General features: G+C 36.0%; 20 protein-coding genes across 29 annotated transcripts; 7 read left to right on the top strand and 13 right to left on the bottom strand.

Moving 5' to 3' along the window:
• Window positions 1-907: 907 nt before the first annotated feature.
• LOC140799285 (ubiquitin-like-specific protease ESD4) lies at window positions 908-8,338 on the bottom strand. Its single transcript, XM_073153541.1, has 9 exons — window positions 7,330-8,338; window positions 6,336-6,412; window positions 6,135-6,228; window positions 5,933-6,031; window positions 4,172-4,264; window positions 3,909-4,028; window positions 2,631-2,734; window positions 1,687-1,759; window positions 908-1,451 (listed from the first exon to the last, which is right to left on the bottom strand). The coding sequence occupies exons 1-9, from the start codon at window positions 8,155-8,157 to the stop codon at window positions 1,389-1,391; spliced, it is 1,551 nt and encodes a 516-aa protein (XP_073009642.1). The 5' UTR covers window positions 8,158-8,338; the 3' UTR covers window positions 908-1,388.
• Window positions 8,339-9,174: 836 nt separating this feature from the next.
• Window positions 9,175-18,631, bottom strand: LOC140799283 (ABC transporter C family member 14-like). Its single transcript, XM_073153539.1, has 11 exons — window positions 16,263-18,631; window positions 14,024-14,344; window positions 13,798-13,884; window positions 12,959-13,582; window positions 12,633-12,797; window positions 12,191-12,485; window positions 11,708-11,922; window positions 11,216-11,521; window positions 10,556-10,619; window positions 9,687-9,926; window positions 9,175-9,612 (listed from the first exon to the last, which is right to left on the bottom strand). The coding sequence occupies exons 1-11, from the start codon at window positions 18,342-18,344 to the stop codon at window positions 9,512-9,514; spliced, it is 4,500 nt and encodes a 1,499-aa protein (XP_073009640.1). The 5' UTR covers window positions 18,345-18,631; the 3' UTR covers window positions 9,175-9,511.
• An 8,539-nt stretch (window positions 18,632-27,170) lies between these two features.
• Window positions 27,171-30,329, top strand: LOC140798560 (uncharacterized). The gene is made up of 2 exons (XM_073152426.1): window positions 27,171-27,604; window positions 29,576-30,329. Exons 1-2 carry the CDS (start codon window positions 27,274-27,276, stop codon window positions 30,109-30,111), a joined length of 867 nt encoding a protein of 288 aa, XP_073008527.1. The 5' UTR covers window positions 27,171-27,273; the 3' UTR covers window positions 30,112-30,329.
• A 1,536-nt stretch (window positions 30,330-31,865) lies between these two features.
• On the bottom strand, window positions 31,866-41,505 carry LOC140798600 (T-complex protein 1 subunit gamma). The gene is made up of 14 exons (XM_073152494.1): window positions 41,354-41,505; window positions 40,944-41,005; window positions 39,806-39,878; window positions 38,484-38,551; window positions 38,238-38,307; window positions 37,741-37,809; window positions 37,575-37,646; window positions 37,290-37,363; window positions 35,055-35,329; window positions 33,320-33,704; window positions 33,124-33,249; window positions 32,828-32,932; window positions 32,564-32,638; window positions 31,866-32,452 (listed from the first exon to the last, which is right to left on the bottom strand). The coding sequence occupies exons 1-14, from the start codon at window positions 41,376-41,378 to the stop codon at window positions 32,264-32,266; spliced, it is 1,668 nt and encodes a 555-aa protein (XP_073008595.1). The 5' UTR covers window positions 41,379-41,505; the 3' UTR covers window positions 31,866-32,263.
• A 2,037-nt stretch (window positions 41,506-43,542) lies between these two features.
• On the top strand, window positions 43,543-48,154 carry LOC140798741 (translocase of chloroplast 101, chloroplastic-like). Its single transcript, XM_073152765.1, has 2 exons — window positions 43,543-44,697; window positions 44,815-48,154. Exons 1-2 carry the CDS (start codon window positions 43,759-43,761, stop codon window positions 47,887-47,889), a joined length of 4,014 nt encoding a protein of 1,337 aa, XP_073008866.1. The 5' UTR covers window positions 43,543-43,758; the 3' UTR covers window positions 47,890-48,154.
• Window positions 48,155-51,541: 3,387 nt separating this feature from the next.
• On the bottom strand, window positions 51,542-53,129 carry LOC140798586 (REF/SRPP-like protein OsI_017815). The gene is made up of 3 exons (XM_073152476.1): window positions 52,767-53,129; window positions 52,436-52,654; window positions 51,542-52,242 (listed from the first exon to the last, which is right to left on the bottom strand). Exons 1-3 carry the CDS (start codon window positions 52,800-52,802, stop codon window positions 51,787-51,789), a joined length of 711 nt encoding a protein of 236 aa, XP_073008577.1. The 5' UTR covers window positions 52,803-53,129; the 3' UTR covers window positions 51,542-51,786.
• Window positions 53,130-54,293: 1,164 nt separating this feature from the next.
• LOC140798585 (leucine-rich repeat extensin-like protein 7) lies at window positions 54,294-56,614 on the top strand. Its single transcript, XM_073152475.1, has one exon. It carries the CDS (start codon window positions 54,345-54,347, stop codon window positions 56,448-56,450), a length of 2,106 nt encoding a protein of 701 aa, XP_073008576.1. The 5' UTR covers window positions 54,294-54,344; the 3' UTR covers window positions 56,451-56,614.
• A 331-nt stretch (window positions 56,615-56,945) lies between these two features.
• Window positions 56,946-57,703, bottom strand: LOC140799130 (translocator protein homolog). The gene has a single exon (XM_073153283.1). The coding sequence runs from the start codon at window positions 57,681-57,683 to the stop codon at window positions 57,108-57,110; it is 576 nt and encodes a 191-aa protein (XP_073009384.1). The 5' UTR covers window positions 57,684-57,703; the 3' UTR covers window positions 56,946-57,107.
• A 10,878-nt stretch (window positions 57,704-68,581) lies between these two features.
• Window positions 68,582-69,292, bottom strand: LOC140799246 (rapid alkalinization factor-like). Its single transcript, XM_073153461.1, has one exon. The coding sequence runs from the start codon at window positions 69,163-69,165 to the stop codon at window positions 68,833-68,835; it is 333 nt and encodes a 110-aa protein (XP_073009562.1). The 5' UTR covers window positions 69,166-69,292; the 3' UTR covers window positions 68,582-68,832.
• Window positions 69,293-72,104: 2,812 nt separating this feature from the next.
• On the bottom strand, window positions 72,105-82,437 carry LOC140799375 (protein LOW PSII ACCUMULATION 1, chloroplastic). Of its 4 annotated transcripts, none has more exons than XR_012110990.1 (11): window positions 82,130-82,437; window positions 80,487-80,590; window positions 79,026-79,161; window positions 78,699-78,930; window positions 77,688-77,845; window positions 77,292-77,480; window positions 75,330-75,430; window positions 73,737-73,833; window positions 73,236-73,350; window positions 72,557-72,634; window positions 72,302-72,476 (listed from the first exon to the last, which is right to left on the bottom strand). XR_012110990.1 is itself a non-coding variant. In XM_073153687.1 (11 exons), the coding sequence occupies exons 1-10, from the start codon at window positions 82,361-82,363 to the stop codon at window positions 72,560-72,562; spliced, it is 1,350 nt and encodes a 449-aa protein (XP_073009788.1). In that variant the 5' UTR covers window positions 82,364-82,437; the 3' UTR covers window positions 72,302-72,476; window positions 72,557-72,559. The 4 variants fall into 4 exon arrangements, 3 of the variants coding, with proteins under 3 accessions (XP_073009789.1, XP_073009788.1, XP_073009790.1); XM_073153687.1 differs by having other exon boundaries at window positions 73,327-73,350; XM_073153689.1 differs by lacking the exon at window positions 73,236-73,350.
• Window positions 82,438-82,763: 326 nt separating this feature from the next.
• LOC140799122 (bifunctional protein FolD 2) lies at window positions 82,764-86,452 on the top strand. The gene is made up of 5 exons (XM_073153273.1): window positions 82,764-82,966; window positions 83,073-83,256; window positions 85,288-85,445; window positions 85,570-85,782; window positions 86,022-86,452. Exons 1-5 carry the CDS (start codon window positions 82,874-82,876, stop codon window positions 86,250-86,252), a joined length of 879 nt encoding a protein of 292 aa, XP_073009374.1. The 5' UTR covers window positions 82,764-82,873; the 3' UTR covers window positions 86,253-86,452.
• A 1,214-nt stretch (window positions 86,453-87,666) lies between these two features.
• LOC140799248 (small ribosomal subunit protein eS4-like) lies at window positions 87,667-92,142 on the bottom strand. Its single transcript, XM_073153464.1, has 5 exons — window positions 91,982-92,142; window positions 89,541-89,618; window positions 89,260-89,440; window positions 88,704-88,801; window positions 87,667-88,287 (listed from the first exon to the last, which is right to left on the bottom strand). Exons 1-5 carry the CDS (start codon window positions 91,982-91,984, stop codon window positions 87,853-87,855), a joined length of 795 nt encoding a protein of 264 aa, XP_073009565.1. The 5' UTR covers window positions 91,985-92,142; the 3' UTR covers window positions 87,667-87,852.
• A 4,964-nt stretch (window positions 92,143-97,106) lies between these two features.
• LOC140799177 (F-box protein At2g26160-like) lies at window positions 97,107-98,347 on the bottom strand. Its single transcript, XM_073153349.1, has one exon. It carries the CDS (start codon window positions 98,253-98,255, stop codon window positions 97,197-97,199), a length of 1,059 nt encoding a protein of 352 aa, XP_073009450.1. The 5' UTR covers window positions 98,256-98,347; the 3' UTR covers window positions 97,107-97,196.
• A 6,259-nt stretch (window positions 98,348-104,606) lies between these two features.
• LOC140799356 (uncharacterized) lies at window positions 104,607-106,284 on the bottom strand. Its single transcript, XM_073153665.1, has 3 exons — window positions 106,059-106,284; window positions 105,889-105,964; window positions 104,607-105,760 (listed from the first exon to the last, which is right to left on the bottom strand). Exons 1-3 carry the CDS (start codon window positions 106,098-106,100, stop codon window positions 104,916-104,918), a joined length of 963 nt encoding a protein of 320 aa, XP_073009766.1. The 5' UTR covers window positions 106,101-106,284; the 3' UTR covers window positions 104,607-104,915.
• An 8,130-nt stretch (window positions 106,285-114,414) lies between these two features.
• LOC140799405 (uncharacterized) lies at window positions 114,415-119,521 on the bottom strand. The gene is made up of 8 exons (XM_073153736.1): window positions 119,334-119,521; window positions 119,203-119,244; window positions 119,057-119,110; window positions 118,892-118,945; window positions 117,183-117,236; window positions 117,040-117,111; window positions 115,408-115,525; window positions 114,415-114,628 (listed from the first exon to the last, which is right to left on the bottom strand). The coding sequence occupies exons 1-8, from the start codon at window positions 119,412-119,414 to the stop codon at window positions 114,513-114,515; spliced, it is 591 nt and encodes a 196-aa protein (XP_073009837.1). The 5' UTR covers window positions 119,415-119,521; the 3' UTR covers window positions 114,415-114,512.
• Window positions 119,522-120,242: 721 nt separating this feature from the next.
• LOC140798942 (ATP-dependent DNA helicase Q-like SIM) lies at window positions 120,243-146,540 on the top strand. Of its 4 annotated transcripts, XM_073153032.1 has the most exons (17): window positions 120,243-120,303; window positions 121,850-122,683; window positions 122,816-123,035; window positions 123,112-123,222; window positions 123,403-123,592; window positions 124,839-125,024; window positions 125,115-125,166; window positions 126,172-126,362; window positions 127,990-128,046; window positions 129,719-129,799; window positions 131,217-131,280; window positions 136,853-136,952; window positions 137,036-137,119; window positions 139,149-139,236; window positions 140,790-140,906; window positions 144,545-144,637; window positions 145,913-146,540. In XM_073153032.1, the coding sequence occupies exons 2-17, from the start codon at window positions 122,011-122,013 to the stop codon at window positions 146,219-146,221; spliced, it is 2,616 nt and encodes an 871-aa protein (XP_073009133.1). In that variant the 5' UTR covers window positions 120,243-120,303; window positions 121,850-122,010; the 3' UTR covers window positions 146,222-146,540. The 4 variants fall into 4 exon arrangements, 2 of the variants coding, with proteins under 2 accessions (XP_073009133.1, XP_073009134.1); XR_012110930.1 differs by lacking the exon at window positions 139,149-139,236; XM_073153033.1 differs by lacking the exon at window positions 127,990-128,046.
• A 186-nt stretch (window positions 146,541-146,726) lies between these two features.
• On the top strand, window positions 146,727-150,095 carry LOC140798434 (pentatricopeptide repeat-containing protein At5g66520-like). The gene is made up of 2 exons (XM_073152259.1): window positions 146,727-148,585; window positions 149,452-150,095. The coding sequence occupies exon 1, from the start codon at window positions 146,806-146,808 to the stop codon at window positions 148,207-148,209; it is 1,404 nt and encodes a 467-aa protein (XP_073008360.1). The 5' UTR covers window positions 146,727-146,805; the 3' UTR covers window positions 148,210-148,585; window positions 149,452-150,095.
• Window positions 150,096-161,251: 11,156 nt separating this feature from the next.
• Window positions 161,252-166,807, top strand: LOC140798816 (transport inhibitor response 1-like protein Os05g0150500). 2 transcript variants are annotated; one of them, XM_073152883.1, is made up of 4 exons: window positions 161,252-161,861; window positions 164,670-165,162; window positions 165,600-166,395; window positions 166,475-166,807. In XM_073152883.1, exons 1-3 carry the CDS (start codon window positions 161,386-161,388, stop codon window positions 166,371-166,373), a joined length of 1,743 nt encoding a protein of 580 aa, XP_073008984.1. In that variant the 5' UTR covers window positions 161,252-161,385; the 3' UTR covers window positions 166,374-166,395; window positions 166,475-166,807. The 2 variants fall into 2 exon arrangements, with proteins under 2 accessions (XP_073008984.1, XP_073008983.1); XM_073152882.1 differs by having other exon boundaries at window positions 166,470-166,807.
• An 875-nt stretch (window positions 166,808-167,682) lies between these two features.
• On the bottom strand, window positions 167,683-189,632 carry LOC140798983 (protein HASTY 1). 2 transcript variants are annotated; one of them, XM_073153076.1, is made up of 22 exons: window positions 189,338-189,632; window positions 183,449-183,550; window positions 180,666-180,809; window positions 180,479-180,559; window positions 180,293-180,362; window positions 180,087-180,157; window positions 179,806-179,969; window positions 179,666-179,737; window positions 179,333-179,570; window positions 177,012-177,074; window positions 176,627-176,911; window positions 175,401-175,514; window positions 175,140-175,266; window positions 174,884-175,053; window positions 174,689-174,790; window positions 172,970-173,073; window positions 172,562-172,853; window positions 172,152-172,390; window positions 170,684-171,187; window positions 170,265-170,559; window positions 169,827-170,010; window positions 167,683-168,016 (listed from the first exon to the last, which is right to left on the bottom strand). In XM_073153076.1, the coding sequence occupies exons 1-22, from the start codon at window positions 189,446-189,448 to the stop codon at window positions 167,937-167,939; spliced, it is 3,612 nt and encodes a 1,203-aa protein (XP_073009177.1). In that variant the 5' UTR covers window positions 189,449-189,632; the 3' UTR covers window positions 167,683-167,936. The 2 variants fall into 2 exon arrangements, with proteins under 2 accessions (XP_073009177.1, XP_073009178.1); XM_073153077.1 differs by lacking the exon at window positions 189,338-189,632 and having other exon boundaries at window positions 180,479-180,555.
• A 2,702-nt stretch (window positions 189,633-192,334) lies between these two features.
• LOC140799363 (kinesin-like protein KIN-14O) lies at window positions 192,335-195,854 on the bottom strand. Of its 2 annotated transcripts, none has more exons than XM_073153671.1 (11): window positions 195,499-195,854; window positions 195,185-195,429; window positions 195,018-195,101; window positions 194,767-194,928; window positions 194,552-194,658; window positions 194,256-194,443; window positions 193,976-194,140; window positions 193,673-193,885; window positions 193,549-193,586; window positions 193,331-193,458; window positions 192,335-193,218 (listed from the first exon to the last, which is right to left on the bottom strand). In XM_073153671.1, exons 2-11 carry the CDS (start codon window positions 195,366-195,368, stop codon window positions 192,583-192,585), a joined length of 1,905 nt encoding a protein of 634 aa, XP_073009772.1. In that variant the 5' UTR covers window positions 195,369-195,429; window positions 195,499-195,854; the 3' UTR covers window positions 192,335-192,582. The 2 variants fall into 2 exon arrangements, with proteins under 2 accessions (XP_073009772.1, XP_073009773.1); XM_073153672.1 differs by having other exon boundaries at window positions 195,185-195,413; window positions 195,499-195,766.
• Between the last annotated feature and the right edge of the window lie 8,482 nt (window positions 195,855-204,336).

Raw genomic sequence — 204,336 nt, 5'->3', positions numbered from 1 at the left:
ACCATTAGTTTCATCTGTTTAGGGTCAGTTATATGATTCATTTTTCTCTATTCATTCAGGAATCATTTTTATAGTTTTCTTGACAGAAGTTTTATACTTACTGTCAACTTACCAAACGATCCTTTATCCTGGCTAGTCAACTGTCCAAAGATATTACAGTAGACTCCTCATCTGGAAAACAGAAGAATATTTTGAGAGGAGAGTTCCTCACGGCTAGAGTTTGAGGATACGAACTCTTCGTGATGCTTCTTTCTTGCACTGCAGTGTCTGAATCTTGCAAATTTACTGCTCTGCAAATCCTCAAACCTGCTGAAGTTTATGCTTTTTGGATCTCTGTTTCTTGCGTTCATCAAGCTGTGATTGTATTTCGTAGGGCCTTCCTCAAGCATAATAATTTCATATCACATCTTTTGACAAATCTCAAGAATCTTATTCTTATTTTCTGTTTGCCCCAAATTGTTACCTGCCGTATGAGTTAGTTAGCAAAACTAACTGACCAAAACCAAAGTTGTAAGCATCCACTTTTGGCCAAAAGCTCTTTTAGGATAACGGCAATCCGATACACCAATGCTCGAGTTCTCCGCAGATATGTTACGTGGCAGAGCTGATCCTGTCTCCATCAAATAAGTAGCCATGACAAAAAGTATAATGGTCATCTCTCGTAATCTCAATATATTGCTTGCATTTTCGTATATAAAAGAGAAGCTTATATGAAGAATTACATCTAGCAATGAACATCATCATCATCACCATCATCATCCTCATCATCAAGTATTTCGTTCATAGTATAATCATCCCAACTTCTCATGAAACAGAAAAACAATATAAAAGAAAGAAAAAAGAAATAGTGTACACACTACTCATCTCGACAATAAGAAAAAAATAACTCCAATAGAACGAGTACATATCTGCAAACCCAGAACACTTGTTCGTGATCTATAAAATATTCATCGACTGATCAGCCTCCTGGTGACGTTGATTAATCAGATGAACAACAAAAACTACACAGAAAAGCTTGCCTATCAAGCAGCACCGCTTTAGTGATGGTCAGCAATTACAAAAAGAAGAGGCAAAAACAATCGGAAAATTACCTGGCTCACAGATATTCTATCATATCAAGATTGGGCAACAATGCAGCCACATTCTGCGATGGCTAACCAATCAAGCTCTCCAACAAAAATAATTATACAAACACATTTTATGTCCATGTAGCTACCCTTCGTCGTGAAATTTTGTGATCCCCTTTGAGACTCAATGGATCAAGCAAATCCGAGGCATCCATGGACCCTATGCAGGTATTTAATTAATGGATCCTGCTTTTCACCTCCTGTCATTCACTTTCATCAGTCAAAACTTGATGACAATAGTAATTTCTCAAGGTTCTTAATTCATTCAGCTCTCAACTTCAGAATCTCCTTTGCGGTCCTGTTCCGGAAATATGGCATGTGTTCCTAATAAACAGAAGGCAGAGATATGAGTGCATTCTTTTCCTGGAAAACATGTAACCAATCACTAGCTCAAACACAGAAAAGTAGCAATCTCGTTCCATCAATCAAGCAAGCCCAGGTGCAGAGGACACATGAGAGAGCTACTTCACCAAGTAAAGATAGGATCTCAAATGAAAGTAAACATTAAAAAAAAATTGATTCATCATAGGATTTGCATTATCAGAACAAAGATCCCCACCTGTCCAAAGGATAAGCTCAAACCTCTGCTATAGAAGTCCGTGTATTTGAGCATGAACATCCCACAATCATACCTGATGAAACAGTAACTTTGTCAATTCGTAGATCCATACAATGATATATAATAAAATAGAAATGCACTAGAATAACCATCACATTGAACACAGATTGGCAAAAGGACAAGATAGCAGTAGCATCTACTTGATCAAGGCCAATATGTGATCTCTGGGAAAAGCTAGCAGCTTCTCTGATTGAAAAAACCCTAAATGCTCCTTCATAAGAACATGCTCATATATAGCCAGTTTCCCTTCTAAAATACCTTAGCAGCTTGCTAGGGCATACCCTAATGCTTCATGCTTATGTCTAAGCATGGAAGACAACATTGATGCACAAATCAGAAATGGTACTTTAAGTTACTGATCTTTTGGCTGCTTTGAATACTAGGCACAAACCTAGGGCCCAAAGGTGCAGAAGAATTTCAATGACCTCTCCATTTTAAGCATTAGATTTCAAGATTTCATAGAATGTTGCAGATAACAAAGAAAATCTGAACATTTAGAAGATTGGCTTCTGCGAAAAGAGAACATTAAATGTTCATATATACCACAGGGAAAAGCTGTAAGAGCAAGGAGATCTGCATAGAAATGTACGGTTGCCTCCACATAATATTGGGTACATAAATAAACTTCCCCAAGATAGTAACGTCCTTGCAGCATTAGAGAGAGGGCACTTACTGAGGTAATACTAGTGTAATCTACAAACTCAACAGCTTCTGAGAATAAAAAAGAGCAGTTCACAGAGTAGCACAAACTAACTAGCTAACGCTCCCCTTAAGCAAAGGAATAAAACATGATGAGATAAAGAAATAATATTAATATATACTGAACTTCAGATGCTAGAGAATAAGAGAATTCTGATATCAAAACTTTACTGAAGGTGCAGTACCCATTCTCTTGTAAAGGAAGGTTGTCAACACCTTCTTGCTTCCACGACCGTGTATCAACCTGTTTTCCACTCTTGTCCTTTACTTCATCCATGAAATATCTGGCCTGAAATTAGTAAAACATAATTAGGTATCTAAACAATAACTTATGTCAGTGTTTAATGATAATGCCAACTAATTTGAATGACAAAAAATATATTCACATAGCCAGAACCAAATGGGCAAAACTCAATTCTTAGATAATTAATCAACTGTCAGCTTTTCTATTGATTTTATGCTTCTAGGTAATCACCAGAGAAGCAAACATTTCGGTCAAAACTCAAAAGCAAGGAGCTTTGTAAATGTAAGCAAGTGAAATTGTGATCCTCCATAGACGAAAATCAGCATTGCAGATTCCTCATAAAAAAAACTACTACTACATATTAATATGTAATTATAAAATTAATAAGATGCTTTTGACAAGATCAACCAAGAAGTCCATAATACATTAAATAAACTTTAGGAAGTGTTAACAGATCCACTCTACAAAACATATTGGTAGCTTGCTTGGCTAAGCAGATAGGTTTTAAGAGAAAAAAGAGAAATTCATTAGAACAGGATTTACGAGTAAATTTTTTTTGGAAAGTAGTGAACTGAGAATAATAGACTCAAATCCTCTATCTGCCTGAACAATACTTCCAAATTTTGATCAGCTTCAAATGGTTGACAATGGTACAAACAGGATTACTTTTGGCTGGCTTCAGTTTACTCCTGTAGACCAGACTCATTATTCAAGATAACAGTCTTTGCTCATAAGTATTAAATTAAACCCAATCTATTAGAAAATTATCAACCAAAGTACTGAACTTCCTTAAATGAAGAGTAGCATTGTGGAAACCAACATTTAATTATGAAAGCAACATCAAGACAGTAACTTAGCAAGAACTTTCTGATGAGATCCAACCCGATCTTTGTCATAGATATCAATCACAAGGAAGTCTAATAGATCCAACCATATTGCTAGATTTTTTTTCTTCTTGCTAAACTGGTATTGTTAAACCACCAGCAAAAATTAAATAATAACAGAGGAGATCAAGATAAGCACGAAGGATAATTAACTTTTTCAGCCACCAATAAGAGAATTTTTGTTACCATACTATACTAGACTGCTATAATATGTCTGATTAGGTGGTTCAATAATCTTGCTACTAGAAAGTCACTTGAGAATATGTAAAATTTTATATTGTCTCTTGATAATTTAAATGTCAATTTGCCAAATTAACAATTTGAATCTTGCGCACCAGTACTCTCAGCACTACAGTGTCCACGCTACCAAGTGAATCAAGATATTCGAACTTCTGTTCCTTTACATTGATTACTGCTAAACACCAATGTATGTCCTTGTGTATGGGTACAAATACCTGCATATGAAAGTGTGAAGTTACAGTAAGGAAAACAGAGGCCACAATAGTCGTGCTATTAAGCACATAAAATAATGATTAACCAAGAAATGAGGAAGAAGAGATAATGGCAATGAATGGGAGAAGGTCAAAAAGAACTTTACTTTGTCACACTCAATAAGGCTGTACCCTATCTTCCTCTGTGTTGTCCATCTTTTTACAGCCTTGAAATCGTAACCATTGTTCCCACTGATCAGCTGAGCAGTGAATCAAGAAAGAGCTGGCTGATTTTAGTTAAACATTATATTCTAATACCTAATAAGGATATGAAGATGCAAACAACACTTCCAGCAATGACTAATTTAACAGAACTATAAATTGAAAAATGAAAACAAGATAGAAAATTTATATTTGCATGTAAGGACAACAGAAGGCAAACATTTTAGATAGCTTCACACAAATTGATCATATACAGAATGCAAGCAACCCATAGTTGAGCTTTGCAGTTTGCACATCCTCAAAGAAAATCTACAGTCTTCACTTGTTAATATACAAGGTTAGTCTCAGCTGATGTCCAGCTTTTCACTCTTGTCTATTAATTGTTATCCTCTCACCACATATAGAGTACATATATAGGGTTCTGCAAATCTTCATGGTTATATTATCATTTACAGAAACATACAAGGGAGATCATCTAAATAATTTATTTGTGTTTTACATTGCTCACACTTAGTTTAAGCACCAGGAAAGAACATACTACAGAAAGAATAAGACATTTGGTAAAGAATCCTACATTTCTAGTAGCATTTGCCTTATAGTATATGGCAAGCCACTGTCTTCGTTAATGTTCTTTTGCTACTAATATGGGACACAAATCTAGATAGTCCAGACAAGTAGAGAAGTTACAATGTCATTTCCTTTCTCTTTTCTTCCCCAATAGAAGGCTTTCAATTTCAGTTGTGAGATACTGTCCAACCAACTGCATCTAGTTGGGAATAGGTATCAAAGATAACAACTATGACAAAATAAGAACTAGTTTGCAAAGAAGCTTCCCTTGGACATTGTAACTAAAATTTTCCATTCAAATGTGTTCGCTCACCAATTACCATATATTAAGAAATTGACGTGTGAAGTGCTGGAACTTATATTTTACATTGCTATCACTAAATTTCAATATCTTAACTCACTCTCTACGGAAGGTACATTATATGACATCCTAACAAGATACTAAGATATTGTTATAAATGAAACCCCACAAGTGCATAAAAGTCAGCAGATCTGGCACACATTTCTCAACAGTATCAGCTGCTAAAAATTATTGATAATGGAAAACTTAACTAACTCGTTTCAGCTTTTAGCAGCAAATTTCAATCTGTTTCCTCATCCACCCACCACACAAATATTCAAAGAAGATGAAATAATCACAATGACAAACCATAAGTTTGACATCTAGAATACAAGTGTATCTGGTCAAGAGAAATCACATCTTGCAAATATATCAGACTGGGGTAAAGTAAATCCATGAAAAATGATAAACATTAAGAATATTAGCAATAGCCAATAAAACGTCTAAAAAGAAGATAAAAGGTTGGGAGGTATGAAAACTTGCATTTAGACAAATGAAAAGTTTAAGTTAAATTGATCACATGCCAACAATACCAATTAAAAAAAACTAAGAAAAAAAATGAAATAATAGGGTGACTAGGAAAGAATGCAACATTGTATAAATTAAAATATATACCATTTTAAAAACTAATAAATAAAACCTGCACAAGTGAATATAATCTTAATTATGAATTAAACTTTCAGACACCTCCCTCACCGATTACGAAATAAACTTTCAGACAACTCCTTTACAAAGTAACAGAGAAAAATAATAATTGATAAGTCTAAAAGAGGCAAAGAAGTGAAGCTTACTAACCAACCTTTTTATAGAAGAAGGTATTGAAGAAGTGGCATTTCAAAAACTTTTTTGGTTCTCTTTTCTCTCTCTCCTTCAATAACTCAAGGTACAAATTTATGACCTATAGAAGGAGAAAGGAAGGAACATGGAAAAAAAATATGAGACTCAGTGTAAATCTAATGAAGAATTTTGATGCTTAAAACTTAAGCATATAGCTATATCACCTCATCATTTAACCAACTGCCAGGTCTTAAACACTGCAAGATCTCTCTGGTTATAACAATGTTAGAAGAATCATGTGTGACTAGCATATCTCGGCTGCAAAGAAGCATTTTGAATTTTAATAAACAGAAGTACCTATAGAAGTATAAATAAAAAGTATATACAATTTGATTAAAAAAAAGTATAACAAGGATGAAAAGTACCTAATTTTGCCATGCAAAGCATGGTAAACAACAGCCTCTTCTTCATCGGTAAGAGGTATAAACGGTTCACGCAACTCCTGGATTATTATTAAAACTTAGAATTAACATAACAAAGAAAACACTAAACAAACAAAACAAGCTTGTGTCCCTTGACATTATCTAACAGTATTGACCTAAATATTACAACTTAAGTATGTTAGAAAACTAAAGGGACTCATAGGTTCCTATTGTACTGAACCAAGTGAACAAAGATGACGCAATTCAGAAAAAATAATAAAAAGATCCAGTATGATCAAATGTTAAAGGCTAAGTATGTTTTTCAAGTAGACTGGGTAATGGAACTGTGTAGTTACTGCAACATATGTCTAACAATTAGCATAGCAGTACCAAAGTCCACAGATATATATCAATCAAAAAAGGGTTTCCAGAAAACTATGTATCCTCTGTAAAGATCATCTCACTCGCCTTCCCATTGTGTTATTATGTACTATCCTCTTATATATGTGAACCATCAATTTGTTCTTTCCTAATTGCTATAAGATAGATTCCTATAAAAAAAACTAATTTCCGTTCCAAAGGCATAAAGCAGTACTACAATATCTTTTGAAGACCTTCTTGTAGAGCCTATCAATAACCCCCAGTTCCATGCCTAAACATCCCAACAAATTCAATTGCCAAGATACCATATTGTCTAAAGCCAAAAGCACAAGGTCACATAATAGTAAGCCACTCACATGCTTATGGTATACTAAACCAGTATGTATAAGCTTGCCACCAAATACATGCAGGCAGCTTTTGTCAACACATATAAAGATGTTAAGCAGTTTTATGATATTTCACTTAATTGCACTATAGATTTCTAATATATCATCTCTATCATCATCCTCCGAGGTTTAAACTCATTATTTGCATTAAATAGCATAACTGAACCCAACGCAGCTGAAAAATTGTAATTCAACTGTTATGCACAGAGAAGTCAAGAGAAGAAAAGAACCTGTTTGGGTTTAAACTCCTCAAGAACCTTCCTGAGTAAATGAAAGGAACTTTTATTCTTCTCCGCCAACTTCACTTCAAATTCCAGACTCCTCAACTTCGAATCGTGCCTCCTGACAGAATCCTCATATAGTTCTTTGTACAAAGGAACCCTCCTGACCAACAGACTTGACCCGCTAACCGGAGACAAATCAAGAACTTTATTTTTCTCGTCCTCCACCTTCTGTTCCACAACATGTGAATCGGAGGCCTCCTCAGTTTTCTGCGTTCCCGCCGTCAACTCCGACACAGCTGATGGGGACTGCGAGAGATCAGCCTTCACCGGCATCAAATCGGATGCCACCGAGTGCTTCTGCTCCAGGTTGTTCACCAATCTCCTGTACTGTTCTAATCCCAACCCCCCCTGCGTCTTCTCTGTCCTCTGCCCGAAAAAATAAGCAGATTTATACGCCTCCGCGGACCGTGACAATGGAGTACCCATCTTGGCGTCTCTTTCTCTAATGACAAAGGAATCGGGGAAGCTCGATCTGCTCGAATTGGGCGATCCAAGGCCGAAGGCCCTGATGGTCCTTTGCGGTCCCTGGACGGGGCGACGTAGAGGCACGGGAGGAGGAAACCGGTGAAGAGCGGTGGCCGGCGAAGCCTCCACCGGCGGATGCGACGGCGCAAGCGCCTGCGGCGGAGGTGTGCAGTATTCGACGATAGGAGGCGTCGCCATCTTAGTCTTCTTCAACGGGGACGGAGATTCAATGAGGGAACATCCGGCGGAGGAGAAGGGAAGCCGGTGATCGGCGAATCGGCGCTTACGGTTATCGGTGAGGGCGCCCATGGCGACGGGAAGGAACCCTAAGGGAAGGAGCTAGGGTTCATGCTGGTGGTAGAAAACCCTAGAGCTTGGAAATTGAGGGCTTCGAGACGGGGAGGGAGGAGTGCGGGAAACCCTAGAAAATTTTCGAGAAAAGGGAGGGGACGAAGACAAGGGGCCCGTAAGTTCATAGGAAACCAGAGGCAAAGATCGTAAGAAATTAACATGAAATGAATAGAAGTATGTTTGCGTATAACACCCTTACATAACTTTAATTTACTAAAAACTCCTTAGAAAAAATGCAGGGGGTATTTCAGATAAAAGCATTGTAGACTACGTACGTGCTGGCGGGTTCGGTTTGGCTTTATGATAAAAGTACATCTGGACCCCTAAATTATTATTTAATTTTGTGGAGCTTGAAAAGGTATAAGAACAACGGCTTAAACTTTTATAAAGTAATTGTTGAGTTAACCCTAGCATATCTATTGTTTGAGATATAAAATCTTCGTCTATTTAATTAAGTCCTCTTTTCATGGAGTTTTTAAACCAAACTAGCCCTCCAAGCTTAATCTATAGATAAAAACGTTAATAAGTTAAGTTAACAAAATCTTATTCAATAATTTATTTATAACTTTTTAGATAAAACACTAATAGATTCAGCTATATTTATCACTTAGTTTTTTTTTTTAATTGTCACACTGATCTTATCGCCGTATTATATATATAAGAAGAAGATGCTCAACTTACTAGCATTTTCTCTTCTTAGATAAAATAGCGATAAGTTCAACATTTTACTGACAACTAATTTGAGGAGTAGTATATTTTGTTAAAAAAAAAGTTTAGAAGATGACTAATTTAATCAAAAGCTCCAAAAGTTGGGAAAACATATGAATAAAATATAAAAATTACTATTCTCTAACAACTGAGAGTTCTTCGGTAGCCGACGAGTTAACAACAAAATTATTATTCGTGATTCAATCGCGGGAATTCCACAATTGCAAAAAATGCACATAAAAGAAGTATCTAAGAAAATATGGAAGATTTGCAGAAAGAATTAGATTCTAGTCCTGAGGTTACGAATCATACAATATTCTGCTCATCAACATTGAAGTACAATTTAGGATATAATCTCTGTGTAAACCATTGCAGCAAAATTTAGTAAGAAGCAATTAAACTCAGCAAAGTATGAGCAAAAGCTAGGAGCTATTATTGCATTAAAGATAACAATTTGTATGCCGCTTCATGTCATGCCTCTTTGGATCATTAACATATCATGATCTGCTTCTGTGACAGTGTATCCATTTCTGAGAACCAATGCCACCAGCAACTCTGACGTGTTCATTAGTTCTGAAAGCAAAATTCACAATCAGCAAGTATCCTATACATCAGAAGAGCGATTCGCGTACTCTTGCACCAGCGCCCCGAAAAGTGATGGGCGATCTATCAGGTTCGATGGTTTGTCGAATTCTTTTGCTAGCCCTGGTGAGAGAATTTCAGCAATTACATTCTGATCATATGTTGGCTAAGTAAAACAAGGAGATGAACAAGCTCACCTGCATCTATAACCAGAACTCTGTCGCAGTCCATGACTGTCGGTATTCTGTGCGCAATGCTGATGATTGTACAAGTGGAGAAATCTTCGCGGATGATCCGCTGAATGACAGCATCAGTCTGTGAATCTACTGAGGCAGTTGCCTCATCCATGAACAATATCTGACTGCGCTTTAGCATAACGCGGCCCAAACATAGAAGTTGTCTCTGTCCCACACTCCAATTCTCTCCATTGTCAACAACTGAAAAATTATGGCGAAAATGCATAAGCTATTGAAAGAACTAGTAATGAAATTTATAGAGGGAAAAAGTAAAATTAAAGAGCAGGTGAAGAAACTAAGTCCAGCGGGCCATTAGATTCTCTTAATATCTTCTTCTTCTTCCAGTTAATATGCTTGATCTTAGTTCTACATCACATTTAATCAGACAATGCTGATAGCAATGCATCTTTTTCCAGCCTTGTCATGTTCATCAATATTTTGTGCACAAAGATATTACTAGTGTCTGATTGCTACTATACGGATTGCGGTGATCTATTTCTTTCAAATTAAAAGGTTATTATTTCGAGCCATTCTTTGTCTTACCACAGTACTTATCAGCTATTGTAGGTCATGTTAAGTTAAATATTTAAGATTTTGATAGGCAAGCGAAATCGTTAATATTAATATAAAGAGATCTATAAGCAAGAAAGTAGAGCATTAACAAGAAGACGGTTGCCGCAAGTTCTTACGGAATTATTACATCAAGAAACAATTAATTCTTTTACCATCAGAAAGCAGTAGATGACAAGAAATAAAGTGAAAACATTAAAGTTCCATCAATAATTGTTTAGGTAATCAAAGGAAAAAAATATATAGAGGAAATGAAATACCCAATGAATCAAGTTTCTCAGGTTTTGAAGCTACTGCTTCTTTGAGCTGGCAGCGTTCCAGGGCCTGCAAATGGACAAATTCAGAAGACAATCATCAACTAATTAAACAGACTAACAATGAGTATCGTGTCCCTCTCCGATCTATGCAAAAACATGTCAAGTTCCACACTGCTCATGCAAAACACATTATAGGCCACCTGTTTTCGCAGATCTACACGACTGACTATTTTTTCAACGTATGTCGTAAGGAGAAACAAGACATATGTTTTGGAAAGCCAGACTGTGGTTGCGAAAAAAAAGTCATCAAACTTTTTGACAGACATATTACATGGAAAGATGCTGGAGGGGGGTTAAAAGTTTTGCTGTTTATTCTGTATTCATTTATATGCGATACCAATGAATCACAAGAAAAGGAATAGTTCTAAGATTTTAAATGTTCCAGATATCATGAACAATATGGATCTTCTTATGTTTTAAGACATCTGATTTCCGTGATGATATGTTACAATCAGCAGCAGAATCTATAGGATTGCTAAAAATATGTTAGTTGAGAAGATTGAAGCCTTTTGGCCAACCAAAAGGATTTTATTAGGTACATATTTTACAGTACTAACAACAGATTAAAAAGGGTAATGCATAACAAAGTCATGTCACTCATACCTGCCATATCTCATCATCTGAATATTGCTCAATTGGGTCAATGTTGCTTCGAACCGTTCCTTCAAAAAGAACAGGTTCCTGAGGAATTATACCAAATCGAGATCTCAGATCATGAAGGCCTAATGTGCAAATGTCTACTCCATCAATGATTATGTTCCCTCCACAAGGTTCTACTATTCTGAACAAAGCTTGTATCAACGTTGACTTGCCGCTGCCCGTCCTGCCAACAACTCCTATTTTTTCTCCGGCACGAATGCTTATTGTAATTCCATTTAAAACAAGAGGGGTATTTGGCCGATATCTAACCTGTGTAAACAGAGAAAATGACATAGTTTAGCATCACCAGCCAAAATAATGCTGATGAAGGAACTAATATACATTGTAAAAGTGGAAAATTAAACTCGATTACACATGTATCTAGAACACCATGAAAATTTAGGAGCCCCAAAAAATTATCTTCTTTATTGTAAATTTTAGACATGAATAGAGAACCTTTAGATCAATGACATCAATGTCTCCTTTAGTAGGCCAATTTGGTGAAGGAAGGCAATCTTTGATTCTCCATGCTGCTTCAGAAGGGATGTTGGTGAACTGCTTTATTCTCTCCACTGAGACCATCTTGTTCTCAATAAAGCAACTAACCCATATTGCCCAGAAGAGCACAGAATTGAGAGAGAGACCATAAGAAAGAGATAGACCAACAAATTCTGCACCAATAGAAGAAGAGTCAATGCCTGAAGTGAAATACAAAAAGAATGCCTTCCAGAATGCAGTTCATGGATTCTTAGCCCTCGAGCAACTTTTTTCCCAAATAGACAAAATTCTAAATTCAATATACTATAGCTATCATGCATCAGGAGATTTGCCGCATCTTTTATTGTTGAAGTATTTACATCAATAACTGGTGATTCACAAACTGCACTTATCGCATCCTACAAAATATTTGAGGACTAACGTTAATACTAATTTAATTACCTGGTTCTATATAATTGCTCGGCAAAGTGACCATAAACAAAGCAGTGGCACAGAGAACAAAGCTTCCAATCAGTTCCAATCGGAAGCCCAGCCACTCATTAGCACCATTGTTGTGGAAATCCATGCGCAAGCTTGAGTTTACTCTATCTAAATTCTCTTGGAAAAAGCTTTCTTCCTTTCTGAAACATCTGATGGTTGTTACACCTTGAATGGTCTCTGAGAAGTGATGGATAACTGGTGCTTTTGTAATCGAGTCAAGACGAGTTAACTCCCGAGATGTTGCAAGATAATAGCCCTGCATGCACCAAAGAAAGTGTGGAAAGAAGTAGAATGTAAGAATGTCTTTCTCCATTGAAATCCTTTTTTACACTCCTTTGAAACCCTTTGAAATTAAGTACTCAAATAAACTGTGATAAATTGGAACATAGGTGGTTAAGCATACCCTGTACCAGATGTTCAACACTATCAGTGGAATTATGGCTATAACTGAAGGCCAAGCAACCTGACATGTAACTATGATAACGCTTAACACCGTTATGTACATCGCAACCGTTATCCCCACAAAGAATGGAAGGAAAAGATCAATATTTGTTTGGTCAGATGATGCCTGAAAAGAAGAACAGCACAGTCAAAAACTTGGAACAATTCAAAAGGACTGTCAAATTAGGAACTATTCAGAATGCTACAAGAACACTTTGTCACAAATTAAAATTGCTTTTCATCCTAATCAATCGTGTGATCAACAGATAAATTTAGGCCGAAGATTACCCGACTGAGAATTCTTCCAGAAGGTGTAGTATCAAAAAACGACATGGGCGCATGCAGGATACTGTTCAAAATCTGCTTGAAAAATATCTGAGCTGTTTTAAGACCTAAATATGCTACAAGAAAAGCCCTCACAGTAACAATGGCAACTGAAACCGCTGCTATGATGGCGTAAACTTCAATAAACAAGGATGGCCTGAACGACGAGATATTATCTGATGTTTCATATGCCAACCAGTAATCACTTGCCATTAGAGAGAGCTGCCACACCAAGGAAATGGACACCACAATCACCACTCCCCACCAACCCCAAGCTTCAGTGACATATACCTTGTAGATTTGCCAGTTAACATGGCCAGTTTCCCTTTCTTCCTCCTTTATGAGCTTAGAACTAGCCTTTTCTATCTTTGGTGAGATTGCAGAACCACTCTCTCCATTCGATCTGGAATGATTTAGTGCAGGTTTGTTCACTTGTCCAGGTTGAGTATGGCTGTTTTCTATACTACCTGCATGCTCTACAAGCTCCATGGAACTGTTATGAGCAGCGACGAGAGCCGCAAAATCCGACCCTGATTCCAGTAACTCATTGTACTTCCCTGACTGGACAATCATCCCATCTCGCATCACCTGCATGAACAAATTAAATATAGTATGTGTAAGGGTCTAGAGTCTGCATATCAGACTGTAATTACTACCACATTTTCATAGAGTTTTTTCGACATCTCATACACTATAGACACGCGGCTAGCTGATCATTGTATTCATCTCTTTTTTAATACAATATGAAGAACTCATGAATTGTACTCGTTTCGAGAATCTAGAGAGTAGAAGATTGTACTTACAAATATGACGTCCGCATTGTGCAAGAAGTCCACTTGGTGTGTTACAAGCACAACAGTCTTCTCTTTGAATGCGCCCCTTATACATTCCTGGACACAAAACGAGAGAAAGATGAGTATAATCCTGCCTGCCTGCCCTATGGGGAAGATGACATGATGCTCATTTTTTATACTGCATGCATGCTCGGAGATTCACAACTTCCGGTGATCAAAGAAAGTATATCGTCACCTTAAATATCTCGGAGCCGGTGTGAGCGTCGACGGCGCTGAAGACGTCGTCGAGGAGGTAGATATCGGAGTCCTGATAGACGGCTCGGGCGAGCTGAATCCTTTGCTTCTGCCCGCCGCTGAGGTTGATTCCTCTCTCTCCTATCTCAGTCTGATCGCCAAACTCCATCATCTCCAAGTCCTTCTCCAAGCAGCAGACCTGGATGACCTTCTTGTATTTGATCCGGTTCATTGGCTGCCCGAACAAGATGTTGTCTTCGATACTCCCGTTTTGGATCCATGCTGTCTGAGCCACGTAGGCCGTGCTCCCGCTAACTCTAACCTGTCGCAGTGTTGACAAATTAAGATGAAATCATGGTTAATTACAAGGCCATTAATTTGCAAATCTTTCGTCATTAATGATTTGCAAGATAACTCTTAAAGTGGAATTAATTTACAAATATTCGTCGTTACAGCATCACTATAAGGCACGTTATTAATACTTGCTTGTTTCTGTTTTCCATAATGACACGTATTTATTTGATATTTGACTAAGTAAATGGGACAAACAAACTATATCGTAGCTAAGGTGGTAATTGTTGACTCGTCGTGACTTTAAATGGGTTTGGATTAATTGAGTTCCATGTCATTAATTTGTCGAATATCAAAATGATCGTATTTATTATATCACCCTGTTGATCATCCTTAAATAGTTCATTTATGATCTGAATTATTTATTTAAACTCAAACAAACCATGTAAAGGTGTAACCGTATAATATGTTTAATCTAAGGTTCTCAAGCTTGAAACCGGCTGCTCCTATCAGTCTCGTATTTGATTAAACTAATTTTAAATTATGTAGAATTTAAATATTATTTAAAATAAAATAAATTTAATCACTAAAATATGAAGCCGAAAAAATAAAAATAAAAATAAAAACTCACTTACTCGAAGATAAAAAATAATTATATATAATATATACTAATACAACATAAATATTTTTTTTTACCTCCGTAAATATATATAGGACTAAGAGAGAGAGAGAGAGAGAGAGAGAGAGAGAGAGAGAGAGAGAGAGAGAGAGAGAGAGAAGAGAGAGAAAAAGGTGAAAGTAAGAGAAGATAAGGATTGGGTTGTTTTGAAAGACTTGAAAAGTCTACTTGAGTTCTTCCTAGAATATGACTTTCAAAACTAATCAACATTCTTAAATCTAAAAAATAACGGCGACATATCTTTTTGAATATTTTTTAACTTTTGTTTGATTTAAAACTCGAGATCTTCTCCCATTATTATCAGAAAGTCAACTTAGTAGCTAATAAGTTGGCTAACCAAGAGAGAATTTAGTCTTAATCTTTTTCTAAGATTTGGTTTAATACCGGATCAAATAATTTTTGGAACTGTGATTATTTGATCTAATCCACTTTAATTCATCTAACAAATAAGCAATGCTCGCACTTAAATAAATCATATTCGTGTTACATAAAATTTCCACGTAACTCGACCCCACGTACACGCACGCTATATGACCCATATGGACGACAAAATAGGGCAAAATAATCTCTATAAAACCTTTCTACAAAAGATAAGAACTCTACGTGTCTTTTTGTTCAGATCCTCCGAGCTTTTGTCTAAACTAAAAGTCAATCCCCTCTCCTAATTTCTTTCCAATGGTTGTGTTCAATTGGAATCATTACATTTGTCGTCTATAGCAGAACAAAATCTCTAATAAAAAATTAATCCACGCGACAAGATCGAGTATGTTTTCTAATCAATCCATTGGATCTGGTCCATCTCAGCTGTCTGCTTGCGGCTGTGGTTCGTCTTCTAGAACGAGTCAAACGTACATCTCATTATAACTCGCCAGACTCATTTATTAAGTAATAAATGTGCACATACTACGAGGTCATTAGAATCAGATATTACTTTTCGTACCCCAAGTAATACTTTATTAGTGTTATTATATATAAAGGTTATCCTTTCGAAGGCAAATAGCTCATCTGTTCATAACGATTAACGAACATCTCGCCGCTCTATTCTTCTTCTTTTTTTAAACTAAGATAGTATTATCTTTAATACAAAACTTTAATGGATCAATCTGAAAGATAAAGATTGAGCTAAACTATGAAGTTGACACTTAACGCTACTATGTCTTGTAAATTTTTTTAGCCCTTTTAAATGCGGCTGCGAGTAAATCGAAATAAGGAAGGAAGGCAGGGTGTGCAATGTAAAACTAATAATAAGCAGCAAGAAAAGACGGCGTACCTGACCGGAGATCTTGTGCATCTCGCCGAGGAAGCAAGAGAGCAGCGACGACTTACCGGATCCGACGGTTCCGACGACGGCGGCGAGGGCCCCGCGCCTGATCTCGACGTCGATTCCCTTCAGCCCGGCCTTGCTCTCGTCCTTCTCCTCGTCATCCCAAGCGAAAACACCTTCCCTCACCTCCACCGCGATCCCGTCATCACCACCATCGCCGCGCGTCCTCTCCACTGCACCCTTCTCCAACTCCGCCGAAGTCAGGTACGAGTCCAGCCTCTCCAGCGATATCATAGCCTGTGACACCTGGATCAGGGCCTGGGGGAAGTTCCTCATCGGCTCCTGGAGGATCTTAAAGATCGACGTGGCGGTGAACACCAGTCCGGCGTCGAGCGGCACCTTCGCCAGCACGCACGTGCCGAACACGAGCGCGGACACCACCACCGGCGCGCTCCAAAGCGCCACGATGTTGCCGGAGATGGAGTACAAGAACTTGGAGAGCCACGAGAACTCCGCCTCCCTAAATTTCTGGATCCGGCGGTTGAAGTGCTCCTCCCAAGCTTGCAACTTGATCACCCTCATGTAGTTGAGCATCTCGTTGGTGGCCTTCATCCGCTTGTCGCGCATCCCCATGAGCGCAAACTGGAACTTGTTGTTCCGGCGGTTGCCGAAGAGGACGAAGATCATGATACCGGCCACCCCGACGGTGGCGGAAGTGACGGAGGGGCCGAGGGAGTAGTAGAGGAGGGCGAGGGCGGCGCCGACCTGGAGGGGCATGAGCCAGAGGTAGTGAATCTGGAGCATCATGTCGGAGAGCTGCTGCGCGTCGACGGCCATGTAGTTGACGATCATGCCGACGCCGTGGGACTGCCGTGCGGAGCACGAGAGACGGAGCCCCTTCCCGTAGAGCGCGGTGATGAGGGTCGATCGGATGAGCATCCCCAGCTTCTGGCAATGAAAGTTGTATTGATGCGAGCAGAGCACTTCGATGGTCTTCGCGGCGAGAAGAATGGCGACGAGGCGGAAGCCTTCGGAGAGGGATCTGTTGGGATTCGTGGTGAAGTTTACGAAGCTCTGGATTAGGGAAGGGCCGACGTACATGACGAAGAGGCGGACGATGGCCAGGGAGGCGTTGAAGAGGAGTTGGGGGTAGAAGCAGAGGAGGAGGGTGGAACGGACCGGGTGCTTCGATCGGACCGGGTTCGATGGCCATTTCGAGAGGAATTGCTCGTACATCCGCTCCGCGCGGTGGTCGGGGGCGAGGGAGGGGACGTCGTCCAGTTTTAGCGCCGACCTGTAGCCCTTCGAGATTAGAGGGTTCATCCAGTGCCACGTGGCGAGGGACGGTAAGGAGGCGGTTGTGTAGGCCGTCACGTTCGCCGGCTTCCGATCCGATTCGGGTGATGACGTCGGATCGGGTTCAGACGGTTCGGGCGCTTCGGTTAGCCCGGTGGATTTGGTGACGGCGAGGGCGAGGAGGGGGACGGTGAGGGCGAGGAGGACGAGGGTAAGGGAGTCGTCGGGCTGGATCGGTTCGCCGGCCGCGAGGCGGACGACGGAGGAGGCGGCGAGGAGGGAGGCGAGGAGGGAGGCGGCGAGCCAGAAGAGGCGGAGGGTGAGCGGGTGGGCGGGGGAGCGGAACCGCCTCTCGTGCCCGACCACCGCCGCGGCGGCGAGGTGGGCGAGGAACTGGAGCACGAGGAAGGCCGACTCAGCGGTTTGCCACGTGGACCGGGCGGCGAGAGAGGCGACGAGGCACGCGGCGGATAAGGCGGCGAGGACGGCGGATATGCCGAGGGCGAGGTAGAAGCGGAAGCCGGCCCGAACCGCCGGCTTGGGCAATAGCGGCTTATCGGCCCCGTTCTCGGCGGAGCCGATCCCGAGCCGCGAGCGGCGGGAGAGAAGCTTGCGGACAGAGAAGAAGAGAAGGACCAGGAGGAACAAAGCATCGACGGCGGCTAACCAGAGCCGCTGAGGGCACGGGGAAAGGAATAGGAAGGAGAGCCATTGGAAGGCGTGGACGGTCGCCGGTGGGGAGCACGTGAGCGAGTTAAGCCACGGAGGAAGAGCGGAAGAAGAAGAATCCATGGCGATCGATAGACTCTTCTAGATATCGGAATAATAAGCAGACATGGATAAGTTTGGAATAAACTAAACTCAGATATCCTCCTGCTTCTCTTCTTCGATCGTCTTCCGGATAAGAGAAGGCAACAGAAAGCGCGAGTGTTATTATTATTATTATTATTATTATTATTGCATGGAGTATAAGAGGAGGAGAGACCGAGAGAGAGAAAGATAGAGATAGGAAGGTAGGTGGGATAAAATAACGAGGATAAAAAAAGTTTCATACTAACATACGGACTGATATGCACTGCTATTGACAAGTTACATACGAACAGACCATAAACAATTTTAATGATAAGAGATTCAGACACGCAGATGAATAAAAAAGTAACTTTTCTTCTTTTTTTTTAAAAAAAATTTAATAGAAATTTTGCATCTACTCCCCTGTTTTCAAGGCGCGTTAGGGGACCGAGGTCAGAGGGGTACCTAATTCATGTCGGAGAAAGGCTACGAATAGACAAAACTAGTCTCCATTTAGTACCTTCAGATGGATAACAAATTTCATTACAATTTATTTTTATCAAAAATAATTTATTTCTCTCTGAATTTCTGTAGTAGTTTATGTATATAAATTCTTGTTTAGCGATTATTTGGTAATTTTAATTTAATAAAAATTTCACATTACCTAGGATATGTTATGGGATCGGAGAAGGAAGAGCGTAGGAATGAATAGGAGTTTGTAATTAAAATTACTGTTATAAAGAAGAATAATATTTGCTAATACTATTTAAACTATTTCCAAAACTACTGTGATTTTAGTTCAGGCGATGGTTAAATTTCTAGTATAGTGGTATCGCTGTAGGAGATAGAAATATATTGAGCTGGCAAATATTTATAATAGATTGATTAATTTAAATAATAGGAAAATATTTATTTTGCTCACTCTTTTTGACTTATTTCTATTTTATGCCCGCCTAAATTGACCCATGCTTCTTATAATAAATCTTTTAAAAAGCCCTCATGTAAGTTTTAACTTACTATTTTTTTGATTGGTTTTTAAGACAAAACTTCTCAAATACCAAAAGTGCCCCTCATAATTTACTATTATCTGTCTGGGTCATCCCCAATTTTTCACTGGGTTTCCACGACTCTCTCTTTGAGGCAAGGGACGAAGATCATCTCTACCTTTGGTCTCTCTCTAGTGCAAGAAAAAAGTTATCTCCGTTACGGTGAGTCAGGGAAGAAAGATTGAGGAAGAAAGCTTTCTTTTTAAGAATGCTAGATAAATTTAAAGATTAGAAGAGAAAGAGAGATCGGCGAAAAGAGATTGGGAAAGGAAGATTAGAAGAGAGATCGGGGAAATGGGGTTTTGGATGAGAAAGATAAGATTTTCAGACGAGAGATTAGAGAAATATGTGGTTTCTGGTTTACTAACGGGTATGGATATGAATATCCAAGGGTACGCTAGTTATTTGAGCATTGTGGGTTAGTTTAATTTGAAGTCCAGTTAGTCTCCGTGAAGATAGTTAACGACATGGGTAAAAGCAAAGGTCGATTTAGGCGGGCATAAAAATAAGGGGTCAATTATTTAGCATATAAGTGGGAATTATTATTATTTTTTCCAATAGCAGTACTTTGTTAAAATCCCAATAATAGAGGGGGGGGTGTCTATCTGAGATCGAGAGGACATTAATATTCAATTGAGAGTTGGCATATCGATTTAGGAGATCCACAAACTACTTTAGTGATAAGAGATCTAAACATGTAGACCAAGAGAAAAGACTTTTAAGAAAAAAAATATTAAAGAATATTTAGTGAGTCAAATAAAGGGTATTTTAATGATGCTAGATCCAACAATCATGGTTTAAAAGACAAACTTGCCATACAATAATAGGAAATCGAACACAACTACTCCTTGAGGTCCATATGCGTCACTGAGATTTCTAATAGATTTCTGACTTGTTGATCCCTTCAATTAATTATTGCTGGTAGGAGAGAGAGAGAGAGAGAGGTCTAATGAGGATAATATAACTGTATCCTAACTTATTATATCTACCGTCTTTTCATACATTACATGAAGCATATTTTGTTATAACTAAGAGAAATTTTTTAATAATATTTTATAATTAAGACAAAGAATTGTGACACACCGTGTAATTTTAACCCTAGATTATAATTTAATCTAATTTTATGAATCAAATTAATAAAATACTAGAGTTATTTTTCATAAAGAAGTAAGCTATAGACACGAGTATTTTAGGTATTTTAGAAATTAATATTAATACGCTCTAATAGAATATTCCTATTTTGACACTTTTGTTTGATACGATTTATATAAGAATTGCAAGCAAAATAGAGTTTAATTATGGAAAAACTCCTCAAATGAGGATGCCAATCACAAAATTGTAAAGCTATAGGGTGTTATTTGCAAATTTCCTTTCACTAAAATCTAGCCCTAAACACGTGGACGCTGTCGACGAGCACCAATGTATTTAATTAAGACTATATTTAGTGGGATTAATCATATCTAAACTCTTCATATTTACATATAGAGATTTTATTATAGCTAAGATGGTCAATATATCTCGAAAAATAACGAGGATTTCAATAAAAATAGATATAATTTTCATGTTTATTATATATTTATATATATATATATATAATGATCTCCCTCGAATTTTTTGAGGTGAATTAGAGGGAGAGATAACAAGAGCACCTTAGAATATGAAGAGAATATTTTATGCAAATAAGCATGAAATGAAAAAGAAATTCCTAGATTTATAAGAAGAAAAGGCTTTTTCTACAATAAGGTTACAGTGCAGGGGGCGAAAAGAAAAATGTACAAGGCTTAAATTGCATCAGAGATTCAGAATGCATTAATGGCTTACAACAAACAACGAGGAAGAGAGAGAGAGAGAGAGAGAGAGAGAGAGTAATAATAAAAACTAACAACGAGGAAGAGAGAGAGTAATACGATTGAATTCTTTAATTTTTAATATTTAATTATTATTTTTATATAAATCACACTTTATATTTTATCTATTTTATTTTTAATTGAACACTATAATAACAATATGCTACAATATAAACATTATTCATCAAAATTATATCTTATATTATAATACACCAACTCAATTTACTAATTTACTCTTAATATGTATCTCATCAACCTACTCCGTATCAAATAAAAAAATATTCATAATAATTTTATAAAATATAAAACATATTATTTATTTATTTTTTACTTTATATCACATCAAAGATAATTATTATATTTTTTTTCTAAATATAAGTGAACACAAAAGTAATCATTCTTAAAATAAAAAAATATATCTATTTAAGAATTAAATTTAATATCAGGCTACTTAGTTCCATTAGTATGTTTTATGAGCCAAATGTAAGCTTTATTTATGAAACAAAAATTAATTAATAACCCTATTGGCATCTAATTAAATATTCTCAGCCTCCCACATAAAAAGTGACCAAGTGGTCAATAAACTCAAACATATATATATTTCATGTGAGTTGCCAATTTCTACCTTCTCAAATTTCTACTAAAACAAAGTCAATACTTAGGGAGTTCATCAAATATCTCTGAACATTTATTTTGTAATACAAAATCCAATTATTTCAAAAGCTACCCATTTTAAGGTAAATTTAAGAAAATATATTTAATTTACAAAAAAAAAAGAGAATAGAAAACCCTAATTGTGAAGACTTGAGTCTTGGTATTGTTACATCAATGGGTAAGTGGTCAAATTCATGCCATATGCTTGTCTCTTAGTAAGTTAAGTCAAAAGTTCAATGAAGGATGATGGAAACTTAAAAGTTTGGCCAACTTATTCACCAATTAACTAAACTTAGTTATCATAGATTTAACAACCAAGTAATACTAACTTTGTTAAAGTTGGTATATTATTAGAACCAGATTGGACATTAACTAGGTTAGCGGTCAGGTCACTGGGTTATTAGTTCAACTAGTGGTTTAATTGGTCGAATTGCTGATTTTTTTAAAATATTTAAATAATATATAAATAGATCTAAATAATTCTAAAAATAAATAAAAATAGTATAATTATATGTATATCCCTCAAAATAAATGTTATTTATATAGATATCCTCAGGGTTATTTTTATTTAATATACAAAGATAATAATACTATTAACTAAGAGAAATATTTGAAAATAAAAATAAGGATATTTTTTCTTTTTATATTTAAAATTTTTAAATTGTTTAAATTTTAATGATAATTTATTTCAAGCAGTATTCTCGCAAAAAGTAAAAAATTTAGAAGGTATATGTGAAAAATATGTATTTGGAGAGATATACATGAAATAAAACTTTATATAGACATACAAGCAAAGAAGGAATATTTCAAGGGTATATGTGCAAAAAAATTAATTTAAAAATAATATATATGTTGTAAACTAAATATTATTAAAATTTTAGGACTAATATACCCTTAGGATATAGAATAGAATAATTATATATTAAGAATAAATTATATAATTTTGCAAAAATAGTTGACCCAGTCGGTTGCTCAGTCCACCGATTCAACCACCGGATTAGTCGGGATCGATTGCTTATTCGGTTTAATACAAAACCAAATCAGTTTGGTGGTCCAACCAGTTCTTATCAGTTCATCGATTTATTAGTCCAACCACCTGGTTCGATCCAAATTCTAATAATTATGTTTGGTACTTACCTCCTATATATTCAAGGAGTTTGCTCGGTCAACTCTATACCTAGAAAATTATTATAGAAAAAATTATTTTAGTAGTTTGATGGCTTAACTCAATGACTCGATTCATCGCTCAGTAGTGCGATAATTTAAAAGAACAACTTAGGTGCTTAGAACGATATCTCAGTGGCGTTTAGTTTTGAATAACAGTCCCACAAAGCACATGATTTAAATACCATGCAATTCAAAATTCAGTCTTTTTGAATGAAAAAAAAAAAAACTAAGAGGTCATTCTAGAGACAAGCGGGTTGTCGTTTTAGCCATAAAAAAAGTTGGGTAACATTCTGCCCATCAATCATAGTACTTTTCAATCCTAGCAAGTTTGGAGTTAGTGATGGCAACTCTTCTGTCTCTTAAAAAAATATCTAAGATGTTGGAGAGTAGCAGTTGTTGACTTGTTATTAATGTTGCCATCTTGACTGTGATTCTCTTGGAAGGATGCAACTTAATACAAAGAAATATAGCATCAAAAGTAGATTAGTTTCAAACTTATTTACTTGAGTTGGAGAATATTTGATCTAAGTAAAATTGATGGTCTAGATGGTGGTTGCATTCAAGGTAAGACGCACGCTGACAAGCTAAGCGATCTTGATACTCATATACGGTGATCTTTTTGCATGAACCGCTAATTTGTTTAGCGTATGATGTGAAGCCCTAATTCATTTAGTCGGTTTGATCAAAATTAAAGTATTTTTCTTTAGTGTACTAAAAATTGACTAACATATAACAAATTACCAACTCCATTAGCAATTTATATGGACTTATTTAATTGGCATCCATATTAGCTAAAAGTTATCACTCACACAGTAAATAAATATTTAGGTAAAGTCATCCGGCATGCATGACTACAGAGTGTTTTTTTTTTTATAGATTAAAATAAAATGATTAGTTTTTCTCGTTATATAGATTGGACAACTAGATTACTCATCCTAAGAAATTGATCATAATAAATTTACTAAATTTCAAACCATGAATTTTTTTTTGAGGGGGTCAAATAGCCAACTTGACCTAACCGGCATAGAATTTTCAAAAAATTCTAGAAAAATCTCTAGTTCTTGCTTGGAGTCCGACAGGAAAGGACTTTGATGGATAGTTGCTTTCAAAATATTACTATTATTATTATTAATATTATTATTTGATGTTCTTTTCCACTTTTGAATGAGAATAATTAGTCCATTCTTAGCCTAGAAAAAGTGGAAAAATAAAACGTAGGCCTTTATTTTGTTTTCACAATGGAAGGTCATCTAAGTTGATGATTTGGAAGTAAAGTTTTGATCTCTAACGACCATTTATTGTTCGTTCATTAGATTATTTAATTCCAAGATAACCTTAAAAATTCTATGCTAAAAAGATAATAATCGATCAAATTTTAGATAATAAAAAAATAATAAATATATATTTATTTTTATCGTATCTTATTGTTTATAGTTTTATATCCGATACTATAAGGAGATAAAATGACATAGTGAATTTAAAACTAATTATAAAAGTAATAAAACTTAATTTTCTCCCAAGAACACAACCTTCTTTGATCTACTCTTTTGAGTTATATATGCTGTCATTGTTGGTGGCAATTCAAAAGAAAGATACCCAAAATTCTGAGACGTCTATTTTGCTACTCTATCTTAGCATCTCTTTCACGATGGCGTCACTTGTGACGATTTAGGCATTGAAAAGTTGGGAGAGGTCAAACTACTTGACTTGTAAGAAGGTTCGAAACTTTTTTTATTTTTTATTTAGGTTTTGTTTGCAAATGGATCCCTCACTACTTTTTTAATCATTAAGAGTTGGTTGGTGTTGTTCGGTGGTCGATTCTCCCGTAACTAGAAGATAAGATATGATCATTAGACCTGACCCGTCCAAACATGCTCGATTTTAATTGGGCTAAGTCTTGGCCCAAGCTCGATTTAGGCTCGGCCTGACCCTGGCCCAAGATGGTACCGGGCGTCATGGGCTAAGTTTTTGGCTGATCTAATATTCTCAACTATGGTACAACTCATAAGGCCATAATGCATACCTATTTCTATAGTTTTTTAAGTCATATATTAGATATTTAGTAAATTATATCAATATATAAGTATGTTCTCATGAAAGATAACTAAAATGACTTTATATAAGCTCGTTAAACTCGGTTCAATAAGATATAATATTTTTTATATTTAACCCATTATGTTAGACCTATTATACCCAATTCAAGTCCAATATCTAATAGGCTAATGGGTCGTAACATGCTAGAATATTCTAGCCCGACTCGAATCCGGCTCGACTCGCCTGATGAACATGTAAAGATAAGAAAGAGAAAAAGAATGAATTTAGTCAGGAGTGTAAATGACCATAGCCTAAGTCAGTTGGCTCTAGCTCGTACTCAGTTCAAAATTAATTTCGAGCCTAATTTTTTTTTTCTTTAAGGTCGGCTCGAGCAGTCGAGTGAGTCTAAATTTAGCCTCTTCTTTAAGTTTGAACTCATACCGAATCTAAACTTAAAACTAAACCGAACCTATCGATCCTATTTTGAATTAAAGATCTAGTGGTTGTAAATATTTATGTTTCTTATAGGTCAGTTTGAAAAAGGGATTGCAATGTATTCTTGGATTCATATTTAGTTATTAGAGTCATCAAAATGTGACTGTTTCCTTAATATAACTATCAAATCTTATGAATTTTTTTTATCAGAGAAGTGTGGACTTTACCCCCTTGTTGGAATATTTCTAAGAAATTAGATAGATTATACCAATGTAGATGCACTTTATAATTTTGCCCAAGATGAAATAACCCAAGATGAAAAGGTGATGAGAAATCAAAATAACTAGGCTATGATATATATAAACTTTCACATGAAATTATTTGAGAGATGCATAGCTAGGAAATATAATGTTTTTGCCAAAGGTATATATATATATATAACTTAACTTATCTACTCTACAGTTATGGCAAGACAAAAGCCTACCAAAACTTTATGTGATAATCCGACAAGGCAATCCATTTTTTAAATGAGTTTGAGTTTAGTCTAATCAAATTCCGATCGTAAACGAGTCAATCTATCTAACCCAATTATTAAATAATTTATATTCATGCTTATTACCCTAACCCGATTAATCCATTTATAATACAACCAGCCACTCGGTTTATCTGATTATCGTTTATAACATGATAATTCATTTATAATTTGATTAGTTCATTTATAATGCAAAAGAAGTTTAATGAGGGTATTTTAAGTATTTTATTTTCTTTTCAAAAGTAACAAAGTATTCTCTATCTATTTTATTAATGGTTGTTAGTGTAAAACTAACTATTAGTGTTTTTGAGTCATTTTAAGTAAAATATAGGAATCACATGATAAATATTTAGAATGTGAATGATAATAAGATTTATAAATTTCCCCAAAAGATATTTATGTTAAGCTATATCGGGTCGGGTTAGGCCAGTGGCCCAAGCTCGACTTCGATTATAATCAGCGTGGCCCAATAGGCATAACGATGGGAAGTATAATAAGTGAAAACGGATCGTATCACCGGATAGTGCTCAACCTATATTCGGATTCATATTTTTAATCCGAATATAGATTCAGATACGGATATTGGACAAATAATAAAATTTTAAACTATATCCTAACTAAAAGAATACGAATAATTTTTAAATAGATAATCGGATCTTAAATAGATGTTTATCAAATTTTAAATAAATTATGATCTTTTATTTAGACATAATTAATAAAAAAATATTAAAATTTTCGTAAAAAATAAAATTTTTGTATGTCAAATACATATAAAATTAGAAAAAAAAATAATCTCTACAAATAATATATAACACAACATTAGTAACAATATCAATATTCACTATTTAAATAAGTAAACTAAAAACTATAAATTATTAAAAAAATATACGGGTAAACGGATATCCGATAATCTTATCCGAATTCAAAAATTATAACCGACCCATATCGATATCCGAATTCTATCCACTTTTTTCAAAAATTCTACCCTGTGTCCGAATTGGATTGGAACTTTTATCCTAATCGGATCCGAAAACGGGTCGGAGTTAATCCAATCACCGTTAGAGGCCGTTCGGGGGCTTTATAAAACTCCTATTATATACCCTTCGAAGTGCATCAACGTTTGGAAGGGTAAGGAAATAAGAGCTTCTAGGGCTTCATCTCTTCTGCCGTGGTTTAGAGAGCGAGAGCGAGAGAGAGAGAGGGATATATCGATTACGATGGCGGCGGCGCCGGCGAAGATCCTGTGGGGTGAGCTGGAAGAGGACGATGGTGGCGACTTGGACTTCCTCCTGCCGCCACGTGTTGTGATCGGGCCGGACGAGAACGGGGTGAAGAAGACGATCGAGTACCGCTTCGACGAGGAGGGGAACAAGGTCAAGGTCACGACCACCACCCGCGTCCGGAAGCTCGCGCGGGCACGGCTTTCCAAGCGAGCCATGGAGCGCCGCTCCTGGCCCAAGTTCGGGGACGCCGTGCACGAGGACGTCGGGGCTCGGCTCACCATGGTCTCTACTGAGGAGATCCTACTTGAGCGGCCGCGTGCCCCAGGTGATATACTCGATCCCCTTCTCGTTAGTGTTTGAATTCGATTTGATCTGTTACTATTAGTTGGATTTCGGTATACATCCGTCTTCTTTCAAACTGGAATGATGTTTAATGTCTAAATTTCATCTGTTTGATATCTGTTGGAACTTGACTTTAATTAAAGATCTAAAAGGTATAAATTTGCATAGAAAATTCTGCAAGCAGCTTTTAAGACTAGAAGATAGAATTGATCAATTTTAGAATAAGTGTTGTCACTTGGAATCCTATTGCTGTAGTGCTTTTGATAGTTGATTATAAAGGGAAGGGGTGGTCTTGACATCCCTTATAGAGTACAATTTCTTTTATTCTCTACAGATCTATTCACAATAATGTTAGATAATAGTGTTGGATTTGCGTCAATCAATCATAGGTTGATCGTGAATTTGTGACCTTTCCGATAGAGTATGAATTTATTTTTTTACCTAGTCTATGTTTTGAAAAAGGAATGTGGAGAGATTATAGATGCTGCATCATAGGATGCAAAATTGTTTAAAATCAATTATGGAATTGTTCCTACTCTCTATCCTTGATCTGTGATTGCTTCAAAATTGTTTCAGAGGCCTTCTGCCGTCCTTAACTTCATTACGGCAGAAATTGCCACTTTGACCTCAGCCTTTAGTATACTTTTTATTTAGATCCTAGCCTATTGGCTGATCCTATAAAATTGCCTTTTCAATGAAATGGTAGTCTCTGAATGTATTTCAGCTTTATGCAGGTGATTGTGCTTTATATGGGAGATGAAATAAAGTCTTCACGTTTATTGTTTATCTTACAATTGCTGGGCTCTAGCCAGATTTCTTTTCTTCGTCAAGTAATTTGACTTTTATTATATATTGGTATTAGCATGCAGGGTCCAAAATACATTTAGAGTAGATAGAGCATATTACAGTGCTTTGCATAAATCGATGCTAAGTAAGCTTTGAATGTTGTAAAGTTGCTCAAAGAAGAAGCTACATAGAGATTAGTAAGGCTAAACTCAAGCTTATGATAATTTCTATGGCGAGTTGGTTACACATAAAGATGTTATGTGGACTTGCAAAGGTTATGAAAGGAAGACCTTGGATCAGAAACTTAGTGCACAGAAATGGAGGTTGTAAATATTCAAATGCTAGAAAAGGGGTAAATAAAGTTGCATATGAAGCTAGTATAAAAGGGGTAAATGAAGTTGCACATGAAGCGAGTATAACTGAAAGTTGGTTTGCCATTATTCTAGGTTGATCACCTTAGATTTATGTTCTTAACATGACAAATATTGGAAAGTGTAGTCAGAAGAAAAGAAATAAGAGATTTTATTGATTCTTTTAAAATAAAAGCTAACAGTAAGATTTTGAGATTTTTTTTCTTTGAATAGAAGACTTCTCTGACCGTTCTGATAGAAAATCAGTTAATTTTTGTTGCTACAGTGTTAAGAGTTTGATTATGTTTGCATCCATTAGGAACAAGCTTATCAGGAATGTTTCAAGTGAGGTTGGTTGAGCAAAAATTTTCCCTAACCACTTGATAGTAGATTAGAAACTTGGGATAATCTCTATGCGAGAACTGTGTAGGAAAAAAAATTTAATCTTAAAAATGTATAATAAATCAAACTGCGGAACCTGCCCTTTGGAGGTATAATCTACTGACTAGTAATTTAATGGTGCCAAAAGCAAACTACAGATGATCTCTATTAAAAGTTGAGGATTTTAACAGTGCTTTGTACAAAATAGGCTTATCAGCTACCAAGGGACAGAGAATATGATTGCCTTGAGATTGTTGTATGATACATCCATAGGTAGAACTAAATTTTATCTCAAATCAAGATTCATAAAGCAACCTTGAATAGTTGTAACTGAAAGGGTCTGTTTTTGTTTGTTTTTATCTTTGTTCTGTATATTTTTCCAATCCTGAAACAAATCTATCATATTTCCTAATACTAATTTTTAAAACTGAGTGTAGGGAGCAAAGCAGAAGAAACAGGTATGGCAGGGGATGCCTTGGCTGCTGCTGGCAAGGCAGGTGCTGTTCTCATGGTATGCAGGACCTGTGGTAAGAAGGGTGACCACTGGACGTCAAAATGTCCCTACAAGGATCTCGCTCCGCAGACCGACAGTTTCGTTGACAGGCCCCCTGCAGCAGAAACGGGAGCTGCGGCAGCTGGTGCTACTAAGGGAACTTATGTGCCTCCAGGCATGAGAGCAGGTGGAGAGAGGACTGGAACTGAGATGAGGCGCAGGAATGATGAGAACTCGGTCCGTGTCACCAATCTTTCCGAGGACACTCGTGAGCCTGATCTCCTTGAGCTCTTCCGCACCTTTGGCCCTGTGAGCCGTGTCTATGTTGCTGTCGATCAGAAGACTGGAAACAGTAGGGGCTTTGGTTTTGTCAATTTTGTTCACAAGGAGGATGCAGAGAAGGCTATCAACAAGCTCAATGGATATGGATATGACAATCTCATCCTCAGAGTGGAGTGGGCTACTCCGCGGCCGAACTGAAGTCAGGGCTCGAACAAATGCTCAACAGAGTTTCTAAGAAGTGCCTTTTCTACTGTCCCTTATTTCCTTGATTTTGATTAGACTTGTTATAAGATGCACTGTGTATTGCTTTTCAGAACAATTTTGTTGTTAGTTTTACTATTATTATGCTGGCTTGTATTGTTATCTATGATCCCCCCACCACAAAAAAAGCCCTAATTTTGCTTCTATTCTAGAAATCCGATATCTCATGGCTGTCCATTGTTTTCTGGTATAGTTTCTGTTTGTGTTAGTCTTGCAATAAGTTTTTCCAGCATGTATATGGTGTTCTATTTCTGAAGTACTTTGTTCATAACGATTAGCTTTATGATCTATCCATTAAGAGATGCTTGTACTCCTTTATTATACGGTCTGTTTTTCTTCGAAGATCGTCACATCTAGTAAGACATCATAACAGAAACTCTGAAGGTGTAGTTGATCTTAATTTAGTGCATCAGGTAGTAAACTAAGTAGCCCACAACCAAGTAACAACAAATTCATCTTCAGGATAATAGAATTTACATCAAATCTGGTGTCCGCCTATTGATCTCTCTCTCTCAACACCTTTTAATCTTAAATTATTCAAGAACAAATATAATCTCAAGAAAAAACCGGCTCTGTAACGCGTGCTGAAGCGGACCTTTGGATGTAAAATAATTCCACCAAGAAACATCCTCTTCTGCATATTTCTAGCTTCAACCAAGCCGCAACCTTAGCAGCTTCCTCACTAGCCTCAAAAATGAACTATTTATCACAGGTAACCATTGGTACTCGAATTTATGAGATGTAAAACGTGTAGCTCTCAATATTGTTTTTAGTCCTAGAAGGAGATAAAGCTCGTAAAATCTATATAGTTTTAATGTGTAGCTCTCAATATTGTTTTTAGTCCTAGAAGGAGATAAAGCTCGTAAAATCTATATAGTTTTAATGTGTAGCTCTCTTGCATGCTATCACTGTTGATGCAGTTCCAAATAAACTATCCAAAATTTGGAATGTGGATTCAGTGAGGCCAAGATTTTTCTATCATCATCTATGTCGTCAGGCTCTTTAGTACTTCTGCAAATGATCCCTTGGTTTTCAAATTAAGAAGGGGAAAAAAGAATGAAATTTTATTCAAAGATAGAGGTACTCATAGAAATCTACTTCTAAACTCGTATTCAGCTTAAAAATTTGTTCGAGAATAACCCACTCGCTTAATAATTAAGTCGAGCTAAGATTTGAGCTCAAATGACTCGTATGCAAGACTTGGCTTGCTCTTGTTTGACTATATATATGATAAATTAGATTGATATTGAATGATTAAATCTTTAGTTCCACGAGTTTATTAGTTAAACCACAACCTGTTGAGTTGAACAAGCTCAACGTAGCTTGCCAAGCCAAATGAGCTGAACACAAGATGGCTTCAACTCTTTTCAAGCCTAAGATTTCAGCTCCATTTTTCAACTGCCGAACACGAGCAAGATACAACTTGTTAACACCACTAAACAAAAGGACGCAAAAGAAATTTTCGAATTCAAACCCCAACGCCACTTGTTTTAGCTAGACCATCATTAAGTTAAACATTTCTCTCTCTCAAAAAGAAATAAAAAAAGACCAACAAAATTCGACGAAATGCATGTCAGAGGAGGTTTTCCACAAGATAATAATATAAGAGAATCCAAAAGGAAAAGAAAACATATCAGGGTAGCTTCCAAGATTCGTTCATAGACGAAAGTTAATAGAAACTTTCCACAACATTATCGAATAGAATTTCCTGCACCCTAATAATATATAATGGCAGTGTTTTACAAACTACTCAAAAGTAATAGTCAAAAAAATCTAGAACAAACATCATGTGCCATGGTTTAATAAAACTTATCATCTTAAGAAATAAGATACAGACTAGCCAACCGTACAGTGATCTAGCAACCCAAAAATGATGTGTTGCACATCAGAAACCCATTTCAACAAAACTCAAAGGACAACACACCACAACACTTCTGGAAGAGGGGAAAAGGACTAAAAGACAAATTTTCTCAAGAACTGCATCTCATTAGTGCTTTCTATGACCCTAATAAACACTCCTGTCGATGAAACACAAACTTAAAATACACCACCTCCATCAGGTAAAAAGACCAGAAGCAGCAGATAAGTCTTATTCTGGAATCATCTGTTCATTGTCTGCATCTCCCTCTTCTTCTATCTTAGGCTTTGGAGTTGGGCCAGCCCCAGGAGCCTGCTTCTTCTTGATGCCACTGACAATATCATCAATCCTCAGAAGCATGCCAGCAGCCTCAATAGCTGTCTTAAATGTTTGCGCCTTCACATTATAAGAATCCCAGATCTGAAGCAAGAAGACAGATTTAGATGGACAGACATGGTTGCGCGCGCAGATGTGTGTGTGTGTGTGTGTGTGAGAGAGAGAGAGAGAGAGAGAGAGAGAGAGAGATGATACCTGTCGCTCTTTCATATCCACGATCTTACCAGTGCTCCCATCAATTCCAACCCATGCATTTTCACCATTAGCATGCTAAGAACACCAACAGAACCATTAAGAGAGGATTACAATGGATTATGCAAGAACTTGAGAAAAAATTATGTATATTGAGCACAACTGGCAGCTTTCTTAACACTAATGTGGATGGACAATTAAAAACGTGAAATTAGTTAATGAGTTTATCGAAACTTCAAAAGAGAGATGTTCAGCACTATATCCTACCTTCCCTTGGAGCTGAGTCATTGTTCTAATAACATTCAGACCGCAATTTTGAGCCAAAGTTCGTGGAATAGCTTCAAAAGCTACAGCAGCAGCTTCATATGGCCACTGCAAAAAAATCAAACAGAAAAGCAGATAATGTTGAGGACTAAAGCGGCATTGGCATTCTGTGAAAAAATCAAACAGCAAAAGATGCTCGAAACAACTCAACTCTGTATATGCATACAAAACAAGTGCATGTAACTATTGAAGAAACAAACTTACTCACCTTTTACCTGAAAAAGAAAACTTATTATTACCTTTTCAATGCCTTCAATGGAAGAACTCTTCTGTTTCAATGTTGCAGAAACTGTTAACTCAGTGGCACCGCCCCCCGGAAGAAGCTTCGGGTTCTTTAGTATGTTACGTGCAACAGACATGGCATCCTGTAAAGGCAAGTTAATTTAGACAGCTTTATTGCAAAATAACAGATAATTTTGCAGCAGATTAGCATACCTGCAAGTTTCTTTCCACCTCATTCAAGATATCCTTACTTGCTCCTCTTAAAAGAACAGTGCATGCTTTTGGATCTTTGCAGTCAACAATATAAGCAAAAAATTCATCGCCAAATTTCTTGATCTCAAAGAGTCCAGCTCCTGTTCCAACATCAGATTCTTGCAGTTCTTCTGGCCTATTGACAACTACTGCTCCACAAGCCTTAGCAATCCTGTTATTGTCAGTCTTCCTCAATCTCCTAATAGCACTAACTCCAGCCTTGCTAAAATAATGGCATGCAAGATCACTGAGCCCTTTTTCTGTTATAACCAAGTCAGGCTTGAATTTTAGTATCTGCATACAGAGATTTTGTATATATTCCTCTTCCAGCTTCAGCAGAACTTCCCTGCAAACAGGGCACAGATATGTTTGCTTAATCTACATAACTCCACAGACTAACTGGGACAACACAGTCTTCACGAATTAAGATACTCATACCACTATGCAGGTGACAGTTCAGAACTTCAGATATCAAAATTAAAGATGGATATACATAGTTCAGGTGACTAAGCCCTTATGAGGCTAGCCAGTCTGGTCATGACTGCTATTCTCTAAATAATCAGTTGTTTAAAGCTCTATCAAAATATTACAAGTTTATACCATTCCAAAGATTTTAAGAAATTCCATTTGGCTCTTAGTTATGACAGCCTAAGAAATAAAGATAACTGTACCCCAGGTTCTCATGTAGCCACACATCAAGACTTGAAGAAATTCGGAGAGGGCTGAGTTGTTCAGATGAGCTGAAAATATGAACAAGGTATACCTGCCACCTGGCCTTGTAGGTCTCAAACAGACTTTCAATCTTGTTTTACATTGACTTGGTACATAATTCAGGTAAAGCATCTCTCACATAATTTGATCAAATCCTTTCTACCCAGCCTCAACTTTAAGTTAAACATGGAAAATATGATTATCCTATTTTAACTAACTGTAAAGCTAAATTTTAAGATTTTAAGGATATCTAAGAGAAACTTATTATCACCCAGGTCACTCAATTTATTGAATGGATTGATTAGCCATTTGAAATCAATTAAATAACAGAGAGCATCTCGTATCATTTGAATGTATAAATGATCTTGAAATGACTTTTGAATTAAGAATTATTAGACAATTCCATGCATGTAAATTGTATAGGGGAGAAGAAGTAGTTCCATCAACCTGCGAAATATCGAACAGCACCAGAAATGCTGACACAACATGCCAAACTTCAAGTCTTCCAAAATTTAACTGGCAATTATGGTATATTTCTTGATTAAATGGAAGAGCAATTGCACTAGCCATCAAATGGTCAGAATATCAATAGCAGAATATAAATAGCCAATGGTGAAGTGTTAAGACTAAAGAAAAAGCATATCTCCATAAATGCCATGGAAGCACTGTATTTTGCATTTATCCATATGTAGGTTAACCAAGACATCTAGTTGGTTTTTACTTGCTCAAAAATAAACTGAAGACAGATTAAAGTCTCTAATAAAGATATTAGGTCTAAGATCTTTATAAAGGACCAATAATGATATTTCAACAATGTCCGCAAATCCAGGCAACCTGACATCAAAACCATGCCTATATCTACGAAAGAGAACCAACTCATTGATAGAGTAGAAATACCTTCTAACATTTGCAAGGCAAGTACACAACAAGAGCACTAGATTGTTCATGTAAAAGATTTGCAAAATAAAATTTATGAAGTTCTTACCAATCTTCCTCCCTCACCAACTCAGCATTAGTTTGATTTTCTCCTTTCTTATACTCAAGGGGACAGTCAAGGAGAATGATGCGTGGATTCAGTATCTTTCTCCTCATCTTTCCAGGGGCGACAACATCCTTATTAATCATGACTCCTTTCAGAACTTTTGAGTCCTCCAATTGGCCACCAGGAATCTTCTCAACTTTAATATACTTCTTGATGTCAACTTCATGTACCCCTTGCCTGTCAACACCCACTATTGTGGTGGCATCAATGGCAAGATCCTGGAAACAGTAAAACAGGGATTGTTAGATAGTAACATCAGAAAACCAAAGAGTAAAGCATGCTTTTACATCAAAAGATATAAAGAATTAAATGGGACGAGTATAAGGCATCGCCAAGGAATTTCTTCACTTGTAAGATGCATCAACATGACAGTAGTGTTACTGAAATAGCAGGAACATCAAATTTTGCAGTATCCTATTTTAATTTCAAACATCTGAAAAATGTATATATTGCATCATCATTATTGCAGAATAAAAGCTGACTGGTCATATCCACCTTTCGTTGGAGATACAATCATCAAATGATCTAAAATTACTAAACCAGAGACATAGTCAACTGTGGGATAATTGACCAAGCACAAATTGTGTAATTTGCTAGTTGGGCAAGAACAAGTATTTTATATAATTGTATGTACGTCTTCATTGTGTATATGAGTCTACGTAGAGTCAAATACGTTAATCTGTAAACAACATTTGCCAGCACAAATAAGTGATGCATATTCATATTTCACTTTTCAATGAAATTTGTGAAAATTCTTCGATTCCCTTCATTTTTTGTTCCTTTTCATATAGAATTCTTTTGTTTCATTGTTTCATGACTTATCTAAAGCAAGCGTCCAAATCTATAGCCAGCAGACCAAAAGACAAGGACCATTTAGTGCGTAGGTAGGCGTCTAGAAGTCCACGTCAAATCCACCAATTGGATAACATCTACAATTATTGAAAGATGTCTTACATAGGAAAGTTTTGCATAAAACAAAACTCTCTAGAACATTCCCTTGTCTTCCTACTTTTCCACCTTTTCATTGTTCCTGTTCACTTTCAAACATAATACTGAATCATCTATACCAAGTTACTAGGAAACCAAATTCAGTCTGCAGACCACATATAACTTCTGTCAAAGTTAAAGTGTCGCCTGGATCTTTTGATGTTGACCAGCACACATTTTGCACCCCAAGTAGAGAACCACGACATTGCCGCAATTTAAAAGTGTGCGCAGGGAGTGAGGGGAGAAGTGCGGCATGGCAACAAAAGATAGCAGAGAATGACATGAAGGGACAAAGGATAATGGAGATGGCAGCTAACGTCAGAGTGTAGGGCTGGATAGGTTGAATTGGGAAGCAATATCTTGGGACAGACAGAGATGAATGCTATCATTACTTCTATGAGAAGTATCATTACTACATTTATTATAGGCATATTCAATGCTTCAATTTCTATTCATGAACTTTCTTCACACTGTAACAATTTAATCTGCCTACTGGAAATGTTCATAAAAGAGAGATGTAGGAAAACCAATTGAAGTCTAAGTTATCAAATGGCAAAGAAAATCAAGGGTTTAGCTTTGGTTTCAGAGAAGGACCAGATGGAAATGGACTTGAAAATGAATAAGGTAAAATAGTAAAGAAGAAGATCGTACTATATTTGTAAAGAAAATTAATATTAATAATACAAAGTTCATTCGTAGTGACACAAAGATCAAAAGGAAGGGGAATCATTTCTTTTGTTGGGTCTACTCAGACGAGTTGTCCTTGATTTAAAACAGAGCAGACTGCAAGCCAAACACTCCAGAAAGGGCTTATTTTATGTTGGCTTCTGATATGGCGAGAAAGGCATTGAGTATGTTTTACATTGACAGGGTTAAGATGCTGCAACGTGTAAGTCATGAAACTTAGGGATGTTTTCAGGTCTGAAAGTGAATGATAGGGTAGTTCATGGTCACAAAATAGAATAAATTGTAACCTAAGGACAAATATTCCAGGATAAAGAAAACGCCAACCAGAAATTACATAAAGAAATATAATGAGAACTATGAAAAAATATTCCTCTAAAAGCCTACAAAGATGCGTCACTAAGGAGAAAACATTCCAAGAGAGATCTTTTCCAACAAAATCTCAGTTCATATGAAACATTCTCAAGAAGAAATTTGGATTCATAATTCCAAAGATGATATACTCACAGCAATCAGGTCACCAAATTGTCCAGTAAATTTTGTACCTATACAACTTTTGACCAGGCTCAGCATTGTGGAACCTGCAAAATAAAATTAATATAAAATGATAGATATGATTAAAAAAATTATGAGTCCAGTAAACAAAACTGAATTTGAGTTCATTCTACACATCACAAAATAAAGAATGCAAGATCTGAATAAACGTAAAAAATGAAAACATTTTAAATAAGCATGACTTGGGATATAAGAGAGTTGTCTTAGAGATTTAAAATCTCTAGATCTAGGACTTACGATCATTCACATCAATCGGCATTGCAATCTTGTCAAGAACAGCAATAGCATCCTCAAGAGCTTTATTATATGCTGAGAAGGCATAATAAACATTCTTAAAATGGATAAAATAATGCATTAGAGCACAGAAAGAGACTGCTCCTTTCAGTGAGTAAACAGAAATTACCCCGGCAGATTACTGTAGGATGGTAGTTCTTGTCAATGAACGCTTCCGCAACATGAAGCATCTCACCAGCTTCAATAAAATTCATAGAAAAAAATCAAAATTATGTCTATTAAAATCTACTCTGACATTCAGTTTTCACCAGACGGTGAGCAGACATTTAAAGAAGAGTAGCTGAAGAAGAAAGAAAATATAAATTAACTACATATTCTGAACTCAGAACCATAAAGAAATAAGGGAACATCTAAATTTAAAGATATATATAACATTTTGCACAGCCCCACAAATTAGTAACCCCAACCTTGATTAATATTGATCAATGATCATAAACAATTAAGCATCTGCTGCGCATATATAATGGCCGGTTTAAAAGAGAACAGACATAAAGCACAGTGTTGCACTAAAATAATGTCTATAATATATACATTAATACAAAAACCATTAAGTTGTTAGTATAATGCTTCATCATAACAAGATATGTGTCGGAAAAAATTACATACCAAGAACGATAACAGAAGTTGTGCCATCCCCGACCTCTTCATCCTGTGTTCGGCTGAGTTCAATCATAGACTGAAAGATCACATGCAAAAGTAAGGTGTCAACACAAGAAGATTCAGAAAAGTTTACTACAGCACTGGTGCAATATTTCAATGGTAGAGAACTTCATATTGCTAGTTACAGCAAGCAGCACTTAACCTCACATCATGACAAGAATCAAATAATGCAAAACTCTACACATAACATACCTTAGCAGCAGGATGAGCAAGATCCAACTCACGTAGTATAGCATTTCCATCATTAGTGACAACAATACCTGTTGGACCAACAAAATTATTTGAGGCAAGCAAGGGCAAAGTAAGAAAATTAATGTGAAACAAAACATAGTCCAGTAATATTATATTAATTGTACATTCTCTTTCCATCTATCCTTTAGATACTGAAAACAAAAGCAGAAACACGTGCCAAGGCTCAGTACAGGTGGAGATATTATAAATTTATAATAAATTCAACTAAGATTGAAAGAGGAATGTATATTTAAAATTTGGAAGCTTTAAAAATTTTAGTGAGACACAGAATATGAGAAGTAAGAATTATTATCTAAGTTCAACACTGTACTTTTTCTATGAACAAGGAATATGACACTACAAAACATGCCCCATTATAAGCCTCTTAAGAAAGGCAGGATTCAAAAGTCAAGAACACCTCATGAAACAATTAAAGCAGAAAATAACAATTCCTGCCAACCTAATTTTAAACCTCCATAGAACTGTAACAAGTCTTGCCAAAGGAAGGTAAAGGTGCTTGACATGGAATCTACAACATAAGTTGGAGGGTACAACTACCCACTCCAATGCTGCAGATTAAGCTCATGGACCCTATCTGCAACCTTCATGATTTTCAAGGACAGAAAAAAAACCCAGAAGAATGAGAGAGATGCAACTTTAGGTGAAGGAATTTTTCATGTGAAGGTCATATACAAGTCAGCCAAATTAAATACCCACATTATAGATGAATATGTATGAAAGTTGGAAAGCTTCTGCTGTCCAATAGGCAACCCACACTTTCCCCCAAATAATTCACTCCACTTGAGTAATTCATATCAGTTATGATCTGCTACTGATTGCATGGTATGTTTTCTATTCATGTTACCATGATCAGTCATTTCTCTCATATTCCGAGTTTCTAAAAGAGAGGAAAGTAGGGGGGTTCTCGAGTTGACGACCAAAATCCAGAAGTAAGAATATTGGACCAAGATGTAGCTCCCTTAGAAAAAGGCAAAGCAGCAAACTATTGCATACATCATTGGCACGACAAGAGAAAATAAATGGTGGATAGGAGATGGAGCACTCTTGCAGCTTGTTTGCCGAGGTAATAGTATAAAAAGCAATTGAAACATTTCTAATAGTGTCTCAGGATATTAATTTAAAGCACCATTAACTCATGAAGAAAGCAATATAAGCAAATGCAAGATTGAAGCTAATTTTTCAATGCCATTACTATGGTTGTACAACACTATATCGACACCAAATTATACAAATATATGGACAATGAGAGGTCTAATATGCACCTCCTGCAGCATCCAGCAGCATCTTCAACATAGATCGAGGACCCAAAGTAGTACGTATGATGTCAGCCACTGCCTGTAACCAATACGTATGATAAGCAAGGTTAATTACAAATGCCATCTTGCAACGACAAAAGCAATTCAAGGTGTCTAAAGCTCAAATTCATGAAAACAAGATTTACCGATGAATATATTCAGTTTAAAATGCATTAGCATCAAAGGGTATGAAGATAAAGCTAAGAAATTTTGAGTGAAGAGGAGAACAATCCGGGTGCATATGCATTCAATATTCCACAGTACTTAAATTGGTAAGTATACAAAGTGCAAGTTGGAAATCAAAGAAATAGAAAATCTTGAAGCAGAACATTGAAAACAGACAATTCTCTCTATACAAGGACTCTTCTCTGTATGTTTAGCAATAGCTTTGTTTAGAAAAATTGTAAATACTTGGATCCAATGTCCCATGCAGGTAAGCCCTATGCGTGGTGGCGTAGCGACCAAAGAGTCACAGCTATATGTGTCCGCCCATGCAGGCCACTTTAAAAAGAGTGCGACTTTTAGTGTAGGTTAGATGTTTCAGAGACCTTTTATCCAGATTTCTCCGATGATGATCAGTCTAGTGGGAGACTTTGAGTAGCACTCTATGTAGAGATAAGCACTTAGTCTGATCTAACAATTATATTGTTTTGATCTATTTTAATCTTCTATCTTGCTGTTTTTCAAGGTAGCATGTGACCTGCAATATTCATAAATGGATCAAATTTGATGTATAAATTTCTGCATCCCTTCAACATGATTCTGGCGTATATTTTAAGGAACCCCTGCCCTCATTCATTGCGTACACATAAAAAGAAGACAATGAAAAATATTATTGTGCTTAATTTGTACACTATAGCCTTTTTTTTATTTGTCCTCTATATACTGTCTTTTCTTCCCTTCAAAACCTTGCATTTTTATATGACGGTTAAAACTTAAAAGACAGCATAACGTCAACCGCAGATGAGAATCTACGAAGAGAAATTTTTTTTTAAAGCTTGAATCATAGTTATATCTGCTATTATCAGCAAAAGGTCTCCCCACTGATTGAAAAATAAGATCCCTTAAATGCTATATCAGATGGAAAAAGGGGCACGGCGCAAACCTTAGCAGCTTGGATGTTGGCATGATGCACCTTACTGCCAGATTCTCGCTTCAAAGAATCCTCTGCTCAAGAGAAACAGCAAAGACATTAGAGTAAGCCATTGATACTCGACGAATCTTTAATGAACTTGGATGAGACAAAGCAATCACAGATGCTTCTAGCGACAGATCCCATGTGATCTTTCTACTCCGGAGACTCAAAAATTATTACGTATTTGTAAAGCCCCCCCCCGATCGGGAGGCGAAACCATGGAGCAATCGTTGCAAAGCAAGAGACGTTGAGATTTATACAAAACCCTAGTCTCCGGAGTTGGCGAGCGTCCCAATGACTCACCGCCCAACCGGGACTACGGAAACCCTAGCTAGATCTAATGCATGAACTGCTAAGGAGAGAAGGCGAGAGGATCTTACTGAGAACGAGGACTGGGGACTGCATCGTTGCGGCTGGCTCTAGAGAGAGAGAGGGAGAGAGGAGAGGAGAGGAGAGGCGCCGCAAAGGAGTTTCTCACGGTTCGTTTGCAGGGGTTTTGCGAGACGAGACTTCTCGAGAGTTGTATATGGCACGTGATTCGCACGAGTATGAGCAGAGGAGATTAAAGTGGCAATTTGTTTTTTATTTTATTTTATTTTATACTTTTTTTGATCGTTTTATAAAAAGATTTTAGGTCTTATATGTTTGCTTTAGAAATAGTAATATTCATATTTGTTTTTTTAAGCTTATCTAACCTTAAATCATGTTTAGTTAAGTAATTCATTTATAATCTAATTACATCATCAATGATATGATTAATTAACCCATGTAATATGTTTAAATCTAACTCCTGGTGCCAATTTAAAATGATATTGTGATAAAAGAGTTAATTAGACAAATTAAAATATAATTGCCATATGAAAATATTTCATAAACATTAAAATGACTTTTTTAAAATGACTATTTTACCCTCAAATAACTTGGCCCAATCCATAACTTAAGACTAGTCGGTAAGTAAATAAAAATTTAATCCACCATGTAATTATCAATTCCCTCTAGTAACTGCTTTTGGTTTGAGGCTAAGTTTCGAACTTGATTAGTGAACTCTAATTTTTAGTCTTGATTTCGATATTCGGAACTAATCTAAAAAAAATATGGTATTTGATTGTGAATAGGCTAATTTGTAATTACGATTTTTGATGTGATATAAAAAAAATAAAAAATATATTAATTTGAAGAAAAATAAATAATATATAAAATTAATAGACCAAAATCTCTTTTGAGTTTAATGATAAAAGTGGTAGATTTAAATCATGCTAATACAACTCGGTCGGATTGGATCCACTCACGGCATTGGGTTTATTGGGATGAGCCTATTTATTTAGTTTATATTTGCTTGAGAAAATAAGGCATTTTGCCGAGGGCGTTTGAACGTTAGGGACCCTATTCCAACGCGTTCGTTCGAACGCCTACACGCATTCACAAAGACATAAAACCGAATTTACGCGTTCATATATGATCAGACATATTTTAGGAATTTATTTTACTTGTTTAAGTCAAAAGGGTAAGCATCTATAAATATGTGGAGGAAACCCTAATTAAAGTTTATCTAATAATTACATTGGTATCTTGACCATATCTCTTAGCGTCATTCCCTACCTCCTTTCTTCTAATTCCCCTAACTTCTCCCCTTCATTCCAAAAGAGTTCTCCTACCAGCTATCTAGTCATTGAAGGACTAACAAGCTAGGGTTCATCCAACCTTTCGTCGTTGTTTTCATTCCAAAAGAGAATTTCTCCTACCACCTATTTAGCCATTGAAGGGCTAACAAGCTAGGGTTCATCCGACCTTCAGTCACTGTTTTCATTCCAAAAGAGAAGTTCTCCTACCACCTATCTAGCCATTGAAGGGCTAATAAGCTAGGGTTCATCCGACCTTCGGTCACTGTTTTCATTTCAAAAGAAAAATTCTCATACCACCTATCTAGCCATTAAAAGGCTAACAAGCTATGGTTCATCCGACTTTCGGTCACTGTTCGAATGATATTTCAAGATCTAACTATCTAAATCATGATATCTTGGATTCGTTGAAAAGCTCTCTTCAAGAGCAACAACATATCTAATTTTTAGTTAAGATCTAATGGCTAGATCCTTCGAAATTTTCTTCGAAAATTATGTCCTCAAATCTATCCAGAATCGCTACGAATCAGATCAAGCCGGTTCGTAACACATGCAAATAGTAGAATTAGAATCAAATTAAATTTGTATTAGATTTTTTTATTTGTTGAAGAATAATCTTGGTTAATAATAAAAAAGAAGATAAAAAATTGTTGGTCATTACCATCAACTCAAAGAAAACAAGTAAAAGGAAAACAATTATATGAATTAGGTATGGCAATCCATGTTGGATTGGATATTATTGGTGCACAACTTGAGAAAACCCTAACCCTAGCTAGATATTTTTCAGTAGCTTTTACAAAATAGGAAAGAACAAAATAAGATATCATCTTAACCCACCCTTATCTTACCTCACCCATACCTTCCACGAGGCCAATCGTGTGGTTCTCCTTTAATCTCCATTTTACCCCTCCCCTCTCTCTCTAATCCCCCTCATTCCATTCCCCCTCCTTATCTCCAGTCTTCCGGATAGGACTATATTAGTAGTAGCCTAACTCAATCGGAATAAGATAACCCAAACTCTCTTCTCTTCTCTTCTCTTCTCTCCTCTCCTCCTCTCCTTATCCGCATCAGCCTCGTTTCTCTTCTCGAGGCCGGCAAGGGACGAGGAGTTCCTATTCCTATTCCCCGTTCCAAACTCCCGCGAAGAACGCTTCTTTTGACTCTCCATGCCGACCGACCAAGCCACCGGCAGCGAGGAGAAGGAGGTGCTGGAGGTCGTGGCTGCCGAGGGCGGAGATGGCCCTGGGAGCTCGAAAGGGGATTTGGGTCAAGAACCAATTGTGGAAAAGAGCTCGAAAGAAGGGGTTTTGGGGGCTGAGGAGAATGGAGCGATAGAGAATTCGGTTCCGGGGGAAGATAGTGAGGAGAGCCCTGTTAAGGGCGAAGTTGTTGTTGATGGAGATATGGAGAAGGCGGATGGTGGAGAGGGAGTTGAGACCTCGAAAGGGGTTTTGGGTGAGAACCCGATCCCTGAGGAGAGCTCTAGAGATGGAATTTTGGGTGTGGAGGAGAACGGAGCTGTTGAGAATTCGGTTAAGGAATACGATGTCGAGGAGAAGCCAGTTGGCGATGATGTTGTCGATTCTTCGAGTCCCGAGGTTGGAGCTGGTAATGGGAAATCTAACGGGGTTTTGGTCGAAGAACCAATTCGAGAAGGGAGCTCTAAAGATGGGGACTTGGGGATTCAGGAGAATGGTGCCGTGGGGGATTCAGTTCCTGGAGGTGGCGCTGAGGAGAAGCCAGTAAAGGATGAGGTTTTTGTTGATGCGGCTGAACATATCGATTCCTTGGATTCCGAGGTCGGAGCCGCGGATGTGGTCGAGAAAGAAGACGACATCCTTGACGCTGGAGATGAGAAAGATGCGAAGTTGGTTAGTGGATTGGAAGGAAAAGCAACCCCTGCTAGTGAGAAGGTAGTGGGCTCCAATTTTGTCGAGGCTGAACCAGCTGTTGCCGCTGGTGCTGCTGAGAAAGAGGAAGATGGTGCCACTGGTGACGCCAATTCAGACGAAAAAGATGAAGAGCCGGAGATTTTTAAGCCTGTGGATGCTGGAGCTGATGTCGCTGAAGAGGTGAAGACTGTTTCGGAGTCAAACGTCGTAGCTGTAAGTACTCTTTCTTTTGAAACTGTAGAAATAAATGTGTCTTCTGAATCAAATGTTAGTAATAGTGAGGTCTATGCTATTTGGGGATCTAATACTGATGCAAATTCCATTTAAAAGATTGGTAGTGTAAATGGTTTTGAGCCTACTGCTGATGCTGGGAAATCTGAAAAAGATGAGGCTTTGGAGGAAAGTTCTGAATTTGTGGGTAGGGAAATGGCTGAGGGTTCTCCAGACAATCTTGGTTCTCTGAATTTGGGAGAGGATGCTGATGGAAGTATTGTCCAAAAAGAGGAACTTGAGGGTGAGGTAGAAAGAAAAGAATCGAACAATGATGCAGGTGATGGTGAGGTGGACTCAGCCCGAGAGGAGGTATCTTTACCTCCCCCGGGTGAGGAGTCCATGAAGGTTGAGACAAAAAGTGAGCCTGTGGAAGACTCAGCTGTGTCGGGAGGTGGAGGTGGCCAAGAAAAAACTGCAGAAAGCTCATCAGGCACTTCCTTTGTCGAACAGGAAGAACAACATGGTGTTGATGTCTCTCTCGAGGGTTATGATGATGAAGACACCAGTGATACTGATGCAGATGAAGATGATGAAGATTTAATTTCCGACAGACCAGCAAGAGTCGCAATTTTGGAGAGCTCTGAAGCTGCAAAACAGATCATGAAAGAATTGGAGGAAGGCTCTTCCAGTGCAAGCACTCGCTCAGGTTTGGATAGCTCAAGGGATTACTCACAGATAGATGGGCAAATTGTGATGGATTCAGATGAAGAGTTGGATGACAATGAGGATGGTGATGAGAAGGAAGTGTTTGACTCAGCTGCATTGGCTGCACTACTAAAAGCAGCAACCGGCTCTTCATCTGATGGGGGTATTACTCTTACTTCTCAAGATGGTTCTAGGATTTTCTCCGTCAACCGTCCAGCTGGTCTTGGTTCTTCGGGCCCATCTCTAAGGCCCGCTCCTCACCGGTCTGTGCAGCCAAACCTCTTTGCTCCTTCTGAATTGGCAGTAGTGTCTGACTCTGCAAATGACATGACTGATGAAGAAAAGAAGTTGCATGAGAAGGTTGAACAGATAAGAGTGAAGTTCCTGCGCCTTGTCTACAGGTTGGGGCATTCTCCTGAAGACACTGTGGCAGCACAAGTACTTTACCGTTTGAGTCTTGCTGAAGGCATCCGACGGGGAAGGCAAATGAATCGAGCTTTCAGTCTTGAGAATGCTAGGAAGAAGGCTGTGCAGCTTGAATCGGAGGGGAAAGAGGATTTGAACTTCGCCTGTAACATATTGGTGCTGGGGAAGACTGGAGTTGGCAAGAGCGCTACGATAAATTCTGTCTTTGGTGAGGAGAAATCACAAACCAATGCTTTTGAACCAGCCACAGCTTCTGTAAGAGAGATTGTTGGGAATGTAGATGGTGTTAAGATCCGTATTATTGACACTCCAGGCCTTAGGGCTTCTGTGATGGACCAAGCATCAAATAGGAGGATCCTATCGACTGTGAAGAAGTATACCAAGAGATGTCCTCCCGATATTGTTCTGTATGTGGATCGCATGGATACCCAGACTCGCGATCTTAATGATTTGCCTCTGTTGAGAACCATTACCAGTACTTTGGGTTCATCCATATGGTTCAATGCAATTGTTGCTCTGACACATGCTGCTTCTGCTCCTCCAGATGGACCAAATGGTTCTCCTCTCAGTTATGAGGTTTTTGTAGCGCAAAGGTCTCATGTTGTTCAGCAGGCTATTCGACAAGCTGCTGGCGATATGCGCCTGATGAATCCAGTGGCTCTCGTTGAGAATCATCCTTCATGTAGAAGGAATAGAGAAGGTCAAAGGGTGCTTCCCAATGGCCTAAGTTGGAGACATCAGATGCTGCTCTTATGCTACTCTTCAAAGATACTATCTGAAGCCAATTCTCTTTTAAAGCTTCAAGATCCTGCTCCTGGAAAGCTATTTGGATTCCGTTTCCGTTCTCCGCCACTTCCTTTCTTGCTGTCTTCTCTTTTACAGTCGAGAGCACACCCTAAACTTTCTACTGATCAGGGTGGTGAGAATGGAGATTCTGATATTGACCTTGATGACTTTTCTGATGCTGATCAAGAGGAAGAAGAAGATGAATATGATCAACTTCCACCTTTTAAGCCCCTGAAGAAATCTCAGATTGCCAAGCTAACGAAGGAGCAAAAGAGGGCCTATCTTGATGAATATGATTACCGAGTCAAGCTTCTTCAGAAGAAACAATGGAAAGAAGAACTTAAAAGACTAAGGGAGATGAAGAAGAGGGGGAAGACTAACCAAGATGCTTTTGGATATGGTGATATGGCTGAAGAGTATGATCAGGACAATGCTCCTGCAGCTGTACCAGTTCCCTTGCCTGATATGGTATTGCCTCCTTCATTTGACTGCGATGCTCCCACTTATCGATATCGTTTTCTGGAACCAACTTCTCAACTTCTGGCTCGGCCTGTTCTTGATACACATGGATGGGATCATGACTGTGGTTATGACGGTGTCAGCCTTGAAGAGAGCCTTGCAGTGGCCGGTCAATTTCCTGCTGCTGTAACAGTTCAAGTCACCAAGGATAAGAAGGAATTCAGCATACATTTGGAATCGTCAGTTTCAGCTAAGCATGGTGAAAATGGTTCCTCACTTGCTGGTTTTGACATCCAAACTGTTGGGAAGCAGCTTGCTTACATACTCCGAGGTGAGACCAAATTCAAGAACTTGAAGAAGAATAGGACTACAGGAGGTGTCTCTGTAACCTTCTTGGGGGACATCATGGCAACTGGAATGAAGCTCGAGGACCAAGTAAATGTTGGTAAGAGGATGACACTGGTAGCAAGCACTGGTGCCATTCGAGCTCAAGGAGATACTGCATATGGAGCCAACTTGGAGGCGCGCTTGAAGGACAAGGATTTTCCGATTGGCCAAGCGCTTTCAACATTAGGGTTGTCTTTGATGAGTTGGCGTGGGGATCTTGCTCTGGGAGCAAATCTGCAGTCTCAATTCTCCATTGGAAGGAGTTCAAAAATGGCGGTTCGTGTTGGGCTGAATAACAAGCTCAGTGGACAGATAACTGTTAGGACAAGCACCTCAGAACAGATCCAACTGGCGTTATTGGGTATCCTTCCAATTGCTATCTCAATGTTCAAAAGTGTGCTTCCTGGTGGTGAGTCTTTTGCTTATTAGTTATTCTTGAAGAGCAGAAAATTCTGAGTTTCCTAAAGGTTGAGCGTTACCCATTAGTGGTATTTCAGATTATATAGACGGAGTAGAATCTCTGAATTTTAGTTTGAACTTCTGTATTTCCTGCAGTTAGTTTCGTATAATTTTCTGATCAAGAGAGTTGTGAAAGTGAGTCAGAACCATAGCGGCAGTATTTGTATTAGATTTGGTTCAGATTCTATGTAGTTGCTATGTTATCTCTTTCAAATAAAACTAATGCCTTCTATTCTATTATGTTTTCTGACTGCTGATGGCAGTGGTTTGTGATTGTTATTTTATCAGAATAGTATTACCTTCAAAGTGATAATTTCTCTTTGATATAAGTGATCATACAATTGTAGTAGTTGGATTTCTTTAGTTTGGCGAGAAACAATCTTGAAAAGTCACTTGTTAGCTTTGATCAACTGTTAAGAATATTAGTTTATGGGCTCATATAGATTTACAATAACATAAATTACATATTGATAGTTCTATGTTCAATCAATTTAATCTGAGACCTGATTTCTCTGTCATTATTGCCATTTTTTTTCATCCCTGCAATGCATGATGTCCTATCAAGAGTGAAATTATTCTCCAACATCAGATAGCTGAGTCTCTTGTTTCAGACTATTCCAACATATGGTCGGTTCAAACATAACAAATGCTAATCACAACCCAAGGAACAATTATATTCTGTCATTTCTTTTTGTAGAATAATCATTTTGATACTTCTTGAAGGATACCAAGAATTATAAAATCCACTCGGTTGTCATAATTGAAGTACATTATCCTACATTGAGAACTATATTCCTGAGTTCTACCCAAGAATCTCTCTTATCTAGACTACCAAGAGCTATCTCCTTGGTCACACTTTTTACTTCTTTTACTATTCCCCTTGTTGCTTATTTGTTGATTCTGTTCCTGGCTCTTCTTATGTTATTGTCAAGGCATGCTGTCTATGTTGAAAAAAAAGTTCCTCAATGTTAGCTTCACATCTCTGAACAAAATGATCCCAGGTTTCTTCTTTCATCCAACTGAAGAATCATGGGTTTGATCAAATTCACTTAATAGTTTGTTTGATCTCTGATAGGAACAGAAGGTAGGCTCCTCATATGTATGGACACTATAGAACCTATTAAAGCTCATCTATTTCTTTTGGGCCTTAAACTGCTTCTAAAAACAGTTGGGCTGTTCACTTTGTTGAATAAATTTTATATCAGTTTAGCTATGCTCAATTTTGAAACTTACATAAGAATATATATAAAAAAAATTATACCAATATAATTTATTATGGTGTTTAGTTATAAACTAGTATAGTGGTATAATTATTATACTTGATGTGACATAAAATGTAGAGATATTTTGACAAATAAGAGTGTAGAGAGAAGAGCAAAAGGAAAGAGGAAAAAGAGATTAAAATTAAAATTGATTGAAGTGATATATGTTTAAGGATAAATATAGTAATTAAGAAATATAAAATTATTAGATGAAAGAGGAGAGGAGAGAGAAGCATATATTAGTAAATTAGTATTCGGATAAGTGATTGTTTGCCTACTATTCTGGTATAAAAAGATGAATACGAGAATAACTTTCTTTTCTTATTCTACAAGTGAACTAACCGTTGGGATTACGACAACAAGAACAAGAACAATAACAATAACAACAGCGATGCCAAATGCCACAATTCAGATTTGGTATTCAGATTTGGTGATCTTGTTTGGATCTGCTTTAATCTCCTCTATATGCTCCTGTGCATGATTTACTGGCCAAATTCTTTTTACCTATCTAGATCTAAATGCCAGGAGAACCATGCAGCCAGAATGTTTGCATTACCAACATAACATATCCTCTACGAGTGAAACGAAAACTAGCATTAATTCGTAATACCATCTGGCATGATGTATTAATCTACAAAAGGGGAGTTGCTTAGAGAATATTTATGTCCAAAACTCATCAAACTTGAAATGGGAAAGGATGAACCTTGAAATATGGAACTTTGACATAAATTATTAATTCTCAGCTGCAGTAAATGTAGTCTTCATATCGAAAACATGTAATCATATATGATTTTGGAATTGTAGGTAATTAATTTATTTTTCTGATTTCAAGCTCTTTGCTGTGGAAATCAAATTCCCAGTCTTTTGCACCGGAATATATCATTTTGATTTTATTATCGTTTATATCCTATTTTATGAAAATTTATCATTTAAATCCTGCATTTTAGATTTAATTATAAAAAAAATATCCTAACGCTAGTTTTTTTTTATAAAAATTCATATACGTTAATTAATTTAACTGTAGGCGTAGCATAATCAAAATTTCCTTGCTGTAGTAAAAAAAAGGATTAAAAAAAGGGGGAACTCTGGTTATTTTTTATGAGGGGTAATCTAGGTAATTAATTTTTTTAAGATTTTAAATTAATATAATAATTTTCTTTTCGTTACAGCTGTTATGTTAAAATTAACTCAGCGTGGTTTTTTTAAGATTAAACCCATAATACAAGGATATTAATAAGATAAAATATAAAGAGAAATTTGTATATTACACCTTATAAAACTTTATAAGGTAATTGTGATTTACACCTTATATTTTTACTATTTATATATCAGATTATTTGATTCAGTACATATATATAGAAAACACCTTAGATTAGAAATATTTTATTTTTAAGATGACTAAAATAATTAAAATGCTCTTAGTATAACTTGGTTGAAAATATTTTTATAATTTTTTTTAATATAACTAACTTAACTTAAAATTTTAGTTAAGTTTATGATGTTTTCTTTCGTATTCGCTAAAAATATAGAACTCGATTTATAAATAATAAAAATATAAGATATAAAATGTAAAATATAATTTTATTAAAAGACAGAGAATTATATATAAATTTCTCAAACATTAATAATAAGATTTCAAACCAGAAAGATTGTCACTATATCTCTTTCTGTTCTTCCTGCATGGCCAAATAAATCGATCCAAAATTTAAGCTTGCTCATCGGGATTAGTTTCTGCAGTAGCCTTTTGTGATGAGAGTGAGTTATTTCCTTGTGTGCTTTCATTCCTTTTGTTCACTAATAAATAAAATGGGAGAAGTATTGATGTACAACTTTGGACTCCTGGTAGTCTATGAGAGTTGTATCAGAGTGGAAATTACTTATAACTAAGTTGTGAATGATGCTTGTTGAACTCCTCAGTAGAGATTAGCCATCTGAATTCCAGAATATCTGAATAAGTTCTTTTAAATAAGTTTTTTTATTTTTCCTAATAAATAATAAGTTTATGACTTGGGTTTCTTTCTTTTGGAGGAATTCATGGAGTCCAAGTTGTCAACTGTAGATGAGATAATTTATAAAAGAAATCAGACCATTATTCAACCTTATGGGATAAAAATATTGGAACTAATAGGTAGTAAACTCAGAAGGCTAATCATGGACTAAACAAATAGAATGTCTTTTTATTTTTTTGATATATAAATTAAATAACCGAATCAATCTCACAAGAGATATGTCACAGTAAATCTAAATTATGCACGTAAAATATTTTAATAAAAATTCAGTAAATATCAGAATAATTTATTATAGCAAAACCATACCACTGCTACCCCAACAACAGAAGGTTAGAAAATTAATAACAATCATACGAAATAAGGAAGCTATATTAAGGGAGAATATATGTTTTATATACATAAAATGCAATTCACACACACACACTTATTAAATCCAGCATTAATATGCCCATTCCCATATATGTTTCCACATACATTATCCAAAAGATTTTAACGTACGTAACAACAAGCATTCATAAGCAACACGACATAGGATATTTAATTATTCTTCGAGATGAGAGTGAGAGAGAGGTTTTAACCAGTGAAAGATGTCTCTCTCATTGCGCCGAGATGGGCTCCATCTCCATCGCCGACGGAACAATATCCTCGTCGGTTTCCTCGGCGAACACCTCGGCGATCCTCTCCATGGGGACGAGGGGGAGGTAGCTGGCCACGGCGTACCCCTTCTCCGCGGAGAAGCAGACCGCGCGATTGTAACGCTCCGAGAGGTGGGCGGCGGTGGGGACCACCACCTGGGCCACCTGGGGGAACAGGGGGAGCTGGTTGAGAGACCGCCACGTGGACACCGCGGCCCGCTCCGCGACCGGCTCGTACTTGGTGTAGAGGCCCTTGGCGACCGGCTCGTACCGGGAGATGGCGGACCGGGCCAGGCCGGACGCGGCGCCGACCAGGCCGGTCCGGTGGACCTCGCCGGCCACGGACCGGGCGAGGTTGGGGGCGTCCTTCACGAGGGACGGCACGTGGCGGTCGATCTCCTGGACCGACTCGCCGACCTGTCACGTGTAACAAACACGTGCGTCAGCTTCTCTATTCTTACGCCATTAAATAAAATAAACAAATATAACATAAAGGTGCGCTGGAGTTATACGACGCGGTCACCGCTAACGTGAGCCGCACGGAAAACCCGGATGGCCTGCTAACGTGCGCCACATCGCTAGATCGAGTGATTGCCAAAGAAAGAAGTACCTTGCGATCGACGAACTTGAGGAGGTCGAGGGGGACGCCTTGGAAGCGCTCGTAGACGGGACCGACGACGGTCTTGACGGTGCCCTCGACGGTCTCCACCCCCGGCTTGAGCGGTCCGGCGCTCTCCTTCGCGTACGCGTACAGCGCCGCGGCGCAAACCACCGCCTGCACCGCCGCCGCCTGCACGAACTCCAGGTACCTCAGTCTCTCCTCCTCCCCCTTCGCCACCATACGCACACACAAACAATGGTTAGCAGCCAACAAAACCCTAACCCTAACATAAAACTTCGACCCAATTGAATCGATCGAGAAACAGGGCAGAATTGCTTACCATTGGATCGGACGCGACGTTGTTCGATTCAGCCATTCTTTGATTCGATTGCGTGAAAACTAGACCCAATTGATCGATCGCGAGAACGAGTAAATGACTTCGAGAAGTAGCTTTGGGGTTTGGAATGGAAAGGGGAAGAAGAGGGCAGGACCTTTATAAGCGAGGCTTCTTCTCGGCCGTAGATGCGACACGTAATCGAACGGCTGTCGTTGGACGGTGGATCGTGTACCGTTGGCGACTTAACGACGAAGGCTCGTAATACGTCGACGGGGGCGAAACGTTCGCATGCGATTCTACCGCATAATTTGGGCACGTGACGACCGTTTGATTTTATTTTGACGGACGGATATGCGAATGAGTGTTATTTTAGAATGGCGTGGAACCTAATTTGTACGTGGGAAAGGAAATAATATTTCTAGAAGGTGACACGTGTCGGCTGATGAGGGCTGCAGTGCGTAGGATTTGTGCGAAATCCGCATTGGGAAACGGTGGGCAAAATTGAAAGGTATTGGATCATCTGCATCTTCGAATGCAGTAATTATTCAATTAAGAGTACTTGCTGGTATTTGATTGGTTGAACATATAGGAAATTTTCTGCAGCCATGGGCAGCATGAAAGAAGCTTCCAATGTGAAAGGGAACGAGAACCAAATTGACGATATGTTGCATCATACAAGGGATAACCTATTAGGATGTTGACATGAATAAATCTAGGATAACATAGAGATATATATAATTAAAGATATGCATTAGGGAAAGTTTACCCAATTTGTATTATAATTAGTATATTTTGTAGCAAAACTTATATTTTACCCCCTGTGATTAGATTTAAATTTAGATCACCCTACCACTTTATCTCTTCTGTGATTAAAACTAAATTTATTTGTGGTATGCTTAATCTTCTCGTATAGAAAGTATAATTATGGGTTTTATAAAAATTTAAAAATTTTGAACTTTTATCACTAAATTAGGGACTATGGTCGTAAAAAAAAAATATTCTAATGTTTTCCACGAGAGAATGTAGAGAATTAAAAAAAAAAATTATTTAGGAATTTAGACCGAATTGAGATAAAATCGAATAGAAATTTCATCAGCTTCATTGTGTTAGTTATAACTGAGTAAAATATTTTTGGGGGTCCATATTAATGATAACCAAAAGTTGCTAATTTGCAAGAAGGAGGAAGCGTAGCATAAATAATATTGGATCGGAATGTAAAAGAGAAGAATTCTCATGAGCTACCTAATTGGCAATAAATAAGCATGCGTCTGGTGTTCCTCCTCTTTAACATTTTAAGTAAGGCAAGATTAGGTAGACGCGGTGGGAGAGACCACAACTCCGTTTCTCGCGGCCGTACTCTCCTTTCCGCTCCCAACGGTCAAAAAAATCCCCCTTTACCCGCCAAATCTAGCCAACCAAAACCAACGAACTTCTCCCGCCAAACGAGCGTACCCGCCCATTTCCCTCCCTCAAACTCCTCTATAACAATCCCTCTCCTCTCCTCTCCCCTCCAATCTTCGCCTTCCTCCCCTTAATACCTGCCTTGGGTCCCTCCAAGGCGGTCTCATCCACCCCCCAGTCATGGAGGCCTTCGGCCGCTCTCTCTTCCTTCTCATCTTCTTCTTCTCTTCTTTCGTGGCGGTCTCGGCTTTGTCGGATGCTGAGGTGGCCTCGATCGCTCGCCGCCAGCTCCTCAGCCTCCGCCAGACCGACGGCGACCTCTCCTCCGACTTTCGGTTCGACATCAAGATTGACATCAGATTCGCCAACCCCCGCCTCCGTCGCGCCTACATCGCCCTCCAGGCGTGGCGCGCCGCGATCTACTCTGACCCCCACAACATCACCGGAAACTGGGTCGGCCCCGACGTGTGCTCCTACTGGGGCGTGTTCTGCTCCCAGGCCCTCGATGATCCCTCCGTCACCGTCGTCGCCGGCGTCGACCTCAACGGGGCTGACGTCGCCGGGTACCTCCCCATGGAGCTCGGCCTCCTCACTGACATCGCGCTCTTCCATATCAACTCCAACCGCTTCTGCGGCATCATCCCGAAGAGCTTCTCGCGGCTGGAGCTCCTCTACGAGCTCGACGTCAGCAACAACCGCTTTGTAGGGCCGTTCCCGGAGGTGGTCATTGGGCTGAAGGCGTTGAAGTACCTCGACCTTCGGTTCAACGACTTCGAGGGACCGGTGCCGCCGGAGCTGTTCGACAAAGAGCTTGACGCCATCTTCCTCAACAACAACCGCTTCACGTCGTACATCCCGGCAAACTTCGGCAACTCCAACGCCTCCGTCGTCGTCCTCGCGAACAACAAGCTCGGCGGCTGCCTCCCGATGACCATCGGACGCATGGCTTCTACACTCAACGAACTCGTTCTTTTGAACAACGGCTTCACTGGCTGCCTCCCGCTCGAGGTGGGGCAGCTCGCGAGCATCTCTGTCTTCGACGTGAGCGGCAACGGCCTCACCGGCGTTATCCCGCAGAGTCTTGCCGGGTTGGCGAAGGTTAAGGAATTGGATCTTTCGAACAATTTGCTCACCGGCGTCGTGCCAAGGAGTGTATGTGCACTGCCGAAGTTGGAAAACTTCACGTTCTCTTATAACTACTTCAAGGGCGAGGCCGTTGAGTGCATGCCGTCGTCGTCGAGGCCCGGCGTCGTGTTCGACGATAGGAGCAATTGTTTTGGGAGTTTGAGGCCGGAGCAGAAGGCGGCGAAGGAGTGCACGTCGATCGTGAGCCGACCGGTGGATTGTAGCCGGTCGAAATGCGGTTATCCTTCGACTCCGGCGCCGAAGCCATCGTACTCGCCGCCCACACCGAAACGATCGGCGCCACCTACGATGCCGGTCTATTCACCGCCGCCGCCGCCACGCGACATGGTAGAACCAGTTACACCTGTGCACTCACCACCCCCGCCAATTTATTCCTTTCCACCTCCTCCAGTTTATTCACCACCACCTACAGTGTACTCACCGCCACCACCGGTAGTCCACTCCCCACCTCCTCCGGTTTACTCACCACCACCACCACCTCCGGAGCAATCACCGCCGCCACCAGTAGTCCACTCCCCACCTCCTCCGGTTTACTCACCGCCACCTCCAGCGCAATCATCACCGCCACCAGTAGTCCACTCTCCACCTCCTCCCGTGTACTCACCACCTCCTCCGGTGTACTCACCGCCACCTCCAATTCAATCACCGCCACCACCTCCTCCTGTGTATTCACCGCCGCCACCAGTGCAGTCACCGCCACCGCCACCCCCACCCCCAATAGTATACTCACCACCTCCTCCAGTGCACTCACCGCCTCCTCCGGTTTCCTCGCCACCACCTCCAGTGCAGTCACCGCCACCACCACCTCCAGTGCACTCACCCCCACCACCAGTAGTCTACTCTCCGCCTGCTCCCGTGTCCTCACCCCCACCACCAGTAGTCTACTCTCCGCCTCCTCCCGTGTCCTCACCTCCACCACCAGTAGTCTACTCTCCGCCTCCTCCCGTGTCCTCACCGCCACCACCAGTAGTCCATCACTCTCCACCTCCACCCGTGCACTCACCACCGCCTCCCGTTGCCTCTCCACCACCACCGGCCCCAGTCTCGTCTCCTCCTCCTCCTCCGGATAGTCTGATCCTCCCGCCGATATTTGGGTCGAGTTACGCCTCGCCGCCGCCGCCCATCTTCCAAGGCTACTAACTGAGTTGAGCTAAAACTTGCAACCAGGTTTATGCCCACCATGCATGGCCCATCTGCTTCTGCTAGCCGAGTAGAAATTTGGACTTTCTTGTCTCACAGGAGGCTGCAACATGTAATATAATGCTTAACCACATATAAACAAGTACCATATCATTATGTTTTCATTTTTTTTTTTTAATTTTTAGTGGAGGGATTTATCTTTAAAGCGCCATTTCTAGATATTAATTTGATGTATTTAACCGTTATATAATTTCTAAATATGCTATAGATTTTAGTAGTACCACATTACTATATTGTCGAATAAATCTGGTATATGTTGTAGAAATCTTTATTATATGCCATACAGGTTATTCCACTTCCTCAACTAAGCGGCAATAAATAATTAAGAAATTATTAGACGACCGTCTCAGAATCTATCTAATTCGTTTTATTTTTTTCCTCCCTTTTACAATGTTCTCATGTCTTTGATTTCATACATACTTTCCAAACAAATAGTAACACATTAACATCACAACTTTTTATATTAAAGAGAGAAAAAAAACAACTAGTAGTACGTATAAAACGATCCATAAGGAGGAAAATTACATACCCAAAAAGAAAGAGAGAAAGAAAGAAAGAAAAAAGAAGAAGCCAAAGCTATATATAGGTTATCACAATTCACAGAAGCTTATAATTGAACACGGCGAGAAACGAAGCCCAAGCCAGGCAAGGTTTGACCAGATCGGCAGCAATTGGGTTGAGGCCATGGAAGCATTGGGAGCAGGCGAAGAGCGCCGCGAAGAGGCCGACGGAATCCGCTAGGCCCAACCTCGTTGCCCCGAGCCCGAACACTAATGGGCCCCAAGATAGGCTCAATAAGAGTTGGGCCATGAAGAGGCCCAGGATGGTCGGCCGACGGTGGAAGCCGCCGTCGGCCCACACCAGCCAGCCAGCGAGACCCATTAGTGCGGCGGTCGAGAGGGAGGCCAAGTGGAAGACCCACACCGGCGGGCGCCAGAACGGTCTCGCCGCGCCGCTGTACGCCGCGGACACGCTGGTCGCGTAGGCTACAATGGCGGCGAGGCCGACGGGGATGGCGACGGCGACGGCGAGCGAACGGAGGCCCCGCTTGGCCATCGCCAGCTTCTGGGCCTTCCTGTTTTTAGTAGCAGTGGTGCCGGTGGTGCTGCCGGCGGCGGCGGAGGTGGCGGTGGGTTCTTCTTTGGCCCGGTGTTTCAGACCTTCAGATGCCATTGTGATAATTTTCTTTTACTTTGCTTAGAGAGAGAGAGAGAGGTTTAGGTTAATATAGTAGCTTGTTGCACTCTAGATGTGACACGTGGGAGGGGGAATGTAGGGGGAGGTGGCACGTGTCAGGGTGTTTGCCTGGTAAGCATGTGTGGATTTGGTCTAAAGTAAGAGGAAGAGAGGATGAGATTGTGGTGGTGTTATGTGACTAGAAGGTGCTAATTAATTAGATCTAAAATTTATTATTATAATTATCATGCTAATCTCCTACAGATTCACATTCATTTGATCCAAACTTAGCCCCATACCTTTATATTAACTGATTAATTGATTGATAATGATCTAAGCTTGATTAAGTTGATGGCTTAGAATTCGCATACATAAGTACAACTAAAAGTATATTCTTCTATTTAAAAGTATTGTAATTTAAATTCTTTCCTTATTCAAAATTTCACTAGTTTAATAAACATTTTTACATGAGTGTGGCCAATTATGTGCATATTATTTTTGACAAACAGGCTGTAGTTTTTGTTTGCATTGAGACTTAATTAGTGACGCAAATACACAATCGGACATCTAATCCCACAGAATGAGTGAATACAACCTGTAATAACAATTGACCCCAAAGGCCTTACAAACAACAGAGTTGGAATAACTAAAATAACCATTCTTCCTACCAAAACATCCATACTAAGTTCACGCTAATACCATATAAGCTTCGACCTGCTACCAAACCAAACTAATACCAGTTACACAAGCAACAGAGAGCAATTCATATCAATTACACACCTTTTCAAGGTCTATGAAGAAAATAGCAAAAATAAACTCCATAGCATCAGCATTAGTATCAGTCTTCCTCCGACTCTACCACCTAGTTTAGCAAGTAAATATTCATCAGTCGACGAGCTCGTTTCACCGCCTCCTCTCCTTGAATCTTTGCCTAGTAGAGAAACAAGGAGGTCACCTTATGTTGAAAAGCTTCATAGGTTGTGGCATAGTTACTACATTTTTTATTGTTTCTTTCTAATCACAGAGCCTAAATCATTATACTTAACCATATATACCACCATTTTCTCTCTCCCCAGCTTTAAATTGATCATTTGAAACCAATCTATCACATATTTCACCTTGCTTGGAATTCCCAGTACTTCATCATCTGCCGTAGCAACTTACCACCAAATTTATATATATCTCAAAAAAAGATGATCCACTGACTCATCTTTTTTATAAAAAACATAGGAAGAACTGTCAGTCAACTTTTCTTAAGCAATTTATCCCTAGTCAACACCACAGAAATGCTCTAACTTTCAGAGATATCTTCAGCTTCCAAATTATTGGCAAGCTTTTAGAGATAACACTCCCATGATTAAGAAATCTATATAGAGATCTAACAGTGAAAATACCATTACTTTCCCATCTCTATCTGACTCGATCATTACTCGTATCTCTCAGGGTACAATGGGTGTTCACATAATTGACATTTATTGTCCTTCCAATAGTAGATTTTTAGTTAACATTCTTCTATACTTGAGCCTCTATTCACCTCTTTCAGTCCAAACCTCATACACAGTTGCCTGTTCGTTCTAGACTATATTAAACAATTGAGGACATCTGACTACAAGAGAATAGTCCTAAAAAAAGGAGAGAGCCAACTAGAATTAACTAGTTTCAATGAATTGACCTTAACTTTCTCGTAATATCTCTGCATAATTATCGAGGCCCACAGCTAATATTTCAAATTTAAAAGTCTCCACCACCACTTAGCCAATAAAGATAGATCATGAAGATTAACTGTAATAACCTATCCTATAAAAAAAACTGTGTTATGGGCACGACGTGGCTGGCCAGAGTGTGGCCGGCCTCGTGCCCATGCACTGGTGTGTGGCTTGGGGATGTCACGCTCCCCCTAGCGTCACCGCAGCCAACCGGCTGCGACGGGCCCCAGCACCGCCGCAACCACCGCCAACCCCCACTGCCTCTCTCTCTATCGTTTTATTCTCCTCTCTCTCTCTCTTTCTCGCTGCCGACCCGTCGTCGCTGTCGTCGTGCTGCCGTAGGTGAGCCTCCTTCTTCTTCCTCTTCCTTCTTCTCTCTCTCTATCTTTATCTCTCTTTCTCTTTTTCTTGCTTTGGGCTCGGGCTCGTCGGAGCTGAGCCGCCGGTGAGGTGCCCTCCCCGCCGACCAAGGTCCGCACCTCCCTCCCCTCCTCACTTCTTCTTCTTCTTCTTCTTCTCCTTCCTCGGCTTCTGCTCCTTCTTTTTCTGCATAGTGCTGGGCTCGACCCAGCACTGTAGCAAGCAGTGCTAGGCCGAGCCCAACACTGATGGCAGTGTTTTAATTAATAAATAAATAAATAAATTATTTATTTATTTTATTGATGTTATTTATTTAGATTTTTCCTTCTTAATTAATGCAAATAGATTATTTAGACATTAATTATTTTAATAATAATATATATTCTTCAATATGATTAGTATTAATTATAATTTGTATAATCAATGATTAATTAGGTATAAATATAAGTAATACTCATATTTATTTATTTATTTATATCTCTATTAGATTAATATATAGATTTGTAAATTATAATTATCAAATTTATATACTAATATTTTTATGAGATACATTTTAAATAATTCTAATAATTTATTATATATTATTATTTTGTAACAAGTAAAATAATCGGCTTATGTATTTATTTATTATTTTATAAAGTAATGACTACATAGTCCCTAATTAATCAAGATATAATTTAATTATAATTATGTTTTTATCTATATTTATATTTTTATTTATAATTAAAAATCTAGCCAGTTATAAAAATAAGTAGAAATTCTAAAATCTAATAAATCATCATATTTTACTCGAACGGATTATAATGGGATAAACAACTAACTTTATGTTACTTAAACATTTTTAGATCCCGAACCCCTTATTTGAGACCCCGTGGACCTTGCTAGTGATGAGTGTCACTCGGTTGATGGGTGGATGTAAGGGATACGTGGTTTGTATCTTCTGATCAGTGTGAGTAGTCTTATCCCCTAGACGCCTTTCTCAAATTAGGTTATATTATATATTATGTACATACATGTTTTGGCCTCCAGCATGATTATATAATTTTATCTAGAGATGATTACAATCGAGCATATTTTATCATGCATTTGATTATGCTGATTTGGGATATGAGTACATTGGAATATATATATATATATATATATATATATAGATGATTAGAGATGATTCTACTATTATGATTGTATAGCGAGTTGATCTGTAGCATGAGTATGCATGTAATAGATTAACATGAGTATGCATGTATTGACTACGTAGTAGAGACTATATTGTATCAATTTTCTCTTGATTCTTATTCTACCTAAATTCCTGTTATATAGTGACTTGTTATCGTACTAGATATATGCATATGATCTGTCATTTAGAAGGAAAGTATGAAATATCATTAATAGAATAATTGATAGAAAGCGTGAGGATACCCGAGTGAGCGCGAGGGTTAGGACGTGCTTGGTGGATAATTGATCGCTCGACATAGTCGCGATCCTGTTGGCCTTACGTCCGAGATCGTTAGTCTATGTGCGTAGCAGACATTCGGACACATGCCGTTCGCCAGAGCATATGTGGCGAGTTATCCTCACGAGGTTTTTATCAGCTAGAAAGGGTGCCCGGTCTGGATGGATATTGATACCCTAGCGGGTGGCGGGGTATTGTTATATTTGAGATACTCTTGCAGGTGGCGAAGTATATTCTAAGCCTTCGGACATGATGTTGAGACCGAATACCGAGTGTTGACTGTGCATAGTAGTCTAGTATGATGATATTATACCGAGATGTTGGTGATGATCGTAATATTGAGAAATGCATATGATTTCATTGTCATTTGGTTACCTGATTATCGAGTGATCAATATACATCATATATGGTTGCATTTGATATCATAGCATGGTCATGGTTGGCATGCATCATGTGTCATATTTGAGAGAGAGTTGTGATGATAGTATGACATAGAGATTTAATTTATACATTGTCGATGATTATATATATATTTTATCAGTTATAACATGATATGTTATCTATTTTTTATTTATGTATTATTGAGTAACATTCATATACTCATTCATGACATGATGCTCTTTCTGATTCATATTATTCAGTACATGATTTACTCTCTGTTTGGCATCACTGATTCGAGGTAAGGTCTATTCACTGAGTCTTTTGCTCATGACTCTCTTATTTCTTTTCTAACCCCCTCAGATATATGGTACGGGATAGTGACTTGAGATATCCTGAGGAGATATTTTAGAGGGAGGATGAGGTGAGCTATAGACATGAGATGATATAGAAGATAGTTTAACTAGATATTGAGTTGTACAATTATTTAATATTTATACTTTATTGTATCAGATGGTGATTTATATAATATATGTTAGATTATAGTGTACTCGTGTATCAGTTGTTTAGTTGTATTTTGATGGTTTGTTGTAACACCCGTGTTAAAAAAAAAAAAAAATTTAGCGCACGCGCCAAGCGCGTGCACTCTAACTGCAGCGCATGCGCTTGGCACGTGCACTGACTCCTTCTTCCTCCTCCCCCACCTCTCGTAGTTGGTTACGAGAGGTGGGAGAGAAGTGCGTCGGAGTGGAGCTAACTCCACTCCGCTGCCCTCTCCGTCTCATCTCTATTTAAACCCCCCTTCCCCCTCACCTTCTAGGGTTTTCTCTCCCGAGTTGCCGAAGTTCTCATTGCGGGTAGCGAGTCACCGGAGCGCCGACAACCAACCAAAACCCCTTCACCTCGATCCTTAGATCCATTATTGTGCGGGAAGGATCTCAAAAATTAAGAAGAGCCGACTGATTAAGAGAGTAAGACGGATTCCAGAAATATCTCAAGCGAGTAGAATTCTATAATAGTCTACGAAAATGCATACTTATGTCATTTCTTATCTATTTTAATCTAATGTCGTTTATTACTTGTAAAATTACATGATATTTTATTCTTGCATTTAATTACGTGTTAATTCTTACTTGCATTATTTATCACTTAACGCACATGTATGATAGACTCTATGCTTATTTATAATACCGATTATTTGATGATTATGTTAAATAAATAATAGAGGTCATGGCACCACGTGCACGTATCATTGTTAGTCAAGTCCTAACTAGGCAGTGCCCCTTTCACTCGCTCAACTCGGGGTTAAGGGTAGAGTGTAGTATATATTATTATATTAGCGGTCTACACCTGAGGTCGATAGCTAGTGGAGCATTTATGTGATTACACTGCCTTAGTTGGAGGCTAATCTAGTGTGATATTAGAAAAGATGATTGAGAGGTAGGGATTGTAGTCCTAGCGGTACCCGAGGACGCAGGGTCAGGGCGTCTATCGAGTTGTGTGCTCTTAACCGCTGTATGTGATGATTCCGCTCTAAGCGATGATGATGGACTTACGATTGGGGTCCTTAGTCTGATAGCCACAGACAACTGGTCATATGCAGCGTCGCCAGGCATGTACGGGCGTTATTACTTCTAGATGACTGGTCCCTCTCGATTTTATGGTACTTTCTGATATATGTCTTTGTGACTCGGTTTCTATGTGATTTTCTATGTAATTGAAACTATAGTGATGAAAGTTATTAAAAGACATAATGTACACTTTCTTTGACATGTTACGAGTTTGCATTTCTATTTATCATGTGAAATTCTTAGATTACTATTGGATTTAACTTGCTAGGCCCCGTGCTCACTGTCATTTTGGTGGAAATGTTTTAGAGCTAATTATGGAGGATGCAGATATCGAGGAGTAGCAGATTTATTCCTCTATTTTAGTATTTGCTTATTCTATTATTTCTAGTTAGACTTGGCCCCTGCGAAGGTATTTATATTTTAAAACTTGTGTTGGACTTGTATTCCTAGAGGCTTATTGAGGCCTGTGACATTATAACTTTGGATTATTTGTTGATTTATTATGGTATTTCTAGACTTATCCAGATACTTTGTGAGATCATTTCACTGATGGGTCTCGTGAGAATCACGTGGAATTTCTCCACGTGAGGAACACGTGATTTTTGGAAGTAAGTGTATCATTTGTTATGGCCTATGTGGGTCCTGTTAGATATGTAGTGGTCTAGTGTATATTATTGTGGACTTGGATATTCATATGTTAACAAGTTTACTTGATTAATAGTATGATTTATTTAATGTCAGATTATGTGAGCATGGATATGTTAGTAGGTAGTATTTGATAATGTCATGATATATGTGCACAGGAGTGTATCCGTGCGTGACGGGCCTCGCCCGTCCTATCGCGTGCGCCGCGCGTGCCGTGTGGGCGCGTGGGCGTGCGCGTGCCTATGCCGGACGGGAGCGTTATATTAACAATCCCCATTCCCCCAAAATTCTTTTTTCCTACACAATTTGTCCCAACTAGCCAGAGCAATCCTTTTTTATTCTCCGGTGTCCCGTGCCAAAGAAAATTCCTTCTCAATTTACTTCGTTTCTGCACCCATATCAACAAGTTAAAAGAAAAAGAGAAAGTATAATGGAACAATACTTAGAACATAATTTATGAGGATAATGCGACCCCCCAAGGACAATAGTTTACCTTTCCACCGAGCTAATTTTTTTTCCACATTTTCCATCACAAGCATCCAATCATTCTTCGTAAGCTTGCTATCATGTAAAGGAAGCCCCAAATATTTAATTGGCATATCTTCCATCTAACAATTCATCATAGCAGCAAACTTCTTTCTTCTCATTATTCCTCAAATATATTAGAGAACTCTTCTCAAAGTTAATTTTTAAACGCGAAGCTGCCTCAAACCCATAAAGCAAGAATTTTAGCATCACATCTTTTTTATTTGCCTGCAACAAGGTGTCATCAATATATTGCAAGTTAATAATACCATTTTCACAAATATCAATACCCAGTCCAGAGATAAGTCCACATTGTTTAGCTCTATGTGCATATTGTTAAAAGAAAGAAACTCATATTATTTAAATCATCTCAGAAATAGTATAAACTAGCCACCGATATATATATATTAGACATATAACTATTATTCAGGTAGATCTTGCTTCTATAATTGTATTGAGAAACAAAAATAAATATAGATACGATCTTGCCATCCCTCCACAAGCATTTTAATTATGAATTTATGAGCATGCTATCTTATTAGTGACTGCAACGTTGAGATCTATAGGACCTCTATAAATGATGCCAAGGGCACTAGCCTTACAAGTTACCTCTTAAAAAGGGCACTTCTTTCACATATAGCATCAAAAGAAATTAATGACATCCAAAAGCAATAGGACCACCTACCTAATTGTTACATAACATAAGGACTGTAATTGCACTAGATTACGCTTTCAACCCTATGTAACAATGGTCCAATATCAAAAAAGAAGGAAGAAAAAAGAAGAGATATCTTTGGATCTTCTAATTTTAGCCAAATTTATCAATAAAAATGTTGCTTTTTTAGGATCGGTGTGTAGTATTTTTGATTAAATTTAAGACTAATACGACAATTCTAGTTTGATAAATAGAATGAGAGGGAGAGTAGGGCGGTGGCCCTATACTTGGTTATAGTGGATAATATCGTAGAGAAATTGAGGTATTAAGCCAAAGGACTTAGGAAAAATATAGTAGATAGAGTGCAGCATATATAGAATCCCAATTACAAAAGCCTTCGGTCATCATGCAGCTGTGTTGTTAGGCTAGAGATGGCGAGTAAATCTTTGCCCAAATCCACAATATAGTGGGCACTGGGCACAAGTCATACTTCCTCTATTGCCACCTACTACCAACTCTACCGTGACCATTGGTAGCTGAGACACGAGATGAGGAAGGTGACAACGTGGGAGGAGACAGCAACACTGAAGTCGACGATGCCAACAATGAGGATACTAGTAGTTGCGGCAGCAACGACAGTAGCGATGGCCTGGGAGGAGAGAAAAGGAAAGCGAGGAAGAGAAAATAGAGAAAATAAAGAGAAGAGATTGGATGAGAGGAAAAGGAGGGGAAGAAGGCGAAGAAAGAATGGAATAAAGAAGACTTCTCGTGAAATACGAGGAAAAACCTCTCCCATCCTCCTCAGCCAAAGTGGATATGAGAGGAGAGGAGAGGAGAGGAGAGGAGAGGAGAGGAGAGGAGAAGAAAGAGGAAGGAGGCCATCGACCATGATGGAGAAGCTCACTTGGTAGAAGAGATGGAAAAGAAGAGAAATCCTAGCAGAGAGCTAAAACCGACGCTCTTCAATTTGTTGATAAGAAGTGAGGGAAAAACATGCCCTAAATTCATTCCTAGTAAGTTATCATAATTTATTAATATTTAATCAAAATAAGTAATTATGATAATTAATAATAACATGCCGTATATAAGAACTAGAACTGAGTCAATATCAGAAAAGTTAGGTAATTTTAGGGAATTAATGGACTTAAACAAACAAAAAATCCTACCTCCACATCAAACTAAACACAGTCCAAATGTAAAGAAAATGGATAAATTGGTTCTAACGAATGGATTCAATTTTCTCTTGGGAAGGATCCGAATCCGACTTCGCTTGCCCTTAATTAATTAATTAATTAATTAATTAAATCACACAGCATTAATAAGTAACCTGCAGCTTGGAGCTTAACGGCGTCCAACCAATCTCCAGCTCGCTGCAGCTGGCAGCGCGTACAAGGCTGGGAGCCACCCAATAGAAAACTTGCTTAGCAAATTTATAAATCAGACCCCGCATTTTGTATCGTTCGTACCCTACTCTTTTGGATATTACCGTTCGAGCCCTTTTGGTTCCGACCTCTGAGTGGATCCGAGAAATGTGCCCAATAATAATACACACAAAATGACGGGTGCGATCTGTAAATTTTTCTGCAGTCCGACAAATATCCAGAGTTTAGAAAGAAGAAAAAGGAAAAGAAAAGGTTGACAGCCAATCATGACCTGCCAAGCCATCACTTTTGCAGGGGAAAAAAAATAATATATTTTATTTTAATACAGAAAAGAAATAATATATTTTGAAATGAGACAAATTCCTTTTTTTTTTTTTCTTCTCACCAATCATTCCATGAATGCTTTCTGGTTCATTTATATCTACTGTTCATTGTTTGCCATCCAACATATTGTCTCCATATGACAAGACCTTCCATTTACAATGCTCAAAATGATACCACCAAATATTCATATAATTCAGTATTAAGAAGTAAACTCAAACAAGGAGAGAACTTATCATACACTGTTTGATCCTCCCACTCAACTTTGATTTTTAATTTTCAAAGAAAAAAGAGATTATTTTAATCTAAGTACCATGGCTAAAAATTCATTCAAAACTCAGATAAATAATTTATATTAGCAAGTCCATCAGCAGCTCAGTTGACTTTCCAGCAGTATACACAAAGAGGATTTTACAATTCAAAAACAACTCTTATCTCTGAATTCTTTTACATGTCTGTAGTTTGAACCATCTGAATCAATTTTTCCTAGGTTTGAGTTACATCCTTAGAAAGACTGCTATCTTTGAGAACTTTTATGGTACTTGATGCATGACCAACCTAGATAAGAGAGATGAAGTCATGAAGATAACAAGATCACCAATATTTTACTAGTCCATAAACTTCATATATTCCATCCATCTCTCTCTCCCTATTCATTTTTTTTTCCCTTTCTATCTCTCTACTTTAATTCCACCTATACACAACTCATGTGCACTAACTTCCCAAATAAATATTCAACTGTTCCACCAAACCAAAGCAATTAGTTTAAAGCATTTGGGGATATGCCCCACAACATGCTGGATGATCACATATACTCGAGTTATTTACTATTCTAAATCTGCACAACAAATAATGTACCCCTTTTGAGTTCACCAACTTATTTATAAAATGCTTCTAATATACTAAAATGCCATCTAAGATAATTTGAACACATATACAAAGAAGTTAGTAATTTTATTTAACAAAGATTGCTTTCTCTGTGAACAATTTTGGGTATGTGTAGATAGGAAAGCATTACTATATATACAAATTGCTGAATGGATCAGCGACTTCAATAGCAATCCTTTGATTTTCTATAGGTATCAAAACTAGAGTTAGCAACTTCTATTGAACAAAATGAACAAAAGGATTGGTGAAATAGATTTTTAACTCACCAATCTAGGCACAATGTTTGGTGTGCATATTTAAAGCTATGTCTATGGGGATTAGAAGCCACCTAGTCTCCTAAATAGATTTGTAACTCAGGCATAATGTTTGATGTGAAGATTTAGAATGGTTAAAAACTCCATTTACTCTCCCATTCCTTCTTGTTTTTTTTTTCTTCTCTTAATCTTTCTACAAGCTGTAATTTCTTTTCCTCCTCTAACCTTTTACTTTGACGTATGAATCAAGGAAGACTCTAACCAAACCCTCTCTTAGATCTTGACCCAACCTAAATAACTCACGTCTACTAACCCCACCAAACTTATTATAACTAACAATAATTAAAGCATTCACTGTTCCCGCGTTAGACACCATAAAAATTCATAAATGGAATAAAAGTATCCTCAAGCCAAACAAATCCAACACTCTATGCTTAAAAATAACCACATTTCCTGCATAAAATCAGAAATCAAAAGATACCCATCAAAAAATAATCCTAAGAAAATTAAGCTCACAAAGAATTTGTCAAAATTAACTCAGACCCATCACACAAAAAAAATCCTACTAATTAACATAGAAAGCATGAGTCTGTCCCAAATTTATACAACATTAACTTTTACCACCAGTTGTTATAGATTTGGCACAAACCAACAAATGGAACCTCTTTTCTACCTCTAGGGCAGAAATGTAGACAAAAGAAGAGATGCCCAGATGGGGAAAGAGGGCGAACAGATAGAGAGAGCACAAGCTAAACTCAGATGCATCACAAAAATCCAATCTTTTTAACATAATAATCATAGATTTGTCTCAAATTTATACAACAACAACAAAGAACACCATCAGTTCTTATTAATTTTAACAAAGACCAACAATAACATCATCGCATACACAATAAATCTTAATCTTAATCTTAATATTTCTCTTTCTAAAGTAAAAAAAGGAACATTTTTTTTTTCCTTCCTCTAAGATCCAGATAGGAATGAAAGAGGAGATACCGACATCGCGAGATCTCAGCGCCGGCACCTGGTGATAGAGGAGCAGCCACGGGAGTAGGGGTTTGCTTGGCCTCCAGGGCGGCAGTTGTAGTACGAGGCGCCACGCCGCGAGCACGGGACGCTGTCGCGGCGGAGCGCCGCGTAGCTGATGTAACCCGACGAGGCCAGGATACGGCGGCTCACCTCCGAGCTCAGGTCGAACTCCTCCCCGGCGAGGCACTCGGCGATTGAACCGCGGCAGGCCGACCTCTCCGGGATCCAGCTCAGCTCTCCGCCGCCAGCGCCTGCCCGGACGCCGGAGACGAAGAGGAGGAGGAGGGCGAAGGCTGCGGCTACTACTCTCCCCATTTGGCTAGGTTTCTCTTCTCTTTGCAGGCAAGGTGTTTGCCTTTATATCTCACTGGCTTTTTTCCCCTTCTCTCTCTATCTCTAATCTCTCTCACTAGTTTTTGTGGCTGTTTAATTAAGAGAGAGAGAGAGAGGGAGGAGATTATAAGAAGAGATAGGAGAAGGGGAGAAAGAATTGGGGTTGGAGTTGGGAATAAATTACGAGAAGACCATTTGACTTGCAGAAGAGAGAGTGGGGTTCATTACAATTCCCCGTAAAACGCGGTGTAATAGATAAAAATATCATCTTCTTGGGAAATTTAACAAAAAAATACTATATTTTATTTTATTATTATTTACACCTTATCATATAAATATTTAGCATTTAACCCCTCATTTTACTTTTAATGCTTTAAAAATATCCTGCTATTAGTTTTTTTTAACTGACAATTACTGTATTAAATTAATTATATATATATATATATAAAATAACCATAATATTCTTGAGTTATTTTTTAGCTAAAGGTAAAATAAAAGGAAACCAAATATTGAGGCCTAACGAGGAGGTATTTTCGTTTTTAAAAATAATTACACTGAGGTCCCTTAAACTATTACCATTTTTAACATTTCTCTCCTAATTTCTTTTTGTGATACATAGACTGTCTGAACTATTGAACTATTGCCATAAATTTTAAAGCTTAAAAAGACCAAGATACCCCTATAAGAAGGTAGGGGTATTTTAGTAAACTAATTTTCTCTTCTTTTTTAAAATATAATGATAAATAAATCATCTAGCTACACAAATGACTTGCTCGTTTTATGAATAGAAAAAAAATCTAAAGAAATAAATATTTAAAATATTTTTAATAGTTCAAAGGATTCATATATCACATAAAAGGTTCATCATATGTACGATAAAAATAATAATAATTCAGAGAGTTTAAATATAATAAACCCAATAATAAAATAATAAAATTAACTTAGTAGGATGTGTCCCATAATAAACACAAAATATTAGAATTAATTTTTTTTTTTTGCTATTATAAATTTCACAAGCTACTTTAAACTATATGCCAATATATGATAGTGGGTTTACTCAATGTCATGGGCTATCAATTGATTCATACCATATATCAAGGGAAAGAGAATGAAATGGTCCACTTGATTTATGGGATTAATTTGGATGATCAACTTAATCATACCATATATATATATATATATATATAGATATATATATTAAAATTTACAGTAGTGTGTAAGTTTATATGTACCACTAAAACTCCACTCATAATTGAGTAGTCTTAGTTCATTATTTATTTGAGTATTGCACGTCTCTTGTTGCCAAACTAATAGTCAAACTGTTCCAGAAAAATAAATGTTCAAAACAGGACAAAATAAGTTTGACTATAAATTAGGGTCAATAAGACTAGAATTTATTATGAAAGGAAAATTTAGATTATATCCTGCTAGGATTATTCGTGGATGGCACGAATTTTGGCGTCCATCCAATAATTTTGATCGCTAAAATAAAATTATTTGATAAGTTTTTCTTTCTTTTTTTATAATAAAAATCCAACATATTAAGATTTCGTAGAGCAAATAAATGCATGCAATATTCCCATTCCACCGTACAATGTGCGCGAAAATTAAAGCATCCACTCTTTCCTTGTTAATGAAGATAGGATTAGTTCCATTCTTCCCTTGTTAATTAAGATAGGATTTATTCTTTTATTAATCTATCTACTTCCATAGAAAATATTAATTAGAAGTAATTACAAATTCACACTTAAGACACATAAATAATCCAAATCATCAGCAACTATTTTTTTTTTTCTATTAGGAATTAAAACCCAAACTAGTTAACCATTATCTTCTAAAATAATTATCCTGTGAGAGACAAATTTTCATATTAGTTGCATGATTCGTTCAACCGGAAAGTGATTTATATAGACAGAATTTTTAGAGTATTTGAAATTGTTATATATGTAAGAGATTTGGTCAGTAGTTTTTAAACATATAATTTCATATTTAAGTTTCGAAATAAATTATATGCATAAAAAAATTAGGGGTGATTTGCATGAAAAACCTTCGTAGTTATAGTATCCATAATTTTTAACTGTGTACTCGCTCAAAATTGAAAGCGTACAGTTTGTATATTATATGCGAATAATTTACGTAGCTTTTTTGTATTACAATTGGAACGTACTCTTTGCATAGTCTTTGTGTAGAATTTTACGAGGCGATAATAATTTTTTACTTTATTAGCGCTAAATGAGTAAAAAGATTCTTATTATTCCAAAATTTAAAAAACCAAAACTATTGATATAAAAATACATAGTCAAGAAACCCCCCATCTAATAAAATAATCCATTACGTCGCCGACTTCTGGGTCCCATTAAAGGGAACGGTTGTAAGAAGTCGGTGGCGTTTCCGCGTCCTTGGTATTCTCTCTACACTCCTCCTAGCTGTCCTTCATTACCCCCACTACTCCTTCCAGCTTTTAATTCCTTTCTTCCAACCCAACAAAAGAAGAAGAAGGAAGAAGCCGCCATCGTTTAAACTCCTCTAACCCTCATGTGAAATGACGGATCTGCCCCTCATCCACTTCTCTGTCGTCTACTCACCAAACAAACCATACTTGGGGACCAAACTACCTTGCCTGAATAATGGCAGCAAGGTGTCAAAGTGCTAACAAGTCCCTGTCCTCTGTCCTCAGGTGGCAACTCACATTTTCTTTTTTCTTTAAAAAAAAACACTAAATATCATTCAAGTTAGTTTTGTAAAGTAAAAAGTGAATCATTGTCTCGAATAGTGATTTTACTAAAAGAAATTGCTCTACGAGAAAATAACTGGAGTTAGCTTAAAAAGATCAAATTTAAAATAAAATACACTTTCAATCTTCTCCTATCTCAGATTAGGAGTCTCAAATTAAAGACTAACAAAATTCAAACAACAGTGAGTTAGGTGACCCTCAGAACAATTTGATGGAAATATGCAATCTTCATTACATAGTAGAGATCAGGAGAAGAGTAATAATAAATCTGTGGATAAGCAGCCAATGTTGAACTGCTGATGCACTGCAGTTCCCATTACCAATTGTACCCACTAATTATGAGCCAGAAAAAAACCACATAGTGAAAGTTGCAATATGGAAACATGATCCTTTGCAATGTTCTTGAATTCATTTGTATTGGATATTTTAGTTTGAGAACTTTGCAAAATGTGTTTGCAAAGCATTAGTAGCAAGAACAACAATCATATATGTAGCTGCAACCCTTTCTTCTGAAGTACAAACTTTCTACAGAAGAGGAAAATTGAATTATATGGTTCCCCTGCAGAGTGATGAAAAACTATTAAAAGAGAACAAGATGACACAACTTGGGAACTCATCTTGTGGTTCTAAAGTGCGTACAACTCATCTCTCTAATTTGCTAAGGAGAGCTTCCAATGGTGGCAACTCTTTGACAATCTGGCTCCAATCAGGCATACCCTGCACAAAGGAAAAGGGAGAGTTTCCCGTTCATTTTTATTCTTATATTCCTTTTCTCTTCCTGGCACCACCCATTAATATTTAACAAAGCATTAGAGCATCAAGCCTTAAAGATAACATACATATAGATAGATAGACAATTTCAACTGTGGGCTATTAGTTATTACACCTTAGTTCTCTTGTTGTTAGTACGTCTGTGGGCTATTAGTTATTACACCTTAGTTCTCTTGTTGTTAGTACGTCGAAGATTGCAAGATTCATTTTAAACCACAGGGTTGCAAATTTTGAAGGATAAAGAAAAGAGATCCTTCACTTGGACCAGTCAGGTTCATGGAAGTAGCTCTTTCTTACATTCTTATATAAAGAAAATAGTCAAAAGAGATTGTCAGAATCTAGAACAAAATGCATGTTTTGTACCAAGGACTCTTTTAGTTTCCTAAACAACACAGTGCCTTCTATCATTGGTTGGGACTTTCAATAACTTAGGATGAATAATAAGTCATAGCTCATGCTAAGTAATCAACTATGCTGTTCTCTGACAGCGCCAGAACACTATGTATTTTAAATTCTGAAGGTGTCAAAAGACAAAAACCTAGGTCACCTGACACTCCTGGCTCCCACTCTTGATGGAATTCACTTGTCTCATCATAATTACTTTCAAGTTTCTCATTGCCTTTTTGTATCTTAGTTACCTGAAGATGTTCCCTTTTAATCATCTGCAAGGTAATGCATTAACTGATAAGAAACATCTGCAGCATTGCTTGTCCTAAAACATCGATAAACGAAAAAGATTAGAAGATATCCAAGCTTCAAATCAGGCACAGTAAAGTGGGTCAACAACCTCTTCCATTCCATTCTCTGGCTTACCATCTTTATTTTTTCAACATTACACATCCTACCCCATTCTATTTTGCTCCAAACTTATACTATCATTATACGAACAACAAGAATCCAGAAGATATTATTCCTGATAAAACCAGCAATTCATGCTCACTGGCATTAATTTTAGGAATCAATTTGCATATAGAAAAACTGAAGGTGATTTAGAAGTCCAGATAATCAAATAGAGCTGATCAAAATAAATACTGTAGAGCGATATTACCTTTCCTGATCTTCTGACACGTCCATCTAGACGCAGAATTATGTATACGTCCTCACCAGGATTAACGCCTTCAGATTTCTGTTGATCATATATCCACCTGAAGAATCAGGAAAAGGTATAGACAAATATTTAGATGTTTTAACAAGTAATAACAACCACAAAAATGACAACAACAAGAATGACAGAGAATCTTAAGAAATAAACTAAGCAAAGGACGTCCATAAATATGTCAAATGATAGAAAGGTTACATTGTCACTTAGTTAGCAAATTGATCCATGTAAAGGATAAATGATCAGTGTAGTTTTGGTACAGTGTAGACTCTGGTCCTCAAAAACCAGATAATGCAACATTAGTTACAAGATTTTGAACTGCACAGACTATAAGTGCAATTCTACTATCCCATTATTAGTTTCCTTGGTAAAAGTGCATCAAATGGATTTTTGAGCCATTGGACACAAAGAAAGGCACAAAGATACCACTGGTGAATGGTGGTTAATATCTACACAGTCTTGCCACAAGTCTTGTATGCCAAAATCAATCGAACAATAGCAATAGCAATATCAGTGAATAATGTATATCAATTCAATCTACTAAAAGGAAAAAGAATAACCACACCTCAAGGTGCCAATTGCCAACTTGTTGCTGCTATAGTTCCATGACAAATAAAATTTTAAGGTTTATGGTGTGCTTGAAAAGTAAGTTCAGCTACAGAGGTTTTAAATGGCCAATTGGACCTTGTTTTCATGATCATGGACATCAAAACCTGTAATACATGCTTTAATTTGCATCTTTTATCTACAGAATTAGATGAGATTGATGTGTGGTTGTGATTCAATCAGAATCCAGTCAATAAGGATCTTTGTTTCTAGTTAATTGCTAATTTAGTGATAATTCACATCTTAAATATTTGAGTCAAAAGGGCCCTCTTTTAATGAAGATAAAGAAGAAAACAAAGAATATAAGCGCCGTCACTTTTCAATTTTCAGATACATTTCTGGGGACAGTCTGCAAACTGTCTCTACAGTCAATTGTCTGCAATTTGAATTTGAGACTGAAGAAAATATATAGGAGTTTCTCTTCTTATTACAAGTTCACTCTTCCCTCTCTATTCTCTTTCCATCTCCCTCTTTTTCCTATTTCCTTATCTTTTCTCCATATTCTACTACACTACATCGATGCCATTCTCTTATTCATAGTTGCAAATGGGAGACTGCCATTGTTTCAGAAAAAGCATTGATGTAGGTTGCATCAATTCCTTCAATAGTCAATCAGCAATTTGTTCTTCTGTAATTACACAAACTCTGTGTGCTCAATTGATTTAATTTTCTTTCTAAAAGAAATCTCGCATATCAGGGGAAGAAGCGTAGGATCCAAAGCTGTTAGTATCTGCCCGAAAGCATCTTAAATGGTAAACAAACTTATTAATTTGTATGAACCATATGTAATTGATCAGGCACTAGATGAAAGCTATCAAGAATAAGGGAGCATACTGAAAAGAAGATAACCCCTTATTATGTAAAGATGTAAACCAACTTGATATAATCACATATGAAATAAGAAGCAACTCGAAACAAAAGATTCAAGAACACCACCTTTCCCATTCATCAGGAGAAATAATCTCAGCCCTGAACCGAACCTCAGCTTTCAAGCGTGATTTTGCTGTGACAGACTGTGCTCGCTGCTCGAAATCCTCCTATTTAGAGCAAAAAAAGTAGATGATAGCATCAGAAGGCTTAAAATTTCTCGATAAGTCCCATCAGTACTACAAAGCAGGAAATCTCTATGCAGGGCTTGTAGCCAATAAAGTCCAATCTGTATTGAAGTTAGAGGACCATAAAAACAAATATTTTTTTAAAGGCTCAATATCTCAATTGAAAATTCAAACATAAACCACTTTTAGATGAAGCATAATTTTGAAGTAAGCAATAGCAGTTTCAAGAAACTCACAACTATGTAGACTTGTAGAGAAATGGTAGTATCTGCATACAAGGAAACTAGGAAAGCAAGAAATGTTTTAATAAATCTTAAAGGTCATCCCAGGGCCAGGAAAGACATTATCATAAGCATCATGAAAGACGAACAGAAAGAGGATTGCAGATAGTGAAGACAGAACTGAAGTCTAAAAAGTTAAAGAGGGGAAAAGAGATGAGAAATGGTTGGAAAATTATAAGCTAGTAGGTTTCATGCATCCAATGTATGAGCTCCACATGAGAAAGGGGATGAGGAGTCACAGCAGTCTCAATTATAAGATCCTGTAGCACTGACATTGCTCAGAGAAAATGTAAAACATAGAATAGGTACATATGTAGATATTAAACATCCAAAGAGGATTATCCCTAAAGATTGGATTCATAGGAAAAACAAATATCTTTGGATGTGAGAGAATAAAAAAATTATCATTTTCCATTTCCAAATAAAGATGAGAAATGTCAGTTTGAATAACAAAAAACACATACACATTGACATTTTCTTCTTGACCCACTCCTTTTAGTAAGGAACTAAAAAGATTACATAGTCTTATGACTAAAGGCAGTTAATGGTTTGGAGTTTCACCCGAGATGGAAAAGTAATAGTCGAAACTCAATAAAAGCTAAAGCCAGAACTATGAAGATTTCTAAATGACATTTATTTTGGACCACAATAAACTAAAACCATTATATTCGGCCAAAAATATCATTTTTTCTAGAAGTGAAAAAATCAAAACCAACTGAAACCAAAACTTTGAACCAATTTAAAGCATGCCACCAAAAAGAAGTGAGAACTAGATAGTATTTTGTTACCCTTGTATGAAACTTCAAATTTTGCTTTTCTGAGTACAATAATGAGTTGAAACATAAGTCTAATATAGTCTCCTTTAGTTCAAATGCATATGACATCTAGTGTGTGAAAACAAATGAATAGTTTAAGTAGGGGATATGTGACACCACCACTGCTATTTCAAGGCTTAAAAGATTCATAATTCAAGATGCCTTGTATTAGTAAGCATGTACAAAAGATCTAGCATAAACTAAATGAGAAGAGCAGTATAACAGTAATATAGTGGATCAGAGCATGGAACTTCATGGACAAAAAAATACCAAATTTCACAAATAAACTAATTTCAAGATATTAAACACTTTGTATTGATGAACCTAAAAGCAAATAGTTTTTTTTTGTTCTGATAGCAAAATTAAAAATTATTAATAAAAACAAAATAAGTGAAGTTATAGATTATAGCTAACTGCCCTCCTGTCCTACAGTTTGCACCACGATCAATAGATTTAAGCTGGAAACATTATCACATACATTTCATCTGAAGCAAATGGACTTGATCAATCCTCTTCTCAGAAGACAAGCTGCTGACTACTAATTTGACCATGCCAATATTCAAAAACAACTCTATACTGAAAAACACAATTTTCTTCAATTTATGCTCTAGAAGATATGAGTTGATCAATGCTGTCCTCAGAAGACAAGCTGCTGACTACTAATTTGATCAGATTAATTTTCAAAACAGCTCTCTACTGTAAAAGACAATTTCCTTCAATATATGCACTAGAAGATACGAGTCCAACCCCAATAGAAGGGAGAGATGCAGCAGCTTTTGCAGGAAGACCAAAACCCTTTTTCTCAATAGAAGCTTTTCTGTTGGCACCAAATATAACAGGAATCAGAAGAACACCTCGTTTAACAAGCTCAGTTCGGAATCTCTCAGCCTTTTCAATTGCTCTAGTCACTGTTTCCTTGGTCCCTGCCAGAATAACCTAAAATATTGCTCAAAACAGAACTCGTACATGGAAATTTAATAAATCTTAGCAAAAGATTATAAGAACCAATACCATTATATATACTATAACTGCTAACATGATTGAAAAACTAAACATCAAAGTCTGGAAAATGAATATATCTAACTTGTTTCAAGTCTAATAAGCAGATAACTATATAAATGGAAAAATAGAAATGATACTAACTGGTCTAGCAGTATCTCGGAGTTGCACGAGTTCAACAACTCGATTGGTTGAAAGGCGCAAAGGCAATCTTGAAAGAGTTTCATTACGTAAAATCTGGGCAAGCTGCTCCTCTTCTTTCTTATTGTCCCAGATAAACAATGCCACAAGAACAATGATGCCTGCAGAGTGCTGATTCAAAATCTTAATCAATTAGAGAAATGAATATGCAGTACTAGATGAGCTTACAATAAAAAATTTGACGTCTCAAAAAGAATTTCATCTCAAGGATCTGTACATAGTGACTTAATCATATATTATCTGTAATAGATAAAGCTATAATCAGGTAACATAACTGAAGCATCTTCTGGAATGGCAGGCAAAGAAAGAATACATGATTGATAGATTGTATATGTAATGCATGCCAGCTTAACATTTTTAGAGTACAGTTCCAAACGACACCAAAAATGGTAAAACAATTTCAGGTGACTACTATATTCATACTGATACCAAATATTTTCTACATCATAAAAACCTAAATAGCTCCACTGTAGAACAGGAAAAGTAACAATTTACAAGCATAGAGCGCACCATCAGTATATATTTAAAGAATAATAGAAGAAATTTTACTGTTTCAATCACTTCAGAAGTACAGACTAAAAGTTACAAGAATATTTAAACATGGCTTTTGCATTTTCTTAATAATTGTGAGCTTTAGTCTGCAAAACCAGGATAATGCATAGCCTGTATCAGCAACAAAGGAGGCATCTGACTTGTTAACTCAACTAAATTTGAAAAATTGAGGTCACCAAAGAAAACTAGAAAAGCATGCTGAAACAATTAAATAAGTGATATTCTGTCAAAAGTTCTATTGCCAATGTGTGAGGATATCATAGAACAACAAAACCATGAAGCAATTACAAAAGAATTATCCTGTCAAGATTATTACTGCCAGTTCATGAAGATATTTTAAAACAGTAACCTACGTAACTAAATATACCAATTAGTTATTCCAATAGCAAAAATATCTTTTACCTCCAATGTTGATGGCAGCATTACTGGCAGTCTCCCTTATACCAGGAGCACCATCACCACCTTCAATTGCACGTATAAGTCTGGGAACAGTAAAGAATGTTGAAATTCCTGCTGCAGCAGAAAATGCCACGTAAAAGAATCTTCTAACACCACGAAATGGTGCTTGAACTTCACTAATGAGTTTGAGATCTCTCCGAAAACCATAGCCTATATCTTCACCACCTATTCTAGCCTGCAAATCAGAAATATTTACATTAAACTTTACACTAAGGCCAGAATTAATTTCAATTCTGAACTGTAAACTGACCAGAATGTGACAGTACTGACCTCTTCTTGCAATTCCTTAAATTCTGGCAAAGCTCTGAATGAGGCTAAGTCAGGATCATTCAGTATGGTACTGAATTTGAGATTGTATTCTCGCAAAGCTGTTCGCAAACATTCAGCAACTTTCTTTCCTTCCCCTCTGCCTCAAGAAGATATAATAGAATAAAAACTCTCAAAGTGTAACAGAAGAGCATTTAATAGTTATAGACATAAAAGCTATGCAAGCCACCAATAATACAATATAAAGAACTATCTTACCTTCAAAAAAGAGAAAGGAAATAATGAAAGTAATTCTACACTACCACATTCTTTAATAGTAAATCACTCCACATTAAGAAGCTAACCTCCACTAAACAACAGTCTACTTCTAAACCAACCATCTAAGCCCTCATGTCATGCTACTTTGGGCTTCTATAAATAAAAACCCAATCTATGTGTTATGAGAACAGAAATTAAAGAAGTTTGAGATTTAATATTTCGTTCTTCTATCTCCATCTCTTAGTTTTGAAGCTTCATTGTTCTCTTGTCTAGTTCTTCTTCTTTTGCTTTCTATTTTTGATATATGCTGTGGGAAAATAAATCCTCTTTTTTCACATTGTAGCATCCCAAATGCATCAAGTCTTGATTTACGGTCTCTGTTTCCGTCAAAATCTCCATTGTTAATCTGATTCAGTTATAAAATCATATGAAATATTGAGGGGGGAAGGATTATGCATTGATTTGACACCTTGGGAGGTTCATATAGACAATTTAAGCAGTGAATACAGATATTAGATGTACATGACATAGAAAGCCAGCCAATATGTGATGCGCACTTTTCTGGACCCATCTCGCAGAGTTCTCTGCTACCACTGTAATATGGAACTAAAGGGCCATAGTAAATCTCTTGGTTAGCTTTTGGGGACAAGCAAGATAGAAAGAGAAACTAGGACACACAAGTGAGGGTCAATGTGTCTCAAAATCAGCATGAACTTGTCCATTGGCATCTACTTTCTTTCTCTTATTCTGACTCCTAAAGGCTGCTTAGAGAAGATTATGCCTAGTAGGTTTCTTCTGCATATAGGTAGAGTGACAGTACTTGGAGAGCTCAAACTTGATATTGCTTTAGTTCTTCCATCTGTATTTTGGTCTTCAATAATCTTGTTTTCTTCCTCTTCTCTATTCGTTTCTCTCTTATCTCTCACCACTTTGTAAGTCTGTAGTTTTAGTTGTATACAAATAAAAGCACTGTTTCTCTCTATCTGTACCATTCAATATGCCAAATCAATCAAATCTTGATTTACAATCCCCTTTAACTCAGATGGTCTCCAAAGTTGATCAACTTTGAATCTCAACATATTACCAATGTACCTCATCATAGTCACCAAAAACTTACTAGTCTAACTGCCATTTGCAATTCAAGAGGAACTTGACTTGTGAGATTCAACCATCTTATAATACATCAGACTCCAAAGGCATTCTCACCTGTATGCATGGCAGCAAGCTTTGTTATACAGTGCTGCCTGTGCTTCCACAGGATTTGGATTCAAAGAAAGCGCATGTTCAAACTGCATGAGAGCATCCTTCACCTATCAAATATGCAAACAGCAACAATGTCAATTGTAGAAATAGTTCATGAACTTTATATTTGTCTATGCACGCTCTCATCCATATTATCATACATGAGTTTAATATATGCAAGGGATGTTTGTTAAAAGAAATGAAAGTCAGCAAAAGAAATTGAATGTGCAAATCTGAAAAAAAAATAACACTATATCAAGGTTCTCTTATGTTATTTGCATCCATCACAAAAATTTCTAAGCTTGCACATATGAAACAAGATACTCTCCCATAAGGCTATAAACCTTTCACTTTTCTTCCAGCTTGTGCCTATTGTTTGTCCCAATACTTCTCTGTTTTCTCAAACTGTTATTTATTCCACAATCACTTTAATGGACTTAAGCTAACACAGTTGAATCTTAAATTGATGTCTTTGCATTTACTGTTGTAAACATTTTTTTGGACGACAATTTATTCAAAATTATCAGTTGATTGCAGACATCATTGTTCATCTCCTACATCAGATTTCTAATTAAGTTCCCCATAAAATTTAGTCATGTCAATGAGATTGAAGCTTCATTATTCTAAATGAATAATTCTTTTTTAAATTTGTCAACACTTATTCTTCTTATTCAACACGAAAGTAACATTCTTCATAATTATAAATTACTGTTCTGCCCTCTTAAAAGCTATTGGACCACAAGTACACAAATTCTAACATCAACATTAGTTGCCCCCGTGAATAGGCTCATCTATGTATTGCAAGCCACCCACACTTGCCTTGCTTCTCTCAATTAGTTGCTACAAGAAATTCGTGGAGGTATTTTCTACCCTCCAAAGGATTGAAAACAAATCCTAACCTCTCTTTGAGATGACACATCTTCTGTCAATAGTTATTTGTCATTAATTTGAACTCCACAAAACAAGCATTGACTATATCACTAAATGCTACTACACCTATCCAAATAAGAGAAGAGAAATTCAAGCAAGTAGTTGACACTCAGTTCTTTTTCAATCAAAGAAAGAAATCCTATTCCAAGTTTAAGTTCCTTCAGTAAAGGTCAATAAACTTTCTATTTCATCAGAATATGTTCTCAAAGAATATCATGAGATGCTCTCCATCTATGAGCCATTCGGAGTGTTCCTCCTTTTGTGTGGAAGTAACTCAGACTATAAAGTGTGAATTGTGTAATAAAACTATCCTTGAATATACAACATACTCATACTTACAATAACAAGTACTTAATTCGAACAATAACATTCAATTTGGCTCCATTTAGTATCATAATATCATTATGGACTAACATTTCAACTTATTATCTTATCACAACCAACAATATAATTATATAAATATTATACCAACTTCCAGTCATCTAATGGGCAAAGTCTTAAAAAAACAGAAGAACTAGAGTCGATTTCTATTTAGAATAATAAAATTACCATCTCAACGTATCATATCACCATAACTAACACCATAAACCTTATCATCAAATTTGCATCTCACTGTTTATTCGTAAAAGAGCTAATCTTTCTCAAAGCTCTGAACCAAATGAAGCGTGGGATCTTACCCTTCCCTTGGAGAAGAGGGAGAGGCCCAAGTTAACGCAAGATTCAGCGGTTTTCAGGGCGTCCTCCGATGAGGGAGACGGGGATGGAGATGGTGGAGGGGAAGAAGAGGAAGAAGAAGAGGAGACCACGAAGACGAAGCGACCCCTTTGGGGACTGAGATGGGTCTTGCAAGAAGACCATATCCTAGGGTTTGGACTACACGGGAAATGGAGCTGGAGAGCGAGAGACGCCATGACCAGAGAGAGAGAGAGAGAGAGAGAGAGAAAAGCTAACACGAAGATAGCGGGAGGCGCTTATCTCTTCTGTTATCCGGAAGAATTGAGCAAAGAGGGGCCTTTGACCAAACTAGCCCTCTCTCAAACTTTATTTATCAAAATTAACCACACCCAAATTTAATACTAAATTTGGGTGTGGTTAATTTTCAAGATTAAATGCTCATATTTTCAGTTAAATTATTTTAATTTTTTTATTATTATCACATATGAAACATAGATCAGCGACCTTATACCAGAACAATATGCTTAGTGCTTTATTTTTTAGATAAAATATTAGTAAATATTTAATATTTTACCGACTGTTACAGAGAAATAAATTATTTTTAGTATTAAGTTTAGGGGTGGAGCCTATTTTAGTAAATAATATTTAGGAGAGGGATAGTTTAGTGAAAGAAAAAATCAAGCAAGGAGTACATACGCACTTGAGCAGTGGAGCCGAAACCACGAAGCCGCCCGAAATCCATATCCATGGCTAAGATCATCGACGGGAAAGCCATCGCCCAAACCATAAGGAACGAGATCGCCGATGAGGTCCGCTCCCTCTCCGACAGCTACAACAAGGTTCGGCGCCGAGGACCCACCTCCCATCCCTTCCCAATTCCTTCAGCTGATCGATTCTTCCATGTGATTATGGTCGGTTTCTCTAATGAGTATTTGGTTAATCCAGGTCCCAGGTCTCGCGGTGGTGATCGTGGGGACGCGGAAGGACTCCCAGAGCTACGTGAGGATGAAGCGCAAGGCCTGCGCTGAGGTGGGTATCCGGTCGTTCGATGTGGATCTCCCTGAGGACATCTCGGAGAACGAGCTCATCGACCAAGTTCATAAATTGAATGCGGATCTTGATGTCCATGGTTTGTACTTACGCCCTTCCCTGTGATTTCGTTTGTTTGGATGTTGTTAGTTAGCTTATGATGTTGGAAAAGATGAATTGCGATCTTTTTTGTTGTCAGAGAAGTTTAGATGAGATGAAAGTTGGCATCTTGCTAGATCTTTATGTGCCTTCTTGCTTGTTTACTCCTGTTGGTTTAAATTTGGTTGCGGAAGATAGCAGTTTTAATTGTCGAGAGGCATTTGGAAAAGAAGTTGATTTACAGTTGGTAATACTAAGCTTCCATTTTTGTGTTCATTATGGGAATCCATTAAGATGTGAAATGCTAATTTGCTGCTGATCTAGATTCCTTTTCATTTCTTAGTCTCCAGGCACGTGTGAAGTATACCATATGAAGAGGGTACTTTCTTTGGGAGCTCTGGTAGTTTACATCTTAGTTTCTTCAGTTTCCAGGCATTAAGTGAGAGACAGTGCTTATATATACACCTGTGAAGTCAATGATGATTAAGGACAGTAACAAGAAGATTTTGAAATGAGACCTAATGGATATACCATCTTAGGGTTCCTGTGATCAATCGAAGTCTGCAGTTTATTTGGCATGTACTTGTTTCTTCTGGGGTTAGGCACTTGTCTGATGAGTCAATTTATGATGAAATACTTCATTGGTATTAATCAATCTTCACTTCCTCTATGTTTGTTGTTTCTGTAAATTAGATAGTTGATTTGGCAAGATGTTACACATGTTTTTGTTCATATCTCTGGTTTTTTTAATCCAGATTTTGTGATGTTCCACATTAATAAGTGGTTTCTTTTGGTTCTAAGTGGACAGATTTGGTCAGCAGGGTCTGAACCAAATGTATTCATATTTTTGGGTGTTATGCTAGTGCTTCTTTCAGAAAATATTGCTCTGAGTTAAATGACTCCATGTCATCTGTGAATTGCTTATGAGCATGAGGCCGCCCTCTGTTTTCGATAATTACTTCGAATTGGCTCCTTCAAGGGATTGAAACTCGTCAACATTGGCAGACTTGATATACAGTACATGGACTTGTTTGGAGAATCAATATAATATACGCCATGTGCCATGGCACGCTGTATACCTGCTCATTGTTGGCAAAATAGCATGCTATAGCAAGGAATTCCAGGAGCTATTCCAACTTCATTATTTAAATTTGTTTTAATTTGCAGTTCTTCATTTTGTAAGTTTGAGTCCAACGATGGGTAGCTTCATTTCTGTAGGTTCTACAGTTGTAGGTTCCGAGATTTATAGGAAAACTTTATTCATCAAAAGGTCCTACTTCCTAGCTCGCTCAAGATTGAAATCTTAATAAATTTGTTCTTTCTTATTAACCAGTTCCGTTATTGTATTAAAAGCATGGAGCTTTCTTTCTTGTTCTCTTGGAGTGTATGAAATCAGGAAACTTGGATTTTCAGACCCTGATGGCAAACCATATGATCATAATTGTTCTAGGCAATATCCTCTTTTTCATTTCTATTGTTTTCTCAAGTTGCCTTTTAGGGTGTTTTCTTTACGAGAGTTCTTTTCCTCTTAGATTAAGCTCATTTTGTGAAGAAAAGAAAGTAATGCTAGATTTCTATATCGTAAGAAAATTATCAAGGAGCCAAAACCAGCTTTCTTTACGAACGAGAGGTTTATGCTTCATCTCACTGAGATTCAGGCTAAAGTAAAGATTCCAGTGCTACCTCTAGCTGCAAATATGATGGATCGATTTGCAAATAGAAAAAAAAAAAGAACCAAATATTGCCGTAATGTAGGTTAATACAATCCTCCCTTTAATAAAAGCTAATTGTAACCACTACTTGGACATCCATAGATTGCCAGAGCCAATGCTGGTTCTTGTAACATTTTTGTATATCATAGATCTAATTATCTAATACTTTCTCTTCCTTGTTTTTCTCTCTGGTTACTATTGTCTAATTTTCCTTAGCTAATCCAATCTGCAGTGAAGATTATATAACCTAAAAGATTTCCTCATTTGTACTGTTGGATAAAATGTTGTTGACTCAAAAGAATAATGTGCTTCAATATCAGGTATACTGGTTCAACTTCCCTTACCAAAACATATAAATGAAGAGAAAGTCTTAAGTGAGATCAGCATTGATAAAGATGTCGACGGATTTCATCCACTGAATATAGGCAAGCTTGCAATGAAAGGCAGAGAACCTCTCTTCCTGCCCTGCACACCAAAGGTATACTGTTTAAAGGAGAAACCTTTCTTTCCATTTATAAAGCTTTTCAAATCTAACTGAATATAGAGCTTGGACTTGATGCTTTCAACCCATATTTGGATTTAATATGAGTGTATCCTTACAGGGATGTCTTGAACTTCTTTCACGAAGCGGAATAAGTGTAAAAGGAAAGAGGGCAGTTGTAGTTGGCCGCAGCAATATCGTTGGGTTACCTGTGGCCTTGCTTCTTCTGAAAGCAGATGCAACTGTAACAATTGTTCATTCCCATACTCAAGACTCTGAAAGCATTATTAGGGAAGCTGACATAGTCATTGCTGCAGCTGGACAAGCCATGATGGTATGTAATTTTGTTAATTTATACTTATGCGGGCAGTAATTTTATTATGATCTTGATATCGGGTTACGTACTGGGTACATTTTGTATATTTTAAGTGCATTGATGATGGTTTTCTTTGGCAGTTTCTATTTCTGAAGCCAAGTCAGCTTTAGAAGTTTGCCAAAATTCTTTTTTCTGAAACCCAGGTGGGTGATTCTCTTTTGGTGTTAATATTAATATGATCCTCATGTCCTTTTCAGATCAAGGGAGACTGGATTAAACCAGGTGCAGCAGTTATTGATGTGGGGACAAATTCTGTTGATGATCCAAGTAAGAAAGTAGGTTATAGACTTGTTGGGGATGTGGATTTTCAAGAAGCAAGCAAGGTGGCTGGATGGCTGACCCCAGTTCCTGGAGGTGTCGGTCCAATGACTGTTGCAATGCTACTCAAAAACACCCTGGATGCTGCTAAACGAAAAATACCACAGTGAAAGACATGTTCTGCTTCCATCAAGCTGCACTGTTGTTGTATTTTGGTAGGGAATAAAAAGTCTTATTTACTCAGAGAGTGGCTTCTGAAACTCTTATCTCTCTACCATCAATTTATGTTTTACTTGAGATGTACACCGTTTTAGATCTGAACAATAAAAGGTTATTGCATTGTTTTGTCCAATAAAAGGCTGTTTTAACATTTTCATAGTTCTCAGCGCAAACTTACTTTCGGACACAGGCGCAGAAGTTGTGTGTACAAGGACAACCTTTTAATATTTCCTACCTGGAGGCAGAAGTTACCGTCAAAATGGCATGCCACATGGTGATGTTGAGAGAGTGAAATTTTCTTTCTCCTGAATGAGAAGTTTCAGAGCAAAGAAGCAAATTTGTCTTCAGTTTTTGTGTCTTTGATAATACTACGTTCACATGCATTGTAGAATAACTATTTGGTTTACAGGTCCAATAAATTGTGTCTCAAAGTGTCAATTAAGAGCCATATGCTGTATTTTAACATCCAGTTACATTGAGTGGATGTCAAAACACAGTTTTAAAACCTTCTATAAGGGAAGAGTGTTTATGTTTTTGTTACTATAGTTTGGAGAAAATATTGATGAATATTTTCCTGCTGCTGTTGATTTCATATTATCTGTTGCTTCTACAAATATAACATCTTGAAATACATCAATCCAAAAAAGGCCCATTTCTGGTTATTCTTATCACCAACACATCCGAGGCTTTTTACACTATTACTTTGAAGCATTATGGATTTTATAACAGACGTAGCAAGTCCTTCAATTATGTACCATTCTTTTGCTCCTCTGAGTTTCTGTTATAATCTACCTTTTGCTTAAGTCAGAATTCATCACATAATTTATTCTTAACCAAGCACTTGTCTTGATTGCCTGTGCTTTTCAATTCATCATTCCAATCCTACTACTGAAGTAGGGAGGATTACTCTCGCGTTAAACTGGTGATCTAAAAATATGGTATGTATTATACCACAAAAGGAACAGATAGATGAAGAGGTTGGTACTGCTACTCCCAAGGCAAATCTGTGTTTCAACAACCTGAAATGAAGTTTGGATAAGACTCAGGCTTGTTCCAGATTTTTGATAGCACATCAAAAACTTCTGTTTCTCTCAAATTTACAAGAATGTCTCATTTTCATCATAAAGAGAGTCCAAAGAAGGCCTCTATCAAATTGATTTCAAGAAAGATAAAACGTGAGCACACTGGAAAAGAGTAGGGAAGAAGAGAAGCCACAACAGTTGCCCGTACTTGCAAATTCCTACGGCAGCTTCTATCGGGATTAATCCTGTACCGTTTCTCCTCATAACATGTTATAAAGTTTTAAAAGATGCATCTTAGAGAAGAAAAAAATAATAATGTTGAAGTCCTTTTGCTGCGCAACCGTATGAAAGATGAGCATTTTACTGCTTCTATATAAAGCAACTGAGCCATCTCGCAAATGAGACTCAATAATGTGAAATCATTCCGTAGACAATAGCAAATAAAAAGCTAGGCCCAAATTCCTGGCAGGTATCGGTTTCTCTTAAAACAAAGATTGCTATAACAAATTTCAAAGAGCAGAAGGATACATCATGAAGCCGAGGCTGTAGCAGCAGCCAAGCGCTTCCTGGCCTCCTCGATGATGCTAAGCTTGATACCCTTGCCTTTTGGAAGAGATACCCAAGGTTTCGTCCCCTTGCCAATGGTGAAGACATTGCCAAGTCGGGTTGCAAACTCATGACCAGTAGAATCCTGAACGTGAATGGTCTCAAAACTTCCCTTATGCTTTTCTCTGTTCTTGATTATACCTACACGGCCAGTGTTCCTTCCACCAGTTACCATGACAACATTACCAACATCAAACTTGATGAAGTCCACAATCTTGTTGGTCTCTAAATCAATCTTGATGGTATCATTTGCTTTGATAAGAGGGTCCGGGTAGCGAATTGTACGACCGTCATAGGTATTTAGGTAAGGAATGCCCTTCTGACCAAACTGGACAGACCGGACCTTGCAGAGCTTAAACTGCAGAAAAGCATAACAGAATTCAAAAAAAAAAAAATGCAAACCCAGCTTCAGAAGGATTAACTGTCATGAGATGATGCCTTTCTATACAAACATGCCCCATTTGCTGCAATTGTACATAATGGAAAAAAGAAGATGATATATGTTTGCAAACACTGGTATTCATACAGACCAAACACACCATTCCTTCCTTCTGGTCTATTTCACTTCTAAGAAATAAAGTTAGAAAGAAAATTGAAGAACAATGAAAACTAAGGCTCTTGGGATCAGCTAATATTCTTTCATTAAAAATAGGGGAATTTATCTGAACTCAATTATGACAATTGGAAGTATATTCTGATGGAGATCAACAAGGGAACATGATAAACCTAACAAGCAGAAGTCTTTACAATGTTCAACAGAAAGTTATATTATACCTTCGCTTCTTCATCCCTTACAGAATGCAGTCGGAAGCGACCCTTAGTGTCATAGAGGAGTCGGAAGTTCTCATTTGTTTTGGGTATTGAAACAACATCTGCATAATAGAATATAAAAGATTAAAAACAAGGTTAAGAAAGTTTGTGAGTTAAAAATACCATTTAAGGCATAGTGAAAGAAAGGATTTCCCATTTCACAATGAACTTTGTGTATTCATTGTTACACAACTTCATGTATTCATTGTTACACCATGCCTCTTCACTATTTTTAATTTGACAACTGTAATTTCTTATTATATCTCCAAAGAAAACCATTATAGGGTGTTCTTTGACATTAATACAAAAATGCAGGCACAAACTTAGAGCATTTTCTGTTATTTGCTGAAAAACACAAGGGTCGAATTAAGGATGATGAAAAGGCAGTGTAAACTGCAATAAGCACAGATAGCAAGGTGCAAAATGAAAAAGCCCAAGAAAAGCACGTGTACCTTCAGATGTTTATACCAACTTTTGGACCAAGAATAAGTAAGCGTACATACAAGCATGAAAAACATACCCATAAAGCCAGCTGGATAGGTCTTATCAGTTCTGACTTTGCCATCAACCATTACATGGCGTTGCATCAAAATTGCAATGACCTCACGGTATGTAAGAGCATACTTCAATTTATTCCTCAATATAAGAATCAAAGGCAAGCATTCTCTGGCTTTATGGGGACCAGAAGATGGCTTGGGAGCCTATGAGATAGCAAGTTTCACAGATTTAGATGATAGAACGAGAAAAAGAACTGAGGTAAAAAAAGAAATTATAGCCACTACAGTAGATGTTTGAACTCACAAAGGCGCCACCAAGTTTGTCTAACATCCAATGCTTTGGAGCATTGAGCCTCTTCAGATGCTTCTTCAATCCCCTTGCCTAAGTTAAAGGATCAAAAGATATCAAACTATATGATATTTATTTCTTCCCCATATGGAATCAAATATAGAGAACATTCTACAAGAAGAACTAACAATAAGGTTGGACTGCCAAAGTCACAAAGAAATTGCATGCATGAAGATCTTGTAGATAGCTAAAGTTAGGCAAAGTTATGGACCAATCCATCAATATACAAAACGCACAGGAAGGACACTGATGCATTTGTGCCCTTAAGTACATAAATAATACCTAAAAGAACATTTCAAGAAAAAAGAAAATAGTAAACAGCAAAGAAAAAGTAGTACTTGAATTGCAAAATTAGCTCCTTGAGAGTTGACTGGAGGTGAAAAATGCACACATACGCACGATAAACAAGAAGGCTTATTCCTCTATTCTATTTACCCAGAATTAGTTTCCAGCCATGCATAATATTATACTTTTCACCGATATTATGTTAGTTACAAAGAAAAAAAAAATGTGCTTCTCCACGTGCATCTAGTCAATGTGCTGAGAAATGACAATCAATTCCATCCGTTGGCAAAGTCCACACTAGGGACTACTGAAGCATACCAAAACATCAATCTTCCAAGAAGACAACAAATTTTCAGAGTTGATAAATCACATTTTGTTTTTTTATTTCACAAGTTTTAAAACCTATAACAGTTCACAGAATGTACTGGCTGTCACTTGAGGTATAGAATTAGCCTCACAGAAATCTAGATTAATAAATGGTTTCCTTGGAGTCCTTTGAATTTGCAATTGATGAAGCAGAAATGTTGATAAAGTGTAAGACTTTCATTCAGAAATTTTTCAACAAAATTAACTACAGATAAGTAATTAATATCTGATTCCTTGGGAAAGACAAAATGTTGTTGTTGAATTGGGTCAAGTCTAACTAAAGAAGGAATCTGAGATCTAGTAGACGAGATCGAAATGGAGAGGGACTTGCAAACTTGTTTCATTTCCACACGGCTTTGCAATCACTTCATAATTAAGTGGCCATATAATAAGTTGTGTCAAAAGAATTGGATATCGAAAAAGATGCAAGATTTTTTATTTTTCAGTGAAGAGAATTGATATGATGTCCTTGTGCTTACCAATAGGCATCAAGAAAGTTCAAAAACCAACAATTCTTATTTCTTATAGGACCAATGCATTTTATTATTGATCGTTTTAATCTTCTAAAGAAGCTGCAAAGAATAACCCCATGATCCATAATAAGATCAACTAAGAAATCCAATTTAATCCGCTGTATTACTGGAATATGATCCCAATCTTGCAAACAAGCCAGCAATATACACAAAATGTCATACAATAATAAACCTTGATCAGAAAACATCAATGAATGAACTAAATGAAACTTGGAACCATCATGAAGATGGTGAAGAATTATATTGCTATACAAGACAAAATTATCGGTCCCAGTGAGGTTTATGCTAAGCAAGAGAATATTTCTTGACAAAATCTCCAGCTGCTTATACTGAGCTTTCTAAATAAAGCCAGTACCATTTCAAACCAAACAACAATTCAGTAGTTCCAATATATTGTCTCCAAATATTTCAACATTTGTTAATTTTTGTCCAAAGGATAAACAGTCAAGTGGCTGCACATTAACATACTTCTGCAAGAATGTAACCTTTTTTTCACATTACATGTCACCAAACAACAGAAATTCAATCTCAAGGTTGTTGGATTGTCTGCACACGGTGCTAGACACCTAAAAGGCACCAAATTGCTTGGGTGATAATTAGAGCCGCACCAAAAAAAAACGTTGTTAGTAGTAATCTCCACTATATTTAAGCAAATGAATGGTACAAGGAGTTTGTTCTCACGATAGCTAGCAGAATTAAAAGAAAGCTACTGACATGAAATTAGGTCGCAACATATATAAAAAAAACAAATTGGGTTGATAACCATCAAATCTATTCAAAAACAGAAAGGTTGGTTTGATAAGCACGTCCATGTGAGCGCATATGCATACCCTACGCCGTCCTACATAAGATTAACCCACATAGAACCTGCATACGACTTAACGGAGCCTTAGTATTATTTAGCTACATATACTGATAAACAACCACCAAAAAGCCCGTTTTACTACCTATCTTCCATGTTTCTTCTCAAGATCTTTTATTTCTCTCTTTTTTTTTTCCATACAAGCAACCAGTTGTGCAGATGCAACAAAGAGATGAATCATACGCATCGGCCACAACTACGAGATCGAAATCTTTAGAGAAAATCCATGAATGCAAACTTCGGACAAAAGAGTGTCATGCTAAAGAGCAACTGCTCCGACCCGAGAAGGAAGAAGGATCATAGGAAACGTTGCTACGAAATCATCATTGAGAAAGGAGTTGCGAATGTACCATTGCTGCAGATCGCGGCCTTCGGCTCTCCTCCTCCGCCGCCGCTCAATTCTCCACTTCGAGCCGCCGAGGAGAAGAGCGGGTAAGGATTCCGAGTTGAATATAAAGAATGGAGTCAGGGTTTTTGCTATTCAGGTAGCCATTTACCGTTTTAGCCCCGTAGCTTTGGGATCTATTGCACTTCTTTTTCCCTTAAGCGGACATGATCATCGGGCCAGGCCGGGCCGGGCCGGGTTTAGACTGGGCTAGAATAGTCTAGCCCGTTACCGCCCGTCGACCCGTGAGAGATCGGGCTAGCCAGTCGGGCCGGGCCGGCCCGACCCACCAATCATTCGGCCCAACCCACATTTTAGCTATTTTTAGATTTTTTTTACTATTAGCTTATTTTTTTAAAATATTTATGTTCCTCTATTTAAAAATAATAATAATAAATTAAAAAAATTTAAATGTGTGCTTTAAAAAAATGTAAAATGGTACGGTACCAAAATTTTAGTTTATTTTTACTGTAGCATAACCGGTAAATATTGTAGCAGAACGGGCGGGCCTAGCTGCGAGCCAAACGGGCGGGCTTTCGGGCCGGGTCTGGCGGGCAAAAGGCCAGTCCATGCCACCCATGAGTAGTTCGAGCTCGGGCTGGGTCCGGCTGGGTCCGGGTCGAGCATAGGCGGGCTGGGTCGTTTGATCACGTCTACCCCTACATTGCATTTTAGTTTTTTTTTTAAGAAATATTACAAATCACACGTTCATACTCTACATTTTATCTATTTTATGATTCACATGCATATTTGAGGATTTTATAACCTACCCCTACTTTTTTTCTTATAATTCTTATTTAACACTCTTTATTAATTTAAATGGTACCAGCAAAAGAATATTGTGTTATAATATATAAAATAATTTATAAAACTTAAATTACTCATGCCTTAGAGGAGGGACAGAGAGGAGAAAAAGAGTGATGAGAGTAGTTTAGTAATTTACTCGATATCAATTAGTCAAAATAACGTTATGGTGTTAAATAAAAATTATAGAGAAAAATGAAAGGTCGAGTTACAAAATCGTCAAAAACAATATGTAAATTACAAAATAGGTATAATGTAAGGTGTAATTTGTTAAATACCCTTTCTTTTAAAGTGAGATATATATTGCTTTTAGTTGTTAGGCTTTTTGCTCTTCTACCTCTTAAGTACCTTATTAAATAGTGATGTAACATTATAAAAATAAAAAAATATTACCTTTTTATGATTCTTCTTTCATCCCTCATTTCTTTTTCTTTTTCAGCCGAAATAGTTCTATAAAAATTTCTCATGTACTCACTTGGAATAATTCGTGTATATTTTTTTTCTTATATACATATACTAGTGTTAGCTCCGAGTAGAAGTAAAAAGTAGAAATCAAAAGTCAGTATATAAGTTTCGTATTTGCACATAGCAATATTTGGTAAGAATTCAAACTTAGGAAAAACAAAATATATATTGTTTTTTAACCTAACGCATGATTGATTTATGTTTTATTCAATATGTCTCTACTATAATTATGTATTTGAGATATTTTATAAAACTTTACAATCCACTCTCCTACGTCTTCACTATAATTATGTTAATGTTTATCTAGCCAATTGAAGTATGAAATATGTTATTTATATAGTAATACATTGTAATTGAACTAATGGATGTATCCTTATGGAGATTGAACAACTATTTGTCCAAGAGAAACAAGTTAAAGTGATTGGTGCCCTTCTGTAGAGAGATTCTTTCGAATAAGCTCTAAATATTTAACGACACAAAAGATATTTCAGCATCTAACAAGAGTGTTGGATTCTAATATGGGACAAAAGATTTTGATTCTATAAATTAGAAAGAAAAAGTGATTTGATATATAAAAATCATCTAAATATTATCAAAGGAATTTTTATCTATATTGTTGACAAAAATTGCCTCATGCTATTTTATTAACTGATATTAGTTTGATGCTCACCCAGATATTAAATATCTCAAATCTTCAACATGTTTGATTTGTATTTTCTATATTTCAAATTCATAAGAGTAGAATTTTATCTAATGAATTATTATTATTACAATAATATATGACAAGATGTATACAAAATAAAAGATATATATTATAAGATGTTTGCTTGCTTATTTTTATATTTAATGCTATACGATGTGGTGTTGGGTCACTTATGAGTATAATAGAGAATATAAGACACAGACTTTCTTCCTCATGTTTTTTATGTCCATCTATCGTAATGCCTTTGATGACCAAAATGAGAGTCATTTTTAGGGCTATCGTGCAATCTCCTCTATTCTTTTTTTTAATTTGCTTGAATATTTGTAACTTTGTTTTCATTTGATACTTTGTTTTGTCTATCTTCAGCCAAATATGGTCTTACCTTTAGGACTATTATCCTACCTCTCTTTTTTGTGTGTATAATATAATCTTCACAAATTATTAGTCTATAGACTTTTATACAAAAGTATATAATAATCTTACTAAAAATTTACTTAATGTGAAAAATAGAATAAAGGGATATTTTTTAATGGAAAAAAGTTCATAATAAATTATGACATAAAAGACACCGCATACCACATATTAAATAACATGCACATATAGTTTTTTTTTATAACCAAACTAGCTCTTTTAAATATTTATTTGGCATCTACGTACACTTCAAAACTTAAATATGAGATTAAGTATATTTAGAAATTATTAACATAGTTAACAACTTGTAAATATAAGTCCTTAGCTAGATCAACAATTTATGTGAAAATTTAAAATCCTCTAAAAAATTGCTTAGTGTTAGAAAAAAAATTATATATATAAGTTGTTGATTCGGTCAACAGCTTATATTTAAAATTTACTAAATTAGAAAGCTATTTATATAAAAAAAAATTTCATAAAACTTAACAAATTTGAAAGTCTTTACTTACTTGTTAAGTGGTTTTCAAACATACTTAATCTCATATTTAAGTTTTAAATTAAATTAGATATATAGAAAAATTAGAAGCATATTTAAAATAGCCAAAAACTCTTCATATGAGATCATATAACTTGTGGATGTCAAGTATTTCAAGGGTAATTTTAAAATCTTTTGTTGAATATGTAATGGAAATTGAAATAATATGAACAGAGTATTAAATTTTATGCACTTATCAAATGTTATATTAAACTATCATAATATAAAATGTCATATGCTAATCATGTTTGATATAAAAATAGATTATTGGTGGGTAATACTTTCTCAATTGAAATGGTTAACATATAAATGTGACTTCTGAAAATAAGCTAGAATTTGATGCAAGTTGACCCTAGTTTGTTAGGGTGCACTAACACATCGATATCATATATATGGTTGACGATAAATTGAGAATGTAAGAATATAAAAAAAAAATTGTATAATTTAAAAAAATATATGATCAAAATTATTAGATGCTTATAATAATATGTCCTATGAGTTAGACCAACCTGCATTCTCAATCCCTAAAAAGTAATCTATTTTGTTCATAAAATATATGTGTGCACTATTCATAAACCATGTAAATGGCCCAATAAGAATACAAAAAATATTGTTGGTTTGCAAGTAACATGAGTTTGGTCAATATTTATTATTCTGATAGTAAGTACTATTAAACAAGCAATAGTTAAGAGTTTTATAATTTCTAAATGCGCTACTTATATAATTGAAAATAATTTAATAACACCGTAATTGCCACTGTATTTTTCTTAAAAAATATAAGAGTTATAGTTGAAACCATTAAGCTCTATAAAAAAAAAGTCCATTTTGTTGGTTAAATACACCTAACCACATTAAACTTTAATTGACATAGAGGAAATGTAACTTTATCATTATATAAAATATCTAATGTTATCAGATATTATAATACAAGTAGATTTGGAAATATCTAACAAACTATTTGCAAGTTCTTGACTTTCTTGATTTCTTATGGTTATAAATTTATATATTTCTTTTCTTGCAAATGAGTACATAACTAACTATATATTTTTTACATTATATAATCATATATCATAAGTTAGTATTCTGGTCGCATGCCATTCTCTATATCACCGAGCCCTATTTTTACTGCAAAAAAAAAATACCTCTAAATATTTCCACAAGACATCTTATCAATATATTTAAGTTTTAAGTAAAATAGCCTTCATAAACAAGAAATTTTGTCAGCATATTATATGCATTTCATCTTCTTGTTCTCTGTCCACTTTAAACCACAAAAGAGAATTTTTCTCAACAACATAAAATATTTTGAAAGATATCCTTTTTTAATAGATATGAAGACTTAAGAGGTGGATTTGACAAACATACCTTAGGATCAAAGAATTCAGAAAATATGCCAGGATTCTGATCAAATTGCATTGTTTACTTTGAATTTTCTTTGATCTTAAGCAATGTAATTCTTTGCCAAATAAATATTGTTGACTTGCATTATTAATGGGAAGTGTTCAATTGGTTAAAGATGCCCATGCTGTAGGAGTAGTTTTATGTTGGAATCTCAATGACATTGATCATTAAATTTTCTTTCTTCTCGCTCTCAAAAAAAAAATTAATTTGCATTAATCTTACATTGAATACTCAAAAGAGATCAAGAAATATCATTCCATGTCCTCTTAAACATTAGATAGAATTATATAAAATAGCGATGGTTACTTTTAGTGATAATTTTAGCTTTTCCATCTACTACATTAGGGGGTGAAATATTTTCAATAATTTAAAAAATTTATGTGTCATAAAAAAAAATTCAGAAGATGTACGTTAAAAGAATGTGATAATTCAGGATGTCTAAATATAATTAACCCATAATATAATAGAAGAAAGATAAAAATATCTTAAACTAAGAGAAATGATTGAAAATTAATTAGAAAAAAAGAGATACTATTTTAAAATTTTAACTATAATTAACTCAAAAGGTTACTCATACAAAAAATAATAATAATAATAATAATAATTTAAAAAAAATATACATATAAAAACCGCATATTTATTGTGGTATATCTATAAATATCACTATTAGAAAGGTATATATATATATATAAGATATTTTTTAGAGGGTATACATATACAAAGGTTACTCTTACAAATAGTAAAATTAAGCAAGGGTAGGACGAGTCAACGAAACAAACCATGCATATGTACTAAGAATTGAAACAAGTAGAACATAAGTTAGATAAATAGATAGATAGATAGATAGATAGATAGATAGATCTAGCACAAGCTAGGAGCAAACCAACTCTGCGAAGCTTTCTCTACACCCTTGAATTTGTTGAAGGAAACCAAGAGCCGGATAAGATTGTCGGCCAAGTGGTACACCTTGACGACATGCTGACTATCGTAAAAGTCAACGAAGTAGATGCAGTTGGCCTTCACGTTTACGCAGGAAGAAGCCTTTGTGTCGACCGAGTAGGAGTTGTCGTCTCCCACGAACAGAGCTCGATCCTCCAACCCCTCCACCTTGCTCACCGCCGCTTCTTCGTCCAAGAGACACTCGACCTTGTAGACTTCAAAACCTTCGGTCCGTACGTTGGGATAATAGTAGTTCTGGAGTAGGATCCTATTGACTATCAGAAGCTCGTCGTCCGACTCGACCAAGTAGCGTTTGGATTCTCTACTAGTGGAGAAGGATTGATCAGGAGGACCGCCGCCGTTCAATGTCAACGTTGCGGTCGGATAACTCGTAGGCCGGTCCCAAACCATTAGCAGTGGAGGAGAGGTATTTAACGCGTAGAGTTGTTGTTTGTGATAAGTAATGTCGCAGATTTGACCGTCCGTCTCACGGACGGGAACCCACCCCGGGTACCCAGGCCTCCAGAAGAGCATCGCCCCGGAGATCGTGGCGGCGGCGACGAAGAAGCGGTGGCCGCGCTGCGGAGTGGGAAGGGCGGAAGAGATGATTTTGGAGATGGTTTGGGGTAAGGATGGGAGGGTCATGATCTTGGATCGAGTGACGGGGTTGAAGAGGGCGACGAGATGGCGGGCTTTGTCGTGGAGAGCGAGGAGGCCGTGGGAGGAGGCGCGGCAGTTGCTGTCCATGGCCTCCCAGAGGAGGGGGATGTTGTCGACGCGGCGGTTTGTTTCGGGGCCGAAGACGCGCGCGGCCTCGAGGATGAGGAGGGGGAGCTGGGCAGGGAAGCCGGGGCGCGGCCGCCGCTGGGCGGCGCGGCGCCACGGGGAGCAGACGGCGCGGAAGCGGATGTAGTCGGAGTTCTTCGTGAAGAAGGTGGTGATGAGGGTGAGCAGCTCCGGGGGAAGGTCCGACCAATCCATCCTCCTGCAATTGAGAGAGAGAGGGAGAGAGAGAGAGAGGTTTTTATACTTTGCGAAGGGTTAGGGTTTGGCTTTGAAGGTTTTTTTTTTTTCAAGGGAAAGTTTCAAATCAGAACCCCAGATTTCTATTTATTATTTTTAATTAATAACCCCTCTTGATGATCTTATAACTAGACCCCTTAGTTTTTTTTCTATATAAATTAGAAAATATGAAATCTTGATTTAAGTAACTCTAACCATTTTCAAGGGCTTGCATTAGAAATTTTTTTAAGAATATTTTAGTTATTAAATTAGTAGAGTTATACAGATTATAAATCTGGGTTTAGTGTTGCATGAAAATTATTGAGAAAAAAAAGTCTTCTTACAAAATCTTCAAAGACAGAGTATTAATTAGAACATTATAATAAAGATAGATTGTAGATAGGTATGCATTAGTGTCTAATAACTTGTATTTAACTATTTCGATCATGTCTAATAAAAAATATAAAAAAATTATGAAATCTAAATGGGTGTGATTAGGATTGCGAGACTCCAATGCATGCTCAGATTAACTCGCACGCGGTTTTGTTAACATATAATCTCATCCCTAAAATGCAGTTAATTTTATTCATAAAACATGTGGATTGCCCGATAAACATAGTTAGTCCATGTTAATTAATGTGATTATAGAGTTAGATTTTTATCATTCTAAATGTGCTATTACCATAATTACAAATAAATGAATTATTTGAAAATATCATAATTATCACCATATTTTTCTTAAATATAGTAATTACAATTGAAAAATTATTTGGCTCTTCAAAATTACCATTTTGTTGGTTAAAACTTAACTGAGATAGTGAAAATATAATTATAATTATATATATATATATATCCTCATATTCATGGTTTGCAATGGTCAAAAGAATAATTAACCAGTTATTAATTGCACAACAACTGGATTTAGAATTATCTAACTCTTTTGAGCTTTGACTTTGATTACTTCTTGGCTGTCTAATGTCACTAGAGTTGACAGGGGAACATAGATTTATATATTTCTTTTCTTGCGTGTAAGTAATTATGTTTCTCTTCATTTATCTTACGATGGTATTAAGTCATTAGAGTTGATAAGATTGAATTTGTCACAATTAAGTAAGGGTGATTTGTATTGCAATTAGTTGTTAAACACAAGCTTAACAAACTTGTTTGAATAAATTAATTAGAGAATAAAAATATTGGCAATTGCCTTGAAGATCACAAAGCTTTTTACTAATCTTTTCGAATTTAACTTGAAATATTATTTAAGTTTCTACTTCTTTCCAATATATATATACACATAGATATCCCTAAACTTGTCATCGAAGTAGTATGATATGAACCACGTACAAAATTAATTCTGGAAGAATAGGGTTCTTGCTATGCATGGCAGAATTGAAGGTGGGTCAGGAATAAGATCTGGATTATTCTATGTACTTTGATAAGATTATAATCAAGATTGCATGGATATCTCAAATTTATACTACTCCTAAGAATCCCAATAAACGATTAGTATTAGATACATTATAGCACTGATGTATTACATACCTATATATACCCATGTAGACATAAATATATACATAAAATATTAAAAACAATACCTATTTAAAACTTTTACTAATAATTACACATAGATCTCCTCAACTATTGCTCATATTCATGGACCCCCTATTATATTTTTGTCACTTTGACCAACTGCTATTATTATTAAAAATGTGGCAAGATTAATTTTTGAAGATCTTATTTAGAGGAAAGAAAGAGGGAGAAGTTGAGCGTGGAATTTTAATTTTAATATTTTCTTTCCACGCCATCAGGGGTGAGAGATTGAAAAATAAACAATAGTTCAAATGAGTCAACTGTGCTTAGCTCTTATTTTATGCTTCTAATAATCTTAGATTGAGGCTTTTCATTTGTGAATTGGCTCCAAAGTTTATTAACTCAATGTGCATTGATTGGATCTAATCAAGAGAAGTCATGGGCTCACTAAAAAGTTCTTGATGGGCTTTTTAGTTGATGAAAGCATTAAAATGGACCCTTTTAAGAAGCTAGATCTCTCTACTTCTTAAGATATTTGATACATAACTAGACAATTGCCATTTCACTAGATAGATATATTGGACTTTATATGAATAATTACAACTTAAAGTCAAAAGATTCAAATACACTATCATACATCAAATTTTTTTCTCATTACATGTGACTATGTGAGACTAAATAACAATAACATATAAATGGAGTTTGTTAGTTTGGAAGCTACATAGTTAATATGAAACTTGAGCTTTAATACCAATTCCTAATTCCACTGGAATTGAAATAAGCTTTTAGATAACGAAAAAAAAAAACGCCATTCTCTGACAGTTTAATCAGTTGATAAGTTAACATAGTATCAAAGACAGAAAGTCCTTAGTTCAACCCCTTCGGATCTATCTATTGTTTAAAATATAAATTCTCTACAATTTTTGTCTAAGTTCATCTTTTAGGCTCATTAAAATGTTTTAAGCCCAGAAGTAAGGAGGAGGGTGTTAGAACGCGAAACATAAAATCATCGTTCTCTAAAAACATTAACTTTGATGTTGTTTTTTTTTTTTCCTCTCTCTCTCTCTCTCTCTCTCTCATTGAGAAACAAGTTTGATAGTCAATTGATCTACTAAGCTCCATCTCTTAACATCTAAGTAATCCTTCTGCAGATCTCACTTGGCTAGTCCTTCCAATTAGCATTCAAACTCCCATCTCAGATTCCTAACTTTTCACAAAAGACACCAACGTGTACCACTCTACTGGACCTCTGAGCCAATCATGAACAAGGTGAGATGATCATGGCCATGGATGGGAGACAGAAAGCTACTGCTATTTTTTTCTTTTATAATCAAGGTGTACTCAGAGAGCAGCCAAGTGGTCCCATATGATATGAAATAATGCAATGGCATATCTCAGATGATACCATTGGCATTGTCCTTGAGATGGTATAGAATTGAGGGGAATACATAGCCAATTGGCCATTGTAGAAAGTGGATCCTTTTCTCTCTTTTCTTGTTAGTGGAGGTGATGCTACAACTGCATACCAACGACAGATTGGTGGTGGGAATAGCATTATACCCAGCATTCTAACACTCCATCTTTATATCCTTCCCACTTTCTAGAGAGTGCTAGAGAGATCTTGATATCATTTAGTGTTTTATTTGACAAGGAAAGAAGGTTCCTATCTGACCCCAGATCAACAGTGAGACAGGGGAGTCAAAGTCCAAGGCATTTATTTCTTGCCATCTTGGAGGTGTATGTATAGAAAGGAAAGGAATAGACATGCACACAGAGGCATTGAGGATTTGATACATATATATATATAAATGATCAATATATCCATCTGTGGCTAGCTTTTCAGGGATGATTAACCCTATTACTCAATCCAAATATGAACTCTTAAGTGCCTCCTATATCAAAGATGGGTGTCACTTGTCCCAACTCTTTAATATATATACACTAAAAGAAAACCACTCCTATGTAAGCTCTCAAGTGACTAGTTATTTAATATAATATCAAAGCAAAAAAAAATTAAAAGTTGCAGTTTTAAAACACATTTGCCCACTTTTATTCTACGTTCTCTAGTAGCACGGTGTGGTAGGCCACACATCATAGTATCTATCATCTGTCTACATACAGTATCAAGGGCTACGTACATGTGATTAAGCATGTGTGTGTATATGTATTTATTCTTTCTACTTGGTCTACTATACCTATCAAAGGCAGAGGAATTTTACTTTTACATGGAAGCAGCCTATGGTTAGAAGGTAGTCGTCTCTTTTTGTTAGTGTAATGACATCCTAAACTTGTGTAGCATAATAAATTAAGATATGATGCTATGCCACCAATTGGAATATGCATCTAATCTATCTAGCCTTTTCTGTTAATATATGTGGGTCAGGATTCTATTCTCAAAACTAGAATAAAAGATAGGTAGGTAGAGTTATTATCAGGCAACTTGCTTGTTGGTTGCATATCCCAATGCAGCCATCAATATACTGTGTCATTTTTGTACAACAATTTTGTCAGTTTTCTTTTGCCTTCTTCCCCCCCTTTTTTCCAGTATCATGTGAGAAAAAGTGAGACATGCTTGAACAATCTTGTAGTTAGAGGTTAAAAGGAGGAATGAGTAGAGTCTGATTCCTTTTAATTAGTTTCCTTTAGTCACTTATTTATTGCTTTAATATGTTAATTTATAATCTTTAGCCCTATTTATTATTATGGTGATATCAAGTGAGCACTAGAGTTAGCATGTTTTTGGTGCGGGATTTGAAAATGGTAGATCATTCCCCTAGAACCAGTAATGAGACGGGACCCAACCACAAGTGGCATTCAAAGGAATCACTATGAATGCCACTGAACAGAGCCAACTTTCCTCTCCAAGTCTCTTTGCATTATATAGACTAAATGAAAAAAAGGAAGAATTTACTTTTAACTATTTAGTTTTGTGGCAGAAAAGTACACTCTCTAATGCTATAATATATAGGATAATCTTTTGAAAGAAGTGAAAACCCAGTTAAACCAGTGTCATTAAAATTTGAACATGAAAATACTCAGCCTCTTTAACCATCTAAGCATGATCCTATTAGCTAATAGATATTGAACAATGTTTATAAAGAAACATACAAGTATCATGCCTTAGTGTTAATTAAAGCCGCCATGACAATATCATTTCCAAATAATTTCTCAAGAAGTGTAGATGCCTACAATATATCCAACACCCTTTGGTAAGAGATATTTTTGCAATGTCTCTGTCACAAGAATCTTCTAATGCCATAAAAACTTTCCTCAAACTCAATCCTCTACTTCCTTCCATGGAGTTTAATATAGTAAGTCAGTTTCAGTCAAACAGTCATCCTGGGCATTTTATTTCAGACAGCTCTCTGTCCTTTCTATAAGCTGTGAAGCAAAACTAAAAATAAACAAATAGTGGGACTCCAGTGGCATTAAAAGGCCACCCTCCTACATAACTCTAAGTATACAAGACATACAGTAAACTAAAAGCCCACTACACTCGAGACAATCAAAAAGTTATAGTGCTTGTCTTCATTATTAGCACAGGGATAAAATTTAAACTACTGCATCTTGATAGTTGAGTCCTATGAAGATAAATTTTAGAGGACCTGCAAGATGTTTATTTGATTTATAGCTTTGAAGCACGTTAAATTAAGTTTTAAAGCTCTAGATGATTCAAACTAGGATAGTGGTACAAGGAGAAAATATCAAAAATAGATCCTCAAGCAGGGATTGTTTCATATAGTTCACAAAGGCCAAGCTTATGTACAGTGCATTCAAGTACTATATATGCAGTACATTTTCACATGTTTGAATGCTTATGAATAGGTTAGGAGTGGGTGAACGTTGTCATTATCAAATTAAAGGTAATAACTGAAGAATGTAGAAATGACATGCAGGTGAAACTAGCAGCAGTATGACATTATTTTGTAGATTGTATGCAGGCAAATTAGGAGAGACATTTTTCTCTCTTTTCATCAACATGTTCTTCATCACTAGAAGAAAAGGAAATATTTACCATAATTCTTTTAGAACTCGAGTAATTTGCTCATTATCGTTCATCGAACTTCTTGAAAACCACTTAAACAGAAATGCTTGTGAGGAAGTAATAATCTTTCAATTTAATGCCTAGTAGTTTAAGATTAGAAATACTTTCACTTTCCTATGTTATATCTGAGTTTGTCCAAGTGGACTTTAGTTTAAGCCCTTCAAGGTATATTGGGGTTATTGCCACTTTGCCAGTGAAATTTATGAAAATTGAGCTTGATAAAGTTCAATCAGTTTGGAGAGATTTAATTCAATTTTTTTTACTAGTCGATTTAGGTTTAGTCGCACGATTTTAAGTCATATTTGTTAGGGAAAATGGATTAAAAGCATGTGATTTGTTCAGCTTGACGAGCTTTAGATGATTATTTAGCTAGACCTAATGAGATTTACTTAATATTCTAGTCACAGAAGAATTTAAAACAGAACAGCTAGTTGCCATCTTGGGCAGTTCACAGAGTAGCTCTACAAGGAAAAGCAAGGTTTGACTTTGTAATTTGTCTACGCTGGTTAATATATTAGCAGTCTGACATTCTTCGAGGAAGAAGAGTTAGAATATTTTTCCCATCTAAGAACAGAATTTTGAGTACTCTTCTAGTCTCCTTCGCTTATGGAGCCCTTAATAGGCAAAAAATCATAGACCCATTTGAGATCTTTTATCACAAATCCAGTTATCCTACAAAGATAACTAAACATACCCAATTAAAGCTCTAATTAAGATGGGAGTTAAACTAGCAAAAAAAAAAGAGAAACTAACAGTTTAAGAGCAACTTGCATTTAAAGTTGTTCACTAAGAATTGAAGTTAGAAACGATTGCAAGTTTCCACTTCTTAACTCCAACATATACACATCCAAAGCTACAAAGTTTATATCCAAAAGACTCACATTCCACCACAACATAGCAGAGTATAAGCTGACACATACCATGCATTCATATCATACTTGTAGTCTACCACCAAACAAGGTTAGAAAAAAACTAGACTATTTATATAAGCATGAAACAAAGGAGATGAGAGAAGAACAAGGAAAGAAACCTGCATGGCATCCTCTAATGGTGATTCTGATTCCTCACATGATCTTGCAAGCATTGGCATTCTCTTCGCTGAAAAGGTAATAGGAGCCCGGCGAGGCCGACACCGGCGGCACTGTTGAATAGTAGTAGCTGCTCTGCTGCACCGGCGTCGGGTGGTAGGCGCCGCCGTAGCTCATGCTCGGCTGCACAGCGCTGTAGCTCACAACGTAGGATGGAATCTGGAGATTGGAGTACGAAGGATAGTTGAATGCTGGGAAGTTAGTAGCGGCGGCGCCGCCGCCGCCGATTCCCATAGGTTTAATGCCCATCTCATCTGGGGCTAGTTCGACTCCGCCTCCGTTACCATTAGTGCCGTTTTCCTTGTTGCCTTTCTTCCCCTTCTTCTTACCGCCGCCGCCGCCGCCTGCGGCTGCGGCGGCGGGTTTGTCTCCGCCTTCAGGCTTCGCTTGCGGAGGAGGCGAGCTGCCGTTGCTGTTGCTGTTGCCGTTGCCGTTGCCATCTTTTTTGTTGGGCTTAGGAGACTGTGACTCTTTGCCGCCGTTCTTGGGGGGTTCTTCGCCACCGGGTTTTTCGGATTCGTCTGCGGATTCGTCGTCGCCGCAGGAGCTGGATTGGTGGTTGTCGGGGTTCTCCGGCGGCGCCTCGTTGGGATTGCCGCCACCGCCGCCGCCGCTGTCGCTCTTGTTCTTGTTCTTACTCTTGCTCTTCTTCTTCTTCCCTCCACCACCGCCGCCGCCGCCGCCGCCGCTGGGATTAGCCTCCGGCCAGAGCTCGGCGTGCTTCCCGGTCTTGAGGAGCTTCTTGACGAGGGCGTCGCCCTCGACGTTGCCGGTGACGACCACCTTCTGCTGCTGGAGGTCGATGGTGATCTTATACACCCCTTCCATGATTGGGCCAAGATCAGATTTTGACGCAGAAAGAAAAAAAAAAAAAATCGAAGATTACTAAGAAAAAAACAGAGGAGACCCAAGTGAAAAAAATCTGACATCTTTGGGCTTTCTAATCTACCTTCTATGCTATGGAGGACCTTCTTCACCTTCTTCTTGCAGCCTTCGCAATGGATGGAAACCTTCAAAACCCAAGTCTGGAGAAAGAACCAAGAAGACCCAGATCCCATTAACCATCAATCTATTACTCAAACAGTCCTTAGAGTAGCAGTTTAGTAGTAATAGTACTACCTGGTATTTTAGTGGTTCTGGTCCTTCTTCAGGAGATGCCATTAGACTGTGAGGGAGAATAGAAAGGAAGGGAAGAGATAAAAAAAAAAAACTAATAAAGTGAGGGAGAGAAGGAGGAGAAGGGGAGAGAATGTGTCTGGGGGTTTTGTTTTGGTGGGTTTGTGAGGGAAGTGAGCAAAAAAATTGCAGCACACGCTTGAGTGAGTGATGAAAATTTGATAATGGAAAGGTGGTGAGAGAGAATCTACCCTCTAAGATATGTTGGATGAATCTTAGCCATCCATCTGGCATTCTGAGTGTATAAAAATATTATTATTAGGAGCATCAGATTGAGGGAATGAACTATCTTTTCTTCCCTTTCTGGCTTTCCTTTCTGCATTGCACCATTAGTGATACTGTTTTTTTTTAAAAATTTTTTTAATAATTAGGCTTAAATTTACTTTACTTTCTATTTTCTATAAATTTTTTTTGTAGCATTTACCCTTAAATAGTTATATTCAAACTAAAACAATTACTTTTTTTTTTTTTTATTATATTTGATCAACCTACAAATCAAATTTAAAAATACCTATTAGTGATAAATTTGTAGTTAATTTAATAAACATCTTAATGTATTTAAATTAATATCAATTAGATTTCAGTTAAAAAAGATACGATATATATTTAATATGTTAGTCGTATATTTGTCATCTAAAATTTGATTAGTATTGTTTTAGAATCTAATTATCTATAATTTTATCTCTAATAAGTATCTTCAAATTCTACTTGTACATTAGTTAAGTGTGATAAAAAATAAGTAACGATTTCAATTTGAATATAAATTTATAAGAGAATAAAGTTTACACAATTGAAACTATAAGGTAAAGTAAATTTAGGTATAACTATAAAGTATAGTATTTTCTTTTTTTTCAATTCAAGAATTTGTATAGCCTAGTAAGTGAATACAAACAACTCAATGAGTATAAGTTTTTTTCACTATATTTTTTTTGTCCTAGTGAGTTTATTTTTGCAAAGATAGCAAAAGGGAGAGCGTAATAAAGGTACATTAGTTTAAGTAAAAAGTAAATAAAAAATAAATAAATAAAAACCTAGTGGGAGATGCTTTGTTAGACTTACACTAGAATAGAAAAGGAGGAATTTTACAAATGTGTCAAATGAGATAGAAAGGTGATAGTTAATAAAGGAGTGAGTCATTCCAAGTGACCAACTTATCTCATGCAACAGTCTATGAGATTCTTGGTCATCAAAAGTGGGGTGGGGAATAAGGTTAGTTACAACTTAAACAATTCAATAATTTCATTCCTGGCACCGGTCCTAGTCTCTCTGCTAGGGTTTTAGTTTCTATACGGGAAAATGATGTTTTTCCTTGCTATCGTCGGCGGTCTTCTCCTCTCCCCTCTCCTAGTCCGAAAGGAAATGAGGAGTCTTTCTTCCCTCTAAAAAGAGAGATCATTTCTCTCCTCTCTTTTTTTTTTTAATCTTTCCCTTCTCCTCCTTTGTTCTCTTTTCCCCTCCTAGCCGCCGCCCATCCCTTCCTTATCTTCTCATTCAGCTCCCATTTTGTATAATTTTCTTTCTCTTATGCTTTGTTACCTTCTTCTTCCCATCACTCGACCATTGCTAGTGTTGTAGCAGTTGCCAAGGTAGTTTTTTTCCTTTCCTTCCTTTCTTTCTCATTGTTTGTTGTAGTCCAATGCTGGCTATATTTTTCTACACTCTTTTAGACTTGATACAATGTGTTATCGTATTGTGGTATTAATATTCGCCGAGTAGTGGGGGGCTTGTTCAAACTATTTCATTTTTCTGTCTCAAATTTGTAATCATTTGTTTGAAATAAATGAAATCACTCCTATGAGCTTTTCTATGAAAAATAATAAATGGCGCGAGATTTCAAACTCACCTTCTCATTCAAATATCTGTCTCAAATAATGGACATCAAGCTTTCATATTATATTATATTGGTCAATGCAATTCATTTGAGATGTCAACTGTGATTTATTATTGTAGTTCGCAGTGTGTTAATTTTCTACTGAGATTTAAGAGCAACAAATGTCTCATAGTCTATTACTTCCATGGACTCACTTTCTATTGCAAATTTAGAAATCTCATTTTATTTTGATGTAATCGGGAGAAGGAAAGAGAAAAATAAGTTTATTATATTTGGTTTAAGAAAAAAAAAAGTTTACTATTATACTTTTTATCTAATATACAAACGAGCACAAATTATAATATCCAAAAGCTATAATATTCAACACAAACTATCTAATATTTAGTTATTCTCTTTTAAATCTATAAATAGTTAAACATTAAGCAAATAGTATATTAGAATAGAGACATTGGAATGTTAAAATATAAAAAAAAATCCATATTTTCTTTTCTCTCTTTTCTCTACTTTTGGGGAGAAAAAAAAGTAATTCTTTCTTAAAAATTCAATCCAAATAAATAGAAAATTATTTTCGCTCCTAACTTTCTCTTCTCTCCTGTTCTTTCAATACAAAATGGTGTAAATTTCAAACCATGATTCTAAGATTTCATTATGCTTAGCTCAACTATCAAACTAATTTTCTACTCAATTATGAAGATTTTATTGCATACAAACTTCTACAGTATGATCTTATTCTTCTTTTGATCAGTAATTCTCGCCATGGTACCTCTAAAGTCCAACCCACATCCAATTTCCTTTTTGATAAACAGATCGACTTGTTAATAAGTGCTTCTTCTCCGATCAATTTGGATGTGAAGAGATAGTAGAGAAGATTTGAAGAGATAAAAGTAGAATCTTATAGAGAATAGAGATAAGATTTCAAGTTGATAATTTTTTTTACTTCAGTTATTGTAGGGAGATTTAAATGGACCACAAACCAACCCTATAATCTGTCCATTAGCAACAAAGTTTCTTCCATTACTGAAATTATTTTTACCAATAACTGTGTGTGTGTTTAATTTAATTTTTTATTTTACAATAATCTTTTTATATTTCAAATCCAACATCAACATTATAAATGTTTATATACTAAACTAGGATACTTGTTTGCTTTCATCTATCTTTAATGGTGGCCATGCTTAAAATTTAGACATGCAAAAGAGCTCCATAGTTAAAGCAAATAAAGAACACTCATTAAGTATTAATATTACTCATCCCTGTTACCGAGCTCTCCTAAACTTGTTTTCGATCGTCTAATACACTTTAAAACTTAAATATAAAACTATGTATATCTTATCAAGAGCAACGACTTAGGATTCATTTTTTTTTATATAACTCATTTTCCGGTTCAGTAGTTTATATATAAAAGTTGTTAAACTGAAAAATAAGTTATATGAAAAAATTTCTCTTAAAAACTTAGTAATCTTTATATAAGTTGCTGTCTGAAAAATTACCATCCCAGCTAGCAGATTTATAACTTTTCTAGTATTGTATTTAAGTTTTCAGATAAATTAAATGAACGATAAAAAAAATATTAAAAGATAACTTTGTGAAAATAAAAAGTAGGGAATTGTTGAGGAGAATAACTTACATCAAACTTTAGAACAAGGAAGGACAAGGTAGGTGAGGGGTACAATAAATCCCTCTGGTTTTTTTTTTATGGAAGGGGAAATTAAAATGATAAATAGTATATGTGATTTCCCATGATCACATGCACCATTATTGCCAAACTATTCATGACCCAGGTTGTACTTTTTTTTTCTTTGATCAGGAGGAGGAGGAGGAGGAGGAGGAGAACCAATTCCATCATGGATGATGTTAAGTGCAGATAGGAACCCACAAGTGCCCAATTATTACCCAGCCTCTGTGAACATTTAAGATGGAGAAGGAACCCTCTGCAAAAGTTTTCATTTTTAAGTTTGGATCTCTCTCTCTCTCTCACTTGTAGCCAAATTGAAGCACTCTCTTCCTAGAGGTGAATGCAATCTGGGAAAGCCTGGGTAAATGTGATTTGTCAACTTGAATGGCAGAGCAGAGTATGTGATTTATTAATTCACTAGCTTTAGAACAGGGGGTGAATTAATGATATTTTATTAACATTTTATTAGTGCTAATTGTAACTAAAATGTCAGATTGCTATTCATTTATATTTAAAATTTGCACCATTGGTCTTCTCTTAAAATATCTCATGCATAGATGCTTGGAAGGCTGTTAGGATATAAACTAATATATGAATTATGATTAGTGTTATCCTCACTATTTTTTTTTATCCATGTCATTTATGCCTTTTAATGTTTGGTTCCAATGCTAGAATGGAGGGTATAATTATAACCATGAATAAAGAGTGGGATTGATACCAAAAATGCCCTCAATATTTTTAGAGAAGTGTTAGTATTTGCTTTTCAAAGGTATTTTGATAATTATCTATGTTAAGAGAAAACAAGGTTAAGCTCCAATTCTCTAATTCCAACTCCAAGATGGAATATCAAAACATAAATAAAAGATCATGTGAGTAATGGTAACCATATTTTGAGTTATACAAAATTTAGGTAGTATTAGCTATAAACTATAAATAAGTGATCCATGATCTGTGAGTCTTTTATTCTTGAGTTAATACTATGAAAGCCCTAGCCTCCGTTCACTTGTGGAATACCTTATGTTGAATAAATAACTAAATACCACTTAGACTTATACGAGTAAGTAATTCCTATTTTTCTCGCCTCTAATTTTATACCACTAAATTTTTGTTAACAATAAATTATATATTTACTCTTGAGAACAACACTTAAATTAACTAGTTTTTAACCAAAGTATATAAAATATTTTCTAAAGTATGTCACAATTCAAACTATATCCCAAACTAGTACAATAGTGAATTTGCTGACTTATACAATAATTTTTAGTGGATTAATTAATTCTCAAATATACTGAAAAACTATTAGAAAAATTATTGTATTAGACAACAAATTTTTCAACATTGTTTCTATATAAACCGATTTCAAAGAAAGCGATTTATAAATTATTATATAACAAATTTAATATTAAAATTTTTGAGGAGTTATGATCTTTATTTTGCAATTCTGAGCGCAATTAGTTGAGGAGAATTACTATATCAGTCCATCCTATAAATATTTTCTATATCTTCACAATAATATATTTTATAACCAAAACGGATAAACCAACTCAAAGTTACGATAATCTAAGCTTTTTGTTTATATTTTAGCCTATTAAGAAACTGATTAATTTACTAAAAATTATTATTTGAAATGCTGATTTTACTGTTATAATAGTTTGAAAAATAGTTTGAATAATATTCTAATTGGAAAAATTTTTTTACTCTTAGCAGCACTTAGGGTAAAAACTCCTATCACTTCACTCTCTCTCTCAGTTCATATCAAGTGTATTCTCCTCTCTCAAAAATCATGATACTGTATTATCTCTCTCAAAATCATATCAAGTGTACTCTCTTCTATCTCTCAAAATTCATGGCATTTGTACTCTCCTCTCTATTTTCTTATTATTTTATTTTAGTTTTTTTTAAAAGACTTTATAAAATTAACTTTCACAATTACAAAAGTCTCATTAAATTCGGAGCCAATTAGCCTCTCTAAATATATGATATATTTTATAATTTTAATAATTATAAGCAATTAATTTGATGTCTTCAACTATAGTCAACTTTTTATTTTTTTTGTTCTCATTGTTAAAAGAAAATGTGTTCATATAAATATACTCATAACTATATCTGCATAGATATGTATAATTTTTTTTTCATAGTGTAAGAAAAATGTTCACATTGCATGGTAAAATACATACACTATCTACATAAGCCTACATTATATTTAAATATACATGCTTATTTATTCATAGTGTAAGAAAATATATTCCCAGTGCATGGCAAAAAAGTTCACATTGCCTATATAAGTTTACATTATATATATATGTTATTTAATCTATAATATAAGAAAATATATCGACATTATATGATAAAACTGCATGACAAAAAACTCATACTGCATGACAAATAGCCTGCACCTTAATTTTCTCATAAAAATTACACACGTAAAAATTAATTAAAATATTATTTATGTAGTAATACTTCTTTCTATCTACTAAGGGATATTGAAGTCATTCTGTATAAAATATCACCAACTCCCAATATATTTTTATTACTCTCGGTTTACTTAAATATCAATCTTATATCATATCAAATATAATTATTACTATTCGTTATACTAGTATAAAATTAAATATTAAAATAAATTATACGGCTATTAACTCACTTCTTTTATGATAAAAAAAATTAGAATATTCTTCAAGAACAGTACTCGTTTACCCCGCAAGTGTATTAAAAAATTTATACAAGAATTTGTTAAATAATACAAGATAAATGTCATTAATGGTAATGAGAATGATGTAGAGCCTATTTTGGTCTATATTATCCAACTTATTTAGCCAACCAGATCTGCTCTAAGGCGTTTGAGACTAAACTTTTAACTTGATTAGTTGCTCTTATTTTTAATCTTAATTTTTTAAAGAGTGAACCTAGTTAGATATTAAAAAAAAATAATAATAATGATAAGATGTTTTGTTTCTGTGAATCAGGTTACGAGTCTTTGAACTAGTTCAGGTTGCGTAAACTCAGCAAATAAGGCCTAATAAATAAATTAAAGGAGACTATCTCAAATGACTTAAATACAACCATAAAAGAATCACCACTGAAATTTTTTCACCAATGGATCTTTGCTTTGTTTTGCTGTTAGATAACTTAAAGGCACGCCTAGAGTTACTACCTCCAAAATTAATGAGCATTACCAACACCTCTCCCACCCACCCTGTCACTCTATTAATCACTTGAGTCTGGAGGTGCAACAAAAGGAACAATGGAAGAATATCCATAGACTTAACCTTTGAGCTCTGTTGTCATATCAAACAAGTACCCCTTAAAGAGTAGAGTTGATTTTTGGAGAGCTTTCTTTTCACTCACTCACTTAACTCTTTTCAGCTTTTTCTTAGGCCAGCCAATGGAAGAACAAGAGGTGACTCCACACCCCTCACTCTCTTTAGCTTTAAAGTGGTAAAATTTTATTAGAGCAGTGAGAGAGATGAGCATCACTAGGATGATCTTGGCGAGTTTGGTACACGGGTATGAATATACATGTTGATCTGGTGGAATGACATCCCCTTCTCATCTCTTGATCTGATGGTGGTCCCTCTATGATCTGTCTCTGTCAATCTTATGGGTCCTTTGTTTGCATTATGAACAAAGTTTGGTGGTGTAATTAATAAAAAGGTGATCTCATGGTGAAGATAATAGTGGGGTTCAGAAGGTAGCTTCTATGTCTCATTAATGAGGAAGAGAGAAGAATTAGATAAAAATACATATCACATTGGCATGCTTTGGGGGATCAAAGACACAGAAGAAAGGAGCAATTAAAAGTTAAAGGAGCCATGCAACATCACCTGGCCACAAGACACTCCTTTGTTTAGCTTTGGAACTTACTTTAATGAAGGATAAAAAAAAAGAGAACAGTTTTAGCTATGTCCAATGAAAAAAAGATTTGTCTTTTCTCCATCAAATGCAAATTACCAAGCCATGAAAGTTAGCAGCCAAAGAAAGAATCTGAGTGGTGTCCACTATGCAAATTTGTAGGTTATATAGAATGTTGGGGATATAGATTGGTTTGATTCATTTATAAGCATAAGGACTGGATTAGATGTATGTAATGGTGCAGCCAAAGCAAAGTAGGTCCACATACTACTACTACACTTGTCCTATACCTCTGTAAGTCATAAAAGTAAATTTCTTTTGTCATATATAAGTTAATGTATAAGGAACCTACTACAGATTTTTTTTTTGTACTATCATATGCCTGTACTAAACTAGTAACTATAGAGATTATATATAAAAAAAAGCAAGTCCTATATCCACTTGTCTATCTTCATTCTTATCTAATCAAGGATGGAAAGCACTTAGGAGGGTCCATTCTGATGCAAATGGCTGCAGTGACCTTACAAAAATCTACCTGCAAAAGCTAATCTAAGAGCAAAGAACAGAGGACTTCACCATCACCATTCTTCAAGTTGAGTTCTGAGCTAAGAGCACTACTTCACTGGCTTTTCCTAGATAACATAAATAAAGAGTGTACCAGAAGCAATTAAGGAGATAGACATGCATGGACCAAGGAGTAAAGCACAACAAGCCAAGATCAGTACACAGTATAGAGAAACAAAAGCAGCCACCTTTGAACCACTGGTTCAGAAAGTAAGGTTAGGGAAAGAAAGGTGTAGGCCACTATTTTCCAGAAAAAGGGATGGGCTTCCAATGTCAGGGGATCTCTAAGTATCAATCCTTGCAAGTAAACCAAGTATCTCAGTGGAAGTAGCACTTGGCAAGTCAATGTCCCTGTCTGTAAGTCTTATGAGCCTTCAGAAACTGGTGGCTTTTTTTGGATAAAGCACTTATAGTGCATTAGTTAGCTCATGCTGCATTTCAATTTTGGTTGCAGTCACTACCCATGATAAATTGTTCACAAACATAGGCAGGTACATTTTATATCCCCATTATTTTGCCAATGTGGTAATGTTATCCACAGATGCATCAACTTTGTCAAAGTCACATTTGTCCTCCAAAGAATGTAGTTACCTGTCGAAAACAAACACACACAGTCATTGATCACCTACAACTTATATTTTTGGTATAAGAACATTGTTCATGATAATATGAAACTTCTACTCATACAGTAAATGCAATAGCAGCATCAAGTGTTGCTTAGAGTGAGTGACCAGTAGTAGTGGAACTTATAGTGTTGTGCATCAACATATGCCTATCCTACCATAGTTAAGCATACAGCATCACAGTTCAAGGTAAGCTGGAATGCATCACTTTTTATTTCTGAAGCCTCTGGCAACCTAATCAAGACACTGTGATTACCTGAAGCCTCTAAAGATAGACTCAGACAGTCCCATTCAGTCAATATGATGAAATTTAAAAGTTTAAATTGCATGCCACTGTCCTGCTTTTCAGCATCAGGTTGCTCGATCAATTCAGAAACAAGGAAATGCAACAGCATTAGGCTAACACAAGTAGAATGATTTGCCAGTGAAGCAAATAAGGCTTCAAATACAATTCTGGTGTAGAAGGTTGTAACAAAGCTTGACTATTTGCTGCACTAACAGTTTAAACTTGAAAGTCCACCCAAGGCATTTTTACAGGTCAACATTATTGGGAGAGAGAATATAAGCGTGCAACAAACATCTACATGCATACAGTTTTGGCATTAAAATTTAACAAGATACAAGGTAATAGTTCATTGACAATGCACTACTAGAAGAAACTGGCACATTAAATCCAGTATAATGATGCTGCTTGCATCACTAAATCCAGTATCATGCATGTGCAACATTATGAAGAAGACTCCACACCAGAACCATCTGACGGTGTTTTCTCCTTTCCATTGTCAGAAGGCCCTCTTGCTTCTTTCTCACCATCCTCTTTTTCTTCACCTTTGCTTTTCTCAGTATTTTCAGGAATATCCTGCATCTGAAAGTGACAGAAAATCTTATGTTCAAGCTAAAACTATGGAAGATCTCTAAGAGTTATATTAATCATAAATGCACCCTTGATGACTTGAACACATGCCTCATGCATAGTATGATTTGACATAGCAACAGGACTTTATTAATTATACGGACCATACTGTCAATCGAGTATGCAGCAGAATTACAGCTTTCCTGCAATTTAAAATATTTTCGATATATGCCAACTCCGTCGACAACATTATAAACAACTCATCATGTTACTATCTATTAACACAACTACTCAATTCTAATTCCAGATACAGTTTCAGGGGTAAAGCACTAAGTGCCATCTGATACTATCTAAAAATAATATAAACAACTTGCTTTTGCCAATGTTAATTCCTCATGATGAGGAAAGAGGCATTATCCTCCACCTTCTTAACTCTGTTTTCTGGAGTGCATCATACATTCACCTATCTTACACAAAAAATATTGGCGTAAGCAATGCAGGACTAATGAAGTTATGATATCACAAAAATATTCATATGGTTCTTTGAGTATTCCATTTTTGTTGACTTATATTCATTCAAGGTAAGTTGTCATTATCTGGATAACTTGAATAGCATCAACTGATCACAAGAAACCTAACACAAAAACATAGATCAAGGTGGAAAAAGCATGCATTATTACTATTATTTTTTTTTAAAAGAATGATTTTATAAACTAACTTCCACGGTTACAAAAAGCTCTGTTAGAGTCGGAGGCCAACAACTATAGAAGATCAAAAGGAAAACCCCCATCCCAAGTATAACCATAGCCATTAGTTCTACCAAAATTAGCAAGCCAATTAGCAGGACAATTAGCTTCTCTAAAAATATAATTAACTTTACAATTTTAATAATTACAAGTTAGGAATTTGATGTCAAACACAATAACCTCCAATGACCACATAGGCTTAGTTGCATCATTCAAAATGTTGACCAAAAGGAGAGAGTCCGATTCGACGATGACTCTTTGACAATTTTTGTCCCTTAGAAATAGAAGGCATTATTGTCATTTCAAACGTTGTGGTAGGAACAATTGCCATCTATTGCTTAACATTCTATGGAAGATATTATAAAAATATGGGCAACTTCTATATTAAGCTTATGTGGTTTCACTCGATTTTAGCTTACCTTTTTGTACTTCAAACCTATTATAATTTTATCCTAAACTAATATTGTTTCATTGACAACAATATTTCCTGCCATAAACAAACTACAAATGACCAAACTACCACTGATATCTTCAAATTAGACTATATTTTTGTGGGGGTAAGTAAGTTCTTTTACATCTCAGTTAATGGGACCACAGGGGGTTTAAGTATTTAAGTTTGAAGTACATGGGGATAAATTAAAATTAGGCTAAACCATAGAGGGGCTAAATTATAGTATCCAGTACAAATAAATTTAACTCTCATTCTACATCATTATGTCACCACAAATCACTGGATATACTGTTACAGAGATGATTAAAAGAAAGGGCACGATCAATTACCCCTAGGCTTTTCAGACTTGTTGTGACATCCCCTTGTTGCTTTTGAAGGGTAGTCCTCAGTTCTCCGAAATCCTAAAGCAAGATGCGACCAAATTCAATGATATAATACAAAAGAAATAAGACGAATATTTTGCAAGTCTTACCAATCTCAGTTGTTCCAGTTCAGCATTGAGTGTCTTCTTTAGATCTGTTAGTTCCTGTATGTAAAAAAAGAAAAGTACTGATAAATTAGCGAATAACATAAATGCATATAGTCAGTGTACACTCTCATCGGATAAAGAAGTTGGCATAGCAATTTCTTTTTTTTTCTTTTGGGTGCTTGGTTGGAAAAAGGAGAATAAGTGTTGAATAAAAATATAGGATAAGAATGATGTTTGATTGTGATAACTGGGATAAAGGATAAGGATGATTAAATTGCTCTTATTGCCTTTTCCTAGTTTTGTGTAAATAGATATTTCTTTTTTCTGGAGAAAGATAGAAAATAGGTTTAAAATTATATACAAATTATAATATTATTTTATAACTATTATATTATAAATTTATAATCTCATAGTTACTTGTATAATACTTAGCAAAAATTTTTTTTAACTTAATTCCCATAATTTACACAATATATGAATACCATCACAAATAGACATCTTATATCAAAATATTTTCACTACAAACATATTCTAATATATTACTAAGTATAGAGTAGTCACATTACAAATTTACAAGTGAGTACCTAAATCTAAATTTCAAATGTTGCACAATATGGAGAGTTTAGTAATAGGTATCATGGGCAAATTGGTCATTTTTCTTTTGGGATAAAAGAGTGTGATAACCCATTTTTTCTACCCCAACCAAAACATAGGATAAAAATAACTGAATAAACAAGGTTTATCTGGGTTTTTATCCCAACATATTAGCACTTGTTTGGCACCCAATTTCCAAGATAAAAGACACATTTATCACAAATAGATCCCCTTATCCCAAGTTGTCAAATGGGTTCCAAAACTCCAACATATTTCATATTTTTTGGAGAGCAAAGCCCTAACTACAAACTTGGTTGAATGTAACAATAATTTCTAATAAATAGTTTCTAGTAGTATCTTAGTAAAACCATTAATGTTTTAGCTTTAATCTGACCAGCATAATCATATAAGGCATCAAAATGACTTCAATTGTGGCCACCTTGCTCTAGATATTTGATTTCCATCTCTTAGATCAAATGGCCAGAGAGAAATGAAAGATTCACTTCATCTTACCTCTTCACCGTCACTCGCAACTTCTCTTCTCTAGGTAGTCAATCTTTAGTTAAGAGTTCTTTTCCGATTTTAATGTCACCACTTAAAAAATAATATCGGCAGGAATAAGCACTGCCACACCTCATTTTGGGCATGCCTACTAAATTACTTAATAATATAAGATAAAACTAACAACCTCCAGTGTAACCTATCACGAAATAAGAACTCATAGTTGATACCGTTAACCTACCAGAAAATAGTTTCCTCTATAAAAAAAATTATAATTACAGAATTTACAACACACATACCTTACACAACACTTTCAGTTTTAAGAATTTGTGACAATGTGCAACAATTTCACTGATAATTTGTACAAAGTAAGACTACAACACCTAAAACTTATCAATGAGGTGTGCTTCCTCTCCTGTGACTACTGATAACATGAGGGTAACTAACATCAAAATGCCAAAGAAAACATCAAGCTTGATTGATACTGACAGAGCAACATAATTAGTTAACATAAATTTTAGGTACTACACAAAACCATTGACAATATTAGAAGAAAAAGATTTAGCGACCATTGGGAAAAAGAAAATTTGTATAAAATGATAGCTAATGATACTCACATCTTGGTATGTCTTAACTTGAGTGTCCAACTTTGACCTCCAACCCTGCAAATCCTGTCACAACGCACAACAATCTATCATAGAAGCTCTCTTTTTCTCCCACGTTTGCAACTCTACAGTTAAAGTGCAAAAGACAAAAGAATAAGCGAAAATAGCCAGATTTACTTGCTTCAGCCCTCGAATCCTAGTCAATAACTCCGCCTGCGATTCATGCAGCTCCTAACCAAAACGCTAAATCAATAAGAAAAAAAAGACCTTTTTATAATAAAAACAAAACTCTAAATCTCTTCTGTTTTGCTTCTGTAACACACCGCAATATTTTCTCCCACTGGTTGCAGATCCTCCTTCTTCTTCTGTCGTCAGAAAAAGGGCACGAAAATATTATATTTTACTTTAGAGAAAACAAGAGATGAGGAGAGCACAGGCGATATCAGGAGATTACAGCCGGAGAGGAGAGAGCTACGGCGGCGGCGGCAGAAGTAGTGGCAGGTGATGAAGGCGCAGCTTGATCAGAATCCGCCATGAGATCTCGATCTCGACCTCTAGTCTTAGGGTTAGGACTTTGTGCGATCTGGAGTGGAACTGTGGGAGTGGAGAGGGGGTTACGGAGAAAATTTTGAAATGAGACGAGAATTGATGGGAAATGAGCGGCGAGCTAAACAAAATCTCGTATTTTGCGGGTTAACGGGTTCCAATGGCATCCGCAACCGATCCGTTAAGGCAGTAGGCAGATCGGATAATTGGATTCAATTAGATGCCTAATAATTGAATGAAAATTATGTTTAAAGAGTGTTTTTGCCTTCACCATACCTTCTACTTTTCAATAAACAAGATTAAGTCACAAATACTTTATTAAAAAAGATAAAATTACTTTAATCAAAGCTGAATAGAATCATGAATGCCTTAAATATAAATTATTGGCTTTTATTAAAAATATTATTTTATTCAGCCGATCCATTTCCATCCCGGATATATCAAACCCCTAAATATTATTTTGAATATATGTTGAATCTCAATGTCCCTTTTAACCTTAAATGTTCACGATAAAAAATTTATAATATAATTTTTTTTTTAATTTAACCTTATTTGTATTCTTCTCTATCCTTTTTCACCCTTGAAGTTGTCTTAAGGAAAAAAAATAATGTTTGGTTATTGAAGGGGTCACCTAAATACGCTCGAATATCATTCCATTCTAGGTTACCTATTAAAAGAATTTATTTTTCGAAAGGCACCCATTCAGGTATTTAATAAGGGCAAAGCTTAGTAGGTTATTGGGTCTACAGACACCCTTAGCCCGAATCCGGTTCTCGCTTCACTCTAATCCCTCCTTTATTCTAAACCCAAGATGAGAGATGAGCGCTCCGACTCGGGCTCCGACTCCTCGCTCGCAAATCCCCGCCCATGTCTCTAGGGTACGGCGATGTTTCTCATAATGTCTCTCCCTTGGAAATAGGTTCTTCGGTCGAAAAATACAATGCGATTTTTATCTTGGAATTTGGTATCTGTTTTCCTTCTTTGCAAATCTTGATTTCGATGAGATTGTGTTAAAGATAGCTATAGGATGAGACGAAAGGTTTTACTTCGAGGAAATTTATTCTGGAATACATCGGATTGATCTTTGAGTGTGATGTATGAGAGATTCCTTGCTAGTTTGCATAATCTGATTTATAATGTACAGAAAAAGCCGGTCTTTTGCATAATAATTCTTTAAACCATCTGAATTCTATGCATATGTGGTGACAAGAACTATCAGCTTGAATTCCAATGCGCTTCGACCTATCAGTTATTTTTTCTCGAGCTATTACCAGTCCAGTAATTTATGAATAATGCAGCCTGACAATTATAGGTAATGAAGTATTCTCTACAAATATAATAGCCTCTTTGAATCTGGTAAGTGGCATAAGATGACTCTTTCTGGCTGAAACTTCCAAGGATCTGAAAGGAAGCTCATGTTGGGGATGCAAGGAATTTAACTTAAAAGTAAGGACATCTCATCGATGATTGTTTTGGGCAATGTCCTATTAAATCTTTAGTCACCTCGAAGACAATAGTTCCAAGATTTGATGTTGCTGACCTCATTAATGTAGTGAAACCCAATGTTTCTTTCATTCTCACAAGCATATTTCTGTTGGTTTCTGCTGTACAACTAGCAATTGCAAGCAGCTCACAAACTGAATTTAGTTTAGGATGAGACAAGAGTCAGAAACATGTTATTGGGATCTAGATCGGCCGCCCTTATCGGATTGGACTATTTTTTATTATTTAAAAATATAAAAAAACTTCTAAATTTTAAAATAAAAGAAAAAGAAGAAAATAAAAATTAGTCACATATGAAGCCTAAATACTTATTAAAAAACTATAATGAATTCCGACTTGAATTTAACAAATTTTTATACTCGTAAATTACTACCGTAGAACAACAGTGAAGAGAGATTTTTATCTTCAATGTTGTTTTGTAACGGTAAGAAAAAAAATTTAAAGAGTGGGTGAAAAAGAGAGAAGAGAAATTAGAAAAAAAACACTTATCTTAAAAGAATTGAGTTTCGGGGAGTTTCAACCGATTTGGCCTAAACGGATCGGCTGATGCCAGACCAAAACCACTCAATAGACCGATTTCGACTCTTGACGGGGATCAGTTATAACGATCTTGATCCAGATCGGTCGATCTGACTTGGGATCGACGGTTTTGGGAACCATGGGATGAGACACTAGACATTTTTTTAATTACACCACATGCTATGCTTCTTGTTTAGTCTTAGCACTAAATTATACTCAGTTACACACAATATTTGCTTGCTTCATTCATGAACAATTTAAGGCGATAGATGTAAAAATGTATGAAACTGTTTGACTGGATCTTATGATGCTTTTTTCCTTAGTTGAGCAAGAAATGCACTTTTACGCTTTTGTTTGAATGCTAAATTAATGCCCAGTTTAATACATTTGTTATCTTGGCAGGCAACTATTTCTGTTCTTCCTGGATTATTTTCTCTAGGGAATGAGGAATTATATTAGAGAGTAAACACTTGCCTAACATCTAATCAGAAAGTCGTGATGCTGCATGACTGTAAGCTTGTTTCAGAAACATTATCAACAATCTGATTAAGGGAGACAGCAGGATGGAGAATGATGTATCTGCTGACCACATCATTGCTGAATTACTTGATATGGGTTTTGAGTTCAGTGAAGTTATGAAAGCTATTGAAGCCGTAGGTTCCCACCGTGATGATGTGCTTGAGTGTTTGTTAAATGGTTCTTGTGATATTAATACCTATCAATGTAGAAGGGTCTCAAGTAATTCTACTTGTTCCACTAGTCAAGAGCACTCTTTAAGTGATGGCCTCATATTATCTTATTCTCCAAAAAAGTTGAAGCAGTCAAGCATAACACACCATACTCCATCATTTCGTAGGACTAGAAGGAACATTTCTAATATTTCGAATTCTTCATTATCTCACATACAGAGATTAAGGCCCACAGATCTATGTGTACCAACAGTCTCTAATAATAACCCTAGGCAATTGTCTCAGTCTTCTCAGCAGGGTTCAGAAAGTTTTAGGCATTTTTCAGAGCTGAAGTTGTTACCACAAGAAAATGAGAGCTCCCTGTGTCAAGTCTCTTCAGAGTTGTGTAGTTTTGAGAATCAAGAAGTTGTATCAGACTGGGAGAATAAAGTTTCTAGTATTTTACAAAAGTATTTTGCATTTTCATCTTTGAAAGGTTTCCAGAAGGAAGCTTTGGATGCTTGGTTAGCCCACAAGGACTGCCTTGTCCTTGCTGCAACAGGATCTGGTATGTACATTTTACTCTTCTTTTTCTGTAATCTATGTTTGAGCATTGTTTCTTTTTTTCTTTGACTTGCATATATCTGAAAATCATCTCTGTTGCATTATCTTGAACCTGAATTACTAAATGGTTATGCAGGCAAATCTCTTTGCTTTCAGATACCAGCATTATTGACTAGGAAAGTCGTGGTTGTTATTTCACCCTTGATAAGTTTGATGCATGACCAGTGTTTAAAGTTAGCAAATCATGGGATATCAGCTTGCTTCCTTGGATCAGGGCAACCTGACAGTAGTGTCGAGCAGAAAGCCATGAATGGCTTGTACAAGATAGTTTATGTTTGTCCTGAAACACTACTAAGGTAGAAACTTTGTCCCTTCCTGATGCATGATCTTTATGTGATTATGTCTGGTACCTGATTACTTTTCTGTTTGCAGACTTATGGAGCCGCTTAAAAAACTGGCAGAAAGTCCTGGTATTGCACTGTTTGCCATTGATGAAGTTCATTGCGTCTCCAAGTGGGGTCATGATTTTCGACCTGACTATAGGTCTTCTATCTACTTAATAGCTTCTATTTCAACCCACTATTTTCTAACATTGTTCCAAGCCACGTCATAGACTTTAAATGTAAAATTAGTTAGGAATAAGCCTTTGTTTCATTGGATATCATCTTCTTTTCCTTCCTGTCTAGACATAGAAGTTAAATTATTCTTCTTATTTGTTCAAAGGCGATTGTCTGTGCTGAGAGAGAATTTCAATACGTCTAAATTGAAGTTTTTGAAGTTTGATATACCACTGATGGCATTGACTGCTACTGCAACAATTCCTGTTCGGGAAGACATCATCAAGTCCTTGCACATGTCCAAGGAAATGAAAATCATATTGACTTCCTTTTTCCGGCCAAATCTCCAATTTACTGTGAGTTTGAAAGTTCACTTTCTGGATAAATAATAATTAGTTCTTCTCTTTGTTTGAGATGGAAGGATGGCAATACCTGAGATTTTTTGTATATCGGCATTACTGGACTTCTTATACTGAGTTCAAATGGAACTGTTATTTTATTAGAGAATTCTTATGTACCATAATTTGGTTGTTCCGTTTTTTTTTCCATAACTTTTGCATGTATGCTTTGCAAAAGATGGAAAAGCAAATGTACTCCTGCAAAGGTTATTTCCAAGTATAAAGTATTTAGCTTCATTGTCTTCTTGGCTTATATGTGTCTCATTGGTGAAGGCAAATCTTGAGGGTAGAAGTTGTCCACCCTCCTACTTCATGTAGACTATTCCCAAGTCTAGAGGAACTCTAGGAGGTTCTCTTCTAAGAACCTGTGAGCCTAAACTGCAATGAGCCAATGACCAAGGTAAATAACAGATGAAAAGGAGTCTTTTGAGAAGTTCGAGGTCAAGATGATGTGCTACATTTACAATTATAGGACTTTTGGATTTCAGAAATCACCTAATCCTCTCTCTCTCTCTCTTATATGGATGTCTCTATCTTTGACTTGAGATGAGATATCTAGAAATTATCTCTTTCTATTCACCTGTTGCTAGATTGACTCTTGCAGATTTATGCCCTAGGATTCCCTCAAAACTTGGAGTGCGGAGGTCAAGTAATGCCTTTTGAGTTATTCTTTGATTTCTTTCTTCACTATATAAGTTGATTTGGACATGTTTTTTCTTAAGAACATCCAACCATATCTTTCTTTCCTTTGGACTACTTAGGACCAATACAAAACACTAGCTTGATTGGCGAGTTACTGCTGTACTAGGCATTTATATTGTCTATGTTTCTGTTATTAGGAAGAAAGGAGTGGTTATTATTCTCCATGATAATTGTTTAGTTAAGGTAACCCAAATCATTTTCTACTTTATGAAAAATATAAACCTGTTAACAGCGAAAAAAAAGTAAAAAACCTATCCCCAATCAAATCTAGCTTAGCTTAATGACATCCTTTTTCTAATGATTCAGCTTCTATGGCAAGTATAATATCAATTAGAGTGAAATAAAGTCTATTTCTATTAAGATGCTTGTCATCTTGAACTTAAATTTTTCTAGAATTTTCTTGCTTACATTACATTTTCGTAGATCAATCTGCGTGTTGGTACGACTTATAGATTATTCTGTGTTCTTACTATTACTGATTTATCTCGATATCCATTTATAGGTAAAGCATAGCAAAACAACTTCTGTCTCATCTTATGAAAAGGACTTCCATGAACTGATAGAAACATACACTGCAGCAAGAGTATCTAGTGGAAAAAGCTTGAAGTATAACAATAATATGGAAGATACCTCAGATAGCTCCTCTGAGTCTATAAGCGATGGCATATCTGATGAAGAGGAGCCAAAAGTATGTGGTTCAAATCTTTACAAGGATAGTCATATTTTTCAGAACTGTGATGCATTTTTTATGAATAACAGTTTTGTTGTTTCTTTATAGGAAAATCTGGAAGATGAGCTAGATTTCCATCACGAAGTGGATGATATGGATGGTAATGTTTCCACCATTTGGTGGGTATCTTCTCTTAGATTATATACTGACACGCTTTCAGCAACTTATGGTTGTTATTTTGGATGAAAATGAATCAGACTAACAGTGGTATTTGGTAGCTCATATTAGATTTTCTTTATCTGAAGTGTAGCTCATAAGTTGCAGGTTTCATGTGTCCTAGGTTTATCTTTACATACTTTTAGTTACCCACATTACTATGTTTTGTTCTTTAACTTCACCAATTTCCCGAATTATATCATTGCAGTAATCTTCTTGGGAAGGAAATGTTTAACTTTTGCTAGTTAGCTCATTTTCATGATAAAGTTTGTATATGTAAACTGAATATCAGCCCTGATTATATCAAAATAATATATTAAGTATTATAACTTGTTATGGAGATAAATTGTTGGACAACAACGTGGCAAGACGAAAATACATGAAATGCCAAATAATTGATGAAAATAGAAAGGTGCAACACAAATTAAATTTAACCCCAAATTGATTTGACTTAATACAAGCACCAAAGACCACCTATTGACTCTCTAGTCTGGAATACGTTATAGGCCTTTATGCTCCTGGCGTAGGCCTTTATGCTTATTGAGAATCACATTCATCTGATAATGTTCTTGTAATTATCTGAAAGTTCAATGATACCATTTGTTAGAGAGTTTAATTCTTCTAGAGGGGTTTTAAACAAGACTGACTAGTAATTCCAAAAATGCAAAGTACCAAATAACCAAAAGTACTTGTTGAAACGCCCACCGGATCCCATCTAAGCGACATTGCAATAACCGACTAATCATTGATAAGATCAGATAATAGCACAAACGCTACACTTTTTCAAGTTACATTACTATATTCAGCATTTTACAAAGTAGCATGAAATAGTAATACAACAATCAGAATAAATCGTCATCCCTGAGTTTGATCATTGTGCATGAGTTTGTTTTCCCACTATTATATTATTTGACTGAAATATCAAATTGTCCAAACACATATCTTGCAGTTTCATGTGGTGAGTTCCTTGAACCTCCAGCTGGGAGCCCAGAGTATTCTGCAGCTTCTGAGATATCTGTTTCACCAGGATCTTTGGAACTAGGTCCTACAATTGTATATGTGCCTACCAGAAAAGAAACTCTGGTATTATCTGAGTATCTTTGCAAATCTGGTGTCAGAGCTGCAGCATATCATGCAAAGGTACTTCTTCCCTATTAGTGAGTCTGTTAGGAAGAGGAAGTCGTTATACTCCATAAGTAATTCTTTCCAATGAAATACAAGTATCAAGTTTTGACATTTTCAATTTGAGTTAAATGGTCTGATAAATATATGTCTCATATGCTAAATGATTTGGCTATCATGTTCATATGGCTGATCATGTCAACTGTCATTGCTGGACATTGATGTCTCAATGCATGAGACTGCCTAACCAGCTACACTTAAAGTTAGCAGTCTGAAATAGACTGGTATGAGTATCTTAACCAAGAGAAAAGCTGAGTTGTTTTCTTTTTCATGAGCTGAAGTTATAATGAATGATAAAGAAAACAAAATGATCTCATCTCAAATTAAGTCATTTGTCTGGTCTTTTATTTGATTAAAAAAAAACTCTTTGTAAAGCTAGACTTGTGATAGAAGTCAGCTCCTTCGGTCGAAAACAGGGAAAGTGATCACTTATTCAGCATAGATAATGAGTTCAGATGTACACTGCAAGATTCGAAGTCCATGCTATATTGCTATGTATCTACGTTTTGATGCTTATGATTTATTTTCATCACAAATCACTATGGCTATTATTTCTTGGTAGGCCTGTATGTTTTTCTGTCGCACTGTATTAGATGAGATTGCTGCAAATTACAGTCATTATCTGTGACAACTTTTCTCAAGATTCTTACAACTATCATAGTACGATCACAAAATGTTAGTTCCTTGTGAGCTGATCTGTGCTCTTCCAATTCTTCCTTTACATCTTAGCTGCCTATAAAGAAAATGAGTTCATTCAGTTTGTTAATTTAAGTGGTGAGAGAATTCTCTCATTTATTTTTATGCTAGAACATGATAAAGCTGATTGAACTTCTCTGTTATCCATGCAAATCTGTATAGTTTGTTACTTCCTTACTTCACTGATTGAACAGAAGTAGCTTGCATTATTTATTGGGGAAGTGTTGATGTAGAAGTGCATCCATCTGGATAAGAAGTTAGGAAGTCTTTATGATATTTAAAATAACTGATTCAATTTAAAATAGTCTGCTATTATGATCTTATAATATTGGTAGAATATGCTTTTGTAGTGGTCACTGATTGTTCATAGTACTCACCTACTTGCTAAGGTTTTCTCAAGAGGTTACATATGCATGTTCTAATTCTATTTGTGGGTCATACCTCAAAGGCTTAAACCCTCTTAGGGGCGGAATATTTTGAGATATACTGTTTATGGTATTCTACAGTTGTATTTGAACTGATTAATTGGTTATCCATGCTACATCTCAAGTAACTGGAAACAAAGTAACTTGTTAATAGCTTTATTTTCACTTTTTAACTTACATGTTTTTTAACAAACTTATTTTGGCATCTTTAATATTCATGCACACACATACTTTTGCCAAGCATTGCTTGGTGGAGAGCGTGCCGGTTTTCCTACACTTTTAAATAATTAGAATTTAGAACAAACTTTGCATTCCAATACATATAGTCCTTAACTCCTTATTTAGATTTGGCATATATGTTACATCTTTTGAACTACCTTGTCGATATGACTCTTATGATACTTCAAGGTTTTTGATTGCTTTTTTAGTCCATAAGCCCATAACTAATTTATCATTACTTGCAGTTGCCAAAAGCACTTTTAAGGTGCGTCCATGAAGAGTTCCACCACAATGATTTAGAGGTAATTGAATTAGGGTCAAAATATGAATGTTTAACATGAAAATTTGCAGTAACTGAGTCGTCGGAGTAGCCTCTCTAGAAATAGGGTCAAGGGCAGTTACATGTTACTCTCTTTACACTTTGAATTGGCAGGAACCTCATGCATAGGAAATCTCACCCCTCCACCTAACCCTCCATATATTGCTGGTCAAAATCTTGGAGACTCTTAGCCCGTCTTCGGTTTGAGTTCAGAGGAGTCCTGATCTCGATCAGGGACCATAGCCATGTTCAGTAATTAAGTACAATTTTATCTCCAACCAAGTTCACTCCTCAATAAAGAGAGAATTAAAAAAATCCAATTTATATTCAAATATATTTCAAATTTACTCGTGAAATCATATATATTTGTCATTTTCATATTTTGTTAATGTTCTCTCTCCTCTCTCTTTTCGTTCTTTCTTCTCTCTCTTCCAAAAAATGCATTTTATTAGTATAAAAGAGCTCATCTATCACTATGGCCGGCAAAAAAAAAGAATTAACCCTGGAAAGAAATATTCGTACACATTGGTGGAAAACTTAAAAAGTTATTATTTAATGTAATTTACTAATAGGTTTAATATGGCCGACTTGCATTTATATTTTACAAATTTACTAATAATATTTTGGTACTATTTTCATGTATCTTTAATGTTCTTGCTCCTCTCTCCTTCCCCTCTCTCTTCCAATAAATGCATGTTTTTGTATTATAAAAGAGCTCCTCTTTCACTATGGCTAACAAAAACAAAAGAATGACCCTAGGAAAAAATATTTGTATACGTTGATGGAAAAATTAAAAGTTTATTATTTAATATAATTTATCGATAGGTTTAATATGGGTCTAAAATGGCTGACTTGCATTTATATTCTTCAAATTAAATAATAATATTTTGGTACTATGTGACATGAAGTAAATATTTTTCACTTCATGTCACATCAAAATAATTATAATTATACCCTTATTCCAAACCCTCTCTCATATATCTTCAATTTTCCCCCAAAATAAATATATTTCTCTTAAAAAAAAAATTAAAACTTACTAAATCCGCCATAAATTATAGAATGGTTGCAAGCTTGTGACCTTTCAAGAGGTTCTAAGCTTGCAATAACTTTTTTATTTTAATAAATTTGCAATACTAAGAACTTAAAAAAATATTACAAAAAGTAATGTAGTCTTACCATTGGCTTATAACCAAAAACAAAAGAAAAAGAAAAATATTATACTTATGTTATTATTTTAAAAAACGACAGTAACCTTACGTTATTTTAGAAAAGATAAAATAAAAAGAATATGCAAGCCTGATTGCGAGCTTAATACATGCTTGGAAGTCCGCAGGTTTGTAATTAAAAACTCTTTATTGTTTTAAAAAATAATATTTTTAAATTTTACCATCAAAGTCAAAGGTTATTTTGATCCATTAATTTTATATATCATCTATTTCTCTATAAAACCAATACATTTTTTATTTTCTCACATCACATCAAAGGTGATAATTATTATTTAGCCTAGTTCACAACCCAATACCATATTTTTTTAACCATTTTTAAGGTATCTAAGTATGAACAAAAATTGGGGTCAATTAACTATGTTCATGACTTAGACTCGAACCAAACAGACCCTTATTTCCCGCTCATGCAAGCAATTTTTTGGGTTCCAGGTTGTGGTTGCCACAGTAGCTTTTGGAATGGGGATTGACAAGTCAAATGTTCGAAGAATTATTCACTATGGTTGGCCGCAAGTATGCTTTGTACCCTTTTACTATTTCATTATGTGTGTGCATTTCCTATTTTATATTTCTGTTTATTGTGAATTTGTTCTCAGGGGTGGCGAAGTATGCGCATATGTTCTAAGTACTTGGTTGTTGTTATAGTCAGTTTGAAGCCTTTTATTTATGTAACTTAACCAAATTGAAATCTTTGTACCTTTTTAGATATCAATTTCACCTAGAAAGTATTTGTACAAATGAATAAAGCTATTTGTATAGGATATTGTTGATATTCCTGTGAATCAACCCATATTTGTTAAGGGACAACGACAAGAACAATAAATCCTTGTGTCCCATTTAGTTGGAATCAACATAATGAATTTCTTAATGCTCTTTGGAAATAGTAGTCATTGTATTTTCTCTCCTAATGAGCTTTTTTGGTTCTTCTATAGTTTCTCTAGTCTCTCCTTAGGGTGTGTTCAATATTGAATTTACTTCACTAGTTGGTGCCTAAGGCCTCTCTTGGACATGTTTGAACCATCTTTAACTATTTTTCAACATATTATCCTCAGTAAGTGCTACTTGTGACACGCTGAATAGATAGTTATTACCAAGGATTTAATGCATATATTATCTGGACATGCAACACAAGACATGGCAGTAGGTGCTCAGCCCATACATGAATAAGTATATATATAGTATCTATGTTGTATGTTAAGCTATCTATTACCTCGATTCTCAACCAATATTCCTTTCTTCTGCTTTACACATTTTATTCAGCATTCCAACATATCAATTTATTTCACAAGAAATTTGAATTTTCCTTCAAAAGAATCATCAAATCATGACCTGCTATATGCCTTACCAGTTACCACTGCCTTTTCTAGGTAATTTTTGTAGTAATAAGAAAAAAATGTAAGGCCTCTTCACAGTTTAGTATCTTCTTCTTCAGGTCTGGTTTGTTAATCACTAACACTTTTCCTCATTGTTCCGTGAGTTTCATAGGATGAAATAGTATGGAGTGTTCCTTGTGCTATATTCAACTATTACCTAATTTTATGTTCTTGGGAAATTACTAATTATAGAGCATTATGGGACTAGGAGGAGTTAAAATGTCATCCTGACTTATTGAAAATTTAGAAGTGATTGTGTTTGGTTAGGAGGGATAGATAAGAGAATAATACATGTTACAATGGAAACCATTGAGATATTCTTTTTGGAACTTTGAGAAATTGGTATATATTTAATGGCAAGATTTGCATAGTAATTGGTTGAAAGAATAGGGCAGCAGACTTAATATAATTTGCACATTATTCTCAAACCAAAGAGCTAGTAATGTTTTTGTCTACTTGATTAATTCTTTCATTATTTCCTCATCTTGGATATGTACATATTTGCTTCATATCATCTCTGTTTCACACCTATTGTTGTGATCTTGATTTGGCTGCAGAGTCTGGAAGCATATTATCAGGAAGCTGGTCGTGCTGGTAGAGATGGAAAATTATCAAATTGCAGTGAGTCCGTACATATGACAAAATCTTTGCTTAGTGATCTCTTTATCAAGGAAGGCCGTCCTGATAATGGCACAATACTTGACATGAGGTATGCTAGTGGCACACCCTTATGCCAAGCCGTACCGACCGACATGGGTCGTGTGATGTCTAAAACATATGAAGCCCAGAAGGTGTCTGTGTCAGACACGTGTTGGACACGGACACGCATTAGACATGCGTGGGACATGTGTCCAACACGGATTAGAAGTACCCATAATTAAAAATAAAAGAATTAAAGAGCACACGGGCGGGACGTGACGCGGACATGGGCAAGCGCGAAATTAGGTCAAATGGGTTAGGTTTAAGTTGTTTTTTGTTAACCCGGATCCAAATCCAAAACTGCCCTAAAACCTAAAACCTTTGAGGAAAACCTAAATCCACCCTCACCTCACACTTCTCAGCCCTAGATCTGTCTCAGCATAAAACGATAGTGCGGCGACGGCGAGTGGCTGAGCACGGTGAGCACGGCAAATGGCTGAGCAAATTGAGGGCAATAGACGAATAGCTGGAGCTTCTTTAAGACCAAGCAGCGACGTTATGTCTCTCTCTCTCTCTCTCTCTCTCTCTCTCTCTCTCTCTTTTCTTTAAAGGTTTTCGTTTTCTTTTTCTTTTTTCTTGATGCCGATAGGGCTTAAATTTAAATTTTTATTGTTTATATTAATTCTAATTAGTGTGATAAACTAATAATGTGATAATGTGATGTTCTTTTTTGACAAAAGATACTGCGATGTTTGAATAAAATAAATACTACTAATATATATTGCTTTAATGATTAATCTGATATTGTGATCTTTGATACTATGATATAAAAACTCTATTAATGTTCTAATTGAAGGAAATGCCTCTAATAGATATTTATCTACTAATGTAGTTTTATTGCGGTTGTAGAAAAATGAATACCAAAAATATAGAGTGTAGTCAAAATATTGCATCTTCTATGACTATAGGATGATAATGCTCATTTGTGGAAGTATGTTAATAAGATGGAGAACTTGAGAGAATGTGGAGGAAATCATAATTTTAGATACAGTTATTGTCAACAATTTTACAAAGGATCATATTATAGAATAAAGGCTCATTTGTTGAAAATTAGTGGGCATGAAATTAGAAATTGTTTAAAAATGAGCAGTGAATATATCATGGAAATAAAAAGGGTTATTGATATGGTAGAGTTGAGAATAAAAAATTGATGCCTAAACAAATTTCTTTGCCAAAATTTGGGCAAGCTACATCTTCTAGTAGCTCAATTAGAGTTGGAGATGTAGATTTTAATATAGGAGGGACATCAAGAAAAAAAAGAGCAATATGAATGACACCTATTTAAGAAGTCATTTAATTTCGGTATTCGTAGCCAATTATATTGTGAGATTGTAAGAATATCCTATTCAGCTTAGTTGTCTTTTCATCTGGCAATGAACCCGTACTATGTTAAAGCCTTTCAATTTACAGCAAATAATAAGATTTATGGATTTGTGACCTCTGGCTACAATATGTTAAGAACTACATTCAATAGAAAAAGAGCAAATATTGAAATGCTGCTAAACCCTATTAGAAGTAAGGGTGTAGCCGAGCCAAAATGAGCTTGAGCCTAAAAATTGAACATATTTTCAAGCTGAACTCAAGCCAAGCCGGACTGAGCCGAGCCCAAGCTTGAAACTAGGCTATTTTCAAGCCGAGTGTATCTTTAGATCAAAGATCTAATGGTTAGGATATACTTATATATAATATATATAATATTAATAAAAAAATTTGAGCCGAGCCTAAGCGAGCTGGCTCTAGCTCAAGCCCGACTCAAAATTTAATTTGACCCCACAAATTTATTTAGGCTCGACTCAGTCTAAGTCGAGCCCGAGCAACTTGTTTATTTTGACACTCCTAATTAGAAGCACATGGGGGGCATAAAGGGGTGAGTATTGCATATGATGATTGGACTGACGCACAAAGGAAACTGCTTATAAATTTTTTAGCGATGATTGGGAATGTTCTTGAGGGTTGTGAATTGTGAAGGAGAATATAAAGATAAATTTATTATCTTGAATTTGATCATTGAAAAGGTTGAGCCTCATAATATAGTTTAAATGGTTATAGATAATGCACATATTTGTAAGGTAGCAAGGATGTTTCTTGAGGCAAGATTTTCTCACATTTTTTGGACTCCATGTGTAGTTCATACTCTCAACCTAGCTTTGAAAAACATATGCGCAACATAAAGCACCAAGGCAAATGAGATTGTGTTGATGAGTATAGTTGGATTTTAGTAATTATATGGGATATAATGTGTAAAAAATTTCATCATGCAACGCTCGATGAGGTTAGTTCTTTAATGGATTTGTCAACTTAAAATTATTTGCTATTATGGAGACTCGCTTTGCTTTGGTGATTATAATGTTGAAAAGATTCAGAAAGATCAAGAACAACCTTTAATCAATGGTGGTAATCGCTGATAAATGGAGTTCCTATAAGGAGGATGATATTAGCAAAGCATAATTTGTCAAAGATAAAGTTCTCGATAACCTTTTGGTGGGATAAAATTGAATATATATGCTTGCCTTTACAGAGCCTATGTATAATATACTATGGGTTGCAGACACAGATAAACCATGTTTACATTTGATATATAAAATGTGAGATGAAGTCAGTCATATTTATGTATGAAAATAAGAAGGAAGGCAAGAAATCTCTTTTTTATTCAGTGGTGGACAAGATCTTTTTTTTATGATTAATTGTTTTATTGTTTCTTTCATTAGTATGTGTTGTTTACTAATTTGATGATTATGTTAATAGGTATTACAGCTCATTATGGATTCAAGAGGATCCAAGTTTATCATTGCATAAGAATTCAGAAATTTCTAATATGAGAAATAAATGCTTAAAAAGGTTATTTTCATATGTAGAAGAATGAAAAATGGTATACCAAATATTATACTAATTTCTCCACATCAACTAAAAGTTTTTCTAATTTTGATTCTATAGGAGATAGAAATGATTTTGATCCAACAATGTGGTGGGTTGCTCGTGGTACTTCTGCTTCTATTATTCATAATTTAGCACTTAGGTTACTTGGGCAACTTTGGTCTTCTTCAGATTGTGAGTGGAATTAGAGCATTTATTCTTGCATCCATTCATTGAAAAGAATAAGACAACTCCACAGAAAGTTGAAGACCGCATACTAACCTTCACCTTCTATCAAGGAGGTCTTCAGATTATTTGAAAGAGGAGACCAAGATGGACGTCGGAGGAGATTCTTATGATTTCTTTGATGGTGCAGGAATATTAAAGTTTACTGATCTCTCAATTCATGAACTGGATTTGGAGACTATAATGTTTATTGATGAAGGCAATGTGGATCCATCATTAGCTGAAGATGAATGATCTACCTTATATTGCTTTTTTATTTTATAATTATTGTGAGCTAATGTGATATTCTAAATTCTTTCAGAACAATATGAAAAAAAACCCTAAATTCTGATATCAAAACAATTGAAGCCCCAAATTCTAAAAGAAAAAGGAACCTCTAAAATTAGCCATTTAGCACTTAGCAATAATTATGATCAGCTTACTATGATCAAAACCCCAGTTTTTAATATCACAGACAGAGAGGAAGGGAGGACAGTGTGTGAGAAAGGGAGATGAAGTAGGGTACCTCAGTCACTAGAAGGATTCATCGTCGCCAGAGGGAGTCACTGTCGCGTGAGGGAGTCTCCGTCCAGTGAGGGAATCCTCGCGCACAGGGGGAGGAAGCTTTCGTCGCCGATGCATGAGGGAGGGAGGAAGGCCTTCATTGTCGGCACGTGAGGAAGGAAGGGTTTTCGTAGTTGGCACGTGAGGGAGAGAAGGCTTTCAATGTTTTCGTCGCTAGCTTGATTGCGAGAGGGAGAGGAACGAGAGAGAGTGCAATGCACACGGTTTTGATGTTTTTAGTTAAGGATTAACAGATTGGTTAGTATGTTAATGGGTTTTGAACCAGTTTTATTTGCAGACCAACCCGTTTAACTTAAATAGCTTAAAACATATCCTGGTGTATTCCCGTCGTATCCCATAATTAAAATTAATTTTTTTAAATCGGATACTTCTTTAGTCGTATCAGGGCCGTATCGACATCCAATACGGATCCGATATCGGTACAGAGGCTTAAATGAATTATCCGTGCTTCATAGACCCAAACCTACCGATCCTACTAACCATGCTTTTGCTTGTCTTTCAATTTTTTTTCTTATCTAGATTAATACATTCTCAAGAATACTTCTTAGATCTTATAGCTTGATGTATGTGTATTTTACACTATTAGATTGACAATTTCTACTTTAGATGTATCAATAATTATGTATATTTTATTTACTTATTTATTTATTCTGTCATGTCCTATGCTATGTTTGTGTCCTATTTTTTTTAATTCTGTTGGTGTTGTCGTGTATGTGTCCTATGTACGTGCTTCATTGTCTAGAACGGGCTTTATTAATCCGAAATGGATCCATTAGAGCCATAAACCTAAATTATTTTGTGGGAGTCTTTTTTTAATCATATGACAAACATGATATATCATGTAGACCTCCCAATCTTAAGAAGCTCGTTGTTCACATCTTCTCCTTGACGACCTCATCTAGTGGATTTGAGTGTAATTGGTCAACTTTTGCATTGATTCATATCAAAACTAGAAATCATCATTCATATGCACACTTGGATAAATTAGTATATATCCACTACAATATGATATTATGTCTACAACACATAAATGAGGATAGAGAGATGAGGGAGATTTTGATCTCCTGGATGTTTTTTTTTTTATTATGAGGAGAGTCCTATAATGGAGTGGATAGAGACTGTTGAGGACCCACTGCTTGATGAGAAGCGAGATCCCCCTCGACCTTTAGGTGAATCCTGCTTCTCTTAAATTGTTTTACTCTTGTCCTTCCCAACAGAGAAGCATCTGGAACTATTCTCCTTCATATGAATGTTTTGAAGACCTTCCATTGTCTTGTCCTCTTGATTTTCACCCAATTCCTTCTCTTTGGTGGTGCCTGTAACATTAACACAAGCACCCGGAGGGATATAAAATTTTCCCCCTCCCTTTGTCTCCTTTGAATCTTCACCAAGACACCAACCTTAGGCCAGCTCCCTATTGTCTGTTACCACATTATTCAGATTTCAATGGAATTCCTTTTCTGATCCAATCATATGATTTATCCTCTTCCTGAGTAACATTTCCACTTCTATCTCCACCTCAACATCATAAATCAGCCCCTCTACTACCACAACAAACCTTAGAGGGACATCTGCAGCATTCTTCACCCAACACTTTCAATCTAGTTGCCTTCAAGGCTGACTTCCTATTTGTACTTCTTTCATCAACCACCAGTAAAACCCCAAAAAGTTCCACCATCCTCACATATTGTTTTATACTTAACAGCCAATAAATGGGTGGAAACCAAATGCACACTATCTATTCTTATTGTAAATATTCAAGAACTTTATTGCAACTTAATTCCCATTACCTGCATTCTACTACTGATTCTGTTTTGGCTTTAATTTGCAGCTTTATATGCAAACTTATTAAAAATTCCAACACTGCTTCCTAGTCAAAGAAGTGAAGAACAGACAAAACAAGCATATAAAATGCTATCTGACTGCTTCCGGTATGCTTTTTGAATCTTCAATCTTGAATGTCAGATTAGCTTAATCATGAGTGAGACTTGAGTATATTATATCGATTTTGCAGTTATGCTATGAGTACTGCAACCTGCCGAGCCAAAACTCTAGTGAAGTACTTTGGGGAAGAATTCAGACCTGAAGGATGTCATTTGTGTGTTTTCTCCCCTCTCCCAATTCCTTTTCTTTTTGTGAAGATCATTATGGTTTATACATTCAGTTTGCTTGTTCTGGTGTGATGAGCAATAAGCTTCAAGTTTTTATCCTAATAATGCAACTTTATTAAAGAGGAGAAAGTTTCAGGAGGTTCTGGTTAATTCAAAATGTTACCTGATTTTGTATTTGATATGAATGATTGTAGCAATCTTAAGGAAACAAGATGAAGCATGCTTTAGTAGGCATTGGTACTCTTAACTCTTAAGCTAAATAGCTTCTCAACCTAATTTCAGTGACGTTGTGATTGTGTGCATTTAAGGCATGACTTGTGTCTCGGTAAATGTTGAAATAAAAGAAGATTTTAGTACATTATGGAGAAATCTGAGATTAAATTTTGGATCCAAGATACTAGTCCTTTATGTGACCTATATACATTGGACTGATTGAATATTACATAAGAATCTAGGACACTGTAAAGCAGTGAAGAATTAGAAGCCTCAAATATGCTTCAAGTTTATCTGATTGCTTGTGCAATATAAACAGATAGAAGCAATAACCATTACTTTTAAATTTCTCTTTACAAATGTAGAAATGTATAATAATGGCCAACACAAATTTATAGGTACTCATGACTGTGTCAAAGAAATGGAGATGTAAATTGTCAGCCTTTGTTGCTTAAGTTAATCAGGATTGTGATATAAAACTATAAAAGGAAGCACAAGCTGTTGGTAGGGCATGTAGTCTCTGATTTTACTCTTGTTCCTTTGGGTTCTTGGGTTCAAGAACCCAAAGGCCCACTCTTAATTTTAGTTTATCTAATCACTCCTTTTTTGTGGCTAGGGCTTCCACTACCTGGGCTCTTGATCTTTTTTCACCTCTGCTCTTTGACCATGATTTAGTAATTGAAGTCTAATGATCTCTACTCTTCATTAGGCACGAAAAGAAGTCCTATATGCAAGAATTGCATAGAGAAAAGGAGATAAAAGAGGAGAAACAGATAAACTACATAGTGCAGCATAGAGAGACTTCGCAAGTTTGATGAAGGGAAGTGAGAGAGGCCATCAAAACCCTAAATTTTCGTTAGTCACTATGATTTGCTGGGGGGTCATTGGGTATAATAGAGATGCAAATCATTACTTATTTTTGGCAATCTTCAATTAAACCTGATTGAAATGGGTTTTCTTGAATCCTACTTTGCTGATATAAGACAAACATGAAAGGGGCAAGGTAAGCTGAGTTTTTGACTAAACTAACTCTCTTAAATATTTATTTTACGTGTCTAATATACTTCGAAACTTAAATATGAGATCATGTGTGTTTACAAACTGTTGACTTAGTTAGTGACTTTCAAATATAAGGTGCTGACTAGATTAGTGACCTATATGAAAATTTAAATTTTTTTAAAAATGGACAAATATGAGAGAGAAATTTCTATATAAATCATTTTCCGGTTCAGCAACTTTTAAATATAATTCGCTGACTGGATCAGTGATTTATATAGAAAATTCTCTCTAAAACTTGTCAAATGTTTTAGAGGATTTAAAATTTTCAAACAACTTCAAAAATTGAAGTCACTGACTGGGTCGGCAGTTTTCACATACATCTAATCTCGTATATAAGTTTCAAATGAATTAGATGTGTAAAAAATTAGTGGTAGATTTAAAATAATCAAAAACTCAAGAAAGCCTGCCCCTTTCTCATTTTGATGATGACGTGGGCTCTCATCGGTAATTCCTTGAATTTTTGGCTACGATGATGAAGAAATGGTGGCTACAATAGGTGATGGGTTTGGTTTCTCTCTGTTCCCTCCTTCCACACAGAATACCTACTTCATGGGTCCTATGCTGGCAAAACAAAACTTAGCACCAAACATGTCTCGTGCAACTTGGCCAGCGAAATACTGTCTCAGCAGCATGTTAATTCTTGGTTATAAGAATATCATAGTTTTTGTTGGATAAATGTGCACACCTATTCTTCAAAATGAAGATTAATGGCCTGATATTTATAACAGTATAGCACTTATGCAGGTGTGACATTTGCGTTAATGGACCTCCTAAAATTCAAAATCTGAAGGAGGAGGTAGACATTATTATGGGGGTTCTTAAAGCTGAATGTGTGAGTGTCTATCGCATTTGCATTTATTGACTACTATCTGCTATTTCATCGTCGTTGCCCTTTTCAATGCTTGTTGAGCTTCTTCTTCTTCTTTTTTTTTGATGATTTATTGAACTTCTTCATATCAAATTAGTTCATTTACCATTTTTTTTAAATTTAATTTTAATTGTCATAAAGTCCGTTTCCTGTTTAGGTGTGGAAAGGTGCTCCGTTGATTCTCAAGCACTTCCCGCACAAAGCTAGAACTAATTTAGATGTTGCATCCCTTAATTCTTTTAGAAGAGGGATTCAAACAAATAGGTGCTATCTTATAATTTAGAAAGAAAGGGCATTTTATCTAGAAGTTATCCCAAACTAAATCATTTCAGTAGACATATATATCTTCAGTTTACTTAGTTGACTTGTTTGGAAGATTCTCTTGTAACCATGTATAATAGCAACAATGAACAATGGTTGCAACTTGCAACTAATTTTCATTTACTGATGTTTACTTCTTTAGATGTAAACACTTGGATCTGATTTTAACAATGGGAAAGTTTCTTCTCAAAAATTCTGGATGTTTAAAGTAATAGTTGTTTATGAAGTTCAGAATTAGTGTCACTGTGAGGATTCCTTCTTCATTGTTTGTAGCTTACACTTAGGTGAGAATGGAAGAGTTCACTGTTTCTACTTTACCGTAGTTGCTTAGGTCCTATCACAGCCTCAACTAGAAAAGCATTGGTATGTAGGAATGTCATATAAAATTATTAACCTTGGTTCTTCAGCATGGTCCCTGTTATTTGGGCTATCCTGTCGTTTGAGCAATTCTCGAGAGGCATTTATACCCAACAGTGTCCAAGCTCAAGGCTGCGATGCAAGTCCAAACCAAGCTCAACTTTTTCAGAAGATGTCACTTTATGTGGTAAGGTCTGTTCCCTTGCACTGTAGTGCAGTGGGTTCAACTCATGGAAACAACCTCTTGATAAATTAGGGATAAGGTTGTGTTCTTCTTGGCCTTCACTGGCATATTCCTTACAACACGTCGATGTCCTATTTATCCTAGAATCTTGAGCTCCTATTAATCATACTTGTCAGCTTGAGCAGGGCTGCAATTCTGCTTCTCTGAATTCTCACTGAAATCTAACTTCAAGATTCCCTTCTGTGCCCAGGTACCTAATTGTGTAGCTTAGGTCACCCTGTAAAATGAAGCATTTGATACCCAATGTCCTATCTCATTCCTTGATCTAGTAGAAAATTTCCTCCGCTGCAGCTTTTCATATGTCCAATCCCAAAACAAATACTTAATCTCACTCTATTTACACAACTTTTTGTTACAATTACTTTTATTGTATGTAGTTGTTTTATATCTTCATTTGAATATCCTCTTTATGAGAAAGAAGTTGCTTCTTGTGAAATCTGTACAACTTTTTTGCCAGATTGCATGTAAAATCAGAACATTAATAGAAAGAAACTATTTAGGGAAATGTTAAAGTAGCTTAACCAAGCTCATGTGCTATCTGAAGTCTTCAAGATGTTGACAATTACTTCTCATCTAGCTTTTTATTTAATTTCAGGGCCACACCACTTCACAAGCTAGTATTCATGGTGGCACTGTGTATGGTGGATCGGCCAGGAGGAAGCTCAGAGACCAGCCTAACTTTAGGATGGTGATCAGTAGAATGAGGGAAAAGGTCTGTTTCCAGAGTATTTACTGAAAATAATCTCCAAATTGCTTTTCAAAGCATTTTAAGAGATTATTGAAAGATTCTGCAATAATATGTGATCCACCTTATGGATGTGAGACTTCACTACTTCAAGCACATTTTATGCACTTATATATGAACAATTGGTAATAGTTTAGTCTTTTTAGTCAATCTGTTGATCAAGTTTTGTGCGTCATTCATAGCAAGAGCTACTTAATACATCCCGAGTCTTTATTCTCCACAGCTCTGTCTTTTGATATCAATCTACTTGATTCATTTTCTGTTTAGCGGAAGTTAAGATGTACCATTCATCTTTTGTTTGGAAATGATATCCAGTACGTTGTTTCACTAGGATAATAGAGACAACAAAAAATGAAAGTGAAGAAAGGGACAACAAAAATATCACTTAGAATGCCATGACCTGAAATCAGAATCATGACCGGCCATGTACTTTAATACGCTTAGATATACGAAGCCTCACTAGTACTTTCTAAGTATACAATAACAAAAATAAATAAAAGAAAAAAATTTGATTTATATAATTGAAGCCAATCATAATGAAAATAACCAATGTCATCACTAATGTGTTTCTAAACGAATTGAATTAACAAATAGTTTAAAACATAAGACTGAAGGAACGGAAAGGTAAATAAGTAGGTTCTAAGTGGAGGTAGGGTCCTGATACATCTCGTTCAGTCACCACGCTGACCATTATTTGAAATAATTAGAAGAAAAAAAGCTATAAGCCAACAACTATAGCTCAATGAATAGAATCCACTAGAAAATCAAATAAATATAAAATCTATGGCGTTAAATAAAATTCAAATTCAGCGATATAAAATGACAATTTCTATTAAGCATGTTCTTAAAGTAATAATAATAATGATAATAATAATAGAAAGTCAACTCGTAACATGCTCAGTTTCAACATACTAAATTTTTTTTTCAATAATAATGATGTTATTTATCTCAATTGGTTTTATACCCTGTGGATCCACATCAACTAGAAGTCACTTCGAGATAATGCTCAGGTTTTTTTTCCATAGCTGATTTGGTTAGAGTCATCAGGAGGTGTCACCATCTAATAAACGCACTTGTCTCGTCCACTAACTATTGAGAGAGATTGGAGTCACCTTAGGAAGTCTTTTAATCTATCCTGGGACTATTTTCTAATCTAGCCAGAGTCACTTAAGAAAGTTACCATAGTGATATGAAATAGGATTTTCTCCTGGACTTCTAGTTAAGCTTGAGTCACTACGGAAAGTCATAAGCAATCTATACAGGGATTGTTCTCTTAGTCATACCAAATACTAGTCATATTTTTCTAACTAAAATTTGTAGTTTGCACGAAGTATAGTGATGCACTGAATTATATATTTTGCGCACGGAATTATAAAAATTTAAATTGCACACAGAAAATATAATAAATAATTTGTACACAGAAAAATACGTAGTCTGATAAAAGGTATGAAATGCAATATGAATGAATATATGAGTGAACTCACTCACCTGAGTCTAGATAAGACAATTAAAATTTCTAATCTCCTAGTCCACGTGCTAAAAATCACCACCTTTAAATAATAAAGAAATAACATAAATTTTAATTTATCCCTAATAAATTTCTGAATTTTAAAAACTAATTTAAATGGCTAAAATGAGTTGATTAAAACCTATTGGATTAGGTTGGGTTGCAGCTGGCCCGCAACCCATTTTCTCTTCTCTTACTAATCGGGTTAGGCCAAGGCCCAACCCAAAATTAACGAAGAACTGGGCTGCAGGTTAGCATGCAGCCCACAACTTACTATTAAAAGGTCGGGTCAAGTCTGCAACTTAGACTCAAACTTGAGAGAAGAAAAGGTTGGGCTCGGGTTGACCCCGATGAGGAGGAAAGAAGAGAGGAGGAAAGGGAAGGGAGAGAGGGAAAATCGTTGGTAGTCTAGCGACCTCGCCAAAGCCCTCCTCACGACCACACCGACTACACGAGGTGGAGGAGAAGCCACTGGCGACAACCAACAGCCTTATTCCTTGGCCAATGGCGATCCGAGCCATGAGAGCTCTCCCTGAAGGCAACCATGGCACGAGGCCAACGACGTGGAGCTCCTGTGCATGAGCGGCAATGACCCGAAGCCATCGGTCGACCCAATTAACCGACGAAGCTGTGATCCTCTAAATTAGTTATTTATATTTTAACCTATTAAACTTAAATTAAATTTGAGGGGTGGGAGAGGGCTTACCGAGGAGTCACGTGGTGGTCTTCGATTGCTCTGGCCATGGCTCCGTAGTCCGATTCCACGACGACGACTCCGACGATAAAGAAAGAAAGGGCCTAGGGTGGGTCAATAAGATAGGATTAGGGTTTTTATTTATAGATTAGGTTTTAATCCTAATTCTTAATTAAATTTTGATTCGGAGTATCCGAATATCCCACAGCCACTCCCATTGCGTGATTGAGAAGGATAGGGGGTTGCACGTGCGCCCTCTTCTCTCTCAACATTTTCTTTTCCAGTTCTTACATAGAATCCATGAATTGCAACTATTTGGGGATGGCTAATGTTAGAAAAGAGAATAAATATACACAGTATCTGCAGAATTATCATGTTTGGCAGGCATCACTTGTATTTGGCACAGCGATGGCTATGTCGACTTGCAGGGGGCATGTTGGTCAGCATTTACCATGCTAGCGGCATACTGGCACGTGGCACGAGGGGTGCCGCGCGACACCCGTCCTAGTAGCCTTGCTGCTCGCCACCGACCTCGTCGTCAAGGTTGTTGTCACCGCTCAAGGGGTGTCGAGCAACACCGGCGACAACGAGCAGATGCGAGCGGCGACAAGCGATGAGCGGTGATGGCGAGTAGCGAAGGTGAAGGTAAGTAGTCTCCCTTATCTTTTTTCTCTCCCTCTTTTGCGGCATGTGCCATTCCGTGTCGTATGGTACCGACCGATAGTCGACACGGTCCGTGCCTGTGGCACACCATTCTTGAATTTTGGCATTATAATCTACCAGTAAAAGAAAGAAGACTAAGTAAATTTATTAAACGATTGATCCAATATGGTTGTCAAACATGGTTTTGACTGTGTAACATAGGAGTTCATGTTAAGAAGAAAGAACAATCTAAATTTTTTTTGATGTGCTTCTCTAATGTTACAGGACCGAAAGAGTGGATGACAAAGATGTGATAGAAATTTTGTTATATTAAAATTAGGACTTATATTCCCCAAACTAAGTTCTGTGAGGAGTTGAGGGCAGTTCCAGCTTGGCAGATATAACTCAGATGGAAGAGCTCACAGTAGGGCTGCCCTTTTACACTTTTTATAATATTGTTTTCCTATTTTTGTAGTTTTTCATAAGGGGCTGGGTTATCTTGAAAGTACCAACTTGCATTGCTCCTGTTTCTCTCAATGATATATCTTCAATGTGGAGGGTTTCCTGCAAAATAATGAAATAAGGCAAACCCTGTTGTGCAAATAATGATAACATGAGTCATTTTCAGGAATTAGGAAAAAGTTCTGTTGCCAAATTATCAGTCATTCCTTGCTTTTAATCATCAGCTTTCTCATTCTTTTTTTTTTAATTGGTATATAAGTTTCTAAACTGATATATTGAATTTTTTGGCCTCTTTTACAGTTCCCAAAATTTGCTGCAAGCGATCGACTATGGTGGCAAGGTCTTGCAAGGATACTAGAAAGCATGGGATACATCAGAGAAGGAGATGAATTAGTAAGCAATTCAAATTGCAACTTCTATTAGTTAACAATTCAGATTGCAACAGAAGTCTAATCATCATCTCAGTACTACATATGTAAATCAAAAAGTTCATATTTTCTTGTGTGGCAAACAAAATAACAAATAATAATGTCTTTTCTATTTTCTTGTGTTACAAAAAGTAATAATAATGTCTTGGTATGATGTCCATTTAACTTACAAGAAATTATTTTTTTGTTAAAAAATACTTATTGTAAAATGATAGACAAGCTGTTGGTTTACCCCTTTTTAATGGCTTGCCTTTAAAATGTTGAATCTCCAAGAGCTTGTCACCTATCATTTTATGAACCTTAGACCCTCAGGTGGAGTAGATAGAGAAATAAAGGCTCAATAAAATGCCTAAAAGTAGATTGTGTAAGCATCCTTCTCTAGCAAATCACTTTATCTGACTGTTGCTATTTCGGCGATTACCGATGATAATTTGAGTTATGCTTGATGGACTTATTTGCATAGACTGCAAAAGTTGGAAGCAATCACATAGAAGTTGTAAGATTAGAATATCTCAGTTCAGACCCTAAAAATTGGGCCTTAAACAAATTAGATCTATCCTGTAGGAATCTCTTTGAACTCAATTGTTTTCAAGATTTTGGTGAATGGAAGTTGATCTAGCTAATATTCAAGCAATCCTCAACATGTCACCTTAAAAGATATTCAAGGAAGTCCAAAGTCTTGAAGAAGATGCCTTACATCCATATGCACAACCGAGGAACAACATGATAGTGAACTTGGTAGCAAGCAATCATCAGCATAACCTTTTGAAATCCCTTCCCCTCAACCTCAAAAGGCATGCTGTTACTCAATGTTTCATCCATAGTTCCATGCTCAGTTGGGATATGCATGATTCTCACTATTTTGGGAATTACTTTTTACAAATTTGCTATGATTATACTATATGAACTTTCTAACTAATGATATAAGACAGTCCATTAAGCTTCTCTTTAAGCTGGAGAAAAGGCTTGCTTGCTCTTTTTCTTTTGTATGATATTTATATCTTCACCATTTATATTTTTGTATCTCAAAATGTACCATGTAGAGACTATCATGCACTATGTCCCTTGAAATAGTGATTTTGACCGCTGTCACAGTAGGTGTCTAGTAGTATAGTTAACCTGAAACCCCACATTTTATATTGATTGGTTGATTTAGCACCATATTTGAGTTTGATTCAAGTTTAGAGCCCCTTTTCAATGACTCCCTTTGTGGTTTCAACTGATGATTGATTCTTTGCAGCCTCGTGTATCAATACGCTACCCGGAGCTAACTGATGCTGGATTGAAATTTTTAACCTCCGAATCAGAAGAACCTTTGTATGCATACCCTGAGGCAGACATGTTGCTGTCAGAGAAGACTGACAAACCTTACTCTACTTTCTCCGAGTGGGGACGAGGTTGGGCTGATCCTGAGATACGCCGCCAAAGGCTTGAAGGCAAAAGAAGCAGGAGGAAGAAAAAGAAGAGACATTCTAGAAAGGATTGTCATGCCTCAAGCACAGTCAGGGGGCGGTTAGCAGTGAAACTGTTCAAACGCAAAAAAAGCTGACTGCAAAGAATTGTCGGAAGGTTCAAGATATCTTCTTCTTACATTGACCGTCGAAGGGGTCTGCGAGATTATAACGACGAGAATGAAGATCAAGTAGGTCATATCAAATATATATGTATGCTTGATGGTCTATCAAAAGATTTTTTGCATTTTTAACCCCAATACATGCCAATTCTGGGAATAATTCCCTGCCTGTGATTGGCATGAGAGTGTGCTACTAATTCCTGGGGATATAAGACAACCCTTACTTTGATTTTAATGCCTCAAGCAGCAGTTAATTTATGCAGTATCTTAATTATTATTATTATTTCTTTTGATACATTTCCATTTGTTTTATTTTTTTTTTTGTTGAGAAATTACATCTCCATTTGTTCTACAAAAGGTGTTCTCTGGCTTTCGCCTTCTCTGATTGAGTCTCGTTTTGAAATGGTATATGCATTAGTTATTGGTAGGGGTGAAAATGGATCCCATACTCCATAGTAGTCAATCTATATTCCGATATAAAATTATATCTGGACTGGACTAAATGGATCTGAATATAAATCAAATGTGGGTATAAAACTATAGCAAAGAAGAAGACTTTGATGCCTTCCACTCTTCCCTTTCCTCTTCCGCTTCCACTCCCTTCCTCCTCTTCCCACCTCTCTTCCATTGCCCGCCGCATCCTCCATGCCATCAACACTACCACCTCCCCTTCCCACCTCCCCCCTCTCCTCTCCCTCCTCCTCCGCCGCCACCTCCTCTCTGACACTACCATCTCCTCCTCCTTCCTCCGCGCCGCCCTCATCCTCCGCCACCTCCCCCTCGCCTTCTCCCCCTTCTCCCTCCTCCCCCGCCCCCACGTCTTCCTCTACAACTCCTTCCTCCGCTTCCTCCCCCGCCCGTCGTCCTTCCCTCCTCTCCTCCTCTTCTCCCACATGCTCTCCGCCTCCGTCTCCCCCAATAGGTACACCTTCCCACTCCTCCTCAATTCCATCTCCGACCCCTTCCATGGCGGAGTTCTCCATGCCCACATCGTTCGTTCCGGCTTTAGCTCCGACCTCTACGTCCGCAACTCGCTTTTGCAGCTCTACTCCGCTGTTTGCGGCGATATCAATGGTGCCCAGAGAGTGTTCGACGAAATGCCGATGAGGGAAGTCGTCGCGTGGACGACACTGATTAAGGCGTATAACAATTGTGGAAGAAGCAGTGACGCCATAGCAGCGTTCCGGACAATGCAGTTTTCAGGCATTGCACCGAATCGTGTCACCATGGTTAACGCGCTTGATGCCTGTGCTGCACATGGCGCGCTCGATATGGGCGTTTGGATTCATGATTATCTTAGGAAGATTGGATGGGAACTTGATGTAGTTTTGGGGACTACTTTGATAGACATGTATGGGAAGTGCGGGAGGATTGATGTGGGTATGAGTGTCTTCCTTAGCATGAGAGAGAAGAATGTTTATACATGGAATTCTGTTATTGGAGGGCTTGCATTGGCCAAGAGTGGCAATGAGGCGTTGCGGTGGTTTTATCGGATGGAGCTTGAGGGGTTCAGGCCTGACTCTGTTACACTTATTGGGATATTATGCGCTTGTAGCCACTCAGGGTTGGTTGATGTAGGTAGGCAAATTTTTGAATCGATTTTAAGTGGGAGATATGGATTTGGTCCCGGGATCAAACACTATGGATGTGCAGTTGATATCCTTGGTCGGGCTGGCCTTTTGGATGTGGCACTTGACTTCATAGAAAAAATGCCATTCCAACCTAATGCAGTGATCTGGGGATCGCTTTTGGCTGGTTGTAGAGCTCGTGGGAACTCAAGGCTGAGCGAGATTGCAGCGAGGAGGCTGGTGGAGTTGGAACCTAGGAATGTAGCGCATTATGTGGTGTTGTCTAATTTGTATGCAGAGATGGGAAGATGGAGAGAGGCTGAGGAGCTGAGGAGATGGATGAAGGAGAGGGGATTGAGGAAGAATGCTGGTCTGAGCCTTGCAGAGAGTCTTTAATCAAATGACAGCAACGAGAAGTTTGACATGAATGCTTTTAATGGGCTTATGGATGCACAAATCTGTTGTTAGAGAGACATGGGCTTCGTTTGGTTTCTGAAGGCTCCTGCCAATGTAGTTGAGGAAGGATATTAATCAGAGTCTCGCATAATGTTCGTTCAAATGAGACTAATGAGGAATTGGCATGAATGCTTGGAGAGTATGGATGTACAGATTCTGAAAATGACAGCAATCAATTTTGGCAGAGAACTCACCAGTTTATCTAAAACTTCTATGGAGTCCCTCACCACTTATCAGTGGTATCGGAAGGATGAGAATATTTACACGGTCTTACCTCTCTGCTTTGGTGACTCCAACTTGCATTGGGTACATGCTGGTAAGCTTTAACATGACACCCTATCATGAATTATTTAGATTATGAGTGCATAATAAGATTTCCATATAAGATAGCTAAATTAGTGGCTGATATCTATTGAATTTGACAAAATTAAAGTCTTCTCTTTTTATGAGTAGCTGGAAGATGTAGAAAAGAAAGAAGATCAGTTCTGCTGTCTAGTTTATCTTTCATTTTGTCCATTGGTTATGCAACCTATATTATTATTATTATTTAGGAGGGATTTTGTAATTTAATTGCATTTGATTTGTTTGATTTGCAATAATAGATTTTAGTGTGTGCATCATTTGTAAATTGTGTGCATTCTATTATAATAAAAATGAGCATCAATCGTAGAAAATACATGCATTCAGTTTACATACTAAATTGAAAATTCAAATATAATTAATTGCAAAAGGTCCTTTGTCTAGGATAACACATAAATCTCCTGATTTCGAGAAAAGAAATACCATTTGTGAGGGCATTTTGGCAAGAAAACAACATGCTGGAAATATATTTTACAAGCTGATGGTTATTGACTCCTAAACAAGGAATAATCAGCTGTTGTTTTTGTGGCCATACTTGTAAGGAGAGGACTTAATATGCAAATATCCATTTGAAATTCTTTTTTTACTAGTAAAGCAACAAGATTCCTGAGAAGAGGCTGAGCTCTTGGAGAAACATTCCTGACTTATTGTGCGGCTTCTTTATGTGACAGACTTAATATGATTTCTTCTGAATTGTTTTATAGCTGTTGAGGTTAGCCTTATGCCAAAGCAAGGAATCCCATCCATTCTCTTTGCCCTTCTACATCTCTCTTTCTCTCACTTCCTCCATGGGTCTTGTTCACATCCTTTCCTTTTTCACAGGGCTTTCTTCCTTGGTCTTGCTCAGCGTCCCGGAGCTGAAAAGATGGCAAAGGCGCCACAACATCACGGAGTTGCTCCGGCTCGTGACGGAGGCTCTGGAGCAAGCAGAGGAAAGGGTATTGAGGTTCCAAGACAGGCATGACAAGATCCTCTTTCAGCTCAATTCACACTATATAAGCAACAGAGAGATGGGAGAAGCACTGGCCACTGCTCGAACAGCGATGGATGACGCCATCAGGTTTGCCGTCAGCTTACGTCATATGCAACTGAAGATTTTAGCTCTATATCCTTATGGTTGTCATGATGCATTTGCAACAAATAGTGAGGATAATTCTATACAGTGAAGGATATTTCTATCAATGCTCTTGAAGAAGTAAGACCACTATGAAGATGAAGATTAAAAAGGTGTCAACCGTCTTAAACTATTTGGAATTGGCATTGTAGATCTTTTACATTATTGATTTCTTCTGAAAGGAACCTGTCTCTATTATTGCCACAAACTCTTTTAAGATCTAAGAGTGAACAAGCTTCGAATGTTCTTTTTTTCTTTTTGTTGATCAAAGTGTATGAGGCTCCTTAGGTTCACAGAGGCAAAAATTTGTGATGTTATTTATTCACTTGTTATTAGAGAGATTGTTTCCATATGATGATCGCCTGTAAGTTATAATGCAATTAGGAACGTATGCTTGCTACAATACCATAAACAAATAAATACAAATAGAGCACGTAACATTCACAAATATATGCACAATAATTAGAGAACAACAATAGAGGAACATTCATACCACCAGAGCACAATATTTAAATGGTTTACCTGAATTCAGGAACAAAATCTACTATCAATTTAGAGTACTTAGGCAATTGATTAGGGCTTCGAGTTGCATTATTATGTTGTCCCAAATTGCTAGGGGTGCCTAAGAGAGCTACTTCTCAAATGTCGTAAAGCCTGCAATTTTTATCCTATATTTTTTTCTTACGATGATTTTGTAGTTGGACTCATCATTTTTCCTTATAATTTTAATATAACATCCTACTGTTATTTTACTAACCGCCATTAATCCTAGTCTATCTACTAATTATATAGTTTTTGAGCTCATGGACTAATTATAGTTTAGAGAAATAAATTAATCCTCTCCCACAAAATTGGTTAATATGTTGGCCAAATTCTCCGTAGTCATCCCACACATAGAATGGGTTTACAACGGACCAAATTCAATAGGGCCATCTTCACACACAACACAATGCAAAACAAGTTCTAAGTCTGCCCACCCACCATATCCTGGAGGACTTAGAACAATAGAACCTTTATACATTCAATACATAGGTGCAAGTTATAACAAAAACTAAATATTAAAAAAAAAACCTTCACCGGAAATTAATCTAAGTTTTTTTTATTTATTTATTGTAATTTCACTCTTTTCGATTCACGAGTCATTTCTTTCTAAACGGTATAAAAATAAATAAATTCAATAAATAGATTCAATTTATAACCAAAAAAAGAAATAAAATAACAAATAAATAAGCATTATCTCTTAGCTAAATCATGGGAAATTCTTTCTCTTTTTTTTTTAATAATAAAATCCTTCTTGTGGTCTCCCATCCCTCAAAAAACCCACATCATCATGCCTACCTAATACCTTCCCAATTCCCAAAGTATCCTCCAGAATTTACCAGAATTCCAAGACACCACCATCCATAGACCATAGACCACTACTTACTAGGATAGGGTTGAGCTAACTACCTCCAACCATATTTCTTTTAATACTTATATAACGACTAATAAATGACAAAAAAAAAACACTAACTTTCATCTAGAAATTATCAACAAAAATAAACATTTCATTGTAATTCACACTTATAATTTGTATGAAAAAAATCTCTAGTTATGAAAAAAAAAAAAAAATTCTATTTATGATATTGGCAATTAATTTTATACTCCTCAATTTTTGAATTATACTTTTAAGCCTCTTTTATCTATTTATCTCTAATAAAGTAAAAAAAGACTATCATATTCTAAGACTACCGGCAAAAACTATATTTTCAATTTTATACGCATCTGGATATAGTAAAAAATGACGTGCATTGTGTATGTAAATTATATAAAAAAAGTATGTAAAATATATACTTTCATTTTGTAAAGATGAGCGTATAAATATACGCTCGCAATAAAGGCTTAACGAGTAAAAAAGCTCAAATTTATTTTCAAATATTAATGAGCTCAAAACTGTTAATAAATTAAGTAGAGAATTTTCCTGTGCAAATCGCCCAATTCAACTTTTTGTTATATATATATTTGTCTTTTTGTATTTATTTTTAATGCTCTGAAAACAGAGTATCTAAAACATTCCACCGTATATTTTTTTTTCTTCATGCTACTAAGCATTCTAACATTATTTTTTTAAATAAAATCTATATGAATTAAATTAATTAAATAGATATGAAATAATATTAATAGCTTTAAAATCAAATTTAAATATTTTAGATGTTTAAGTTTTTTATTTCTAAAACTAATGGAACATTTTCTGTTTTCTTTTTAATTGAAGCTAATTCAGAATACCTTTAAAATATTAAAAGCAACGAAAAATATATATAGAGAGAGAGATAGAGAGAGTGGAACTTAGGATTAAATGAAATTTACTTCTCTTACTTATGCCAAAATCTATTTTGACCCTAATATAATTTTTTTTAAACCAAATCAGTCTTGTAACTAAATTGAGACTGTTATTTTTAGTTCAACTTAATGCAACTCTATCTAAACTACTAAAATACCCTTATAATATTTATTAGACAAACAGATTGAGAACAAGAGTAATTTGGGCATTTATAATAATTTTTTAGGTACTATATTTGATGTAAAGAGATCTTTTAATTAAATTGGGTGGATTTGTTATGTTGATAGAAAAGTTTACTGGTATCACTTTGGTCTAGGGGTGTAAATGGGCAGAGCTTGAGGGAGCTAGACCCATCTCGACTTAGTTTGAGAGGTAGAAAAACTCGACTCGGCTTGGCTCATCTTCAGTTCGATAAGGATCGAGCTCTACTCAACAACTCATGAACTTAATAGACTAGAAGTTATTTGTTACGAACTGGCCTAATCCGATCCGTAACAGTTCTGGACTCGATGAAGCATGCAACTTCTAAGGAAATATGCGAACAATCTAACCAACGGATCCTCCTGAACAATCTATTCACTGAGCCTTTTGCTCATGACTCTCTTATTTCTCTTCGTTATAGATGATAGTTTATATAGAAATTGAGTTGTACTAGTATTTGATATTTGTATTCTTTTATATTAAATAGTGATTTGTATAATACAGATCGAATCATAGTGTACTCTTGTATTAGTTGTTTTAGTTGTATCTTGATGGTTTGTTGTGGCCTATATGGGTCCTGCCAGATTACGTAGTGGTCTAGTGTATATTATTGTGGACTTGAATATTCATATGTTAACATGTTTATTTGGTTAATAGTATGATTTATTTGGTGGTGGATTATGTGATCATAGCTATGTTTGTATGTTTTATTTGATGATGTCATAATTATATGTGCACACGAGAGTATCTGTGTGTGACGGGCCTCGCCCGACCTGTCGCTTGCACCGCGCGTGCTGTGTGGGCACATGGGCGTGCACATGCCCGTGCCGGGCGGGGGCGTTACAAATCCAATTCGCAACGATTATAGACTTGATGAAGCATGTAATTTCTAAGGGAATATGCGAATAATCTACCCAATCGGATCCTCTTGAATTTGGATATATTGTTGCTCTTGGAGAGAGCTTTCCAACAAATCTAAGATCATGGGATTCAGACGGTTAGATCTCAAGATATCGATCAAATAGTGGCCGAGGTCAATTATATCCTAATTTGATAGCCCACCAATGGCTAGATAGATATTAGGTTTAATTCTTGGTATGAAGAGGGGGAAGTTGTTGTAGAATAGGGGGGTTAGAAGCTAGAAGAGGCCAACCAAAAACTTGGGCGGTGGAAAAAGGGAGGAGGGAGAGGGCGTCAATGGCTAGAGACAAGTTAAGAATGAGATAAAGTTCAAAGCCAATTCAATTATCTAAGATTTTCTCCGATAAAGTTTTCCTCCACATATTTATAGAGGCTCACCCTAGGGACTTATCAATTAAGTTAAATAACTCTAACAGATCCTAACTAACCAACAACTAAGTTGAAAATCTAATAAACCAACTAAACTAGTCTTCCTTATCTTCTCGAATTAACCCTTCGTTTCGTCGCTTATCTTCTCGAATTAAGCTTTCGTTTTGTCGTAGATAGATTCTGAATCTGGAGAAATCATAAATATCAAAGTTATAGATCTTGAGTTGGCAACCTTATCAAAGTTGTAGACCTGGAGGTTGGCGATTTTATCCAACTAGTTTGATATTATTTGGATATATGTAGAATATTCTGCGAATATTTTCTCAAAACTGCGCAGAGTTTGATTTAGCTAATTAAATAAAATCCTAACCTGCTAAGACTCTAACTAAACTAAATAACTAAATAAAATAATTAAGCTGAATCCATTGAGCCTAATCTCCCTTTGATGTGATCCGATTTGACTCGGTTCAGATCACTACTTTAACCAACCTATGTTATATAACATTTATACATTTATCTTGGTTTATATATATATCATCTCACATATTATATATCAAGTCTATTTGAGCTGAACACGAGATGAGTTTAACTTGGCTCGGCTCATTTAGAGCTCGAGTTGAGCTGACAAGCCTTGAGGCGTTGTTTGTTTTGAGTTAAGGAACACCCCTTAAACTGGTTCAGGAACTCTTAAATAAGTTTAGTAATCAAACATCTTTTTATCTTTTTCATATCTAATCAACTTTACTATCTAAAAATTCAAGACTAAGAAATGAAACTAACTAATCTAGTTCGGGGCTTAGCCCGACAATTTTTTTTTTTTTTTTTGGTAGCACTTTTAAGTCTAGTCCAAATATAATTAACCAAGGCTAGTTGGATCGGTCGAACCCGATCTAGATCGGGATCAACCAATTTTGATTAAGCTAAGCCAAATCTATTATGGATCTGACCCGGATCCGACTCGATCCCTAAGCTAAGCTCTTTCCCTTTTCTCTCTTTACTCTTTTATTCTCACTCTCTCTCTCTTTCAATTCTTTCTTCTTTTATTCTCATTCCCATTATTTAACGGAGAGATCCCTAAGCTAAGCTCTTTCCCTTTTCTCTCTTTACTCTTTTATTCTCACTCTCTCTCTCTTTCAATCCTTTCTTCTTTTATTCTCATTCCCATTATTTAACGGAGAGATCTAGCATCAACGAACTTCGACAAACTCTGGCAATGCAATCTCACTCCAACGAACTATGATTCATCAAGTATTCATTATTTAGAATAATCACATGATTTATATGTTAGTTATTATCCTCCTCATTATCTTCGGACACAATATGTACACATCCTTAGAGACAACAAGATTCATTTAATATGATGCAATAACTTTTTGGAGCACTAAACCCTAGACATCATTATTTTCAAATTTATGGTTATTATGATGAAGACAGTACGAATTTACGAGAGCCATCTTGGTATTCATTGAAGTTTTGATTTTTTAGTAAATTAGTACTTTATTTAATTTTTAAGGCTCTTATGCGAATGATTATTATTTTTTGTCATGTTTCCTAAATTTTAGAATTTTTTTATATTTTTAAATAATATTTAAAATTTTATGTAATTAAAAAAATCTAATTCTGATCTAGAATTTTCGATAATTGTATTAAACATAAAAAAATTCAAAGAGATTAAAATATTATAAACCCATCTCCTTGAGAAATCCTCAACATTAAAAAAAAAGGCCACGTTTAAACTTTAAAAGGACCTTTTCGCAAAATTGTTAAGCGTGTACAGTGGACCCCAACTCCAGGGAAAAGGCCTGTCTCCGTGACGTCATGAGGGCATTTTCGGAATTACGGCCGTCAAATAATTCGGTCAATCAGATCGGGACGGTGCCGCTTTATCCCTTCTCTCTCTCTCTCTCTCTCTCTCTCTCTCTCTCTCTCTCTCTCTCGGTCATCAAATTCTCTCTCTCTCTAAAGTGGAGAAGTGAAAAAAGAGGAGGGGGGGGGTTGGGGGGAAAGAATCATATGATATGAGATCTCGTACCAGAAGCAGCGTACCCGAAACTGACCGCTTTTGCTGGTCAGAAGAGCCATCGCCCTTTTCCTTTAATAGGGCCTTCTTTTTCATTTAGAGCCCTACGGTCTATTTATTACAGTTTACACCCTGTTTTTCTTTTTATATATTGCTACCTGAATTCTAATAAAATAAAATAAAATTTAATTATAAATTTTACAAATCACACCCTATATTTTATCTATTAGGCTCCGTATTTAAAGATTTTATAACCTAACCCTTCATTTTTCCGTATAATTATTATTTAAAAGAAATATCTTAGAATTTTAATAAAATCACATGGAATCTTAATAACAAATTTTACAAATCACATCTTATATTTTACTTGAGGAATTTGTAACCCAACCCTTTATTTTTTTCTTATAATTGTCATATTTAACACTCTGGGTTAACTTACACGGTGCTAAAAAAATATCTTGTTATAATATACAAAATAATTTATAAATATATAAATTGCTTATGTTTTCTTCGTCTTTTTTTCTTGAAAAAAAAAGAAAAGAGAAAAAGAGGAAGTGATGTGGTGGCCACGACGATGGATATTTATTAATGCATATTTATTAGCCTCTTCATTGTATAAATTTTTTTTTTATTTTAGAATATAACTCTTTATTTTAAAATAATAGTTAAATATTATAATAATATCATTCTAAAATACAAATATTATTCATCAAAATTATATTTTATAATTACTAATTTACCTTTAAAATATATTTCGCTAATCTACTTTATATTAAATCAAAGAGCATTAATGGTAATTTTATAAAAAATAAAACATAATTTTCTAATTTTTTCTTTTAAGATTATATCCTTAATTCATAATACACGTAAATATAAGAATAGTTATTTTTAAAATAAAGATCTCATTTTTTTTTAATAATAAAGATGAATATATATTCTATAACTAGCACTTTTGTTTTAGATGTTTTACTGAAAATACATGTACTGAATTAGAAATACCGAAAATACAGGGAGTAACCTGTAATAAAAACACGTAGTATGGGAAAATCCCTCCTTGATTTAATATTTATTACACTTCTTACCTTTTCCGGCGAAGAGTCACCGGCGGTGTCGGGATCACATGCGATCGCTCTATTCACTATTTCGTTATACGACAACCGCCGGATCACGCGGACTTGATAGAGTTAACTGACGGATCGGACGATGTGATTCGTCGCATCACGCCGTGCAGTCTTATCTTTACCACCCTGCGGTACGTTGACCGGTTCCTAGCCTCACTCTACTCTAGATAGTATAGTACACGTGGTGGGCACCGCCAGGATTCCTTGCTATTTTAGCAGATAAACCCCTCTGATTAAGCAATATTTCTGTCGAGGACCTTCGGTTTGTTTGTTTGTTTGTTCGTTTTTCTCCTTTTTTGGTACTGAAATAAGATTATGAAGTAAAATGCTCTTATTCGTGTAAATGGACTATGCAATTTTGAAAATGCCAAGGGCTTGGATGCAAAACAACCAACCCAACTCACCGATGTACAAAGGAGTAGACCCCTACGGTGACGAGACTGGACCAGTGGGAGTTACTTAATGCCTTCCCGGGGCCCAAAATTTTATTAAAAGGACTTCCAGATTAATTTAATTAAATAGACAAAAAAATATTTAGAAAACCAAAAATATATGAAATTAAAATTGATAAAAAGTCTTTTAAAATCGGGGCTTAATTACGACTCCTTATTCATCTAAATTATATCTTATACCACACACTAACTCAGTTACTAATTTACTTTTAATATTTATCCCATCAATTTACTTTATATCAAATTAAAGAGTATTCATAATAATTTTATAAATAATTTATTTTTTCCTTCACTTTATATTACGTTATTATTCGAGAATATAAATAAACATAAAATAGTTATTTCTAAAATAAAGACCTCATTTCATGAATAATAAATAGTAATACATATTCTAGAACTAAGCTTATTGCTAAAATAAAACGAGGCCTATTTATTATTTTTTTCTCAAAAGAAAATAAGATTTTATAAACCAACTTCCACGATTATAAAAAGCTCCATTAGAGTTGAAAGCCAACAACAATTATAGAATATCGATCAAAAGTTATAACCATAGCCAATGATTCTACCATGATTAGCAAGCCAATCAACAGAATAATTAGCGAGTCTATTTATTATTGTTGAGAGTAGTTCAAAATTTTTTTTTTAAAGAATAAAAAAACTAGAATCCTTGAAATATTGACTATCTCCACCCCAATAATAACTCTATAAATTACATATTTCATTTCATAGTAGTTTTAAATTAGAAATTAGTAAGTTTGGATCTAGAGGGTAAATATCTGATAAAAAGATAAAAGGAGAAATTTTGATTTAGTTGATTTGCACCTCGTGAATTATGATGATGTATTGATTTATACCTCCTAAATGAAAAATATATATATATATATATATATTAATGTAACTCTAAGACCCAAATATTTTAAATACTTTAAAATAACTCCTTTCTCAATGGCTTTTTATTCAAAATAGTTATCTCATCAATTTTTGTTTCATTTGTGTTAAAATTATCTTCATCTCCCTCCCCATTTTTGTACCGGACTACTCTCTTCCTACTAGTATATATTAATCCTCTCACTGTCACTTTATTCTCATATTTTCTCTGAATCTCTACTGTGATATAATTCTCATCACCCTCCTTTTCGTTTAAACTTTCACTTTTCCAATCTTTGTCAATCACCTTTCTTTTCCCTATAGTCTCTGCATGTGTACTAGAACAGAGGATAGTTTATTTTGGTCAATGTTGTACTGTTTTATAGGGATTATGATAGATTATTGAATCTTAGTGATGGTCCCTTTGAACTCTCTCATCTCTTATTCAACAAATCTATCAAACCTTTAATGCAAATGTTGGGTCCTTCCTCTCTTTCTTTTTCTTTTTTTTTCATATATGGGAGCCACATTTCACCTAAGCCTCACATGTTGAAAGATCACAAAGCATTGTTTTTTCTTCATCAAGTAGCACCTTATAGGTTTGGCTATAATCTCCTTTAACTCAAATTTGGCTGCTCATGCTTATGTCCACCTTATCTTCTCCACATATAGCAGCTTTTTTTTTTTTCTGGGACCATGGTCATATGGCAAGCGAGAGCTTCATCTCGTCTACTGGGAGATTCTCCCTGCTAAGCATCTCAGTGGCATGGCCATTGAGGACATGCAGCTTATTCGTGTGGCCTTTGTGGCCATGAATGCTCTTGCTATGCTTAACTAGGTTGAGAGAGATTAGATTAAGATGGTCCGGGCTAATATATGATACTCTCTACTCTTTGACGGCCTATAAGGAAAATGCATTCTTACTACTTGAATGCCACTGCTATTATAGGTGATGACTTTTTTAAACTCGTCACTTTGTTGATACGATTCGGACTTCACCGACGTCGTCTCGAGCTTGGATTTACCTTAGGATAAGATTGAGTTTTAGGATAAGATTGAGTTTTAGGATAAGATTGTGTTTTAGGATAAGATTGGGTTTTAGGATAAGATTGTGTTTTAGGATAAGATTGAGTTGTTGGTTAGCCTATAAAAGTATGTGTAGGGCAACCAAAATTAGAATTGATTATTGAGAATTGAGTTTGCCTTGCCTCCTTCGTCTCCTTCGCTCCCGTTCCCTCAATCTCCCCGGCGACGCCGCTTCTAATCTCCCTCGACAGGCCAATCACCCTAGTCCCTTAGGAGTGGCCCTCTTCTCCCCCTTCTTCCAATTTATCCATCGCTATCCCTAACCTTTCCATCATCCATAACCCTTCCACCATCACTTTTACACCGGTGCCACCCCATCAACACCGGCCCTCCACAATCCACCATTACCCAGAATTTCGTGCCTTCATCCACGGAATCCAAAAACAGAGTATCCTGACGTTCATCTACTAAACGAACGATATCTCGAGATCCCCAACTCCGATTCGCCTGAAACTAGATCCGTTGGAAAGCTCTTTTCCGGGCCTACAACATATCAAAATTTCACAGTGATCCAACGGCGGGATATTTCGGGATAAGTTCCGTGCAAGATCGTAACAATCTGGTATCAGAGCCATAGCACCAAAAGAGGGTTCGTATCAAGCTGGTATCAGAGCCTATAGCAGAGGAAGGATCGTAACATTTGTAAGTATCGATCGCTCGAGACCTTCTTGACTGAAGATCTTTGAGTTAGCTCAGTCCCAGATGTCTTGTTTGCCCATTTTTGTGAATATGGATTTGATTCACAGGATCCATGGTGTGCCTAATTTGATTGTGCACAAAACTTGGAATAAAGCTCTGGTTCTTCAACTTTTTGGTTGACTCTTTATGAGGTGGTTTTTGAGCTTTGTCTTCCGTTTCAAGATGGTATTGATCTTTAGATCTAGAGTTCTCATCGTAAAGGAAAGACCATTGCTAAAAGTAGGGGTGTCACAGTGAACTAGCGACTCGAGGTCAGCTCGGATTCGACTCAACTTGAGGTAAGCTTGAGCCTTAGTTTTAGGCTTGATTTGAGTTTCAAGCTGAGCCAGCGCTAGAGCTAGTTTGTTCAGGCTTGGCTCGATATAAATTCATCTTTCAAAATTCAAACCTTAACTTAGCATTCACAAAACCCAACTCTAAATTGATTCTTTTCTCATTCTCCTCCACCGCTGACAAGCCTCCTCTTTTGTCAATAAGTCGACGCCTCCTCTGCCTCTTCCTCCTCCTCCTCCTTTTTCTCAAGCTGTTACCGTCTCCTCCTCATCGTGGTTGACTGGTTACTAGTTTAGTGTATGGCTTGATAATAAACTTAGATTCAAGCTTGAGCTCGGTTGGCTCCAATTGAGCTAAGCCGAGCTTGATTTAAAAAAAAAAGCTTGAAATTAATTCTGAGTCGAGCTTGAGTTAAAAGCTAGTTTCACTTTGTATGGATCAATCTTTCTAGCTCTGATAATTACAATGGGTTGGAAATTGGTCTGGCCCCTTTATACTTACTCAACTAAAAAGAAAAGAAAAGAAAAATCAAATCAAATCAAATCAAATCTTCCTTTGGAAGTTGTGTTCCAATGTGCAACACCTTACCCTCTATTCAGTTGGGCTCTGCTTTAGTTTGCCCAATTTGCGAGCTCCGTGAGTAGACCTTGGCCCACCTTTTCTTTCACTGCAACCTAGCGTCCACCTTGTGGACCAATCCACGGACCTACTAGGCCTTGGACTCGAGTCACCATTATTTTTTAAAAATGGACTATAGCTCTTTGAAGGAGGATCTCTCCCTTCTCCTGTATCCTAATACCTAATTGTGGGGAAATTGGTTACTCTTTGTGTGAAGCTCTCATTTTTCATATCCCCTCCAACCCCCAAACCCCAAACCCCAAATCCCAAACCTCAAAAATAAAAATAAAATCTTATTACATAATATCAAAAATCCCTTTTCCTACCTCTACCACAATTATTATTATTATTATTATTATTATTATTATTATTATTATTATTCCCGTTTCACAGTCGGTTTGAGACCCCACTCACCTGCCCCCACGGCTCCGGGGCGTCGCGATGTGGGGATAAGGACGCCCACCTCGACCACCCACCCAACGGAATCCAACGGTCCCTTTTCTCTCCTTCCCCGTGTCCAAATCTCTACCATCCATCCCCCTCCAATTTGAAACCCGAACACAAACTCCTTTTTAGTAGTAGAAATCTGTCTCTCTTTATCTCTCTCTCTCTCTCTCTCTCTCTCTCTCTCTCTCTCTCTTCCATGGCGGCATCATCATCGTAGGTAGTAGTAGCCGCCGATCGGACGGCCTTAGATGCCTCCTCATCCGGAATGGACGGCGGCGATGTTCCCGGACGAGGTCTGGGAGCACGTCTTCTCCTTCCTCCCGTCGGACGCCGACCGGAACGTGGCGGCTGCTTCGTGTCACGCGTGGCTGCGGATCGAGCGCAGGTCGCGGCGGCGGGTCTTCGTCGGGAACTGCTACGCCGTAGCACCGGCCGTGGCGGTGGCGCGGTTCCCGGAGGCGAGGGCGGTGGAGGTCAAGGGGAAGCCGCACTTCGCCGACTTCGACCTCGTGCCGGGGGACTGGGGCGGCGGTGCGGACGAGTGGGTGGCAGCGATGGCGGAGGGGTGGCCGCAGCTCGAGGAGCTGAGGTTTAAGAGGATGGTGGTGTCGGACGACTGCCTCGAGGTGATCGCGAGGTCGTTTAGGAACTTTCGGGTGCTCGGCTTGGCGTTCTGCGAGGGCTTCAGTACGGCGGGGCTCGCCGCGGTAGCCGCCAACTGCAGGTTAGGGTTTTCAGTCCTCCCTGGATTAGGATTTGTGGTCGGTAATGTTTGTGTTTCTGGTCGCGATGTGAGGTTTCTATCTTGGGAAAGATGCGAGTTTTCCACTCAGATCCTTCGGTTAAAAGATATTTCCGTTTCCATGCCTATCATATTTTGCTTGAAAAGAAAATTTTGTTGGTCGAGTAACTGCAGTTAGGTTTTGTGATGGCTGATATTTGGTTTCCCCTTTTGATTTGAGGTTTCTAGTATGACAAAAATGCAATTTTGTTTCTTTGATTTCAGGTTTCTAGTATGATAAAAATGCAATTTCGTTTCTTTTTCTGCATATTGTTCATCAGATAGAAGAGATTTCTTGTCTTCTTATATGATATTGCGCTTGAAATTCATGGACTTTGGTCGATTTAGCTCAGCATCATCGCCACCAAACTGCAGTACGCCGAACCGGAGACTCATTTGGTGATTTCTGTTTCTGTATTTTGTATCTGGTTGAGAGTTGAGCTTACTGATGCGCAAAAATGTGACCTTTCTTCCACATAGATCCATCAGAAAGAAGAGATTTAGTCTCGCTTTGCCATATTCGCTTCAAATTTGGTTATTTTTGGACGATTAAGCTCAGGACATCCTTGGTGCTTCTTGCGTAGATCGGTAGTGTTGGTGACTCTCAAACTTTGTGCTTCGTCTTTTTGGTTTTTAGCTTTATGTTCTGATCCTTTGTGCTTCGTTCCTGGCTACGATCTAAGCTTTCTAGTTTTCAAAAAATGTGAATTTTCTACATCGAATTATCAGATGCAAGGAATTGCTGTCTATTGTCTGAAGTTTGACGTGTTTTGTGTCGATCTAGCTCACGCCTTGATTTTTTTTTCCTCCCTATTTTAGCTCTTTTGATCTTTCCTGCTGAATCTTGGTCGTCCTTGCCTAGGTTTGTAACGTAAATCCGCAATAGATGCGTTTCTTTTCTTGTACAAAATCATCAGTTGGCAAGGACGAATAAAAGTTCTAGGTGGCTGAAACTTGAAACTATTCATGGTTTAAAGTTTTGACATTTTTAGGACGAATAAACACATATTTTTTGTGTGTTTGGTTTTTCTTGGGTTTATGAGTTCAGATTTGGTGAGAGCTAGAAGCTACTTCAGATCTATATGGTGCAGGTGATACTTCCAAACTTCTGGCACGAGTTTGGGTCATATTAGACTGTAAGTTAATGATTATTTGAAGATATATCTAGCTTACTGGAGGAAACCATTGGTTTGGGCAGAAGATTTGATCCTTACTCTACAAATGCATTGAGCATAATCTGATTGTATAGTTTTGATTCTGTCTGAGTTGCCTTAACATAGGCTGCAGTATAGTTTTGCTTTCAGCTAGAAAGTGTAATTTGGTAAGACATCTTCTGTTATGATCCAGCTGAAATGAGGTGCATTACTTTGCGAGAAATAGGCACGAACATATTTTTCTGCCAACAGAGTCACATCCTCTTGGCTGATTTACACTATTATTCCATTTTATTAAATAAGGGGCGAGTTAGTTGCACTTTCCTTCTTTGAACTTTGACTTCAACTATGAAAGCGTACAAATTATTTCTTGAAATATATAAAGTGTAACACTTATACATCTCCTTTATAAGGGTGGATATTGTAATATTTTAAATAGTTCAAGGGGCAACATGTATGCTTTTATGGTTAAGGGGCAAAGTGATATTGAATCAAAGTTTATAGGAGCAAATTGTAATTAAGCCTAAATATTTCTATCAAAATGAATGCATGGAGTCTATTTCGCTTTCCTATATCTTCTAGGCATGTTCATGGTGAATTCTATGGCTTGCTTACGTTGTAAGGGATGACATAGATGAAGGTGTTATGATCTGAAAAAACATAGAAGTGCTCTTAGGTTGATACATAATGTAGCAAAATTAGGTTAATTCAAGGAAATCTGAGGAAAGCATTTTATAGGTAGTAGAAGAATTACCTAAGTGCCCACTTGTCAATAGATAGGAAGATCTCATTTTCCTGCAGCCAGTATTGTGTGTATAAAGACTCCAGATGAAATTTATAAATTTGCATCTCTGAGTGCTGCCTACAAATTGATTTCTACTGTAGTCCAGTATTATTAGTGATATGTTTAAATAAAGACTGATGATGTTTGTTTGGCCTTCTATAGTGACGCGAGAAAATGTAGCAGATGTGAGACATAAGTTCCTGATCATGTCTTTTAAACTTCAAATGATATGTCATGGTTAGTTGGATGAGGTCACCATTGGTTTGTGGGATGAGGTTACTAGGTGCTTTAGTATTTTATTTGTTTTCTTCTTTTCCTTTTCGCGAGATAAAGTTAACACTTTCTCTAGGTTTATCTGTGCAGTTCTGGTATTCATGGTTTTTCCGCTCATTTTCTACAAGTATGATGATTTCTATCAACAAATTTGGTATGAGTTTGAAATGGGCCAGTTTAAGTCATTTTAACATTTTTATAATGAAAAGAATTAGCATGATTAATCATTAGCCTGAATAAGTAAGGAAATTGGCATGCATTGAGTACCAAAAGGGAAATTATAGGTAGATAGGTTAATACTGTGTCCTATTCCCAGACCAAACATCCCCTTTATTTTTTAAGATTTTAAGAACTGTATTTTATACTGTAGTTTTTCTCATGCTTTGAAAGGATTAGACACTTAAGATGATATGTTCTTTTAGCAATTATGTTTTCTAGATCTGTAGATTTCTGGTTCTCAATATAAAGCAGCTGATATATTCTTTCTTTCATAAGAAAACAGCTCCTTCAAATCTCTTTCTTGAATGTTCACTATTTCAGAAACCTGAGGGTGCTGGATCTACAGGAGAATGTCATCGAGGACAATTGTAGTCACTGGCTCAGTCACTTTCCAGAATCTTTCACTTCGCTGGTACATTTGAACATTGCTTGCTTACCAGGGGAAGTAAATGTGCCTGTCCTTGAACGTTTAGTGAGCAGATGTACCAATCTCAAGACCTTAAAACTCAACCATGCTGTTCCTCTTGAGAAACTTGTTATTCTCTTGCGCAAGGCTCCACAGCTAGTTGACCTTGGGACTGGCAGGTTCTCAGGCGAGCATCATTTGGATCTCTATTCCAAACTTGAATCAGCATTTACAGGATATAAAAGCCTGAAAAGCCTGTCCGGGACTTGGGAGGCTGTTCCGGCATACTTACCAGCAGTATACTCAGTTTGTGAAGGTCTTACATCACTGAATTTGAGCTATGCTACCACGCAAAATCCTGAGCTCATAAAACTTGTCAGCCGGTGCAAAAGTTTGCAACGATTATGGGTATATCTCATCTCTTCTACTTTCCTAAGTTTTCTAATTTTCTGCTAATGTTATTGTATTATGTGGAATTCTTTTCATCCAATTTAACAGTACAGATGTTGTGTACGTGCAATTGTTGGCTTTTTTTAGTTGTGTCAACATAATCCAATCCTTCGTACTGCATGTCTCCAAAGAAGCAGCATATTCAGTCTTATTGACAATCAGAAGCCTATGCTACAAAAGACAGACGATTTCTTATTTGTTATGCTTATGCTGTTGTTTGGATAGGACTAAATACATAACTTAATTTCTTTTTATTTTCCTAGGAGGTTCAGTCAAGCTTCTCATCATGGTCTTTTAGGATTTCATTTGCTTTGTTCTCTTATTTTATTTTTCTGGTCCAAGATGATCTTCAATTGATCTCTTCAGTATTTAATTTAAAACCATATATATTGTAGGTAATGGATTTCATCGAGGATGATGGCCTTGCTGCTGTTGCATCCTCTTGCAAGCTCCTTCAAGAACTGCGGGTCTTCCCTTCTGATCCATATGGTCCACAGCCTGTCTCTCTCACTGAACGGGGCCTTGTTGCCATCTCTGCTGGTTGCCCGATGCTGCATTCTGTCCTCTATTTCTGCAATCAAATGACCAATGCAGCTCTCATTGCTATTGCCTTGAACCGGCCAAATCTAACTCGCTTTCGCCTGTGCATTATTGAACCCCAGACACCGGATTATCTTACTCTGCAGCCCCTCGATGCCGGATTTAGTGCCATTGTAGAATCATGTAAGGACCTTCGGCGCCTCTCCGTCTCAGGTCTCCTCACCGATCGTGTGTTCAAATCTATAGGAGCCTATGCAGATCGACTCGAGATGCTGTCAGTTGCTTTTGCAGGCGATAGCGATGCTGGTCTGCATTACATTCTTTCTGGGTGCAAGAGTTTAAGGAAGCTAGAAATCAGGGACTGCCCATTTGGAGACAAGCCCTTGTTGGCCAATGCTGCCAAGCTGGAGACAATGCGATCCCTTTGGATGTCATCATGCTCTTTGACCTTGGGGGCGTGTAAGCTGCTGGCACGGAAGATGCCACGGTTGAATGTGGAGATCATTGATGAGAGGAGAGGAGCATCTTGGGATTCACGCCCTGATGATTGCCCTGTTGAGAAGCTGTATGTTTACCGTACCGTTGCAGGGCCAAGGTCTGACACGCCATCTTGTGTTTGGACTGTTTAAAATGACATCACATATTATGGAGGTACTGATTTCTCTCTTTGTTATACCTTCCACATGTTGATATTTTTTTACTCACACTAGAATCATTTCTTCAAGTTAAGAGTGCATCGTTCTGAAAGGCGGTAGCAGTTGGAGGTCGGATGAGTCAACTATTGCGAAATGTTGCTGGAGACTCAGAGCTGCTCATTGTCAATAAAAGAAACAGTGGGACTACACGATATATACAAAGTTCTAGTTAGCACTCTTAAGAGATCGTTGTTCATTAGGCTTAGCTTTATGTATATGAGGGTAATTCATTTCCTCGACAGTGTGTTTGGAGATGCATTGGCAACTTTATACTTTGTCTGAGAATTTGAATTTTGAGTAACTTTGGATGTTCTGGTGCTGGTCTGAGAATATTAACAATTAATGCATTATTTAGCCTTTGCATCAAATCAGAGTGAATGGAGGCAGCAGTATTTGCAAGTTCTGGAATTTTAACATGTTTGAATCTCTTTAATCATTTATGAAAAATATCAGGTGTATTTCTTATGCCCTGTGTTTTACGAAAGGGCATTGCCTTTATTGAAATAATGAGGAGGTGAACATGATGTATGAAATATGATTGAGATCTCAAAGGGGGCGTTGTCTTTAATCTTTATGTAGATATTTTTAAGTTTAATTTAACAAATCCAAGAATGCACGAATTAATGTGATATCAAAAAAACAAAAAAAATCTATCCTTCAGTAACAAGTCAAGATTTTTTTTGTTTGAAGAACCTATCATTCGTAGGGTATGTCGATAGAATCACATAGCCTGGACCAATTATATGGATGCATCTTCCATCAAGTCTTATCAAAGAATAGATACATTTTATGGAGAATGAGATGCTTCGTAAGGTGTGATGTGAGGTTAGAGGAGCATAACACCACAAGCATACTTGCATTTTTGGGGGGTAAAAGATGAGTAATCATGTCCAATAGGAAAGACTATCTGATGCATTCAGCTATATAAATTACAAGGTACAAATAAATGGATTTGATTCAGTCGAGCAAGTTGTGCAACCTTGTTCAGTGTATCTGTCTATTAGTGCAAGATAATATCACTATTAGATTTATTAGATGTACATAAGATGCATGAAAATTAGCTAGTCTTTCTAGTGACTGAAAGGTTTAGGTACATACATAAGCCTCAAACTAATTATTGGAAGTGATCATTCATAATTTCTTCTGTTACTTTGAGATAAGGAAACTTCAGCATGACTATCATAACAAATTTCTCATCTACTGAGTTTCATCTGCACCCACTGTCCACAAAAATCTGAATCAATAAAATCAAAATCGAGCAGCAATTTCTTTGATATAATTATCTGATAACAATTTTGAAACCCATATACAATCGGTTATGGAAAGCAGATAGAATCAAAGATAAAACAAAATGCTTTCGTGATTCCACTCCGGCCTATGCCTGGTACCTGTCAGCTTTAAATATATCAACAGGAGTATGTTCCGATTCAACTTTTGCAGCCTCCGAACCCCTTCCTGTACAAATAAGTCATGGCGAAGATAAACATGCCAATCTGTTCAAGTTATTGCTGCTAATCCAATGACACCATCATCTTCAACGCTGGGTCCAGAAATTGTGGCCAAACTGCGGGTTCTTGCTGAAGAGCATCAAAGAAGATTTATTTTATGCTATTGACATTAGAGCAATCACAAAATGTGAAGGATAAGCACATTGAATAGAACCAGTAGTTAACCAGACTGTCTAAAAGATACCACAAGATATCACTTATGAATCTATGCATGGTCTAAAATCAAAGTAACATATGCTTTTGTAGTGACTGAAACTAAGAGCTGATCAGTTGAATTTAATCCATGGATATGGGTATTTTTGTTTATTTATATTATCATGCCCTCCTATTAAAGAAAAGGACATCTGAAAGCATGATGCTCCTGCTCTTGCTAATGTGGGGTTTGGGAGAGAATATGCCTCATTGATGAAGAGATCGTTTCCACTAAGCCCTATTATCACACCAAGTGATGCCCTTATTATTTTTGAAAGATAGAAGAGAGGAAAAAGAAGAATATAGTTCCACGGGATATAAACAACAATAGATAACGAATCAAAAAAGACAGAAGCAAGCACTTTCGGATGCCTCCAATCATGACATGCAATTCTACTGCACTAGAGAAATTCATTATGATGTCATACGATATCATAGTGTTCTTTATACAATTTTGATGGAAGTAAAGACAAGCTATTTTAACTTATAACTGCACAGGGAATAAAAAAGAACAATTGATCTTGATAGAAGATATACAACTACATTTATTGAGGGTCACATATGAAAAGAGAACATACATTTTGTGTTAAAATGAATAGTAGAGGATGTTTTAAATTGTGATTTCCTTTTCTATCCCAGCCATACCTTTTAAGTCAATTGCCACTTTCGTCAATAGTATGTAAAAAAGATCAGTCAAATACTTAATGCATTAAGAGACAATTACGGTCATTAGAATTAGAAATGTAAAATCCAAGGAATCTATCATAATAGAATTGAGGAAATTTTTTAAACCTTATATTATATATCATGCTTCCATGCCCTAAAAAAGTAGTGCAACTGCCCAGTTTGCACTTCGCAGAATATAGTATAATTTTCTAACAAGATGAATATCAACAATCTGACCAATATTTGACAAGTAAGCTCTTAAAAGCTAAGACAACCATTCAGTTCAAAACTTCTGCACTCTCCCCAGACCTTGATAGGGTTGTAGCACTAGTTGCAATAGCTAATATCAAGGCTAGGCCATAATATAAGTGTACATGTGGTGAACCATGGTCAACCGGCATCCTTTTCCCTGCTAACTATTTTAAAGGTGAAAATGTTGTACCACCTTGATATTTTACTTCAAAGTTCAACATTTAAGGTATACATTCAAGGCTCACTCCCCTTAATCCATGATTGGATCAGATATAGATATCAAATAGACCCTCGTTTTGGGCAAGCCATTAAAATAGCAGATGAGGCCAACAAAGGCTCACGGACCACTTGCAATCTCTCATATTTGACAGGCCAACTGTGTATCAAGTTTTAGCTACAACTATTCCTGTCAGAACTTCATCTTATATGTGAGAAAAATAGTTCTGAGACATGCAGTCTATTGTACTACTTGTGTACTTAGTGAGTGGTAGAACATTTCAGTTGTTAAGAGCCAACCAACTAATTCCTTCAATATTTCGAACCAGTCAGGCTTGCTGAAAAGAGTGCTAATTGTCCAAACAAGAGTGTTGTTAAAGTGCATTTTAGTGTGGAACAAATATATCCACGCTACCTTTAGATCTCATTTTGCCATCAAAAACATTTGTATGTTAGACGAGTAAAAACTAATGACAAGGAGAACCTCAAACCTCGCAATAAAACACATAGAAACAGGTACCGAAAGCAGTAAAAGGTAAGGCAATTGGTTCACCTGTAACATTAGTAATGACATTTGTACTCTTTTGAGCAGCAAGAGCTTTCAATTTATTTCCTGTAGCTAATACAAGCAAGCTCCGCATATGCTGCTTTTGTTCTTTAGGGCTGCTTGTTTTACTTAAAGCATCATCAAAGCTTAGTAAATCATCTTTTGTGATATGAGGAAGGGAGAGCAGGACCTGGATAAAGAGTAATTCATCTCTTAGCTCATTGCACTATATGCACTTAGAATAGGTTGCAAGTTGTACATGGCTTTAAATCTAAATTAGCTCAAATCTGCAAGCACTTAACAATTGTACTCCATGGTCAAACTACCAAAATGGTCTAGATTTGTATTCATTTACATCTTACTGAAAGAATAGGATCTCATTATTCAACAGTCAATAGTAGATATAAATCTCAAACGTTAATCAATGATCTTATATTCTGTTACCTGTCTAGGTGCAGGGCTTCTATCTGATAGATAGACATATATTTCACGACAAAGACCAACAAGATCTGCACTTATGATTGCATTTGACTCGAGGGCTAGGCCTTGAATTACTGCAAAAAATAAATCCTTGGCAACAAACTCTCTTAGTTCCAGATCATTTGTTGAAATGGCGAGTAGAATAAGAGCTCCACAAAAGGGAACAATTTTAGTAACTGCTTCACCATCTGTCCAAGTAAATACTTCAATAGTTATCCTTAGTGCAGGAAGAGCAGGACCTTTATGCATCACAAGAAACCTGCAGATGGACCAAAATGCTTGACAATCAGAGATGAAGTAGCGTACAACCAAAGAATTTCAAATAAATTGAAGGAATGTTGAGGCTCAAATATAAAGTTAACTGAGTATTTTATTTTCATTACCCGGTGACAGAGTTTGAAGCAAATGATTCTAAATCTTTGAGCAAAGGAGCTTCTGCACGATTGATAGGTCCAAGTTGCTCCAAGGAGGGGAGGTTGCTATTTAAGCTTGGCAACGCCAAAACAGAGAGTAGAGAACATACTTCCCTAGTCAAATCACGCAGTAACTTTTCTTCCATCATTTCTACCTTCAGCTCCAATCCAGAATGATTACCAAAGGTATCTGGCACTTTTGTGCAGCCTTCATGTAGAAGACTAGACCATGAATGAGTAAGAGCTTGCTGGCAATGGAGAAATACTGGGTACAAGAGGTTTACAAGCCACTCTTCCCATAAATCTACAGGGCAGTACTTGACTAAAGGCACAAGAACTAAGTGAATGAGTTGGCGTAAATGTCTGAATTCCATTGATTGCACATTCTCTACAAGAGTAAGTATCATAGAAGATCCCTGGATGCATCGGAAAAATGAATCCCCAATAGTTGCTGACATGCCTATAACATTATACCTACAATATAGGACAAATTAGAAAGAAAATTGTCATAATGCAAGTATTGCAATAAACAAATATATAAAATGAAAATGATTTAAGGAAATAACTCACAAGATATCCAATTTGCTTTTTAAAAAATTTCCAAGAAAATAATACATTTCAGTACTATCAACAGTGAGATCAAATGCCGAGGTCTATAAGAAACTTACATACTATCCAACTACTAACATAGTTAATGCATTCAAGATGGTGATATAGATGTGCTCCGAATTTGAAAAGCCAACCACTCAGCTAGTGGTTCTCCAAGATTTGCAAGCTTTGGAGACAGTGACGTAATTCAAACTTTCAAAGTATACAGATTTTTCTGTATATGATACAAGACAGTTGACAGATAAGCTAGACTATCTTGCCCGGGAGCTAGATAATAAAGTAACTAGAAATGGGTATGAAATACATGAGTTACAAGAGATGTGTTGCAAACTGTGAGCAGTTTTACAAAACACCAACTTAAAACCAGCAAGGAAGATCTGAGTAAGATGCCTTGCAGTCACCAATGCATGGCCTGTGAATCTCTAATTTTGAAAATGTTAAGTTCTAGAATTCCAAGGGCATATTGGATTTTCCTCCTAAATGGTCGAGACATTCTTTTCTTTCTGCTTCTGAGATAAACGTACAGCTATATTAACTCCGAAACCACTTATTGTTATAAATATTTTCGTCTCGTCCAGAATAGGATGCCTATGTCATGTAAGAAGAATTGTAGCAAGAAGAAACAGTAAATAAGTAGCTCTCTTTTGGAGATCACAGAAATATTTAATATGTTTGTACCATTTAAATTTTAAACTTTCCAGTTTCTTTATTTGCAGCACACAAATATCTAATAACATATAATGTATTATCATCAGTAACATGTACATAAGGCCTGAAGCGTTAGGTAGAACAACAAAGAACATAAATCAGCTGAAGTCACCATGCTTACCCACTGTCTCGGATACCCTTCAACCAATTCCTTATGTCAGTTTCCTTTGAGTCTCCCTCCCTGCTCGTGTCCACTGAAGACCCATCAGAAGATGCTGAATGAACTTTCGACAGTTTGATATTGGTTTCTCCCAGAAGACTAGACTGCTCAACAGAACTCATACTCTTAGCTGCTTTTAATTCTCCTGTGAGAGCTTGAGCTATCGGTTCAGACCAAAGAGAATGCACAGATCGAAGCAGCTGCAGATGAAGAACTTACTTTAGCTGATAACTCTGTTTGAGATGCTGTCACAAATAAAACAATACAAAGCCAGAAGCACTAACTCAAAGTTCCTATATACCTTCAATTCCCTTAATGGAAATTAACTGCAATGATATCAAGGAGACATAAACTAGTTTGAGTTCCATTACCCGTAAAAGTGGGGGAAGCATCCAAGACAGATGATGAGATACAGGATGCACATAAGTGGATTGTGCTGGGCTTCCTTGCAAATTCATATTAGCCTTCTTGCTTCCACTTCTTTTGAGTGCCTTTTCAAAGAATGTTACAGTGTGGTAAATTGACCACATAAATTGCACGTCAGAGCACAAACGTGCCAAACCAAATGGGTCAGACAAATATGCATTTTGCCACTCTAATTGAGTCCACATTTTGCTCAAAGGTTCAAGCAACCAGGCCAACACTTCTTGTTGTTGTTGAATCCTAAATGTAAACAAGACAAGATAAGGCATTTATATAGAAGTTTAAAAAAAAAAATTCATCTATGCACACAATTAGGGCAATGATTCTATCATAATATTGAGGTGGTGGGTAGATACCCAGCAGAAGATGCCATTACAAGAAATGCTTCGCCTAAAAGATTATGTTCCCCACGAAGTAGACGACCCTCTCCTTGAAGATAAGACATAGTGTCAGCAATACCCTGTACCATCAAGAATACAACACACTAAAGAACCCAGAGTATGTCTTTTCACAATGGATAATGTAAGGGAAATAATTTGCATGACGCAATAATGCTAGTTGAGGATCTTCTGATTTAATTTTGCAGAGTATTAATTACAAAATACTAGCATAATTTACATGACGGTCATACAATTGTAAATCTGTTAAACTAGACAGCTAAATGACCAAGCAATGGCAGTCAGTCTCAAATGTATGATCAAAAAAGGAAAAAAATTAATTAATTAAACCTGTTTTCTGGTGCACCAAAAGTTGGTAGCAAAAGCTTGCAATAAAATTAGTAAAATTTACTTGGAGCTAAGAGGAAGATGCAAAACTGTATTGACATGAAAAAGAGGGAGTATTTTTATATGCAGAATTGGCAAAATTTGGTATCCATATAGTTGGCATTAGCAGTTTTTGGTTGTTGCTTTACAACTGGCAACAGTAGAGATTGCACAATGGAGAACATACTAATACTATGATTATATCAGAATTCAGAATACACAGCAGATACTAAGGATTTTAAGGGCATGGAAGCACTTAAATAAGTTTAATGATCTAGAAGAAGGTGAATGTCTGAATCTTACTATATAATTAAAAAAAGAGTTGAAAATATATTAGTATCAATGTAAATTACATACAAAATGTTAATTCACATGTAAATGTTAATATTTTATATTAATCAGAATGTGACTCTTGTCAACATACATAGCCTAATATACTACGGCATTACAGAAGATGTTTGCATATACTCATTAACATTCATGTCTGCACATACTATGGCTTTACGGAACATAGAGAACCCAATAGTATTAAAAGTTAAATAGAACTGGTATCTCATTATAGTATACATGTTGCAATTTTTTTTGTAACAGTATTATTTTGGTCATCTGAATCATCTAAGAGCACAGAGCCAAGGAATATTGGCATATCCAAGAGCCAACTATGTTTTAACACTCCCATGTTCTTTGATTGATACTGATTTCCTTCGACTGTCACGGAATAGGGATTTCTATCACAGCCTGACATAGAAACCCACTGTCGGAGCCTCCTTTCGTAGTGGAGATGGAAAAGGGCAACGAAAAAGAAAAGAGTCCTATCATTTGACAAGGAGTTCGCCATTCCACAGATTGGGCTATGCTAGAGTAGGAAATGTTGGAGCCATGGATATTTTAGAGAAAAGGGAGAGGATGGAGGAGGCAGTGAGGGTTCTGGGTTGCTTTAGTTAACTTACCTAAGCAACAATAAAGCCTAATTTGCCTTCATGGTTCAAGTTTACAAAAAATTAAACTAGACACATTAGGTTAGCTAGGTGTTTGATACATCAAATTTCACATGTGCGATTCTAACTGGGGTCTTCCCCACTTCTCTCTAGAAAAAAAAAACATAATAATAATAATGATGATGATGATAATAATTCACAAGTATGCACCAACCTTCATACATGCATACATTCAAATAAACTATAAATAGTTCATAATATGAGATTTATTGCCTACAAATATTCTCGTAATTTCTAGCTAGTAACAAAATTAGAGAATACAAGTAATATTAGGATTTATTGAAGCTCCAAGAGATGCCGAATTCAAGCTAACCTTCATATGAGGAAGCAGACTTTTGTCAGCAGCTCTCGATACACGAATAAAGGATGAACAAATTTGCAACCGAGCATGTCGCGCATTATTTAAAGAAGGGTCCTATCGATCAACAAGGGATTCAGAACAAAAATCATGCTTGAACTAAAATGATGGATATGTAAATATTTTAGTATATAAAACATCTTGCACTACCTGAAGGTTGAAGGGAAGTGATGTCAAAAGTTCAAAAAGTTTATTCACAAGACTAGCAACTGAATCTGGATAGTGTCTCAAATATGGTCCAAATGCATCCAAATAGTGCCCAAGGATTACCGCCAGTGTTGGCTCCGTCCACTTTAAAGAAAGGAGCTGCTGAAGCAGTGCTGTGTTAACAAGCAAAAGGTCTTAGCATGCTTCAAGATGGTAGACTCATAACCTACAAGAAGACTAGCATAATGATATGAACAACCTTCAAAAATTCTGTGTAATTGAAACTTGGTTTCAGGATCGCTGCTTACAGATTCAGGTGAACCATCGAATATTGCACTCACGACTGTCTCAAGGCCTAGTTGTATGCTTTCCATTATTGCTAACTCCTGGGTTTCATAAAAATTGACTTAAACTCATGAGAATACAAGTTTATTGTATGAATTAGGATGGTAATTAGTCTTTTATAAATGGGTAAGACAACCTAACAACCACTTTTTCTCTGGTTATGTGCGTAGCTAACCTGAGGGGACATTGATATGTAATTTGCATTTCTTGTAAGTGTGTCAATTCTCTGTGAAACTTTTGTTGCAGCTATAAATGGCTTTTGAGAAGCAATAAGTCTGATGAGCTCCAACTGCATGGAGAAATTTTTAATAATGCACAAAAAATTAGCCATTTAATAATAATAATAAAGGAAAACAATCATGCAAGAACATTTGGATTGATAATATATAAACAACCACCAAGTGCTCAGTAACACAAGTATATGTCATGAGTCCTTGTTTGACTAGTTATAAAGGTTTACATGTTGAAACTTGCTACATAGCCAAATCACAAGAAACAGGTGGTAAGCAATTCGTTTCTCAATAAGCATCATGAAAAGCAATATCAGAGTGCTTAAAAGATGCTCTTGCTTAGCATCAGACTCAACGCAAGATTTTTTACCTTTTAAGTTAAAAATGTGAGCTTGAGAACAGATTGAATTCAGTAATAGCCCAAATTTTGCAGAGTAAAAATACTCGTCTCTTGTAATTTCAATTCTGCTGTTCAACTTAGGGTAGTGCCTCTTCCTTTCACGCTGAGCCAGACTCATTAGCTTTCCTCTTCCTCCATCCAATCACGTGTACTAAAATGCTTACCAACCATGTTTCATGTTTCATGCTTCTTAAACATAAAAATTCCCTAGAAAACAGCTAACTAGTCAAACACAATATTTTTTTTTTAAAAAAAGGGTAAAGAAAAAGGAGTCAAAGATGGACCAGTTAGAGATAGACCTAACAAACAGACGTAAATAAAGTTTTCAGTGAATTTATACATTCCAAATCCAATCATAATGGTGGTTATGACTTATGACTTATGACTTATGAGATAGTTTCTTGGCATGCCCACAAAAAAAAAAGCATTATGGTTAATGAAGGTTATACAAATATGAGATAAGATTAGGATTCTCAACCAAATACTAGAAGAAATCATAGTATTTTCTGCATAGCACGATATTGGCATATAAATATGGATAAAGACATGCTATTTGAGATTCAAAGATGACTACTGCAGCAATCAAGAGTATATCATTTTAAATATGCACAGTATTTTGACAAGATCGCTTTCAAAAAATAAAATACAGAAATATTTACAGATTTTAGTTACAGAAAGGAACTTCCATTTGATACGTGGAAAAGTAACTGAGTAAGAGAAGTGCAGAGAATGTTTTAATAGGGCCATTAAGTGAATTAGAACAGGATATACCAATCTAGAACGGTATTGGCTGAAATCACTTTTTCCTTCAAGCTCATTGCTCCATAGTTCAAATGATTCTCCAGATGTTTTAGGTCCTGTTGTATTGTTCTTCTTGAGCATTCTTTGAAAAGAAATATCCAGAATAGAAGAAAAAATTTCATCAGTAATGGACGCCAACACTCTTTTCTTTTCCTTTTCTGTTGGTCCACCAAACCCCACATTGCAAACAGAAGAGTTATCCCCAGAAATTTGTGCACTAGATTTTGCTTTTGCTGATGGTTCTCTCAGCAATACCTGTCAGCAACTAAACTTATTATTTCAAGGAATATAGAACAACTAATTCACATAGTATTCCAGTAATCATAGTAAAGAGAAGGACGATAAAGAGTTATACCAGCCAAAAGAGCAAAGATTGAAAATGAAGCGCAATCTTGTAATGTTGGTAATATTCCAGCATCTGACATCCAAAATAATCAATACTATGCATGTCATTTGAAATAAAATAATAATAGAAGGGACAAATAAAACAAGTAGATGAGAGGCTCGAAGCAACTGCAGAACTAAAAATATATCATGAAAAAGTAGATACATGTAAAACAAAAGATTTGAACTAGGTCTAAATATAGTTACATGCAAGTGAAGATGGAAGATTCAGCTGACGGCAAACTATGAAAACTGATCATTGAAGAATTGAGAACGTTATTAAAAAACCACACAATATCATCGAAAAGTTACTCTATCGACTTTTTTAGAAAAAAAAAAGCATTTCATATACTGGGCTACATGAGCTCTGACTTCTGAGATGCTTCAAAAGCTCTTATTCAAAGTTCAACTTTCTATATACCGTGCATTTCTCATACTTCCAGAGTTCCAGAAATAAAAACAGTCTTGTGAGAGGTGCAACTTGTCAGTTGATAGATAACCTATACATAAATAATGATGTGAAGGATTCAGAGTTTTAAGGAACTGAAATTTCACATACTGATGAAGGATACAGAAGTTATTGTCCAATCTCTTCTCAGGAAAGTTATTTATATTATGAAATATGCCACAAAATTGAAATTTATCATCCGCAATCCAATGTAAGAAATTCATAGCTTAACAGTGGAACTTTCGAGTTCCAAAATCTTACAACAATTCACAACTGAGGAAGATCAAGGTTTAATGACTCCATAATATAACCGTTAATTCTACTCACAATCAGACAATTCACTGCTAATGAACATTCAATTTACCACTGCAAAAGTCAAGCTCTCTCCAATCAAATTTCTAGGCAAAATCTCACATATACTCCTCTCATTACGCTTTGAATTTCAATTTTCCTTTTTGGTCACTCCCTCTCATAACACCTTCCTTCCCACCCTACTTGCAAGTCCTATCATCCATTTCATTTAGTAAGAGTAGGATTTCCATGCAGCTGGCATGTGGGGAATGCAGAACATTTTGGTCAGCAATACAGTATTGTTAGTTCCACTGGCAAATCAGGACGTATGGTTTTCACTTTTCAGAATTATCTGATAAGATAACTGAGAGGATCAGACAAAGCTAAGGACAATGTATTACATTAAATATTGTGCAGACAAACAATTAGTTGTATTTTGATCATTAAACCACTACAACCAGTGTTTTCTGGTGCCTTATTGAACTGCTAATACTGCTCTTCACTTTCAGCCTTTCAGGCATTGTAATTGTAACCCAAATTTGTACTCAATATTGGAGGAATTAGTTTGAGATCAATATTGATGGGTAGATCTAATCTTCGTTCATGCATTCACGCCTATACAGTTTTCCCTAGTTTTATGATTCTATCACAATTTGTATTTCTGGGTTAAAAGCAGTGGCGGAGATAATAAAACTAAGAGGGGGCCAGGGCTCCCCCCTTGACTTTTAAAAGTGTAGCACTACTTTTTCACTTAGGACCCCTTTTTTATATAAAATTATAGGTAGAAAACACTAGACCTCTTCTTGTCAACACTGGTCCACCTTTTGTTAAAAGTTGAGGAAATAAATTTTACACCAATTTTATCCAAAATGTGGGTCCAACATTAAGAACTTAATATAAGACAAAGCACTTCACTTTATATCTATAAAATCTTCCCTTCAACAACAAACGGTTTCCCGAATTTTCTTAAATACTATTCCAAACCTCAGCCAAAAATTTCAATGAATTTTTCACAAACATCACCTTACTCTACCCTACATGAAGTCATAGTCAAAGGCTGATACTCCATTGGCATAGAAAATGTCACCCCACGATGAACGGCGTCAACTCTCTCAAGCAAATAAGAATTGCAAGTCCCAAGCTTGCAGAACATGTAAAGGCAGAATAGTGAAGCATATCAAACATAGAGCAATATCCTACATAAAAGTGTGGAACTAAGATGGAAGAAATAAACCAACAATGATGAACAACTCAAAAACCTTTTAAGAGAAGAAAAGGCCAAATATTGCTGTATAGCTACAGCAACCAAGCAACACTTACCTATTACATAGTGCAGCATATGAGGACATCAGCTAATAAAGTTTTACATGGAACTATCTGTTCAATGAGTAATTGTCTGTTGAAAACAGATTTTGATATGGTTCCTCCACAAAAATGCGTCGCATGCCAGAAGAACCCAAAGTGCTTATATAACAATATTTCATATATCTATATAAGAACATTAAATCAAAAATATTCAATGGATGTGTATATCTGAACTCTGAAGTGTTCACCTGTTGAAGAAACTGAGATGTTATGTTTCCATCCACAAGGAGGCATTGCATGTTAGAAGACCCCAAAGCTACCATACTCTCACATATACACTCTGCAAACTCATATTCACTTTCATCCAAAGCACCAGTATTTGAATTACACTTATTTAAAAAATCTCTTGATACATTTATCAAGATCTGAAAAATGGTAGTCATTGCAGAATCAAACTCATGTGCTGTGGCATCAAGAGGTCTTTTCCTGAGAATGCAAAAATCATAAAGAAGAGGTATGGGCAAAGCTGAATAAGAATCAACTATATATATTCAAATAAACAAGCAATTGATAACACATACCTCTGACAGACAAACTTAAAAAACTCACAAGCATGGAGACGAAACTCATTATATGGAAGCAAGGACCCACATCTGTAAAAGTACTGGTTAGTTCCTCGGTCACCTAAAGATGCATAATTACAGGTATTCTAGAAATATACCCATGAATGAGACCATGTTTTGCAAGATCAGGCACAGGAGCCCATTCAGCATAGGCATTCACCGCGTTCAGAGCAGATGTTACTATGGCTGCATGTTGTTTAGCCAAATCCATTTTTTGTCTAGAATACTCACTTAAAGCAGCTACAAAGTGCTTTTCAAGCAACTGTCATGTGATATAGGATTAGGATGCTTTCTTAAATTAATGAAATAGAACTATAGTCTAAGAAAAAAATGAAAATTCTTGACAAGTAGACCCCAATCTTTCAAATAGAGAACTTACAGAGTACAAGAGTGGCAATATCTCTGTCAAAGATTCAGTAAGACCACGTAATAATACCCTTCGTCGATCACCTGTTGCATGCACCCCAATTTAAAAAGACAAGCAAATCAGAAAATAATTCCTTTGATGTATTGTTTGATTTGTTAGAACCGAAATACTGGAGAGAGAATCAGGGACAATTGCAAGGAGAAAACCTCATAGCTAACCTTCTAAGTCTTCATTATGTACTGTTATATCCTCCGGAAGCCACCTTAGAATCATGGCAACTAACTCAGCCTGACGAAGTGCAAGAAAATAAATCAAATAAAATAGAGTAAAATTTCTACCTCATGGATGTATTAACATTTCTAATGTCTGTGTTCATAATAAACTAGTGGAGATAAGCATCATACCTCAATCAGACCTTTGTTGGATAGAGAAACCATAGACGGTAGCAGCTCATGCCACAGAGTTACTCCTTCTCTCCTAACTACCTGCAAGAGAAAGAATGATATAATAAAAAAATAAAAAATAAAAAGTTACAACTCTTAGGCAAATAGGTTCACTAGCATAAACACAACAGCAATGAAAACCAGGAACCTCGGCGACTAAAGCAGCTATTTGACTCTTTAAAGCCCATTCTTCATGAGGACCAACCACTTCTGTAATCAATTTAATTGTAAAATTTGCAAATTCCTTCCTCTCTGATATGCTGAATTCATCCCACCTGAATCTAACCAAATGCTGTAAAGAATATCAAGGTAATAAATACGAACCAAGTTAGGAACAGAAGAATAATAGAGCATATGCAGATTATATGAATCATAATTGAAAACAATTTTTCTCCAAGAAGAACTGATATGGTATGCATAACTTGCATTATTATCTTACTTGAAAGAAAAGAACAAAAATGCATAATTTGAGATTAATTATAAGTTATAAGGCACTCAAGGTGTAATTTTTGTAGTTTGAGGTGTAATGAATCAGAGCAAAATTATATAATGTGTAAAGCATTGATAGACATTCTGATTCCTCTGTTTTCTTACTTCTCCATTTCTTTATTGAGGTTGCAAGTTGCTACAAGGGAAATATAACAAGACTTGCACTCTATTCTGGTTGAGAAATCTCGAAAGTTTACTATCCTATCAGCTCATTGCTTTATAAAATGTTGCTTCATAACCATAAAAGAGCTCAAGATTTACCAGCCTTGTGTCAATTATTACATGCTCTAGCATATGAGTGATAACTTGCTCTGAATGCTATCTATATTGACATTTCTTGCCTGTCCTCAAGCAAAGAAACCCAATTTATTAACCAGGAAATTAGCATTAATTTCTAAGCTCCTTTGTCCAGCTCTATAAGCTCAAGAAACTTTCTAGTGCCCCACCAGGCAGCATACCTTTCATACTAGGACTTCCAAAAAGACAAAAACTTCCATGCCCTCTATGTGAAGTGCAATAATTAATTTTACTCTCTTTCCCCAGAATGTAGCCAGCTTTCAAGAAGGACAATTTTGACATTACAAATGGTGTCTCAATGTTTCTAAAAAGTTTATGTGCTCTGTAGTTGCCTAGTTGGTCACGTGCTATAGCATATGTTTAAATTGTTAATTGCTTATATGACATACTAGGTACTTTTGATAGATCACATCATACTTCAAGAGAAAACAAAGGAAAGAAACATCATAACCGGGTATCCGGATATCAACATGGATGCGCTTGCAACTACTGCTGCAGCTGCAGCAAGAGTTGATGAATATGTCACAAGGTTAGTTGTGGTATTAGTGCCATAAATTATCCTATTCTCAGTTTCTCACCTTACTTGGCGAATATTTTGCATTGGGTTGACTAACAATAACGATTTTTTACAAGGTTGGTTAGTGGGTAGTCAGGTGGAGTCACCTACCTTGGTGACTGAGTCATCAAATAAAGAGGAACTCAAGCGTCTGACTCAATGCACTAGAAAAATATAGTAATTGGATAGACGACCTATTCATATATGAAACATTTCTCCTTATCCATAATCCACCCAGAACCACAAAAAAGGAATGAAAGATTATATGATTTTAGTTCATGTCCAATCAATTGACCCAAACGGATCGATATTCAACCTAAGAAAGGCAAGCTAGGAATGAATAACATTGGCACCTTAAATGCCTTATATTTGAAAAATCAACCATGCAATCCCTACATTGAAGCATCCTAAGCTAGGTTCCCAGTATTGTAATCGGGACCGGTATCAGCCGGTCATATCGGATAGAACTATTTTTTAATTACATAAAATTCTAAATATTATTTAAAAATATAGAAAAATTTCTAAAGTTTTAGAAAAAATGACAAAATTAAGAAAATAAAAATTACTCACATATGAAACCTAAAAACTTTAAAAATATATTAACTTACTTAAAATTCAAAACTTTGATGAATATCGAGCTCTCTCTCCTCTCTCCCTTTCCAAAATTCAAAATTTATTCACATAGATAAAGTTCCCAATTTTTCTTTACTTCTTCCCCCCCTCTCTCTTCCAGGCTCTCAACAACTGGTGCTGCTGCTTCACCGCAACAGCAACAGTAGAGGTCGTCGAATCTACTCGATGCAGGAAGAGAAAGAGAGAGGGAATTTAAAACTAAAGAAAATAATAAAAAAACTCATTTGAGGTCGCCGAAGGTTGTCGGATCTTCGTCGGAGAATGTCGCCGGAGATCTACTCAGTCCCCGGTAGAAGAAGTGAGAAAGAAGAGAAAAAAAGGAGAAAAAGAGAGAAAGAAAGAAAAGAGAGAAAGAGAGGCAGGTGGAGGGGTGGGGTCCGGGTCAGATCCCACCCATTCCCGCCAGTTTCGGGTGGGATTGGCCAATATAGCCGATACCCCAGCCGAAACTAGCTAACCGACTAGTTTCGGCCCGGATCAGGATCAGCCGAAACTGGGAACTATGATCCTAAGAAGTTTGTTACTTTGTTACTTACTGTACGACATTAAGCAAGCATGCATCTTATCAGATCAATTTGAAATTAGATCACTCGAAAGGATGTTGGAGGTAGACTTGAAAGTCCAAAGTCTCAAATTGAAGAAAACCTAGTGTCCTATATCCGTAGAAGGTTAAAAACTAATGCTTGCAAAATTTACATCCGATAATCTTCTTCAAGTAGAATCCAGTAGTGCAATTCTTCAATACAAGACCATCTAATTATTTCTAAATTAAATTGTACTTACAGACAAATTAAGCAAAAACGATCAAAGAATAACGAATAAAAGAATGGCAACAAAAACTAAGACACATAAGAAACATGACATATATAGCATATGTAATCACATTTAACTTAAAACTATGTCAGCAAAGGACATCACATTATAAAACAAAAGAAAGATGGAGTACAAGGATGAACCTGCAGCAATTTAAACCCATGCAGTCGAATCTCAGATGACCAATCCTTCTGAACCAAAAGAAGTGATGCGTTTGCCAAAATGTGAATATCTCCACTCTTCACCTGCAGTGCATATATACCACAACAAGATATCACCAAGAAGTTATGGAAATAGAATGCTAAAATTTAATATATATAAATATATATATTGGTCATGAGCTCATGAGACCCTAGAGCATAGGCCATAGGTTAGCCAAAGGAGCTAGTCAAAATAGTTATGCATATGCCATATATTCCCTAAATAACAGGCTTTATTCTTATCACATCAAAGTATGCTGCCTGCTAAAAAAGGTCGCCTACAGGTCAAAACATTGTGCAAAACTAATTTAAAGGCATATTCCATGGTTTATAAAACCAAAAGAAAAGAAATGCAGTATGAGTAAATAAACTGCAGACCACAGACAATCATCACTATTTAAAAATATTCAAAATAAATCATGATAGGAAAATTTGCACCAAAAACACACTTTGTTTTTTTTTCTCTTTTTTTGTTAGTCAGACCTATTTTTATCATTCCAAGTTTGCCCTTATGTCATTTAGTGCCCCATTAAATACTAATAGGACATGATACGAGAGAGGATGACCTCATATTCTTTTTCTTCTTCTTCTTCATCATCTGTTGCTACTATTTCCTCTTCTTTTCCTCATGAATTTACCTTGAATCGGGACCTTTTGGCTCAACTTTATCCCAGTTTTGCCGAGGGAGCAACCCCCTTTTTCACCTTGAATTGGTCGTCTTTATAGCCAGGCTGTTCAAACTTGAACTTCGTCAGCATTATGGTTTTTTTTTTCCTGTAATAAGGTAGTTTTGGGTATAACACATAGGCCTTTCCCCTTTTTCAACACATGGTCTGTCTTAAAAAGGGCATTTCCTTCTTTTTTTAGTTTGAAGGGTACAGAGGGCCGGTCTTCGGCCCAAGCTGTATGAGGCGGAAACTCGTCCCACGTACGGTTCGTCTTCTTCTCATACTTCTTCTTATGCTGCATCTTCTTCTTATTTTTCTTCTTATGCTGCTGCTGCTTCTTTTTCTTATGCTGTTTTTTCTATCTCGTAATACTTCTCTTCCATTTATTTTCTATACAAATCTCTAATCGTTCTTTAATTAATAAAGTAGGGAACTAATTGGAAAAACTTCGGAATTCATAGATTAACTATGAAATTCGTAAATTAACTATAAATTTTCTAAATTAACTATGTACCTAATAATGAATCATACAAAAATAATTGTTTGTCACTTTCTTTTAGCTACTCGTGACACTAATAGTCTCTCTTTTTCAAAAGTTGATTATAACATTTGATTCATTTAGCTTTTTCAATTAGGAAAAATCTCATGTACACTTAAGAAATTGTATTAGATTAAAAATAAATGCTCATAACTATTAGAAAAAATATTAGTGATTATGAAATGTCTCCAAAAATTTGAATAGGATAGTATCTCTCTTACTTCTCCTTATCCTGCTTTTAATGATTGTAATTCATACTTTATTTACAAAATTACTCCACTTTTCTTCTATTTAATTTTTCTACAAAACACTCATTTACCAACATATTTCCCCTGTATGAAAAGCTTGTATACAATTGTTTCCAGTGAAAAAAGAAGATAAATAAGGTTAGTAAATATGACTGTGAAATTCATTAATTAACTACAAGATACGTAGATTAAAAATGAAATTCGTAAATTAACTATGTATCTAATACGAAATTATACAGTAAAATAAATATTTCTCCCTTTTTTTTAGATACTCATAGCGCTAATATTCTCTCTTTTTGAAAGGTTGATTATAACATTTAATTCTTTTAATTTTTTACATTGGGAAAAATTTTCATTTGCACTTAAGAATTTGTAATAGATTGAAAATAGTGCTCATAACCATTAGAAAGGTATTGGTTAATATGAAATGTCTCGAGAAGTTTGAATAGAGTAGTATCTCTCTTACTTCTCCTCATCCTCTTTCTTGTTATGACTATAATTCATAATTTATTACAATATTCATAGTTAATATACAAAAAATTTACTCTACTCTTCTTTTGCTTATTTTTATATATTTCACTCATCCACCACCTTATTTTCCTTGTATGAGAAATATAATTATTTCAAATAGAAAAAAAGAAAAGAAATAAGGTTAGTAAATATTACTGTGAAATTCGTAGATTAACTATGAAATTCATAGATTAACTACGAAATTCATAAATTAATTATATACCTAATACGAAACCTTACAGTAAATAAATGTTTCTTTTTCTTTTAGGTACTCATAGTACCACTATTTTCTCTTTTTGAAATGTTGATTATAATATTTGATTCCTTTAGCTATTTCAATAAGAAAAATAATCTCACGTATACTTAAAAAAATTGTGTTAGATTACAAATAGGACTCATAACAGTTAAAAAAGTATTAGTGATTATGAAATATCTCCAAAAATTTGAATATAATAATATCTCTTTTACTTCACTTCATCCACCTTTTTACAAATGTAATTCATATACAAAAATTTATACTCTATTCTTTTTCTACTTATTCTTTTATATTTCACTCATTCACTATCTTGTTTCTTTTGTATGAGAGATTTGTATAGAATTGTTTCCAGTGAAAAAAAAACATAAGAAGACAAATAATGTTAGTAAATATAACTACAAAACTCATAAATTAACTGTGAATTCGTAAGTTAATAGTGAAATTCATAAATTAACTATATACCTAATATGAATTATATAATAAAATTAAATGTTTCCTTTTCTTTTAAGTACTCATAGAACTAATGTTCTCTTTTTCTAAAAAGTTAATTATAGCATTTGACTCTTTTAGCTCTTTCATTAGGAAAGAAAAATCTCATGTACACTTAGAAATTATGTAAAATAAAAAATAGTGCTCATAACAATTAGAAGGGTATTAGTAATTAAAAATAGTGCTCATAACCAATTCAAACTTTTGGAGATATTCTATAATCACGAATACCTTTCAAATGGGTATAAGCATTATTTTTAATCTAACACAGTTCCTAAATGTACATGAAATTTTCTTTTCCAAATTTTGCAGTTAATATATGAATTTCGCAATTATATTTACTAATCTTATTTGTCTTTTTCTTCTTTTTCAACTAAAAATAATTGTATACAAGCCTCTCATATAAGGAAAATGAAGAGGTGAATGAGTAAAAAATATATAAGAAAAGGTAGAAAAGAAATAGAGTAATTTTTTTTGTAAATTAACAACAAATTTTGTAAATAAACTATGAATTATAGTGATAAAAAAATAGGATCAATGGAAGTAAGGAAGATACAACTCTATTTAGACTTTTGGAGACATTTCATAATCACTAATATTTTTTTAATGGTTATGAGCACTATTTTTAATCTAACACAATTTCTTTAAGTATATATGAGATTTTTTTCCCAATTAAAAAAGCTAAAGAATCAAATGTTATAATAACCTTTCAAAAAGAGAGAACATCGGTGCTATGAGTACCTAAAAGAAAGAGAGAAACATTTATTTTATTGTATAATTTTGTATAAAGTACATAGTTAATTTACAAATTTCGTAGTTAATGTATGAATTTCATAGTTAATCTATGAATTCCATTGTTAATTTATGAATTCCGTAGTTAATCTATAAATTTTGTAGTTATATTACTAACCTTATTTGTCTTCCTTTTTTTCACTGAAAATAATTGTATGCAAGCCTTTCATATAAGAGAAATGAGGTGTGAATGAATGAAATATTTATTAATAAGTAGAAAAGAAGTAGAGTAAAAAAATTTGTAAATTAACTACGAATTACAATGATAAAATAAGAGGATAAAGAGAAAGTAATAGAGATATAACTTTGTTCAAACTTTTGAAAACATTTCATAATCACTAATATTTTTCTAATGGTTATGAGCACTACTTTAATCTACCATAATTTCATAAGTATATATGAGATTTTTTTTCTCAATAAAGAGAGCTATAAGAATCAAATGCTATAATCAACATTTCAGAAAAAAATTACATTAGTGCTATTAGTACCTCAAAGAAAGAGAGAAACATTTATTTTACTATATAATTTTGCATTAAGTATATAGTTAATTTATGAATTTCTTAATTATTGTACGAATTTTGTAGTTAATCTATGAATTTTGTTGTTAATTTATGAATTTCGTAGTTGATCTATGAACTTTACAGTTCTATTTACTAACTTTATTTGTCTTCTTCTTTTTCACTGGAAACAATTATATATGAGCCTTTCATTAAAGAAAAATGAGGTGGTGAATGAGTGAAATATATAATAATAAGTAGAAGAATAGTAGAATAAATATTTTTGTAAATTAACCACAAATATTGTAAATAAACTACGAATTACAATGATAAAAAGGAGGATGAGGAAAAGTAAAGGAGATACAATTATATTCGAACTTTTGGAGATATTTCATAATCACTAATATTTTTCTAATAGATATAAGCACTATTTTTATTCTAACACAAATAAGTGTACATGAGACTTTCCCAATTGAAAGAGCTAAAAGAATCAAATGCTATAAAAAAAAAGAATATTGGTGCTATGAGTAACTAAAAGAAAATGACAGATTTTATTTTACTGTATGATTTATTATTAGGTACATAGTTAATTTACAAAATTTGCAATTAATTTGTGAATTTCGCAGTTAATATACAAAATTCAAAGTTTTTTTGATTATACTCTTATTTTATTAATTAAAGAGTGATTAGAGAGACCTATTAAGCGATAGAAGATGAGAATGAGGAGGAGATGAGTACGGAGCCACTTCTCTCTCTTATAGTATCCCGTCAACATTTAATGAAATACTAAATAACATAAGAGCAGACTTGGAAGGAAAAAATGAAAAACACCTCATCTGCAAAGGAAACTGAAAATGGGCTTGACTTACCAAAAAAAAAAAAAATCAAGTGTGTTTTGATGCAAATTTCCCATCATGATATAGCCAATAATAAATTTCTTTAGAAAATTCAAAAGATACAGAATTATAGACACCAGCATAATACACAAGATAAAAGAGAATTACATGTTATCATAACATTACATAATTGACTACCATTGCAAACCAACACAAAATAGAATATCATAATCAAATGAACCATGTTTCCTCATCATAGCGACAAATTTCTTGATTTATATTTTAAGGGAAAAGGTTAAATAAAGGCAAACCTATATAAAGCAAAGATTTTTGAAGTAATAGTCGGGCCTAACATAATAAGTTCTGACACCTGTATTGCGAAGGGATAATATGAAGTACAAGATACAAGTTACAATTAGAGCATCCCGATAGAGGAATGTTTGTCATTGCATCACTCACTCACTCCCAATGAGAATATACCACTAAATGAAAGCTAATCGACATGGCTACTTACAGTAACTCCTCCCAACTTCCTATAAATAATCCAAAGTAAAGACACATGGAAAATTTTCTCTTTGAGACTGACACACTGATGACCGAGCGCATCCAGTATTCCCCATTCAAACAACCAAATTCAATGAAAGACCAGTAATGCAAGGATATTGCTTTCTTACAGCTAACCTACCTTAAATTTGTTACCTAAACCCCACGCATTAAGATATACCAATTTAATTTCACCATCTTAACTATCATGCATCTTTTTCATCTTATCATGATCGAACAATACCCATTGGCAAATCAAAAGCTCTAACTTCCCCACCACCCACTACTGACGCGTTACAAGCAAACCCAAACCAACCAAATGGAATGACTAAGACGCAAAATTAAACAATCCAAAGCAGTGCGCCGATCGCATCAAACATGTCCGAATCGAAAGCAATCAGACAGCATTCAACCAGCATCAATCCGGAATTAGTAAATGCAGAGACAGCACTCACGGATTCCAAGTAGGCGACGGCGGCCTTCCGGGCATCCGGAGGCGAGCTCCAGTCCATCGTCGCGGCGATGGCCCGGGCGACGTTGGTGGCGGTGGTATTGCCGTCCTCCATAGTGGATTACCCGCGAGGGCTTTGCGGACCGAATTAGAGATCAAATTAGGGTTTCAGCGATCCGCGGCATTAGGGTTTTAATGGCGAACTGAGATAGAAATGAGAAGGGAAAAGGAAGAGTGGGCAGCAAGGAACAAGGGAAAAAAGAAAAAAAAAAAGAAAAAGAAAAGGAAAGAGGCGGTTTGGTTGTTCGGGGGATTAAAATAAGCTATATTTCATCCTTCCTAGGAAAAGAAAAGAATAGGAAAGAATACGAGGGGGTTTCTGCAATTTAATTATATTTAATCTAGTGTATAAAATTGAGTGTATATATTTTGTATAATAGATACATATTTTATTACGTTAGAATACATATATCTGCAATGTTTCTATTATTGCAAATTAAAAAGTTAAATATAATTAAAATGTCTTTCCTTTGGCTAAAAAGAAACAATTATAATTTTAGACACTATAGTCATTTGTGATATGATTCGGACCTTATCGAGTCGTCTCGAGATGGGAGTCTTCTTTTATTGTGTTTTGGTTATTTCTTTCAGTAAATAAGGATTCTGTATGCCATGTTTGAACGCTCCTTATGAATACATATAGGCATTCACATCAATAGAGAACGCATAGATCCTGTTCGAACGCCCGTGTGTGAATGTCTACATATGTTCACATTGATAGAGAACGTAAAATCTGCGTTCGAACGCGGTCGGCAAGAATTCATTATTTTTAGGGTTATTATTGTCATTTTTAGCTTGTTTGGTTAGCCTCTTAAGATGTGGATGACAACCAAAAATATTATGATAAATAAATATTGAGTTCTATCCCTTTCCTTCTTTTCTACCCTAATTTTTCTTCCCCTCGTTTAAGCTCTAGCCGTGCGCCATCTTGACGTCGGTGATCCTCTAACCTTCCTCGTTTATTGAGTCCTCCCTCCTCCTTGGGATCTCAACCCCTTCTCCCCCCTCTTCCTTATCCCTAAACACCACAATCCATTCCTCCGTCGCCATTTTTGTCCCTCACCCATCGTCACCACCACTCGTCACTTCCACCATCACCCCTACTTTTAAGTATTTTCATCCCAGTTATAGTAAAAATATGTGAGGGGCGTAAATACCAAAAATGTAGATCAGGAAGTTATGAATCAACCAACTCTAGTTTCATAACTTTCCGTCTACGGTAGAATATTTGGTGATTATTTTTTTCTGACTGCACGGACTATTTTCTTGCATTCGATCTAGATTGGAAAACAGACACTCGGTCCATAACAATTTGAATGTATATAGATTTGGGCCTATGAGTCCATAAGTTTTAGTAATAATGAGATCAATCTCTTAAAACTAAGTGTGCCTAATTTTTATATTAGATGCATATCTTTTTATAATAAAGTATACATAAAATTTATTTTTGCCATTTTAAAAACAGAACGACCTTTTAGTGCAAATGCTCCGTATAGATACTGCATATGTAAAGATAATGAATTGTTTGAATGAAGAAGGTTACGTATCAATCTTTCGTAAATATGCATATAAGCTTAGCGAAGAGTCTTTTATTATGGCAAAAGGTAGTAAGTGTTGTTCTTTTTATTGCTCATATATATATATATAACTTTTGGCTCACCTTAAATAGCTCTTGACTTGTTTCTAAACTTGGCTGGGCTCGACATGAATAATAAGCTTGGTTTAATTTGGTTTGAAAATAGTTTACTTACAGGCTTGGGCTCTACTTTATAATCCTAATTTTTTACCCTATTAAGAGTAGATGCTCATCATTTGCCTTCAATATTAATTATGGTTTTAAGATGAATAGCAAAAGATTGACCGAGTAGAGCATTGCATAAGACTGCGTTTGTACTTGAAATATCTTTCTCTGAGAACATCTTTAAAGTGAACACCATGAAAGTATTCTGAAGGTTATCTATCCACTGTTTCATACCAACCAATTGGCATCTCCAGCAAGGAAAGAACAACCAAGGAGCCTAGAAAAAGTTGTGTAAAGGAGGTTGCCAATTTAAAAGGCAACAAGTGGTTCAAATATCCTTCATTACACCACAGTACACTTGATTTTTTTGGTGGCTCTTTCCTTTATTGATGTCTCTGTGTGGGGTTGCATCAGTAGTGAAATTGTCAAACTAGATAAAGAATCTGTTGTACAGGGGGGAAAAGGTTGTAGAAGGTTATTTCTTAAGCAATAAGTTAGAATCAATATACACAACTAGAATCCCTTCAGAAAATAATGAGAGCAAAGATATAGTCCCACAAAAGAAAAAGAGATCTATAAATGAAGAGCATTACTAGCTTTAAATTGTGGATATCCTTGAACAAGATGGAGGATAAATATTTTCATCTCTTTAAGGATCTACTATTTGAGTATCATAAGATACTTTGGTAGAGAAATCATAGTATCAGAACTTTAATAATTCTTAGGCAAATCTAAGTAGGTTGGTCCTATTTCTGTGTGACAAAGGACTGTTGGCAGATACCAGTAAGGACCATTATATGCCTAGTTAAGAATTGAAACCAACTTAGATACAGAGATCTGAATAATATATGGTACTTCAAGGGAGTTATTATAGCCTTTAACTTCCATTCGTACTGACCTGGTAGGTGATATGGCTCTTATCCTAGTTGTTAAGCTCTCTAGATTTCTCAACAAATAACGTTCTCTTGTTCTAATTTTGTAGTGGTTGACAGATCAAAATCCTTTCTCCAGGGCATCAAGGTTCAAAAAGTGAAGGAAAAGAAATGTCTCCAGGGCATCAAGGTTTTATCTTTTTCGACAACTTGAACCTTTCAATGTAAAAAACAATGCAGTTGAGTGAAAATTTCCATTTTCTCACTTGAAAACTACAAATAAGTAAAGGGTTATTAACAACTGAAAAGTTGTGAAAAGATCTGCAGATAAAGAAAGAATACAATCAAAATTATTAGTAGATCTGGCCAGAATTAGTTCAGTCATCCCTCATACCAAAATTCTTTTCTAAGCCCTTCACTGTCAAACTAAAAACAACAAACAAAGGGCTAAAACCATGGTTACAAAAGAATTAAGCCAACAAACTTAAGAAACATGACAAAGAATCACCTCACCACTCCACTCACACATTTTCTAATATCTATATATTAAGCCTTGATGTTGCTAGTACACCTTCTTTACGTAAGATCGGACATTCTTCTCTGGTGTTGGTGAAATGTCGCTCGCAAATTAGGATGAGAATTGCTGACTTTTCTATTTCGAGGTACTGAAGAAGCTTTCGAATCAACACTGTTGTGGCTCATGTCATCTGGTTTACATGCAAGCAGTGAAATTCTGAGCTTAGAGGGATTGGCTTCACGTTTCTCGGGTTTGATCTTAGCGCTCTTAAAATTTGGTATGACAGGAGCACTGGAGAAGCTAAATGATTGTGATCCAAAAAGATCTGCATGGCTTCTGCTTACCAATTTCACTGTTCTTACTTTGCCAGTCACTTCCCCAGTTGTGCTTTGCCTATGGCGACTGCACGCTGTCGAAGCCATAAAGTGCGGAACAGATCCATGACTAGCTCTCTTCATGGTTTTATCAGCAGTTTTCGGAGTTTCTGAGACCTCGACATGGTCTAATATGAGGGGGCTTCTAGGTGAACCCTTCTGATCATCAGTCTGATAAGCCAGTGAAAAGAGTTTTTTCTTCTCTTGAATTAAGTTTTCAGCTCTCTCTATTTGGTCTCTCACATTCTTGAGCTCTTCTTCAGTATCATGTATCTGTTGTTCAAGCTCCATGATACATTTTTGCCTTTCTCTCTTTAAATCCTACATGACAGACAAGTATCAGAAAGTGGTCAAAACTCTCTTGTGCATTTGTTTTGCTACAACTTGATTCTAAATGGAGTAGAATGCTTGAATTGAATTGGAAGAGGATTACCTCTGTAAGCTCTCTATTTGGTTCGATTGACCTCACTCTTTTAGCAAAGCTCAATGAACAAACTGTCTCCCCTACATCATCTTCACTAGGACTGATGTGCACGATCATCAAAACCTTTGAACCTTCACCTAAATTAATCAACAGAATATATTAGAAATGCATGAACATAATATGTGTTAGATAAGGTTTTGAAAGCAAACATATTTATGTTGCATTACCAAGAGAATCACTGAGAATTTGAGTGAGTTTGCTATTCCTGAGAAAAGGATAATGACAATCAGACGCCATTCGGAAAATTGAAACAACTGAGCAACAAGTAATAAACTGTTACTAATTGCTTGCCTGTAGGGGATATGACTGCGCTTCCTTCTCAGTGCAGCAATAACATCACCAAGGGCTGACAGAGATAAATTGATAGCCTTCCCTTCATCCATTGTCTGTCCAGTGGCGCCGGTCTTTAACAGCCGCTCACTTCCCCCAAGGTCCACTAGCCACAGTTTACTTATAACTTTTCCATCGATACCGCCCGATTGGCTTATGGTAATTCTAGTCAAGCTACACATGAACAACTAAAACAAATAAAACAATTATGATCAAATTTATATAGCAGAAGAGAAGGCTAATGAGAAGTACGCATCAACCCACCAATGCGATCTGCTTGATGTCTCGTTGACATTGGTCCAGGAAGTAGAACGTGCTCGTTTTCCTTTGGCATACCATCGGCTGGCTTGTTTAAAATCAGCTACTCCGACTTCTGTCAGTCCCTCGACTTCCACAGCACCGGTACTACCGGCTAGAATGCTGAGATTGCTGGAGAACAATTATGTATACATGAGCATCGATGATTTCATATCATGCAGTAATTACGAAGATCAAATGCTTGAGAAGTCACACAAATTTACATTCAACAACAAGTAATTTACACCTTTTGGGTATAAGTTCCATTGCTCTAGATGAAGTTCTCTTTGGGGCCAATAAGTCCCTGAGGCTACCCACGTAGACTTCCAACATGCTCATAGACAAAATATAAGATGCAGATTTGTCTTGAGAAACTTGTCGAAAGAGTTCTTCCATGGTTTGAGGAACAATTCCCGGTTTGTCACTGACTCCTTCCTGAGGAATTACAGGTCCAGTTAGGCATCAATACTAACTAATAAAGAGAACATACATAAGATCAATGGAATGAGCTGATTTCTGCTTAGAAGAATAGTTATAGCTGACCATCGTATACGTCTTTCCAGTTCCAGTCTGTCCATAAGCAAGAATGCAAACATTATGCCCATCAATCGCAGATCGGACAATCGGCTCAACCTCCAGGAAAACATCCTCTACAAATGTCAAAGCATTGAACCGATTTTACTCAGTAAGGAAAAATTATGAAGCACTAAGCACTAGAAATTTAGAACTAATGCGGAAAATTCTCGACAAGAGCAAACCTTGTGTTGATTCCTGACAGAATACCCTGTCAACATTGAATTCTTTCTTAACTCCCATAGATCTAATAGTTATCTTCTCTTGCTCTGTCGATATGGGTGATCTTGTCCTCTTGCTATCCATAGAAGGAGAGGATCTGATTCTGCAAAATACTCTAATGCTTCCTGCAATACTATGAACAGTTGAGAAAGAAGAAGAAAAGAAAAGAAGAAGAAACTATTCCTACTCCAAATTCAGAGCAAGATCAAATTACCTTTGAGGTCTAGTATCTTATTAAGCGCCTCTCGGCGCCTCCCATCCAAAATCCTTTGCTTTGATCTCAATGATAGGATCTCCTCTGCAGTAAAATGACCAATTTTGAGACTCAGACTAATACAAATTCCAAACCATGGTGTTCAACTCAGAGAACAAGATACTTGCCTTGGAGGCTGGAAATCGTTGACCCCAATCCCTCCTCATGCTCAGGAACAATGTTGACATCTGTGTAAACAACTGAGGGATTGGAGGGTGCCTCCACAGATCCAGACACCATCAGCAGCCCATTTGGGAGATCCAAACCAAACTTTTCCAATGGCAAAATGACCCCCCTCAATGGCTCTTCCATCTTCTTCCCCAAGGTTAATAGACTCCACAAGTTTTCTCCTTTGAGCTGAACAACAACACTTCTGAAAGCCATCAACAGTTTAGCATGACATAATACCAAAATTATTAGGGAATATTGCTCTCAGTGGTACCTTCAAATGATTGCACCTTGAGCTTGTATCCTGATGCCCAAAGTTGAAGCTAAAGCAAGAGAGATGAAGAGCATCTCAGTGCTACCTCTAGCCCAATAAAAACTGAAGCAACTTTTTATGTGTGGTCACCACCACCACCACCTTCTCCTTCTCCTCTTCCTCCTCCTTTCTCCAAAAGTACATGCTGAGGTTGGATATCCAGAGTAGGCAAAGCAACCAACTAAGGTGGGAAAAAGAGTCAAGAGAGAGTGAGTGAAGATCTCAGGCCAGAAAACAAGGAGAGCCCAAGAGAGTACACTTGTTAAAAACCAACGGTCCTCTTTTACCATTCCCTAGAACCTAAAAGAAGGAGGCCTAAAAGGAGGAAGAAGAGCAAGTGGGAATTTTATAAGGACACCTGTTGCTACTGTTTCCCATGATTCAGTTGGAGGAGAGATTATCTTTCTTCTTCTTCTCTTCTTCTTCTTTTCTTTTTTTTTAAGGTGTGAATCTAAACTTAAGCATTTATTTTATATGGTTCTTGCTAAAATGTAATTGTCAATCGCCATTAATGAAGATATAAAAAGACTAATATTATCTCCACAAAAACACAATCCAATTTAGAAATAACAGAGGAGGCAGTTTGATAATCTAGCCATCTTATTTATGACAAAATATATTGACAATTGAAGCAAGCCTGCCTGTCCAAGCAAGTAGCAACTCTCCTGGACACTATTTATTGCACATATTCTTTAGAATATCATCTCTCTTCTTCTTTTTTTTCCTTAAAAATCTTGGAGCACTTATAAAGTTTATCTATCTCTTGCAACCTTTAAAATATCATAATTTACTTGTGGCATAAAATCTCATGTTAGCAAAAGGTATTACCCTTTCTTCATCTTGGGGTTCTTAGGAGGAGGGGTGGTAGATTTGACTTTTGATTGGTTGTGTCAGGTCTGAACACTGGCTTGGCTTTGAATCCAAACAAACTGGCAATGATGGGCAATAGCATCCAAAGATTGGTTGGTAGAGGATTGCAAATTTTTTTTTAATTTATAGATTTAAGATTAATCTACAGTGAACCAGAAAAGATCCTTTTAAGATTAGTATAATCATAATAAAGGCATAAATTCCCTGCTAAATAACTCCACTTGGGGCCTGGATTAGTAGTTGCACTTCTTTGTTTTTTGTCCATATACCACCTAAATTTCTAGTTTTATTATAAGACATCCTTATCATGTCTTATGCTTTTGAGGATATAGTAAGATAATCCTCCCCCCCATCTTACCCTCAAAATTTCTCTCTTTCTTTTCTCTAAAATAACGGTAAGATAATTACTGTGAAGCATAAATATTTTCAAATATTTTACATAATTGAGGAGTCAATTTGTCACAAAAATAAGATCAGGATATATAAATTAGATAATAATTTAGAGGATCTGCGTATAATTGTCCCTTGAATTTTCTATTAAAAATATTACGGGATTGTTACCGATTAATTTTAGGCACCTTAAAAACTATTTTACCTTTATTTTAAATAAAAATAGAGATAAAAGTTCATTTTTTAATAACATCGTCAATGAGTGAGAGATATTAATTATAATAATTTAGCAGACATATGCATAATCAACCCTTCTCTTTATAGATATACATAAATATTAACGAATCAATTTCCAAAAAATATTAACAAGAAGAGGTCTTCTATAATAATACTAAAACACAGGAGGTCAAATAAAAAATAAAAGCAAATAAATAATAAATAGTAGGTGAATGATAATTGATAAGATGCCAATCCCTTTTTGATGTTAACGATGGTGTTGAAACCCTAATAACCACAGCTGCTTGTGATGAGCTTTTGATCAAACTAGTACCATTCTATTTTTTATTTTACCGAAATAAATTACTCCTTAAACTTACTACCGAATCAGATCTAATTTATTATAGCTCTAATAAAAACATTGAATCATAAGACCGTTGAACTCATCAATATTTTATGTATATAAATTTTTTAAACTTATTTTTTAATAGTCAAGAAAAAAAAAGTGTTTGACAATAAAAACGCTGAACTGATTAGTATTTTTATTTTGACTACAGTAACAAGGAACAGTCTATTTCAATTAAAAAAAAGATAAAATAGTTTGTGATTGCTCTTCTCATTCTTAGATAACTTAACTTGGATCACTGGGCAAAGTATCCAGGGGACAAGGAACAGTTTGCTGCACTGTTTACTGGCTAGTGATAAGATGATGCTTTTCTTTTGTTTACAAATCTAATAAACTATTCAACTATGTCTAGTTTGATGTTTGTCAACATGATTTACACCCATGGACATGGTTGGTGCATCACCCACAAATGGATCCAAATTACAAGGAAATAACTTAGAATTGTTTGGGTTCAATTATGGTCCACATTTTTCATTTAATTAATGGGAGTTTTACATTATTATAACCTTCAAATTATTATAATTGCTATCAAGTATCTTTTCTTTAGTTAAATATAACTTATAGTTAAAGAGAATCATAACATCGATATTTATTATTTTTGTCAGAAAAGAAAATGTCAGTCAATATTATAATTTAGTTATTTATATGCATTTCTAAATTTAACAACCATATATTGAGAATATTTAAAAATAACTATCATAATAATTCTGATGGAGCCAAAATAATTTAGTGATAATTTTTATATTTTTAAAAGAATATAGGGGCAATTATGGGATTTGAAAATTTAAAATTTATTTATTTATTTTGCAGAGCAAGGATTAATAATATTGCCGAAGCAAATATAAGTAAAATGACTATTACACCCATACTCCATATTTTATATTTCTCCGCTCTGTTAAATCATACGAGGGTGTTTTTAGTATTTTCAAAAATATGTAACAACTTTTGCTATATGAAATATCATCGAATTCCCTTTTGAGAATCATATTAGCGAGTTTTTGATCAAACTAGGCCATGTTCTAATTTATTTTTACTGAAATAGACTATTTCTCAAACTTATTACCAAATGAGATCTAATTCACTGCAGTTCTAATAGAAACGTTGAACTAATCACTATTTTATCTCTAAGTAAAAATACTAATCAGTTTAGTTTTTTATGTATATAAATATTTTTAACTTAATCTTTCAGCCGTTAATTAGCATTTTTATTAGGACTACGGTAAATTTAATTCTATTTGATAATAAGTTTTGAGAGATAGTCTATTTCGATAAAAATAAAATTAAAAAGAGGTCTAGTTTGGTTAAGAACTCCATATTAGCTATTTTTATAGATGACAAAGCAAAAGGGATATCTATTTATACAAATTAAAGTGAACTTAATCTCCTTTTCTTTTAGTGAAATCTTTTTACTAGCCCCAGATGAAGATGGTAATGTAATGATTTAAGATTAGCTAGCATTGACTTTGTAGAAGAAATAATGTGTCATGGAAAAAGTGATGACTAATTATGAAAAATAAACACAAAAGTAAGACAATGGTCTGTTGATTTCATTAAGAAAGATTATAATTTACTCTCTTATAATTTGGCCAAAATTTTAACTTATCTTATACTTTCAAACTCAAATACTTAACTCCTAACTGTTAGTCAACCATTAATTGGGATATAAAAAGGCTTAATTACCTCCGTAGAAATATAGTTTAATTATATTTTGTTATTTAGTTAAGTTTAAAATATAAGAAGATAAGATAAAATGGAGTTAAATCATAGAGGTAAATAGTAATTTGAATTCTTTCGAGGAAAGTTTGCGTATAATACCCTGTGTTTTAATAAATTTATAGTTTATACCATATATTTTTACTATTTACAAATCGAGACCTATAATTTTGTAAATACGTGCAGAAAATATTCAAGATCAGTTAGTTAAATTTAACTAAATCTCTGAGTTAATTTAACAAAAACACTCTCAACTAAGTCATATTAACAATATTTTAGCCATTTTAAAACTAAAGGCATTTCAATTATTTCAAAAATAAAATATCTCTAGGGTCCTATATATAAATTTTACTTCTTTAAAATTATTTTAATTACTATTCTTTTCACTCATCACATTCTGGTTACTCGCACGTGCTGATGCAGTAGTTAAATCTGAAGCAGTAGTTAAATTGGAAGTTAATGGAAAATTGGGGTTTTGTCCTTGTAATCTTGCGTATTATTCGCTGTACTGTCTACAGCATTTTTACATGTAGGCCCCTCCTAATTTGCATAATTATATAAGAAAAACTGTGGCACTGCCATTTTTAAATTATAAAATTATAATAAGTTAATTATATTTTAGACCTCTTAAATTATAGTCTATCTTTTTTAGGCATATACTCTTCTGTTAATTTTTTTGTTATTTTTTATTTTTCTCTCCTTCTTTTCTCTAAAATAAAAGTAAAATAATCCTTAATAATCCTTAAATTGGTCCCATGATAAATTTTTAGAGATAATTTAACTTAGAATTTTGAATTTTTTTTATTACCCTTGTATACAGTCTAAACTAAGAAAAATATTCGTATATACACCCTTTAAACTAAGAAATAAGTACCTATATGAACTCCTAAATAAATTTTTTAAAATTAATATTCGTATATACACCCTGAGTCATGCCTTTTTTTTATTTGGTACTAGGATATTTTGGTTATTTACACATAAATTAGCTAATATATATAATTATTTTTAGCTTAAAAAAAAGCTAATATTATGATATTTATGATGATTAAATTTAAAATGTAGGGGTCGAATGATACATACCCATAATATATAATATAAACAATAATAAAAATAACATACGGTGTGTTTTCCATTAATTTTCCAAAGAAAAGAAAAATAAATAAATAAATGAAGAAGGAAATGTATCAAATTTTTATACACATACATTGAGGTATACTCTTGGGCCATTTTAAAAAGGAGTAGATTTTGACTCAACCCACCAGTCCAACCATAGTTGCATTGGATCCTTAGCTATGAAGAACGTGCATGCCTTGATCTAATACGTGATCATAATTATGACACTAAACTAATAATAGATTGGCTAAGAATCTTTCTTAATCTTAGATTTGGCGATCCTGCAGTGGCATTTGAATTAATTATATTCTAATCATGAACATAAGTCTTAACAAAGCCTGAAGAAATTTAGAGATAGATTTCCATTCTTTATAACGTTTATTTAAGTTTGACCACATACGTTATTAAATTCCTTGGAATAATTAATTTTATCTTTTAATTTTAGGAAAATTTATATATAACACTCTACTTTAAATTTAGGAGAATTTTATCTTTTAATTAAATGGAGCATCCGTTAGAAGTTGCATTAGAAGGAGCTCCATAAATAGAGGGGAATAAATTATATATGTGGGAAGAAAAAATAAAAAATTTAAAAGAAAGAAGAAGGTAAAAGAGAAATGGAAAAGAGTTCCAAAGGATTTAATTAGTAATTTTGGTTTAAGATTTTGTTCATATGATGAGTCTTTTTGGATAAGAATGTGTCAAATCCTAAAAGGTTATATCAAATACAAATCAAGTGGTAGGAAGCACCTTGGATGAATATGAATAACAAATCTTTCTTTAGGGTTGGCAATTGGTCTCTAAATTTCTTCTTAATACATAAATACATTGTATCATAGATAAGAAAAACATGCAACTTCCATCAAAGGCTTGAAGCTATTATTTTCAAGCTTATTCTACATGATTCTTGTATAATTCAAAGTCATACATCCATTGCTGCCAAAATGTAACTTCCAATAAAGACTTAGTGGTCACTATCTATGCTATTTTTATTGTATTGATCTATCATACACAATTACATCATTTTCTAAGGAAAATTATTTTGCATTAATTAATTATGACAGGCACAAAAAGAACTGTTAACATCAATAAAAACAAATTGCACAAGAGGAGTGGGGAAAGCCCTTTTCCAAGTATAATCAAAAACCTATAATTAGACCTGAATTTGTAAGCTATCCAATAGAATAATTTGCTAGAGGTGCGGTAGACCATACTGCAACATGGATGTACTTGAGAATATTGACGAGCAGCAAGGAGTCAAGCTCCACGATAAGGTGAGAGATGCCTGCCTTGATGGCTGATGAAAATGAGAGCTTCATGGAAAGCAATGAATTTGACAATTAGGATGGAGGAGAAATAGTAGAAACTATTGTCGGCTATGATTCGGGAGCTTGACGGGTTTTATAAGATGAAACCAGATCCATCAGACTCATTCGGGACTTGAGAATGAGTTGTCAATATTATTAACTTCACGAACCCACTGAGAGGGGGATCCTAACAAATGGGGTAAGCGAGCGAAACTCGAGGCATTTTGGTAATACAATGATGTTATAGTAAAACTAAATGTTCCAAAGGACCATCACATTGGTCTGTTGGGTGAATGCTACGAAAGAAAAGGTGGGTCGAGTTTTTCTTATGGAGCCCATACATTGGGGAGACTAAATCATGACACATCCCAATAGAGTTTGAGGTGCTTCATGTAGGAAGGTGATTCTACCATAGGCCACTAGCGTGGGTGAAAATGCTATTCAAAGAACTTTTGGCTAATTTGAAAGAGAGCTTGAAGGAGATGCAAACTTTGTTCTAGGTTTTTGTAGAGGCTCTACGAGTCACCCACCACTACATTGCACTGCCATAGCTGCTGACCATCGTGCAACAACCGCCACCTCCACCTTCAAGCACCAACCGTAAAGACCATCCAAATCGTGTCAACCATCCTTCCTTTGGTCGAAGAGGACCACCCTCCATCCTTGCAAGCCGAACCCTTTGCCGCAACAATGCCGGAGCATTCCCCACCAATGGTTCCTAAGCGTCTTTCTCAACTATAGTGGAAAATAAATGGTGCCACCACTATCAACCCCTTCCTTAGATCACTCGCACCCGAGTCATAACCTAAACCGCATTCACCAAGACCCTAGCTCTGACCACTTATAGCTAGGATTTGGCCTGAGCCACCTGCGGCTAAGGCAGACTATGGCTTGAACAAGTGGGCCCTATAACAGAATTTAATATGGGGCTCTCTTCCCTGTGGCAGATGAGACCTATACAAAAATCGAGGACATATAGTTTGAGAGCAACAGAAGATATGGTGGATTGATATGAATCGAATTAGATCGGATTGCTTCATGCTGATATTGGGCTTGATGGATCGAAGTTTATTTATATTTTAGTTGATTTATACTTATCTCTTATGTAAGCCCTTAAGGCAAGTCTAGTTAAGTCATGTAAGTCTTAAATGATAAGTCTAATTAAGTTATATAAGCTTATAAGATATATCTAATTAAGTCATGTAAGTTTCTAAGACAAATCCAATTAAGTCATGTAAGTCTATAAAATAAGTCTTAGTTAGAAACCCTTAACTAAACACTATTTATCTCGAACTAAATTCACTCCAGAATAGAGAGAGAAAATAAAAAAAAAACTTATTTTGAATTCAAATAGATTTCAAATTTTACCCTTGAAATAACTTATATTTATCATTTTCAAATAGATTTCGAGATGACCGAAGATACCATGACCTCAAGTGCACTTGGCAGACTATTGTCTATTATGATCAACAAGCTACCGTCACGAGCATGAGATCAAAGAAAGAAGGAAGGTAATCACGGCTGGATCAAGATTATCAATTGGGAGAAAAAAGAGAGCACGAGTAGCATATTCAAGCAAAGCAACAACAAACAGAAGAAGCAGCAGCAAATAGAAGTAGCAAAAATAGGAAGAAAAAAGACGAGGAATCAAACGAGCGAGGAGAGGAAGGGGGAAGACAGCATGATAGCACAATCTCTTTCCAAGCCCCTTCCTTGCTGTGACAAGCAAGGGTTAAAGAAAGGTTCGTGGACGACGGCAGACGACGACATTCTCGTCGACTACATCAAATACAACAACCATGGGAGTTGGCGATCTCTTCCTAAGCTCGTTGGCGAGTGGTCGGGAAGCTAGCTATTCAAGCACGACGAAGATGGATTTGACCAACGGAAGGGGTTTTGCCAATATAGGGATGCTTCGTTGTCGAGTTTCGGAGAGACGCCTCTTCGCCTCTTCGACGGTGTCCGAGGTTGAGTACCGCTGCTTTAATGACGGCCTGCAATGACTGGGATCATTGACAACTTCCTACTTCTGAGTGAGCTATTCGGAGGAGTGCTGGCTCTGGCTCCAGGCCCGACAGCGCTGAGGCTGATGTTGTCGCTCTCCCCGGCTGCCACTGCTCCCGAAGGGGAAGGCAACTCGTCAATGCCATCTTGCTCTTGCTTTTGCTCTCAGGAAGACAAAAATGTCAGCGAAAGAGCAAAGCCCTACGTTGGCTCTGATACCATGTAATGAGAGGAAGAATTCTGGGTCTTTCTCATTAAGAATAAGTATAAATACATGTATATATACATGGGGTAGGTAATCCCTCAGGTATAATATGAGATTATATATACACTAACAGTATTGATTGTCTTATCTCTTTAGTTAAGATTGTACACAAGCCACAAATTACAAATGTTGTAGCATAAACATGTTAAGTTTTTTTTTAATACTCGTTGAAGATGAACTGGATAGACTGGTTGCTATGCATCCACAAATAAGATGCATCAATGTATATTTTGTTGTATGCTTGACAAAAGTTTGTTTAACTGCACATCTCACTGAACTTTGTAGTATAAGGTCCCTCACTTGTTAAGACATTTGTGAAGCATCTCTGGGTATCCAATCCCAGCCGCTAGATCTTCTACTGTGCCTGCAAGCCGAGTTTACATAATATAACAATGTTATGAGTGTTTTTTTTCATCCAGTTTCTTCATTAGTCAATAAAGGTCAACTCGCCATTTGTTAGCCAGTGATGACTTACATCTTGCTATCCTGTTATGCTGGCATTATCTTGTGTTATT

The sequence above is a fragment of the Typha latifolia genome, chromosome 12 (assembly GCF_019914945.1).
Source record: "Typha latifolia isolate L0001 chromosome 12, TyphaL0001v2, whole genome shotgun sequence".
Classification (NCBI taxonomy): domain Eukaryota; kingdom Viridiplantae; phylum Streptophyta; class Magnoliopsida; order Poales; family Typhaceae; genus Typha; species Typha latifolia.
This window is presented reverse-complemented; position numbering and strand designations above follow the sequence as displayed.

Coding starts and splice junctions, on each gene's coding strand:
- LOC140799285 (XM_073153541.1), bottom strand. CDS start 8,157: ATGGGCGCCCTCACCGATAACCGTAAGCGCCGATTCGCCGATCACCGG. Junction 6,413..7,329: donor AGGAGTTTAAACCCAAACAG/GTTCTTTTCTTC, acceptor ATAATAATCCAG/GAGTTGCGTGAACCGTTTAT. Junction 1,452..1,686: donor TGAGCTTATCCTTTGGACAG/GTGGGGATCTTT, acceptor TCTGTTTATTAG/GAACACATGCCATATTTCCG.
- LOC140799283 (XM_073153539.1), bottom strand. CDS start 18,344: ATGGATTCTTCTTCTTCCGCTCTTCCTCCGTGGCTTAACTCGCTCACG. Junction 14,345..16,262: donor TGCACAAGATCTCCGGTCAG/GTACGCCGTCTT, acceptor ACACTGCGACAG/GTTAGAGTTAGCGGGAGCAC. Junction 11,522..11,707: donor TTGATGTCATTGATCTAAAG/GTTCTCTATTCA, acceptor CTGTTTACACAG/GTTAGATATCGGCCAAATAC.
- LOC140798560 (XM_073152426.1), top strand. CDS start 27,274: ATGGCGGCGGCGCCGGCGAAGATCCTGTGGGGTGAGCTGGAAGAGGAC. Junction 27,605..29,575: donor TGAGCGGCCGCGTGCCCCAG/GTGATATACTCG, acceptor AACTGAGTGTAG/GGAGCAAAGCAGAAGAAACA.
- LOC140798600 (XM_073152494.1), bottom strand. CDS start 41,378: ATGCAGTCCCCAGTCCTCGTTCTCA. Junction 33,250..33,319: donor AGGTGGAAAGAAACTTGCAG/GTATGCTAATCT, acceptor TTGCCTTTACAG/GATGCCATGTCTGTTGCACG. Junction 32,453..32,563: donor TGGATATGAAAGAGCGACAG/GTATCATCTCTC, acceptor TTCTTGCTTCAG/ATCTGGGATTCTTATAATGT.
- LOC140798741 (XM_073152765.1), top strand. CDS start 43,759: ATGCCGACCGACCAAGCCACCGGCAGCGAGGAGAAGGAGGTGCTGGAG. Junction 44,698..44,814: donor CGGAGTCAAACGTCGTAGCT/GTAAGTACTCTT, acceptor TCCATTTAAAAG/ATTGGTAGTGTAAATGGTTT.
- LOC140798586 (XM_073152476.1), bottom strand. CDS start 52,802: ATGGCTGAATCGAACAACGTCGCGTCCGATCCAATG. Junction 52,655..52,766: donor ACGTCGCGTCCGATCCAATG/GTAAGCAATTCT, acceptor ATGGTGGCGAAG/GGGGAGGAGGAGAGACTGAG. Junction 52,243..52,435: donor TCAAGTTCGTCGATCGCAAG/GTACTTCTTTCT, acceptor TACACGTGACAG/GTCGGCGAGTCGGTCCAGGA.
- LOC140798585 (XM_073152475.1), top strand. CDS start 54,345: ATGGAGGCCTTCGGCCGCTCTCTCTTCCTTCTCATCTTCTTCTTCTCT.
- LOC140799130 (XM_073153283.1), bottom strand. CDS start 57,683: ATGGCATCTGAAGGTCTGAAACACCGGGCCAAAGAAGAACCCACCGCC.
- LOC140799246 (XM_073153461.1), bottom strand. CDS start 69,165: ATGGGGAGAGTAGTAGCCGCAGCCTTCGCCCTCCTCCTCCTCTTCGTC.
- LOC140799375 (XM_073153687.1), bottom strand. CDS start 82,363: ATGGCGTCTCTCGCTCTCCAGCTCCATTTCCCGTGTAGTCCAAACCCT. Junction 79,162..80,486: donor GCTTGCTGCCATGCATACAG/GTGAGAATGCCT, acceptor TTCTTGAGGCAG/AGGGGAAGGAAAGAAAGTTG. Junction 73,351..73,736: donor GTGTCAGAAGATCAGGAAAG/GTAATATCGCTC, acceptor ATTACCTTGCAG/ATGATTAAAAGGGAACATCT.
- LOC140799122 (XM_073153273.1), top strand. CDS start 82,874: ATGGCTAAGATCATCGACGGGAAAGCCATCGCCCAAACCATAAGGAAC. Junction 85,446..85,569: donor TCCTGCCCTGCACACCAAAG/GTATACTGTTTA, acceptor GTATCCTTACAG/GGATGTCTTGAACTTCTTTC. Junction 85,783..86,021: donor CAGCTGGACAAGCCATGATG/GTATGTAATTTT, acceptor TGTCCTTTTCAG/ATCAAGGGAGACTGGATTAA.
- LOC140799248 (XM_073153464.1), bottom strand. Junction 88,802..89,259: donor CTATCCAGCTGGCTTTATGG/GTATGTTTTTCA, acceptor TCTATTATGCAG/ATGTTGTTTCAATACCCAAA. Junction 88,288..88,703: donor TAAGGGATGAAGAAGCGAAG/GTATAATATAAC, acceptor GCTTTTCTGCAG/TTTAAGCTCTGCAAGGTCCG.
- LOC140799177 (XM_073153349.1), bottom strand. CDS start 98,255: ATGGATTGGTCGGACCTTCCCCCGGAGCTGCTCACCCTCATCACCACC.
- LOC140799356 (XM_073153665.1), bottom strand. CDS start 106,100: ATGGCATCTCCTGAAGAAGGACCAGAACCACTAAAATACCAG. Junction 105,965..106,058: donor CAGAACCACTAAAATACCAG/GTAGTACTATTA, acceptor TTCTTTCTCCAG/ACTTGGGTTTTGAAGGTTTC. Junction 105,761..105,888: donor GGTCCTCCATAGCATAGAAG/GTAGATTAGAAA, acceptor CAATCATGGAAG/GGGTGTATAAGATCACCATC.
- LOC140799405 (XM_073153736.1), bottom strand. CDS start 119,414: ATGGCGGATTCTGATCAAGCTGCGCCTTCATCACCTGCCACTACTTCT. Junction 117,237..118,891: donor AAGTTAAGACATACCAAGAT/GTGAGTATCATT, acceptor TTTTACATACAG/GAACTAACAGATCTAAAGAA. Junction 114,629..115,407: donor AACACCGTCAGATGGTTCTG/GTGTGGAGTCTT, acceptor TGTTTTCGACAG/GTAACTACATTCTTTGGAGG.
- LOC140798942 (XM_073153032.1), top strand. CDS start 122,011: ATGGAGAATGATGTATCTGCTGACCACATCATTGCTGAATTACTTGAT. Junction 123,223..123,402: donor GATTTTCGACCTGACTATAG/GTCTTCTATCTA, acceptor ATTTGTTCAAAG/GCGATTGTCTGTGCTGAGAG. Junction 123,593..124,838: donor GGCCAAATCTCCAATTTACT/GTGAGTTTGAAA, acceptor ATCCATTTATAG/GTAAAGCATAGCAAAACAAC.
- LOC140798434 (XM_073152259.1), top strand. CDS start 146,806: ATGCCTTCCACTCTTCCCTTTCCTCTTCCGCTTCCACTCCCTTCCTCC.
- LOC140798816 (XM_073152883.1), top strand. CDS start 161,386: ATGCCTCCTCATCCGGAATGGACGGCGGCGATGTTCCCGGACGAGGTC. Junction 161,862..164,669: donor GCGGTAGCCGCCAACTGCAG/GTTAGGGTTTTC, acceptor TCACTATTTCAG/AAACCTGAGGGTGCTGGATC. Junction 165,163..165,599: donor AAAGTTTGCAACGATTATGG/GTATATCTCATC, acceptor TATATATTGTAG/GTAATGGATTTCATCGAGGA.
- LOC140798983 (XM_073153076.1), bottom strand. CDS start 189,448: ATGGAGGACGGCAATACCACCGCCACCAACGTCGCCCGGGCCATCGCC. Junction 175,515..176,626: donor GCCAATACCGTTCTAGATTG/GTATATCCTGTT, acceptor TTCTCCATGCAG/TTGGAGCTCATCAGACTTAT. Junction 172,391..172,561: donor TGCTTCCCCCACTTTTACGG/GTAATGGAACTC, acceptor CTTCATCTGCAG/CTGCTTCGATCTGTGCATTC.
- LOC140799363 (XM_073153671.1), bottom strand. CDS start 195,368: ATGGAAGAGCCATTGAGGGGGGTCATTTTGCCATTGGAAAAGTTTGGT. Junction 195,102..195,184: donor AACGATTTCCAGCCTCCAAG/GCAAGTATCTTG, acceptor ATTTTACTGCAG/AGGAGATCCTATCATTGAGA. Junction 194,929..195,017: donor TAAGATACTAGACCTCAAAG/GTAATTTGATCT, acceptor ATAGTATTGCAG/GAAGCATTAGAGTATTTTGC.